This window comes from Crocodylus siamensis, chromosome 10 (assembly GCF_052110815.1).
Source record: "Crocodylus siamensis isolate JL-2025a chromosome 10, ASM5211081v1, whole genome shotgun sequence".
NCBI classification, from domain to species: domain Eukaryota; kingdom Metazoa; phylum Chordata; order Crocodylia; family Crocodylidae; genus Crocodylus; species Crocodylus siamensis.
The window spans coordinates 22,226,988-22,515,345 of NC_143404.1; the positions used below are offsets into that span (position 1 = coordinate 22,226,988).

At 41.7% G+C, this 288,358-nt stretch overlaps 1 protein-coding gene, 1 non-coding gene and 1 pseudogene across 3 annotated transcripts; all 3 read left to right on the forward strand.

The window, feature by feature from the left end:
- Positions 1 to 3,184: 3,184 nt before the first annotated feature.
- GABRG2 (gamma-aminobutyric acid type A receptor subunit gamma2) lies at positions 3,185 to 133,536 on the forward strand. Of its 2 annotated transcripts, XM_090065021.1 has the most exons (10): positions 3,185 to 3,944; positions 43,427 to 43,575; positions 47,053 to 47,120; positions 51,152 to 51,372; positions 55,633 to 55,715; positions 56,449 to 56,586; positions 122,392 to 122,544; positions 128,098 to 128,303; positions 129,996 to 130,019; positions 131,543 to 133,536. In XM_090065021.1, exons 1-10 carry the CDS (start codon positions 3,838 to 3,840, stop codon positions 131,816 to 131,818), a joined length of 1,425 nt encoding a protein of 474 aa, XP_089921147.1. In that variant the 5' UTR covers positions 3,185 to 3,837; the 3' UTR covers positions 131,819 to 133,536. The 2 variants fall into 2 exon arrangements, with proteins under 2 accessions (XP_089921147.1, XP_089921148.1); XM_090065022.1 differs by lacking the exon at positions 129,996 to 130,019.
- Positions 133,537 to 177,800: 44,264 nt separating this feature from the next.
- Positions 177,801 to 179,606, forward strand: LOC149856349 (18S ribosomal RNA; annotated as a pseudogene).
- A 38,956-nt stretch (positions 179,607 to 218,562) lies between these two features.
- On the forward strand, positions 218,563 to 218,634 carry TRNAQ-CUG (transfer RNA glutamine (anticodon CUG)). The gene has a single exon. It is a non-coding gene; the product is annotated as a tRNA-Gln (tRNA).
- Positions 218,635 to 288,358: the final 69,724 nt, after the last annotated feature.

The following is a 288,358-nucleotide window of genomic DNA, read 5'->3' on the forward strand; positions in this document are numbered from 1 at the left end:
ACCACAAATCCTTATATATTGTATTGTCTTTGCTTGTTTCTAAATAAAGACTTAGGAAGTTATTTTGAAAACCCAATGGACTTTTTGGGCAGTAGCACACTTCACTCACCTTATTTAAATGCTGCCAAGAACTAAATGAAAAGAATGAGAAGTATCTCCTGTATGCAATGCCCCTGTTATTAGGAAGAGGGGAAGTGTAGGAAGCCTGAGGGCAAAGTAGCAACCTATAGTAGTTGCCCAGGTGAGCTGAGCCAGGGGCTAGAAAAGGGCAGACAGTTAATGGAGGAATCAATAGCAACTGGGCCCTGGATACAGGAGACAAGGTTACATGAATGCAAAGGGGCTGGGCTTGGGGCACTGACTTAGAACTTCATTCACTGGATAGATTGTTAATTTATTCAGTGGGCTATTGCTGAAGAAACTTTACTTTTACCAGTTTGACAAACAAATAAGCCTTTAATTGCAACATACAACATTGCCAGAGATCTTAAAAAGTTCTCCAAACCAATGGGATTTGAACTTATAAGTAGGGACCTACTAAATTCATGATTTTGTGATTTTCCTGGAAACTGCAAAATTGGTAGGCCCTCCATGAAAAAGCTTGCTCCCCATGAAAAAGCTGCAAAATGGCCAGCAAATGTGGTGGGGGAAGGGAGGTCCCAAGAGAGGTGGGAAACCCTGGTGTCCTGCAGCGCAAGGTGTGGGGAGCAAAGGGGAAGGGTGGAGAGATTTTCATTGTGGAGTGCAATGGGGGTGGGGAGATTTTCTTGGTGGAGTGGGATAGGGGTGGGGAGATTTTCATGGTGGAGCATGGTGAGCCCCCCACCATACCTCTGATTGGTCAAGGGGCCCTGGAAGTCCCACCCTTCCCTGGAAACTGACAGGTAGCCATCTGGGGAGGGGCAGGAGGGCCCTCACACCACTGATTGATTGAGGGGCCCCAGAAGTCTCACCCCTCCCCTGAGATTGACAGATAGCCATCCGTCAGTCTCTGAAGAGAAGCAGGACTTCTGGGGCCCCTCGGTCAATCAGAGGCATGGGGTGGGGGGGCACCACACTGTGCTGTGAGAATAGCTACCAGCACTGCACTCAGATTATGAAATTAGGGGTCAGCCCCCATGAATTAGGTAGATCCCTACTCAGAAGTATCTAACTTATGTTTAATTTGTTCAGATATTTTGTAAATGAATTTAGGCTTCTATGTCCTTTATAAGTACTTTTGAGAATGTTACCTTTAAAGGTAATTTAAACCAAGAGATTTAACTTTGAATATACATTTTTTAAGCAGGAATAATTATTATACTTCATGTTCAGAAAGGTGATTTTGCACTGAAAATTGTTGGTCATAGATTGTGAAGTCATTGCATTTGGACTTGAAATTCTTAATGTCAGGTTAAAAATGGACAGATTTTAATGTTCACATAAAGAAATTTATCATACACAGAATAAGCTACTAAGTCCTAACTGGCTTAATGTTGACCCTTTGTTCTCATTCAGTATAGTTTGAATTGGTTATTTAAAACATCATAGTTTGATTCAAGCATGTCAGTCAGAAAAAAACCAGATGCCTGTTTGATAAAATGTGTACCAGTAGAAAACAAGTTTCTAAACATTTCTTCCTATTTAGTACAAATATACATAGTTGCTTGTTGGAAAAAAAAATCTATATACCTGGGGAAGAGAGTATTAAAAAGACTACAAAAGCCAGCTATTCAATAAAAGCCAGATTTTCATGTATACAATTAGGTAACTGCAGGAGAAGTTTTGTATCCCTAACAACATGTACCCACACTGCTATATCTTGAACATTTGTATATCAGCTTTATGGTGTGGCCAAGTACTGTGTTATCTAAGTGACCTGAACTATCAAATCAAAGAATAGGAAGCAGATTACTTGTAGCTCCAGTTCAGTTTTCACAATTACAAATATGGTCATGTGAACGTAACCCTAAAAATAATTCAAAGATTATAGTCACCTCCAGGTTACAATTTTCATTTGAAGAATAGTCTTTAAGCATTTTAATATATGTTTATGTAATTGATGCCATATCAAAAATATAAAATTATGACAAAATATACAAGAAATGTAAAACAACTGATGTAATATTCACTGGTAAACTCATCAATTTAAGAGTTTCATTTCTGTGCTAGGGACCTTTTTGATGCTGGAGCATGGATAGTTCTGAAGAAACCCGGACTGAATATTTACATCTGGGTCAAGCTATTCCACCTGAATGAAGAGTGGTTAGACTTGTTCCCTATTTATAGGGTTTTTGGATGTAGTCATGTTGGTTTACAGACATAGGCAGGTTCTTTGGATATTGCATCTCCCCCAAGAACATTTCCTGCCTATTTATAGGGTCACATTTATGCAGTTTCAAAGCAAAAACTGGCTTCATCCAGTAGGATATCAGTCTGAGTTTCTGAGGGTTTGTGGTACTAGGAAGTGCCACTGTCTCCTTTTCATAGACAAGGCAAAACTGTATTTGCTGCACTTGTAGGTCATGAAGACCTGAAGTGTTTGTTCTATTTGAAACATCTCAGTTGTTTTCCATTGAGCAATATCTATTCATTTATTGTGGCAGTAAGAATTAAATAAGGGGGTTCTGAAGAAAAAAGGCACCCATTGAGTACCTATGCCACATCCAGATTTTCACTTCTGCACTGTGATCCATCAGTTTGGGGATGGTTGGGGAGATAGTTAAAGCCTCCAGATGTGTTCTGTCTTCAGGCAGTGAAATTTGGAGGCAAAAGCATATCAGTCTTTGACAGGTTCCAGGTGCTATTCTTGTACTGGTAAGCACTGGGGTCCCAGTTTTGTGTATTAATGAGAGCGAGTGGACTTTTCTCTTTGGAGAGTGGAATTTGGAATGCGGGGGACAAAGAGTAGAAGGATCAGGGACAGCCCAGATTTTACACACACCTATTTTTTCTTCAGATTTAGAGTATTTGCTGCATCTTGTCTGGTCTGATTTTATTGAGGGGAGGGCAAATGATATCCTAGTAAATTCTCCCTAATCCTATCACACACTTAACCACCTCATTCATAGTGATTCCACCAATGCTGCTTTTCCCATTTCCTGAGTTACTTAGCAACAACCATCCCTCCCTCTTCCACTCCCCCCGATCCATCCTTTTATTTTTTCCCCTTTGCAATCATGATTTCCAGACTGTTTAGAAAAAATGAAGATGCTCATCAGCGTAAGGGAAGCTTTTCCTTCCGACCTCTCTTTTTGTGCTTGCCAAATCCTCCTTGCCTCCAAAATGAAGACCTGGGCTGCCTGCATATGTATAATCAAAGGTTAAAAAGCACCCTGGCTGACACCACGCATGTGTTAATCTGTGCTGCAGCAGTGTGCATCATTTCCACTTTGACCTCAGAGTTAATCTGCATTCAGGCAGAAGCTGCATTGCTTTATTCTTTCTTTTTCTTTTTTTCCCCCTATGTTCTCATTCTCCTGTGGTTTGGTTGAATTGTGTTCTGTGTACACAAGCGTCTGTGCAAGTGTATGTGTTTCTGCTTCCCTTGCATGCTTTTGTTCTCTCTGTGTATGTGTTCTCTCTTTCCCTTTCTCCCAATTATATTATTCCCCTACCTTTGGAAGCTGCTGCCTGCTGCCTGAGCTGACGTTTTTTGATTGTATCTGCAAAGGGCTTGTGCAGATCTAATTTCTGCCCCCCTGAATATTAATCCATGCAGCTGGGTGCAATGTATCATCCCACTGATGGGACCTGGTAGGGGGGGAAACCACCACCACCAAAAAAAAATAAAAGAAGGGGACGGATCTATCTGCAAACCAAGAGGAAAAGGGAAAAAAGGGGGGGAGAAAAAGAGAGATGTTTCCTTCAAATCCAACAAGCCTGGGAAGCAGTGCACTCTTGAATCCTGCATTTTCTCTCAAAATGATGGTGTGGGCACTTGTGTTCCTCTCTCTCATCCAGTGGTAAGATGTGCTTTCTGCTTCTGTTTGCTGGTTGGGGGGGGGGGAGGGTTGGGGGGCGAAGATGCTGTTTGCAAATGCAGAGGGCTGTAGTGAGAATGTTAAAGGTTTGGAGAGTAGCGTTGCCTTCATCTATCTCCTTCACTGTTAAGACCTTGCTATGTTTTATTTGCCTTATAAGTGTGGTGTTGAGAGGAATGGGGAAGCTAAACAGTGGGTATCTATGATGGTGGTACATGCCCAGGTTTTGCATGGAATTTGATGCCATGTTAATGAACCCTTTTTTCTTTGATTTAACATTTGTTATAATGCACAGTTATCATAATGCCCTGTTTTGTGGGTAGAATATCACTGTATTCATACTTGCTTCCACCTAAGCAGGCACATCATGGCTGTGCTTGGGCTTTTGACTCTGTATTTATGTTTTTTCAGTACCTAAGAAAGCAAGTATAAACATTTAGGACCAAGGACAGCAATCCAGTCCAGTATGCAGCCCTCTCTGGATAGAGGAATCTAGTGCCGATCTGCGTTTCTCAATTAGTGATGGCATTTAGAGCCAACGGAGTAGGCAACGAGATGTAATATCAGAGTGTACATTATCCATAATGTCAGTTATATTAACCAAATATTTACATTGCTATTATAACCTATGCGTTTCTTATAGACAGATACTGACACACATACTGTATATAGAGCCCTGTGTGTGCACCGTGTGTTGTATTATATTGCATATCTAAATGTAAATAGAAAAAAAATCTTACTAGCAGAGGAAGAAAGAAGCAATGTGTATGTGTGTGTGTGGTGGTGGTGGGAAGGGGGGGAGGGGGAAGTTGAGTGTTGCTGCAGTGCCAAGCGTTATGCTGAACCAAGCATTCTTATAAAAATTGTAGACTGTGTATTTAACAGGTTAGGTGAAAAATTAACATTGCATCACAATGTAACTGGCCAGTCATGTTCTAAAAGCATCTTTTTCACAATCACACAAGCTCTGCTTTCTTTGATATACTAAGGCAGGTAGTATCCACACCTTGTTATATTTTAAATAATCAGTATAGAAATAGATGGGCTAAGAGTTCATATGTACCTTCTTTCTTGCCTTCTCTGGACATTGCCATATTGAAAGTAAGCTGCCACAATTTTGATTAATATTTTAAAAAATAAAAATCAGTCTGATATTTTCAGAACAATGTTTTTATTCCAAGGCAGAAAGCTTTGTTTTCTTGTACACAGAAACAAAACTGGATTTCCTGTCTGAATGATTTTCCCACAGCACCAAATCAAATGTAGGATGACTGGCAATGGAGTATAAGTGAGGTACTGATATAAAACTTGTTGAACCTAGGAGAAAACATTTTGTTGAGTTATGGGGTAGATATAGGGTTTCTCTGAATACGTAAGAATACCTCACAAGTGAAGCAATAGGAAAAATAACTTTACTGCCATTTAAAGGGAGAAGCACCCTGAATAAACAGAGCGGCCTTCACTTGAGGTGAAGTCAATATTTACATTGTTACATGTGTCTCTTCCTTCTTTACTGGAAAATATGCTAGTTTGCACACATGTTCCCAGATTACACTATCATTTTATTTCAAATAGAATAAAAGCAGATACTTTGGTTAAAAAGAATTCTATTTATCTTGTTGGTAAATAATCTCAATGAATGTATTTGAGAAGTATTTCTTCATATGACTTCATCAGCCATAAAAAACAAACAAAACAAAAAACCGCAACCTTTCACTTAAGAATTGGTATGTGCAGACCCACCGAAACTAAGAGATTTCTATTAATGTGATATTTGAGATAGTTTTAATGTAACTTCACTCACTTCACGTTTTGGAAAGTAAGGACCAGTCATCTCAAAATGTCATCATGCTAAAAAAATAAAGATAATCATTGCTTCATTAAAAGTATTTCAAATGCATTAGATTGGGACAGGAGCTTTAATAATGAAGATAATAAAATTCATCTTTCTCCTAATATGAAAGGAATTTTAATATTAAAATATTAGTCTTTAGAACATACGGCAGGAGAGATTTGGAGAAGTTGTTCTGGATCTGATTTATTCATAAAAGGTGTTTAAGGAGTCTAATACCCTGGCAATATTGAAAACTTAACATTTTTGTCTGTTGCTGCTTGATGTAGCAGTTGTCTTGAAACATAGAACTCCTAAGGATTTAGGGCTAATTAGAACAAAGCACTCACACATATGCTTTATAGTAAGTATGTGAGTACATTTACTGCCATCATTAGGACTATAAACACCAGAAGAGTTAAACTGGTGTGTCTAGAGTTAAACTGGGCCCAGAATAATTAAATCCACATAAAATCTATCTAAAAAAACCCTCTTGCGGTATTTTTGACTAATAAGGCAAACAGATGAAGAGAGCAAGTTATTTTACGAAGAGGGAGTTCACTTGTTGCACTTTTTTGACATCTAAAAGATTAAGAAGAGACTTCTGGAATAATAAAATAACTCTTTTTTTGGTTTGTTTCCTTCTGATTTGCAAGGTGAAACCCTAGCCCCACTCACATAAGAGTTTTGCCATTGGCTTCAGGGACACCACAGTTTCATTTATCACAGACAAGTGACAGAATAGTGGAGCACATTACCTCAATGACTGAACTTCTGTATTAGTTTATTATTGTCTTATTAATGCTTGCACAAAGAGCACTTTTGACCGTACACACTAAAGTTTTAAGATATGCTTTTGTTACAGCTTCATTGTCATGAAAGCTGTAACATTTTTTATTACCTAAAAAAAATATATTTACTACACAGTTACAAGGCTAATTCTCTTTCCCTTATAATCTTTTTTAAAGCAGTGTCATTCAACTCAGCAAAAGTGAGACAAGAATCAGACTCAAAGCTTCTGAAGTTTGTAAAGAATAATTTAAAAAATACAAATATTAAATTGAGCTGCGACGGAAAGCAAGAGAAGCTTCACTGTAATCTGATAACACCAAATGTAACACATTATATATTTTATATTTTATAAAATATTAAATATTTGTTTCAGTTAGATCCTTCAGTAGTGAGCCTTGCACATGTAACTACAAAACAAAGTACATCTAAATACTAGAGTTGATTGAACTGTTTGTTATGAATACATATTCTGGCAAATCTAAATCATTCCTGAACTGATTTGATTTTTACATATTCCTTGCAACTCACATTTGTTGGAGAAATGGTTCATGTGAACTATCATCAAAGGACCAGTTTGTGAAATGTTGGCATGTGACTTCTGGATATTTTTTATTTGTGCTGCCACTTCAGTCACATGGCAATATTTTTGGTCCATAATTAGTTGACTAAAACAAGATAATACTTAGCAGCAAAGAATGAAAAGGAGGTGTCTGTAATAGTTATATAAATGTATTTCCTAAAGATTCATGTAAAAAACCCTAACTATGAAATGAGAATAGATAGTAAAGTTCTTTGCTTCTATAGCACCGAGCAAAGGGGGTCCTGACCTATGAACTGGGCTTCTGGTCTGTGACCTGGGCTCCTACGCACTGTAGTTATAGAAATAATGAAAACAAATAACGAGGAACAAAAATTGTTTATCAGAAAAGCAATTCCAAATTTGAGTAAATGTTGAACACTGTTTTCAGACACTCAGATATTCAACCATCTGCACTTACAGAGACATAATAGTCAGGGTCTGTACCTTGGGTGGCAGTGAAATAAGGGGCAGTGCTAGGATTTGGGGTGCTGGTGGCGGCAGCTGCTGTTCTTTTATATTCTTTAAGTAGACACCTTGGACTGATGCTCTGGTTGCCCTAATGCACATCATAGTCCTGTGTACCTATTATGTACAAGATTCTGATATCTTTACATGCCAAGCAGTACTTGAATATTTGAATGTTCATATAGTCAGGTGGCCTCTTCATGCAGTAAGATTCTGCTCTGTATGAGAGGATATAAAAGATATAGACTTACATAAAGTCAGTGACCTAGCAAAGAGATATGTAAATAAATGTCATGATGCATGACAAAAAAATACTCTGTGTTTCATTAGCCATTGTAGCCTTTATATCATTATTGTTAAAACTTATTTTGATGTTTAGGATCCTGGATTGACTATCTTGGATACTGAATTGGTAGTTCTAACAGAATGGGTACAGTTTGGGGAGTAGACTTGGAACTTCTGTTGCTTTTGTCTACAAGTATTCCAGAGTTGGGGAGCAGAGAGTTCAAGTTTGTTTAGTTGACTGTACCCATTCTTTTCTGGAACCTCTGCTGAAACTACCAGAAAGAGCTCCATCTTGTGTGTGTTAGGATAGTAGTGTAATGGGATTGCCAGACCACTAAGAGCTGAAACTAGCAATGAATGATCAGTGGGTTTTTTTTCAGTGAACAAAACCCATGAAAATGAAAAATGACTCGGCCAAGATCTGAGCCATTAATAGGGAGACAAAAGTTCCTAAGGCTGTATCCTGCTGTTAATAACTTGTTGTAGCTTAAAAGTATGAATAAGTATTCACTATACCTAGTCTAGTTGTAAGCAGGCTTACTAGACCAGGAATGGGCATGAGCAGGAATTTTCCACTGCTGGGAGCAGCATGTGTAGCCATTAGCTGCTCCTGGGAGACCAGTTTTATTAACTCAGTTGGGGGAAGGGCAGGTGGGATCCCAGAGCAGGGGGAGGGGAAGTAGGGATAGCACATCTATAGGGGGGTTGGTGAGTTGGGGGAGGGATTTGTCAGGATCCAGGAGGGGTTGGTGGAATGTCAGGTAGAGAAGCTAAAAACAGCCCAGTCAGGGTCAAGAATTGGGAACAGCACAGCCCTAGGACTGGGACAAGCATCTGGGCTTTTCCAGCCCTGGGGCTGTGCTGTGAACACATACAGGCATTCTGGAGATCAGGTTCACCGTTTCTTAGATAGGGTTAACCCAGTTTCACTCTAAGTTAGTGCAACTCAGATTGGGCACACCATTTTTGGGCAATTTAAGCCCCCTGCAGATCTGTATGATTGGGCATTTAGTTCAACCTAACCCTGGTTATGTTGATATAAACGTAATTCTTAAAAGTACTCTAAAAGATTATAAATAATACATGAAAGACCTTGGTATAGAGTCATTTTGAGAAGTAAGATAAGCCTTTTTATTAACTTCTGCTTTAGCACATACCTTACTTATTTCTTCCATACCAAAATGCTTTTAGTGTATTCCAAATTCCATTGGTGAATATGCAAAGTGATGCTAAAAAGCCTTTAATAAAGAGCCTTAATCTCACAAACTCCAAGAGGGAAGAAGAAAAGTATTAGTTTTAACTTTATACTAAGGCAAGTGGAGTTCTAAGTTTTATAAACTACTTTGCTATTTTTAATTATTTGTATTAAGGACCTTTGTACATATGTAGGTAAAGGCATGTTTGGATCTAATGAGTGATCTGCACAATTACAGCTCCTGCCATGCCACATGTGGGATCATGCATTAGATCCAATTGTACCTTTTTGACTAAATCCTGGGATCCCCCTGAACTGGCAAGAATAAGGCTCCCATGGCTGGAAGCCCCTATCACTGAGGGGCCTCCCAGTCATGGGGGCTACATGAAACTAGAATTGGGAGCCCTGCACCCGGCAGGGCTCCCAGCCCTCATTGCACCTCATAAGACCCCCATGTGGGCTGAGGATTTCTTGTACCCTAAGCTTTGGGGATCACAGTAGTTGTGATCACCAGGGCTCAGGGGTCTCCTGCTGGGCAAGGTGCACCCTTGTGGCTGGGAGCCCTTTCAGCTGACAGGGCTCCCAGCCTCAGGGAAGACTCTGCTACATGTGCAAATTAAATCTTGACAGCAACCAGCTATAAAGTTAGTGGTCTAACTTTATAGCTGATTGGAGCTTTTTATGATGTGATAGCTACTTTCATGTGTAGGTGGCCTTAAGGCAATTGTGCAATTAACCACTTCATTGTACAATACCTGTGACATGTACAGAGGGCCTAAGTGAAACTTCTTATATAGTTCATTAGATCTACACTTTAAAAAATTCCAACTTCTTAACTATGATCAAAAGAAATCTTATTGTCTCAGTCCTAACTATTTCACCTTTTTCTTTATACTCCATTCTAGCAGCAGAGGCATACTCATACTCATTAACACAGGTACTCATACTCACAGATCTCAGATGCGAATTCTGTCTAGTGAAAAAGGAGTGAACAGAAGTGAAGGGATTATCTTTGGAATTTGCATAATTCCCCTGCACAAAGGAAAGTCATTCAGAACATCTGGGTCCCACAATAGGTAAATCCCAGAAAATCCCCTATTTATATGAGGGCCCTCCTTTTGCTCAGTACATCAGATAATGAACTTAGGAGTGAAAGCAAGGACTACTACATTGTAAGATAAAGGATTAACTCTCCATAGCTGGCTATGAAACAAACACACTGGGTTACACATGCACTCTTCGGGTTTTGTTTTTATTATATTCCTACCATTTTTTATCTGTACTTAGATGCTCAGATACTACAGTGATTAAAGTAACAGTACATGGACACATGGATAGGTTATTATTCTTTTTATTAAAGCAACGTGTGGTTGTATTTAACATTCCAATTATTCTTTTAGCAAACATTATTGAGCAGGGAAACTAGAGTTGGCTGCAGTTTAAAGTTTCACTGCAGTTGTTCTCTGGTCTTGAGAGGTAAGGGATGACTACTCACAGCCATATCCAACACTCGTACACAACTGCTCTATATAAATAGACTGACAGTGTGATCATGGGCTAAATGAGTGGTCTGAATGGATACTCCCAGGAAGATGCCAGCTAAGGAAGTGATGGCACAGATAGGATTTGAAGATAAAAAACTTAAAATAATTTTTTTACCAATAAGTTTTAAAAATAATTCAGTTTCCATCCCATGTGGACTACACAGTGAATCCCAAATTTTAGGAAAGCTTATTACATCATAAATTTCTTTAAATGCAGAACATTAATATATATTATGGGTGAGATTATTCAAGTAGGACCTTTTTATATCAGAATTTCCTTGTATTTTTTCTTTTCTTTTTTCTTGCATTCAAATGTTATTCCGTGTTTTTCCTTAAGTTTATTCATTGTCGAGACCTCTCATTCTCTATTTCAGATAATTCATTTACAATAATTACATACACTGCTTTCTTTTAGGCTAAAATTCAGTGCTATAGAGAAGACCAGCACAATGTCCATCAACCTCTTCAGCCCAAAGAGTAATGCTTAAATTGATCATAAGTGAGATCAAGGTTCTGACTCTTTGGACATAAGTGAATTTCTCTACTAAAGCACAGACTTTGCTTGGGACTTCTTAAAATAGACTGTGAACAATGGATGGCATTAATAATGAGATACATGTTTACTTTTGAACATGTGCAACAGGCCAAGTCCTGTTTCCAAAACATTAGTGACAAACCTCCCCTTAACTACAGTGACAATTGTATAGGCTTATAAGGTGCCTATACATGTGCTTGGTGGTGAGGGAGGATGGTGTTTTAATTAGAGCAGTTCCTGGATAGCTGCTCTAATTAAAACACAGCAGCATCACGTATATTAAGCCCTGCACATTTAAATATGGCTGCAGGATGCTTTAGCTAAAGTTAATGTGATGAGCTTTAGTTAAAGTACCCCAGAAGTCATTTTTAAGCCCACAGGGGCTTATACATATGATGCTGCAGCAATGTTAGAGTTTTCTAATTAGAACACATCAGAGCATGTGTATAGGTACCCATAGCATCAAATTCTGATTTCCTTAGAAATAATTATAACCTGTAACTGATAGGGTGCATATGAAAGTTTAAATGTGTGTATTTTTTTCCCTGCATTTCCAAAGCAATGCACAAGAACACTGAATACAGTTCTGGGTCATCCATGTTTAAAAATGATTTAAACCGGAACAGGTACAGAGAAGGACTACTAGGATGATCAAGGGAATGCAGGGCCTATGTTATGAAAGTTTAAACTAACAAAAGGAGCAGATGTGACTGGCCCCTAAAAATATACCATGAGGTAAACAGTAGAGAGGGAGCAGAGCTAATTAAGTTAAAGGACAACTCTGGCATAAGAACAAAGTTTTAAACTGGACATGAATAATTTTAGGCAGGAAATTATAAAAGGCTTTTAACCACTGGGGAATGAAATTCTGGATCAGCCTCCCAATAGGAATACTAGGGACAAAAAATAAAACCAATTAGTTTTAAGATGAAGCTTGATCAGTTTACAAGACCGAGCCCATGTCTACATGTGCACTTTAATGTGCAGTAGCCTATTTCACTGTACATTAAAATGTTACATAAAAATGCAGTTATGGTAATGCACATTAAAACAGGCTGCTGTTCATTAAGTGTCATTTAAAAAATGTGTGCTTTTGTTAGTGCATATTAGGGCAGCCTAATGAGCATTTATTTAGTACCTCACATTGGAAGTACTTAATTTAATACACATTAGGATAGGTGCATTAATGCACATGTAGAGGTGTCCAGTGTGCATAATGTGGCTGCCTACAGCAGCAGAGAATTGATGATTCAGGATGTGTTTTAACAGTTGTATGATTCCTATTTCCAAAGAGGTCTTCTTATTTTTTTTATCATGTTTCTGGTTTCTAGACTGTGAATCACATTAGATTCAGTGGGATAAATTCAAGTATAATTTACAAGATGTGGGCTGAGTGAATAAATTGCAAGTTATGCACATGAGTCTAAGAAACAACTAAGGGTCTAATGTGGCCAAGCACTGAAACTCATGAAACTTAAGTCCTATTCCTAGCTATTACTATTTCACACTTAATTACAAGTCAGCAGGACTCTTCTCACTTAAAGATAAGTACATGCTCATGTGCTATGCTACATCAATCCTTAGACACTGTAGAATTAACACTCACTTCTAAGTCAATGGGATACATTGTGAAGTTAACGGGATTACTTACATGCTTAATGCTCAGCACATGCTTCCATTTTTCTGGATCATGGCCCAAGCCAGTAATTAAGTCTAAAGTTTTTAAGTGACTTTCTGGGAGTATAAACTGGCATAACAAATACATTGGTAAGGACAAAAGAAGATGTCGGTTACAGGTTTATACCCCTTAAACTTCATATCCTCTTTTATATGAATTTCTGGCTTATGAAGGTTCTGATTAATTCAGTAGGAGCTTTGCCATTGTCTTAACTAGGACCAGGTTTTCATCTCTAATATTTAAAAGTAACCAGTCTTGGTTTTCTTGTTCTAGCCAAGATCAGTTTAAGTAAATTCTTAGCCAAAGGCTGGAAGTTGCTAACACTTCATTTTGTTTTTGGAAAATGAGAATAATATTATTGGTCCATCAGGACACTAAATGAATACTAAGAAATTTAAATCAAATCACTAGCTATAACATCATCCTTTGAGGAGTGAGTGATTATGTCTATCATGTTTATCACCAATTCTGAAAATAAATTGTCACTAAAGTAGTCTGACAAAATTAAAGCATTTTCAGGCCAGATTTTCATAAATCCCTATGTGCACTAGCTGGCTAAAGCTCAACACAGATTAAAAGGAGAGGTGATGTTAGTAGGCTGATGAAAGCAACAAGAAGATGTATTGAGGTTTATATCTACTTCTGTGATCTTCGGGTATTATATACCATTTGTCTCTGGAATTCATAGTTTGAGACTTCTGTCAGACTAGATGTTGGATGAACACATATAAGTAGTGTTCCTTTATCATGGTATTTATTTATTGGATTTTTAGAAAGTAAAGAAAAGATCACCTTGGAACTCTTGTGTATCTTCTGACATATACCAAGTATAAACACAAACATGTCAGTTTCCTGAATCAATCAAACACTTTAGTGACAGCATAAGCATAACATAAATTAATCAACCTTTCACACACAGATAGTTATTAAGTTACAAAGAATTAAATAAGAGGCTCTTTGTTGGAGTCTGTTATGTGATGCATATTTTCAAATTGATGTCTAAGGCGAATAAAAATTTCAGGTAGGCACTTAAGAAAGACAAATTAATTCAGGAATATTTGAAAGGAATTAGGAAAACATTTACATTTTGGGCATGTCTATACATTGCCTTATGGTGATGTTGCTACAGCACCATGCTTTAGTACTTCCAAAAGGTAATACTGTGCTGTGAATACTGCCCATACTGTGCTGTGCATGAGACATTGGTGTAGATCTTACCGCTACATGACCATAGTGGCATGCTAAAATGGGGGAGTGTGACACTATGGCATCATAGTTGCTGATCAAGTGTAGACTCAAGTCATCACTACATCACTGTAGTGCACCATGCAGCGACATAGTACGTCACACAGCAACGTAGGGTGATGTGTAGACATGCCTTTTATGTTTGTATTAGGCCTGCTCAAATTAGATAGCAACAGGAAGTTTTGATCCTTGCTGTATTTTATCTTAGACATCAGCCTGATGCCTTGAGATGAAAGTCTAACAAATCTCAGAGCAATATATCTTAACTTCCTGTACCCTCCATGTTTGAAGAACTGTCTATATTACTATAGGGCTATGATGGAAACACATTTGTGCTTACCCAAAATAACCCTTTTAAGAGGCTGAATAATTCCCTGGAAATAAGTAGATGATAGAAGCAGAAAATGAATGTTTTTCCTCACTGTTTTGTTTTTGTAATATAAATAGTATATTCTGGTCATATGAGGCTTTTGTTAATCTGCATAGGGATATCTTCAGCTATAAACAGAAGTCTTTACGGTCTGGCAGATTGAGGATTAACTGCTAAATTGCACTTCCAGTTGGCCTGTTAGCTAAATTTCCCTTATAACTATATTTGCAAAAAATAGGAAAGAGAGAGGGAGAGAGAAAGAAGGTGCACTCAAGAGAAGTAATGTAAGGGAGCATTATTAACTAAGAGAATCATTTTGTAATATTCACTTGGTATGGAGGTTTAAGAGTAAAAAGAGCAAATACTGGTGTATGTACGGGGTCAACTTCTAAGTGAGGGAAATTTCTTCTTTTTACTCCAATCATTGCCCTTGCACATCCCTCCCTACTTTTTAGTTTCTTACCCTCTCCTTTTGCAACACCTAAAGTATTTTGTCAGATCTAGTCTTATTCCTCCTCCTCCTTTCTTCATAATTCCTCTACAATCATGAAACAATTCAGTACTCGCTTGTTTTACAAAGAAGTGATGGAAAGTTGTTGCTACCACTTGCTGGCCTGGATTAGTAGGCGTAAGGACAATGCGGTTGTCTACATAGGCTAAATACTTCAGTGAGCACATCTACATGTTGCCCTATGGTGAGGTGGTTATTGTGCCATGCTTTAGTAATTCCATGGTGCATTTAACAACCTGTACTGTGCTGTACATGCAGCACACACTTATTTTTAGTAGCTACTTTGCCGTAGCATGTGTGCTATAACAGGGGAGTGCACTGCCGCAGCAAAGTAGCTGCTACTCATGTATAGACATTAGGGGTGTGCAAAATGGGCCATATTTGCTTTGGATTCACTTCTGGGTCAGCCAAGGAGCACATGAGGGGCACCCCTGCACGCTCCTGGCTGGGTCACAGAGGGACCCTGAATGCCTCCCCAGACCCAGAAGGTACCAGTGACTGAGCTGGGGGGTTGCAGGCTCCAATTAGTTTCAGAGATATTAAAGGGTTTCCTGATTTGCTTCAGATTTGGAGATCAGGGACCAAAGCTTCGCACAGCACTAGTAGACACCTGTAGATGCTAGGTGACTATAGCACATCACTACAGCACTGTAGCATCACATGTATATGCTCCCAGTAGTGCCTAGATAGATGTAACTCTGAGAGTTCATGAAGGACAGGGTAGAAGCAACCTATTAGATACACCTTACCCGGCAGACTCTCAGGCCACATCCAAATATGGAGGGACATGTGTTTGCGCTGGCTCAAATGGTAGTGGCACAAATTTGTGCCACTGCTTTATGCTTCAGCACATACACCTGCACTCGTGCTTTGTTGTGTTACAGATAGTCCTGATTTGGGCAAACTGCCCTTATCTAGCTTCTCCTGGCTTCTGGTCTACTAGAGCAGCAGAGGCACAAATGGAGCAGTAGAGATGTTCTGGCTGGTATCCAGAGTGTCTCACTGGAGGACCAAGCCTCTGTTTGTACCAGTGCATGCAATTTTTGCATGTTCTGTTGTTTTTTTTCCCCCCAGCCCCCTTTTTTGCTACCAGGAAATCCCTATAGCAAATTTTGCCCCCACACTGCAAATTTGCAGTGCAGAGCCTTGGGGTTCAGATGCCCACAGTCTTGCTTGATTTTAGCCTAAAGGCTGAGAAGCATACAAACCATGCATGATATTATTCCAAAGCCAAAGGCTCATGATTTTCCTCATAATCCATTGGACTGATCTCCACAAAAGTCAACAGCATTTCAAGGCAAGGTGACCCCACATCTCAGCACCACTCGGTATGTGTACTCCAGATACCCCCCACTCCTCGCCCCAACCCCCAACTGGAATTGGGTGTTCTTATAACAAGTCCTGGGATACTCCAAAAACTTATATACTAGAGAGGCAAAGGCAACCTGGTATGACTTCACCTCATGTGGGGCAGAACTACACTAATCATATGCACCAGGTGAAGAGGGGACAACAGAGGGATTCTGGGTTAAAGAGTTAGCAGTTAGTGGGCTACACTTAACAAGCATTGCCATATGTCTTATTCAGATGGGCTTACTAACCAATTTTTATGGGAAGTTCCCATCAGGTGTGGCTGGTGAACTTAGGCTGCTGGGGCAGATGTCGCATTATGCGAGGGGAAGGGAGGGGATTGCAGCCATCTGGGCACTCTGGTCAGTGGGGAGGCTGCAAACCCCCGCACTCCCACTCCTGTGTGCTGCTCTCCACTCACCCCACCAGTCTGAATTCACCAGCTGTGCCTGGTTCCCATCAGCATGTTTGCCCAGTGTGGGTCATGTGTTTTAAGGTCATGGTCAGTGTTGGCTGCATTTAATCAACTTCATAGCTGGTTTTTATTACTGAGCACATGCTGCTTTTGGTAGAAGTTTAATGATAGACAATGTATTTAGTGAGATTTACTTGTGTATGATTATTAGACAAGGTTTTCTTTCCCCATGGCAATTGGGAGGAAAAAAGCCTCATCTTGTCTTTGAGTAAATATGGTAGATATAAGTCCAATAAAGGAATTCAAACACTGAACAGGCAAGGAAGGTGCCTTTAGCTGGCATTTTTATAAGTTGGTATAAGACAGTTTGCATGATTTAGAAGTCAGAGGCAAGGAAGTCGGAAATGTATCATGAGGACATAAATGAGAGATTTGTTGGCATTATGGAGAATAAAAGGATAGGACATAAAGTTATGTCGGGGAGGAAGAAGTAAGAAATTATCACAACAGGTGTGTCAACAGGCTCTGACCCACAGAAACTCCTAATTTTTCCCCTGGTACTGCCCCTGGGTCTTGCAGTTAACCCAGGTGGTGCTCACTGCACACAGCATACACTCCAGCCTGTCCACACTGTATGGGGTGCCCATTCTAGGTTGTCTGGGTTCCACACTACACAGAGTGCCTGCTCTACCTGGTCCAGCACTGTGCTGTATGCAGTGTCCAATCCAGTCAGTCTAGGACCTGCACTGCATGCGATGCCCTGGTGGGCGCTGCATGCACCACACATCCCAGCCAGCAGGAATGGGTGCCATGTGAAGTGCAGTCCTGAACTGGCAGGGGCAGCTACCATATAGCATATTCCAGGGCTGGCTGGAGCATGCAACAGCCCAGAGAATGTGCTGTACATGATAGATAAGGCATGTGCATGCTTGTATGCGAGTGTCGGGGGTGGGAGCGGAGGCAGGGGTGCTGTGGGGGGGGAGCAAGGAGGTTCATGGACCCAATCCACTTTATGGACGTGCTCTACACAACTCCTGATCTAAAAGACATACTTATCTACAAGAAGTAAAAATATGTTATGTATATGTAGGGCAAATATGAGAGATAAATAAAGTTTGGTGTTGTAGTGCAAGACAGGATAGAGATGACATCAATACTGACAGAACATGAGACAAGAAAAAAAGTTTTGGAAGGAAAGTGAGGAGTTTGGCTAGTCTGCTGAATTCTATAAGAAAACAGAACCAACACGTGCATAGGCTTTGAAAAACAGAAATATTTCCAAAGCCACCCTATTCATTTATGTGTAAGAACAAAGATTCTGGTTTTTTGTTCCCATTAGGTATGAGGCTGTAGAGAGGAAGGGGGATTGTTGTTGTTTTGTTTTTTTGCAGTTGGAACTACTTTTTGTAGGCTAGGGTTATTGGAGGTTCTGGAGATTTTCAGTGATGAGATATTTTGCAAAGCTGGAAAACAAATGCTAAACTGTCCTTTAGTTGTGCCAGAAGACTCTGCTTATGAATAAGGCCCAGTTGTGCTTTGGGCTATGGAACACTTGGGAGAGATGGCCCCTGTTACAAAGAGCTTAAATTAGCCTTACATTAATAGTTTTTGGGGTTTGGGGTTTTTTTTCCATAGTTTCTAAAGGAAAGGTTAAAAACCCTGATTATGCTTTTAAGGACTTGAAGACACCAGTTTTGTACTTAACAGCTTTCAGATTTTAATAAGGAACTACATGAGATTAAGTTTGCCTAAATAGGCAAAATACTTAACCACATGTACAATGCAAATAACCACCTTATTCAAGGTGTCTGATATGGGTAATGCTACAAGAAATCCTGAAGAAATCCTGCATACAGCCTGGTGGTTTGTAAAACCACTCTGGCTGCCTCTATTATATCCAATTGGGTGTACAATTAGCTAGGATTTCCACACATACTCTAGTTACTCTTGCAGATTTGGTGGACATTTTTCATCTCCTTCTCTCCAACAACTGCCTCCATCCTACCCCTAGCCTTCAGAAGAAGGTCATTTCCACACAAGACAAATAGCCAGTTCCTCATTATTTTTCAGTTAGTATCTATGTATAATTCAAGCTTTGGCCATTGATGTACTTGGCCTATGTCTGTGTGTAAAAAAGTATGTATGGCTTTGATTTCAAAATGGAAATATGACATTTTAAAACATCACAGAAATCACAAGTGGATTTTATTCCAACTTCCCAATAAAGTTCAGTGTTGGCCAGAGACAAAGAATGAGAAATTTTATTCCAAAACGAAACTGTTTAGAGAGTTATGAATATGAAAACTGGAGAACATGGTTTGCAGCCTTAATTATAACATTTACTAATGAAAATGGAGAGGTACAGTGCATGTAAAACCAATGCTGAGTTTTGGTGTTCAACAATTCAATGTCAAAATTTTTACTCTCTAGTACAGATAAAAAATAAAAGTGATTTAAATGTACTATTTACTGTGATATTCATTCAAATCAAAGAATTAGAAGTATTTGTTATCTGTAATTAAATTACCTGTGTGCTGTTCTCAGGTTTCTTGTATAATAATAATAATGAAAATATTTTATTAATGATGAAATGAAATTAATGACAATAAATGGCACATACTCTTATTAGGAATTTTTAATTCAATTAACAGCAAGCATACCAAACAATAAAATAAATTGGGATGTGTGTGTTTCTTAAATAGAGATTTTGTGTCTACAAACAACAGATTGGAAGACAAGGGTTGAATCATGGCTCAGTCTTGCAGGGATATAAGCATAGCAATTGCTTGGAGTTAACTACGTAATAAAGTAAATTGCGAAACTGGGGTACTGACCTCAGTACCTTGTAGGATTAAGCCATAACCCTGAAAACAGTGAGTGATATAAGCAAAACCCTCCAAAACCAATAACCAGGTAATTCCACTGTATAATTTTCACCCTAAAAGAGGAATTTTTTTTTTAGAGAACTTCCAAAACTGGACACATTATGACAAAAGATACAGATACTTATAATGTCCTGTATTTTATCTATTAATTGTGAAGGAGATTTTTGAAGTGCATAAGAGATTTTAGGCACACGTGGCATATTAACTTCGACATTCACTGGCTAGCTTTTAGCCACAGATACAAAATGGCTTTACTAGTGGAAAGGATTCAGGACAAATTCATAAGGAATTTTCAACCTGTTACCCAAACAGCTGTTTTTATCCTAACTTGGTAGGCACATTTTGCACTTAAGGCCTGAAATAATTAGGTACTAGATTCACTGCAAAGATCCTCTTTATTTTTAGAGCTATCTGGACTAGGATCTTTTGGAGCTAGGTTGCTCTGATGCACTGTAATTATACAGGATTGGAGCAGACTTGATTAATTGAGTCTCCTAGAGCATGGTAATTAATATGCTCCAGCAGAAAAGTGGCAGCGGGGGCACACTAACTAAAGCTCGTTCAATGAGTTTTAGTTAAAGTGCCCCAGCTGCCATTTTTCAGTGCAGGGTTGCTGATGCAAGTGATGCTCTGGGTGCTTTAATTACAGTGGCTCTGAGCCACTCTAATTAAAGCCCCCTCCCCCACCTCCACTCCCAGAACATGTGTATAAATGCCCTTAGTGCCCATCAAGTCCTTAACTTCTCTGACGAGACTGCGAATAAGTCTACCAGGTAATGAAGGGTGTAATAGCTATTTATTTTTATTGGACCACTTGTACACTGAAACTGGACAAATTCAAATAAGGGTAGTGGGATCCAATGATATCGACTTTCCATCACTACGTGGTCTAGATTTAAATCTGTGATCATCCATCTTTCAGCTTTGTAGCTGTCAGTTATGCACAACGCGGGTACTCCCTGCGGGCCCTGTGAGGAAGGACTAATCTTTCCATCCGCGGTTGCCTGAGAAACCTTGCATTTGCACAAATATTGTGCGGCATGATATATGATTTTTTTGTTTTAAATCTAAATGAGAGTACATTACCCATTTAGGTGATCTATCAATTTTGTATTATTGTTACAGTAGAGAGGTCACAAATTCCCTCCTGTAAGTTATCTCTTCACTGGTTCCTAATATTTACCTCCAGCTAAGGGAGGCTTTTTACCTCGGTATGACTTTCTGTGATCTGTATTATTCTTTGTTAAATATATTAAGAAACTCTACTTACCTCAGTTTTCATCTCTGAGATCTTTTTGTGTGGTTTCTCCCCTCAAGGAATGTCTTATATAAATCACTGTCTAGCACTTTTACGCTGCAGTCTTTGCTTCCCTCTAAATGTTTCTTTTACTGTTTCTGGAATGTTCCACACATTGATCACTTAAACGTCCTTTGAGCTCAGTCCATTCTAGTTTCTGCTTTAGATATGTGACTTCTTTAAAAGTTTGGGGGGCATATAGCTTTATTTTGCCCGGAGCACATTCTGCTTCTAACTCATGACCCCTCTCTGTTAGATGATTAATTTTAGCGTTACCTCAAAATATAAAGCTTTACATTTTTCAGTAACAGAATGGGGACATTATTTGCCAGATAAAGTGTGTGTTGGAGATGGTCAAGACATATCTGCTGAAATGTTCATTGTTTGAAAAAAGAGAAATATTTCACTACTTTTCCCTTAATTTATGTTTGATTATAAGAGTGGCAAGTAATTCATATAAGCAAGGTATTGCCACAGTGATGGACCCAATAATGCATTGTTGATCCAAACACTGAGCTTCTGTGCATTATGAAGTTCACATTCTGGTTACTAGCCACCAGCAGCGTAGGGGTGCAGCTAGGTACCCAGGGCAAAGCAGAAGCAGCAACTTCTAGTTGCCATCACACTCACAAACACATGGCTACTGGCAATAGCTGCTGGGTTTTTCCCCTTCCCACCCCCCACATCAGCATACAGGCTGTTGTTCCTATTGTCCTGCTTTAGCAACTACTGGCAACTGAGAAAAGCAACAAAAGAGGGACAAAAGCATCACAACATCTGCTGGGATTTAGTCTGTTTTACCTTCATAAAGTGAGTAGGACAACGCAATTTTTCAAAGTATTGGTAGTAACATATATCACCTTTATAAAGAGTAGTGATATTTTTGCAGTGACATAGAAGTAAAAAAAAATACATCATTCTCTGCTGGTTTCTGTATGTAACCTGTGTTTATAATGTGTTTCCCACATCTGTAGAAAATACATTGCAAAATTTTCTTTTCCATTTCTTTAGATAGAGGGATTGAAAATGTTGGAAGTCCCTGGCTAGGAGGCATCTTGGCACCATCTTTTAACCTGGAAGTATTGGTGATTTTTATATAGTATAATTAGGGTGGCTAAAAAATGCTCATTCTTCCCTATCAAGCTCACAAAAAATCTACAATACAATAAAAGCTGGCTGTGCCACTATTAACTTTCATTTTTCAGCTCTTTTGTAATAGTATGAGATCATCACGAAGGTCACTAGCAGCACATTTTCATCAGAATTGCACCTGTTGAACTAAAAACAGCAGTAGGAGTTCATTTTGGCATTGATCCTCTCTTCTTCCTTCTATTCCAATGTTTCTCAATGGAGAAAGCCAGTTCAGATATAATGAAACTTAAATATCATTTTAGGTAGAAATAGTGCAAGCACTGAAGGACAATACGCCATGTAGCACATCAAAAAGAGTGAAGTGGAGTATGTTCAAATACAGACTGTAGAAGAGCAAAATGGGTTAGTGACTGGAGGATGGGACAGTGGGCAGAGCTAACACAGGTGGGAGGTATCTAAACAGAAATTTAAAAATGCTGAAGCTGAGAGCTAGAGATGGGTTTAGGTTATTAATATCCACTTGATTCTATAGGTGAAAAAAAAGGAATTATGAATTTGTAGTTGGACAGTAGAAATTCTGAATTTGTAGCTGGGGAGTAGAGGGTAGGACTACAACTGAGAGTAACATAGACAAATTGGAGGATTGGTCCAAATGAATCTCATGAGGTTCAGCAAGGACAAGTGCAAAGTCCTGCACTTAGGATGGAACAATCCCATGCACCAGTACAGACTGGGGACTGACTGGCTGGTGACAGACATGGTGAGGGGATTGGGGGACATGGCTTACAAGGAAAGACTGAGGAAGCTGGGCTTATTTAGTCTAGAGAAGTAGAGACTGAGAGGGGACTTAATAGCAGCTTTCAACTACCTGAAGGGGGGTTAAAAGAGGATGGAGCTGGATTTTTCTCAGTGGTGGCGGATGACAGAACAAGGAGTAATGGTCTCAAGTTGCAGCAAGAGAAGTTTAGGTTAGGTATTAGGAAAAATTTTCTCACCAGGAGGGTAGTAAAATATTGGAACAGGTTACCCAGAGAGGTGGTGGAAGCTCCATCCTTGGAGGTTTTCAAGACCCAGCTAGATAAAGCTTTGCCTGGGATGATCTCGTTGGGGATGGTCCTGCTTTATGCAGGGGGTTGGACTAGATGACCTCCTGAGGTCCCTTCCACCCCTCACTTTCTATGATTCTATGATATGAGCAAAATTCTAATTCACCTAATCTGATTGAAACTGTGATTCTATGTCCAGTCAAACTTAATAGTACAGACAAATAGGAAAGCCCTTTTATTTCTATATTTGAATGGATATTCAGCAGTACAATATGGGTTCATGACTTATTTTAGCAAGAATTTGCTCACAATTAGCAAACTGGATTTAAACATAATATCTTTGAGCTAGAATATAGTGTAGAATAAGGCAATGAGAGGAACTTCTGAGTTTTCTTATGACTGGGACATTTATTGTTAATGCAGAAAAGTCAATCTACTTTTCTATAGAAATGTTTAATCAAATCAGTTGATATTAGTTATGAATTTTATTGAAAATTAATGAATGATTTTGGACATGCTTCTTTCTTCTAAAGTAAGGAGGATTCATTAGTAAAGCCATGAATGTACCATGTGTCGTCTTAAAGCATCTACATTGTGATTAAACTCTACAATGACTCCTTCATATTCTATTTTCTTTAGCATGAGTGTAATAGACAAGCCTATTAAATAGTATATTTAAAGCTTGGTGAATAAGGTTTAACTGTATTTGCTGACCAATTTATTTGAACAATCTAATTACATTCATCAAGGCCTGAATTGTGGTATTTAGCTATAGACCATAGGAAAAGATTTATACTACCCGAAGGGGAAAAGTGGAGGTAGAATGAGCCTCTCAGGACTTTCCCATTGATCTGGTTGGCAGAAACCAGCACAGCATGCACTTCTTGTGAGCAATTCATCACATTCTTAGCAAACTGATATATAAGCATGAAGACAAGGCTTTGCCTACTGTTAGCCCCTACACAGTTTTTGGCAAATTGTTGTCAACAGAGAGCACCTCAGTAGCAGTTCTTCAACTGCTGTGTGATGTTTATGCAGGCAGAGCAAGTGCAAGAAGGGAAACTCCATGCACCATCAAATGCAACATTATGGAAATAAAAGTGAGGTGAATGCGTCCTCAGTGACCATATCTACATTTATATGAAGATGGAGGGTGCTGATGGACCTTATCCAGATTCTGTGAAAGGCATACTGCCTATTCTGTCATAGATGTCATAGATTTTTAGGGTCAGAAGGCACCCAGTAGATCATCGAGTCTGACCCCCTGCCCAGGGCAGGAAAGAGCACTGGGGTCAGGTGACACCAGCTAAGTGCTTGTCTAGTCTCCTCTTGAAGACCTCCAAGGTAGGGGAGAGCACCACCTTCCTTGGAAGCCCATTCCAGATTTTGGCAACCCTCACTGTAAAGATTTTTTTCCTAATGTCCAATCCTAATCTGCTCTCTGTCAGTTTATAGCCATTTTTCCTAGTAACCCCAAGGGGCGCCCTGGTAAACAGAGTATCCCCTATTGCTTGCTGCCCCTTGCCCCTCAATGAATTTGTAGATGGCCACAAGATCCCCTCTCTGCCTTCTTCGTAGAAACTGAAGAGACTCAGGTTCCTCAATCTCTCCTTGTAGGATCTTACCTCCAGGCCCTTAACTATACGAGTAGCCCCCCTCTGGATCATCTCAAGGTTATCCACATCTCTCCTGAAGTGTCATACCCAGAACTGGACACAGTACTCCAGCTGCAACCGTACCAGTGCCACAAAGAGGGGAAGTATCACCTCCTTAGACCTGTTTGTGATGTACCTTCTAATGCATGAAAAAGTGCAGTTGGCTTATCACTTCATCACATAGATGACTGGTTCATGTTGGAGCTGACTATGACTATGAGATCCTTTTCTGTTGTTGTGCCGCTTAGAAAGGCACCTCCCAATCTATAGGTGTGTTGGTGATTCTTTCTTCCTAGGTGCAGTGCTTTGCACTTATCTTTGTTAAACTGCATCTTATTCTGTTCTGCCTGCATTCTCAACCTGTCCAAATCTGCCTGAATTTACTTCCTGCTCTCCAGTGTGTTTACTTGTGGTGACATCAGTGACTGACTGACTGACTGACTGACTAGTGTTATTTTGCCATTCACACAGCAAGCTATTTACATCATAAAGACATGATAGCAGATATATTCTATTAGTGTAAACAAATAAAACATGTCTACACATGGCCATATTTATAACACAGATATTCCCACTCAGATAACACAAAGCATTTAACATACACTGTGTTTTCTTAAAGTATCATACATCTGCACTGTGATAAGAACTAACCTCGAAATCCACCCCTGCACATTCTGTTTGTTTTTTTAGGATAAGTGCAAACAGTGTCTTGATTTATATCACTAGGTTTAGCTAGGCATACACAAGATTTACTATATTCTGTGCATTAAAAATAAAGCAAAATCTAATGCATTGTAAAAAAGAATTCAAATAGCTCAGTCCTTTCTGTTTTCATGAACTTTGTGACTGCGTTAGCATCATGATGAATTAATTAGTAAGTTGTGTACCAAACGACCATTCGCTCTCCTTTCAAATTCCTCCTCAAGACACACTTCTGAGAAGCATTTCAATAATAATAATCCTCCCCTCAGCTGAAAGGAATGAGAAATGAGAATACAATATACAGACAAAGCCTGCTTTTCATTGCTTTTGAATCACACCACAGGATGCCTGTTATTTTGGGGTTTGTTTAAACCATTCAGCTTACCCATTAATATGGGGTGTCAGAGCACTGCAAAGCCCTAAAATGAACTCCAGGGCAAGATGCTTGTGATTCTTACTTGCAAGGAATTACTCCTGTGATTTGAAATTAGTTAGTGCACCCATTTGCAAGGTGCTTTCTTCTTCTTGCCTTCCTTGTATTGTGTGCGAGTTGGATCTGTCAACTCATCAGTTGATAGGAGAGCAAGTAGTAGATATGCAGTTCCTTCTCTTTACTTTCACCAAAGCCACAATCAAAATACCTAATGTAACCACGCAGAAGAAAGAAGAGGGCTTATTCTTCCTTACTTTCTCGTGCTGTTTGTGTAGGGTAATTCAAAATGTAACAACTGATGCCCTAGATTTCCATTTATTATCATTCTAGTTTGGATTGCATGCGACTTTCAGCTGAGAACAAGTAACTGAGAAACAATCATTTCAAAATTACAAGCCTTATTTAATGTTGCTTTACATGCAATATGCCGAAAATCTCCACACCAATATAAATCAGCCCTTTGTGTTTGTTTTTGTTTGGATAGTTTTTATTAAGGCATAAAGACAACTTGGATAACAGATCTATTGGAAAATCAGCAGGACACAGTAACATTTGCCTTCATAACTTTCCTTCCAATCATTTATATCTTCATCCTAATAATATGTATCATAGTGGAGGTCATCATCTACTGGTAACAAAACATTCTACATAGCTGGACATTATTATTCTCTTGTTTGTTAAGTGGCTTAACTCAGGAAGTGCAAGACCTAAGATAGGCACCCAAGCATCCAACTTCCAGCCCAATGCCCTTTTTTTTCATTGTCTGAATTGCCAACTGATGAGGTAAGGGAAGATAAAATATAAGAAATTCATACAGAGACAGTATTTACATTTTTCGTATGGCCAAATATTGTAGTTTGACTTGTCCTTAAAACAGTACATTTATAGCCAAAAATGGGGTTTAAACATGTTTAGATTATGTCTTTAAGCAGCAGTTATTCAAGGTTGTGCCATCACCTAGACCTGAGGATCAAGCATCTTATGAGTTTAAAGAATTGCTACATTATGGTACTGGTGCTGACTACATCATATATGATGGATTCTAAAAGTGACCCCTCTTTTTTTGTGTCATTGGCCAGAATTAGCCATACTGATGATATACTAGAAGTCCTAAGAGAGCTCCTGAAAAATGTAGATGTGAATCCTTCACTACAAAACCCATATTTTTTTCATTCTTTAGGTTTTATTGAGGAACAGAGCTGTTCTTTGAGCTGCTAATTTTTAAATAGATATCTACAAGGCATTCATTTAAGTCATGATCCTACTTAGTGAGAATAGAATTGGGCTTTTTCCTTTTATTATTATTTCTTATTGAGATGTTAGGACAAGTTTTTCTAAAATAAATGTAGTTCATTTGGAAAAAGGAAATTACATATAATACCAGCTGGCAATTAGAAACATTAAAATCTAAGTGGGGAGAATGTGTGCACTAGGCAAACACAGTATATTTTTCCAAAAGTGACTGCCAATTTGAGGTACCTCAGTTTCTGAGTTTTCAGCTCAAGAGTGATTTCCAAAGTTCTTGATCACTCAGCTTCAGCTGAAAACAACAGGAAGTCAGCAATGAGAGCTGTGACAATTAAGTCGGAGGTGCCTCATTTTTGTTATGTAGAACCGGAGGCACACAAAACCCATAACCCATTCTGAAAAAGCTAACCCCCAAATTACAAATACACTTTTAAGGATCATATTTTTGTCAATGTTAATGTTTTGGGATTAAGGATAAATGTGCTACTGTAGATAAAATGAGAACAAAACCAGAACAGAACCTTGTTGTTAAACGGTTATATGCAACTTATTTTTCCTTTTGTTCATCTCCACCTACATCTGTACTTCCTTTTACCTACCCAGTGTTGAAATTAAATACACAGAAATATTGAAGGGGGGGTGAGAGGAAGCTGGCTGCTCTTGTGTTCTTGCCATTTCAGTGACATACTAGTAGGCACAATAGGAAGAATTTTACTTAATTGGGTATCTTATATAATTTCCATGATATAAAATATTAAAAATATTTTTATCACATTTCGAGCTTTGGTTGCTGTACGTATGATACATTAAATAACCACTTGAAATAGTAAGTGTTTCTTTGACTCATTTGTTGACTTTTAAGACTATCAGACTTTATGTAGTAAGTACAGGACTAACATGTTATACTCTGTCATGGTTGCCAAAATAAGTGCTGAATATGTATTTGAATTGTCATTACCTTTCTTCATAGATACTTTCTTCCTTAGTCATTATGCACACTTTACCTTCCCACTTGCACTTATTACCCTGAAACACTTGTACCAGGCAGTCTGGTACTATAATGTAATTTAATATTGGTTACGAATTTGCTCATCCTACCTGCTTTGGAGAGTGAGATCCTTTATTTATCAGCATGAAATCTTTCAGTGGTTGTGCTTCTACTTTTCTTCAGGGGTGATGCATAGGGGGTGCACATGAATGCACATGCACCCCGTGAGCGTGGTGGTGCACCCCCTACAAAAAGGCACCACCAACACTGTCAAGGGTGCTTGCGGGTGGTCGCCACTTGCCACCACCCCCTGTCAACCCTGCTGGTGGTGTCTGTGGGTGGTCTGTGATCCCTGCTGGCCACTGATGACGGTGTCTCTGAGTGGTCACCGGCAGTTGGTCAGTGTTTGCCACTGGCAGCATCTGCAGGAACTCCCTGCATACTGCCACCATGCTCCCACCACTGCTGCCGTGCTCCCACCACCACCATGTCCCCCCAGCCGCCGGGGGCACGCATTGTTCATGCTTTTCTTTGTTTGGTTTGGGATGCTGCATTTCAGTCTAAGCTTCTATTAATATTAGGCCTCTAATGAGATTGCCAACAATTAAGTCTGTTCCTGGTAATTAGGGGCATTTTTACATGTGCTCCAGGGGTAGAAGGGATGGGACATTAGCTAAAGTGGCTCTGAGAGCTGCTCTAATGAAAGCTCTGGCAGTGTTGAATGAGCTTTAGTTAAAGCACACCTGCTGCCATTTTGAAGCATGGGAACACTGATACACAAGACATGGAGGCTGGCTAGAGCATGCTAATTAGCACGCTCCAGCAGACTCAATTAATCAAGTCTGCTCTGAGGCACTGTAATTACAGCACACTGGAGCAGCCTCCTGGTACATCTACAGGTACCCTAGGGTCTCAGTTCTGGAACAAATCTGAAACTATTGTCCCATTTCACTCTCAGTCACAAATATTTGCCATATGGTCATGGTATCACTCATTACTGTTCTGGACTAGAGTTGAGGAATCATATCCTATGGCAGTCATTGGTGCCATCCAGCCTTTCATTTCCCTTTTTCAAATCAATGAATTCACAGTATAAATCACAGCATACAATAAAGTGCAATATGCACTAACCCAGCACTCTTCACCTATATTGAAAAAGGAATTATAATGAAGAAGAAATGATACAAGGTACAAGCTAATCAGTGTTTTAACCTCCTTGAACCATGTATTTTGCACTGTTACATAGACAAAATCATGCAGTAGTCAACCTCAGCTGAATCTGCAGATGTGGAGCATAGCTAGTTAAATCACAGCTGTGGAAGGGCTTAAATTTATGATGTGATAAAGAGGAGATGCGTATGTGGGTGAATGTCTTGGGGGTGGATCCGACATAACTGTAGGATAAACCAGCTCTCTGTGATTAATGGTGTTATAGTGACTAGTAAAATCTCAAATGCCATGCAATATTTTAGGAAGAGTCAGTGAAAAGATTTAAGGATAGGAGTGTTATGCATGCGATAGCTGACTAATGCCAGGAGAGTGGATTTGAAATACTGAATGACTGGAAGAAGGCATGTAGCATCCAGAGCATTGTATTTAGTTTGTGGATTGACAGATATTTCCATATCTAGCAGAAAAAAAAATGGAAGCTTTTGGATTTCAAGTTTCAATATGTAATAACTTTAGAGATGCTGAAACCATATCTCAGATCCCTGAAATGCAGGGCCTTTCTCTGAAGAGGCTTATAAGTGCCTTTTTGGGGATATGACATACAGAAAACTAGAACTCTTGGTTCCAAAATGATGCTTTTTATTAGACAAACTGGAATATGGCAAAAAAATTGTCCTTTTCTGCAAGCTTTTGGAATCAAAGTCCCTTCGTTGAGCTCTGGGAAAAGTATAAATGGTATAAGGTGGTAAAAAGTCCTCATAGGTAGGAAATAAATTTCATTTTTGTACAGAGGGGGCTGTCCCTCTGGGTCCACAAGAGTGTGTTAAGTAGCTCTTTGATGTCTTGATCAGGTAAAATTCCTTCCCTGGAGGTGTCAGATGGCAGGCAGGGAGGTAAAAAAAATGTCCTTGTTGTTCTGCAATGTAGTTTAAAATACAAAATCAGCTAAAATTTGGCATCTTCCATGTTTCAGGGGTGTACTTGGTAGCTGTGTTGGTCTGAGATGAAAAGACATACAAAAAAACTTTTGGGGGGGATAAGATTCTTCAATTGTAAACACACATGTGGCCCCTTACTTCTTTGTCATTTTAGGTAGACCATTTATGCTTTGTGGGCTTAGGTCAAATTTATTCTGCGTTTCTGTTGTTGTGGTTTAATTGTGAGTCTTTCCGTATTTCTTTCAAGCCTGACCTCCTCGAGTCATGGGGCTGCCTGGGAATCTCATGTTTATTTATTTATTTATTACATTTTACTAGTACATTTCTAGTTCTCAGTCTTGTGAAAAAAAGTTTAAACGTATGTGCCTCAAAAAACAGAAGGGAAATAAAAGGACTCTAATGATTTTTTAGGCAATTTCTTCTCTCTTTCTTAAAATGTTTTAAAGAACTAACCAAATATTTAAAAGCTTCATATGGGAATACTACTTTAATATAACATCTGTATATTTTCAAGGACACATGTTCACTTATTTGAATAAATGACACTATTTTCTTTACTACAAGGAGATAAATTCTAATATTAGCCAAATAAATCCGTATTGAACAATCTTAACATTTGTATGTATAATTAGTGTAAATCTCTTTGTCTAGAATGTAGTTTTCTTAAAAGGATTACTTCTTAATGGGGAATAGGTCAGTGCAGTATCAAGGAAATGCAGGACCAACAAGAACTCAGATATCATGGAGATGAACATAACATATAGCTTAGAGCCAAACCTGACAGAAGTTCCCCCATCCGCTTCTTTGTTCCTTAATACCATCTTTTGACAATTTTTTTCATAGTTTTTTCAACAGAACTATAAGTGAGTCACTTCTGGCAATTGATCATCAGTGTTCCACTGTAAGGTTTTAAATATCTTATTTTGTCCTTTTCAACAGAGCTCCTATTCTATTAGCCATTTAGGTTTTTAATCTGATGATTTTGCCATGATTTTGCAAAGTGCATTGATATTTTTGTTGAATTTTCAAATTAATAGAATAATGAAAGGTATGATATTTTGTCACTAGCAATTTGCCTAGAAAGTATACTTTAGAGAAAAATCCTGCTTTAGCAGGTATCTACAACTTTCCTATCTCTTTCAGTGTTAGGATGTTTGCTATGAATATCCCTAAATGTGATGCTTTAATCTTTGTAGCACTGAAGAAAGAAACATTGTTGTTTTCTTTCTAGTATTTTAATGTTAGATTTACAAGATTTCTGGCTGAGAAGTTCATTCGCCTCCCTTGCAGAAACTCACAGTATGCTTGACATGATTGTATGAGTTACTGTGGGAATTAGCTTAATGGTGCTGGAAAAGATTAATCTCTTAATGTGACTAACTGGAATAGTTTCTAAGTTACTACTTAGAAATTAATGGAATAGTAACTATTAGCTGTGTCAAGTTAATCTGCCCCAGTTGCAAAGTATTATCTTTACCAAATAGTGAGGATCAGAGATCATGGTTTTCTCTGATAAAAAATAAATAAATCACAAATTCTCTGATAATGACCCCCCACTCCTCAATCCACAATTAAAGTGAAATGTCTCTCGTAGGCAGAGGGAGAAAAAATGTTGCGGGGCGTGAGTGCGCATGCACATGGACACACACACCCTCCCCCTGGTGGGAAAGTCTTTCGGAGAAGGGGCAGGGGGAGTGGAAAGGGCCAGGGGGGAGGGAGACTGGGGTTGGGGCTGGGCAGGGGTCAGGAGGGAGGGAGCCGAGCCAGGCTTGGGGCCAGATCCCATTGTGTTCTTGTGGCACCAGTGCTGGCGCCCCCTGCACCAACAAATCTACTGTACCCCCAGACTCTCACCAGCCATGACTGCCTCCCTGCCCCAGCCCTGGATCCTGGCCCTACATCACCCAGGGGGGCCTGGGCCAGGGTCAGCCTCATCTATGCCACTAGGCTAGTAGGGGATGGAGGCCCCAGGACCCCTGTGCCTGCCCCACCAGGCCCTGCATGGGCAGGGAGGGGGTGGGATGAAGCTGCGGCTTGTCTGGGGGCCATGGGGAGAGGTGATGGCTCCCACTGCTGCACGCATCCCAGGACACATGGGGGGTTCATGTCCCCAGATCTGTGCAGCACGGGTAGGGCAGGTTGCTGCTGTGGGCTGGGGCCAGGGCAGTGCCAGGCTGTTACCAGTGAGCGGGGGGGAAGGATGTACTGCACTTGGGGTGGTGGTCAGTGGAACTGCGACTAACCCGCTTCACTGCCCAGCCCACCCAGGGGCCAAACCCACATGGTGCCATGCTGCACAACTTTCAAAGCAGCGGTAGCGGAGTATGGAGGCAGGAAGCAGATCTCAGCCTTCAACTGCAGCCCACTTTTGCCCTGTACACAGATTGGGGGTCCATGTGCCCCCTCCTTGGCTCCTTCGCACCATGCCTCTGGACAAACTGCTGGGCTTTGATTGTTCCATGACCCAGCCAGGGCCCTATTTACATTGAAGGGGCCCCGGCCAGGCTGGGTCATGGGACAATAACCACAGTGCAGGAAGGAGTGGGGCAGGGGCAGGGGTGAATGATTCACCCCTGCCCCTGCCCCACTCCCTCCTGCACTGTGGCGGGGGGGGGTCTCAATCTGCACCCCCAAGCCTAGGCAGCCATAAAGAAAGTAGATGGGAAGAAACTTACCTGCCTACAATCCTGACTGTGAAGGGTATCTGAGTGTGCATGCTCCTCCCCCTTGATGAAGCAGGCAATGGTTGTGTGTGTGTGTGTATATGTGTGTGTGTATATATATATATATAGATATATAAAATGTACCAATTGAACACAATATTTTATTGATCTATTTACAATTTTAAAGCAATTTGGAAGCCTACCAGTACCTCAATCACCATAGTAAAATAAATTCTAAGTACCTATACATTCTGATATTTGATTTTGGATTTTTTATCATGGAAAATCAAAGGTTCCTCTCCCCCCTTAGTTCACCAGGATGCTGGTCCAGGCACTTCACTCCCAAACAACAGCCCCCAAGCCCTGCTGGTGCCTCTAATTCCCCCTAGACTTGCTGTTGCTCCTATTCCCATCCATAGCCCCCTTCCCCCTAGCTTTGCTAGAGGCTACAGGGCCAGGGCTACAAGGCCAGGAACCCAGGTCCGCATACCCTTGCCTCGTGCAGCAGTGCCTGAGCCCTGGGTGCTGCCCATGGGAGGTGGCAGCTGCTGCAGCCCAATTGCAGAGCCCAGCTCCTCTCCCCCTTAGGTGGCATGGGGAAAGCCAAGACTATGCGGGGCCAGGTGTGGGCTTCCCACTATGGGCTTGGGCAGGGACTGGGACTGACTCCTGCTGCTGCACACACTCCCAGGGGAGAAGGGGGAAATGTGCCCCACTGATCTCCATGTCGGGTGGAGGCGGGTGCAGAGGCAGGCCTTCCACTGTGAGCTTGGGCTCCCTGACCTACTGGCCTCCCCCTGGGGCCTCCACAGCTCAGTGGGTGCAGCAGGGCAGAACAGGGCTGAGCAGGAGAGTTCATTGCTGCTGCAAGCCCATGTTGCCCTGGCAACATACCTCCAGCCTGCCCTGGAGCAGTGGGGGTGGTGGTGCAGGGTTGTTCCCCTCACTGCTCTCTGGTAGGTAGGGCTGGAAAAGGTCTAATTTCTTTTTAAATTATATTATTGTATTTATACTGGAAGAAATGTAAAAATATCACATCGCCTAAGAGGTGCTTAATCAACTGAATCTCTGAATCACACAGGCCCTATCCCTTGCTTTGTCTAACCCCAACTCCCAGCTCTTTGGGGAAATAAAAGCCCCCACTCACTGGCTCCTGCCCAGCAAGGGGCATGCAGTGCAGCGGTGGGTTCACTCCCCCACCCACCAGCTTCTCAGAGAGGAGACAGAGGTTTTTTCACTCCTCTCTGTGACAGCCCTGGTGGTGGGGTGAGACTTGGCTGGTGCTCACCCATGCAAAGTATAACTTGTGTACACGCCTTGGGACAGGGACCACCTTTTTGTTACATGATTTATAGTGCTGGGGCTTATCACACTAGTAATAATAGCATACCATACTAATTCTAATGGTAATGACAAGTAGTCATACTAAATAATAAGTATTATGGCAATGTAGATAGTATGGTCTAGCAGACAGAGCACTACTATGAGACTTAAAGACTGTGAGCTCCTTAGTTTTAAGTGGTTATAGCAATGGTCATAACGTGGCCCACAGTTTTTTGTAAACATGTTTTCCTGTTAAATGAGTTTTGATATAGTTAAAATATCTTTAGTAGTCAACTAAAAATTACACAAATATGGATACCTTGCCAGATATACTGTAATCTCCTGTAACAGTTCCTTTGTCTACCCACTTGCATGTCTCACTATCCTCACTGGGAACTTCCCTCAGATGCCCCCATTATCATCATGAATAATGTATGACAGATAGATAGGAATATTTTTTTATGAATACCAGAGAATAGTTTAGCTCAACTGTTCATTAAACAGCATTGTTAAGTAAGACAGAAGGCTTTGTTTAAATTCTTATATGTGAGGAAGAAAACAGTGCTTTAAATGAAAGATTTACTGTGTGTGTGAGTTGTCTATTAAATAACTGCTTCAGGCTCTATGGCTTTTATGGCCTGCTTGGTATAAAAAATTAGATTGTCAAAAAACTCCAGCCAACCAAACTAGAAAATGTTTTTTTACTGGAGTTGAACTAATTAGTTAGTGGCTATCCAGTACTGATACAAGTTTTCTCTTCAGGCACTACATGACCACTCAGGTTTCTGTTTGCAAAAAGTAATGGATATAGCTGGCAGATTCCTCCAGGGAAAGCTGACTCCTGTTTGATGTTTCTTTAATGGCAAACCTTGAAATGGTCAAAATCAGTTGATATTAAAATGCAAATAAATAAATCTAGGGACAGATCCACAGCTAAGGGGTAAGTCAGCATATCTCACCTGAAATCACTTGAATAATATGAATTTATACCATCTACATATGTGGCCCCTCAGGTGTGGGAGTGGCTTTAGTGCTGCTTCTAACAAATGAGTGACCTTCTATAACATAAACCAAACAGCCTGTTAAGTACTTTCTTACGAACAGGGATCCTGGTTTTCCCTGATAAAAAAAAAATCACAAATTCTCTGATAAAACTTCCAAAATCCATGATAAAAATTAAAAGCCCTCCATGGACCACTCCCCTGGCCATGCTAGTGCTTCTCACCTCCCCCCCCACAGCCTCCCCAGTCCTGCTCATGCCCCTTATTCCCCCCACAACAGCTTCCCCAGCCCCCCACATGCAGGCACAGACACAGACAAACACACACACACACACAGACATACACACACACACACACACCAGCAGGTAGGTGTGTGTAGGGGACCGGGGGGGGGGGGAGTAAGGAGTTGGGGGGGAAATTGAAAATTGAGGAGGAGTGCATCCCAGGAGGGGAGGGGGAAGTGAGGCCAGTGATGTCCCTCTGTGGGCCACATGTGCTGCCCAGGTGGGGAAGGGGGAAGCTCACATGTGGTGGCTACCACCACACCACCACTGCTGGGGGGGAAGTTGGCTGGGGGCTGAGGATGTACTGGGGGGAGACATGAAGTGCCTTCCATCTGGCTGGCACTCCTCGTGGGGCTTTCCCCAACACTTTCCCTTCCTTCAGCCTGGGCAGGCAGGTGGGCAGACAGGGAGAGGGTGGGGGGAAAACAGAGTGCACCCCAGAGTGCAGGGGTAGAGGGGCAAGGGGCAGTACCCACCCACCGCCTCAGCTCATTCTGTGCCCACTCTCAGCAGCAAGGCCGAGGGGGCCAGGGCAGCAGTGCCTCTCTGCAGGCCACACACATGCTGCCTGGCTGGGGAGGTGGAGGAGCTCACATGTGGCAGCCACCACCACCAGTGCACCACCACCACTGCACCTCATGCCACTATCCTACGGCCAGTGGCAGGAAAGCTGCATGAGACATGGGGTGTGGTGGAGGCCACCATATGTGAGCCTCCACTCCTCCCCGGCCGGGCAAGCATATGCAGCTCTCAGAGGGGCACCGTTGCTCTTGCCCCCCCCCCCCGGCCCTGCTTTCAGCAAGTGGCACTGGGCCAGCAGTGGTGGTGCAATGGTGCTGGCATGCAGTGGCCTTCGCTGCCACCACACTGCCACTGCCTCTGGTGGCTGCCACTGCACCACTGCTGGCAGCTGCCCCCATACCGCACCTCCACTCACACAGTGATGGCTGCCAGCACCACTGTACTGCTGACATGCCTTGTGCTGCTTGCCCACAGCAGGGGTGAGGGCAGCAGTGCCTTTCTGCAGGCTACACATGCTTGTTTGCCTGGGGGGGAGCTTGCACGCAGTGGCTGCCACCACACCACCATGCCCTGCATCCCATGTGGCTTTCCTGCCACCAGCCACAGGCAAGCAGTGTGAGGTGCGGTGGTGGCAGTGGCTGCTGCATGTGAGCTCCCCGCAAGTCAGGCAGCACACGTGTGGCCAGCAGAGGGGCCCTGCTGCCCTCGGCCCCCAGCCCTGTTCCTGGGAGTGGGCACAGAGTGCGCTGAGGTGGGGGACTGGCAGGGCCTTTCACCCCTCTGCCACCACACCCCGGGGAGTGCTCTGTTCCTTCTCCCTCCCTGGGCTGAGGGAGGGGAAAGTGTTGGGGAAAGCCCCACCAGGAGTGCTTGCCAGCTGGCAGGCACTTCATGTCTTCCCCCAACACATCCTCATTCCCTCAGCCCTCAGCTTGCTTCCCTCCCAGCCCTGCCCCACAACCCCCAAGCCCCACTTACCTCCAGGAACAAAATAGACTGATCCTCCCCCTGTGGCAGCCTCCAGCAAGCAATTGCATCAGGTCCCACCCTTTTCCCCTCTCCCTTCCCCTCCAGGCAGGGCTGGGGCTTTCCTGCCCCTTTTGCAAACAGCACATGCAGGCTGGAACTCAGCCAGCCTGCAGCGCTCTTTGCAAAAGGAGGAAATCTCTGGGTTTCCCTGCTAAAAGCGAAAATCCACATTTTCTCCAATTAAAATGGGAAATCCCTGCTTAGGAACCTCTAATTCATATTAGTAAGGAATTACTGTCCAGTCTTCTGTGAGACTTCTTTTGTGAGAAATTACTCAATAATGGAAGTAAGAAGTTTTCAGTCTGGTCCAAAGTAGATGCCATAATCATTACTGCTGATCATGATTTTATATAAAAAGGTTGCATCTTGCTTTTCACATGCTAGGGATAGCTAGTCAAGAAATATTAGAACTGAGTCTTTCTTTAAACACACCAAATTTTCTCTGAGTTGATGACTACAAAGGAAGAGCAAATACCTAATAGAATGTTTTACTGAAGCTATTTCTCTTGATATTATTTAGTACTATTGTGGAAGCAGTCATAAGCACTGTATCATAAAATGAACTAAAACCCAATAGTATAAAAATATATAATCAAGGGGCATATTTACGTGTGCACCATTAAGGTGATGTAAGGCTAAAATGTCACATTAGTTGTCATATTTAAGGTGCATTAAGGATGGGTAGACATGTGCCCATGATTAATCTGTCTTAAATACTGTGACTCAGGGTAATCTATCACTAAATTTTATACTTGCATAAAACAGGTACCAAATTTAGGCCCCATTAGTTAAGCCGTAACCCAGACATAGATGTTATATGGCATCTTAACAGTGTTTTGGCTGCTCCAGCCTCAGTCAAGCCCACAGGTCCACGCATTGCCACCAGGAAGAAAAAATAGCAGCTGCTGTTGCTGCCACTAGCAGCTCCCTCATGCCCCTGCCTCTGCCTCTGCCTCTGCCTCTGCCTCTGCCTCTGCCTCTGCCTCAGGAGAGATTTGCAATACAGCTCCTGCAGCAGTGGGATGGCTTGCTGCCTGCCCAGGATTCAGGCACCCTTACAAGACAGCACTGGGGCTCCTGCCTGAGACAGCAGGTGGGCTGGGGCTGCATCTGATTTTAGTGCCTAGCATAACTTTGCCTTCTCTGACTGGCTCTGTCTTGGGCAAGTGCCTGGCTTCCCTGCTAGACACAGCCTGTGACAGAGCTGGCAGCTCCTTGGGACTCTGCTTGGCTCAGCCCAGGGTGCCAAGCCCCTACCCAAATTGGACCCATTTTAAATTAATCTTAGATTACTATCCACGTTGAACAATAAGAAAAGCAGAGACACAAAAGAGTTGAAGTAAAAAAAAAGACACAGAACTGGGAATAGACTCCAAATTTGTGGACTGATCTACATCTGCTCTGAGCTTTAGTCACTTCTTAATAAATCTAAATAAATAAAACAAACATGTAACTCCTAGCGTTGTGTTGTCACATGAGGCTTCTTGTGCTCTAAATTCATACACTCTCTGATCTAAGTTAATAAATAATTATTAACTGAGAGAAATTTTCAGCTTCAAAGTGCTTTGCAAAAATGCATATCAGAAACTTGACTCACAAGATAAGTCTCATTGAGTTACAAAAAGAATCAAGCAAGCTTGCACATAAGTAACTTTATGAGCTTGACAAGGCAGAGGGGAGTATAAAAGTTTTCGGGACCACATTCTGAGGTTCAGCTCGACCCCTTTAGTCACATTCTACAGCACCTTAAAGCTGAAGGACTTCCATTGATTTCAAATGCTCTGTACAGAATGAAGGGGACCAGAATCTGACGTATGATAATATTAGTAGTATTCCCATGTTTTCTTATGAGGAAAGAAATGGAAAGAGAGAAAGGGTAAGAGTAACTGATAGAGCTTGGTTTCAAACTCAGAACTTCTGCCTCAAACCAGTAGATATATTTATTTGAATATATATGCCTTCAAACCAAACCTTTATACATATGTAAACCTATGGTCTGTATATACATCTACAGACAGAATATGGGTTCATACACCTATCTTTGTTATATAAAATATTATACTGTAAAATATACAATAATGTAAGTCTATACATTCATTTGGTTTACCATTTGAGTACTCAATCTGAAGTCTCTGCCATTCATTAGGATAGAAGTATAATACCAATCTTCAGAGGACAGCTTCACCAGATTTGTTTCATACACTAAGATCACTTGGAAGACAGGGCAGCATGTTTTTGGTAACATGCCCTCAGAGAGTCTTAAGGATATGAATGGGGCTTCAGTCACAACCTTCAAGAGCAGTAATGGCATTTGGACAGTTAATACCCTGAACATCAGATTGGGACCATTCTTTTACTTGCTCAGGTACTGGTGTACATAAGTTTGCATAGACAGATTTGTATACTATAAATTACATGCATTGCCATATGATTCCTTCTTATTTCTTGTAGAATTTTGTGCCCTTTCTTTCCAGATATTAGACTATTTCCCAAATGAGTGAAATGAGGAAAATGAGTTTACACTTTGCTAGGTTTGGAATGCCAAAATACCCAGACATGGCAGCTAATGTAGGGTTAATAGGCACTCTGTAGAGAGCAAACAGATTGCTCTGTGACTCGTGCAAACCATCATTAGACAGGCAACAACCCTCAGTACTAGTGAGCTCCCACTCAACAACATTGTCTGTGGACTTAAGGAAAAGTCTCCAGAGTGGTAGAAAACAAGGTACATTTCTATCTTTTAACATAAAGTCTGATCCTGTAAAGTGCTGAACGTTTGCTGAAAATTCAAAAAGGTAACATATATTATAGTCCACAGTATCTCTCAGGACCAGTTCATTGACAAGACATGTTGTTGGTATTACAGTGAGCCGTTCTCAAGCTATTTTTTAAAAGAAGCATATAATCATTATGAACAATATAGTTTGTCTTACTGTAAATAATAGAGGATCTGATCACATTGTGGTAGGTTCACCAAGAAGCACAAAATAAAAGCAACTCTTGGCCTAATAAGCTTTAACCTAATTAGTTGGAAAATTATTTGTGATATTTTGGGAGACCTTATGGCTACTCTACTTTTTGTTACCAGCTCTCTCTCCCCCTGTTTCATTTCTTCATAGGATTAGATATATTTGATTTATTCAAACATAGATAATAATTTCTTATTCTTTAATCCCTGACCTTTTAAAACAGCATGAATATACTTCATATCTAAACATAAAGATCATCAGCATTAAGCATACATTTGAACTTTAAAAATATGAAATTATCATATTTTGACTATATAAAAGTGACAAGGGGAAAAGGAGATTGTAAAAAGCTGTGTCAGTTATTAAATATTGACAATATTTTTTTTAATTCAAAATTTGTAAAAGTTCTCGATGTGTTTAGAACATTGTCCATTTTATTTATAAATTATCTGTGGAGGTAGATGAACTTCTATCTTATATAAATAGGAAAGTATCATATTAAAGAAAACTCAGTTTAGAGACATTAGAAGTCTTCTTTGGTATAAACTTTAGCTTTCTGAAATGAATATTCCACAACTGCAGCAAGTTTGTGGCCTGAGCATATACTCAACCTAAAGGCAGGTTCTGCTTGAAAAATAGTTTTATGGGGTTCCATGAACTGATTTGGGGTTTTATTTAGCTGTTTTAAAAATATTAATTCCACATTGTATTATGTCAGTTTACAAGTACAAAGACTGGTTGTTTTTTCCTGAGTAGCCATTATTACTTAGTCTGATATTTGAAATGGCACCTTCTGTCTTACACAGTACCACCTGCAATACTATCATGTGAGCTAATTCTTATAAAACAGTATTTTCTGGACCAAAATTTCTATGGTAGATATCTAAACAGAAAGGGGCCTTACCTCTCATAACTGCTGGCTCTGCAATTTTTCAAATGGCAAGCGATACAACAATGAACAGCTGTGATTATAAAAGTATTTTTTATATAACTGGTTTTCAGACCTGGGTCCATTCTTTTTTCTTGTTTTGTGACCAGTATTGATTAGACCATGGCCAGACCCAACCAGCATGCATTAAACCATAGCCAGACCCATGTATCAGGAGCATGATTTTAAGTTGACCATTTCCTCTAAAATGCACATTGCATTTCCAATAATAAACTTTATCACTGGTTGTCAAGAGAATACTTTTAAAATGTACTATTATATTACAGGCCAGATTTATAAGATTATGTTCTGCATTGTCATATATCCATTTAATACATCCAAAAATCTAATTTTGAAGATATCTATGAAAGATCTTCAAAAAAAAAAAGCAAGAAAAATCAACAAATTTAAATAGAAGCATCTGTGTGGTATAATATCCTGATTTATGTTTAGTTTTAAAACAATGACTATTAGAACATAATTAGCGAGGAGTCATTGTTAAAATTATGAGTCAGGTTCATCATTTCTCTCTCCTACTGCTGTGCTGTACTCTGGTGATGACTATCTGTAAATGCCACTTTACTGCATTTTCAGTCATTTTGCACTACCAGAGCAGTGCAAACCAGCCAGCATGAAACCTGCAGATCCAGCCTGTAACATTGTCTCTGAACCAAGCTTTGCCTTTTAGATCATTAAGGATTTCGTTCTGTTTGTCATGAAGGATCAATCTAATCAACAACACAAGATTTTACACTGGTTCACTTCTTTCATGTTCAGAAATACATTTAACAAGTGAAAGGATATATTTTATGTTCAATTTCCCTTTAGTTTAGGAAAAGAGATCATTCTACCTTAGAAGAAGAATTTGTAATGGATTACACACTAGGGAACACGATAGTCGATAAATTAGTTTCTATATATTTCATACAGAGTTAGAACATGTAATCCAGTGCCCTACATTTGGAATAAAAATCTATGAATTCTTACTTGACACAGGAAGGTATACCTCTAGTAAACAGCTATTCCTCTGAAATGCAATTAGATCTTTGAAACTCCATGCAGTTGAATAAATCAGTATTCCTTACCAGATTAATTATCTATGTACTGTTTGTCTGTATACAGTAGAGTGTTATGCAGCACAATGCCAATTAAAACTGATCCATTAATCACCAATAAAAAATTAAAGGTTCATTATCTGTAACTCTGTGTCTGAGACGAAGAGGAAGGCTGGGTTATGTAAGTGCCTGTATAGCATTGACTGGAGGCTCAGGATGTCTAAGTAGTACGGGGGAGTGGGGGGGAGGAGTGCAAGCATTGGTGGAGGAATGCATTTAATAGTGGAAGATAACTGTTTAAAGATATAACATGTGCTGTCTCTACTTCAAGCTTCCCAGTGTTAATGAGCATGCAAAATAAGCAGAGTGTTGACTCTAGACCACTGTTCCCAGGAACACTCACTCTGGGATGTATTGTATTGATTATATGACCTCTTGGTCTTATCTTATACTCAAAAGTCCAGGCTGCATTGCTTACTGAGATAGCCCAAATGCTTTCAACTCCCAGTGGTTTCAAGCACAGGAGGCATTAGGTATCTCTTCAGTTCTTGGGAGGCATTAGGCATCTTTTCAGATTCAACTGGGAATGGGAGAGATGTGGTCTAGGTTCAGGGTAGCTAGCTCTATGATCTCCATGTCTCCTTATTTACAAAGGAGTGTTCCACATATCGCACAAAAAAATGAATATCTGGGGAAGACAGGGGAAGGGAAGAACTTACTGAAGTTTTGAGTTGCAGGATGCCCTCTAGAAGCTATTATTTTTTCAGGCCTCGATAGCTGTATTTTCTTTTCTTCAGTACTCAGTAGACTAGGTTTCATGTCATGTAAGTCCAGCTTCGGAGACAGAAAAAAAATGGCAGACTATTTTTATTTCTGGTTAGCAAAAGTAAAAATGAAAATTATAAATAAAAATATGTAATGAGGTTTCCAGTTGCAGAACCACCACAAGTTTGCTTAAATCTACAGAAGCTCCATGACTGTTTATTTGAACTATTTTAATTATTAGTCCTGTCAGTAATAGAATCCATCAAGTTATCTTCTCAAAGAGAAGTGACATAACAGCATTATGAATGGACAACAAGATATTTTGGTAGAATATTGCATAAGCTAAGTGACAACTAGTTTTGTTATAATAAGTCCTACTTCAGTCAGCAGCAGAAGATATAGCCATGTTAAAAGGGCAGAACCATCAATTCACCATAGAACAGGTAGGAAACAATCTTTGCTTTACTGAAAAGGAAGTTCTCTACAGTCCGTGGTAACCTCAACTAATATGTTACATTCTAGATATAATACCCAAATGGGTTTGTACAATATTGCAGTACTATTAAAGGAAGATTATTAATTCAGTGCATTTCCCCAAAGGGGCAATGTATGAATGTAACTGCAACATACAGACTTTTCATATGGATCTTTTCTCCAATATTTTTTTCCTAACAGTTCTATTCAAAAGGGTGATGATGATTATGAAGATTATACAACTAATAAAACTTGGGTTTTGACTCCCAAAGTCCATGAGAGTGACGTCACTCTTATTTTAAATGGTTTGCTTGAGGGATATGACAACAAGCTGCGGCCTGATATAGGAGGTGTGTGAATTTTTTTAACCTACTTTTGCCTGAATGTGGGGGGAAGTGGGGCAGAAAGATAATTTTTATTTGCTATTATTTTGGAAGTTGAATCCCCCAGATCAGATGCAAACAAAATAAAACACACTGGCCAAGTCTACACAAGACTCTGACTGCACAGCAGTTTCTTATTACTGTGCAGTAGCATTGTGTTGCACAAAACATGATGCAGTACCACCGAGCAGTAGTTACAAGCTCCTGCTCAGTCAATGTCACCAGGAAGCTGTTCAGGGATGCTACTGTGCAGTAATGCTGACTACTGTGTGGTCATTTAGTACTTGTGTATGCAAATACTAAATGACTGTGCATAAACAACTGCGCAGTCAGAGTCTCCGGTAGATGCGGCCAGTAAATCTTAATTTTGTTCAGAGTCCTATCTGAGCAAGGAATCTGTGCTTGTGGCTAAAGTTTTAAAACATGGGCACATAAGGTAGGTCATTAGATCCAAGCAAGACATATATATACATTTAACTGTCCTCATTTGTAGAAGTGAGAAATATTTACAAATTCTATTTGTGAAAGCAGCAGGAACACAACAACATGGACTGACTTTCATATTTAAATGCCTACATAAGAAATTAGCACTTAACTTTTGAGTATTTAGTTTTAGAAATGTTAGCATGTCTAATTTATTCATATGGATATATAATATAATTATAGTGTTAGAAGTACTAGAACAAGAGGGAGAGGAAAGTAAGTATAAATATAGGAGAACTTATATATACAGCATATCCTCATGACGTGGAAGTCAGTGGCTCTAAAATCATTTGCATTAGCTGGGATCTTATTCATATTGGTTTCAGATAAGCTTTGAAAAGCAAAGGAGTACCTGAAGAAGTGGAGCAGTATATAACTTATTTTTCATATCCTAAAGCTGTGGGAGAGAATATAATGACATTACAGAAAGGAGGAAAGAGAATCCATGAACAAGAGCAAAGGGAAGCAGAGAGGAGAGAGGTCCATGTAGCTGGCTAGTTCAAACAAGTCAATAGAGAGGTTTAAAATCAACTAGGACAATTTTAAATTCCAATGAAAATTATCATGCGGGCCTATGTAATTAAAACTCAGTGATAGTATATATGTATGGATCATAAAGTTAAGAGAGGATTTTCCTATGGTACACATGAACAGAAATGCTATTTGGCTTCTTGTTCCAATCCAAGAGTTAAGGGATTAAAAAGAATGAATAATTCATAAAAAGGCATCTGGAAAGATTGGTTCAGTTTTAGGCAGGGGTACCTGGGAGTAATGTGGTCAGCCTGAGGGAATATAATTGTTTTTAATGCCTGTTTTACAAGTTTCAAATACTGTTGCCATTTTGGTCTCAAGGGGCACATCTACAAATGCAATAAAGGTGCATGAATAAATTCTGGATTTTAGTGCCCTGGAGTTTATTACTTCTGGGAACTGCATCTGTACATGAGCCTGGGAGTGCAGCACATTGAGCAAGGTCAGAGCAGCCTTGGCTGGCAGGGGACCTGGGGGTCAGCCTGCCAGCTTGGGGCTTCTCTCCCTGGCTCAATGTACTGCAGAGGGACTGACTGAGGCATGAAGGTGCTTCATTGTCGGGCTAGCTGCCAGGTCAGGTAGAGCAGCATGTGCTGCTGCAGAGTTCTTTGCTCCGCAGTAGGATAGTACTTGTATTTACAAGTACCGTTTTGCTGCAAAGTTAATTAATCTAATCCAGCCTAATAAGGATGCATGTGTAGATGTATGATGCTAACTGCACAGGTAGTTAGCCAACTGCACAGTAAACATCTTGTGTAGATGTGCCCAAGAAGTTGTTGTTTATTAGGGCTGTGTGAAGCATCAGTTCCTGATTCGATATGGTGGAGATTCAGCCCGATTCGGTGGCTGACTCGGAATCTGAATGGAGTCAGGAAACCCTTTAAGTTCTCCAAATAGAATTGGAACCATCCAAATTGATTCGGAGAGATTCAGAAAGATTCTACAATTTGGACCTGGACACGACTTTAAAAGTTTTTTTCTACATATCTCAAGGTGACTCATGAATGCTGAGCTGCTGGGGCAAATGAAACATCCAACAGAAGGACAAGAGGCTCCCCAGTGTGCTCAGTAGCAGACCCCGAAGTGGACCAGAAGGACTTTCAGTCCACTTCCAGGTCCACTGGGGAGCATGTGGGGGGTCCCCTGCATCCCCCAGCTCAGCAACTGGTGCCTCCTGGGTCTGGGGGGGGTACCTGTGGCTGACTGCTGAGCTGGGGAGGCATAGGACCCCCACAGCATGCTCCCTGGTGGACCCAGAAATGGATGAGAAGCACTTCTGATCTGCTTCCAGGTTTGCCACTGAGCTTTCAGGGCCCCCCCTGCACTCCTGTGGGATGCTCCATCTGCCTTACCATTGCAGCATTCACGAGCTGTGCCTGGTACCTCAAAGTATATAGAAAAAAACATTTAAAGCTTTGTCTATAGATGCATCACTGATTCTCTAAATCAGCATCAAATCTTCAGATTTAGATTTGGCTTAATTGAACCAGGGACAGTGATCCAAATCAATGAATTGAATCATAGTTTCCAATTCAAGCCAAATTCAAATCTGAATCAAATATGGCCCGTTTTGCACACCCCTACTGTTTATCTTCAGCCATAACTTCAAGCTATACCAGTTACATGCCTTCGGTCTTATAATACGAATAAGCAATGCAATGCTTCATAAAAAGAATTTTAAAAATGTATTTTCTCAAATAGTGCTCACAGATAAATTATGTTGTTGCAATCACTCCTTCAGATACTCCCTACAAATATGCATGCACAATCTCATGCTGACCTGACTTATACTATAGTGAGGCCACTGGCTTTGGGAGTTATTAATTACATATGTCCACACCCCAATTAATACACCACACACTGGGTGCATCTACACAAGATGTTTAGTGTAGAGCTGCATAATTAGCTCCTCAATAAAGTCTCAGTGTCTACACACCTGTTAGGGTTCAGGAAACTAGTTAACTCCACCCTAGATTTGTACTTGTAAATAGAAGTACTATCCTGTGGTGGTGTTCTTTAGTACACAACAATGCATTGACTTGGCTGGCTGGGGTATGAGAGTGCTTCAGTGTGGGGGCTGCTTGCCAGTTAGCCCCACACTGAAACACTTGTGCCCCAGCCAGCCCCTCTGCAGCATGTTGAGCTAAGTCAGAGCAGTTCCGGGCTGGCAGACTGACCCCCCAGGCTCTCTAGCAGCCAGGGCTCTTCTGACTCTGCTCAACATGCTGCCATCCATATGCATGTGTAATTGTGGTGCCTGGGAGCAATAAACTCTGATGTGATATGTGCTGGAGTTTATTGCTCCACGTTAATAGCAAGTGTAGATGCACCCACTCATGAATACACATGAGATACTCCAGACACAATTACCTTATGCACGTTAGAAGTTGACTTTTATTTGTATTACTGATGCTTTTGCTTTCCTTCCAGTGAAGCCAACAGTAATTCACACTGACATGTATGTAAACAGCATTGGTCCAGTGAATGCTATCAATATGGTAGGTAAATTTTGTTACATTTTTTGTTCAGCATGTTTCATTTGATGCATGTAATATACCTTTATATGTGCAAAACTGTATCAATTTTAATATTTTGGCATTGCAGTATACATCACTTATTTTAATTTTTTTTATCTCATTGCTATTGAGGAGTGGGTAGGTCATGGCTGTATGGGAAGGTGGAAATGGATCACAGTTTTACATTAAGGACAATGTTGATAACTTTATTGCACAGGTTTTACAACACTATGCCCCCATATGTCCATCATGGAAGACTTGAAAAATTAAGATTAGAACACGCTAAACATTTGTGGGTGGGAGGGTATCAGCATTTTGATAATCTTCATATCTCACAAACAAGAGCCTGTGTAAAATAGCCATTGTACCATTTGTGTCAGAACTGAAGAAGTATTATAAAGGCAATTTACATGTCTGGGGGTACAGAAGTGGAAGATAGATCTGTGGATAGCCTCTGGTAAAGGTCTGGGAAGAGCAGTGTTGGATGTCACTGTGGGTGGATGATAGGTGGACAAGGCCTTTTTCAAACAAGTAATGGAAGATTTCAAGTCCTGGACTTGGTTTTTATATGGGACTTTAATTGTCAGGGTATCTGTTGGAAGGAAAATAGCAATGCACAAGCAGGCAAGCAAATTCTTGGAGTGTGCTGGGGATAAGTTTTTGATACAGATGGTAGAGAAGCCAACTAAGGGCAGAAGTTGTTCTTGACTTACTGCTCACAAACAGGGAAGAATTGGTTGAGGATGTAAAGCTAGAAGGTAACCTGAATGACAATAAGCATGAAATGACAGAGTTCTATATCTTAACGGAAGGAACAAAGGAAAGCAGCAAAACAAGGACACTGTTCTTCAGAAAAGCAGACTTTGACAAACTCAGGGAACTGGTGGGTAGGATTTCCTGGAAGGCAAGTCTGAGGGGAAAAGGAGTGTAGGATAATGTGGAAGACAATCTAGTTATGGATGATTCTGAGAAGGCCAAAGCATTTAATGCCATTTTTGCTTCATTTTTCACAAGTAGGGGCAGCAGCCAGTTGATGAATGCAGTTGTCAGCAAAGATAGGGAAGAATACAAACAGCCTAGAGTAATGCCAGAACAGGCTAGGGACTACTTAAAGAAGCTAGAAGTTTTCTGTCAGCAGGGCTGGGCAGGGTACACCCTAACATACTGAAATAACTATCTGGGGGTAGTTTTTAAGTCACTGGCTATCCTTTTTGAGAACTCCTGGAGGTCAGGTGAGGTCCCTCATGAATGGAAAATACAGTGCTCATCCTTAAGAAAGTGAATAAGGAGGATCTAGGGAGTTACAGACTAGTAAGCTTGACTTCTATACCCAGAAAAATCATTGAACAGGTCCTCAAGGAATCTGCTGTGAAAATGCCAAGAGGAGAAAAAGGTGGCTAGGAGCAGTGAGCATAAATTTACTACTAAGAAAAAGTCATGCCTGACTAAACAGATTTCCTTATATGATAAGCTGAGAGTCTCTGTGGCTGGAGGGAGAACAGCAATATACCTTGACTTTAGCAAGTTTTTTGGTGCTGTCCCTCACAACATTCTTATTAACAAAGTAAGAAAATACAGACTAGATGAAAGTACTGGATGGTGTATACATAACTGGTTAGATCATCCTACTCTAAATGTTTAGTTGATGATCTTCATTAATGGTCCAGAATGACCTGACTATGCTGGAGAAATCATCTGCAATTAATCATATAAGATTCAAAAAGGACAAGTGCAAAGTCCTACATTTGGGATGAAGGCACAAATACAGACTGAGGAATGAGTGAGTGGGCTGCAGTACTGCAGAAAATTGAATTGCAGTACTGCAGAAAATTGAATTGCAGTACTGGGGGTCACAGTGAAGCATAATTTGAATATATGCTAACAGTGTGCTCTTGTTGGAAAAAAAATAAAAGGCCAATAAAATACTTGGTTGTATTAACAGGAGCATCACTTGCAAATCACTTCCCCTCTGCTCAGCACTGGTGAGGCCTTGCCTGGAGTACCATATTCAGTTTTGTGCCCCACACTTCCAGAAGAATGTGGACAGTCTTTAAAAAGTCAAACACAAAGCAACAAAAATAGTTTAGGGATCTGGGAGGCAAGACAAATTAGTGACATTTAGTCTGGAGAAGAGGACATTGAGGCAGGATTGGTTTCAGATACCTGAAAAGTGATTAAATAGAGGATAAGGGTGCAGACAGAAGTGATAATTTTTTGCCTGGTCACAGAAAACAGTTTAGAGCTACTACCAAACACAAATGCACAGCTGCAAACAGCTTCAAAAATGTCCACTCGGGTGAAAATCTGACCCTTCATTGCATGAGGTATCAGATAAAGATGATTCAAAATGTATTCTCTTTTGTAACTTGTGTCTGCCAAGCTCCCAGCTTGTTGCTGTTTTCAGAATGGGAGGGAAAAAAGGGAGCAGAGGGAGTTCAATCAGGGGCTTTTTCAGCCTCCCCCCCCCCACACACACAGAGGGCAGGACAGGTGTATTGCAGTCCCCCCAAGGTGGGGGTGGGGAGCTTCAATTCACCCACCCCATCCCTCAGCAACATCTTGGGAGCCCCAAGCATGAGATCCCTCTGCTGCCTTTTCCCCCTCCCATTCTGAAAACATCCAGCACTGGCAGAGAGCCTGCCTATTACTATGGGAACTTGGCTGCAGGCTCCCAACTGGCAGTTAGATTTCCCTCCCCCATAGAACCAACAGCGAACTTCTGTTTGGTCTGAGGTAATGTTGTAACTCAGAATTCTTTACAAAGCTGGTTCTGAGTTACAGCTGGAAGCTGCACTTCTGTTTGCACCCAAAGATAGGTTTTTATCTGTGGCTGTAAGGGACAGGACTAGGAGCAATGACCTCCATCTTCATCAGAGGAAACTTGGGTTGGAGATTAGGAGTAATGTTTTGACTATGATCATGGTCAAGCATTGAAACAAGTCACCTAGAGAAATAGAATCTCCATGCTTGGAAACTTTCAAAAGCAGGTTAGACAGACACTTGGCTGGGAGGGTTTGAACAGAGAGCTGGACTAGATGTCTTTGTGATGTCCTTTCCAGTCTTATTTTTCTATGAAACTATACTACATGTATATAAAGAATGACCAAGTTCTGCAGGAGAATGAAACTCAGACACAGAGGTGAATTTGGAAAGCTTAAATGTCATCAACTTGCAATGTGGGAAACCTGGATTGACTGTCTGTCTAAATTATTAGAAATTTACCTGGATCCATTTAAATCATTTCAAGTCAAATAACCAATATTTAGGGATGATTCCCAGGATGTTTCAAGGAAGGCAAACAACCTTAGTTAAATGGTTTAATCAGGGGTGATGATGACTTGAGCAGGGGGCTAGACCTTGTAGGAAACCTTCCAACCCTGCTTTTTTGTGATCCAATGAACCTATCATCTATCTTGTTAATATTTCCCTGAAAGGAGATTTCTTTCCTAATACCCAGAGAAAATCTTAAAGTATTTGGAGAATATAGCTCAAATTATAAATCCATTACAGTCTAGGCAGTGTGGGATAGAAGCAGCTGTATGCCCTATTGTATTCAGCAAGCAGACAAGAAGAACACTCATGTCCATTGCCAAGATCTTCATAAAAAACATGGGTGCAGGGAAGGGCAGGAACAGGAGACTACAGAACTGCTTGCCTACTTCAACTGTTCCGCAGACTGATCAAACATTACTCCCCTGCCTCCCCACTGCCTCCCAACTGAGATTTATTTGGTATGAGGTTAAGCACCATGACTTTAAAAAGACAAAGTCTTCAGTTCAATTCTGATTTGGGTCAATTTGAAGTGCATTACTAATGAGGGGGAAAAAAAGAATCAATCCCCAAATTGATCACATCCATTGTTTTATTAGTACTCATGTCAGGTCGTCTTAGTTTTATCTGAAAAAGTGCTTGGAGCAAATTTAGGAAAAGTTTTTTTCAAGTGAAGCTCTGATATGATCTGTGGAATGCTATGTTTGACAATGCTTCATCAATATTTCCGGTTGATACAACAGGAGTATACAATCGATATATTTTTTGCCCAAACCTGGTACGACAGACGTCTGAAATTCAACAGTACTATAAAAGTGCTTCGGTTGAATAGCAACATGGTGGGAAAGATATGGATACCAGATACGTTTTTCCGAAACTCCAAGAAGGCTGATGCTCATTGGATAACAACTCCCAATAGGATGCTCAGGATCTGGAACGATGGCAGGGTTTTATACACACTAAGGTATTCAAATTTGATTTTAAATTCGATTCCTTAAGTAAAGAAAACTGTTTTTATGCAAGAGTAGCATAAATAGGAAATGCTTCCAAACTGATTTAAAATAATTTCTGAGACAGAAACATAACTTAAGGTATATAGTAGCATAAAATAGAAAATAGAAAATAGAAAAAGAGCTTCATTGTTGTTGGGCACTATACAAACAAAGTTAAAAAGATGCTGTTTAAAAATGTAAACATTCTAAAATTATTCTACATAATCAGATTCTTTTAGAACTGAGGACCATTTCAAGCTACAAATTGTGGTTTTATAAGATGCTTTTTTTGTTGTCTACTGAAAATCTACATATTGAAAGCGAAAACACCCATCATAATTCTAATGAACAGATCTGAAACCTTAGATAAGAAAATGTTCAAGATGTTTGAAGAACTATCTGACTTACCAAAAGATTTTTATTATGTAGTTATCTTACATTCATTATGCATTATATTTTAAGATGTGATAAAACAATGATTACCATAAAAATCTATGGCAAATCAAAGTTAGTCTGTTAAATCAGATCCTGATCTACTTTTGAAATGTTAAATTGGACATCATACCTTAACCTACACTATTTTTGCTGTCTGAGCTTTACTACCTTTGTCTTCAAGCCACTCAGTTTCTCTCTTTAATGACTGGATTTTAACATGTAGTCAGTTGTCCTGTGTTATGGGACAGGCACCAAAGGCGGTATTGAACCGGAGTGGCTGCCCTGCTCTCAGGGTCTCATCCTGGCGTCTTACCTGCCACACTTTGATGTTGAAGTAAAGTAGGGAGGTGGCTTTCAGAGACCAGGGAGCTCAAGCTTCCTACCCTGCTCCTCCTTAGGCTCATCTTTGCCAGCTTTATTTAGAGGCTTGTCTCTGCCTCTGTACCTACTGCACAGCCCACAATTTCTCTGTCTTCATGGCTCTGGCTCCATTGCCCTAATTGCCTTCAGGGCTGGAATTGTGGCCTCTGTCCTCTCTTATAACCATGCCCATGCCTCACATGTATCACTAGGTATAAATCTGGAGACAGACACTCAACAAAACACTTGACCCCTCAGGGCTTAAATGTATCAGGGCTTTGACATTCTGGTTTTAGCCATCTTACTCTGGCTCTACCCCTCACCCCATCTCGACTGCCCCAGACCTTGGCTCCTTAGCTGCAGTGTCACCCTCTCAGGCTCTGTGCCCCTCAGCCTTCTAGCCTTTTCCCGGTCTGGACCTGCTTACATGGGTTTTTTAACTGCAGGCTCTGATTCCCAATTTAGTTGCATCCTCAAGAAACAGTGGCACCATTGCTCCAGGTGCTCCCTGCTGCCTCCAAGCCTCCCCTAACTGTTGTTTCCAGCCCTCTGGTTTTAAACTTAACCACGTTAAGCTAGTTGCTCTTACACTGAAATTTACTTCCAGCCTGGGTCTGCCTCATACCAAGATGATAACGAATAAACACTTAACAAAAATAACTTTACTTTAATGCCTGGTGTTACTGAGCTTCATCCAGCCCCCTGTGGCCTGGAGTTCCTTTGCCTGGAGCTTCCACAGTGGTGCTATAGTTACGAAGCCTGTAGCCATTACCCCCTGGGTCACCTGACCCACTACTTCCCCATCAGGCCCATCAGTCACAGCCCTGATCGTGTTTTCCACACGGGGGGCAAGCAGCCATTTTCCTTAAAGGCCTCTCTGTTCCTAAGAGATTCTCCAGGGCTCTGGAGTCGGTTGGTTGCTTCCTGACTCTCTTTTTCAGTAATGGGGTAAAAGCCCCATTACCTTCTATTATATAGGAGTAATGCTAGTAGGCCGCATCCAGACAAGCAGGGCCATGCAGTATGTTGCACTGCAAACATGTCTGCAGTGCATATCGCACATTTAGATGTTTTTCAGACTGCAAAGGAGCACTGCCTGTGCATACACTGCTCTGCATTTTTTTCCCATGGGTTTTTTTTGACCCCTGCATATTTTTTTTCCATGTTTTTTTTTTGTTTTTTTTTTGACCCCTGCATATCCAAGGATCAACAAAACCTGTGAGGGAAAAAAGCAGAGCAGTTCATGCACAGGCAGCATATGCCACTCAAAAGCAGAGCTAGGCCACCTGAAGCCATACTGTCACTGCTGGCCAGGCTCTATGTGGCAGAATTGCCACTGCTGCAGCCCCAGGAGTCCCCCAGTACCCCAAGTAAGGCTACTGGGGCCAGCCCAGGGCTGGCCCGAGCCTCCCCTACCCCAACCAGGGTAACTTGCCTCATGGCATGTTAGTTTCCTGGGGACAAGTACCAGTAGTGCAAGGTGCACCACTGCTACTTGTCCCCAGGGAACCAAATATCTGCACTCACCTGGACGCAGCCGTAATGTTTACATTCTGATCTTAAATCCTAGTTTGAGTCCAAGGTGAAGTAGGATCACCTTATCTCAGATCCACACTAAAAAATCTGTCACATACTTATTGCTGCTGATCACTCTTTGTGACAAATAGCAAATCTCAAGTGGTTTTCCAATCAAAATAATAAGAATCTCTCAATGTGTGAGACTATGTCCTAGCTAACTAAAAGCAATCTAAAAGTAGACTGAGTCACTCAGATTTAAGCTTTATTGCATTCGTGAAAAATCCAACTGGGCTTATGCAAGTGAATGAAATGTAAATGTCCCCACAATGGAAAACAAATCAAAACTGTCACTGAACTTACTGACTAGGTAGCAAGTTCAAACTGTTTGAAACACAGGCACCAATGAAAAATCTATATTGAGAGCAGATAGTATCAATACCATGGGCAGAATGTTTTGCCTTCTTAGTGTATATGTGATGATTCTGAAGAAGAATTGATGAGGAAGAAGGAAAGGCAATATTCTGAGTACAAAGAATCAACAGATGTTTTCTGCTTTCATTTCAGTCACAGATAAAACTCTTATTTACTTCAAGGGCAGCGGGATCAGGTCCCTGATCATTAATGGATGGATTTAGCTGGTCAGGAAGATTAGTGGCCTTTACTCCCCCTACCTTCTTTATTCTCACACTCAGTAGAAACCAGAAGTCAGAAAATATAAACATGCAAGACTCAGGAGGCAATACAAACTCAGAGAGGGGCTAAGATGGACCAGTAAATGTTTTTACCAAAGATATTATGAGTTTCAATAGGAATTGCAGAAGGAGGAGAAGAAACCACAGGTAGTACTGCACTATGCAGTCCTTTTTGCTCCACTAGGCTTTTCAAGACTTCTTTCTTCCCCTACCCATTCCCTCTGATGTAAATACCATGTAACACATCCCATATTGTGGAGACTACATATAGGGTACTGGCAGACATTAAGCTCACCACTGTAATTCATGTTTAGCAGGAACTTGCTCTATTCCCCCAAACTTGGGGCTCCAATCCACCTGCCCCACCCTCCAGCACTGGCTGGGCAGCCCCCAGAATGAGCTCCCTCTGCTCCCTTCCCCTCCTCCCGTTCCAAAGACAGTGTGGCCACCAGAGCTCAGCTGCGTCAGCCGAGTCCTGCTCCCCGCAACACTGACAGATGATAATGACAGTGCTCTGCTTTGGAATGCTTTCATCTGAAACCTCATACAGTGAAGGTTCAGATTGGTCTCCTGATTGGGCATTTTTAAAGCACTCTGAAGCTGTGCACTTCTGTCTGTGCATGGCTATAGAACACTTTCAGTGGCTAATTGTGCAATAAACTGTCACATGTGTCAATGCCACTGTCACATCTGTCAGGTCCCATTGAACAATAACGCTGAAGAGGTTAGCTTTCGATACACATTTTTAAACTCTTCAATTTTTTAAACATTTGTTTTCCCTTGTGAAATACATCTAAATAATACAAGGTTGCATACTATGACCAGTTATACTGGTACTGGTTTGGGATGACCTGCATAGTTCAATCCTGACTTTGCAACTCATGAATAATACTGTTACCTGATGTCACACCACAAAGCACATTCTTTTGTCAGCAGCAAATACATATATAGAGAGTGTGCTTAGTACAATTAAAAAGGCAAGATGTACTGCTCAGAAATATCCATGTATAGCAACCAGCGTCCTATAGTTGTAATAGGAAAATGAATAGAATAGATAAATCTTGATGTTTTAATTATGCTCACTGTACACCATGTAAGTGTAGAATTTTATGCATTGTTTAATTATACAATACAATGTTTTGTGCTCCGCTGTAGATTTCAGTAGAAATTTTAATAGCATGCTTTGTACATTCTGATATTAAATCCTTGTCATCTCTTTTTTCCTAGATTGACGATAGATGCTGAGTGTCAGTTACAGTTACACAATTTCCCGATGGATGAACATTCCTGCCCACTGGAATTTTCAAGCTGTAAGCAGTACACTTACAGCTATCTATACAACTCAAAAAATCATCTATGCTAACTTGATTTGTATTTATATAGCTGAGTTATAATAGAGTCATAGTTAGATTTTAAGCCAGTGTAAATCAGCATAGCTGTATTGTCTTCAGTTTGATTAAAAGCAGGTGACCAGAACCTTATTTTATAAATGTGTACTTTCTATAGATGCACCGGTAAAAATATTTCCTGAGAACAGTATGTGTTCTGTGACACACAGTATGTGTAAGAAAAGTTACATATTCATAATGCTTATTTTATGCCTACCACTTGACATTATGAGTGTTACATTGTATTAAAATCTTGTAAAGTTGTCATAGTGGTTGTATACGGGTGTCACTCCCCATATAACAGCTGAAGCCATGGGCACTTGGTCACTTAGAACTCAGATAACGAATGCTCTACTAATGTCAATAGAAATTTTTTCCACTGACCTCAGTACAGCCAACTTTTCACTCTAGATCTTTCAGATTGGGAACCAAAAACAGATAAACTCAAAACCTAACTTTAGAAAAAAAGACTCAGTTCCAGATTAATAATACAATATCAATGTATATAAATGGTAATAATAAAGAATAGTAGCAAACATTCCCAGTAGCATATACATTTCCATATTTTTCTGGATAAATAAAAAATGATATTTCTCACAAAAGAAAATTACAACTAATGGAAATGATTGTGAAACTGTATTTGATTAACTTGAAGATGGCTACCCAAGGGAAGAGATTATTTACCAGTGGAAGCGCAGTTCTGTGGAAGTTGGAGACACCAGATCTTGGAGGCTCTACCAATTTTCATTTGTTGGACTGAGAAACACTACAGAAGTGGTGAAGACAACATCGGGTAAGATCAGCTACTTTTTCTATTTGGTTTTCATTCATAGTATCTTTGTGATATTGAAAAATAAGATATCTGATTATCTAGAACTTAGCACTGACAATTTGTAGAACACATTTATTTTAACATTTTCTGTATCTTAGCGAATCCTACAAAATGCTACTCAGGTTGCAAAGTGATAAGCTGTCTATTGTCTGTTGTTGTCATGCAGCAGTTCCTAGTACCTAGCAGTGATGGGGAGTAGGAGGATTGGGGCATGGAAAACCTGAAACTTTGTCTGGAACCCCACAATAAACCAGCCAGTGAAACTGAACTGTTTTGGAAAGGGCATTAATCTATTAGTCTGTACTTAATTATTATCCCCCCCAAAGTAATGGGAATAATTAAAAATCATAGTTTCTTCCTGCACCTGTTTCTGCAGCAGCAGTTAAACATTGCCTCTGATGTGTGCCTGATGACAAACCTGTCTTTCAGCCCTATATTTTTAAAGGTTACTGCAAACTAGAAAGGATGTATTTCAGGTAATTCTGCTGCTTATTTCCATTTATTTTACTCTTCTCATGTACTTATAAGACAATGTGCAATGATAAACCAGGGAGGACTTGGTTTTTAAGTAAAAACCAAGAGAAATATTATCCCACTAAATAAGCAGGAAAGTGTATGGAACTTAGTAAGTCACTGTATTAAGACAGAAACATACATGCTCTAGTGTTGGCTGATGGGAAAAAATAGATATTTGAAGACTAATGAGTGTCATTTAGGCTGCAGAAAGAAATCACATGCTAATGTTCTTACATGTACACCAGACTCCTTGCCTTTGATTTCTTACTTTCAAAAGGAATACTGAAATGAAAGAGATTTTTTTTCTCTTCAGGTTACTTTTGATTTCATTCAATGTTATTTTACTGAGTTAAGTTCAAAGACACTTGGGGTTTTTTTTTTAATTTTAAGTTTTCCTCTATTCATTAAAAGGAATACTGTGACAATAATTATTTTTCAAAGCTCAGCATTGCTGTTGTAGTAGAGCACAGGAGCACAGATAGCATTGAGGGCTGCCTGCTGTGCATCCCTCTGCAGTGCAAACAAAAAGTTCAAGATCTGTTGGGTTCTGAGTTCCTGAGTATGTGGAAGTTAACTACTGATAACATATTTGGTCTTGAAGGCAGAGGGAAAGGAGTGAAGCCTTGTAGTTGTAACCACATTTATTTTACAGCACGTTCTGCCATCGTAGCTGTAGGAAATATTGTCAGCTAATTAAGAAAGAGTTTGACTTTTCACAGCAAAAGAAAGATACAAAAGAGGACAAGAAATGGGGTCAGAGGAAGTAGAAGAGCATGGTTACTAATATTTTGCTTTACCCTACACCCAGTGCAACTCTCCTGTGGTTCAGTGGCAGAATCCTTGTCTCCCATGCTAGAGACCTGGGTTCAGTTCCTGGATACTTATACAGCTACAGCCATGCAGACACCAAACACCTGGACTTTGGGTTCTGTTTCAGTGGCCTAAAAGGAGGATTGAAGGTCTAGGTAGTCTCTTCTCCAAAAAATTTCTGCCCAGGCATATGCATTGAAGGTCTGGGTGGCCCTCATGTATACACCATGATCCAGGAGGTTTGATGGTTGCCACAAAATAATCCCCAAAGCAAAAATAAGCAAGTGAAAATATCAGTGGTATACTTCACCTCAGACATGCCCTAAGAAGAGGCACAGCAGTAAATACATATTTGGTTATTAGTCTATAATCCTGCACTCACTTGTCAGAAGCAAATCTAACATTGACTTCATTTTTCTTCATACTTGACATGAGTTTATTTACTGTTTCCCTTTCCATTGTGGTTCCTCCCTGTTTTCTAAATGTAGGGGTCTTTTCTTGGAGAGAAACATTTCCATGTATTTCAAGCCTTGGACTCATTATTCCATTACTTCCTTTTTTTGTGAATACAAGGCCCTTTATAATGTACCTGGTAATGCTAAGTGAGAACTAATCTAAAGGAACAATGCATTACCTTACAATGAGAACTGTCTTCCTCTGGGACCGCAAATCTTATTTGAGAAGTCGCAGCCATGCTCTTATGCAACCATTACAACTTAAAGATGAGATTTGTTATTAATATAATGTTGCACATCAGCCTTTTTTCATGTGCTTAAACAAATAAAGTAATCAATAGTAATTAGGCATTTAAAACGGTAAAAGCTCACTTTAGCTAACATTTGCTTGGTAACAGGAAATACTCTTCAAAGCAATTTAGTCCTGCTTGAGCTGGTCTGAATGGCATGCTGGGGCTGTTCAGAAAACTTGCAAAAACATTCTCTTCAGAGGCATTTTTTCCTGAAATATTTTTGTACATTTGATTTTCTTTTCTCCTTTTTATTTATTATAAAGAAATATTTGCATGAAAACATTCTGATTTTGATCCTGCCCAAAGTAGGTGCAGACAGTTGCACATATAAACCTAATGTGAAAACAGTGATTAGTAGAACAGGGGGCAGGGGTATTTGCTTCTGTATTAATATAAATGCTGGCTTTAGAGGCCAAAGATAACAGCATGTAGCTAACTTTCTATCATACTGGTAATTGCAGCTAAGTCCAATTTTCCTCAGACAAGCTTATTCTCCACCTATGCCTGAAATATCAACTTTATTTTACAGAGCACCTTTAAGAATAAGGATATGAATAAAACAAGATTCAGACCTACTTACTTTGAAAGATTACTCCATACTCTTAACTTTGTTTGCAGCCCATTTGTGGTCTGTGTGTTTATGCAAATCAGGTATTTGAATATTCAAAGGGTCAGTCTATCCAGGCTCTTGTTCTGTTCAACTCAACAGCTGATGATAATGATGAAGCCCTCCTCTAGGTGGATGGCAGAAGAACTGGGACTATTTCCCTGATATGTGAACAAGATATTTGGCTTAGAGATGGGAGGCATTTTGTCAAATAGGTTTCTAATTGAGCTAATAAAGCATTTTGGATGGCAGAAATATCCAGACAGCCTAAGAACTGGATGTGGAGGATGCCTAACAGTTACTGGGGTGTACTTGGTTGCCAGGTTAGTCTGAGACAAAAAGACATACAGAAAACTAGAATTCTTGGTTCCAAAATTATACCTTTTATTAGACCAACTGGATAATCACAAGAAAATTGTCCTTTTCTGCAAGCGTTTTAAAGGATTTAAAGTCCCTTTGTCAGGCTCTGGTAAAAGTATAGACGGAATAAGATGGTAAAAAGTCCCCATAGGTAGGAAATAAATTGGTTGCATCTACATGAGACACTAATTGCACAGTAGCCTAATGACACTGTACAGCAGTGTGCTGGGCAAAAACCATGTTAATACACTACTGCACAGTAGTATTAGGCTACTGTGCAGTTAATATCCAAAAAACCCTGTGCATCGTTGCTACAGTTCAGTAGCATGAGTTACTGCGCATTGATTTAGTACTTGGCTATCCATGTACTAAACTTAATGTGCAGTAACTACAGAACATTAATGAACGTGTACATGCACTGTGTAGCAATGAGAGCCTTACCATTGGAGAGAAGTAGGGGGACTGCCTTCCCCTCATTTCAGCACCTGTTCCCTTTCCTTTCCCTTCCTAATTTGTCACACCCACTCTTGTCTTCTCTTTCCCAGGGTTCCATAACAGTCTAGCCACATATGCAGGAATAGGGAAAAGATGGGCAGAAAGTCTGTGTTAGCGCCTATTAAGCCTCAGTGAATGGGTGAGTTTTAAGTTGGGATATGGTTAAGCACAGCAGGACACGACACAGAAGGGCAGGTGAATGAACAGTAATTATTTGGTACTAACAAAAATAAAGTGAAGAGACAGCTAATGGGCAATAGCCTTCTAGGATAGCTGGGATTTGTTATAGATAAATAAGAAATATTAACTCTGAAGGTGCTGATTTGCTGTTTCTGTTGCCTATATGTATGCCATTAGAATAAATGGATAAAACAGCAACTTAGGGTCTTGTTACACATTATACTGTGGGCTGCTCAAATGTTGATTGGTACTAGCTAAAGTTTGGAACAGTCACATATTCAGGCCAGCAGGAACCTGGACGACTGAAAAGTAAGAATCCCTACTCCCTGCCTCCAGACTTTTTCCCTGCCCACTTCCCTGCCCCTTCCTTCCCTGGTTCCTCCACCTTTAGGGTTCCCTGTCTGTCCTTCTGGGCTTCTCCCACCACTTACTTTTAGAAGCCTTTGTTGTCTGTCCCAAAGCAGCAGGAAGGGAAAGGTTAATTTGCCTGCCTGACTCCCACCACTGTCACTGCTGGGCTGCTACTCTTCCTAGGGCTGAACCAGCCCAGAGATCAGCAGCAGCAGTGGAAGCAATGATGGCCAGGCAGGCATGTTAACCCATCCCTGCCTGTTCCCCTGAGACAAACACCATGGGCAGCCACAAGCAAGTGTGTGTGTGAGGGTGAAGATCTGGGGTGCTAGAGAGGTCATGGAGGGTGCCAAACTGGGCCAGTGGGGGAGAGAGGGTGGGTGGGGTGTTCACCATAAGGTGTAGCCTAGACTGGCTATACTTTTTGTGCAGCACAAGCTGGGTAACACAGATCAGAGGTATTCCTGCTCTGGTGTGTCATAAGTGAGTGTCAAGCAAGTGCTTAAAATTAGCTTCAGGTGTTAATGTGTGGACAATCTAGGGGTTAAGAGTTCCAGGTGCTTCCTAAAATTAATGTTTAACAAAGGCTATAGTAACATTTGAGAAATGCAATTGGTGCATTCTGAGTGAATTTATCTGGAATATTTGGAAGTTTTCAAGGAATTCATAGAATCATTGAGTTATGGTTGGAAGGGACCTCAGGAGGTCATCTAGTCCAACGCCCTGCACAAAGCAGGACCAGCCCCAACTAGATTATTCCAGTCAAAGCTTTGTCTAACCAGGTTTTGGAAACCGCCAAGGCTGGAGCTTCTTTCACTTTTCTGGGTAACCTATTCCAGTGTTTTACTACCCTCCTAGAGGGAAAATTCTGCCTAGTAACTAATGTAAACTTCCCTTGCTGCAACTTCAGACCTTTGCTCCTTCTTCTGTTATCTGCCACCACTGAGAACAGTTTACCTCCATCTTCTTTTGAACCCCGCTTCAGGTAGTTGAAGGCTACTATTAAATCCCTTTTCAGTCTCCCATTCTCTAGACTAAATGAGCCCAGTTCCCTCAGTCTTTCCTCATAAGTCACCTCCCCCAGCCCCCTCACCATTTTTGCTGCCCTCTGCTGGAGTCTCTCCAATTTGTCCACATCCTTTCTGTAGCGCGTGTGTGTGTGTGTGTGTGTGTGTGTGTGTGTCCGAAACTGAACACAATACTCCAGACTTGTCAAATAATTTCACTCTGAGTTTGGAGATAACTCATCAGCATCAGATTTTGAAGTGGAAATAATAATATTCTGTCTACAAATATGCCATATAGTTTCAGTTGATGCATTAGTTTTCTCTCTCATTGAAAAACTGTTCCAAGGCTGGTACAGAATGTCTGTGATTTAGCAATGGATAAAGTGAGATTGAGAGATGAGGAAGGGGGACTGTTTTCTCTTTCTGAAGTACGTTCTATGTGTATTGTAATCTGTGCTGTTGTAACACAGTGATTTTGCTCATATTCATTCTTTGCACTACAGTAACTTATTTCCAAAGCTAAATGAAATACCTGGCAAGAACTTCATACTCATTTGAGCTCTGGGGTATAATAAAGTCCCTGAAGCCCAGGTGATGCTTACAGATATATTCAATCTTTGCCCAATATTATTGACTCCAGTAGAAAAATAACCTATTTCTCTTTCATCTGCCACTTTGGTCACACCAATACATGGAAAAACTGCTGGTAGGGATTGCAAACAATTTGTAAGACAGGATTAGAATTCTGGAGAATGCTGGAGGACAGAGGGATATAATGAACCATAAACTCCATCTAAAGCAAAAAAGGGGTGCTATTTCATTAAAAACAAACCTCACTTAGGGTTGTATTAATACATATGTCAGACATAGGAAGTAATAGTTCTACTCAGTGCTAAAGTGCTTTCAGCTGTAGTACCATATGTGTTTTAGGGGACCATATAAAAAAAAATGATGTATGCAATTGGAGAGAGTCTACAGAAGACTAGACTAGGCACTAAACTAGAGAAGACTAGAAACATGGTAAAAGTATTTAATTGTGTAAATGGTTGTTATATAGAGGTTGCTAGCCATTCTTCATCTCTACTAAATGTGGAACAAAAAGCAATCAGCTTAATTTGTAGCAAGGCTGATTTAGATAAATAGTAGGAGAAAGAACTTCCTAAATATGAAGGCAGTTAAACAGTGGGACTTGTTACTCTAACAGAGTGACAAAACCCTGATCACAGCAGGGTTTTTAAAAGAGAAGATTAGACAAACATCTGCCAGCAATGGCTTATGAATACTTACACAGATTTGTTTTCCTGGTTAAAAACAAACACCTTACCCAGAAATCCTTGAACAGTCATTTGAATGTTGAGCTCCTGAAGGATAAAAAGCTTACACTGCTGATGCTGCACAGCCAGGAGATTTCAATGTGTCCTGCAGGCTCCCTCAGTCTGCCTGAAGAGAGATGGCGGCAATGTAAAGGGCGACCTGATTGGCTGACCCAAACTGTTCAGGGTCATCCAGTGGCTCCCTGCAGCACAATGTGGAGATTGTGAAGGGAACATTCTCTTCTCCTTGGTCATCTGAAGAAGTAGAGTCCAACCTGAGTGGCACACTGTCTCCCAGGGTCTGTGTTTGTGTGTGGGGGGGGGGGTAGGGGTGGGGGGTAGGTGTTGCAACACCTGGAGAAGGTGGGGGATTGTGCTGTGGCTTCTCTTAGAAGTAAATTTGTATGGAAATTCACTCTCCTAAAAGAAACTCTTCTGGGAGTGATTTAACCCTGATTATTTCCAAGTTATTTTTCTCCCAGAATGGCCCCATTCTTGCTCTTTGAGAAAAATCCTGAATGTCTGTACTCTCATGGCTTATACTGGGAGAGCAGCAGCTCTTTGAGAAGAAGATAAATGTCTGTACATGGCTATAATTACTTACACAGGGCCACAGGCAGCTCCCATTCTTCACATACCTAGTCTCATTGCTTGAATTCTTCATATCTCCAGATTGGAATTGGGCTGTTGTAGAAATACATCTGCAAATCTTTTAGCTTTAGTCCCCATAGTAAGGCAAATATCTGTTATAAAAGACATGTACAAATAAAATTGAGTAAGGACCAGAGAATCTGTCACAGAAAGTATAAAATTTATGTTTTCCTATTTCTTTATATTATCTTCCAGTCCTGCCTTTTTTTTTTATTTTTGCAGTGTTAATCAGAACTGTGCAGGGTAAACGGTGTTTTGTTTATAACTGATCAACAGTGTCAGATTGGTAATTAAATATTTATCTTGTTGTGTATCTATTAAGCTGCATAAATGACTAAATAGTATTTAGTCTGGTTTCTACTTTATCACAAAAAATTGTTCAGAGCTATTATTTTGTTAAACAGAATGTATTTACAGACTCTTCTATTTTATCTTAATGTACTATTGTAATTAAGTGAACTGTTGGCAAACAGTCAATCCCCATGGGTCCCATAGTTCTAACAACAAACATTTTTCCCCTCATGTTTCTTTATTAAGTTGAAATATCATATTGACAGGTATATTTTACACGTCATATGTAAAAGTCTTTGCTGGGAAATGAAGATAGCAATGAAGAAATAAAGTGCCACAAGGTATATTCTATGCCTAATTATTCACAAACATATTACTTATCCATTTGATAATCTTTAAATAACATTTTCTGAATGTTCATACCAACAATAAGACTAGGCATCAAGGTATAGTCTGATTTCCTCCAGTGGAGAGGAGACAACAATGACACTATGGCATGTAATGGCTGGTGTTAATTTAGCCATTGCTGCATGCTAGAGGAAATAGAATCATGTCCAGTTCCTCCCTATATCAATAGTGACAGTGCTCATGTATCAGTTAATTTTAGAGCAGTCGTTAGGGTGTTCTAATTTAGGCTAGGGATTGAATCTTGCTGGCACAGCCAACTCAGGAAGTGAGGTTCCAGGATGGAGAGACTCTCTTCTGCATTAGGCTAGAGTTTAAACTATTGTACTGTTGCAAATCTGCATAACATTGGCTACCAGTCAAATAAAGTTATAATGTCTCCTTCAGACAATGTAAGTTAGAACAAACCTTAAGGTGTTCTACAATTACTTGAGAGACCAGCCCCGTGCAAAGTGAGCAAATCCTAAGAAATAAGTGCTTTAAATCTACCTATGCTTACAATATCTCCTGAGCAGCACTGAAGAATTTGGCCTAATGAATGTGTGCACCATACTAGTATTCTGATTTAGCAGCATTCAGTAGCTACTGTGTGCTCACTTGGCATAGACAAAAAGGAGGACATAAAATGCTGCAAGACAGTAGAGAAAAGCCTAGCATGTCAGACATTGTCTTGTGTATCTTTATTGCTCTCTTGATCCTTCAGTAGGCTATTTATCTCAATATGCTGGCTTTAAAACAGCCATGCTAAATTATTACTTCAGATGAAAGAGCCCAAAGAACATCATCACTGTAGGATAATGAAACATTTAAAGTAGCAGGCAGAGATAGCAGACTGAACCCCTGGATCTTTATGCCAACCATCCAATGGTACAGTGACTTTGACCTCTCTTTCTGTGAGTTCAAATGATTCTCGGTGAATGCTCTTAAAGGAGTTACGAAGAAGGTTCTTTTAGTTGTCTTCCTGCTACCTATTTGTTAAAGCAGCCTTGGGGTAGAGATGACTGAATACATAAAATAAGTATTAGTGAATTTTTCACTAACAAAGCTGTTAATTTTCTATCCCTGCTTTATTCAGTGATTTCTGAGTATTCAGGTATAAAACATTTTAGTCATATTTATTTGCCAAAAGCAAAACTGACATTAATAATATGACAAAATAATACGTTTGATTTTAATCACAATATATGAACTTTCAATACTTGTTATCTGTTTATTGTTTACACCCATGTATATATAATAAGGGTTATGGATAATTTGGAATCAGGAAAGGGCTGCTTTCTATTTAAGCTTACAGGACTCAGTATCAAGATAACCTCTTTGTCCAACCCTACAGTACAATCAGTAAAGGAGAACTGTAAATATGCATAGTAAATATATTTCTTGACTATCCCTCCAATTTTTCAGTAAACTATTCATCACTTATAGACAGTATATTTGTAAAGATCAGAACTATTTACAGTAAAATTTATTCACTCTGAGTAATTTGTTCACACTTGAGGATCACTTCTTTAAAAATTAAAGGGGGATTTTAAGTGTACAAAAATATTTCGCTTATAAATGTTTGTCGATTATACAGTAAGTTAAGTCCATGGTTTCACAAAATGTCATGGATGACTCAAATTTAGGCATGCAACCTTTCTTGTGGACTGTTTTTTTTCCCCTTTTAAATAAACCTTTATGCCCCTATACTACATATAAGTGCCCAAGGAGGCCTATGTACATAGATACCTTTAATTACTGTAATCTCTGATCACCTTATATTCAGTCATGAATTATAGCCTCATAACAACCTTGTGAGTTTTTCCCGTTTTTAGAGATGGGAAACTGATGCCTAGGGCAAATTAAATGACTTGTCCATGGTCAAATTGAAAGTCTGTAGTCAGGAATATAACACAGTTTTTCTTGGTATGAATCACGTACCCTACTTATTATCCATTCTTGGAGGCAACTTTGTTTAAAGCCAGTGTATAAATGGTAGAAAACCTCATTCCCTTTAAGTCTCTTGCCTAAAAATGGAAAAAGAAAATTGAATGTTATATTATTTTCATTTAGAGTAGGTACAAAAAATCCATCAGGAGATTAAAGAGTCCACACTTTTATCAATGAGAAAACATCCTTAGTAGCTGGTATTCATCACAATGTGTTCTCTTTTTCCCAATATCATCTGTGTCTTAGCCTGGCTGGCAAATTGGCATCCTGCTGTTCATTATTTGTGAGAGCGAATTCCAATCAGCCATGGCAGGCATTGTGAAAGTTTCCTGGTAGCAAGAAGTTGATTTAAGTCAAGATGCAAGGGGCTTATCTTATTCCAAAGTCCAGGGAATATCACAAATTTCCTGAGATGGCTCACCTATACAGAGAAGAGGAGGCAGAACTCTATAAATGTCTGAGAAGAAGTAACGGCTCACTGTACCGCTTTGGGATCTGCCTAAAAGGAATTGTCAAAGCCAGCTGAGTGAAATTATTGTTGATCACCCTGAGCCTGCTCATGTGGCAGATGAAACCAATGGTAAAACTTCAGCTTGACTTTGCTACTTTAGGATCAAGTGCCACACCAAGAAACAGGAGTTTCTACTATATACATAATTTTTTTTATTGGGTTACAATATAGCTTCCAATAGAACTTAGCTTTGATGGTTTGTGAAAACTGTCATTATTTTAGTAACAACTGCTGGGAGGAACTATTGGGTTAATATGACAATATTAGCTGCACCTAGGAATGATATATTTCCACAACCTTGTTAGCTGCCTGATCTGGATTCTTGGAAAATAGCTTGACTGAGCCATAAGGAAGACTGAAATTATGAAAATGCATTAGAAATGTGTTGTAAATCACTCATAATTGAGTTTGAGAGATGATTACAATGTCAGTATTGATGGAGAAAAGCATTCAGAGCAAAAAGTCTTCTAGAGTTTTTTCTTATCTTTTATTATAGTGTAAGCCTAGATTTTGTATCTAAATGGTATGAATGGGTAGAGAATATGCTGTCTTCCTCTGGAAATACATAATTTGAAGTCCACTTTTTAAATAATTTTTTTAAATTGAATTTTGCATCTATAAAAACCATACTTTTTAAAATTTCCATTATTCTGCCTCAAGTTTCTTTGCTACTAGTTGTACTCATAAGATGAGTTGAACATCTTTTGGGAAAAGATTTTTTGTCTTTGGGGAAGGTTAAAGTTTCCAGTAGTGACATGGCTGTTGAAATTCCAATGACAGTATATTCAGCCATCTTACTCCTTGATCAGTCTTTCCTGTTCACAGTTTTAAAACTACCTGAGTTCCCCACTATAAAGTAAAAGGATAACTTTCTCTGGAGGGAAGAATAGCTGAGGCATGAAAACTCTCTCATCATCATACAGTAGAATTGCCCTGTTGAATACTCTTTGGGGTCATGTTTGCCTATCTCAGTACTTGCCTGAAGGCACGGTTTGCTGCAGTATTAAATGGACTTCAGGAAGGGCAGGTAGGAGTGAAGTAGGTGAATATTAAAAAAAGTGGAAAGGAAGGGGGCTGCCAGATTTTATAAACAGTTCCATTCTTCTAATGTAGAGCGATTGGAAAAAGCAGAACTACTAAATGCAGGAAATGGTTTTGAAATAATACAATTTTCTGGATACAACAAAAGGCAATGTTAAAATAAATTACTTATCAACTTAATACAGTAATAGGAAAAATAAATAGATCTGTAAAGTGGGTTAAAAATAGAGCTGTCTTGTTTAGCTTTCATTTCCATGATAAAAGAACAAACATAGATGGGATCCATAGTTCGATTCTATCTTTAAAATAATTTTCTAGCAAATTACTTAAAAAGACATCATAAAAACAAATGTGCTGCCTTTGGTGCAGTTGTGAATATATTTTGTAGGTACAGCTAAGTCTCAAGTCATATTACGCATGTTAAAATGAAAAATTTCCCTTCACAGCCAGGTTTTTTCTTCCTGTTTGTAAAGAAATCCTAATACTCCACCTAATGATTGATTGTCAGAGAAACAATTGTAGTATCACATCAGAAAATTATTGTAATTTCATTGTTTGCATCTGGAGAGGATCTAATTATAAACAATTGTGATGAAAAATCCTTACTTCCAAAAGATTATGCACAATTGCTTAGTGGTTAAAGAAACTATATATTCATTATTACTCGACAGTTACAATGAATCCATATTTTAAGTACATTATATACTGGCCGTATTCTGGTGGCCTACCTGAAATGCTATTTAAATTTTTCAACAGCTACCAAGCTCCAGATCCTAAACAACTTGGTACATTAAACAATTCTATAACAAAACTAGGGTGTGAGTCTATTTTGATATCCTAAACACCAATTTTGGACTATTCTGCAGCTGTGGAATCATGAAATGGATTGTGTGATCCACACATTATTCTGACTGTTGGATTCTCCCTGCTTTAGTTCTGGATCCTCCCTTCAATGAAACATAATAATTGATTCACTGTAATGATTATTGATTCACCATAACTATTTTTGTCTCTATTTTTTCTTTCCTTTCTACCTTTTCCTTCCTCAGCTCATTCCTGCACTTCTTTGTGTGGGGATAATATATTTGAATAAGTTTTTAAAAAGTTATAACACTCGGTTAAATTTAACATCAGCAAAAATGGTTGAAGGCAGAGATAGTTTGATGTGGAGGTTGCATAGTGGAGGGATTGCTCATTTGAAGTAAATTTGGATTCGCCTCTGGCATATATATGTCCTAAATAATAAACACATATGCCTCCAAGGTTGTTCTTGCCCAATTAAATCCTTTCACTCTGTAAGTGCCACTGCTAGCTTCTCAACCTCATGTCATTACATAGCATTTTTCGTAACCTACTTAGCGGAGAGGCCGTGGCTTTTTTTATCAGTATATTTGAGCAGATATAATTGAAAAGCCTGATTAAATGCAATAAACCCAAGGCAGTGCAACAAGAGTCAGAGTCACACAACATTAATGTGTCTTAATAACACTCAAATGAAGTAAAATATTCCATTGTGAAAAACAAAATGAAAACTAATTTAAGACCACTGAGTTTTAAAGAGACCAGATGCTCAAATGGTATCAATTGGTGTAGCTCCATTAGGCCTAGCTTTTTAATTTTTTTCTAAATAGCAATTTAAAACATATTAGAAATAAACAGAAAACAGAGATAGGCATTTAAGTAGCGACAGGCACAGTATGTGTAGGCTTTTAATATTCCCTGTAATATAGCTATCCTGTAGGTACAAATTGCACATGCTGTTATCTTACATTTATTGGTAGATGTGCTCTACAGTTGCACACATGAGATCTTTTTGCTTTGGTAGCATTTTAATATACTTCTCTGTCACGCAGCGATTGTTTTCCAGCCAGAAAAACATAACAGGGTAACATTAAATGTAGTAATTTTTGCATTTGTGTCCTTATGACTTCAGGGTTTAATAAATGAACACAGTCAGTCCCTCTTTCCATTGTTAACCTGAATTCTTTATTATAAATAGTATGTTTCCATATTTCCTTTTAAATAAAGAATAGCTTTAATAATTTCTGACATTTTATAGCTGCTATAAATATGCCGTTTATCTAAAAACATTATAAGGCATGTCCCCATGCAGGAACATGCATTCCCTGGAGCCAACTAGCAGTGGCACATATTTGGGAAACACCCATGTACGAGTGCTCTGCAGTGCAGTAAGTTACTCCAGATGGGGTAAGGGAGGTTGGGGCCAGCACCTGGACTGGCCACCACCTTACCTAGGGTCCTGGGAGCCTCCCAGGGCTCCAGCAGAGGTGATCAGAGCACATACAGCCTGGCTGGCAGCCAGAACCTGGCTCTGACTGGCCAGGCTCCAGTTTCAGATGGCACACGCTGCTGCCATTTGTGCTGCCCTGCTTTTTTCTGGTGTAGGTTTTTTTGGCACTGGGATCTCCTGGTGTCAAAACAATGCACCATACTGCATGTTAGCAGCATGGTGAATGCCTGCATGTGGCATGTGCAGTATGCACCACCGCAAACGGCATGTGCGCACTTCTGAGGAAGTGCCTATAGTGTCTGTTAAATAAATTCCTCACTACCACTGAATAGAATGTATAATTATTAGAAGTAGAGACCTGCAAGATAAAGTTATGTCATAATACTTTCTACTTATATCATTCCATACATGGCAAATTTTTAAAATGTTTTGCAAGAATCAACAAATAAAGCATTCCCTATTCACCTTTTGGCAGATAAGTTTTGCTACAGCGCCTATTTACAAGGAGCTGAAAATGTTTGTGGGACTTCTCGCAATATTTCTATTTGTTCTCATTTAGAAGTGAATACTTCTGAGAATTGAAGAAATGCTAATAATCAGATCTCATATGCAAATTATTCCTTCCCAATGCTTATTGCGCATAACCCCCCTCCCCCCAAAAAATCTTTTTCTGACATCAGTTTCCTTTCACAATGGTATCTTAAAATACAGATGATTGGTCTCATTGATCATATGGTGGTGTTAATCATTATCAGCAATCCCTTGATTCAAGGAAGGTCTTTGCCACAGGCTGGGTCCTGAGGTGACTTCAGAGTCCATTTCTTGAGCCACAGATCCATACACAGAAGTTGCAGGTCTCTGCAGGGGAGAGTCAGCTGTAGCTAGGATTCCTCTCCTTTTCCTTCCTCTACCCTCTCTTCTCCTCTTTGATGGAAAGATGATTTACTTCCGGCTGCTACTTGGTTGAGGTTGTGATACCATTGGAATTGGTTAGCAGCAAACAACTGGTGTTTGTATTTCCAACCTGGATGACTGAATCAGAAATGTGAACTGAATCAAACCTTTGCCTTTTGAATAAATACTATCTTTATTGATATAATACATAAATTCATATTCATCGATTGTAAAGGGCTAGAAGGGACCTCACAAGATCATCGGGTCCAGCCACCCTGTACAAGGCAGGAAAGACAATTTGGGTCAGGTGACCCCAGTGAGGTGACCATCCAGTCTCCTTTTAAAGATTTCCAGAGTAGGTGATTGCACCACCTCTGGAGGGAGTTCATTCCACAGTCTGAACACCCTGGTTGTGAAGAAATTTTTCCTAGTGTTAAGCCTGAAACAGTCTTTGAGGAGTTGGTGACCGTTACCCCTGGTTTTCCCCCAGGGTGCCCTGGTGAACAATTGTTCACTGAGTTCTTGATATATTCCCCTGATATAGTGGTAAGCTGCTACCAAGTCCCCTCTCATCCTTTTCTTTTTTAGGCTGAAGAGACCCAAGTCCTTCAGCCTTTTCTTGTATGGCTTGCCTTGCAAGTCTCTGATCATATGGATGGCTCTTCTCTGGACTTTCTCAGGCTTTTCCATGTCCTTGTTGAAGTGCAGTGCCCAGAACTGGATGCAGTACTTCAGCTGTGGCCTCACCAATGCTGAGTAAAGTGGAAGAATCACTTCCTTAGTTTTGCTCGAGAAGCATCGGTTGATTCATGTCAGAGTAAGTATTGTTTGCCCTACTAGCTACCACATCGTACTGATGGCTCATGTTTATACTCTTGTCTATTTTTGCCCCTAGGTCCTTTTTAGTCATGCTGCTAGTCAGTTTGGCACCACCTAGCCTGTAAGTATATTGGGGATTGTTCATCCACAGATGGAGCACTTTACACTTCTCAATGTTGAACTTCACCTGGTTCTGATCCACCCAATTTGCAGGCCTGTCTAGGTCCACCTGTATCTGCAGCCTATTTTCAAGTGTGACCACACTCTCCCATAATTTGGAGTTGTTCATGAACATGGCCAGTGAGCTCTTCACCCCCACATCTAAATCATTGATAAAGACATTGAAAAGTACTGGATCAAGTACAGACTCCTGAGGGACACCACTGGCCACTTCTCACCAGTATGACACAGATCTATTCATTAGAACTCTCTGGGTCCTACCCCACAGCCAATTTCCTACTCACCTAACTGTCGAGCAGTTAAGCCCACAGTCAACCAATTTTCCCATGAGAACATCATGGGGTACCAGATCACAGGCCTTTTGGAAGTCTAGGTATACAATGTTGACCTCTCTCTTGTCCAGGTGGTGAGTTAATCCAAAGCTGTGTAAATGCAAAAATTAAAACTAGTAACAATTGGGGGTTTGCGGGGTGGATGAGAAGTAAAATTCCTTGGAAATTATTTTTGTTACTATAAAAAAAATCACTAAAATCTACAAACTGAATCTTTACAGGTCTTCCTGCAGTGCACCGAAGGTTAATTTTTCTCAGGTTACTGGGGTAGGATGTTCATCTAGAATAAAGCTATCAGGAATAATGAAAAGGGTACAGTCACAAAGGAGAAAGTAAATGTGTTGATCACCACTATGACTCTTTCTCTTACTGACTCTATAGTTCAATATTACTTACTGAAGTTAATTTATTAAACTATTCTATTATTTCTGCTATCTTTGCTGCTATCCTAGAATTAGTCTATATCCTGCTTACAAAACAACTTGTAAAAAATATCAGGTTAGTTGCTATTTTGAGAAAATCAAGGACATTACTGAATAAACAAAAGATGTTCACTTTTCTTCCACTTGCTTTTATTTTTATTGTTGTTGTTGTTAGTAGTATTAATATGGATATTTAAAATGAAATAAAAGAATAAAGAGCAATAATTTTCTCATATGGAATATCAGTCACCTTCATTTATATTATATTGGTGTATTATCTCTCATAATTCACCTAAATTGTAAGTTCTTTAGGGCAGAAACTCATTATTTCTCCATTTGTAAATCACTGACGACCATGGGATTTTAGCTCAGAGTGTGGCCTTAGGTCCTATGCAAGTATAAATAAGTTATAATAAAATACGTAGGTAAAAAGGGGTCAGATTTTAGAAATATTGGTTACCACTCTGAGCACTTGCCCAGACTTACTGAGCATTTCAGTAAGATTCTCATGTGACAAAATGCTTGTGGAGGGGTGTAAGGGCTCCAGAATCTATCCTATGCAAACAAGTGCCAATGTGAAGCCACTGCATCTGGGTGTTACTTCTGTTTTACAGGAAACATCATTGGAATGCCATAAGTACCATGGCAGTGCTGTCTCTATACAAACTTTGTGATACTCCAAGAGCCTCTATTTCCATTACATTGTTCATTCCCAAGCTACCATGCAAGGAAACTGCCATGCAAGCATAGGCAGAGGAACAAAATAATTTGGGCGGGCTGAATATGTGCATATGCATGCATGAACATGAGCCCCCGTGGGAAAGTCTGCAGGAGGAGGGAAAAGGGCCACAGGGGGAGCAGCGTTGCCTGGCGCAACACCACCCCAGCCCTGGCTGCCTCCCGACCCCAGCTGCCTCCCCACCCTGGCCCTGGCTGCACACTGCCTATGGGGGGCGGCCCAGATCTGGGGTCTGGAGTGGAGCCAGCCCCTGGGACTCCTGTGCGCACTCTACCTCACCATGCTTTATCTCCAGGAAGAGCCCAGTGGTTCCTCCAGAGGCATGGCACCAGTCAGCCAAGGGGTGGGGGTCACGTGGCCCTCCAATCTTTTCACAGGGAAAGGGTGGGTCACAGCTATAGGCTGGGCTCAGCCTCTGATCTCTGCCTCTACACCTTGCTTTGAAAGATGCGGGTGCTGCCACGCACTTTGCTGCCTGGCCCACCCTCCCTGTCCCAGGGACTCCCTCCACTCTGGCCTGGCCGTACAGCCAAGGCTGGCCCTGCTCTGGTTCCCAGATCTGGGTCCTCCCAGGTGATGCACAGCTGGGGCCAGCACAGGGAGGCAGCCGGGGCCAGGGCTGGGTCATGGAACAGTAGGAGCCTGGTGGCTCATCCAAGGGCACAGGCAGGTGGCTCCCACCACAGCATACTTTGTGGAGGAGCCAGGACGGAGCATGTGTTCCCCTTTGTCACACCCCTGGATGAGTTGCCAGGCTCCAATTGTCCCCTGAAGTGGCCCAGCCAGGGCCCTATTCATGGTGAATGGGGCTCCAGATGGGCCAGGTTATGGGATAATCCCCACAGTGCAGCAAGGAGCAGGGCAGGAGCAGGGGTGAATAATTCTCCCTTACTGTTTAATGATTTCTTTGCCTCCGTCTTCCTAAGTAGGGACCAGAACTGCCACCTCCCTGCTGGGCCCCCCTCAGGCCCCAGGAGAGGCACACCTGGGCCACGGGTTAGCAAGGATTTTGTTAGGGAGCTTCTGGAGGGGTTGAACATATTCAAGTCAGCCGGCCCGGATGATCTCCACGCTAGAGTTCTAAAGGAACTGGCCGGGGTCATTGCAAGTCCCCTGGCACAACTTTATGAGCACTCGTGGTGCTCTGGTGAGGTATCGGAGGACTGGAAGAGGGCCATTGTGGTCCCCATCTTCAAAAAAGGCAGGAAGGAGGACCCGGGAAACTATAGGCCGGTTAGTCTTACCTCGATCCTAGGCAAGCTGTTCGAGAAAATTATGCTGGCACACATCCAGGAGGGGCCAGCAGGAGACTGCATGCTTAGGTGCAGGTGCAACCAACATGGGTTCATCAGTGGCAGGTCCTGTCAGACCAACCTGGTGGCCTTTTACGATCAGATCACCAGATCATTAGATGCGGGGGTAGCAGTGGACATAGTCTTCCTGGACTTCCGGAAGGCTTTTGACACTGTCTCTCACCCTGTTCTCATTAAGAAACTGGGGGACTGTGGTGTCGACACCCACACAGTCAAATGGGTCGCCAACTGGCTGGAGGGCCACAACCAGAGGGTGGTAGTGGATGGGTCCTTCTCAACCTGGAAGGACGTGGGCAGTGGGGTTCCGCAGGGCTCGGTCCTCAGGCCCGCACTGTTCAACATCTTCATCAGTGACTTGGATGAGGGGGTAAAAAGCACCCTGTTCAAATTTGCTGATGACACTAAGATGTGGGGGGACGTGAGTACATTGGAAGGATGCAACAGGCTACAATCAGACCTAGACAGGTTACAAGGGTGGGCGGACAAGAATAGGATGGGATTCAACACAGACAAGTGCAAGGTGATGCACCTTGGGAAGAACAACCGGCACCATGCCTACAGGTTGGGGAACTCCCCTCTTATCAGCACGGAGGCGGAAAGGGATGTGGGGGTCATCATTAACTCCAAGATGAACATGGGCCAGCAGTGTGGAGAGGCAGTCAGGAAGGCCAACCGCACCTTGTCATGCATCCACAGATGCATCTCAAGCAGGTCCAAGGAGGTGATCCTCCCCCTCTATGCGGCACTGGTCAGGCCGCAGAGTATTGCGTCCAATTCTGGGCGTCGCACTTCAAGAGGGATGTGGACAGCATGGAGAGGGTCCAGAGGAGGGCCACTCGTATGATCAGGGGACAGCAGGGCAGGCCCTATGAGGACAGGCTGCAGGACCTGAACCTGTTCAGCCTCCAGAAGAGAAGGCTGAGGGGGGATCTTGTGGCCTGTTATAAACTAGTCAGGGGGGATCAGCAGGCATTGGGGAAGTCACTGTTTCCTCGAGCACCGCCAGGAGTGACCAGGAATAACTGTCACAAGCTGGCAGAGGGTAGGTTTAGGTTAGCTATCAGGAGGCGCTACTTCACAGTCAGGGCGGCTAGGGTCTGGAACCAGCTTCCAAGAGAAGTGGTTCAGGCTCCTACCCTGGGGGTGTTTAAGAGGAGGTTAGATGAACATCTTGCTGGGGTCATTTGACCCCAGTATTTATTTCCTGCCATGGCAGGGGGTCGAACTAGATGATCTGCTCAGGTCTCTTCCGACCCTACAAACTATGAAAATATGAAACTCTCTTGTGCACTGTGGGGGTCTTGATCTGCCCTCCCCTCCCCCCTCCCCAAGCCCAGAGAATGGTAAAGAAAACAGATTAAAAGAAAGTTATCTGCCTGTGGCTTAGCCAGCTGTGATCCTGACTGTGAGTGCACAGGACAGCTGAGGGGACTCCCTGCTGCTGCAGCAGCCAGTGGATGGGATGTCCTAAGGCCATGCCTGATGCTGCTATGCATTTGTGGGGACTGAGCCCCATTAGTCCCTCCTTTCCACTGTTTATGCATGCAAGTAACTGCCATGCAAGGAATCATGGAAGATGGCATAGAGTGTACCCTCAGCAAGTTTGCAGATGACACCAAGCTGGGGGAAGTAGTAGATACATTGGAGGGTAGGGCTAGGATTCAGAGTGACCTAGACAAGTTGGAGGATTGGGGAAAAAGGAATGTCATAAGGTTCAACAAGGATAAATGCAAAGTTCTGCACTTAGAATGGAAAAATCCCATCTAGTACTACAGGCTAGGGGCAGCAGCTCTGTAGAAAAAGACCTGGGGGTTACAGTGGATGATAATCTGAATATGAGCCAGCAGTGTGCCCTAGTTGCCAAGAAGGCTAATGCATACTGGGTTGCATTGGTAGGTGTGTTGCCAGTAGGTCAAGGGCAGTAATTATTCCCCTCTATTCAGCACTGGTGAGGCCACATCTGGAGTCCTGTGTTAAGTTTTGGGCCCCCCACTACAGAAAGGAGTTGGACAAATTGGAGAGATTACAATGAAGGGCAACAAAAATGGTGAGGGCACTGAGGAACAGGACTTATGAGGAACGACTGGGGGAACAGGGCTTATTTAGTCTAGAGAAGAGGAGACTGAAAGGAGACTTAATAGCAGCTTTCTACTACCTGAAGGCCATTTTTTAAGGGGATGGAGCTAGACTGTTCTCAGTGGTGTCAGATGACAGAAAAAGGAGCAATGGTCTCAAGTTGCAACAAGGGAAGTTTAGGTTAGATATTAGGAAGAATTTTCTCATTTGGAGGGTAGAAATTTGGTTGTCACACCAGACGACAAAGCTAACATGTTTAACGATTTCTTTGCCTCTGTATTCCTAAGTAGGGACCAGAACTGCCACCTCCCTGCTGGGCCCCCTTTGGGCCCCAGGAGAGGCACACCTGGGCCAAGGGTTAGTGAGGAACTAGTTAGGGAGCTTCTGGAGGGACTGGACGTATTCAAGTCAGCCAGTCCAGACGATCTCCACCCTAGAGTTCTAAAGGAATTGGCCGAGGTCATTGCAAGACCCCTGGCACGGCTTTACAAGAACTTCTGGTGCTCTGATGTGGTGCCGGAGGACTGGAAGAGGGCCAACGTGGTTCCCATCTTCAAAAAGGGGAAGAAGGAGGACCTGGGAAACTATAGGCCAGTTAGTCTTACCTCGATCCTAGGCAAGCTGTTTGAGAAAATTATTCTGGCACACATCCATGAGGGGCCAGCAGGGGACTGCATGCTTAGGTGCAGGTGCAACCAACACGGGTTCATCAGTGGCAGGTCCTGTCAGACCAACCTGGTGGCCTTTTACGATCAGATCACCAGATCATTAGATGCGGGGGTAGCAGTGGACATAGTCTTCCTGGACTTCCGGAAGGCTTTTGACACTGTCTCTCACCCTGTTCTCATTAAGAAACTGGGGGACTGTGGTGTCGACACCCACACAGTCAAATGGGTCGCCAACTGGCTGGAGGGCCACAACCAGAGGGTGGTAGTGGATGGGTCCTTCTCAACCTGGAAGGACGTGGGCAGTGGGGTTCCACAGGGCTCGGTCCTCGGGCCCGCACTGTTCAACATCTTCATCAGTGACTTGGACGAGGGGGTAAAAAGCACCCTGTTCAAATTTGCTGATGACAGTAAGATGTGGGGGGATGTGGGCACACTGGAAGGATGCAACAGGCTTCAATCGGACCTAGACAGGTTACAGGGGTGGACGGATGAGAATAGGATGGGATTCAACACAGACAAGTGCAAGGTGATGCACCTGGGGAGGAACAACCGGCACCATACCTAGGTTGGGGAACTCCCCTCTTGTCAGCACAGCGGCGGAAACGGATCTTGGAGTCATCATTGACTCCAGGATGAATATGGGCCGGCAGTGTGGGGAGGCAGTCAGGAAGGCCAACTGTACTTTGTCATGCATCCACAGATGCATCTCGAGCAGGTCCGAAGAGGTGATCCTCCCCCTCTATGCGGCACTGGTCAGGCCACAGTTGGAGTACTGCGTCCAATTCTGGGCACCGCACTTCAAGAGGGATGTGGACAGCATGGAGAGGGTCCAGGAAAAGGCATTCACATGATCAGGGGACAGCAGGGCAGGCCACATGAGGAGAGGCTATGGGACCTGAACCTGTTCAGCCTCCACAAGAGAAGGCTGAGGGGGGATCTTGTGGCCTGTTATAAACTAATTAGGGGGGATCAGCAGGCACTGGGGGAGTCCCTGTTCCCCCGAGCACTGCTAGGAGTGACTAGGAATAATGGTCACAAGCTGGCAGAGGGTGGGTTTTGGCTGGATATCAGAAGGCGCTACTTCACTGTCAGGGTGGCTAGGATCTGGAACCAACTTCCAAGAGAAGTGGTGCAGGCTCCTACCCTGGGGGTGTTTAAGAGGAGGTTAGATGAACACCTTGCTGGGGTCTTTTGATCCCAGTACTCTTTCCTGCTATGGCAGGCGGTCAGACTAGATGATCTGTTCAGGTCCCTTCTGACCCTAGAAACTATGAAACTATGAAAACACTGGAGCCACTTACCCAGAGAGGTGGTAGAAGCTTCATCCTTGGGGGGTTCCAAAACCTGGCTAGACAAAGGTTTGGCTGGGATGATCTCGTTGGGACTGGTTCTGCTTTGAGCAGGGGGTTGGACTAGATGACCTCCTGAGGACACTTCAAACCCTAACTTTCTATAATTCTATCATTCTATGACTCATCCCCATTTCCTTTTTCATGTTCCTTTGGTGCTTTAGTTCCAGACTTCCCAAGAAAGTAAATTTTGCAACAGTTCTCCTGTACTCACCAGTTCTGCTTCATTCAGAAGGGAGTATTGAGTTAGCCCATTAAACCTTATTATCATCCAAAACTGAGTCCACATCCTCTACCTAATACGTCAAAATAAATAACCTTCTCTTTAAGATCAATCTTTTCCTTTCTTGATTCCAAGAGGAGGTGAGTCAGGCTTTCTATAGAAAGATACCTTCATTGCACAATGTAGCACCAAGCTGCTCACTCTAAAATGCAGTTATAAACACAATTATGGAGACATTATGTTGGCAACAAAATGAAAAGTAGACAGAATTCACCACTGAAGCACGTCATTAATATTCTAGGATATTCTGTCCTCCATTGTACAAATTTTAAACAAAACTTATCCTTTCCTCATTCCCTGTTTTTATTCCTTTTTCATTTAAAAAAAATAAATACCGTATTTTAAAATGATAGGAAAAAAATCACATTGGGTAAGAAGGTGAAGCCTCTAATTTGATATTGCCCCTAGTGTTTTTACTCCCAGAAAAGACTGGTACCTTGATATTAAAACATCACAATTATTATATGCTAGTGCTTTAGTCTTTTAAAGGATTTTGTAGGACCTTATTTTAGTTCCTGTTCTAAACTATATATATTTGGTATTTGTGTAGTTAGTAGTCTATTTCAAAGCAGTGACAGACATATAAATAGCTGCATCCAGAATTTTGTGCCCATGTGTAATTATGACTGCAAAATTATGTAGTGTTGGAAAACTTTTTGATTGATTTATTTATTTTTATCTTGTGTGCTAATGGATAACCATCTTGGTTAGGAAAGGCATAAATCCTGATTCTCCACTACCTTGAGCACTAGGTTGTTAAATATAGTTGGGCAGAATGTATGGAAAATATGACTACGTCAATCAAACTTAATTTAACTACTTAGGCCTGCCACCATGTTCACTGTAGTGAAAGGGAGTTTTGCAAAAAGTCAGTGAACTCATCCAGGCCTAGTCTTGCAATAAATGGGTTGGGGCAAGGAGTCACACACAGCAGTGGGGAATATAACCTCTAAGTCAGCCAGCCCAACTTGGATTCTAAATTTGCCAAAATGTTGGTACTGACTATGATGTCTCCACTGATACAAAGCGTGTATTCATCCCTCTATTATCTTCTTCCTACTGGTCAAGTTTGAGATCTCTATTTGATTTTTCTCATGCCTTTCACTTCATCTATTTTAATTAAGCAATGGAAATCTTAACAAGCGATGAAGAACTAAAAGAGAATTTTCCTCCATTTTTCTAAGGCTTCCTGGAACAAAACACCTGGAAATGTTAAGTGACTGATGCTCCTCACCCCACCCACATACACATACAATGGAATATTTCAACTGAATAGACCAGAAGCAATCACAGTGTCATAGTTTAGTTTGAGATATAGTCTTCTAGAGGAATTCCTTTTGTAGGACCCATGAACACGCTCTTGTATAGGCTTATTCTGAAGAGTAAGTAGGGCTATGACTGCAAGGAGGATTAAGAGATTTCAAGATGAAGGTCTTGAACTGAAGAAGAGCACTTTGTTCTCCAAAATTCTCTGACATTTCTCTGAAGCAACATATTGAGCCCAAAAGTGGCCATCATGTCTCCCTGGTGGCTGGTGATCCTGTCCCACTCCAACTCCTTGGGGTACCCTCCCTTTTCTTACTTGTTTCCCATACCTTGATGGAATATTTAGTATTGCAGAAGGCTGCCAGAGTGATCCATAGTCCCTCTACTGTCTTGTGCTCCACACGCTTGACTGGCACCAGCCTTGCTTTCAGGAACTAAATCATCTTAGGGGCATTAATCATGGTCTCTGTCTTCCCCTGTAGCCACACCCATGCCTTACTAATTGTTAACACTTTGGAGCGGATCCCTGGCCCCAGTGCAACACTTGCCCCCCTCAGGCCTCAAACTTGTTGGGGATTCTGTTTTCCTGGCTTCAGCCCCTTTTCTTCAATTGTGCCCCTCAGCCACTGCCTTGGACCTCAGCTTCTGGGCTCCATCTCCATCTTGCCCTTCTCAAGCTGCTCAGGCCTCTGGTCCTTGTCTTTCCTTTCTTGGGCTGCTTGGGCCCCTGGGCTCCCTGATGCAGACAAGGTGCTGTCTTGCATTCCAGCCCTATGGAGTCCCTGACCAAGGTCAGGCTGCTGTCATGCTGCTGCTCAGCCCCTTAAGGTCTCCATTCTGGGTGGCTCTTGGTAGCCCCCGTGGTCTCTATACTACTCCCATGGCCACAACCTGGTCCTCTAGTCATAGACTTAAACATAACACAAATGTAAGCAAACTTCTTCCCAAACTAAACTTAACCCCCATTCAGGGTCACTGACTAGCCACAAGCCATATTTCCCCTTTATCTGCTCTGTCTTGCTTCCTGAAGCCCCTCTCTCCCAGAAGCTCCTTCCCCAACAGCATACAAGGTCAGACTGCCTCTTTTGCCTCAGACCATGGACATATATGCCTCTCAGACCCATCCCTTCTAGTTATGTGGGTCCCCAGCCAGACAAAGTTTTCCCCTTTGTCTAACAGCCAGCATGTTCTCCTCTGCTGCAGCCCCACATTGCAAGCTTGGCCTGCTGCACTCTCTACTTAAAGTAACAGGAGTCTCTGGCTTCTTGTCACATACTCTCAAATATATAGTTGGTTCAATAAGAGCTATCACCAAAAAAATAAACGTACTTCTTGAATATTTCCTGGATTATCATGGCTACAAGACATTCTAGCCCAGCTATATCATAGAACAGAAAATAGTCATTTTCCTCAGCTGAATACTTTCAGACTTGGTCCAGAGGGTGAACACTCTCTCTCTCTTCCATCAAAATTTGTCTCTTATAGACCTCAGTCCTCTCTTATTCTTTTATGCTGAATTTAATCTATGAGACTAGAATATCATCTCACTAGATGCATCTGCATGTGCTTTAATGCACAGCAGCCTATTTTACTCAACATTAAAGTGTCATGTAAAAAAACCATGCTAATGCACAGTAAAATAGGCTATTGTGTATTAAGTGTCTTTTAAAACCCATGGACATTCATTACTGTGCTTTAAGGCAGCCTAATGCAGATTTGTTTAGTACCTTGCATTGGAAGCACTAGATTTCATGTGCATTAAGAAAAGCGCTTTCATGCACATGTAGACACACCCACCGTGTCTAGCGTTTTGCAATGCTTATTGCTGTCTCCAGTAGTTTCTACTTTTGGACTCTATTCAGACTTATTTCATTAACCAAAACCCTAAATTTCTGTCAGTATGTGCCTTTATGTCCTCTTGTTCTTTAATTACAAGACACATTTCTGTTCCTCCTAACCTTTCCCTAAGCTTTCTTTTTCATCTAAAGGCTGAGGGATTCTGGATGTTACTTTTCTTTTTCTACATCTGGCACCAATAATACACTTCCAGAAAGTTAAAGAAGGCTAAAAATATACACAATCACATTTGTCATCTCCTTTCCCAGGACATAAATAACTGTTCTGTTAAAGCCAGTTTCCTCTGTTCAATTTCCTCACCAATCACACATTACACTGCTTTGTGACACCTACTTTTGGCAGCATTTGCTTGTACTGTTACATGTTGGTGATTGTGAACGAGATTAATTTGCACATTGCGGAAAGTTTGCACCTGGCTTCGACAAGACAAAATGCTCAAGAAACCATGATTAGTTTGGAATGTACAAACAAAGGAGGCATCATCCTTAGGCAGAATGATGGCAGAATGAGAATGAATAATGGTATTTATTTGTCTTTCCATCACAGTCTGCAATGGCACTTTCTAGGATGGAAATTGGAAAAAAAAAATGAATTGCATTTTTTTTCTGTATTTGAAAACACTCCTAAATAATAATAAAAATATCAGCATTATGATTAAAATTGTTTATATTGTTAATAGTCATGGAAAGGAATGTTGAAATGCTAAATCCAGATACCTTAATGTCTGCTAAATGGTACCTTTCCCTATTGCATTATATAAACACAAAATTATAACCAACACAGTTTCACACACAGGAAGAATAGAGTCTGAAGTGGTTAAGTGATTTTCCTGGAAATCATTAATTAGTCATGGAAGTGAAATAATTTTGATACTGATGAATGATCTGATTTTGAGTAACAAATGGTCTCACTTTATAATAGCTTGTTTTCCATCTGTAAATTGGAATTAAAAATGTTTCCCTGATTCAGTCAGTTCTGTGAGGCTCAGTGAAACACCCAGATTCTCTTCCTATCAACATCCGTGGAGTTGAGTTTACCTGTATCATGTAAGTAAAAAGTGTAAATTGGGCCCTTCAGTGGGAGATGTAAGACTAGAATTCAGAAGTTAAACCATTTCCCTTATTCTGTGTCAAATGTCTCTAGAAAAATGGGATATATGTTATAACCATGTTGGTCTGAGAAACGGAGATAAACAAAGCTCTTGAGTCAGAGGCAGTATCTTTTATGAAACCAACTAAATAGTAGCAAAAAATTTGCTTTTTTTGCAACTTTTCAGGTACACACACCTTTCTTCAGGTTGAGGAGAATTCAAAGATTGTAAAAGTTCTCCTAGGTAGAAAAGAAACTTCATTTTGCACAGGGCAGGTAGAGGGTGGAAATTTATTCCCTTGGGTACTTCAGAATCCTTTGGTGAGAAGGTTGCTTTACAGATTAAGCAGTGTTCTTCCCTGGAGGTGTCCTATGTCAGACAGGGAGGTGAATCCCTCCTTCCCCAGCACTACATGAATATTTAAACAAAACTTAGTTTCAATGTGAAGTCTGGGCTTGTCTCAATGTACAATGTCACTTTATCGTGGCAGGAATGGATGACAGTACAACTCAGACCTCTTGCTCCACTGATCTCAGGCACTCACTTTGTTTTTTATGTTAGTCAGGCTTGAAAAACTTAATTCACAGGTAAAACACAGGTATGTTGTTGAAAATAGAAACAAAACTGAGATCACATGTTCTGTAGGGCAATGCGAAATTTCACTGGCAGTTTTCTTTCGACGCTGTTTCGACTTGTTTCAAGCTTGAAATAGCAAAATTGAAATGAAACAGAAAGCTTTGGAACAGCCTTGAAACAAAATGAGGCAAGACGAAACATTTTGAAATTTTTGAAAAATTCTGCGTTTCAAAGCTCAAGCTGAGCTTGCTTGCAGGGAAACAGAAACTGAAGTAAGGAGAAGAAGGGGAAAAAGGGGGGAAGGACTGCTCTCATTATTGACTGTGTCGCTGGCCAGTGACTGTCATCCTTTCCTGAGGTCTCTTCCAAGTGCTCTGTGGGAGGGATGGAAAAACTGCATAAAAGGAAGCATTGTTTGAACTGCCCTGCTTTCTGCCTTTGTGTCAGGTGAGTGAGGGCACACCTTAACACACACACAAGTGTCACTCACCCATGTGATGAGCTTTGTCTGTCAGCAGCTAGAGGTGCAGGGCCCCAGAACCCAGACTCCCCTTGCACCCATCTCCTTGGCAGCTGGCAGGCTTCATGGCCTTAGCATGGGCTAGCAGGCCTGCAGTTTTCACCTTGCGGCACCTTAACACACAGTGCCACCCATGTCACAAGTTTTGCTTGTCTGCAGCTTGAGGTCCATTTACCCCAAGTCCCTGCATCTATCTCCTTGAAACTTGGCAGGCTTTGGTGCCTCATCAGGGGCTAACAAGCCTGCAGTTTTGACCCCGGTGTACCTTGACACATACAAGTGACATGCATTTTTTGCTTTGAACACTCTGAAGTGCAGTTTCCCTGAAACTGCTACACCTATTTCCTTGAAATTTTGTAGGCTTCATGCTCTCATGAGCAGCTACCATCTCTGCATGTTTTATCCAAATCAGCCAAAAACCAACAAAGTTTTATATATTTCATTGATTCTCCATTGTACCCTATGGCCAAATCTCCAAAATGCCAAATCTTTTCCAAATTGATTTGGATCTCCAAATCAAATCTGAATCCGAATCAGCTGAATCCAAATTGAATAGTTGCCTATCCACACAGGCCTACTGCTAAGTCCTAGTGCTTTCTGATCATTGCAGTTCTGATGTTTAATTCTGTCGCTGTTCCTTGGCAGGCTTCATGCCCTCAGAAGGGGCTACCATTTATGCAATTTTCATCCAGATCAGGCCAGAAATGACAAAGTTGTAAGTTATTTTGTGCTTCCCCATTATAGCCTATGGGCAAAATGTTGAAACAGCAAAACTGTTTCAACAAAACAAAACAGAACAGCAGCTTCAAACCGAAACAAAATTCAAAACTAAATGCTGTTCTATCAAAACTTAGAAACTGTGGCAGGGAGGGTTCTCCCCTCACAGCCAATTGCCGACCGGGGGAGGGTGTCCTCCATGGCCAGACACTGAGCCTGGAAGTGCCAGCAGCATACCTGCCATTGGCACTTCTTGGGGGGACACCAGCGCTCCACCTACCCCTCCCTGCCCATCGCCTAAGCCGAGAGCACTTGCTCTTGGCGGAGGGCACTAGGCTCTTAGGGGGTGCACATGCACCCCTGTGCACCCCCTACGCATTGCCAATGACTGAAGATGTACTCCAAGAATCATGGATCCAGTCAAAATCTTCAATATGAACTTAAGGGAAATGAAAACTTAGTATCTCTTCAAGACTTTTCCAATGCTGAGAAATGACATTGGCCAAACCACTGCTATTTGGATCTGCTGAATTTGCCAAGGGAAACATTTCTAATTTGCCTTCCTTTTTCATGCCAGAGAGCTAGCTTAGCCAGTTTATCAGTGCTGGAAAGGTTTTCATTTCTTCCTTGCATTTTCCTGTTTGATCATTGAGGCATCAGAATCTTTCTCCCAGGTAGTCAAGCTTTGCATATCATGCTAAATCAGTAATCAGGTCCCCATATTGAGATTGCTCCAAAATTAAGATCTGTACTTCCTCTCTCAGCTCATACAAACATAACAGAAGTTTTCCATGGAAAAGCCAATGTACTTCTGTATGCAAAAGCAAACTCTGATGTTCTGCTCCAATATCCTCACATAACAATGAGAAAAGGCAGCTTTTCAAGAGCTGTGCTTTTATTAAGTTCACTTTTGTTATTGCTTTATCCAATACTGAGAAGAGCTCTCCTGGCAATGTTTCGGCCACAAGTGCTTCACGGTGTAGGAAACAGTAGGTCACCAGCACATCAGGGTTTTCTTGCTTAACCTTGTTTAAAAACCCTTTCACTTTCTCTGTCATAGAGGACGCCCCATTAGTGCAGACACTCAGGCAGTTTTTCTGTTCCAGTTCTCCCTCCTCAAGATAGGTCACTGTCACCCTGAATATTTCCTCTCCAGTTGCGTTACCAGGTAGCTGTTTGCAAAATACCAAATATACTTTTATACCATCTCCGTCAATGTACCTGACGTTAACCAAGAGCTGAGCATGGCCACTGATGTCTATTGACTCATCAAGCTGTGAAGCAAATTTTCTGCTTGATTTTATTTTTTCTCGAACAACAGTTTCAATGTCAGCAGACATCATCAGTGCAGCGACTTATCATGTTGTCTTAAAGGGGATTCCTTGAGATTTTATTGACTGCATCTGAACCTAACATTATGCTCTCAATCTCTTTACATGCTGGTAAAATTAAAGACTCTGTGATTGTAGGTGGCTTTTTTGTCTTCACAACAAGCTCAGTGACCAAATAATAAAATGCCTCCAGCGGTTTATTAGACAATGTTACACTGTCTTTCATCATTCACACTTGTTTTTCATTTTGAGCCTTAAAATGCTTGAAAAAGTCTTTATCCTTGTTGGCAAGAGGTGGGTTGAAGGTTGTTGTTTTGACTTGGCATCATGGCATGGTTTGAAAGTTTCTTCCCACACACCAGACATAGTGGAAGAAGGCAAGTTGATTCACCAGTAAATGAAAATCCATAATGCAAATAACTTTCACAGTAGTGTCAGTTCACCCTTTTGATTTTTTTGTGCTCATGTTCAGCTTCGCCAGTGCAAGTAAATGTGTAGGCATCAGAATCTTGTCTTTTCAAATATTTATCCATTTTATCTTTCCTACTCAAAATTCACCACTGTAACTGCACACTCCATGAATACTCTGCTCAACAGATTTTTTTTTACCACACGCAAAGTCATTAGAGTGTAGTGTGATGTACTGTCTCAAGTCTGTACACAGGAACAGCAATACAACACAAAACACTTTCGTTCCCTCTACAAAACTAATTTATATAAACAGAGCATTTCATTTATTCATTTATTCATTTTTCTAATGTATGCCTTCTTTTTCCAAAATTCCTCAGCACACCTGCTTATTTCTGATGGCATACCATTGGGCTGCAGCATACCAGTTGAGAAACTTGGTGTTAGATGCTGCATTCACATGGGGGTTATCTAAGATGTTCATCTTGTACAGTACTGTCTTGAAGCATCTGTGTCCATATATCAGTCTCCTCAGCTTCATCCATGCCTCTCTGTCAAGGTTCTGCACTTTGGGGAACTTGCTTGTGTTTGGTATAAAATTATATAGGAATAGATTTCAGACCATATTACTTTGAATGATCATTTCGTTTCCCTTCACCCCACCCTTTATCTGAAATTAGTGCAACACACAAGGCCACAGTACCCAGCCTGTTAGGTTCTCCACAGGCCCAGAAATGTGGCAGCAGGGGAGCAGTTGGTTCTTGTGTCACTTGGTCTAATGCCTTGGAGTGCAGAGAATACATTTGTGTTTGTGTAGGTTGTGCAGTCTGTTATGAGTCTCTGTGCACTGTTAAGTACTGTGCTGAGAATTTTTGTGTCATAATGTCTGGACCATACAGGAGCATAGTAATCTGCTGGGGTGTATACCATTGCAAGTGCAATGGTTCTGAGCACTTTGAAGTTGGCATACCATGTTGTGCTGGCTAAACCTCTTAAGGCAGATACTTGTACAGAGACTTTACTACTGACTTCCTGAATGTGATGGTTATAGGTGAGGGAACTGTCTAATGTGACTTCTTGGGGTATGCTTATGGAGAAGGATGTAATTGGCTACTCTGATATTCAGCATGCTTTTGGCTTGACAATTGTCCAGGTGGAAGATGGATGATAATGATTTATTGATGTTCATTGGCCTCTTGCCTCTCACAGAACTGCTCTCGCAACCCCCACACCCTTGGCCTGGAATGAAGGCATGGCACCAGGCTCAGTCCCCTCTGCTGTTGTTGGAGGCTTATCAGTTTGTGTTACATTGAGTGGGACCATAAATCTGGGTAATTAACAACTGACTGCTCCATACCTCAAGGTTGCGTTGCTTTCCTGAGAGAGGCCAGCCTGTGTACGTGGATCCACCTGACAAAAACCCTAACCCAAACAGACTCTGATATATGCTGAAATATTCACCTTTTGGCAAAACAGCTACTAATGAGCACTATGGCAGGTAAGATACAGTGGGAATCAGGAATTCTCCCAAGCAACCCTCCCCTTCCCTCACTCCCTTCCTCCCTCTCCTTCCAAGGAACTGGAGACGGTTTATCCCTCTGGTTCCTGAAGTTTGGGTTCCCAGCCCTCCCACAGCAGCAAGATGGAACTCAGGAGTCTGGGTTTCCCTAGCAGGGAGGCAAATGTGGGGGTTCTGTGCCATGGTCAGTGCTGACTTGTAAGGAGTTGCATGGTTTCCAGCCTTGGTTGGGGGAAAGGGTCCAGACAGGGGACTCATCAGAGCTCCCTTGGTGTCTCCTTGTCTGGAGGCTCTGTATTTTTGTGCAAGAGGCCTGGTTGTAGAACCTGAGATGATGGATCTAGGCTGGTCACCTGGATATCTGCAGAGTACTGGAGACATGTGTGTAGACAATGCTGGCAACATGAGGACTAAGGGGACCTTCAATGTTGGGGGTTAAAACTGCTAGCACCAACAGTGCTGCAGCACATAGATGAGACCCAGGATCAGGAATGCACTGCAAAGGTTAAAGAACAAAGTCTACAGATGGCCAGCTGCTCTCTGAGGGAGGGCACTTGTGCCGCTACAGAACTGAGTCACAGCAGTAGGATGAGGAATTAATGTGCAGGGTCAAAGAGCACATGGGATCCTGCTACAACACCCCTGAGTGGTGTCAGTGCCACCTCCCATAGGTGTATCATTGTGCTACTGGGCCAGAGTTGTAGAGCAGCCTTCTGCCCACCTCACCCCACCATGGAGAGCCTCAGTCCATGGACTCCTTCCTGGGATGACATGCCCACGAGATGCCCACTGAGGGGGTACCCTGGATAGTTGCAGAGGGAGAATACTCCACACCACTCACATTGATTGCCCAGGAACAGGAAACACAATGCATGAAAGTCATTGGCCCATAATCCAAGGAACAAGGAAGGCATCTGGCAGGGCCCAGTCCAAGAAGCAGCATTGGGGAAGGGGAAGGAGACGAAACTATTGAAACCTGATGCCAGCACTGGTATTGACTCCATTCACCTTCCAACTTGTTACCCCATAGCACAGGGCCCCACAAAGAGGTTCCAGGCTAGCCCCAGAAGGAGGCAGGAGTACTCAAAATAGAGGGGGTAGGGGCACCAACCTACAGGACAAGACCACTGTGGGCCTGGTCACACTCTTGGGAGAGTGGTTCAGCCTCTGATAAGATAGGTAGTTCGCTGGGCTCTGGTCAAATCAAGTTCCAGAGTGAGCATCATTCCAGATTTTTTCTTTATTATGCACATGAAAAAGTTTGGCAGCTGCAACATTTAATTAGACTGAGGGGTGGCAGTTTTGTGTGTGGCATACCCCTTGTCAACCCAACGTATTATGTTTTGTTAAGTTGAGCCCTCCCATGGCTCCCCACTCTCCTCCCCCCCCGCCCCCCCGCCCCCAACATCATAAACACCTGATACAGCCAGAGCTTTCCCCAGTCTCTCAATCTTAACTGAGAAGAAGGTTCCAAGTCCCAGAGTTGGCAATGTTCATAGAATCATAGAAAGTGAGGGTTGGAAAAGAACTCAGAAGGTCATCTAGTCCAACCTCCTGCTCAAAGCAGGACCATCCCCAACAAGATCATCCCAGCCAAAGTTTTGTCTTGCCAGGTTTTGAAAACCTCCAAGGATGGAGCTTACACCACTTCTCTAGGTAACCTGTGACAGTGTTCTGCTACCCTCCTAGTGAGAAAAGTCTTCCTAATATCCAACCTAAACTTCCCTTGCTACAACTTGAGACCATTGCTCCTTGTTCTGTCATCTGCCATCACTGAGAAGAGTCTAACTCCATCCTCTTTTGAACCACCCTTCAGGTAGTTGAAGACTGCTATTAAGTCCCCTCTCTTCTCTAGACTAAATAAGCCCAGTTCCTTCAGTCTTTCCTCGTAAGTTATGTCCACCAGCCCTTTATCATTTTCGTCACCCTACACTGAACTCTTTCCAATTTGTCCACATTCTTTCTGTAGTGGGGGCCCAAAACTGAACATAGTACTCTAGATGTGGCATCACCAGTGCTGAATAGAAGTGAACATTGCACAGTTTTTTTAATAAACACAGTTAAGGTTTGGCAGATTCAACATGTGTTTAAAACAAGGTACATCTCTTCCTTGCACTACTTTCCCCTACATCCTGTGTGCCCCTGGAGAGGGTTAGCAGGGCAGAAGGATAGGGTGATGGTATGGGTGGTGGGCAGTGGTGCCCATGATGCAGGGCTTGCTGCATTGTGGGGTTGGGCCCACCAATTTCATTGGGTGGGAATACAGACATCTGGGAGACATGCGTACCCAGAACCCAGGTGACCAGGACACACTTGGCAGGGGCAGAGTGTGATGGGTTGGCATGCACGGGATGGCAGGCTGACGGCTTGTGGCCATGATGAACTGCTGCTGCATCAGGTCCAGATGGGCAGTCATGATGTCCCTGTCAGGTAATCAGGAATGGCTTGGCTGTTTGGCTCCACTTGGGAGTCTTCAGCAGTCCAGGGAGCCCATGGGACACGCTGGGAGGAGTGTGAGAGCCCCCCACCCCCAACCTGCTGTGCTAGGGCCGTGCATAGAGGCTCACAGCCCCTAAGCCCCCCAAACGGCTAACATGTGCTTAGATTAAAGCTGAAAAGTTAGAGGGCTTCTGCTACTGGCTTCTTGAATGCCTTTATTTAGCTGTTATCTTCAAAACAATGGGCAGTATGGTATAGAGAGATTATGCAAAAATTTCTAATTAGGACTCATCAAACAATTTCACAAGTTGATATGTACATACACAATATCTGAACAAGGTTTATACTTTCTGGTAGAATTCACCTTCAAGTACACACTTAAAAAAATACATGCCATCCCCAACTGCTTTTATTTGAAAGAGACAAGAGAAAATAAAAAATAGAAATACAAGGGAAGTGGAGTTTAAGCCTAAATTGTAGGTAGCCAGATACCACAGTGATGGGAACAAGGTAAGTAGATTTTTAAGTCAAGCAAATGCTATTAAATATTTCTTGTAAGATCTTTGGTACAGGGACTGAGTTTTTGGATTTAACACAAAGGGATCTTCCTGATACTATTGCTGTGAGGTGAACAGCACTGCAGTATAATAGTTATTTAGTTAAAATTTCTGTTCCAGGAATGTTTTGCAAATAAAATAAGAGCCTTTTACTAATATATGGACATGTTTGTTTATGGTTGCATGCAAGCTGATGAAAAAATAAGTTTTGGCAAATGCTTTAAACATGTACACAGGCTATGTCTTCTTTTTTACCATCTTCTTGTTTGTGTTCAGCAGCTCAAATAATTTAGGTGGAAAATAAAAGACCCTAGGTTAAAGGCACAGAATATTGAGATTCTTGAAATTTCTTTCTTTTTTTTTTTAATGGGAGACACATCTGGAAGCATATTTTTGCCATTCTAAAATGTATTTCCAAAGTTTATATATGTAAATTCTATCTTTTGATTCAGTTGTTGAAGAAAATATATTTTCAAGTATATTTTCAGGCCTCTGAAAGGCTTGACTGCATGCTGTATAACCATCATGACAGTCAACATGTTGGGCTGGTTTCTTCACCTCAGTTTTGGATCTTTGTTCCATTTGGGTAGCATATAAAAAGGGTTATGAATCCAGATTCATGAAAAAAGATTTTCCCTCTTGTAGGGAAACTCCCTGCTGACATACTATATCTCTACAGTTGCATTTCCCTGCTACCATAGCAACTGTGTTGGAAAGGGGACTTGTAGGCCATTTGTAGATGTCCTTACCATTTTCTAAACTGTGTTAACTGATTCGCATCACACAGTTCAAATCAAACTTCAACTCAAATCAAGGGTTAATAATCAAGGATTTTCCCCCTTCTTCACAGACCAGTAGCTCCTGTGCTTGGGCAGGGCTGGAAGTTAGTCATGGTGAGGTGTCCTTAGCACATTTGTCTTTGCAAAGGTGTTACTTTGTGCCTGATAGCCTCTGGTGTGCTGCAAAAACCTAATTGAGTTTCCCTTGAGGGGACTGATATTTGCAATGCTTATCTGCTTTTCTAAGGAATGCTTATCTGAGTTCCTAAGGACTGCTGTTCTTCCTAAAAGCAATGGCATATATACATACTAATTAATACAATTTAAATTGGCTCATTTGGACTGCTCTAGTCTGCATTAACTTTAATCCTCATTCAATAAGGATTAGTTAATTCAGACTGGAGACAATTTTTATTCAGACTATAGACATCCACATGTATAATAGTGATGGCTGTAGTCTGGATTAAAACTAGAAAAAATTAATATCTATATACAGCCATAGGGATTACCTGTAGAGCAGTACTGGAATGGGTTAAAGTTCCTTAAAAACCCTGTTTTACTGACCTGACTTTGAGCTGTCTGAAAGCAGCTCTACATGGTGTTGTGGCTAGGACTGCCTCAGAAGCAGGCAGTTGTAATCAGCCAACTAAAGTTCTGATACAGGAAAAACTCTGTTCAACTTTCTGTATGTGTTTACTCTGTATTGAGCTTGGATTCATCCTCCTTAAGGAGAGGGAGGGAATTTAAAAAAATATTATTTTAAAATCTACCAAAATCCAAATGGTACCAGTCAAATTTGCATATTGTTTAACTGTTTACTTTCAAATCTCTACAAGACTGCAGTGCATTTTTGCAGTCCAATCTTATAACCTCATTGATTGAATTATATAATATTTTAAACCAATGTTTTTAAAGGTTTTACCCCACAGGTGTACTTGGGCTCATAGCTATATTAGAGATGGACAAACAGGTTTATACTCAACTGCTATCCCTACACAGAGTCTATGTTATTCAGGAAATATTAGGAAATCCTATACAACTTCTAATAGTTAACTCTTATACATCACTTTTCAACCCTAAATCCCAAAGTAGTTTATAAAATGTTGGCGGGCTTTGTTATCCCCATTTTAGAAATAGAGCAATTGAATGTCTTAACTAAGGTCACCCAGTAAGCTGGGAACAGAAGCTTTCCTTCTCAAATACCAGATTTCTCTCTACTAAATCATATAGGCTCTTCAGTATTATGACTCATCATATGGCATTGATGTTTTGCCATGCTGTATGTGGTCAATGTTGTTTATGTGCAAAATGTTGTATATTTTATATAGCAGGAGATAATGCAAAATTGTTTGGGTAGGCGAGTTGTAGAAACTGAAGGAAGGAATAGCAACAGTTCTTAGGTTCCTGTAACAGTTTGGAAGCATTTTTATTGGGGGGAGGAGGGGCACTGATACATAAAAATCTAATGCTAGATGTATGTAGATAAGGCATTTTCCAGCAGTGCCCATTACTTGAAAACATTGTGCATTCCCTTCACCCCTGAGGAGTGCAACACTCACTGTAGGAAGAGGTGATAATGACACAAGTAAGCAATGTGCAATAATGGCATTGAGCACCTTGGACAGAAGTTGCATTTGGCAGAGGATAGGAAGGACACAGGTTGTTTTTAGGACTTCAGTGCACAGGGATGCATATTATATGGAATGACTACACTTGTTTGCAAACTGATAGCAAGAACAGGAGCAGAGCATCCCAACTTTTCTATTATTTGGCATACATTGATCAGTATTGCTCATTTTACAAATAGACAGGAAAAGCCTAAATCATTTTTTTCCTAAGCTCCTTTTCCCCTAACCAGAATATGCAACCATAAAAATGGAGAATGGGTAAGAATGAATCTTATAGTCTATTAGGGCAAACCATTACAGTGGGAACAAGTCATCCTGATGGTCACAAAAAGCTATCAGGAATGTACTACCACAGGAGCAAGTAGAGTGAAGCAAGGAATAATTGAAATTTGCTGGGTTTGGGATGAGGGCCCACAAAATGTTCTTTAAAGGTGTTGTACATGAAGTCCCTAAATTAAGTTCTGATTGTGCCTTTAGGCACAGCCACGAGCAAGGAGCTATTATTAAGGTCTACAAATCTAGGAGTAGCTCCAGGAGATATTGCTTCTTAACAACCCCACTCTGAAACACAATTCCTCCTTATTGGAGCTAGATAATTTTCTGGTTAAGCTTTTTTTATTAAAAAATAATGCAGATTGGAAGACAAAATATTTCACAAATCCATATGTGTTTGCTAATGTATTTGTTTCAGAACACTTCAACCAACAAATTCTAAAAAAGTCACAATATTTCTTTTTGAATTTTTCTATAGGAAACTTTTCAATTACTACTTTAAAATAACTTTTTATTATGAATGTCTTCACACTGATTTTGAAGGGAAAAAGAAACCTTGAACGCCAAAAAAACTAATGCTGTGTTCAACCTGAAAAGACACATTTCTTGCTTGCCTTTTTCTTTTCTTTTTAATATTTTGGAATATCCAATGAACTGTAAATTTAGTTGTGACTTCCTTTAAGGGCAGTGCCAGATTTTTTTCTTGCCATTAACAATGAGGGAAATAGGTGAAGTCACTTCATCAGGCCCACGATTGTAATATTTCTTGGTTCACTTCCTCAGTTCAATGATGCTCAAAGAACCTATACATCATTACAAGTGAAGTAGAGGTACTTCTCTCATTCCTTTCCCCTGACCCTTCTGTCATGTTTTGTAGTAACTAAGGTATCCATTGCTCAGGAGATGGGGCTCCAAAGAAATCACTGTGGTCAAATGCCTTTTATAGTGACCGCATTCTTTTTAGCGGAAATTTTTTCCACGCATTAAATAATGGGAGATTAGACAAATTGCAAAAAAAACAGAAACATGTACCAAATTGTTTTGATAAAGGATGTAGCTAGCTAAGAATATATTGGAATGAAATCCTTGCTTAATGTTCCTCAAACATATAAACAATGTAGGCAATAACACAAAGGCACAGAACCAAGCTTGTCCCACAACAATAACCTATATCAATCATCCCCATCTTACAGCTTGTTTTATGAGCACCAAAAGCACCCATGCAGTAAATTGGTTACCTTGGCCATGCCCCATTAACATTCAGTACCACTGCTATAACACAGTAAAGAAAAAGAGAAAAGCTAGTGAGAACAACAGTGCTTGTCCTGGAGTTCTTAGGGATTCTTACTGAAAATGTTATTGGGAGTTCTGATTTTTTTTTCTTGATGCACTACTATAACAATGTGCTACAATCAGGAATGACATATTATATCAATGTATACCCATTTCTCTACCTTCATACTTGAAAAAAACATTGTAATATATGTGTTGTCATTTCTGCTTGTACCTGATTAACAATAGCAAGTCAGTCATATAAGACCATTTTAATTTTCTGATTAGGCTCTGAATGAAGTGTTATTTGAATACAGGAAAACAAATCAGCAATCCCAGAAGTTGAAACTTCCCTTCATCTTTTTTCCTGCCTTTATATTGGAAAAAAAAGGAATAGACAACACAGTTCTGAAAAATATAATATGAACGGTAGTTGAAGAAGAGGGAAAGTGCTCTTTTATTAATTGCAACTTTCTTCACCTCCAAAAATCTAAGGTTCCTTTTTCTATAATGTATAAACTTTATTATGCCAAAACAATAAGATTATTTTGGGATGTAAAGTAATACATTCAGATTCATGTTTAAACTGGGGAAACTATTGTTAGTTCAAAAAATGGCCATTTTTTATAGATTTTAAAAGTGGTGTCATTCACTGCTGGGGAAAAAGAAAAGCCGGAAAACATCCTTTATCAAATCATCGTATTGGAAATTTCAGAATAATTCAGGATCACGACTACGAGGTGCCATACAATAAAGCTGTAAATTCTGAAGAAATAAAATTTCTGAGAAGGAATGGATGGACATGGAGAAAAATGTGATGTATCTAAAATCACACAGCTACTCACTGGCAGAGATGGGACCAAAGCGAGGAACTCCTGATTCAGTGCCCTGATCAACACTGCCTCCTTGTGGGTTCTTTGGCTGTTCTTTGCCAAGGAACCAATCCACTTTTCCTTCTGTGTATCTTTATTTTGTTCTTGTACTTATGCTGAATTTTGTTTCCTTTTATCGCTGAGCTACCCTGACTTTCTGAAGCCCCTGACATTTGGTAGCTGATCATACTGAGCTTTGGAAAAAGTTGGTTTTGATCTTGACTACTTTGCTCCTTGAAGTTTTACCCTCCAGGATTGTTTCCCTGGGAGAGTTTTGTTTTTTTCTTGGTTGCTTAGATTGGTTTCCTGGGGGTTTAAAACAAAATAGTCCAGTGAAACGCTGATGCAATTCTTCTGAAATATTTAAAGAACACCAAAAATAAATGGAACTGAGGTTGAAAAAAATGCAAGATCTCAAGCAATAAAGCAGCTTGTGTCCCTCTGCATCCCACATCCCCCTAGCTTTTTGTTTATGAGACTCTCTCTCTAGTGATCTCTGCATGAATTCAGTGGAAGCACTGGTGTTCTAATGGTACTTTCTTGTATAAATATTTCTCCTGCTGGGGGGGTTCAGACAGAATGAATCTATAAAGGCTTTAGCTTCCCGCTAGTACTTTTGTTCCCCACATTCCCTCCCTCCTCTTAAGGAGAAGTGGAAGAAAAGCATCCAATTTCATAACTGTCTCAGGGTTATGTAATGCTGCTTCTTGGCTCTGAAAATAACTGGAAATATAAAGATCAAAGATTAAATGCACAGTATCCTTGAATTTTTCTCCTCTTTTCAAAAGGAAAGGCTTTGAGCAAAATTTCAGACTAACCTTTGTTATGTCACAGACAATTTAGAAAGACTTGAAAGCGAATCTAGGAAGCAATTTTATATACTACTCACTAACAGTTACATCAGTGCCCAAAACATGCATTCATTGAACACTGGTGCTAGTGCCTGGGAGTTTGGCTTCCACCAAATGGAAGTTGTTTGTTAAGTCAGTCAGAAGTATTAATGAATTTGCTTTCCTCTATTGTGGAGGTCACGATCAGCATTTAATAATTGTGCCAGTGTTCTCTCTTGAGCTGCTGGGCAAATTTGAAAAAGGATGTGTAAGATGACAAGTAGGTACAAAGAGCTTTCTTGTTCTGTGATGCGATATGCAAGGACTTCACACAGCTGGAGGCCATCCACTCTGAAAGTGCAAAGTCTTCTCTTGCTTTGTTTATTTCACTCCTACTTCCATACCTCTTTCTTCTCTGAATCCTGGTACCTGCAGAATCATGTCCCAGTCACAGGGGGGTAGAATTTCTCCTCGTCAAGCCATCCTTGAAAATACATTTTTACCTCAAAATACGCAAATGTTGACCTACTCTTCTATTACAGCTATTCAATGATGTGTCTTAACCTTCCCACACCTTACATAACATGATGGATATTTTTGGTTGTATTTCCTTTCTTGATAGAAACTATCCAAAGGAGGCTTTAGGTATATATCATGATTACCTGTGTGGCTCTACAATTTCTAACTCATACAGGTTTATAAGATTAGCAATGTATCTAATCTGAATTATAGAGGATAGGTAAATTTATTTTGACTTTAACACTTTGATATGTCCATATGGAAACAAGATAATACTCCCTCCAGTACTGTATCCTCTCTCTAAAAGCAGATGTGGTTGAATACTCCTAAGGAAGGGGTATTCAATCTTAGTGTTTCTAACTGTGAAAAGCTATATCATAGGGCAATATTTCTTCCATGGAACAATTTGGTGGTTTCAACTATTTCTTTAAACATTCACAGTTAAAAGGATAACTCTTATCAGTTGGGTGTTCAAAAGAAATTAGGACCATATTTTTTAAGTATTCAGTACACACAATTAGGGCCATATATTCAAAGATTGAAGCTTTTAATTTAGGCAACTAAATTAAAGACGGATGCAAAAAGGAGGAAAGGCCCCAGCAAATTCTGTTATAGCATGTGTAGCTAGATTTGCAAAAGAACTCCAAACCCAATGTTCTGAGTTATTTTGGAAGTACAACCCTATATTTTCTGCTCTAGCTGCTCTAACATTTAAGCTTCAGTCATATGCATGTGCATTAATTTTAAATTTGCTATCTGCTGAAGTTTTATATTTTTACAGTGCGTCACATAGGTTAATTAGAAAAAAAGCTTCTAGCCAATTCAACAGCTCAGAGGTGAAACACAGAGCTCCTTTGCAGGGTTACTAGGGAGGAGGAGGAAAGGAAGCAGAAGGTTCTTTATTTTTCAAATTATTCACACACTGGAGCATAATGATTCTCTCAACCCTGTTACTGCCTATCACATTAATGCTGCTGACACGTATGAACACTACTCTGAACACCAAAAGCTTTGTGTGTTGGCTGCTAAGTACTTGAAAATGCCACTACAGTTGCCATGCTGCTTTTTAAAATAAAAGGGCTTATTGGTATTTAATGCATCTCAAACAGCACCAATTATTCAATGGAATAAAATACTGGGTATATATACAAAGTCACCAGTGTTCATTTTTTTTTCAATTACTAGCATTCAAATACGTATTGTTTATAATACACATACCCAACCTTTCCCAATTCCACAATGAAATTATGCATGCAGAAATGTTGCAATGAATTTTCAGGACTGGGATTTGTTCCTGTGAATTCACTGGGGAAAGAGTAGGCTGGGGCAAATTACAATAATAGTTTTGACCGCCATTTATCTACTGTCTAGCAGCATTACAGCTGCCCCTCCTGTAATTGGAAACTGAAATAAATTGGAACACAATCTGTGAAGTGAACTAAGATAACAAAATCCAAACTGAAATGAGTGGGCAAGGACTGAACAAACTCCATGAATTGTCAGGATGAAAGTCAGTTCATATGTAGAGCTGCTTCATTTGTTTGGATAGCAGTAATGATTCATAATATTCTCCCATAGTTTCATCAGCTTGGGTTGTCATTATACAAAGAGAAAGCAATTCTTCTACATGAACAGAATGTGTTTGACGTCAGAAATGCACACATTTACACACACTGGTGTACTCATTTAAAAAAAAAAAGAAAGAAAAAGCATTCCCTTTGTGTTGCTGAATGTAGCCGGATTCATTCTCTGGAATGTAAATTGAAAACGAGGCTTGGAGAGATCTGAATCCCAGAGATAATTTTATATAAATGGACTACAGTGCAAGCTTTGTCAAAGAACAGTGTTGTTTTACTTCATTACATAATCAAACTATAATCATGGCTTGGAAATGAGTATTTGGAATTGACAGCAGAGGGAGAGAACCCACTCATTTCATAAGCTATGAAATATCAGTGATAATCATGTATGACACACTGGACATTCAATATTCAATTAAGGCTTTCAGCTGTGCTATGTATTTTGTTGTATTTCTTAGTAGTTAAACACCAGTACTGTCCATATTAAAATCTATTAATCATGTGCATTTGTCATCAAATGTGTTGACTCAAATTAAAGCAGTTATGGTGAAAAATGTAAACTCATACTGTCAGAAGAAATACTTCCACCAAGCTTCAGAGATTTAAAGGTCATAAAGTGTTAAGACACAGAGAATTTTATAAACCTTGGGGGTGGGGAGGGAGTGGATGAATGACTTGATTGACCTTCAGATGCAATTATTTAGATGTTTCACATATATTAAATCATGGTCCCTTGGTAAAGTATGTGAGCTAAGGAGAGAATTATGTTGTTCTCCTTATAAAATAACAAGAGTAGTAAGACATCTTATTGAACTGCATTCTTCAATCCTTCCTTAACGATGGAACCCAAACCAGTAACCCACCAATGATAGCAAGACTTTACAGTATCCACAATATGTGTTTTGAAAAGTAAACAGAAGAAGCCTCATTTCAAATCTTTTATAAAAATAATACTTAACAAGTATAGAAATGTTAAGGCAGACACAACTGATTTTAGCAGATTACATCGTGATTAATAATGGGTTAGATTGTTGCACTGATTTTCATATAGCTTTGAAGAAGAAAAAGAAATTGTGGCTCTCTAATTACAGTCTCCCTCTTAGTCTCCCTGCCTCTTGAGTAAAGATTATACCTTCTCAGTGGAAGGCATAAAATGTATCAGGGCTATGGCCAGCACAGTGTATTATCCTCAGTGAACCTGTATAGCAGTTCCATGAAGCATGAAACAAGGGGCCTCTTTCCATATCCCAAACCTACTGTCTTTTCCTTGCCTACTTGTGAGAAATGGGTTTTAGCAGCTTCTTGACGATCCTGCTACCCTCCAGTATGCCAGACATAACAGTACAGTGCACTGACACAAGAGAGCAATGGGACAATTTACACTTAGGGTATTCCTCTGAGCTAGGATTAGCAACATAACACAATCTTGCCAAATAAATTGTCAGTTGCTATTATTCAATATAATAACACCAGTCTTTTCCATGCAGTACTTTACTACTCTTTTAAAGGCACAGTGTTAGGTATCTACAGAAGTCAGAAAGCCTCACATGCACTTGTGCAAATCAATATGAAGAATAACTGTTAATAACTTCAATATTTTGTATTCTATTGAGAAATTTATGTTCTTGTCTTCATACATTTTTATATAGTCTTCTTTATCAATTCTTTTCTCTCCATCAGTCCATTTCTAGCATCTGATAAAGCAGGTTGCTGCCTACAAAAGTTCATGCCTCTCTAAATCAATTTGTCTCTAAGGAGTCATATTGTCTTGCTTTTGTCCTGGCTGCAAATTAACATGCTAACCACCTCTGTTCCTTGTATCTTTCCTTTGTTAGGTGACATATACCTTGGGTGACCAAAAGATGTATTGCTAAGGAATGACTATTAGTATTTTCCAGTTAATGTAAACTGATGGATATAGGATTCTACATAAAATAGCATACTCTTTATTTTTCCTCTTGTGTTTATTAATTTTGACCAAAACAATCCCATTCCTGTGTATTACTTCATGTTGCCCAGTGAACATACTCTGCAAATGTTCTGAATTATGGGGATTTTTTTATTTAAATTAGGAGTGGAAAAAATGGACAGCTGATGGTATATACCTGGGTTTGTGAGCACCACATGGCTGTTACCTAATGTGTTAACAAAATTGTGCCTAGTTTATAAACAGTGGCCCACATTATGTCCAGCTGCTATCTGGATCCATTTTTTAACCACAATTAATAACCTACATATACTATAACTTATTTGCTTAGGGTGGGAGCATGCATATGCTACACTCTGTCTAGGTTTAAGCAGCTTACTGGTGGCAGTGTGGGCAGCTTGGGGTGGGGAAGGTCTGAGTGGGTGTGGGCTGAAAGGTTCAAGGGGAGATTAAAAATAGCCTGGTCAAGAGAGTGAGGTAAAAAAACCTCTTTCTCGGTTCGTTTTCTTTGGAGGCTCATTGAATAACAAATCCTTAGGCACACATTGTTGGTGAGACAAAAGGTATATATTTGCAAATAGGGTCAGAGGGAGAAGACAAAAGATCAAAACCCTCTGCCCCCCAGCACAATCATTAGCAGGCTTTTATCCCCTCTCTTCTGGCACGTGTACAGAAACAGGAACTCTTACAACTCATTTCCGGTTCATACAAACATGCATGAGAATACGTCAGATCATGCATCCCATGTGTATTATAATTAACTACTTAAGTATGCGGGGCGGATAGGCTTAATATGTATTAGGTTATTACGCGTGCTCAAAAGGGACTCAAGGTTACTCAAGGTTCAACCTGAAGGCTAAAATGGCAATTACTCTTATCTTAGCCTAAGAACCGTAGGAGCCATGAAAGAAAGTGTGATTTAGTGTAACAAAGAGATAGTAAATTTGCAGAACAAAGAGAGCTCTTGGAGTTTTTCCTTCAGTTTCCAACCCCCCCCTTCCCTCTCTCATTAAGGAGACAAGGAGGGCTGGCAGCCGTGCTTATTCAGAGGACAACACTATTGATGGGAGCTAACAGCTATTGATAATGCATTTTTAATAATATTTCTAACAATATTCCCCCCTCAAGATGCTTTCTGATCTTTACTTCATTTGGGCATATCAAGATAATTACGAGGAATTTTTCTGAGGACCATGACTTTTGCTACAGTCTGTGCTTTTAGAGGGACTGCTGCAACCTGCATTCTTTCTACTGTGGTGGTTATCAATCTAGTAAGACAAGGAATGAGACAAGGGATAAAAATCAAACCAGTTAGAGCACACAAAAGCACAAACCCTACTTTTTTCCACCAGGGTCCTCCAAATAATTGAAACCACCAGTCCTTATTCCATGTAGTTTCCCACGTTTGTATTGGTACATGGGCTATTTTCCTAATCTCTTTGGCAATCTCTAAGACCACCTTCCCGTTATCATCTATTTGGAGGCAACAATTAGAAAGGTTGAACTTTCCACAGACTCCGCCATCCTCTGCGAGTAAATAGTCTAAAGCCATTCGATTTTGGTATATGGCTTCCCTCATCTGAGAACTTTGTCGAGCCAGCAACTCGAGAGCAGTGGCGGTCTGGTTAGTAATTACTTCCAAGACTGCCTGCAACCGGATGATTCTATTCAGCATATATATTGGTGTCCGGTAGCCCCAACTCCCATCATTAGCCCATGTAGCTGGTCCATAATACTCAATAATCCTCTGAGGAGGCCACTCATCCTCCTTCCACTTTTGGGAGCCACCCTGTGTCAAACTTACATCAATACTTCTCTTGGCCCTGTTCCAATCATCATACAAAGAGACTCCCAGCTTATTTCCAACCTCAGATGGTAACAAAAAGAAAGATGGTACAATTACTCCAATATAGCAGGTTCCTGTCCACCCTCGTGGTAGGACCGTATAGGCACGCTTTCCACAAATCCAATAATGTCCTTTTAGGGCCCTGTGTTCCCCTCTCAAGGCTAGGGGGTCACGGCTGTGGAAAAGAAGGGGATAGTATTTGGTGCCCTTATGCCCTAAAGGGCCAGTGTGATAGTTACTCAGTTTAAACTGACATTTCCATACGCCATCTTTATCCCTATACTCGCACTTGGTTATTTCATTTGTGTCATTTAAGGCACTCCAATATGCATTAAACCTTGCCACTGTGCCATTCAGGTGTGCCCATTGCCACTTATAAATGTAGGTAAATCGTTCGCCTCGGGTCTTTTCATATGCCTGACATCTGGTAGGGTTAGGATCGAAAGGTAATATTCTTGTTCTTTTGAGATTTTGCATCTGTGTGGAGATTGGGAGCCTAATGGCAGCAGAATTCCATTGATCAGCATACCTGCTGCATACTCGGGCCCATTTTAATGTCCATGTACACTGACTATGTCCTAACCTCCTTCCTGTACCATTACTGCTAATACAGTACTCTCCCAATGCCACTTGGGAAAGATCCCAGCTGTGGTTCTCATCCCATTCTTGACCAGTACTCTTAACATCTGCTTTGTCACTGACCAACCATTTTGGGGCCAAAGGAAAAGCCCTCCAAGGCCACTGTTCTCCGGCCTCTCGGAGCCCCCCACAGGCCCAGCAGTTGGTAAGATTAAAAGTACTTGCAATCCTCTCCATCATATCAACATACAAATTTGTCCCTGGGGGAGTAATTTGGGAAAGCGGGGGCATAGGCCAGTGGCTAAGGCTATGCAATCCTGCTTCTTTCATTATGCAGATAACAACAAGGCACATTATAATTCCCACCATATTTTCCCTTTTACTTTCTGGACTAATTTTTTGAACTTTGATTAAGCCGTCTCAGGCACACTTGGAGATCACCAGTAGGTTCACAGCTCCACTTGCTGGCTTCTTGTTCTGAAGACGACTCAGCTTCCGGAGTGAGTTCGTCTTGGGAGTTGTTGTCCTCTGACGCTTGTGGATGTCGTTTCACACGGGTATGGTGTATCCAACGGTCATGGCCAGCGATCTTTACAGCGGTGTGGGTTGTTAGAAGTACCTGGAAAGGGCCACTCCACCTCTCAGTCAGAGGTTCCTTTTTCCACCGCTGCACCAAGACCCAGTCTCCCAGGGAGAAGTCATGTACCGGTACGTCTAAAGGCAGGCGCTGAAAGGAGGCTGCATACCTGTGAAGAGAAAACAAGACAGACTGCAAAGCAATAACGTACATATGAAGCTCACTATTACCTAATTCAAAAGTTACATTCTCTCGCATCCCAGGAGGTAAGACTCGAGGGGGCTTGCCAAACATAATTTCATATGGGGTCAATTTAAGGCCCCGTCGGGGAGTGTTTCGAATGCAAGTAAGGGCGAGCGGCAATGCTTGAGGCCACTTAAGACGTGTTTCAATACAGATTTTGGTGAGCAAAGTCTTTAAAGTCCTATTCATACGTTCCACTTGTCCTGAACTCTGTGGTCTCCATGGTGTGTGTAATTTCCAAGTAACCTTGAGAGTTTGCGCGACTCCTTGAACCACTTTTCCCACGAAGTGTTGTCCCTGATCCGACTCAATGGACTCAGGCAGGGAATACCGTGGAATGATCTCCTGCAACAAATACTTCACTACTGTAGCCGCAGTGGCAGTCCTGGTGGGCCAGGCCTCGACCCAACCAGAGAGCTGGTCTACCATGACAAGTAAAAACCCGTGATGTCCGGACCGTGGGAGCTCGGCAAAATCAATCTGCCATGCCTGTCCAGGGTACGCTGCCCAGGGTCTACCTCCCATTGGCACAGGGGGTTTCCTTCGGGGGTTTACTTTCTGGCATGTGATGCACTTGGTAGCAATGCGCTGAGCTTCTACATATAGCCCTGGGGCTACTGCTTGGCGGATCACTAGATCACCCATGGCCAAGCCTCCCATATGGGTTCTTGCATGGAGCTGTTGCAGCACCTCCCGAAGCAATGGCCTGGGTATCATGACTTTCCCTCCTGGTACTATCCACCACCCCTGGGAGTTCTTTTCTGCACAAGCTCTTTGTGCAAATTTATCTTCTTCAGGGCAATACTGTGGGACTAAATCTTGGATGTCTGGCCATATGGCATGGGACATGGCCTGCTTGGATACCTCCTCCGCTTCTCCCCCAATAAATGCAGCTTCCTTTGCTGCTGAATCAGCCTTTGCATTTCCAAGCTTATGCTTTTCCTCAGCAGCCTTCCCATGGGCCCGCACATGAATGACTGCTACCTCTTTAGGCTGGTGGAGTGCCTCTAGTAGCTTGATAATCTGGGGGCCATTAGCAATTTTATTCCCAGAGGCCGTAATAAAACCCCTTTCTTTCCACAATAGTCCGTGTGCGTGGACTGTAGAAAAAGCATAGCGAGAGTCAGTGTATATATTAACCCGCTGGTCTGTCCCCAGCTGTAATGCTCGGGTGAGCGCAGTGAGTTCCGCGGCCTGTGCCGACCATGAGCTCGGCAATGACTCCCTCCATACTACCTTATCCAAGGTTACCACTGCACATCCTGTTCGTCTTTTTCCATCGATGACAGAGCTGGAGCCGTCTACGAAGTATTCAACATGTGGGTCCTCAATTGGGTCCTCAGCAAGATCAGGTCGCACCTGTGTGGTTTGATTTAGGACCTCAAGGCAGTCATGCATCGGTTTCCCTGGCTCCGGCAGCAAGGTTGCAGGGTTTAAGGCTGTAGTATGTTTGAAAGTAAGTCCTGGATTAGAGAGCAAAAATATCTCATACCGTGATTGTCTGGAGGGGTTAAGAAATTTCCCTCCCTCAGTCCCTAGGATCTGGGGAACTCCATGAGGAGTGAGTATTTCCATATCCGCACCCATGACTATCTTCTGGGCTTCTTCAACAACCACTGCTGTGGCTGCCACAGCCCGAAGAAAGGCTGGCCACCCGAGTGCCACTGGATCTAGAACCCACGGGTCTCCAGGTCGGGCCCGATGGCTGTGTCAGCACCCCTGATGCGACCCCTCGATTCTCATGAACATACAGTTGATATGGCTTTTTACTGTTTGGGATGGCCAGGGCAGGGGGCTGGGTTAATGCTGCTTTAAGCAGATCAAAGGCATGCTGCATTTCTTTATTCCATTTCCATTTAGTGAGACTCTCCTTAGTCAGTGAGTCATATAGTGGTCTAGCCTTCCCACCATAATCTGGTATCCATAGTCGACAGAACCCAGTTAGCCCTAGGAATGCTCGTAGCTCCTTGGGTGACTTAGGTGGGGTTAGACCTTGGATTGCCTGTATGCGATCTGCACTTAGGGCTCTGACTCCTTTTGAGAGCTTATATCCCAAAAATGTGACTTCAGGCTGACATATCTGGGCTTTCTCTCTAGAAACTTTATATCCTTTTTCCCCCAGAGTGTTTAGGAGTGACCTGGTGGCTTCCTCATAGAGCTGCAAGTTTGGGCTTGCAACTAATAGGTCATCCACATACTGGAGGAGAGTCACTGCGGGGTGTGATCCCTTCCACTCCTCCAAGTCCTTCTGAAGGGCAAGTCCGAAAATATGAGGGGCTGCTACGAATCCTTGTGGGAAAACTGTCCACATGAGGTGGGCTTTATGGAAGGTGTCTGGATCCTCCCATTCAAAAGCAAACAATTTTTGACTGTCTCGGTGAAGGGGAATAGAGAAGAAAGCATCTTTCAAATCTAGCACTGAAAATATTTCAGCTTCCCCCGGTACTTGTGTCAAAATCGTGTGAGGGTTCGGGACTACAGGATGGTCTGAAAGGACCTTCTTATTTACTGCCCGTAAGTCTTGGACCAGTCTGTATGAGACCCCATCTGCCTTCGGCACTCCAAGGATGGGGGTGTTATAGGGTGAGGACCCTTCCACTAGCCATCCGTACCTCTTGTATTTCTCTATTAACGGCTTGAGTCCAGCTCTGGCCGCTCGGCTGAGTGGGTACTGCTTTACCCGAACGGGCCCCTCCCCATCCTTGAGTACGATCCTTACCGGGGAGACAAACTTAGCTCGCGCAGGGGTTCCATCAGCCCATACCGAGGGGTCTACTCCAGTCATGTGATCTTCTGGACTTACTGCAGGGCGTCGGTCCTCCAGGAGAGCCATCTGATAGTTCGAGCTCTGCTTGACAGGTAGCTGGACCACCATCTGATCGTCTCTGAAAAAGATCTCAGCTTGCAATTTTGTGAGTAAGTCCCGCCCAAGGAGTGCAACCGGGCAACTTGGAGAATACACAAAGGAGTGCTCAAGCAAATGATCTCCCACTTTGGTGAGGAGTGGTTTACAAACAGGGAGTCGGGTTTGCATTCCCTCAATCCCTTCCACAAGTACATGCTGTTCACTAGTTCCTGCACAGGGGGGTTTTTCTGGAATCATTGAAAATGTAGCCCCAGTATCCACCAAGGGTTCAAAGTTTTTGCCACCAACCCTAATGGTTACCATGGGATCTTCTCGGGCTCCAACCCGAAGGGTAGTGGTCTTAGATCCCTGTCCCCTTCATTCTGAATCCTCACCCTTGTCTTCTGCCCGCATGAGGTGACCTCTCGGTTCCCTCTCTCTCTTCTCCTTCAACTTCGGGCATTCCCTTTTCCAGTGTCCTTTCTCTTTGCAATAAGCACAAACGTCTGCTCCCACTCTTTCTCCTTTCCCCTTCTGCATCCCAGCCTTTTCAGAGTTCCCTCCAGTTATAGCAGCTGCTAGTGCTGCCATCTGTCGCTGAGCCTTTTTATCCTCCTTGCACTCCTGCACTTGCTCACGATTCCCATACACCTTATATGCAATTTCCACCAGCTCTGAAATCGGTTTCCCAGCACCTCCCTCAGTTTTCTGTAACTTCTTACGGATATCAGCAGCAGATTGACCAATAAACATAAGATTTACCATGCGCTGGTTATCTGGGGCTTCTGGATCCAGATCCGAAAACCTGCGAAACGCCTCATACAGCCTCCCAAGGAAAGCTGAGGGATCCTCCTCTTTTCCCTGTCTCACTTCATACAACTTAGACAGATTGGTAACCCGAGGCACTGCCTTTCCCATTGCTTCCACTATAATTCCCAGATACCGTGCACTCAGCTCTCTGCCTTCGGCAGTGTGATTATCCCATCTCGGCTCTTCTACAGGGAAGGTATCATGCAGAGTACGACCAGCAGCACCCTCTAACTCAACTCTGGCTGTCGCAATACGCTCTGCTGTACCTAACACTAATCTCCTTTCCTCCGGGGTTAGGAGGGTCTGGAGCATCATCTGGACATCAGCCCAAGTGGGTCGATGAGTCTGCCCAATAGATCGAAACAAATCCCTCATCTTTTCAGGGTCTTCACGAAAAGAGGGGCTCTGATTCTTCCAGTTAAATAAATCTGAAGTGCTAAATGGGGTGTAGACAAAAGTTGCAGTGCCTCCTTCCCCAATAACCTCTCGCATCGGACAGTTCAACACCGGCTGTGACTCTACAGGCTTACGCAAATAATAACCCTTATTTCCTGATTCAGATGAGGCACTTGGCTGAGGCTCACGCTCTAACTCATTAGGTATGCCTTGGTACATCGGTGGTGGTCTCTCTAAGGGAGGGGGCGGTGGTGCAGAAGGACTGGATGCCGAGGAGGCGTCTGACTCATCTTCGCTACCCGACAGGGCAACCGGAGCACGGGTCCGGTACTCAGCCAATTCAGAATCCCCCCCCTCATTAGACTCAGGAAGTACAGGCGCCCCCCCCCGAGTCTTTTTCTTAACAAGCATCACATGAGACTTTACTAAGTAATTCTTAATCCAAGGTGGCTGATTTTGAACCACCCACAACCAACAATCAATATAAGGAAACTGATTCCAATACCCATTTTGCATAACAATTTCATGGATAGCTATCACTTCTTTTAGCACAAAGGATCCTTTCGGGGTCCAGTGGACCCCAAATGTTGGCCACTCGAGTTGACAAAACTTAGTTAAATCACCTTTTTTCATTTTTATTCCGTAATCGGCCGGCCTTGCAAATTTATTAAAATGACGTAATAAGCACCTTAGAGGGGTATCCGTGTTTTCTACACGGGAGATAACCGTACCCATTTTGCCCACAAAAGTGCACCCAAGGCACACCAAATACCAAAAAGTCCCTTACAGCAGATGATTTACCATGAGAACATGCACACCTCCTGCTCCGGACCCAGAACCAAATTGGGCAAAGGGAATTCGTATACTCACTCAGATACCCCAGAGATCTCGATCCAAAGCCAAAAATGTGTACCTGGAGACTCCAAAAAAACCAAAATTTGCATAGGAGCCCTTAGTGTTCCGGATGTTCCGGCTCACACCTCAAGCCCCCCCTCAGGGCGAGCCAAAAAGAAAGGCTCGGCGCACAAACCCCCCAGGGGGGCAGAGACGATGTGCCGACGAACTCCGGAGTCATCCAAAGAAAGCCCCACATTGGGCGCCAGATTGAGGTAAAAAAAACTCTTTCTCGGTTCGTTTTCTTTGGAGGCTCATTGAATAACAAATCCTTAGGCACACATTGTTGGTGAGACAAAAGGTATATATTTGCAAATAGGGTCAGAGGGAGAAGACAAAAGATCAAAACCCTCTGCCCCCCAGCACAATCATTAGCAGGCTTTTATCCCCTCTCTTCTGGCACATGTACAGAAACAGGAACTCTTACAACTCATTTCCGGTTCATACAAACATGCATGAGAATACGTCAGATCATGCATCCCATGTGTATTATAATTAACTACTTAAGTATGCGGGGCGGATAGGCTTAATATGTATTAGGTTATTACGCGTGCTCAAAAGGGACTCAAGGTTACTCAAGGTTCAACCTGAAGGCTAAAATGGCAATTACTCTTATCTTAGCCTAAGAACCGTAGGAGCCATGAAAGAAAGTGTGATTTAGTGTAACAAAGAGATAGTAAATTTGCAGAACAAAGAGAGCTCTTGGAGTTTTTCCTTCAGTTTCCAACCCCCCCTTCCCTCTCTCATTAAGGAGACAAGGAGGGCTGGCAGCCGTGCTTATTCAGAGGACAACACTATTGATGGGAGCTAACAGCTATTGATAATGCATTTTTAATAATATTTCTAACAAGAGAAGAAATAGCACACCCCCTAGGGCTGGAGAGCAGTTGGGCTTTTCAGCCCTGTGGCTTTACTGCAGACATCAGCAGACCATCACAAGACTGAGTAAACCCCTTCCTAGATAGGGTTAACCCTTTCTCTTGAGGTGAGCCAAGAGATCTGAGCTGATTTAGATCAGGTGAGCCATTTTGTGGCTGAATTAAAGCCTTTGAACACCTGCACAAGTGGGCATTTAGATTCATCTAATCCTGGTAAGGTTGGTCTAAATATAACACTTATATGTATCCTTATATATTGCTGTTTTTTCCTTTTTCTTTCCATCAATTCCCCCCCCCACACTACTTTTTCTGGTATATTTCTTAGAAGCCCTGGGCTGACTCCAGCAGCCTTACCTAGCAGGGGCAACACATAGAGGGTGCATGTGGGTTTACATAGACCCCCTGAACATGGCAGTGCACCCCCTGTAAAAAGGCACCACTCACCACCCTGCTGCCAACACCACCGCCGGAGCCTGCAGGTGGTCACTGACCCCTGGTTGTCGCTCACCCCCTGCCCGCCACTGCCGGCAGCACTGGTTGCAGGAGGTCCCTGCTCACTGCTGCTGTGCTCCAGCCTTTGCTGTCCCCCCAGCTGCCGAAGGCATGGGTCATTCATGTTACCCAGGGTTCTGGGGGCCTCCTGGGGCTGCAGCAGCAGTGATCCTGCTGCTCAGAGCCTGGCTGGGAGTCAGAACGTGGCTCTGGTGTGGTCTGGTTTTGGACGGCATGCACTGTCCCTGCATACACTGCCCCATTTTTTTTCATGTGTGGGGTTTTTTTGACCCTGGGATCTCCAAGGGTCAAACCTCACCCCCCACATTGCTACCTTGCAGCAGGGAGAACATCTGAATGTGTGGTATGTGGTGCCAGAGATGTGTGTGCAGCACTACATACCACAAGGCCATGTTTATCTGGTTGCGGCCTATGGGGAGAATCCCAGGCAGATTATGCATACCGGATGCAGCATGCTCTTTGCTTTTAGAGGGAGAAGATTTATCCTTTATGCAGTTAGCACATAGGAGCAATTCTGAGGGTGCTTGAGCCTGTTCAATGCACATAAATTCCATAGAAGATGTAGCTCATAATCTGTAATACAATTTTGTTGAGAAGCATGTAATTTGGTCACATTTGGCCAGTTGTGCAGGTCTGACTAATGAGACATCCCTGCAGGCCCTTGCCAAATTTTAGTTTCCTTTCCTAAAGTTTGGAAATATTAAAGCTAGATTTAAATATAAGTGAAATAATATTTTCCCCTAATTTCCTTCTCAGAAACATCTGAAGTGTATGTGTATCAGCTGTAAAATTTTTATGAAATGGTGGGGAGGGAGCAAATGTATAGGTATCAGTGAAGAAGGCTAATTATTGTACTTTCTAGTGCTATCATATGGTGCACTGAAAGAAACCAGATAAAAAACCTCTTATAGTTACCTTTGAATATGCTTTCAGAGTGGTTCTCTAATTATCCTGCACTGGTTTTACATTTGTGCAAAATGCAAATATAACTTTATTGCCAGAAATTTCAGATCTACTTATTAAAATAATTTAAATAAATTAGCTTGTAGCATGTGCATAAGGCGCATTACTGAGTGTTCACATATATGGACAAATAGGATTATATTAGTATTGTCCCATGATGATTAATTGTGATTACATTCTGACTTTCAACAATGTCTAATAAAAATCAATCAAGTAGCTGATTCTCCATATAAATCACATGACATAGGCAACCCTTTTCACAGCATTGTAAATTTAGAACGAAATAAGCTATTTTATTTCATATGTGATGGAGCCAGTTTTCCTACATTTTTCTGACAGAGAAATACAAACGTTGGGCAGGGTTTTGTACCATCCTTTGCCCCCTCCAATCTGCTACTGATCCACTGTTGCCAGGTGATATGCCCTTGCCACCTAAGATGTGGGATACAAGGTTATTAGGGATCTTGAATTCAACTGATGTAATGTTGGAGAAGCATATTGGTAAATGTTTGCCCCTTCCCTTCTCCACGTCCCAAATTCAGCTACTGTGCATGTCAGTGGCATCATAAATCCTGAGGCACTACACTCAAAGCTACAGAATTTAAGATGTCAAGAGTAAAATTGTGTCATGTGGATGCAGACATTGTTAAGGATAATGCAAGTTTCAACATAACAGGGAAGCTTAGGAAGGGTTGTGCCTTAGGTAAACACAATACTTTTCTAAGTTCACCAGTGTTCAGGGTAAGTAGAAATGGATTAAGCTTGAGAGGACTGTAGTGCCACCTATCCTCCCCAGTTGATGCATGCCCTTGAAATAGATGCATGCCTCTGTATCCCCAGCATTTGGACAGTGATTGTTCCTGATCTTTCCATGTCAGAGAAGGGACAGGGAATGCTCTTAACATCTGAACAAGAACCAGTCAAAATCTGGCTCAAGAGTGGCAATTACACCAGATTTGTAGACATAGCAATGGATTTAGTCAGGTCCCAGGGTGGGAATTAGGCACCACATTGACTTGTATGCTTACTGCTGTTTTATGTCTTCAGTATCTGCAAAGTACCAGTGTTAGTCAGAATCTAATATACACCAAGGGCCTCTTGTCACGAGATTCCAACATCACTTACATAAATTAGCAAACACTTAGCAATATGTTTCCATCTAATATCCCATCATTTGCATTTCCATTGTTCTTTGTAATGGTATTTAAGACAGAATATATTACTTTAATCCTGGAACATACACTCATTCAATAAAATATAACTTAACTGCTTTTCTTCAGTTTTTCATGACATTTCTTGTCTTGTGTTTGCTATTCTGACCCAATGCTTTGGGTAAGAAACCTGTAAAAACAAACAGCAACCTTAAAGAGTTTACTGATACTTCTTTCACAAGTTGGATCCTATGCACCTGTAGCATTTGCCCCAAGATAAGGCAGGACTGTTTTCATGGCAAACAATACTTGGGAATACGTAGAAAAGACAGCCTAGGAAACAGAATGACTGAACATATCTACCTAGTGTCCTTTAGAGAGAGTAGAGTTGTTGGGTATCTGTTGAAGAAACAAGCTCATTATTTCATAAAAAGGAGACACGGTTCTTTGGGTGAATCTGATCTCTTTTATTAGAGCAACTTAAATTGTTGGGGGAAAAAATTAAGCAAGCTTTCGGGTTCAAAACCCCTTTGGTAAGGCTGAGGAATTTTCTGCAGTTGGTGTGTGCTCTTCCTGGATGGAATGAAAAGTAAAGGAGTCAGAGGCTGGTCTGGTATGCATACAAGATAGGCAGTCAGTGAAGATATACAGGCATACCTCGGAGATATTGTGGGTTCGGTTCCAGACCACCGCAATAAAGCGAATATCGCAATAAAGAGAGTCACACGAATTTTTTGGTTTCCCAGTGCATATAAAAGTTATGTTTACACTATACTGTAGTCTATTAAGTGTGCAATAGCATTATGTCTAAAAAAACAATGTACATACCTTTAATTAAAAAATACTTAATTGCTAAAAAATGCTAACCATCATCTGAGCCTTCAGCAAGTTGTAATCTTTTTGCTGGTGAAGGGTCTTGCCTTGATGTTGATGGCTGCTGACTGATCAGGGTGGTGGTTGCTGAAGTTTGAAATATTGTGAGAATTACCAAAATGTGACACAGAGACACGCAGTGAGCAAATGCTGTTGGAAAAATGGTGCCAATAGACTTGCTCGACGCCATTTTGCAATTTGTAAAAAACAAATAAAGCAATAAATAAAATAAAGCAATAAAGCGAAGCACAATAAAACGAGGTATGCCTGTAGATTGAGGAGTCAATGGGCACTCATTAAAAAAAGGCACCTCAGCAGATACTTGTCTGTTATTAAAAGAGTTTCTTAATAGTATTGCTTTCACTGTACATGTAAAAGAAAAACAGAAAAACCAAGACATTCTGTGTCTGCATGTCATAAAACTTGGTTCTATTTAAAATATTTAGTAAAGTTTTTCCCTAACTGGGTCCTTATGTGAGCTATCTTCATCATAGTATCTGAAAAGCCTAATCATGAATAGACTTCATCTTCACAATATCCCTCTGAGATAAAGAAGATTTTTTTTCATTTTACAAATGGGAACTGAAGTCCAAGAAAGATTAAATAACTTTCACATGAAAAGAAATCTTGGCTTACTTGAAGTCAGTGGAAAACTTCCATTGGCTTCAGTAGGGCCAGGATTTCACACAATTAGTCTGTACTTAAACTGATAAATTATCTTTCTGATTATCATCTGCATACTCAATACAGTAAATAGTTCTTTCTCCTTGCTACCTTTCTCTCCCTGAAGAAATCAATATTAACGTTGCCTTCATTGACAGAAGCATCCTCTACCACTTGAATTGCAATCCTCTACAATTATTGAGATAAAACTCCCCAGTGCATTTTGTCCATGGCACTACTGCTCATAGACATTTGGCACTATTTTCCTAAAAATAGAACCTCCTTAGAGGTTGTAGCCATGTTGGTCTAAGCCATGTTGGTCTAAGGACATAGAAAAGATTCTTTCAGTAAATCTGATATCTTTCATTAAACCTACTCAAATAGTTGGAAAAGTTCTTCTTAGCAAGCTTTTGGGTTTAAATACCCTTCAACAGGCTGATGAAGCATCTGCAGTTGGTGTGTGGTCTTCCTGGATGGAATGAATAGCAAAGAAGCCAGAGGCTGGTATGCATGCAAGAAAGGCAGCCAGTGAAGATGTAAATGGAGGAGTCACTGGGTGAGAGACAGGCTGGAACAAGTTGTGGGGAAAGTTGTGACACTTGGGGCAAACTAACCCTGCCTGGCTCCTCCCAGAACTGTTGCTGGGGTAGCTAGAGCCTGGGGGAGCTAGAGCCCAGCAGTATAAAAACCTGCCCTCATGAGCAGCTCAGGGTTACTTGCGCTCAGGAGCTTCTGAGCCCCAGCCAGTTGGTATCTGGGGACATTACCCCTTGTGCCAGGTAGATTGCTGCAGCAGCCCTGACCTGGAGTGGCCCCTTCCCCCTCTACCCACTGCAGCAGCCTGGCAGTGGGGGATGTTGCCTGGCTGTGACCTGCTGCCACCTGCTACAGCATCCACCCCCTTGGAGCTGTGGCCCCATGGCTGCATGCCTGCCAGACCCGGATGGGGTGGCTCTGCTCTGCCATCTGGGCAGCTATCACCCAGAAGATGTGCTCCTTACAGTGGCCTAGTTTGGACTCTCCAAGTGTGTTCTCTTGGCCCCAAATGGCCAACAGGTCAGCCACCTCATCTGCCCCCCACCTGGGTCCCTGGTGCTGGCCCTAGACAGGCTTCTCTGCTTGGGTCTTGACACTTGTCCCACCAGCAGAGATCGTGGTGTTCCCAGTTTAAATATTGCAAATTCTCTGACAAGAAACCCAAATTCTCTCATTAAAATACCCCAAAAGTGTTCTTTCCCTCTTAAAATGAAATGCCACTTACTAGAGCAGGGGTAGGCAAAATGTGGCCCATGAGCCAGGTGCGGCCCTCCAGGCCATTATATCCAGTCTGGAGGGCCCCTAAAAATTTTAGAAAATTAATATATATCTTACCCTGGCTGCCTGTTATGCAGCCCTCAATGGCTTGCCAAAACTCAGTAAGCGGTCCTCCGCCTGATTGCCCTCCCCTGTTATAGAGAGAGATCAGTTGGGCAAAGTTTTATTCATATATTTATGAGTTTAAAGCAATTTGGAAGCCTACCAGTGCCTCTATCATCATAATAAAATAAATTCTAAATATCTATACACTTTGGCATTTACTTTTGGCTTTTTTGTCATAGAAAAATCAGAGCTGCCCCTGCCCACTTCAGTCACCAGGATGTGCAGCCCTTGCCCCCCACTCTTAACTCACAGCCTGTCTCGCACCCCAGTCCCTTCACTCCTGACCCACAGGGCCAGGTATGTGGGTGAGGGGTTTGTGGGGGTGTGGGGTTTGTAGGTGGATTGTAGGGAGACTGTGGGTGTGGTGGGGGCATGTGCTCAGGAGAGGTGTGTACCCTGCCTCCCACAGGGTGCAGCCCCCTGCACAGCTCACAGACTGCCCCCCCAGTAGGGGCCACAAACCCCGGCAGGGGCCAGAGGCCCCCCCCCCACAGAGCCCCAGCCTTCCTTATGACCCACAGCTCACCCATGGCAGTAGCAGACATTGGGGTACTCAGGGCCTCCTGGCACAGCCCACCTGCATGGTGTAGGGCAGCTTGACTTGGCCCTTGCCATCTGCCACCCAGCACTGGCCCCATCCAGCTTGGTGCTGTGTGCTTCGGGCAGCTCTGGGCCACTTGGGCTGTCATCTGGGACCCTGCAGCACTTGAGGGGACCACCTGTTATACCGGCCTGGGTCCTGCATGAACAGAAACAGCCCAGGTGGGGCCCATGCATGCAGGACCCAGCCCAGCATGACAGGCAATCCTTGCAAGTGATGTGGGGCTCTGAGTGACAGCCTGAGTGGCCTGGAGCTACCCAAATGCACACAGCACTGAGTTGTGCTGCCCTGCACTGTGAGGGTGCTTTGCCAGGAAGGCCCTGAGCTCCCTGATGGGCTGCTGCTGCAGAGGAGGGTTTGGGAGGTCATTTCCCCAACCCAGTACCTTAGTAACTGGAAGGGCATCCCCCCAACCCAGTAACCCAGTATTTAAGCAGAGCTGGGGTCCATGTAGCCTGCACTGGTCCAGGCTGTCTTGCACATGGAGGCAATGTGTTTCAGCACCAGGGTTATGGGCAGCCATAGAGATGCTCTGGCTGGCTACCAGAGAATCTCTTTTGAGGAACCAGGCCTGATTGCCTCTGGTTGTTTGCCCCCTTTTTTTCTGCAGGGTTTTTTTTTTTTTCATACCTAGATATCCAGGTATCAAATTTTGAACCCCTGCTGCAAATATGCAGCACAGGAAACAATTATTTTTCCCCAGGATGTCTCTTGCTGCATCACAAGCTGCTTTGGATGCAGCAATAAGCACATGTGGGCCTGTCTGGATGTTCCCAGAGTGGTAATATTGTGAGAAATGTGCCCCCACAGGTAATTGTGTATTATTGGAAAATCTATCAAAGTTAAAAATACCCAATTACCTGTGAGGGCACATTTCTCACAAGAAAAGCACTCTCTCTCCAATCGGTTTTAATCCCCAAAGGGAATTTACAAAACACTTTTCACAGACAAGTCTATGAACTTCTCTTCATGAACCTCCTAGACACAAAAAATCATGGATTAAATATAAACATCGGATTTATGACACATTATAGCCTGCCTAATCTGACTCCTAGGTACCTCTTCACTATGTACTAGCTACATTCATTCCCTTTTCACCCATCCTCTACCCCTCCCCCCAGCCTGTCTCTCTCTCACTGACTCCTCAATTTACATCTTCACTGGCTGCCTTTCTTGCATGCATACTAGCCTCTGGCTTCTTTGCAATTCCTTCCTTCCAGGAAGACCACACACCAACTGCAGATGCTTCCTCAGCCTGATGAAGGGTATTTAAATGGGAAAGCTTGCTAAGAAGAATTTTTCCAAGTATATGAGTTGGTCTAATAAAAGATATCAGATTTACCCAAAGAACCTCTTCAGAGGCATTTTGGGTTGGCTACTGGTAATGCTGGGGACTTTGAGGTGTGCCAATTCTCCTGCTAGGACCAAAGTTGGAGAGTCCTAGTTAAAGGATCTTGCCCCTCTGCTCAGGGTCAGACCAAAAGCCATATTAGGGATCAGGAAGGAATTTTATCCTACGGTCAGATTGGTACAGACTGGTGTTTGAGGGGCATGGACCAGGATCTCTTGAGCATAGATTGACAACTTTTCATAGAAGCAGAATATTGGCTGCTGTGGTTCTCCTGCTTTACCTGTGGCAGGTTATGGTGTTAGGTCTGTGTTCTGTCATGGTTGATGATAGTCTTACATAGAGTTTAGATTGTAGTTATATGGTTATATAGATATGGTTAGATTTTTGGCAGGGGTTGGATTAAATGACCTCTGGAGAGCCCTTCCAACCATACTTCTCCTTTGGGCACTTTTACACATAGTCCAATGTGTTTTTAAGAGAAGGCAATTAAGGCTTTTCAGATACTAATCAGAATGCTCTAACATGCTGCAGCATCTCGTATTCAGTGCCCCCACATTTTAAAATGACAACAGGAGCGCTTTAAAGCTCATCAAACAAGCCCTAGTGCATCTGCTGCCATTTTGAAATGGGGATACTGAATACACAAGATGCTGTGAAAGTTTTAATTAGAGCAGCTCCTGAGACCAGTTCCCATTTCCTGAGACCAGTTCCAATTAAAATGCTCCCGCCCTCACCATCCCAGGGCACATTTATAGGTACCCTATGATTCTACTGCTGCAACCTGACACTTTCAGGGATACTAATAACCTTCCTTAGGAAGTACATCAATATTTAAAAAACACAAAAGTGTTTGTGTAGGGAAGACAAATCAGTGTCTGAATCAAGAGAACATGTTGACAGAAACATGCTATTTACAAACATTTACAATATAAGAATCTGGCAACAGGAAAGCTCTTGTCTCCAGTAGGTATAACAAGTCTTATATAAAAAGGCATGTACATATCTCTATGGAAATAAATTATTGAGAACTGTTGACATCAGAATGATGTTTACATTTGCTCAAAGGTCAGGAGCTACAACAGCCTACTAACTCTTAAAAGCTGTTTTGTAGGTGCTGTTTTGGGGGGTTATATTTTTTAACATATAACTTCAATTTACTAATTACTTCCTATCAAGTACAAGCATACTATTTGCACTAAACGACACATCTAGCCTCTATTTTCAATTCTCTACAAGCTTTAGTACTGTGGCAGAAGGCTCAATATACAAGGGCTGCACAGGTAAGCTAGCAATACAGAGACATGGCATGTATAATATAATTATATTCATTCATCTCTGTTCTTTACCACAATACTGCTTTGGTGGGGGAGCATGTGTAATGTACTACTGAGTAAGGAAAAGGGGTTTTATAGCAACCCAGTGATATACGTAGGTAGAATAAATCTTGCTATTTTTTTTCTGGATTGGTTTTGAAATCTAGATTTTGGTATCAATATGTGTAAAGAGTGTTGACTCAGGAGTTTGTCCCTATCATAACCTATTCTGGTGAATAGAAAGCCTGGAGAGGTGAGTAACCATAGCTTCTGAAAGATCAGTCCAGAGATCAGTCCTGAAATAAGATAAAATGTTGAAAATAATAGTCAAACTAATTATGTAGAACTTTAGATATGAGCCCATCCAGCTCTCATATCAGGATCTTCTAAAAAAAGAAGCAAGAAACCATCAAGTGAACTGTTACTAACTGTCTCTGTGACTATGGCTACGTACAGACATTTAAAAAGCCAGAGGCAGAATTGATCTAAGTTATGGGATTTTCTACAAGTGGCGTAGTTTAGATTGGTAGCAAACAGGACACACATTTGCCCTGGCGGGGGGAGTGCAAACCTTAGACCGGGTTCTGGAATTTTTAAACCTAAGTGTGCTGAACTTCTGTTATGGGTATAGAGCAGTTTCTGATCACTTATATAAGTGTAATGTCCATACCTATCCGTAGTGTTTTATACAGTGTAATAACTGTAGCAGAAAGAAGAGAAGGAAACACAGCTCAGAAAACTTTATAGCTTAATATCTAGGGCTATGCTAGGGATTTGCAGATTACTCAAAAAGGTAGCTTGAAAGTGAAAGGAGAAAGGTTGTAGGGAGGCAATGGTGTTCAGGAGAAAGTTACCCTGCAGGTTGGAATTCACATGCAAGCTTGTTGAAGAAGTCTGAGGGGGTATGTTTATTACTATACCTTGGAAAGTCATCAGCATTCTGTATATGAGCTATCCTTGTATCCCCAAAACAGCTGTGTTTGCATAGTTGTATTTGAACTAGTAAATTGCCCGTCAAGAAAGACAGAGGGAGTGGGCAGGGATGGGGGGGTGGGCAGGGGGAGTGGGCAGGGACAGAGCCCCACCCCCGCCATTTGGGGTTTGGCCCCGCTCCCCGCCTCCTTTGCTACATCGGGCTTGGGCCCGAACCTTCCCTCCCACCCCTGCCGTGTCAATCCCAGGCCCTCTCCTCCTCCTTCCCCCTGCCATGTCAGACCCAGGCCCAGTTTTTCTCCCCCCATCCCCCGCCAGCACTGCATCAGGTCTGGGCCTGCTTCTCCCCTTCCCCACCACATCAGGCCCATTCCTCCATTCCTCCCCACTGCCACATCGAGTCTGGGGCCCAGGGCTGTTTCCCCCCTCCCTTCCATCACTACCTGGGGTCTGGACCCATTCAACCCACAGCCACGCTGTCTCCAAGGAGCACTGCTGGCCTCACTCCTCCCCCCCATGCTGTCACTGATGCCTCCAGGGAGCAGGGCCAGGAGGGGCAAGGCCAGCAGCTCTGGCCTCACCCGCCCCCCTCTGTCTCCACCATCATGGCAGCACTCCACCACCTCCTCCTGTCGAAAATGCTTTTGGAGCACCTCTGATTGGTTGTTTCAGAGAACCAATCAGAGTGCAAGGAAAGCATTATGGACAGACTAAAGGTTTTACAATATTAGAATTATTAAATAATTTAATAATTAAATCTTATTTATTATTCAGATACAACATCTAGGCTGCATTACGGGATTGTTTCGTAATAGTTTCCCTAACTGACAGGCATGCAACAAGGATTTTTTTTCTTGCTTTGTTACTTTTTAATCTATTCTTGCATGTTTTAAAATGTGCTAACAGGGAATCAATACCACACACACATGATATTGAACAGCTCTATCTCTGTCTTGCTTTATACAGATGATGCATTATTAATGTTGCAATCCCAAATATGCCTCCAAAGGTTATTAGAAGTTTTTCAGCATTATTTCACCTCAGATAGTTCAGAAATCTACACAGCTAAATCCAGGATATTGGGTTTTGGGAATGTAAAGTGGAAACAAGTTTGGATTTTCCAGGAAAATAAATTAGTTAGTGTCTTCATTTAAATATCTTGGGATCTTTTTTAATTAAAATCTGAGCTGGAATAAACATATTGAAAATGTAAGCACTAAAGCAAAATGAGCTTTGGGTGGGGTTTTATCTTTTTACAATATGATGGGCAAAAGCCCAGTACAAGCAGCACTAAAGAACCAGAGATCTAAGGTAGCATCCATTTTATTGTATGAAGCAAAACTATGGGCTGCTCAAAAATAGGAAAGCTCCCTAATTACCTAGTGAGCACCTTAGCTCAATTAAGAACCCTAAACCATTGAATGAAAACTAGATCTTTTACACCTACTGCATACCCTAAGAAGTACATTTAGAAGCCTCTCTATTTTCAAATAAACCTTTGTTTGGATAGTTAAATTACAGCTATATTCTCCTCCAGACAAATGGCCTGGGAAGTATGCAGAGAATAGCTAGCCCTATAATTCTCTTTTATTTAAAACAAAACCATGTATTTAAGAACGAAGGGTGCCAGCATGTAGACAAATATTCAGTCAGTGAGACTTTCTCAAACTTCTGTTTTTTGAGATTAATAAAACACATTGGCCTAGAAATCTACCCATTTGCAATACAAAAGTGCAAATGGCAGGACATTACTAGACTGCAGTTCATTCTTGCGAGACTTGCATTGTCATGGGCAAGTGGATTTGGACCCCACATTTGGATAGAATATGTCCTTGTGGGAAGAATGAGACAGATGACTTGAATAAACATTTAAAAAATAGGGGAAACTAGATTTTTCCAGTAGTGGAAAATTTTAAATACTGGGCCAGTCAGGGAAAAAATGCTTATCTTTAATTAGTAAGCATCTGTACTATACTTCTGAAGTAATTGTGGTAACTTGTACAAAGAATGAGAGCCAAAATCAATTAGAATTTCCCTGCTTTATTTTACAATCCATTGCTTTGTTTTACTTATGTTTTTATGATCATATACTATGTTCTGTTTTAATTCTGTGCCGACTGGTAGAATTGTATTGTACTGTATGCTTTTAGCAAAAATTATAAATTGTTAGCTATATAAATGTTATTATATTATATATAATTTTCATTTTATTGTATTGTTTTAGCAAAAGCAATAAATAAACTACTGCTACTTGCATAACTCCACAGAACATGCATATTCACTTATTTCTTGACCTCTTATTCAGACATGGTAAAGCAATCAAGTATACACATCTCACTTGTGGAACAGCTATGCACTTAGCTGATAAATTTAGAGGGTTTTTAACCTATTACCCTGTTTATAACTCTATTTTACAGGAGACTATGTAGTCATGTCTGTTTACTTTGACCTGAGCAGAAGAATGGGCTATTTCACCATTCAGACATATATCCCCTGTACACTCATTGTTGTACTGTCCTGGGTTTCTTTCTGGATTAATAAAGATGCTGTTCCAGCAAGAACATCACTGGGTGAGTTGTTGTACCTTCCATCTTTGTTTACTAAAGCATGTGTGATATCATCCGTGTATCTAGCACAGATCCTGATCTGGATTCAGGTGGATCATATATGAGATTTTCGATTTTCTGTTACTTAGAAAATATAATTTATATCCCTTATAAGAGTATGGTATGGATCAAACTCCATTTGTATATATCTTGCATGATTCCCTCTTTCTTACTGTATTAGGCCCTGAATCTGCAAAGGGGCTTGCTTCATGCTTTACACTGACTGTAAAATAAATAAATAAATAAATAAAGTCTGCACAGGACCCAGTTTCAGACCCATTCGGTCTTTTTTTTATACACTCAGGCTGTTAAACTTAACTATTCATTTTAACAAAACTATTTTCCAATTAAAAGCAGATCTTTTTTTCCATCAAAAATGTACAACTGATGAAGAATATATTTCTGTTTTCTGACCAGATCTGTTTCTATGTTAATGCTGTGGCCTATTGGAATATAGCCAATTTTAAGGAACAGTATGCATATTATGCATGTGATACAATACTAGACATAGATACATCCATGGCATTTATGGATGTATCAGTAGCATATCTGAGAGGGGCAACCAAGACAGCAACCTGGGGCAACACCTTTATGCAAAAGTATTTGTTGCCACAGTAGAGACTGATTATACTGCTGCAACTGGCACAGCAGCTGCCCCAGGTACAGAGCTGTGGTGCTACACCTCTATGTGAAATCAAGTTTTCCTCATGGAACAGTCTACACATAAAGGTGCTGAAGACTCAGATGTATTGGTTAGAAGATGCATATTCATGAAGAAATAACCTCAATCCTTCTTTTTATGTATAAATACATGTGCCAAAACCATTAAATAAGTTGTTCTTTTATGTCTATTAAGCATTAATAGTTATTGTTTTTGTCTATATGTAAATAGTTTTTGTTTGTGTGCATTTGAAGGCCTGGGGCTGAGTGATTTTGTTTCTATTTAGGACAGAAACGTTATTGTTTATGAGTGAAAATGAACAATAATGAAAAATAGAAAAGAAAAAATATATTTGTAAACTATGATTTAATGTTTGAGTTCAGCATTAGAAATGGGAAGGGATGGTTTTTGTTCTTTCATTTTTCTATGGCTGAGATCAGTTATAATAATATTTTCTATATAACATTGTCATGACCACAGAATGAAACAACAGTTTAGTTAAGTTTGGAGTGGAAAATACAACTTCATTACTCCTGACACAAGTGTATACTAACACTTGTTGTTTAATTTTTTAAAACATTATTTATTAACAAACATATCAAATAACAGATTTAACCTTTTAAAAAAATCTAGTTGAGAAAATATGCAAAAAGGCAAATACCTATCTCTCATCAACAGTGCTTCCTTAACACAGATCAATGTCTGAAAGTCCAATGTCCAAAAGTCTTGTGTTCTTCACTTCTCTTTCTTTCAGTCTCTGACAATTTGTTTGTTCCTGTCAATGTTAAGCTTTTGTGTTTCTTCATCTATATGACCCCCTCTTTTCCCTTCCAATCATGCATTATACAATCTCACTATCTTCTGCTCATCTCTGCTTTTACATGTTAAATTTATTCCAAATTTGATCCTAATTGTTAGGTCATAGAACTTGCACTTTCCTTCAGTCTGAAAAAAATCAGATTTTCTAGTTTGCAGGCAGAGAATATTCTTTTTTAGCAAATGCCAAAATTTTCCAATTTTCCAAGTAAGCTTCTTTTTCCTTCTCCTAGAACATTGATTTGATAGGATAATTTTTCTGTTAGTAAAACTTTCCAAACTTTTTAAAATGAGATAGTGATGTCACTTCTCTTCCACTGATATAGGATTTTAAAATGACTGTCTTTTACTATTGTACAGACAGAGGCATGTAGACCACTGTTCTAGATGGTGTGCCATTCTTCAACACTAGTTTTTGATCTCATATCAATAGCTCTCTTTCTAATAAACATTTTTTTTTCTTTTACAAGCCTATTTAAAATTGCATTATATGGCAGGAACTATAGGCCTGTGTGTTTCAGAGGCATGACCAATATTTTCTTGAATGCTGTCAATTTTTTACTGAGATGTACCTTTGGGAATGTGTTGAAAGGAGAAAAAGACTCCTGACACCTGGAGAGAAGCACGTATTGTAGTAATCCCAAAATGAAGTAAGGATCTATTTATTTGTGCCTCATACAGACCTATATCTTTATTAAACCAAAACCCAATTTTTAATGAGTTTTAGCAAATAGAGTAAAAAATACTCCCTAAATATATTTATATAGACTAAACAGGGTTCATAATGAATCGGTAGTTGACTGTTAATATCCACTAGATGCACGAGACACTATTGCACAGTGTTTACTGTGCATTTATTTAGTACTTGTATGAAGAAGTACTAAATAAACGCACAGTAACTGAAGTTATTAGGTAGTAGCCTAATAATACTGTGCAGTATCATATTAACACTTGGTGCTCTGACACGCTACTGGGCAGTATTATTCAGCTACTGCGCAGTCAGTGTCTCATCTAGATGTGCCCACAGGGTATTAGATCTGATTTTTCATGCAAAATTGACTAATAAACCCCATCTCTTTTTACAATTGGATGCTGACAAAAGTTTTGGTGGAGTCAATTGGCAGTTTTTTAAACAAAACAAAAAAAAGAATTATAGATGCTTTTGGATTAGGACCAACATTTAATAACTGGATATCAGCTAATATCAACTCTAATCCTTATGAAGGCATAAGAGTAAATGAACATTTATTAGAAAAAATTCCCCTTTTAAGAGGTACATGTCAAGGATCACTCCTCATTTTAATTTTTTTTTCCTATGGTAATAGAACCACTTGCTGTTTAATGATGAATATTGTACACATTTATGGAAGGTTGTGTATGTCTATACTGCAATCAGAGAAATTATTGTACCACTGAGTTTGTCTACCAGTACTAGTGTTAGTCTAGCTAGAGGAATGAAGACTTGGTGCCTAAGCTTTCAGGTAGCAACATAGGCACTTTACCTTGTACAGCTCACACTGAATCCATTTTGCTATATCTTCACTGCTGTTGTTATCCCTCAGATTTATTTTCCCTCCCGTAAGTGGGGGAGAGGGACAAATTCAAGGCAAAACTTCAATAATTAGAAATTATTGTTATTTAATTAATAATCTCATTATTTGGGGGTCATCTATTCAAGTAAATATGGTATTATATATATAAAACGAGATGGTCTGAAAGGCTGCAAATTTTAATTTTGCTCCTACTAGGAATTTCACAGATAAATCACTGATCAAGTGAGGCTAAATTCTGCCAGCTGCATTCAAATTCAATAATTCCTTTTTTGCCTTCTCATTGTGGTCAAACATTAATTAACAGTGGCTGAATCTGGTTTATGATCAATATTTATATGGGCATAAAGAGGATGCGCATAGCTGCATTTGAGTTTTATGTCTGAATAAAAATTCAGCTTAACTCTGTAATGTGCTCTTTCATGGTAACATAGATGTCAGACTTCTGTTTTGCAGGCACTGATTTTTTACCTTTTGGACCATAGGTCAAATGTTGCCTCTGGGCCTAACATTAAATGAACTTGGTGGCATTGTTTCACTTGTTATTATATGGTGTTATGAAAGGTATCATGTGTAATTAATTACAATTAGTCACTTCTTCATGGATTGATCTTAAAATAAACGAACATAAATAAAACTAACCTTATTCCTGAGAAACAGGTCATAGAGTACAATATAAGAACCTATTTTTCAACTCTAAACACCTGGATTTAAATTCTGAGGTTGGGTCTAGTGCACTGGAAGCTCAAAAAGAGTAAAAAGGGAACTTTGTGGCACAAATAAGTATTTTTTTCAGCAAAATTTCTAAGTCAGGCTTTGGATCACAGCTGACATTCTGGTAGAGAAAATAATCTAACCTCTGGCTTTACAAGGGTCGGCAGAGATTCTATACGTAAATTTCTTTTCCCCTTCCCCTTTCTAGTAGTATATAAAATAAACTCCTTGCCTTAACATAATACGTTCACTTTTTAGTTGGTGATCAATACTGATGTTCAATGTAGCATTTAAAAATACATATTTTTAAAATCCTGTCATCATAAAAAAAAATTGGATTGTGTCTCTTTTCTGTAATGTCTTTATTGATAGGAATAGTGGTCCCGTTTTCTAGGCTTGCAACTAGAATTCCCATAGGAATTCTAACCTTTCAATGACTTTTTAAGAGTCATGCCATAATTTCAAAGACAATGGATTGGTGACAGTTACGATGAATTGGCACAATTATATGAGGAAATTTGCCCTGCACTATATTTGCTAGTCAGTCTGCCAGTGTTATAAAAATTACCTTCAAATCCCACGTAAGTCAATGAAAGTTTATCCACAAACATCCATACATTTTGAATTGGGCTCTTAAATTTGGAAAGACATTGTTTTTGTCCCTGGATAATTTATGCCAGTGTTTGTCCTGCAACAAATATATCCCTGGATTGATACATGTATGTCACCCTCATAACCAGGGTTTTGTGAGCAGCTGAAAGTAGTGCCACTTTTCTGCCATTGATTCAGTGATGCAATTACAGGGTAACAGTAATACAGTTACAGGGTAAGTGTACAGATGTATTTTGTAATAGCCTTGGATGAAATGTTACTACCTCTTATCTGGGAAACTTTTTAGAATTTATCCTAGGACAAAGAACATGGATACCTGTATGATTGCACTTTGTCTTGGGATAAAATGGTTTATTCCTGGGATAAATGTGCCATTTGTTAACAGCCTTAGTCCCTCATTTTAATAAATATCAGATTTAAATGAAACATTAAATAGAAGTATTGGCTTTTTGCTGACATTAGAGAGATCAACGAAGACATTACAGGTGACATTAAAAATTAAGTTCTGGGTCTGTTTTATTAAGACTTAAGGATATTTGTTTCAGGGTCATGACCAAAATCTCAACTGACAATTATATATGCCATGACTCTACATCATGGCATATATAATTGATATAATTCAGTTTGATTTGATGTTCTTCTTATGTTCTCTTGTGAGATTTCAGGCATTTCTACTCCTTGTAATGTCACCTTTCTTAGGATATTTTGGGATTGGCACTTACGTTGCTGCCCAGAAGCTGAAAATGAAGAAAATGTACCCCAGCAACAAAGAAACTTAATTGGGTTTAAGTTCAGATCTAAAAATGGTTAGAGTTTCTGAGGACATTTTATTTTTCTGAGTCTGGGGGAACTGTTGACAAGTTGTGTGTGCGCATATGTTTATGTCTGTCCTTCTGCCCCTTGCCCCGCAGTGTTCATGTAGGGGTTATAGCCTAAGTATCCTTTACAGGAAACCATGCGTTGTAATTTGCATTTTCTGTTGCTCCCTGGAGGCTCTCACTTGAGTATACAAGCCTCTCCATGCTCAGGATGCTGCTTTTCAACACTGTCACTATGTCAGCACTTCAGGGTATCCTTCAAAACTAGTGAGCATGAGACAAGTGACAGAATTACTTTGTCACCTAAAATAGTGATATTTTTGTTCAATTCTGTTTCCTTTCCCAGGTATTACAACTGTCCTGACAATGACCACCCTCAGTACTATTGCTCGTAAATCTCTTCCCAAGGTCTCTTATGTGACAGCAATGGATCTTTTTGTGTCAGTGTGCTTTATTTTTGTTTTTTCTGCACTGGTGGAATATGGGACCTTGCACTACTTTGTCAGCAACAGAAAACCAAGCAAGGATAAAGATAAAAAGAAGAAAAACCCAGTATGTATTGTTTTACCATTAAATAGATATGCATAAATCTGAATTATATGTTTTGAGGTAATAGTTAAAGATCACGATATGTTAAACCTTTTATTAGATTGTGCTATAGATATAAAGTGGAAATAAGAGGTAAATAAGAATGCAAACTCATTCAATCTTTGGGAATGTATAATTGATATATTTATAACTGTCCCAATGCCCAGAAAGCCATTTCTTACTGGCAGGATCTATCTAGCCAAAGTATTTTTGAGTTACAGCTATAATCAACATCATGATTTCAAAGTACAGTACATAGAATCACTCTTATGAGAATCATCAATATCCCTGTCCTTTCTCGGGTGATACTTTCTGCCAATGTACACACAGTAGGTTCCTGCTTGTGCTACAGAAATTATGAGCTCTTTATTGCATACTTAAAAAAATGGCTAGTCTAATATTGGGTTTGTATTGTTCTCACCATCCCCCCACCCCATATTTTTAAAAGTTCATGATCACAATATAAATGTTTCCCATAGCTTTTCATATAGATTTATTTGATTTTATTTTGTCTTTAAGTACCCTTACTTACTGGGGAGTGAAGAATCTAAAGTCAAGAATTCAGATCTCTTGGGTTGTTATTTTTATTCTATTTTCAATCTGTGAAATTGTATTTCTTGCAAATTCCCCTTGTCTCTCTCTCTTTCCTTTTCATTGCTTCTTTATATTATTTTTCCTTGTAGCCTTTCTCACCTACTTTCTTTTTCTATTTTCTTTCCTTTAGAAAGTGATTTCATTAATGCTTTCTGGTATGGGAGGAACAAGTACACAATAACAGACCTTTCTACAGCCATAATACAAAATACTAAAAATCCCCTTGTTGTCCCTGCATTTGCAGACTATTTTGTTCCAGCCAGGCTTGTTCCTTGACTTTTCAAAAAGGATCAACTTCTCCTCCTCCTATGACAACAAAACCTATGAGTAGGTGGTGATAGTAACAAAAAAGAAAAGAAATAAAAATCTATCAGATTCTATTTCCTGAACATATACACACGCACTTGCACACTGCAGAATACACAAATGGTCTACTTTTGCATGGGTTGATTTTCAAATACAACTAAGGAAATGATATGAAGGCAATAGGACTTACTGCACTAAAAACTTTGGGCATTTTGACAGCTTTCTCTTTAGCTTACAAGAGAATAAGTGTAGAAATGAGTTATCTTCTGCAGAGGAAAAAATTTAGCCATATTAGCACTGTGCCCTGACTGGGTTATTTAGATCTGTTGAGTAGAGTACATATGACAGAAATAACAATGGGCTGATCTTAAGAAACAAAAAGCTATAGGGTGGAGTATTGAAGAGAGAATTTACAAGAGCCAAGATGTTGACCTAAAACATGTATCCAAATATACCATCTTAAATGCCAGTTTTTAATCCCTTCAGACTATGACAAAATTGAAATAATGTTCTGTGTTGTGCACCTTTCATCCACCTTTAATTACAAGTCACTAAGACAGAAATTTTCTTGTCTTATATCAATAGATCCTTATTTAATAGCCTTCCTGCCTTTATCTTTCTATGTTTTCAGTTCTTTTTGACTTACTATGTTTTAGAAAAGTATCTTTATATTATTTTTTGTCTCTTTCTCCCTTTTCTTTCTTTCTTTTTTGAATTTAAAAATTCTGATTCTCTTTTCTGTCTACAAAATGAAAGCTTCTTCGGATGTTTTCCTTCAAGGTATAAAGTTTTTTGGAATGGAAATTCACTGCATGCAACTGCTGAATTTAACTATTAGAGCTTAAATGATTTTTTTTTTAATTAGACATAACATTCTACTCAAGGTACCCTCTTAAATTAGTAGAATGGCTACAGATTTCTAAATAATTTTGTAGAGTTGATTCAGCAGCCCTACCACTGACTCACTATGGTTTTGAACTTATATTAAGTTCAACAGTTACCAGCATTGTTGGATCACATGAGTTAAGAGAGCTTAACGTGTTCAAGACACCTGTGTTGCTCTCTTGCTCAGTTGCCCATGGGATCCAATACCACTAGCTACACCAAAACCCTGCAATACACCCTTTTAGAACTCAACTCTGATGCCTTCTTTAGATTTGTAATCTAGTTTAAAATAATAAATTTAATTCTGTTCTAGCATTGAGCAAAATTCTATCATAATTAACTCCAGTGCTTTGTCATGCTTATTGTCAGAGTTTTGAAAGGGTTTAAAATGCATACATTTTCTAATGCTATCACTGGATCCACATACTCTTGTTATTCAAATTAGTGAATATAGCTAGCTGTATACTGCACCTAAATCCAATATCCATTCAGAAATGCAGAGATTTAGGTTTTTAGTTTTTGTTTTGTTATTTTTTTTTGGCGGGGGGGGGGAAGAATGCCTAAATGTAAAGCTAATAACATTTACATATTTTGTGGAAATAAAAATGCTATAATTTTATTTTGTCTTTAAAAATGGCAAGGTATCAGTGAGAATTTTTGTAGTTTGCATTATGCCATGCCTGTCAATGTTCACCAAGCGCTCAACATAGCTTTAAATGCTTAATTAGCTCAACTCATTGCAGAAATACATGTACTGCTACTGTTTACAGTGTTGGACGTGTTGAGGCTTCTAGATGGTGAACAGTAGTATATGCTGAGCTGCATGTATTAATAAATGCAAACTAGCAGAGAGTATTGCAGAGAACCTCTAGCCTTCTCTGTTCAGAAGACACAGTTGCTTTTTTCTGCAAATTATATACATTTGCCTATGCATTAGCATGTAAACCAACTGTGTTTAAGAAAATCCTGCATTTCCAGTTATCGTAATTCCTTTCATGTGCAACACCAAAAATCACCATCCTCTATCAACCAGCTACTAAAAGGAAGATTTCAAAATGCCATTTAGTTGCATTTCTGAATGTCTCCTTTAACCTGAAATGTTTAGCTTATTGGCTCTGAATTTATTTAGCTTATTTGACATCTATGTTTCCATAGGTATTAATCCGTAATAATAATCTTAATTGTTTATCTATAAAATTTAAGTATATATACTTGCAATATATTTGCAATTACAATATTTGCAATCTGTATTTTTAAAGATTTAAAATGATTAGAACACCTAATTCTTTAGGAATTTAGCCTAAACCAAAACCATAATTTGCACAAGTTGAACATTAGTGTATAGAAAGTTTTCTTATGAAGATTATAATGCTGTATTCCCCTTCCCCCTCCCATATATTGCCACTCCTTTACCACAGGCACCTACAATTGATATCCGACCAAGATCAGCAACTATTCAAATGAACAATGCTACACACCTCCAAGAAAGGGATGAAGAGTATGGGTATGAGTGTCTTGATGGCAAGGACTGTGCCAGTTTTTTCTGCTGTTTTGAGGATTGCCGAACAGGGGCATGGCGACACGGAAGAATACATATCCGCATTGCCAAAATGGACTCTTATGCCCGTATATTCTTTCCAACTGCCTTCTGCTTGTTTAACCTGGTGTACTGGGTATCCTACCTTTACCTTTAAAATCAGAATAGAAATAGGTGATACAAGCCTTACTCACTAAATTTCTTAGAGAGATGGTTTCCTTTTTAAGTCCACTTAAAGTATTTCTGATACACTTTATAGTGGTCTGAATTCTATAGTGCCATAAACCCAGTAAACATCAACTATATCATACTGTTTGTCCAAAACTACCATACAGTTATTGTGATTTAAACATCACTGTTGAGTATGTTTAAGTGATTTGAAATAAGGAACTATAAACAGCTAATATGCAGCTCTACCAGCTGGAATGGAGCAGTATTGAGACAGTGGAAATATGGTGACTGTGATTAATGGTGGGATATTGTCACTTCAATCATAAGTGATCAAAGCTAGAATTCCAAGGTAAAGTACTGTACAGTTTGTAAGCATTGGCTATAAATATGCTATAACATTGTCCTCTGCTTTTCTTTTTGGAAGAGTCATCTCTCACTTCAAATAAGTGTTACTAGATTAGAAAAGTAACTTCCCCTCCCACACTAATAAAAGCAGACTTTTCCCTCTCCCCTCCCTTTAAGAGCACATGTACAATGTTGTAAATATTTCAGTACCTTGTAGTACTTAAAGTCTAGTGCATGCATATTTTTTGAGCCAAAATAAATGCAGCAAAGGTACCATAAAATATTGTCTTTTATTTTGTGTTTCTGGCTATGCTATTATAATCAAAATGTGGATTTTTTTTTTCCCTTGCAGAATTGCCCCTCTCTCTCATGCATGGAGGATTCAAACAGACAACGCTTTCATGTAAGATATTAAAGAAATCTTAAAGGGACAAACAAACAACATGTAGACAGAACAATTTGTATGCCCAATATAATACTTAGATTACAAAGCAAAATTAGCTCTATGTATTTGCTGCTGTTTTATTCTTTATTTTTCAGTGATAATTTGTCTCAGCTGAATTTCCAATTATTCAACGTTATTCAACATTGCAAGATCTGCTGTAGACTTTCAATACCTTCGTTTTCAGTGATTCTTTCCCACATTAAGATTGAACTTTGCAAGGTAATTTAAGGAATACACAATCCATTTAAATTAGCCAGAAGGATGGGAAACAGATCTGTAACAAATAAACATTTCTTTTTCTGGCAAACTTCAGGTTCATTTGGAACATCCTAATTTGTGTCATATACACACATTCAATTCTCCACTCATTTTTCTGATCATCAATAGTCGTTGTCAGTGCTGCTTTTCACTCTGTGAGTACCTTTATTAAAATACTGACCCATACCATGTCTAGCATACAACTTATAGATAACCCTGAAATCATAAAAGGGAATGGAGAGTCTTTGCTAATAAATCACATATGTGTAGTGTATGTGCATTTAAAACCATTCAACTCATTTGGGTGACTCTTGAAACTCATTTAGCAACTGGTTTTCAGAACCTGTATGATGCTCAATTATGCAACCTTAAGCACATGTAAATATTACTGACATTTTTTTATTGTCAAAGATGTAAAATGTCAACTCAAAGGAAGTAGGTTTGCGGTTTGTAGTGGGAGATATATATGTACGTTGTCACTACAGAATTCTGGGAAATATGGAGGAACAAGAAAAGTTTTCCAATGTTTGTATAGTTTTGGAAATAAAATATGTATAAAAAGGTATAATTAAATCTTGATCATCAATTGCTCCTTGTCCAATGTATTTGAAAACTTTTAATAAAGGAATTGCACACACAAGTGGACTTTTTCAATAAAATTGCTGCACTCAGCTCTACAGTATCCTTGTGTTTAGTTTACTAAAATGGCGTGCAGAAGATGTGCAAAAATACTGACTGCTTTTCTAAAATGCTTAATTTTTGATTGAGCACCTAAAGCAGTGGTGCTCAATCTTCTGGCTCTGCAGGCTGGGTAAACAACACAGCACTGGTCTGCAGGCTAGATTTTGTGAGTGGGGTTAGTAAACAGGTGCGATCCAGGATCCAGCTGCAGAGTGACCTCATGTGTCTGCCTCATCATGGACTGGTGATCTAGCTCACAGGGCCACATCATTTGGTCCACAGGGCTCTCCCTAATTCTGTTGGGCAGTAAGGAAGTAGCAATTAACAATGACACTACTTCTCCAACTGCCAACTTTTTGGACCTGGGGGGGGAGCCCCACAAGCCAGAGGATACAGCTCCATGGGCCAAATCTGGCCCATGGGTTGGAGGTTGAGCACCAATGGCCTTGTACCATATAATAATGATTTAGGCACCAATCCTCTAAACACTTCTACCATTTGACTTCAACATAAGACAAGTCACCCGCTTACATATGAAAAAACCCTTTAAGACTTGTGGTACCAAATTTCACTTTTGGAGTAGATGTATTGCCCTGGGGCTGGGGGTGGAGGAAGAGAGAAGAGAAGGGAGAAGAGTATCAACTTTTATTTCTCTACCTGAAATACTGTATCTGTTTCCCAACAGCTACCACTTCTCTTTTGCAATTTTCCTTTAAGAAGTATATCATATCTGGGACTTTCTTGGTCCAGACAGGTTACCTGACAGTTCATACTGAATTACAAGATTGTGGGTGTGTGTGTGTGTGTGTGTACACTGGACTATATCAGTTATCACATCCATTCTCTTTTCAGTCTCCTCCACTTAGCAAGAAGGGTTAAGAAGGTTTATCAGAGCCTTATCTTGGATGTTTTTGTCATTAAATAGAATTCATATGATTCACTATGGAACTCAGCCCAGAAGCAGACCTTTGATTTTCTGAAGCTTAATAGGTTGACATTACTAACAAGATTGTCATTTGTCTGAGGTTTTTTTTTTTTCTTTCAAGCTCAGTTGACCTCCAGATTCTTTTTGCCTTCTGCATTTTACACCTGCTCGGCACTCTGAAAACACATGATGTACATCTGGGCGGAGGAGAAACTGGCATCTTTTTTCCGTCAATGGACAGTACCCATTAGTTCAGAAGCAAATATTCCTCTCTCAGTAATGCAATTAGTCCTCTGAGTCAAGTGATACAAACTGAGAAAATCCTCTGGGATTTTATGAACATTGCCTGAATTATGAGAATATGCCTCAATTATGAGATCTGCACCTTATTCTCACTTGGCATAATTAGAGGAATAGAAGAAAAGTACCCTCTCATCAAACACTGTCCAACATCCAGGGCCGTGCTAGCCATACCGGGGCTGAATAGTAACTTACACATGTTCTGCACTCCTGGATGTAACAGAAGTCTGATTGTTTTAATAGGACTGTTCACAGATTAAGGTGAGACTCACCATGAGCGAGTAAAGCAGAATTCAATGCTGACTGAGGAGGAATAGAAGTTTTCTATTGAACAGAGACTTTACTGGTTATTCAATACAGAATCAAAGGTAACCTTCACATTGTAAAGCTATGCTATCATCAAAGCAAACATGAAGTAGCAAGCAAAATGACATTTTAGTGGACTCGGTGTCAGTTTTTTCTGCTCTCAACAGAGATATGCTGCAGTAAAGGATGGCCTGCTCTATTCCAGTGAAGAGCTTTCACTGTTGGCTTGCCAAGATAAATTCAAGCTCAATATGGTACAGGCTGCTGCTGCATTAGGACTTGCCAAAGAAATGTTTAATTGAAAGTTTTGCAAAGGCAGACCACATGTCTTGGGGGACATGAAGTGCTGAGACACCTATCATTGATGGGATTCAGCCTCCCCTTGTCACTCAGGGTCACAGCCTTATAGGGCTCCCGGTTCCTCTATTGAACCTGGATTTTCAAGTGGCAACAGTGTCTTGAAGCTCCTTTACAAACTTCATCTGGTGAGAAGGCTGTGACCCTTCATTTCAGATTATGATGAACCATCATCCATACCTTCAGAACTTGAAGGCTAGACTACTGTATGAAGCCCCCCAAACCCTTGAAAACCATGAGGAGGTTGCAGCTGATGCAGAACATGGTGGCCCACTTTCTGATAGGGGTGGATCACCAGAAGTACATCACTCCAGTCCTCTGGCATCTTCACAAGTTCTGGCTTTCCAGGATCAATTCAAATTGTTCGTTTTGACCTATAAAGCCCTAAGTGGTCTAGGACCCACATACCTAAAGGACTTCCTTCTCCCCTGTGCCCCATCACAATCCTTTTGGTGAGCCAAGAGCAACCTCCTGCAAATACCATTAGTATACCGAGTTCACTTGGCAAAAACATGTGGGAGTTCATTCTCAGAAGTTTCTCCTCAGCTCTGAAATTCCCCCCACCCTTGAGGCCAGCCAAAGCTTGAGCGTGGACTTCTTGCAGAAGCACTGCAAGACCTTTCTGCTTGGGCAGGAATTTAGCCATTAAAGTGAGGCCTAGATGTTATTTATTGGATCTGTGCTTTATTTTGTTATTTTATTGTTTCTTATTGTCCTCTAAAGCTGTTCTGTTTCCCTTGCTGTAAGCCTCCCTGAGCCTTTGCTGGCAAAGGCAGCATATCAAATCACATAAGTATATCAATAAATAGAGTCAATAAATATTTTTGCTGAAATCTTTATTTATATTTTCATTCTGGTGTTCAAATTCCCCACCTGAGACTAGAACCTATTGTAACAGGTACTATGTATGCAGACTAAGAGACTTCACCCCACATCTAGCTTACAGTGTGAAACAGAAAAAAAGAACCATTAGTCCTGCCTCTACTGTATAGATATGGAGCTCAGACTTAATATGCCAAAAATCACTTCAGAACCAAAAAGATTTAGAAAAGTCTATTTCATTCAGCACCTGTGCTCTAAATGAGCAACATTCCCTCCCATGAACCTATGGATTATATAACCCCCAGTGTCAAATAGCTCATGACAAAGCCTCTTCTTCCTCACTATTAATGATAATTTTGAACTGATTTTTTTTATGTCTTTGGGCTCACTATTCCACCCTGCATCTCTGATTTCATACAGCCAGCTCATTTTCTTTTCATTCACAATAATCTTCCCTCCAGTCTTTGGGGGAAAAAATCTCTCTTCTCTGAGCTATTTATGTCTCATAAAAGGATCAAACTGGCATAAAATGGTACTAAAAGCCCTAGTTATGTTTGTTCAGTATGGCACTGGTGTAGGAACTGTGATGAGGGGACTGGGGCAGATGATTTAAGAGAAGAGGCTGAGGGAACTGGGTTTATTTAGTTTGAGAAGAGAAGACTTAGAGGGGATTTGATAGTAGCCCTTAGCTACCTGAAGGGTGGTTCCAAAGAGGATAGCGCTAGACTGTTCTCAGTGGTGACAGATAACAGAACAAGGAGCAATGGTTTCACATTGGCACAAGGGAGGTATAGGTTGGATATTAAGATAAACTTTCTCACTAAGAGGGTGGTGAAGCACTGGAACAGGTTACCTAGAAAGATGATTGGAGGTTTTTAAGGCCTGGTCTTGACAAACCCTGGCTGGGATGATCTAGCTGGAGATGGTCCTGCTTTGAGGGTTTGGACTAGCCGACCTCCTGAGATCCAATCCAACCCTAACTTTCTATGATTCTATGATCCCAAGGACCACGCTACACGTTCCATTGAGAGAACGTTCTGAAAGACAAGAGGAGGGAAGGATAAGGCTGCAATACACAGCACGGAGATAACTTAACAGAGTTACTGTTCATGTGAACAGTCAAAGAGACCTACCATACCCTACACAGCAAGCTTCTAGGGATGTCCAAATTGCACCAGTCTCTAGCTTATAGAGTAGCCCTGAACTGGGAAGCTACAACGGTTCATTAAAGTTCAATCATGACAGATAGTTCTGTTGAATCTCATAAGGCCTTGTTACATGGTAATTTTCAGTGGCTCCTGGAGCCCAAACTCCTTGTTTGTCCACATATTAACACCTGAAATTTATTTTAAGTACTCATTACTAGGCCTTTGCAAAGCAGCTAGTATTCGCTTTGGATTCAGATTCAGCCAATTCAGAGGTGAAGTGATTGGATTCAGTGATTCGAATCACTGTCCTGATTCCATTCAGCCGAATCTCCAAATCTCCAAATCAGCCAGGCCAGGCCCGGCCCATCCCCTGCCCCTCTCCCAGCCCAGCAATGGCTACCCTGCCCACCCCAGCTCCCGGGACTTGGGGGAAAATAAGCAGGTGCTGCCAGGCAGAGAGTGATCCCCACTGCCCCCCACTGCCCCAGCCACGTGGGGGAATCTGCTCGAGCCCCTTCCCCCCCAGTTCCTCCAGCCCCTTTACAGATGCCCCACATGGTCCAGCTCCAGCCCTTTAAGGAAAAAAAAATCCTGAAGAAACCCTGGGACTCACCGCTCCTGCTGGCAGGGGGTGATCCCCGCTGCCCCTCACCACATGGGGGGTTTGCATGAACTCCGCAAAGCCCCAAGGCTGCACCAGGAGCAGCAAGTCCCAGGGCTTTTCTTGGCTTTTTTTTTCCTTAAAGGGCCAGAGCATCGGCAGGCGGGGCAGCCAGGGGGGACTGGGGGAATGGGGTCGAGGGGACTTATGCAGAGCCCCCCATGCAGTGTGGGGCAGTGGGGGGCAGCAGGGATCACCCCCCACCTGGCAGCACCCAGGGAGTACCAGGGCTTTTCTTTAAAGTACCGTGAGCTGGGGTGGACAGGGGCAGCCATGGGGGGGCTGGGGGAGCGGGCGGGGGCTGGGAGAGTGGGAGGGGTCAGAAGGGCTGGCAGTGGCCTCCCCATGGTCCCCTCCCCCCTCCCCCAGTCCCCCGCTCCCCTAGTATTTACCAGCTTAGAGTGGCTGCAGCTCCCTGCTGCAGCCACCAGGGACTGTCCAAATCATCAAAGCTCTCTGAATCTTTGCCGAAGATTTGGAGAGCTTTGAATTGATTTGAATCTTTAAATTTGTCCCCTGATTCGATTCAGATTCAGAGATTTGGCCACTGAATTGAGCCAAATCACCTCCGAATCAAATCACCACCTGAAACTTCACACAGCCCTACTCATTATGCTGCTCAAACATATTCCAAGGTAGGCCATCTCTGATCCATATTACTCAAATCCTGTTACACTAAGGTATAGCTACTCTAAGCTACACCTTAGTATAAGTACCTTAAAGACCCCCATCCTTCACTGGCCCCTGTTTTCCCCACTCCGCCTTACTTGTGACTGTCCATACTGTCTGTCTGGTGGGAACAGGCAAGTAAGGGTTAACTTGCCTGTCCAACCACTACTGCCTTGTCTGCTGCTGTCTGGGCTGGGCTCAGCCTAGAGAAGGGTAGCAGTCCAGCAGCAGGTCTGAAGTGTGACTGCTCCAAACTGGAGCTAGGACTAACACCAGTCAGTATTTGTGTGCCTCACAGTGTAATGAGACCCTAAGTCACAGCCTGTTGTTTCATGATATGCCTTATATTTAGTTGTCTCTTCAAAACTCTCCAGAAATGACAGTGATAGTATCATACAGTTAGGCAGATATAGTTGAAGTAGACACTCAATACTTTAAATGCCTTCAATACTCAATATTTCAAATGGCTTGAAATACTAGGGGTGTGGGAAGTGGACCCTATTCAATTTGGATTTAGCCCAAGTCAAGGACAGTGATTCAATTTGTTGATTTGGATCACTGTCCCTGATTCAATTTGGCTGAATCCAAATCTGAAGATTCAATGTTCATTCAGAGAATCAGTGATTCGGACATAGACACAGCTTTAAAAGTTTTTTCTATATACCCTGAGGTAGCAGGCACAGCTCATGATCACTGTGACGCTGGGGTACATAGAGCATCCCACAGGAGGGCACGGGGGCCTCCACATGTTCAGCAGTGAATGCAGGAGGGCCCCTCCATGCTCCCCAGGCTCGGCATGCAGGAGGGGCCCCTCCATGCTCCCCCAGCTTGGCAATTGGCAATTGGAACCCCAGGTGCCCCCCACAACCCAGGAAGCACCACTCTCTGAACCAGGGGGATGTGCAGGGAGGCCCCCAGTGTGCTCCCAGGCAGACCCAGAAGTGGACCAGAAGTGCTTCTGGTCTAATTCTGGGTCTGTTTCCCAGTGTGCTGGGGAGCCCCCCATGATTCTGTGGGACACTCCATCTGCCCCAGCATCATAGCACTCATGAGCTGCCTGCTACCTAGAGGTATGTAGAAAAAACATTTAAAGCTGTCTCTAAGGCCAAATTGCCACATCTTTCCAAATCTCTCCAAATCAATTTGGAGGGTTCTGATTCAATTCAGAGAGATTAAAGGATCTTCTGATTTGATTCAGATTCAGAGGTTCAGCCACTGAATAAGGCCAAATGTCCACTGAATTGAATCAGGGATCAAAGCTTCGCGTGGCCCTATCAAATACTTATCCTTCAAAACCTACCTTAAATTGTTTAATTATTCAATCACTGCCTCTACTCTGTACAATTATTTTTTCTCTACAATTAAAATATATGTGCTTCTGGTAGGATAAAGTGTTTTGGGTGTTAAAATTCCTTGATAAATATTTTTTCAAGCCCAAATTCCATATCTTGATTTTCTGTTTAGAAATTTGAGGTAAACATTCACAAAAAATACATTTGTGCTTTTTCAATGCAAAAAGTGGGTGTGAGAGTAAGTATCGAAATAATTATTGGAGAAGTTGGCTTATATGTAATAAAAACTAGGAAATGGTTGGTGCAAAGGTTGAAATCAATATTGTGATAAGTGACTACATCAAGCTAGTGGGATAAATTCATTCAAAGTAAGCAGATTATTACCTGTATTTAATGAAGAAGATGAAGAGGTAAATTAGCAATTAAGAAGAGTATTGTAAACAAAACAGAAAATATCCTTATGCCCCTTGAGAAATCCATGGCATGTCAACATGTTGAATACTGTGTGCAGTTCTAGTCCCCATACCTCAAGCAAAGGTACAGAGATGTGCAACAGGATCACTAATGAGTGATATGGAAGAACTTCCTTATGTTGGGAAACTGAAGAGGGGCGCTGCCTATGCAGTTTAGGAAAGAGTTGAGCTGGGACTTGATAAGGGTTTACAAAATACAAAATGGTAAAAATAAATAGCGATTGATTATTTACTCTCTCACAATATAAGAATTAGGGGTCACAAAATGAAACTACTAAGTAGAAAGTTTAACAAAAAAAGGTTATTTTTCACACTGCATGTAATTAAAGTGTGGTACTCATTGTTATCAGATGTTGTGGAAGCTGACACTTTAGCTAGATTTAAAAAGGGATTAGATAAATTTTTGAAGGAAAGGGGCATCAGTAGCTCTTGAGCATGGGAGTTAGAGATATAGCCTCTGAATTAGAACTTCCTAGTCCTTAAAAGCTGGAGGCTGCAAGTGAGAGCAACAGTGGGAAAAAAAGTACCCTCATCACACACAGTCCACTCTGCTTGTGTAAGGTAGTCAGTGTAAAGATCAAACAAAGCACTGATGTGTTCGAATCAGGAAGATAAGATGACTGTAACAATAGCATTGTTAGCATCTGAATAGACTGAGAGAAGCCAGATCTGTCAAGGACAGAAAAAAGGAATTTGTTGTATTCTATACGGGAAACAATAAGGACTTAAATGAGGATTCAGGCTTTGTACATATGGCGTAAAACAGTTTTTAGATGTTGCATGTAAGAAAAATCATTGTTTTAATATTATAAAAGCCTATATCTGTCTGTGTGTTTGTCTGTAATACTTTATTTGTGCTCTGATTGGCAAACAGACAATTAGAGCACAAAGAAACATTCAGACAAGTGGAAGCCCACCGCCATGGTGATGGGAACACAGGGGATGGAGTGGGGATGGGGGCAAGGCAAGTGCCGCACCCTGCTCCGTGGAGATGGTGGCAATGGAGTGGATGAAATGGCCTTGTGCCCCCACCCCCCCGCTCCCTGCAGGTGGCAATGATGGAGCAGGGAGGAAACAGGACACTAGAGCTAGCCTTGCCCCCCAACCTGCTCCTTGGAGGTGACAGTGGCAGAGGTACAGGGGCAAGGCAGCGGGGTTGGGAAGCAGTGTGGGGACAAAGCCACTAGCACTGGCCTTGGCCTGCCCCTTCCCTCTTCTGTTGTCACTGCCTGCAGGGCCAATGCAGCAGTGATGAGGGAAGGAGTGAGCCTGACATGGAGGGGAAGGAGCTGCCTTCACCCCCTCCACCCTGCACCTTGGGGCCAGCAGCACTTTGGGGTGGAGTGAGCCTAGACCCCAAGTGGCAGCGGGGAGCAGCCCAGCCCCAGCCCCAGCATCGGTGGGTAGCAGGTAGTGGGCCTGCACATGCTGCCATGGTTGGTAATGGGGGAATGGTCCTGGACCCCAAGTGGAAGGTGGGGAGTGGGCCTGGGCCCAGCATAAGGAGAAGGGAGAGGAGCGGACCCAGCATGTGGGTTTGGGGGAAGCCCACCACAGCAGGAGGACAGGAGCAGTCCCTGGCCAATACAGCGGGGGGGGGAGGGGAGGAGTGGGCCTGGGATTGAATTTAATGCAGGTGATGTGAGGGAGATTTGGTCTCAAGGGGGGGTGCAGAAGCTGGCCTGCTGTGGCCATGTGGGGGGAGCAGCGAGCCCGGCTTGACATGGCAGCAGTGTGGGGAGGGGAGGTGTGGGCCTCCTTCCCCCAATCAGGCCCAGACCCACTCATCCCCCCCACCCCACATCAGCCCCTCCCCCACTCCTGTCCCCTTGCTGTTGCCAGGTTGGCCCAGGCCTGCTGCTGTCCCACCCCACACGTTGTGGTGGCCCGGCTTCTCCCCTCTTTGGACCTGGCTCTCCCCTCCATCAGGCCTGGGCCCAGTCCTTCCTTCTCCTCACCACTGCCCACTGGGAGTGGGCCCAGACCAGGAAGGAAGTGGGGGTTGGGCCTGGATGGTGGGGGCATAGGGCCCCATCCATGCCTGCTCCCCCCCATCATTCTTGTTGAACAATAGGCAAGTTACTTATAAATGGCCTGAACATGTAGGTCTAGGAAGAGTGCTTGTGCAGAATAACAAATTATAGGCCTGTGCAACAGAATGGATAGTGGTGCTATATATGATAAATAATTGATTTAATAAGGTTTTTGCTAAAGAATCTACAGTGGAGGGCAGAATCTACAAGAATAAAGAAACATAGGAAATGAAATCTAAATCCAACCCAAGAGAAATAGTGAGGTTTTAATATGTAAGTCCTGTCTTTCATTCAAGATTTCAAACCTTTTTAAAAATGATGATTAAGTACATAGATATTATTATATCCACTATAGACCTAATCTTCTTCCCTGAAAAATCAAAGACAAAATTCCTAGTCATGCTGGGTGCTTACTTTCACCATTTACAGAGAAACCTGCACGTGAAAAGATCTGGATCCTATGCTGACATATTACCATGCTATTTAACTTTACTTTTATTCAGATGCTTTCCAGTGTACAATGAAAAATGCGGCTGTTGGTATATAAGAAATTTCATGTGTTTTAAGTGGCCTGGAGTACCAAGGCACAAACAATGCACTATAGCTTTGCCGACCACTTAACACACACTTTTGAATAATTCAGAGAAGAGCATGATTTTCTTCAGGAAAAGTATGGTAAATAAGATTGACTCTTTTACAAAAAAAATCTGAGGGCGATAAGACTGGATAAGAATTTCTCATTTCGGCTTACATTAAATTCATATCCTTTATCAAAATTAGATGAGAAAAAGAGGAGTAAAATTAATATAGCTATAATTCAAGCAGTATCAAAGCAGATTAAGAATATTGATATTCCTACCAAGCACATGCTTTTTGTTGCTAGCATAATGAAATTTATATTTGATGAGACCTAATCTTATTCTACCAATACTCCATTGTTCTTTTGAAATGTGCAGGTTAGAACTGTAAGATGAGCTACAGATACAATCTTTTTACTATGTGTAGTAAGAGAGAACTTTAGAAACAAATAACCTTTCCTTATCTATGAAGGAAAATATTCATTCATTTATTCTTAATTTATTAAATTAATGTGATGGACACACATAGGATCATTCATCCACCTGGCATGATTACAAATTGCAGATATGTCCATAAGAATTGCAATTAGTTTTTTGTTAATTATAAACTGATTCATTAACAGGATATAGTATAACTGGACTCCTTTAAATGCAAAACAAATCTTGAAACAGAAGGTTTCATAGAATCATAGAATCACTGAGTCGGAAGGGACCTAGACAGATCATGTAGTCCGACCCCCTGCCATGGGCAGGAAGGAGCACTGGGGGTGGGAGGAGTCATAAGACCCCAGTCAGGTGCCTATCCAGTCTCCTCTTGAAGATCTCCAGGGAAGATAAGAGCTCCACCTCTCTGGGAAGCCTATTCCAGGCTCTGGCCACCCTTACAGTGAAGTAGTTCTTCCTAATAGCTAACTTAAACCTATTCTCCCTCAGCTTGTGGCCATTGTTCCTGGTGACTCCAAGGGGGGCCCTGGGGAACAGACTTTCCCCGAGTCCCCGCTGCTGGCCCCTGATAAGGCTGTAGGCACCCACAAGATCCCCCCGCAGTCTCCTCTTGCGGAGACTGAAGAGATTCAGGTCCCTCAGCCTCTCCTCATAGACCCTCTGGACCCTCTCCAGGTTCTCCACGTCCTTCTTGAAGTGTGGCACCCAGAACTGGATCAGGACTCAAGCTGCAGCCTGACCAGTGCTGCATAGAAGGGGAGGAAGACCTCTCTGGACCTGTTAGTGATGCCCCTCTTGATGCATGACAGGGTGCGGTTGGCTCTGCCTATTGCTTCGATACATTGGTGACTTATATTCATCCTGGAGTCAATCATGATCCCAAGATCCCTTTCTGCCTCTGTGCTGCCGAGAGGGTCAGCCCCTAACCTGTAACCATAATGCCGGTTCCCTGTCCCCAGGTGCAGCATTCTGCACTTGTCCTTGTTGAAACGCATCCTGTTCAGATCCGCCCACTTCTCCAACCTATCCAGGTCTGCCTGGATGCGGTTTCTGCCTGCCAGTGTATTCACTTTACCCCCCAGCTTGGTGTCATCAGCAAACTTGAACAGGTTGTACTCCACACCCTCATCCAGGTGGCTAATGAAGATGTTGAACAGCACCAGCCCAAGGACCAAGCCCTGGGGGACTCCACTGCCCACACCCTCCCAGGTCGACATCGACCCATCCACCACCACCCTTTGGGTGTGCCCCTGGAGCCAGTTTGCCACCCACATGACTGTGCATTCATCAATTCTGCAGTCCCTCAGCTTGCCCACCAGAATTGGGTGGAACACTGTGTCGAAGGCTTTCTGGAAGTCCAAGATGACATCGGCTTCCTCCTTCACATCTAAGCTCTTTGCTACCTGGTCATAGAAAGAGACCAGGTTAATTAGGCAGGATCGGCGTGGCATGAACCCATGTTGGTTACCCTTCAACATCACTTCCCCTGCAGGGCTCTCACAAATGTGGCCCTTGATAATTTTTTCAAAGACCTTCCCCAGGATAGAAGTGAGGCTGACGGGCCTGTAGTTGCCAGACTTTTCCTTCCTCCCCTTCTTGAAAATAAGGACCACAATGGCCCTTTTCTAGTCCTCAAGGACTTGGCCTGAGCACCAGGAGTCCTCAAACAGCTGTGCCAATGGCACCGCAATGACACCAGCCAATTCCCTCAGCACCCGCAGATGAAGGTCATCCGGGCCTGCCAACTTGGACACATCTAAGCCCTCCAGGTAATCCTTAACTAGGTCTGAACTAACAGTCAGAGGACTCACACCCTTCCTGGGCCTCTCTATGCTGTCACCTGAGAGCACCCCATTGTCCTCAGACAGGAACACGGAGGCAAGAACTTGTTGAAGAGTTCTGCCTTCTGTCATGCGTCCGTCACCAACTGCCCTGCCCTGCCTTGTAGGGGTCCAATGTTACCCCAAGACTTCTTCTTGCTACCTATATACTTGAAAAAGGATTTTTTGTTATCCTTAATCCCAGAAGCTAATCTAAACTCCAGTGCTGCTTTAGCCTTCCTCACCAAATCCCTACAAGCTCGGGTCAGGGAGATGTACTCCTCCTTTTTCCCTGCCCCCTGCTTCCACCGCCAGTATGCTTTTTTCTTTGCCCTCAGGCCAACTTGGATATCTGCGCTCAGCCATGAATGTTTCTTGGACCCTTTTCCTGCCTTCCTGTGCAGAGGAATTGCGTACTGCTGCGCCCCAAGGATAGCCTCCTTGAGGAAGAACGACCTTTCATGGACCCCCATACTAGCTACACCCTTGGCTCTGAGTGTCTCCCTGACTACTGCCCTGAGCACATTGAAGTTGGCTTTCCTCAAGTCAAGCATTTGTGCTGTGCTAGTTACCCTCCCCTCCTTTCTCTGAATAGAAAACTGGATCATTTCATGATCACTGTCCCCTAGCCTCCCTTGTACAAGCACCTCCCCAACCAGGTCACCCCCAGAGGCTAACACCAGATCCAGTATGGTGTTTTCTCTAGTGGGGATGAGTACCTCCTGCACAAGGTGTAGGTCCTGTACACATGTCAGGAACCTTCGTGAGTGGCTAGACCCTCATGACCACAACATCCTTTGCACACACGGCCTCCCCCAGCTGCCTGGAGAATTCCAGATCCAGCTCTTCCTCCTGATGTGGTGGCCTGTAGTAAACCCCTACCACCAGATCCCTCTCCCCCCACCCTCCTTGAAGTTTGATCCACAGGGTCTCAGTTAAGCTTTCCTCTGGGCTCATTTAGAAGGTAGAACTGGTATACTGTTCCCTAACATACAGCGCAACCCCCCATCATTTTTCCCCTTCCTATCTCTTCTAAACAACCTATAGCCCTCTAAGTCTACTGCTCAGTCATATGTTTCATCCCACCATGTCTCCACTAGGCCAACCAGATTGATTTTACTACTTGCAAGCAGGAAAGCAAGCTCCTTCTGCTTGTTCCCCATGCTTCTTGCATAGTGAAGAGACACCTTAATCCCCCTGAGGGAGCCCTGGGCACCCCCCCCCGAGAGACAACTGATCCCTTGGTATGTACCTGGGCAAGTCCTACACCTGGTTGAGTTTTCTCTTGCTCCTGTGGATCCCCATCCTCTGACAAACTTAGTTTAAAGCCCGCCGGAGAAGTCAACTAGCCTGTAAGAAAACAAACTCTTACCTTTGGGGGAGAGATGGAGATCATCATGCCCCAGGAAGCCCTCTGCTCTGAAGTGAGGGTCGTGGTCCAGGAAGCCAAATCTGGCATGATGACACGAACTCCAGAGGTGCCAGTTCACCTCATGGGTGCAGGCGCTCTGCCACTGATGGCCTCCACTAACCAGGAGGAGGGATGAAAAGACCACCTGGGCCCCCAACTCTCTAAGCTTGGCCCCCAGAACCATGGAGTCATCCATGATCTGGTCCGGAATACTCCGGGCCACATCATTGGTTCCCACATGGGTGAGGACCATGGTAGTAGTCGGAAGGCCGGATCTTCCCTGAGATGTCCCCAGTCTTGGCTCCTGGGAGACAGTACACTTCTCTCGCATTGGGGTCCATGTGGCAGATGGGCCCCTCTGTTCCTCTGAGGACGGAATCCCCTATGATGATGACCTGATGTCTCTTCCTCTGGGTCACTGGATGATGCTCAGTTGGTATGCATGCCAGCTTGCTTGGTGAGAGCATAGCTTTCTCCCTACCTTCTTCTTCATGCCCAGTCTCCTCCAGTGCTGCCAGGGCCGCATACCTGTTCCCCAGTTGTACCGGGGTGACAGTTGGTGCAGCTATGTGCTGCCTGTGGTGCCGCCTGGCCCTGGAGGTGACCATCCTCCATTCGCCTCCTGCAGACTCCTGGGAGGTGATAGCCTGAGGGGACAGGCCCTCCACAGAGAGAAAGTACCCATCAATCTCATCCTCCATGGCCCTGATCCCCCACAGCCTGCTCACCTCCGCCTGGAGCTCTCTCACCTGCCCCTCCAGCACCACAGTCCTGGCACAGGTGGGACAGGTGAGAGAAGCCCCCGCCTCTGCGTCCCTTCCTGGCCCCAGGGACCAAGCCCCACCTGCATGGAAGCTTCACTTGTCTCCGGGCCAGGAGGTAGCCGTGGGGCAGGAGCCCTAGCTGCACTCCATGTGACAACTCCCATGCTCACACCCCCACTCACTTACCTGGAGACGACTGCTGCTGCTGTCTGCTGCTGCTGAAGCTCTTGGCTCTTCCACTGCCTGCGGCCTCTTGCACACCTCCCTGCGTGAACCTTGGTGCAAACACTGGCGCGCCCCTAAAGAGCGCGCCTGTTTGCGCTCCCTGTTCGTGCGGCTTCCATCTGGTGCAGCTAAATAGAGTCAGGCAGGGAAAGAGTCCCCTGCCTGATCGCCAGCACCTGGCCCCACTCACTTCCTTTCCCCCGGCTTACCTCCTCATTGCCTCCTGTCCCTTAGCTGCAGATCACTGCTATTGCTGCTGGTACTGGTGCTGGTGCTGGTGCTGGTGCTGGTGCCACTGCTTCAAGAGTCGGGGGATACCAGGGGCATGTGTCCTCCCTCCGGCATCCTCAGCCAACTGCTTTGGCCAGCCAATTAGCCCGGGTTCAAATTTCCTGGGCCAATCAGCAGGGCCAATCAGACAATCAGCTGTGTCTGCCTACAGCCCTGTCCCGTGTGGGAACCCCACTTGTCAGCCGGAGCTTCGTCCCACCAAGGGATCCCTGGTAAGTCGACTCTCGGGCTTCCAAGCTCCTAGCCCTCTCACCCTGGTGCAAACTCTGGCGCACCCCTAAAGAGTGCACCTGTTTGCGCTCCCTGTTCATGCAGCTTAGGAGCATGGCTCCTGCCCAGTGCAGCTAAATAGGGTCAGGTGGGGAAAGAGTTTATAATAGACAGAACACAAGCTAGCACCTTATTGAAAGGAAGCATCATAAGCTCCCTTAGATATAATTTTCATTGCTTCTCTTTTTACAAAAAACCCTGAAAAGGATGCCTAGAAAGGTAAGAATTTAGGAAATCCAACTAACTTTCCCCTTTTTAAATTATCTCGGAAGTCTTTCCAGATTTCATTTGACTTACCAGCTTCCAGTTTAACTTGTATCAGTGCTCTCTAGATTCAAATTAAATCAATACTTTGAGATCTACTTTCCCAAATCTGCTGAGATTTCTTGTGGCAATTGTATTTTCATTGTTCTAATTTTAGTTCTTTCCTTCTCTCCCAACATTTTCATATACCTAATAGTTTTTCAGCCACAACAAATTGACCAACTGGTAGTCAGCTCCTGGTGTTTCTTGTAGTTACAATTGTTCTCTCCTACACATCATTAGTCTTGCAGCATTATTAAGATTTCTATAATTCTATTTAAAGAAAATTAGCACTATTATAAGTTTTAAAAAACAAAATATGAATTTTAGAGCTAGTGGATTAGCTATTACAATGTCTTTTAGGCTATGGGCAAACATTAAAAAAGCCTGAGCCTGAATTGATTCATTCTTCACAGGTTAGCCTAACCTGGCTAGGCTAAACCAGTTTGTAACTGTAAAGACATCCCCGCTGGACTGAAGAAATGCAGGCACATGCTTGCAGTGGCTCAGGCTAAAAGCTAGGGGGCACTAGAGAAGCTCTCCCTTCCCTTAGACAGTGATGAGCTGAGGGGTGGTGTGGCCAGGCCCTGGCAGGATGCTCTGATTAGGGACGGTTCTCCCCTATTGTTGCTGATCCTGACCAGGGAGGGAGCCAGCAGGCAGTTACACAGCATTTAGTTACATAGCAGGGAGCTGATAACAGAGGATTTAGCACCCCATCAAGAAAACAAAAGTCTCTCTCATTAGTTCAAGCCCTTCTTAAACAACTTTTTCCAAGGAAGGAATGGAAGGACATTACCAGCTGACCTGTTGATTAGGTCAAAAAAACCCCTAAGCAGACACTGTCCTGTCTGTGCTACACAGATACCTCTCAGCATTAGTCTGCATATTACATGCTGGCTTCAGTCCCTGCTTGGAGAGAAGGGAGGGGGCAATCCCTGCTTGAACAAGGAGTGTGTGTGTGCGGGGAGGGGAATGGAACAAGGGCAAGCCAGGCAGATGCTCCTCTACCTGCAGTCTCTGTTGGAGCACCACCTAGGGAGCAGAGGAGCAGGACCAGACCTGCTGGGCTGGAGCAGAGAGCAAACTCTGGTTTAACTTAAACCAGCAAGGGGTCTGGGACATACATTGCATAAACTGCATTGCAGAAGCCCACAGGTGCAGATTACTGTGGCAACAGGTCAACAAATAAATTAGCCTGCACCTGCACCCAGTCAGCTGACTGGGAGAGGCAGGGTCCTGGGCAAATAGAAACCGCAGGGCTGGGAGTAGGAGGAGAGTTCTCTGTCAGCAGTTGTGGGGGAAGGAGCTCTTAGAGAAGAAGCTCATAAGAGAGGCTTTGCTGCTTGATCTACCCTGGGTAAGATTAAGGGACTCCAGGAAATCATCCGAGACTCTGGCTTACATGGCACTTAGTGCTGGGAGAAGCTGGATGTTTTAAAGGGACAGAGCACACCCAGAACTGCTTATATTATGTTATAGCCCAGGGGTTCAGATTTTAGTTTCTGTTTGACCAGTGGATTGGGCTGAAGGTATTGGGGAGGGAGGCCTCATTGGGGGCCCACAACAGTGTGGGTACTCCAGCACCAGAGAGGGGCATGGTGATTGGAGGGTGAGGGGAGCCCAGCACCAGTGAAGGGCACAGAGACAGGGCTGCAGAAAGCCCAGCATCAGTGTGGGCATGGAGACAGGGCTGAGGAGAGCCCAGTGAGGAGAAGGGGCCAAGTTATAGCAAAGGCCAGGAGAGACAACGTCAATACCATCTGCGAGGCTTGGGGTGTGGTAAAGGGGCAGTTTGGAGCTATGCATCTAGCCCATAAGGCTGAGGGTGTCCCATGAATCATGCATTTTGAAGTGGGATGCCATGGGGTCTAAGAACCCAGAGGTTTCAGAGGGGTCCAGCAAGACCGTGTCCAGACAGCAATTTCAAAGGCAGCCTCCCTAAATTAAAAGTACTAGCAAAACATGGTGGGTGAGAAAGAGGGTGCCTCTTGGGCAAGGAGCCATAGGAGTATCAAGGCCATCCCTGGGGACCCCATTCCATGACAATCTCAAACCAGGTTCAGCTATTTTCAGACTGGTTTATGTGCACTGAATGTCTGTTCTGGTACAGGTTTAAACTAGTTTCTGATCACTTAAATCAGTTAATGTGTAATGTCTGTCCCTACTAGAGATCACCTCTGCACTAAAGGTCCTCCTGCATTGTGATAACTGTAAAGCTACCTTTATTGACCCATGGTACAAATGGTCCACAGCTGGCATGATGTAGTTGTTTCATGTTTACTAATGGCTGCAAGCTTTTTCTTTAGCATAATGATGTTCCTTCTGGGATTATAGACATGCTTGGCATAAATAATCATACCATTTCAATACTTATTGAAAGCAAACACAATTTGTGCAAAAGTATGGACAGAATGTATTTATTTTTTGGACTTATGGGGGGATTGTATTTTCTGGTTTCAATAGAACTTTTTTCCCCCAAAGTTTTCATTAGAGTTCAGTTATTCTCTTGGGAAGGTATACATGTTGGAATATTTTCTTGTGGCCACTAAGGGATTTTAAAAGTCAGATATTCCTAGATATTAGACCTGTGCAAAGCAGCTAGTTTTCACTTCAGATTCATATTCAGATGATTTGGTGGACAGTGATTAGATTTGGTGATTCAAATCACTGCCCCAAATTGATTCAGCCAATTCTGATTCAGAGACAGTCATCTGAATCTCTGAATCACATAGACCCCATCCTGCATCCTCTCTCCCAGTCCCATCAGTGGCTGCCCCATCCACGCCAGCTCCTAGCACTTTGAAAAAAAAAGCCCCCACTCACCAGCTGCTGCCCAGTTGGGGAGGTGATCCCTGCTACTCCCCGCTGTCCCATGCTGCATGGAGGGTTCTGCCATGAGCCCCCTAACCCTCCCACTGTCCCGGCCCCCCCATGGCTGTCCTGACCACCCCAGCTCTTAGGCCTTTAAGAACCTCCCCCACCTAAAGCACAGAATCACCGGTTCCTTCCCAGCAGAGGGGTGATCCCCACTGTCCCCCACTGCCCCACTCTGTGTGGAGGGCTCTGCACAAGCCCCCAGGAGCCCCAAGGCCACTGCAGCAGCCGGTGAGTTCGGGTTGCATTTTTTTCCTTAAAGGGCTGGAGCTGGGCTGGGCAGGGCAGCCAGTGGGGCAGGGCTGGAGGAGGGCATGGGTCCAGGGGCCCCAGGGGATTAGGAAGGGGACAGGGCCTGGTGGGGGTCTCCCAATTGTCCCCTTTCTCCACTGCCCCTCCCCCACCAGCTCAGACTCCGGGTCTAGCTCCCTGCTGCAGTGGATAGGGACTGCCTGAATCACTGAAGCTCTCTGAATCTTTTTTGAATTGATTTGGGGAGCTTCAAATCAATTCAGACCTTTTAACTGGTCCCCTGATTTGATTTGGATTTGGAGAGTCAGCCACTGAAACGGGCCGAATCTCCTTCAAATTGAATCAGCACCTGAAGCTTCACACAGCCCTACTAGATATTTATTAAATCAGCGTGTACTTGCTTTAAAATGGTGAAAAATTATAGTACCTTTGAAGCAAGTACTGAGGGCTATAGAAAAACTTTTTAACAAAGAAACAAAACAAAATACTGATGTGCTATTATCAGACTCTATGTTAGAACCCACTTGGGATTAGGGAATCTGACAGCCCTTTGGGATGCTGAAGAAACATCAGCTCCTCAGCTGCTTCTGAATTAGAATACATAACAATATAAACTAGATAATTACTTAGGAAACAAGAAAAAAACAATACTTTTTTCTTCCTCTCAAACTCTACACACTTTTTAAAGTACACTCCTGTATAGTTGTAGGCCCTGAATTCTGCTACAGTGAAGCAAACATAAAAAAAAAAAGTTTACTAAATCCTGTGCAGAAAATAAGCACAAACTCAAAATATAATCCAATAATAAGGATTGAAGAAATTCTTCTTCATCCCAAATTTGTACTGCTGATAACAATAAATGGCATTATTACAGGTAGTTTTATAAGCATTGTTTTATTTAGTCATTTTAATTGACAGCACAGTGAGTAAAATCTTAGAGGAACGCTTATGAAAATTTCATTACCATTCTTAGGTACTACAGGAACAAACTGACAAGTGTTCAAACAGTGGAAAGCTATAGGTGTGGTGTAGGTAACTGAACAGAACAAGATAGTAATCCAAGAGAAGAAGGAATAACATAAAGGCCATAGCATCAAAGCTCTCTAGAGCTAAAGAAAACTATTTGAGTTAATTACAAAAAAACCCAGTGATTTATAATTTTTTTTTCCATTCATGGATTATTAATGAATGCTGGTTTCTACATGGAACACATGGGAGGAATGACCTGGTAATAACTAATTTCTGACTCAGAAAAATCACTTAATTTCTCTCCTTCCATTTCTTTATCTGTTAAAAAAAATGAATAACAATAATCCAGTTGTAACAATTAAGTAACTAATGCACATACAGGAATCTGATTATGTAAATATATTCAAAACCAAATCTTATGATTGTGGTGGAATGCCGAGCTAGTAGTTCCAGCACCGCTTATGGGAGCCGCGGGCTTTGCGGAGCTGTGCGATCGCGCGGCTTGTGGGGCGGGATTAGAGGTAGCTTTATAGCCGCCCTCGAGGTTCGCCGAGTTGGCACAAGTAGACGACTTAGAGTAAGTTGTTAATGTTTCTTAATTTATAGGGTGTCCGTTGGTTCACGAGGTTCCAGAGCCAGCCCTTGCTCTCCAACAGTGGAATTAGTCCAAAGCTAGGTGCGGCTGCCAGCTCCGTAGTCCCAGAACTGGTCAACAGCTCATTTAGATGGGATGTTAGTAATAGAAGTTATTACAGAGTAGATATAGGATAAAACAAAAAGATTTTATTCACTCACCTGGCCTCACCCTCTTACGAATAAGAGGGGAGGCCGGTTGGAACAAAGCTGCAGTAAATACAAGTATAGCGAGCGTAGATATGCTGTCTAAGCTATGATGAGAGGCAGTCAAAGAGTGGAGTCTCCAATGTTTCTTCAGTTACAGTGTGCTGGATACAAAGGGGGTCTGTTGGTTCACGGGGTTCCAGAGCCAGCCCTTGCGTTCCAACAGTGGAGCTAGTCCAAAGCTAGGTGCGGCTGCCGGCTCCGTAGTCTCAGAACTGGTCAACAGCTCATGAGTGGGATATACAGTACAAAACTGTAACACGGTGAATCGTTGTTAGTTGTTGGATTTTTGAGGCCTTTGTCTTCGCTGGGGTACGCCCAGACGGAGAGGCTGAGAACTGGTCTATAGGGTGATCAGGCCTATAGAGTTTTCCGGTCATCGTCTCTGCTGTTTTCTGTTTCTTTGCCTCTTTATAGATGTTGGTTGGACTGCCTCTGTGACACTAACTATGATATAAGCTGATCATACAGGGATAGGATAGTTTCTTTTACCTAGTAATTGCTAGGCAGACTTTTTACATAAGTTTCATTTCTGCAAAAATAACACTTCTAGATAAGAAATAAAATCTACAAAATGTGCATGTGTAGCTTAATGCCAACAGAGAAAAATATAAAGCGGTCATTTAGCTTACTAGTTAAGACTTCAAGGTTACATAAATGTGAGAATGCCGCGTGGCAGTTATACAGAAGAAAAAAAAAAAGTTACAATGATCATTAGGATAAATGGGGGTCTGATCCTATAAATGCTAAGTATCTCTACAGAAAGGAAATATTCAGGTCTTAGTAGACTGAAACTCATGGAGGATTTTTCTAGCCCTTTAATTAGAGAAATCCTTAACAGGAAAAATGCTAAAGTACACCAGAAATCATATTGCTATTTAAGAAATACATAAAGACTTGTTCTTTATTTGGCTTTCCTCAAGTCTTCATGTACTTAGGTCACCTACTACTACTATTAACTAACCCAGTCATTCACCTTAGAAGAACAGAAGTTTCCTACATAATTTTCTAGTGAAAGTGCAATATCACATGCAGATCATTTATCACAGTTTCACTCAATGGCTTGCCACAATCGTATTGTCCAGCAAATATTTGTGTTCCCTGAACACTTTGAAAAACAAAAATGGATTGAACCAGTTCTGCCATTATTTCCACAAAAAGCTCATTAACATTTATAGAAGTATTTATCCATATGTAGATGAGAAAATACTGCTAACTATCTGAAAGCCATTCAAGTTATAATGGGAAAAAAACAGAGTCAGAATTCATAAATAATAAATTGTGTTATACACATACAGTAGGTGCCAGTTTTCTAAAGATATCCCATAATTAACACTGAAACAATGAAGCATTTTTAAACGCATCAAATACAAAAAGAGACTGTTCCTCTTTATTATGCTATCCCAGTATCTCTGAGGAAAAAACAAAACAAAACTAATTATGTACACAACAAAAAAAGGCAACTATAACAGAAGAAAGGAGGAGGAAAGAAGAAAGAAGTAATGTTTTTGAGAGGTGCAATCTTAAAGTGTATGTTAAGTAATGGCGCATCAGATCTAATTTTTTTCTTTTAGAGTTAGGAAACTATTTCAAGTTTATGGGCCTACTCTTTCCCCCTCTGATCTTAAACACATATTTATATTTAAACAAACAGGTCAAAATTAACTGAATCCGAGTACTAAGTGTTGATCCTACATACTTCATAAAATACCAAACTCTTTCCCAGTCTTAGTTCTTAGATGCTGTTCTTGTGGTAACTGTGAGGTTGGATTGGTTCTGGTATCTGGCATGCTGCTACCTGTTTCGGTGGGTTATTTCCATGCTACATAATTCCTATTTAAACAAGGTTTTATATCACCATTTAGAAGTTTCTTCCATTACAAATTTGAAAGTAATGTCAAATTCAAATCTAGTCACCTATGGTGTCTCATTTCATGCCATTAATCTTGATGGGAAGGAAAACCCCCAAAATGGTCAATTTCATTGTTAGTCTGATACATTTGAAGCCCATTCCAATGTTGCAACTAACCAACTTTATGTAAATATTAAATGTTATTAATATTGGTTTGTACATGTATCTATTTCATCCTCTTAAATCAGCCATTCTACTGTTCAACAAATAAAAAAATACTACTTGCATTGACTGTCTTGCAATAAAATTTTAAGTTTTATATTTATTGAAGTATGTATGTTGCTATAAATATTGATATTCAAGCAAGAGTTCCATTTTATGAGATTCATAAGCACTATGTAAATGTTCCTTGTGAAATATCACACTGCATTCAATACATCCTGGGAACAAGTGAGGCATGTTCAAACTGGCTACGAAGCTGTTGGATGCTATTAAGGAAGAAAACATATGGAATGTCACTGTTAAACGTCAGTAGTTATAGTTGTCTTTAGTGATTCTAGTACTAGTGTAGATTGGAGAACTAGGTATAAAGATACATTGCACTTTCCTTTAGTCCTTGGAATCTATGGCTGCCATCCTCCTTTTACTTATGTCTGACAAACTGCAATTTACTGATTTTTGTTTACTACTTTAATTATAGTGTAACTAATGTGTAGCCGCGCGCATATATTGGCAGGTGATCGCTAGCTTTATTCCAACCCACATGTGGTATTGGGGATAACAGACTTCTAATGCTGATTCCCATTATGATGTGAGAGACTAGAAGCCCAAGAAAAAACATGGTGAAGGTTAATGCACGATTTTACAGTTGCCATGTTCCCACTGTGATAGTAAAGCTGCTATAGAACTGAATTTAGTGTAAGAGTATTTACATTCTATATTAATAGTTATAGATCATCACTAACTGTTTTCAGTTGATTTCAGGGGAGGGTGACAGTTAATTCTGAGGGAGACAGTGAAATCTGGAGATACATATACATATACATATATATATCCTTTTCCTCTAACTAGTTTCCAGTTGTCCAGAAATCACTATTTATGAAGGATCTATATTGATTAGTTTTCCTGATGGCTGCTGGTCTCCCAAATCAGGTTCCGTAAGGGTGTGAATAGGAGAGCTGGATAAGCTAAAGTACACCTTGATGGTAACTTCTTCCTATTAGGCATTGTTTTTCATTAGAATGAAATGGGAGCACATACAGTGGCCATTCATCCAGCCTTTCACCAACTTCCTCCCTCCAATATCTGTGGGTTCCTATCCCTTTCCAAGACAAATAATACTATGCAGGTAGCTTTTCTTTTCTATGTAAACATTAAGACGGTATTTGCTGTAGCAAGTGATACCATATATCCTGGTGAAGACTTTGGAAATACCATTAATGATGTGGACACTGGTATCAGAAGCAGACTGGCCAAGTTTGCCTATGACACCAAACTCTGGGGTAAAGCGTCCACACCTGAGGACAGGAGGGAGATTCAAGCTGACCTTGACAGGTTTAGGAAATGGGTGGACGAGAACCTGATGGTGTTTAACACTGAAAAAATGCAAGGTTCTCCACCTTGGGAGGAAAAACCTGCAGCATGCTTATAGCCTTGGTAGTGCTATGCTGGCTAGCACTATGGACAAAAGGGACTTGGGGGTCACGATTGATCACAAGATGAACATGAGCCTTCAATGTGATGATGCTGCTAGTAAAGCAAGTAAAATGCTGGCTTGCATCTATAGACGCTTCTCAAGCAAATTCCAGGACGTCATTCTTCTGTTGTACTCAGCCTTGGTGAGGCCGCAGCTGGAGTACTGCATCCAGTTTTGGGCTCCATAATTCAAAAAGGATGTGGAGAAGCTTGAGAGAGTCCAGAGGAAAGCCATGCTCATGATCAGAGATCAGGAAAACAGACCTTACGAAGACAGGCTGAGAGCCATGGGACTCTTCAGCCTAGAAAAGTGCAGGTTCAGGGGTGATCTAGTGGCCACCTATAAGTTTATCAGGGGTGCTTACCAGGATCTGGGGGATGTCTGTTCACCAGAGTGCCTGAAGGGATGACAAGGCCAAACAGTCACAAACTCCTCCATGAACGTTTCAGGCTGGACATAAGGAAAAACTTCTTTTCTGTCTGAGCCCCCAAGGTTTGGAATACACTGCTGCTGGAGGTGGTTCAAGCACCTACTTCGAACGCCTTCAGGAGACACTTGGATGTCTATCTTGCTGGGATACTAAAACCCCAGCTGACTTCCTTCCCCTGGGGCAGGGGGCTGGACTCAATGATCTCCCGAGGTCCCTTCCAGCCCTAATGTCTATGAAATCTATAAAGGAATTCTCTGCCAAATGATTGGTTTCAGACTTGGCCGAAATCTAAAAGCAACATATATATGGGAGAAATACAAAACCTGGATTCAGACGTTGAAAATTAAATCCCAAATCTTCTCTTTTGAAATTAATCTCTAATAGGGTCAGAAGTACTCATTCAATCTTCATTCAGTTAATTGACACCATAACCTGAGTAAAAATTCCAGTGTTGACGTATATCTTGTATGGAAGTTTCAGGCCATGACGTTTGATATAAATGTCCCTAGTGCCTACTAGGCAGTTCCTTTACCTCATGGTGCATCTGCTACAGAGAAGGCTTGTGTTTGTCTTTCACATGTGAGAGATTTCTATATAGATTAAAAGTACCTGATCCTATCCCTTTGAAGACAGCAGAAAAGCTTCAAGTTACTATAATGAGAGTAGGTGGATTTGGAATATTGATATAGTTCAAAGAGAAGAGCAAAATGGGGTTTCGGTGCCAAGAAAAAAAAACCCCAAAACATTTTTTTTGTCAGTGTGAAACTAACATTATCACTTTGTACTGGAAAGGTAACCAGTTTCGTGATAATTTACCTACCTTGAAAATCACAAAGAACACAGGCAATATCAAGCCATCAAACAAAGACATGAACACTATTAAAATAAAGTGTCAGGGTGCACTTGAGGCACAAATAACAAGTTCTGATGTGAATTTTTTAACAGTACTGTTGAAAGACATTGCAGACTGCATTGCAATTATCTTTACAAAAGCAGTTCATGTTCACTGAACATTTAAAAAAAAGTTGATTTGTGTTTAAAGTTTGAGGATAGCTTATGGAAAAGTAAACCAATCTTAGCTTTCTTCATCACCTCCATGTCTAACTTGTGGTAAAATCTGTTAAATGCTTACATTTTGCCATGCACATTTAATAGTATTAAATGTAACATTGTAACAAACTTTTGTATGTTTTGTTTTTCCAGCTTTAACCATATACTTATCATATTCCATAAATGTTGAATGCTCAAGTTCTTGCCTAACTTGGGGATATTATTGTATCATGATAACAAATGTGTTCTAATATTTGAATGCTGCCAGACAGATACTTATAATTGTGGACACAACTCTCAAGAGAAAACGTTTCTTAGATTACAAAATCTACTTAGAGAAGAGCATTATTCTCCCCATTTGTAATGCTATTGAACACATGAGCAGCTAATGAAGCATGATACGCTGTCTCAATACTCATTTTTTTATTAATTACATTAGGAGTATTTACAGAGTAAAATACTATTCAATGGGTGCAATGGGTACTATGCCCATAATTTGGCTGAATAAACTCCAGCACAGTTTGCTCTGGATTTTATTGCTCCCAGGTACTGTGTTTATATATGTGCTCAGGACTACAGCATGTTGAGCCGGGCTGGAGCAGCCTTGGTTGGCAGGGGGCATGGGGAGTCAGGCTGCCAGTTTGGGGCTGCTCCAACCCGACTCAGTGTGCTGCAGGGGGGCTGGCTAGGGTACCTACACTTGTGTTACCATGCACTAAATAATGCCTCTGCAGGACCGCAGGATAGTACTTGTGCTTACAAGCACCACTTTACTGTAGCATTTATGAATTTACTTCAGCAACAGGTCCATATGCATAGACTCTGAGATTTCACTGCAGAATTAATTAGGCAACTCCACAGTAAAATCTCATGTAGATGTGCCCAATGGGAACAAACCCCTAGACCTATTTAAAGTGATATTAAATAAAGCAGAAATGGTTAATGTTGATGATCTCAATGGAAAGGTTTTCCTAGGGAGAGAAGATACAGGTAGAACCAATTTATGAATAAAAATATATTAGGATCTTAGGTGACATAACTAATATCCAATTTCCATGGCTGAGGTAAGTATAACGAGATACAAAGCCATATGCCTCTGGGTTACTGGTGCATATTCACAGCAGTCATATTCACAGCAGAGCTCTCAGAGTAGTTAGATCTCTTTGGTGGCTTATCACAGTATGTGAAAATGAATAGGTGATATTAGTCCTACTCAGTGCACATCACAAAATATACCTTTTCAGTAATACTAGGTGACACCTTTGATGGAAGTTGTAGAGTGACAAACAATTGAATGGATAGATATGGAGACTTATCTGCATCTGTTACTACTGATGTATTATTCTTATTAAGTTGGAATAGAGACAGTTACACTGACGGCCATTTGGAGGAGCAGTGACAGCTACCTCCATATGTTACCTGCTCTATATACAAAAAAAACCAAGACAATAACTAGTATTTTGACACATACAGACTATTGAGAGCTTGTGCCATGATGTCTATAAAGTGTAATAAGTAGGAATCTAAGGAAAGAATTTTAATTTTTTTTTATGGATATTCAACTTTATATCAGAAAATGCTGGCCTCTGAAAATTGCTTAATTTTAGCTGAGTACAGACATCTGTGGAGGTTAGGGAGAGGTTAGACTATGTAAAAAATGGCCACCTGAACTTAATTCACCCAGAGGAAGAGCTTACACTATTTAGGTGAATCTAAGTGGAAACAGTCCAGAGTTCAGACAGATTGGTCTAAAAAGGGCCAGCCTAATCTAAGTTAACTGTAGCTCCAAGGTAGTTTAACTTAACTCGGGTCTGGCAAGACTGACCCAACTTAACTTCTGTACAGTTCCCAGAGCAGCCCTGTGGCTGGAAAAGCCCAGATACTGGTCTCAGCCCCAGGGTTTTCCTACCCGTTCCCTGGAACCAAGCTATTTCAAGCCCCACCCCATGGACAACCTCCCCAGAGACCAGCCAGCTCCCTCCCCCAGCCCACCAAACCCCCATACTGCAAGCCCTTCCCAATTCCACTTTTATTAGTGTTCACCAATGCTGGGAGCTGAGGAAGTAAGCTGGAGTGGGGAGGGAGGAAGGTGGGGAGGAATTTGGGGGGTAGGCAGGGAGGTTGTTTGTTTGGGGTTGGGAGGGGTCAGGCGACTAAAAATAGCCCCTGGTCCCAGGGGGGTGGTGGAGAGAGACCCCCATTCCCCAAGCCCCATTGCACATGAACCCCATTAGCTCTACTGATCCTGTCAATCCTTCTCAGAGCCTAACAACCCCCCATGGAACACACCTGCCCCTCCAATCCTCCCACGGACCACCTAATCCCTCCCAAGCCCCCCGCTAGCTCCCCCATCGTGACTTACCTTAGATCAGATGGCTATTTTTAATGTGATCTAACCTCCCCCTAAACTCTCTGAAAGTCTGTATGCAGCCTTTGTTTACAGACCAAAGACTACAGGAACAAAAACTTGTTATGCTTAATAGGATACTAAAGGTAGTAAGTCTAAAAATAATAGTACTATAAATAAACATTGCCTCAATATCATCTGAAATAAAACTGTAAACTATTTATTATGGAGAATCTGAAGATACTTCAGGTTTAGTAGGTAGAAAAATTGTTTTTCTTTAAAAATATATACATAATGCTATGCCTTATATTCCAGACTATCCTATTAACATCATTTTATTTTCTACCACCGTTAATGTAGTAATGAGGGGAGGGATAAGATTAAGACCATTGAAGAAACCCAGACAGGTGTATTTTCTTTTAAGTTTGAAATTGGAGGCAATATCATTATGGTTTTCTAAGCTTTCTAATATATGAGCAACTCTGAGCTGAGAGAGGATATATTTGATTTGGCCCAATTCCATCTTAGGGATAATCTTTGCTGGCACTGATGAAGAAATGAAGTAGAAAGTGTTTAAATTTTCTTAAGGATTGTTCAGGAACACTTAACACAATGCATCTTTTCAATGGACGTAAAACGTTAATCAATGCTTTATTTATGCTGGCAAAATGCTGGAACTCTGACTTCTATATTTTACAAAGCATTTATATTTTAGCTTAGTGAATTACTTAATCTTTTAGAACAGCCATTTTACCCATTCCAGCTTTTTGTTGGCATTCATTTTCATGGCTCCTTTGTCACACCCATGCCCCAAACAAGTAGCTTCCAATTATGAGTGAGTGACTTGAGTTCAACTGATCTTTGTCATGACCCTTTTATAAGCTAGGAGATATTATCTCATATGTGCCCCCCGTCAGAATGGTTTGTTTCCCCCATATATTTGATCTTAAGTTTACCTCATTATTTGCAAAACACAGTTCAATATATCTATCTGAGTCAACATGCTCCTGAAGCTAAACACTATAGAATCATTGGGAAATGACCTTCCATATGCCTGCATTTTTTCTTCCTAATTTTAAATGTCCATTTTCCAAAAATTAGACATTTCTGGTTCACTGTTTACTTCATTTTACAACACATTTGCATGGAGTATACATCTTTATTTTTAGTTTTCTGTTGAGCAAAATGCCAGCCCATACCTTACTGGTGCTATTCTGTGATTTGTCTGTGCTAAATATCGTGTGGGCTCTTCATACTGTTTTGCCTTGTACTGTTTTGTATCTTTATAAAGTTTATTGTGTCAGGGTTTTGTCCACACTCCATGAGTTTCAGTCTAGGCTACCTGTCAGGGGTGTAACCAAAACATAGATAGTTGAGTCTTGACCCCTGAGGGTCATAAATCAAGGTATCAGAGACAGACAAGCTCAGAGAACTAAAGTTCAAACTAGAGTCAAGTGATCAGGAGGCCAAGTTCTATAAAGCACTGGAATATAGATGGTCACCCTGGGTAGAAGCATTAAGTCAAGTATTCTGAGGAACCAGCTATAGCTGTACAGGATTAGCATGTGGGCAAACTAAGCCATAAGCTAGGATCTAGCTGTGAGAGGGCAAGGGTCTGGACTGAAGTCTAGAAGAAAAAGGAGTCAAGGAACCAAAGAGGTGGCCTGGAAGCATCAGAGCCTGGGCTGGAGTGCAGAACAAGTAGGCAGGCAGGAAAGAGGAACTAACAGGCAAAAAACAGAATAGGGATGAAGATAAGCCAACAAGCAGGATCCAGGAAACAAGAAACCAGGAAGAAACAAGTACAATCTAGGGCTGCCTCTATACATGTTCAGGGATGAGGGGGTGGGTGATATGTTGAAATGGAGAGGTTTCAGGACAGCTTCTCTAATTAAAATGAGTCACCATCATGTGTATTAAGCCTCCTGTGCATTTTTAAATGGCCATGGGGGTGCTTTAACTAAAGATAATTCAATGAGGTTTAATTAAAGCATCCCATGGCCATTTTAAAATGTGAGTATGTGTGTGGGGGTGTTAATACATGTGATAGTAAGGTAATACTGGAGTGTTCTAATTCAAATGTTGAGCAGACTTGATTAACTGAGTCTCCTCCAATACATTCTAATCAGAACTCAAATGAGAATGTGTATAGGCTGCCTAGGACATTAAGCATGAACAGACAGGGCCCAGGGACTGGGAAAGCATAGCTTGAGAAAAAGCAACTAAAAACAAGGAGTCAGAAACCCTGAGGCTAGACAGATAGGCATTTGTCATAGTTTCAGAGTTTCAGAGTTGGTAGGGTCAGAAGGGACCTAAGCAGGTCATCAAGTCCAACCCCCTGCTATAGGCAAAAAACCCCAGCTAGGTGATTGTCTAGCCTCCTTTTGAATATTCCCAGGGTAGGGGCAAGCACCACTTCCCTAGGAAGTTGGTTCCAGCTCCTAACCACCATGACTGTGAAATAGTGCCTCCTGATGTCTAGCCTGAACCTACTCTCAGTCAGCTTATGGCTGTTATTCCCTGTAACTCCTGGTAGGGCTCGGGGGAACAGGGGCTCTTCCACTGCCTGCTAGTCCCCCTTGGCAAGTTTGTAGGTGGCCACCAGATCTCCTCTCAGCCTTCTTTTGTGGAGGCTGAACACGTTCAGATTCTGTAGTCTCTCCTCATAAGGCCTACCCTGCTGCCCTCGATCATACAAGTGGCCCTCCTCTGGACCCCCTCTCTGCTATCCACATCCCTCCTGAAGTGCGGTGCCCAGAACTGAATGCAATACTCCAACTGCGGCCTGACCAATGTCTCATAGAGGGGGAGGATCACCTCCTTGGACCTGCTCGTGATGTATCTATGGATGCATGATAAGGTGTGGTTAGCCTTTCTGACTGCATCCCTACATTGGCAGCCCATGTTCATCTTGGAATCAATAGGGACTCCAAGATCCTTTTCTGCCTCTGTGATGACAAGAATGGAGTTCCCCAGCCTGTAGGTATGCTGCTGGGTTTTCCTCCCCAGATGCAATACCTTGCACTTGTTCATATTGAAACCTATCCTATTCTCATCCGCCCACCTCTGTAACCCATCCAGATCTAGTTGTAGCCTGTCTCTCTCTTCTTCCCCACATCTTAGTGTCATCTGTAAACTTGAACAAGGTTCTTTTCACCCCCTCGTCCAAGTTGCCGATGAAGATATTGAACAGTGGGGGCCTGAGGACCGAGTCCTGGGGAACCCATGTCCCTCCAGGTTGAAAATGACCCGTCCTCCACCACTCCCTGGGTGTGGCTGTCTAGCCAGTTTGTGACCCATCTGACTGTGGTGTTGACACCACAGTCATCTAATTTTTAAATGACAATGGGGTAAGAGACAGTATCGAAGGCCTTCCTAAAGTCCAGAAAGACTACATCCACCGCAACACCTGCATCCAGGGCTTTTGTGACCTGGTCATGGTTAATACTGCAGGACGCTGAAAGTGCTGTTGTAAATCCTGCTACTTACAAGTGGGCAGCTACACTATGCAGAGGCAACTGAGGTTGCCTGGGGGCATATTGGCCATCAATAGTCATTCTTACCCATGTACCCAGGACCATTTCTGGACAACTTAGCTTGCCTACTTCCTTGGTTCCTGGCACTTACTTGCTTTGCTTGGCTAATTGTTTCATCAATGGTTTGTTCAAAGGTTAGTCTTTTTGTGTTGCTGGCTCCAGACTCCAATTAAAGTTTGGTTTCTAATCAAGAAACAAGCCTCCTCAAAATTGCAATATCAGAAATCTTAAGCATTATGTCAGTCATATACTTCTCAGTAGTTTCATTTTCTATTTTTCATAGTTTCTAGGGTTGGAAGGGACCTGAACAGATCATCAAGTCCAACCCCCTGCCCTGGGCAGGGACAAGTGCTGAGATCATAATATCCTAGCCAGATATCTATTCAACCTCTTCTTGAAGACCCCCAAGGCAGGGGAGAGCACCACAACCCTTGGAAGCCCATTCCAGAGCCTGGCAACCCTAACCGTAAAGTAATGTTTCCTGATATCAAGCCTGAACCTACTCTCAATCAATTTGTGGCCATTATTCCTTGTTATCCTAGGTGGGGCCTGGAGGAACAGAGCCTCACTTATTTTCCACTAGTCCCCTTTGTCTTCTCTTGTGGAGGCTGAATAGATTCAGGCCCCTTTTTGTCCTCTGTTTAAAAACATCTCTTTCATACATTTCATATCTTAAGTAAGCGTTACAGATTGCTTGGGGACAGTACTATCTCATGGCAGAGTTAATTAATTTAATGCACCAAAATACCAACGCATGTATAGACAGTTACATTTTACTGCAGAGCTAATTACTTTACTCCACAGTAAAATATGCATGTGGATGAACCCATTAAGTAATTTTGGTTTAACTATTGTCATTATTAAGGTTATGTCTTTTTTTGCTGGCACCCATTGCTTGAAAATATGGAGTTACAAGCTGCTGAGATTTGTCTCCACAATTCCAAGATAGATTTAGCTTTGGTGGGTCCTCAAAACTACTCCATTCTTTTTCTCAGGATAGTTTCTTTGTTTCTTTTCACTTTAGGTACCATGTGGTATTCAGAGATTTCTATTTCCTTTACCTTTATTTCAAGAAATCTCTATTTTGTATCTGATTCCAAAAGCCCAAGTATAGTTACAACAGATTGGACTGGCTTCCCAGACACAGAGGAACCCAGTACCAAATGCCATTCCACTTTTCTTTGTATTCCTTTTTTTTATTTTCTTGGACCCTTCCCTTTTCTTTCCTCTGTGTTCATCTGCATATTCCAGCTGTCCCCAGTTGTTCTTCTGATGTTACTGCATTCAGTGTAAGATGAACTTTAGTCCCAGTGAGATGTCACAGTCCTCTCATTTTACACAGCTATCCTTTGTAACTCCTGCTACCACATACATATAATCTTTCCATTAGGTCAAGAGATCTCTTAACCCATATATTGGCCCCTTGTACTAGCATAAATTAAAGTATGGCTCTCTTTCTTAACATGCCACTTATGAAATCCCATTATTTTGTCTCTACAGATCAAAACATGCGTTGCATTTATCAACAAAAGGTTTCTCTGATGCTCCTTACCTATGGAGTAAGGTTTCCAAATTTACCTTCAAACAAAACAGAAATCACATTATATCTGTGTACTTTAAAATAGTTTTCATTCCTTATAGTAACCATTTAGGAATCCAAATTTACTGCTTCTGAAACAATCCCCTGATGGCAGGTCCAACTACTCAGAGGTGTATGACAGAGAAAATTAAAATGTGCTTTTAATTTGAAACATTGGGCATTTAAAAAACAAAACAAAACTTTTGTTACTGTCCTCCTCTTGATCTTGTTTATAAACCTGCACACGTTTTGGAGATTATACACTTAAAGGCTGTTACTATATACATCATTAGGTTCATTACTGCTTTTAGTTTAAAATATAATGGCCTTGTAGCAAAATGCACAGTTTTTCTTTTATTTTAAAATGCATTCCCTCCCCTTTCCCAACCATTTCTGACTTTTTCTCTCCCCCTCTATTCCCTATAGATAAGTATAAGTCAGCTAAGATGTAGGATAAGCTTTAACATTTCATTTTAGGTAGTAAGTTTTTTTTTCCTCCCCTCTTTGCAAATAAGTGCCCTGCTATTTTGATATAGATATCCACTGTTTTATAAGTGATAATTTTTATGTTTGTATTGATTTTTTTTTTTTTTACTGCTTTTATATTGTGTGATTACTGTTTTAGGCCTACATATGTAAGTTAGCATAAGTCATGTCAGGTTTCCATCTTGTAATGTCAAGCCTCCATCTTGTGTCCCCTGACCTATGACTCATACCTACCCCTCCTATGTAACTTGGTTCCTGAATGAATAGGGATGGATGCGGATGCTTGAGAGACAATGGCATTAGGTCTAAAAATAACTCCCTCTGAATGACTGAACTATCAAAACCAATACCGGGAGCAATGACCCAGCCATTGGGACCACTCTTCGCATTCAAGAAACCCTGGCATGGATCTCTGAAAACTCCTCATGCTCTGGTGTAGTGCCTGAAGACTGGAAGAAGGCCAATGTGGTGCCGATCTTCAAGAAAGGGAGGAGAGTGGATCCAGCTAACTACAGGCCCATTAGCCTGACTTCTATCCTGGGGAAGATCTTAGAAAAGTTTATTAAGGAGGCCATCCTTGATGGACTGGCCCAGGCTAACATCCTAAGGGATAGCCAGCATGGGTTTGTTGTGGGTAGGTCTTGTTTGACCAATCTCATTTCCTTCTATGACCAGGTGACCTATCACCTGGACCAGGGAGAAGAGATTGATGTCATATATCTTGACTTCAAAAAAGCTTTTGATCTGGTATCCCATGATCACCTCTTGGCCAAACTAGCCAGTTGTGGCCTTGGCTCCACCACGATCCGCTGGCTGGGAAATTGGCTCTGTGGTCGGACCCAGAGGGTTGTAATTGATGGCAGTCACTCATCGTGATGCCCTGTGACCAGTGGGGTCCCTCAAGGCTCTGTCCTTGGACCCATACTGTTCAACATCTTCATTAATGATGTGGACATTGAAGTCAGGAGTGGACTGGCCAAGTTCACCAATGACACCAAACCTTGGGACAAAGCATCCATGCCAGAAGAGAGGTGGGTGATCCAGGCTGACCTGGACAAGCTCAGCAAATGGGCAGACGAGAACCTCATGGTGTTTAACACCGAAAAATGCAAGGTTCTCCACCTTGGGAGGAAAAACCTGCAGCATCCTTATAGGCTTGGCAGTGCTACGTTGGATAGCACTACAGAAGAAAGAGACTTGGGGGTCATCATTGACCACAAGATGAACATGAGCCTGCAATGCGATGCTGCGGCTAATAAAGCGACTAAAATGCTGGCTTACATCCATAGATGCTTCTCGAGCAAATCCCAGGACGTCATTCTCTCCTTGTACTCGGCCTTGGTGAGGCCACAGCTGGAGTACTGCGTCCAGTTTTGGGCTCCACAATTCAAAAAGGATGTGGAGAAGCTTGAGAGAGTCCAGAGGAGGGCCACGCGCATGATCAGAGGTCAGGAAAACAGATCTTACAATGATAGGCTGAGGGACATGGGACTCTTTAGCCTGGAAAAGCGTAGCCAGAGCACCCCAAGGGATGACTAGGTCGAATGATCACAAACTCCTGCAAGACCATTTCAGGATGGACATAAGGAAGAATTTCTTTCCTGTCTGAGCCCCCAAGGTCTGGAACAGTCTGCCAGCGGAGGTGGTTCAAGCACCTACATTGAACACCTTCAAGAGTAAATTGGATGCTTATCTTGCTGGGATCCTATGAGCCCAGCTGACTTCCTGCCCTTTGGGCAGGGGCCTGGACTCGATGATCTCCCGAGGTCCCTTCCAGCCCTGATGTCTATGAAATCTATGAAATCTATGAAACAAAAGATGAGGCAACCCACCATTGTGCCAAGGCTACACATGCTCAGTAAGAACATCTGGAACCCTGTAGAACAGGACTGACATTGCCTGGACATGCCGTCCCCATAGGAGATCATAGGTAGTCTGCCCCATAAAAAGGGGGAGTGAAGACTGACTCTTTGGGATGCCCTCTCCATCTGAACCAGAACCATGCCACACTACCTATCCACCCAGAGACCCTGCCGGTGATCCCCCTCTGGACAACACCTGCTGGACAAGGGACCCTTTCCAGCCTGGATAGGTAGCTATCACCCCCACCTCCTCTTCAACCAAGGACGTGGACTCTAGGACTTGGACTGTTTCTCTTCACCCCAATCTTTGCTCCTTGTCCCTCTAGCTTCTGTCTGATTTCTCCCTCTCCTGCTTCTGGCTTAGCACTACCTCTAACACCTGTCCTTGGCTCCTCTCTGCCTCCAAACCCCCTGTTTCTTTGCCACTGCCTTTTCCCCTGATCTGCCAGCTTTCTGCCTCAGTTTCTTTCCTGGGTGTCTCCTCCTTGCCACCACTTATCTCCACTCTCCCAATATCTTAGCTGTCTGCCTCAGTTTCCAGCCCCAAGAACCCAGGTTTCTGCCTCTATCTCTTTCCTGGCTGTCTCCTCCTTACCTCCAGGCTTTATCCCTTGCACCAGTGACCTCAAGTAACCATGGGGCCACTTGATCTTAAGTAAACCCAAGTCTCAGTTCCTCAGCCAGCTTCTCTCTAGTCCACTAGTTCTAATCCCAGTTCTGGCAACTTTGTCTCCCTACACTTCAACTCTTTCTCTCACCTTAATCTTCCCACAAGCACACACATATATACCATACCATCCAAGCTGAGAACTTACTTGTGTGTATGTGTAGATGGGTTGTGTGTATATATATGTGTCACTGTGTGCATGATATACAAATTAGTGATATGTGTACTGAGCATGTGGGTATGGACAAATGATTTTTGTTTAACTTTTGGGGTGTATACTATATGTGCTTGGATTGGTGATAGGTATGCGTGTACCTAGGCTAGTTTGGATGTGTACGTGCCTGAGTTGGTAGTGTGTATGTGTACGCACCTAGTTGATTTGTGTGTTTGTGTATGTGCAATTGTGTCACACCCACCTGTATAACAGCATAATATTGAGATCCTGAGAGTTGGCCTGACCCCCACAGGGCAACAGCCTTCACTTGTATTGCCAAAAATGTTAAGTAGAAAATAGTGAAGCTGAGGTAATTTATAATGAATTAAAGCATTTTATATGCACAAATACTACTTTTTTTGCATTGTACATGTCTGGGCTTTGTCACAGATAATAGCTTAAATTTGGGTCTCAGAGGGACAAGGTGAGACCTTCAGTTAAGAGCTATAGGTCCAGAACAAGATAGAGAAACAAACCCTAAAACAAGTCTTGTAGAAGATGTCAAAATCTGACAATGGGCAAAATAGCCACATAATCACATGTACACAGCACATACAGCACAGCATTTTCCAAGTGGAAATTATGCTTTCAGGTTTGCTTACCATCTAGGTTATGGGTCCCAATTGGGCTTAGGCATGAGATGGGTATTTACAATAAATAGAATGTGATCTATTCTGGTTTCTCAAGAGAAAGATGCTGCTTACCCTTCCCAGAAGCAGACCTTTAGGCCCTTGAAAACTCTAGTGCCAACTGTGGTGAGCCAGTAGGAAGTGGTCCTGTGCTGAGCAACTCACCTCACTGCACCTGACAACCTTCCAGGCTTCAAGTGCCTCTCTGGGGTGCCTCATATCTGGCCAACCCCCTTCCTGGAGCACACCCACTAGCCCGGGGGTAGAGCTGCCATCACCAAGGATAGGCTTGATTCTGGCACAGTGTCCCCTGGGAAACACAGGCTTAGTAGCTCTTGAGGGCACTTGGCTCGCTTCAAGAACTTGGAATGCTTCTCTCTTAGTCAGCCAAACCAAGGGGACCCCAAGGCGTAATCTAGACCCACTCCCAATCAGTGGTCTTCCATGTTAGGTACAAAGGAGAACTTTATTGGTTACAAGGAGTAGGGCTGGAATAGGGTAAAGAGTTGAGCAGTATCAGAGAAATCCCATAGAGCAAACAGGGTGGCTGGAGTAGCTTTTGATCCCGCATCTGAGTTACTGCAAGCTATATATTGAGTTAGATTTCAGGTAGCTTACTCACTTGTATCATCCAGAGGCAGGTGGAGATTCCCCCTGGAGGCAGGCAGTTCCTTGATCATAAGTTTTGAGAGAGAGCAAGTTTCAGATGGTTCAGCTCTTCTTTCTTTCTGAGTTTTCCTCATGGCTGCTGCCCCCTCCTCCTGGGCAGTCTTTAACTTATATAGCCCTTATGGCCTCCTTTACTTGTTCCAATGGAGGCCAGCACCTGTTGGCTGTCAGCCAACCAATTTGAAATACATCACTGGTTGCTGGGCAGACTGGCAGTCTCTAGCCCACCAGGGAGCCCAAGTCCCTCACCTAGGTATGTTATGCCAGACACGTAGGCAGAGGGAACAGGTTTCCCCGCCTCCTTCAGGAATGTATCCAGCTCAGGTTACATAAAGAGATAGGGTAAGGTGTGTACCCTCTGCAGGGCCCATACTAACCAAATTGTCATAGGGCAGATTTTTGGGGGAGAAACAGAGGTGGCCTTCTGCCACACTTAGAGACTTGAGGCATTTTGAAATACATGCTCTAGCTTCATTCCTAAGATGTGTCCCATGTATTTCCACTCCAGCAACAACTACTATAGTAAAGGATTTCATAGTAATAAAATATCTTTTACTGTGTCAGTTGCCAGAAATTACAAGCTTACTATTTCTCCCTGAACAGTTTGCTGTGTTTTTTTACTACTATTTTTTTTTTACCAGTTTCTCTTTGAAACCCTTGAACTGCTTTTAATTTTTTACCCTCTAACCTGTCTGACTTGACCCTACCAGGAGTCAACACTCCCAGAACTGATGCAGTTTCCTATGACCAGAGCTCATGAAATGCACATACTTGTACTGTTCCCAAGGAAGACTATATTAATATTTTTTTATAAAGAATCCTGGACTAAACCCTTAATTATATCATGCAAGATAACATGCAACTAAATCTTTTTACAACTGTCACAGTAAATAATATGAATCCAATGATTTTACTAAAGTACCCTCTGTTTCAGCATCTAAAGCAGTTGGTGCACAATAGAGTATTACTATATAGTTGTATGGAGATAGATAGACAGACAGTTTTATTTATATAGTAGCGACACTCTACATGTATATAATCTATTCTGCATCCAGAACTGTACTGTTTAATATTCTATGTCTCTAAGCCCTGTAATTAACTTGAGATGCTGTATATGTTACACACTAAGTATTCTTTACAGTTATTGGCTTATTAACGCTTAAATATACTACTCACTTGGTAAACAAAATAATTATTTCCCTTTAATTTCTATTGTTATTAAAGATTTATTCTTGTTCTTAAAAGAAAAAAATTATAAATTTAATTTTTAAATTGGAGAGAGATATTTTCTACAGTGATGTTACAAAACTTTACAATTCTGAATGAATGAATTATTTAGCTACAGCTCCTGTTTTTCCTCTTATCAGTTTGTTCACTGTTGAAAGTTATTCCATGCTGTTAACAAACATGTCAGCCTTTAGAGAGTTCATAAAATATGGATTTTGACTATTCAGGAATTCAATCCTTGTGCCATGGTGATCTAGCTCACAATGTATTGTTTCTATTATGTGATTGGTAGCTTAACCTTTGTAAACTATTTGTACTTCCTACTGAAATTAATTTCGGTTTTTCCATCAAGCAAATCCAAACTACAGGGCCAACATTTGCTTTTAATCAGACAAAACAAAAGTTGCACAAGGGCTCATGAAGAGCTACTAAGTGTGCAGATGTAGTGGATACAAAATTTTAGTTAGTAGTCCCCAAAATGTTCAGAAACATTTTTTCTTCATATTCATCAATCTTTACTCAAGAGGCACACATAGATTACATTGGCTGAAAAGAAGTGTTGATTTTTATTTCATTGCTATGAGACTTGTGCCTCTGTATCAGTGCAGCAGTTATTTTGCCAGAAAAAGACAGTCACTTCATATCTCATATTCTTAATAAATCAAACTGAATGCAGTTCAGAAAGAATGTCCCTTTTATAATGTCAGAATGATTATAAAAGGCACATTGCATATCCATGAATTATCTCTGCTACCCTGAGAAAAGAAGAGGATCCTATTAAAAACCGAGTATACTATAGAAAAAAGAGGCTTGAAAATAAGTTAAATAATATGCAATCATCATTGCATTTCAATTTCAATATAATGTTATTTGCTTTCTACTGCAGCTGTTCATAATACTGAAATAAGTCCCAATTCTACTTTGTGTTTAAGTCCTTTTGCTTTTCCTGTTAATGCAAAGCTGCCTCACCCAAAAGTCAGGGTAGATAGAAAGAGAATATTACCCTCCTGTTCTAACTTCTTCGTTTCAGCTAGTATAGGTGAGATGATACAAGGGGAAGGGAAGTAAAAAAGAAACCCATTGTGTCTATGTATATTTTGTATATTAAAGGTAAAAAATAGCAACTGTTGTTTTAAGATCATTCCCAAAAAAGTTAGTACAATTGTAACATCCTGTTAGGAGGAATCAGTCACCTACTGTTGGGAAATATGAAAAGATGTGGATGTATATAAAAACTGAGCTGTAATAAGAAATATTCCAGTGTTTACTATGACAAATTAGCAAACTGTTTATCTATGTAGCAAACATTCAGGAGGTTGTTAGGCAATTATTTTGGAAAAGAAGGGTAGCTTTTGACTTCAGTTTTATTCATGAAATAAACCAGAAAATATCACATATTTTAACCTCTTCAGCTGAAACAAAAAGAAAAAATCTTTTCCAGTTTTTTATTATACTATACGTCACATTCATTAACTCCTTAGCCTACTATAAAACCTCTTTAGCCTTCTTCACAAGCATTTTGAGAAGCCTTCCTTGTGGGTTCTACCATTCTTTAGGTAAGTGGTCTGAGACTGAGGTCCAGGTAAGTGACCACAGGAACCTGTTCTTGCCTTAGAACCTATAGTTACCTCAGAAAATGGAAAACTAGAGGTATGTATTTGAAGGTTGATTTAGACAAACTGGAAAAAGGATGCAGGGAATTAGTTGAGGTTTCACAATTCAGAGCCACAAAAGATGAATGCTAACATACCAAAACAGAAAGGTTCACTGTACAAAGTAACAGAGGATGAAAATTTCATTTTGTCCTATTGGCCTTTCAAAGTTTTGAAAATTAATTTCATTCTTCCTTGGAGTATTATCAAGAACTTCCAAAAATGTTTAAATGCAAGAAAGCTTAGATTTTTTTCCCTAATTCCTCCCTACCTAGTCTACCCAATATCTCAGAAACTTTACTCTTGAAAACTTCATCAAAATTGATATTTCCCCTGGCTTTAGTGATATATTCTGGCTTTTGTGAAACAGCTTGTTTCCACACATGCAGATGTATTGAAAATAGTTCTACTAGCTCTCTAAGAAAATTATGACAACAGAAAATCATATGAAGTAGTCTTCTCTCCTATCTCCCTCTTTAATGCAAGTCACCACCCCTATAAAGCTGATGTTGTTCCCTTTCCTTCCTCATATTCCACAGGTGTGGGGGGTAGCTGGCTCAGCAATTGCCTCCTCCAGATATCCACCTGCTCAGAATTATCTTGTGCAGAGCGCTATTAAGGCTACCTTACACAGGTGTGTGGCACAAAATGGCCTTAGGAGATCAGAGATTCTGGCCTTTGGAATTCTCTGGATGAATCAAGACATATTTTTTAGGGCTGTGTGAAGAGTAGGGTGCTGATTTGATTTAGAGGAGATTCAGCCTGATTCAGTGGTCCGAACTGAACAAAGGGACCAATTAAAAAGTCTGAATTGATTCAGAGTTCTCTGAATCTTTGGAAAAGATTTGGAGAGCTTTGATGATTTGGATAGTCCATGGTGGCTGCAGCAGGGAGCTTCAGTCAGACTAGGAGCTGGTAAGTAGGGGCAGGGGAGGGGAGACTTGAGGAGGAGGGAGAGGACCATGTGAGGACCCCTGCCAGCACCCATCCTCTGCCTGCTCCCCCAGCCCCCCCATGCCCGCTCCCCCAGGCTCCCCACCCCCCATGGCTTCCCTGCCTGCCCCAGCTCCTAGTTCTTTAAAAAAAAGTCCCATTCAGCAGGTGCTGCCAGGTGGGGGGTATCCCCACTGTCCCCCGTTGCCCCACACTGCATGGAGAGCTTTGTCAGGGAGCCCCTGATCTCCCCCACTCTCTCCAATGGCTGCCCCAGCTACCCCAGCTCTGGCCCTTTAAGGAAAAAAAAAACCTAAAAAACCCCTGGGACTTACTGTTTCTGCAGTGGCCTTAGGGTTTCTGGGGGCTCATGGAGAGGCCCCCCACATGGCAGGGGGACAGTGGGGTCAGTCAGGATTGCCCCCCCCCCACCAGCAGGAATGGTAAGTCGGGTTTTTCTTATATTTTTTTTTTCCTTAAAGGACTGGAGCTGGGGCAGATGGGGCAGACATGGGAGGGCCTCAGGCACTGGTGGGGGAGTTGGGGAGTTCATGCAGAGCCCTGCATACGGCATGGGGCAGTGAGTAGCAGCAGGGATTACCCCTCCACCTGGCAGCACCTGGTGAGTCAGGTGGTTTTTTTCGAAGTGCTGGGAGCTGGGACAAGGAGGGCAGCCATTGCAGGGCTGGGAGAGTGGGTAGTAGATGGGCCTGGCTGATTCAGAGATTTGGTAAATCGAAGATTCAGCAGCATCAAATCACTCTCCCCCTTCACACAGACTTAATATTTTTCTATTACTAGAGTGAAGTTGGATTTAATATTATTAAACAACGTTCTTTTACACTTTTGCAGTGCTATTCTGTTTTCTTATTCTTACAGAAGTTTTCAATGCTTTGACATTCCCAGTTAAAAAAAAAATTCAAAGATTAAAAAGTTAGAAGTTATCAAATTATACCTTCTCACCAATAAGTGACTGGTCTAAATCAGGGTCAAAGTACTGGTAGGTCAGAGTAAGAGGCAGTTAGCAGTGCTCTTAGAAGGGCTGCATCTGCTTTATAGATGAATAAATGATTTCCATCTCTAGAGCTTTCCCCTTTATGAGCAGAAAGCTCACAGGCATACAGAAAGGTATTATTAGAAAAGCTTTAAATTCTGGCTATAGTCCAGCAAAACTACCCTTGTAGTTAATTGGATTTGAGTCCATTAGAGAGATGACACCCAAATACAAAATGACTGGGCCATCAGTGACCTAGAAATGGCAGGACAGTACTGACAAGCCTACTGGTGCTTTGCACAAAACTACATGCTAAAAAGAGGTAGTTTAATAGAGAGATAGATCAGAGAGAAGTTTTGGGAGGCAAAATTGAAATCTTTTAGACAGCTGAAAGTATTCAATAAGCTAACTCCCAGCAAGCTAATTATGCCTTCATTTTTCAAGGGTGGCTAGTCCCTTTGCTTCCATTGGCTTCAATAGAAACTGCAGCCACTCAGGAGTTTTGAAAATCAGGTAGGTCACAGCAAATGACTGAAAGAAGTTCTGGGACAAGTTTCCAATGGCAGTATTGGAAGTAGGACAGCAGTAAGGTGCCTGATGCAGGAATTATCCTTAGTATGCATTGCCAATAAAACCAGGATGTCCTTTGAGTGTTGCCTATATGCCTTTGTGATATAACATAAGAAAGGGAAGTTGCAATATTTTTTCTGAGAAAAATAAACTCTGGAAGATAAAATTGGAAAATAAACACCAGGGGTTGCCCGCACACACCATAAAGGTTATATTTCTTTATTCCTAACGTTATCTTTATCAGAAAGAGGCTGGGTTAATAAATCAAGAATTTCCACATCTGCTTCTCTGAAACTAGACCTATTGGCTAGGGACAGACATTCAAAAATCCTGAGCCTGAATTGATTCATTCTTTCCAGGTTAGTCTAATCTGAAAAGTTTGAACTGATTTGGAGGTGTATAGACATTTCCTTTTCATTCCAGAAACTCAGGCACACGCCTGCAGTGGCTCAGGCTAGAAGCTGGGGGGCACACAAGTGAATGTGAACCCGGACGTCTGGACAGGGACCAAGTCAGCGGGCGAGGCTGGGTGAGAGTTCCAGGAGCCCAGGCACAATTCCGGCTTTGCCCCAGTGAACTCATGCAGAGCCGGGCAGGCCAGGGGCACTTCTCATGCCAGGGAACTGGGTTGACCTGGTGTCCGACGTGGGACTTAGGAAAATTTTGCTGTGCTGCATGGCGAGCACTTGATGTGGGCCCCCGGCGTGGCCCAGAAGTCTGTATGAGGTCGTTTTTGACTGCTTTGCCCGACCCTTCGATCCAGGAGGGTGGACACTTTTGGTGGTTCGCCCCATTGTCGGGGCCAGGTGCCACATCCACAAAACTTCCAGGAATAGTTCACGGAGATTTTCAGGGACATGTTTTTCAGGACCCTAGATGCCCATCTTTAGTTCCAGGAGGGTGGTAAGAGAAACCTCTGGGGCAGAACTGTGCTGCGCCCAAGGGTCAAACCCAAGTTGTGTTCCCCGCTGCCAAGAGGGTGGATGGTGGACACTTTGGCACCTGAACTCCTGGTCTGAGTCTGGTTGTCATGCCTGGCCTGAACCCCGCCAGGCCACGGAATGGCCTGGGTGCTGCTGCTGCGCTTCGCTTGCCGCTCAATACGGCAAACCTTTGGGGAGGGCTCCTCATGGGCCGGCGGGCCAGCGCCAGTGTTCAGGTGAGGGAGTTACCTCCCCCCCTTCTCTTTTTCTCTCTACCAACCAATCGATGTGGTACCTGCGGTCATGTTGGGAAAGGCCCTTAGCGGGCCAGCAGTCCCCCCACTGGTGTTCAGGCAAAGCGGCTACCTCCCCAACCCACATGACCCTCTCCGTTGGAGACGAGACTCTTCTCCCTGCCCCATGGAGGAGGAGGCTTGGCTGAATCCATGCCACGCAAGCCTGAGCCACCCTGGAAGCCCCTCCCAGCAGTCTGATCATGCTGAGAGAAACCGATGAGAGTCAGCAGGCCTGGCTGAGGGAGTGCCACTTCTTGTGGACACCGTCTTCTCTAGTGATCATTGTGTGGGCGGATGCTGGTGGAGGCATCTGCTGCAGCCCCCTGCTCTGAATGGGGGGGCACTGTGGGGGAAGCAGGTGGCAAGAAGGCGATTGGGCTCTGGCCCGGTGCCTGCCCTTTCCTCCCCACTGTCCTTCCCCATGCTGCTGCCCTGTGGTCCCCGCACCTTCCCTGGCCCCAGGGAAGGGGCCCTATGGGACCACCGAGGGGCGGGGGGCTGCGGGCAGGAAAGTCGCTGGCCCTTGCCTGGGGGCCAGTGGGCGCCTGTCCGTGAGGCTACCCCTTGCCCCGCTCTCCCTCACCCAAGGAGCATGGCTTCCTGGTTGATCCTGCCAGTAGCATATGCTTGTCTCAAAGATTAAGCCATGAATGTCTAAATACACATGGCCAGTACAGTGAAACTGCGAATGGCTCATTAAATCAGTTATGGTTCCTTTGGTTGCTCCAACCGTTACTTGGATAACTGTGGTAATTCTAGAGCTCATATATGCTGATGAGCACTGACCTCCTGGGATGCATGCATTTATCAGACCAAAACCAACCTGGCTCGCCTGGCGGCTTTGGTGACTCTAGATAACCTCGGGCTGATTGCACGCCCCCATGGTGGTGACGATACATTCGAATGTCTGCCCTATCAAATTTTGATTGTACTTTCTGTACCTACCATGGTGACCACGGGTAACGGGGAACCAGGGTTCGATTCTGGAGAGGGAGTCTGAGAAATGGCTACCACATCCAAGGAAGGCAGCAGACGGGCAAATTGCCCAATCCTGACCCAGGGAGGTAGTGATGAAAAATAACAATACAGGACTCTTTCAAGGCCCTGTAGTTGGAATGAGTACATTTTAAATCTTTTAATGAGGATTTATTGGAGGGCAAGTCTGGTGCCAGCAGCCACAGTAATTCCAGCTCCAGTAGCGTATATTAAAGTTGCTGCAATTAAAAAGCTTGCAGTTGGATCTTGGGATCAAGCTGGCAGTCCACCGTGAGGCAAGCTACTGCCTGTCCCAGCCTCTGCTTCTTGGTGCTCTTTTGATGCTCTTAACTGAGTGTCCTGGGGGTCCAAAGAGTTTACTTTCAAAAAATGAGAGTATTCAAAGCAGGCTGGTCACCGAAATACTCCAGCTAGGAATAACGGAATAGGACTCCGGTTATATTCTGTTGGTTTTTAGAACTGGGGCCATGATTAAGAGGGACGGCTGGGGGCATTCGTATTGTGCCGCTAGAGGTGAAATTCTTGGACCGGTGCAAGACGAACCAAAGTGAAAGCATTTGCCAAGAATGTTTTCATTAATTAAGAATGAAAGTCAGAGGTTCAAAGACAATCAGATACCATCGTAGTTCCAACCATAAACGATGCTGACTAGCGATCCAGTGGCGTTATTCCCATGACCCGCCAGGCAGCTTCCGGGAAACCAAAATCTTTGGGTTCTGGGAAGGAGTATGGTTGCAAAGCTGAAACTTAAAGGAATTGACAGAAGGGCACCACCAGGAGTGGATCCTGCGGCTTAATTTGACTCAACATGGGATACCTCACCTGACCCGGACATTGAAAGGATTGTGGGTGGTGGTGCATGGCCGTTCTTAGTTGGTGGAGTGATTTGTCTGGTTAATTCTGATAACCAATGAGACTCTGGCATGCTAACTAGTTATGCGACCCTCGAGTGGTCGCTGTCCAACTTCTTAGAGGGACAAGTGGCATTCAGCCACCTGAGATTGAGCAATAACAGGTCTGTGATGCCCTTAGATGTCCGGGGCTGCACGCGCACTACACTGACTGGCTCAGGGTGTGTCTACCCTATGCTGACAGGTGCAAGTAACCCATTGAACCCCATTTGTGATGGGGATTGGGGATTACAATTATTCCCCATGAACGAGGAATTCCCAGTAAGTGCGGGTCACAAGCTCCTGTTGATTAAGTCACTGCTCTTTGTACACACCGCCCATCACTACTACTGATTGGATGGTTTAGTGAGGTCCTCAGATCAGCCCCGCTGGGGTCAGTCATGGCCCTGGCGGAGCGCTGAGAAGATGGTCAAACTTGACTATCTAGATGAAGTAAAAGTCGTAACAAAGTTTCCCTTCTAATTCATAGTGCTGAGCTGAGGGTGTGGGGGCATGGCCAGACCCCTGCAGGATGCTCTTTTAGAAAAGGGGTGTAAAACCCAACACTGCCTGCAGTCCTAGGCTTTTCCCCTGCTAACTGCTCAAGGGGTGGGGAGTTTTGCTAGACCCTGCATCTGTTGATGATAGTGAGCTTTTCAACCTCCCTCTCCCTACTTCTTCATACTGTCTGAAAACCATGTAACTTCTAAAAGCTTTCTATGTCCCCTCTTGAAGACTGATAGATTGCAGTTAGCAGGTTGCTTGTCAGAAAAAAAAGTATCAAATCCTACAGGAGAAAACATATCTCTCATTAATTTCAAACTCTTTTTATCTGCAGGTTGCATTTGCAAGCTATTAGCTATCTGCCCTTCATTCAGTGAAATTAGAGACCCACACAAGACACCTCTCAGCATTAACTAGCATGGGGCAGGGCATGGCCAGATACTGGTGTGATGGAATCCTTTCTGTGGGAGAGGGGTGGGAGAGGGGATTCTTGCTTGAGCAGCCAGAAAGCGGGGGTAGGGGGAAGCCTGGAAGCCATTGCAGTCCCTCAGCCTGCTAGAGCTGTGATAGTGCTCTGGCTAGGAAGGAGAGGGGTGGTGCCAACCCTGAAATATTCCAGAAGATAGCCCAGCCCAGCCAAGCCCAGGGCTGCAAAGCATCTGGGATGCTGGGGTGCTCTGGTTTAACTTAAACCAGGAAGGGGCCTGGGACAGACATTTCATAAACCAGTTTGGTCCAAATTTGTTACGTCCAATACTTCATTCAATCAGGTTTATCTTAAACCAGTTTCAGGCTTTTTGAAACTGGTTTATGTACACTGAACTTCTGTTCTGTCACAGGTTTAAACCAGTTTCTGATCACTTAAACCAATTTATGTGTAACTTCTGTCCCTAGCCATTGTGATAAACAACACAAAAAAGTCAAATTTCAGTATTCTCTTCCAAAGTCTCCTTTTTTCTAGGACTACCTTTAATGACAGGCAAAGCAAACTGAGGCCTGGAGCCTGACATCCTATGGGACATCTCTTCTTCTTTCCTAGGCCATAGCATCTTTCATTGATATTTTTGAAAAAAATAGAGTACAATTGCCTTTATTATACTATCGTCTAATTATGGAGTAGTTTGAATTCACATTTCCTTTGCTATTATTTTATGATACCAGGTTAAAGATTCCAAATCCATAGTAATTTGACTGATTTTCCAAATATATAGTTAGTACAAAAAAATAATACTATTTGACATTCCTGTCTACTAATTAAAAGTAGTGCTGATAATATATTATGGATCAAGTCCAAAGATATTATCACAACCCATAGTATATCAGTGGATTACTTATCAAAATAAAATGGAGACAGTGCCTCTCCTGGATCATTCTACTAGTGTCCCCACCTATTTATATCTCTTCTGGTATGTGTCTTCCTTTGCAGTTAATGAGAGATAATACCAGTGGTCATGCTCTATATGCTCTTCACCGTTAACTACTTTTCTTAATAGGTTGATGTATCTTGCTCTCTCATGGGTAATATATAACACAAACTAGTCAAAGACTCTCATGCATTTAATTAAGAGAAATATATTAAAAAGGAAGAAATTGATAGCTTTAATAAAAGTTTTAATAAAATGAATGACTTGTAGAACATATCCATATTGAAACCCTTTTCAGGATAAGTTAAGGCATCTCAATTAAGCTGAAACTGGATTCTAGGAAGGAATATATATTCCCCAACATTATTTTGTTAAAAATGATTTGTTAAAATTCCCTCCTGCTTACCAGGAACTCTCTCTTCTGTGATATGAGACTTTTTTTCCCCAACCTTTATCAATTATTTTTTATTCCTTTGATGTGCTGCCTTATTTATAAATCTGTTTTAACATACCAGATAGTTTCCCCTTACCCCATCTAAATTCCCCCCTGCTCCTTTCCTCTGCTCTTGCCCGCCCCGGGGCAGATCCAAATTTGGTAGACTAATTCACCTGCATGTTGTTACCTTTTGACTGGACTTGTGGTTACAAGTGAGATTAATTGGTCAATGAGACCATTCTAGTCACAACTCGAAAGCTTTATTAGTATACGCAATAGCAAAGACTTATTGGTACTAATAAAGACAATGCTTACATAACCTTGAATTCAGTAAGCACAGGTCTGCTGGCCAGGTCTCACTGCTTTCCTGGGGACTCTTGCTAAGTTTTTTTTTTTTTTTCTGCTGAGCTTTGGAAAAGGTCCAATTTGTTGCCTGCCCTAGACCCAATATTTATAGATGGTTGATTTGGTGTGCTAAGTGATTTCTGGTTTTATTTAAATTCCTTTCCTTCACTGGTACTTCTAGAACTGGATGAAATCTTTAGTGGCCCTGCAGAAGGGGTCAAGGGATCCAACATAATTTTTTTATTTTTAGGGATCTGAGCCCAGTCTGTTATTCATCTAGTAATCTTAACTTTAATCAAGACTTCATTAATCAATTAAAATTTATATTTTTGAGACAGCAGAAGGAAGGATTTCCTATCTTCTTTATGGCTTGCTTTCTGGCCCTTGGTCAGTTAATTACTAACTGTGGCCTGTGGCCTGACAAGGCTGCATCACTGTTTCCATCCTTTAGGCTTCCTTTGTGTTTATAATCATTTGAACATGTTAGCAAAAATGCATTTATTATGGCAAAATAACTACTAATACATTTGGTAACCTTAGTTATTAGTATTTTAGGATGCAATTGTAATGCAGACGATGTATTTTAGGATGCAATTGTAATGCAGACGATTTAGGATACAGGCCTTTGGCTTGCTGTTCAGTCATATTTCTGCACCTTTGACTTAGGTTCCCTGCCAATGGCTAAGCCTAACATCCACACTTTTCCATGCAATTTGGCATGTTTGGTTCAAGTAACGGTGCTGTTCGTGACCCATAGTCCATGCTGCACACTTGCACAGGCATATGTATGGCTACAATGTTACAAAGACTATAGGATAAAGTGTGTTTTTTTTAATTTTATTAGGGGACTGCAAAACAGGCCATATTTGATTCAGATTCAGCCTGACTTGGAGACAATGATTCAATTTGTTGATTCAGATCACTGTCCCCAATTCTATTTGGATGAATCTGAAGATTCCATGTTGATTCAGAGAATCAGTGATTTGGACATAGACACAGCTTTAAATGTTTTTTCTATATACTTAGAGGTGCTGGGCATGGTTTGTGAATGCTGTAATGGTGGGGCAGATGAAGTGTCCCACAGGAGCATGGGGGGGGGCAGTGGGGTGCATGCTCAGTTGTGAACCCAGAAGTGGAGCAGAAGTACTTCCAGTCCACTTCCAGGTCCACCGCCAACCACTGGGGGGGCCCACCTGCACCCCCCCGGCTCAGCAATTGGCCATGGGGGGACCCCAGGTGCTCCCCCAGACCCAGGAAATATCAGTCACCGAGCCGGGGGTGGTCCCCCACGTGCTCTGCAGTGGACCTGGAAGTGTACTGGAAGTGCTTCTGGTCCACTTCTGGGTCTGCTGCTGAGTGCACTGGGGGCCTCCCAACACTCCTGTGGTATTCTCCATATGTCTCACCATCTCAGCATTTAAACACGTAAAGCTGTGCCTATGTCCAGATTGTCTAATCTTTCTGAATCTCTCTGAATCAATTTGATCAGAGAGATTAAAGGGTCTCCTAATTCAATTCGGATCCAGAGATTTGGCCACCAAATCGGGCCAAATCTCCACCAAATTGAATCACTAAATGATGCTTCTCACAGCCCTGTTTTTTACTACAAGTAGCACCATATACATGCTGGCCTGTTTGGGGAAAAAAAATTTTTTTTTTTTAGGAAAGATAACCTTTTATCAAACTTCCATTCTAGTTCCCAATCACAAAAATAGTTCTTGGTCTTCAAGATCTTTATGGTTAGAAAGATCTAACTCTCAAAACTCCACCTAAATATATAATTATCTGACATTTAAGAACATTTCTTACTGGGAAGTTAAAGGCCTCTTTTAAAACCCTTCTTGAAAATGTGTCTCTGAAGAAATGATGATACATTCATATCAAATATTTTCCCACTCCTTTGGACCTGAATTGGCTAAATCTGTAGTAAAGATTACAATATCGTTGAATTAGTCAACTAATTGAACCTCTCTCATGCTCAAGTTGTAAGCAGGCTTTGGATTTTCTCTATTTAATTTATTTGAAATGTATTTATTAATTTAAAGATGTCAGGGTGACTGGAGTAAAAGATACATTGGAGGACAATATTAGGATTTTAAATGACCTTAGTAAATTTTTAAAAAGTATGATATAAAATGAATATAATGTAACTAATGCAAATGCAAGGAACTGCACTTAGGATGGGACAATCAAATGCACAAACGTGAAATGGGGAATAACTGGCTAGGATGCAGTACTGCAGAAGAAAATCCTGTACATTATAATGAACCACAAGAGAGACAACAGTGAAATATAGTTGCCAAAAAAAAAAAAATTGCATAATAGGTTGCATTAATTGGACTCTTACATATAAATCATGGGACACCTCTTCCTGGATTACCAAGTCTGCATGTGGACACTTCAGGAAATATGTGGACAAACTGAGGAGTCTAGAGGAGAGCAACAGAATCAGAGGTTTAGAAAACTTGACATATTAAGAAAGGTTAGAAGGTTTGGGGTTTTATAGTCTAGTGAAAAAAAGACTGAACGGGGACTTGATTTCATCAGCAAATAGTGCTAACTCTGTGGGTCATTTTTGAGCAGTTCACTGCAAACAGTCCAACTTCAAAATACTCCTTTCATTTTTTAGCAACATCATTCATGTAGCAACATGTCTAGTTGTATTCCTTATTAATTAACCAACACAACTCAGCTACGTAATTGTGAATTCCTTTTCAATAAATATTTGACCATTTGAGATTAACATTTAAACTAAATAATTATTCATATTAATAAACTTTTCTTGCTTGAACATATGAGGAAAGTGAATACAAGAAAATAATTAACTGTAATCCTGTTAAATGTTTCAATTAATATTTATGGACATGTTTATCATTTAAGGTAATTTCCAGTTCTTCTCAGTGGTTACAAGCAGTTTCCCTTTAGACCCTCCAGCAACATCAAATTATCACAATTCAGTATTTTGTTTTGTAATGTTTCAGCCACTTACTGGGAGTCCTCACATTTAACAGGCTGTCTCCTGGGTATGATGGAGCATTGCCAATCTCATTGGAGGAATTACAGTGATGTATTAGAGTAGACTCTTGGGAGTCTTTTGTTAAAAGCTGTCAACCATATTGTGAAGGTAGCAAATAATTGGAGTGATTTCCCAGCCTCTAATTCCTGCTCAGTCACCCCTTTGAACATTGCTGAGTCATCAGCATCTGTGATGATTATTATTCCTGAGATGTGTAGTATTAGTTTTGAATAGTAATTATTTTGCTTGTGCAAGATGCTATGTGTCAGACAATTTCCAGGGGAGGATCCTATTAAGTTGCAGGATCTGAAGAGTGAATATTAATTTAATTAATAAAGCATAAACATTTATAGCAAGTAGCAATTAATACTAGTTGGAAAGGTAGGTGGTGTGCATCACTTTTGTTGTGATTATGAGTAAAAGTATTTATTTAAACAGGAAGTCAAAGGAATAAAGTCCTCAGTCATTTGTACTTTTTTCTCAACAAACTGCTGTTCCATGATAGAATGTAAAACAGCAAAAGGGAGACACCAACAGGACCCCTTTGGTACAATAAGTTCATGACTACATATTAGGGCTGTGCAAAGCTTCAGTCCCTGATTTGATTCGGTGAAGATTCAGCCTGATTCAGTGGCCAAATCTCCAAATATGAATCAAATCAGGAGACCCTTTAATCAATGTGTCTGTGTCTGAATCACTGATTCCCTGAATCAGCATCGAATCTTCAGATTCGGATTCGGCCAAATCTGAATAAAACACAACCCGTTTTGCACACCCCTACTACACATGCACCTATTTTACTGTGCATTGAAGCATCACATTAAAAACTGTGCAATTATGTTTATGTACAGTAAAAATAGGCTACTGTGCATTAAGCATCACTTAAAATATGTGCATTTTTGGTATTACACATTAAGGCAGCTTAATGCAAATGGATTTAGTACCTCACATTGCAGGTACTAAATTTAATGTGCGTTAGGAATAGCACATTAAGGTCGCAATGATACATTTTAGTATGTCATTGCTACCTGCTTTACAGTCTTCTTTCGTTCTGTGTAGTGCAGAATCTAGCAATACTGAAAGATCCATCTCTTCATTTCCTACTGTTTCTCACCTTCCTTCTTCCCCTTATCACTGCCAACTCACATGTATTACTTGATCTTTCCTCCTCTACCCTCTGCTTATTTGCTGAGTGGTGAGCAAATTGAAAGACTGCAAGGGGGAAAGGGTGGGGGGAAGACAGGCAGAGGACAAGAAGAAGAGATCGTTGTTCAAGTTTGCTCTGCTCTTCATTAGACTGCCATTGCTAGGTATAGAGTGGACTTGGATACAGCTCACTCATCTGTTGGTGTTGCTGATAAATGGGTTCTGGCAGGGTCTGTTAACAGGCTCCTCAAGTGAGGGTAAGGCAGGTAAAATTATACAGGGTTCCAAAATTCAGATTGGGGGGAAGGGGTATAACTACAGTAATGGTCTTTATATATAAGGCAGTCTTTTCAATTCTAATATATTTATGCCTTTTCATATTTAGAAAAGGAGTTAATATTAACAGTTTTCTATGATAGATGATAGTCAACATGCTTTCTGATCCCAGGGCCCCAGAACTCTTAATCCTCCTTCAACTGAGATGAAAAGTAGATGTTTAAGCTCGAGAAACCCCTTAATCCTTAAGCACAGTTATCTGTAGACATTTGAGGGAGTTTCATCTTTCTGGGTCAGTGAAAAGAAGAAATTAGTACAACAGTAGTAAAACTATGCTTTAAACAAGCTTATTTAAAATATAAAGAAAATGATAGTTAAATACTATAGGTCTGGCTTCAGACATTTGGTTGGGTTAGGGATAGGTTAGGTTGAGTTAAAAGTGGCCCCCTTATTTAAAATAAGTTGGGATGGAAGAGCTAGTAGGGGGTTGGCGGAATGGGGACAAGCAGGCTCAGGGAGGAATGGGAAGGCAGGTGGCATCTTTCAGGAGGGTCAGGAGGCTAGTGGGGTCTGAAGAGGGATGAGGAAAATCAGGGGTGCAAGTGGAGTCTGTGGGAAGGATCAAGGGAAATGGGGGGCTGGGTAGGGTATGCAGGGAGTTTGCTGGGTTATGAGAGGGTTTGGCAGGATCAAGGTGGGTTGCAGGGTCTGAGGGGGAGCTTGGGGGATAGGTAGCTCTCTTTCCCATGCCCTGAAGCCCCTTGACCCCCACCTTGTGAACTTACCCCCCAACTTCTCCTACCGCTCTCCCCATTGGGACTTAGTTCCTCAGTTCTGGTTCAGCAAAGGCTGAGAAAACTGGCACCAGGAGCCAATTTATGGGATGGGGGTTTGGTGGGCTGGTTAATCCATGAGGGGAGGGGTTAATCCATGAGGGGCAAAAGGGTGGAAGGTCTAAAAAGAATCCAGTTCCAGGGTGGTGTAGAGGAAAATTGTAACCCTGGGGCTGGGGGCAGCAGCTGGGCTTTCCCAGCCTTGGGGCTGTGCTGGAAACTATACAGATGTTCAGAAAAGTTAGATCAGTCTAAAAATAGCCAAACCAATCTAAGTTACATTATGTCAGAGGTAGATTTAATTTAGATCAGGTCAGCCATTATTACACCAGTCTAACCTTCCTATCACTTATTTACAAGTTGCACTTAGATCAACCTAACTAAGCATCTAAGTGAAAAGTCCACACCTGGATGAACTAAATTAGATAAGGTAGCCATTTTTAATGTGATCTAACCTCTCCCTCACATCCCTGAATGCCTGTAGGCACCCTTCATGATTTTTATAACACCTCAAACTGGATTGGCTCTGCTTAGTTGAGTTACAAAGAATAGAAAACCTCTTTCTGCCAAGAAACCAGTGATAAACCACTGATTTTGGCAGACTGACTGTCTTTCATAGTTGTCCACTTCTTCCTTAACCCCTCACCTTCTCTTCCTATCAACTCAAAGGAGTAAGGATTCATTATCATATTAAGGAGAGCTTATGATTACACTTCTATAAAGGAACATTTAATCAAAAATGCCATTTACAGGAAATATTAAAGTCTTTCCCCTCCATACTAGGAGTTTCATTGATCTCTTTCCTTAATCCTGTTTTATACATAATTTATGTACTGGTACAACTGTTTCATGAGTGGAACTATTTCTTCATTGAAATGATTATAGCTGTACGTAACCTTTCTGCTGGGCACCGGTCAGCAGCAAGAAGAGCCAGGTCTACATTTTAGGGTACTGCATAAATTATGGCAGTGGCTTAACCACCCACCGAAAAAGCTGGGAACAATAAATTTGCTGGGCTGTCCCATAAACTAAATCCCCTCTACACAAGCAGTGTAAATACAAAAAACCCTCCAAATATACCTGCCCTTCAGCAATGGGCTGGAGAGGAGGGCCCACACCAGGGAGTCCTATTAGCTGCTCCTTGGGTTCACTGTGCCACAAGGAGATGCTGGAGAGTGTGGGTCCTTCTGCATTGCAAGGGGCTCCATTGCTTTATTGCTTCATTGCAAGGGACTCCTGGAGACGTTGTAGAGTACTGACCTCCACTTCTGCATGGAGGCTTTCAGGGGTTAACTGCAGCTTTCACCAGCATACCAAACTCCAAAATTCCTAGTCCTAATCCCATCTCTCCTGGCCAGAAAACAGCAAAAGAACTCAGACGGAAGATCAGGCCTATCTTGGGCTAGGTCTGAACTACAACCAGTGCACAACTACATCATGTGGTTGGGATATAAACTACAAAAGGGACAAAAGGAATCCCAGACCTATCTCTCTGAGGCTGAACTGGGCAGCAAAAAATTGTCCAAGCATATAACAACAACAAGATGTGCCAGGCCCCACCTTGGCCCAAATCAACCAGCCAAACATATATGACTGGGGTTCAGCCACACAGCTAGGCTGAAACACAATAGCTGTGAAACAGCAAAAAGACCCTAGGCTTATGGCTGGAGCCTGAACATCCAGTCTTAGCTATACCACTAACCTGAGACATTACAATTACAAAACAGAGGGGGCCAGGCCCATGTGGCCAGTAACTGCCTGGACTCCATTCCTGCTCAGTCTACTCCACAGATGTATACCCCCATGGTATTATCCTACTGAAGACCTGTTTGGCCCAAACTGCCAGGATTCCATTCCTGATCAGTTTGCTCCAGGGATTAATGCCCCCATGGTATTATCCCACTCAAAAAGGAGGGGGAAAGAGAGGTCTCAAACTCTGAGACAGACTTTCTCTTCCTGTACCTGAGCTTTTCCTTTCACATAGCTTTCACTCCCCCAACACTGTATTTAGACTCATGGTGGCCCTGGGCAAACATTTAGTATCTCTCCCTCCACCTCCCGCTTCACCAGAGATAATGATAATAATAATAAGAAGAATTACTATTTTCAGGCCACCTTTCTGTCTGGGCTCTGGGCGGCCGCCCAGTTCACCCATGTCTGTGTCTGGCCATTCCCCATGGTAAGCACTTTTTCTGGGTCCCAGTTCAGCTGTGCAGCTCTTAGCAGCCCCAGGAGAAAAGAAAAAGACAAACCATTAGTTGAGTTGTTTTTATATAGCTGACATGACATCACCCAAGCCTTGTTCAGATACAGAGTGCCATGCTCCAGCCTCTCTTATTCAATCTGCCTGGAGAATCTTCTGCTTCCTCTGGCCAATTAGGCCACAGGATTTTAGATATTTTGCCCAGATATAAGGCTCCCAGCTTTCCATGTACAGAGCACATGGCCAGAACAACAGAGACCATCTTACGCACATAACCCCGCCCCCAAAAAACCACAAAACACAACAATCAAAAACACACAGTTATACACAACCGTGTGTGTGTGGGTGTTGCATCTATAACCTCTAATGCAGGTGGAAGAGTCTAAAAGTTTTATCTAAGTCTAAAAATATCTTGCATCAAGATAACCTATGCCCCTTGCTTTATAAGTAAAAATTTCATCCAAATAGAAAGGGCAAGAAAATAGTTTGTATGTGAAGAGAAACACTACTCTGGTTAAAACAACTGAGTTTTGATATATTTTCACATTGTTTCTGCTGATAGGCACTAGGTTATGATCTCAAGTATCTGCTTTCTTTCTTAGCTGACACAGAAGAAGTATGGACTCATCTCTTTTCAAAGCACTTCACTTTTCCCTTTCCTTTCACATATATTTCCTTTCCTTTCAATATACATTACTAACAGAGTGCATACCCTCTGTCACACTTCCTCTGATTTTTTAAATCAAGAACATGTTTTTCTTTGTTTTTTATGTTTCCCATCTAAGATGAAACCAGCTGTATTTTTTATATTACTGTGTAATTGAACATGGATATGTTCATGCTATATTATTATGGTTGCTTGCCTCACTTTAGCTAATCCTATGGTTGTTTATTTAATCTTAGGGGAGAAATTCTGTTATGTGCTGTAAAGTGACCAGCATCATCACACTATGAAAAAAGCCCTTAATCATCACCTACTATATGCTAATGGCTTTTCATCATGAAGTGATTATGGTTGACCTACTGTTTCACCACCAAGTATTTATACTTACATGATCTCTATTATTTCTATGTCTTATCTACTGGAGGATTTTATAGAGCAACACTAATGCTGACCTTACAAAACTATAAAATTAGCAGTCAAGAAACATTTTATAACATCATAAAATGTTTTAGCATGTTTAGGTATATTCATAAAATACATGTTCTAAGGGAGCATTGTGCTGTTAAGCAGATTAGTACCGGTATTAAAATGCCTTTGAGAAAAGTGCCTGAAGTGTATCCTCCCAGGTCCAAAAATGTCATTCAGAATGCAGTAAACTTTCAATATGAAGATGTGGAATATAAAAACTACAGTTACCCGAATCCACTGCTTTTTCTTGTTCTGGTGGCATTTCCAATTGAGAAGTCCAAAAGGAAACGCTTGAATTCTTTGGCATTTTCCACCTGCATAAGGACAATATCATATTTCAGTGCCATTTATAGCAAATATAGTCTATATCATATGTATGTGTGTGTGTGTGTTAATACATGTCTATATCTATTTAAGAGTTCTCTGCATTTTTCTTATTCCTAGTGTTCTCATAGTTTCTCAAAAGGTGGACTCTATCTATGTATATTGCTGTGTAACCATATTACTTTGTGCAAATCACTTCATAAGAGTATTAGAGATGACATATTAACATCTGCAAGCACATGAAGTTTGTGGCACCACAGATCACACGTTGCATGTTGAACCATGCACAGCACTGCTAATCTGCAAAATTTGCAAAATTTTCCCAGTAGCAAAAAGCCAATCCCTGGAAAAAATAAACTGATGCAAAGCACAGCAAAATTGCATGTGCCAAGACAAATGCAGAGCCCCCCATACTGAGGCACAGTGGAGTGCACAGAAAGCACACTTGAGGCACAGTGGAGTGGTTGGCTGGGGCACAGTGTGCCCTGGCAGTGCCCCCATGCTGGGGCATGTGGAGACAGGGGAGCACCCGAAAGGCACACCGGAGTGTCTGGCTGGGGTCCACAGTATACAGAGATGGGGGAGCTGCCTGCTCCCCCATCTCTGTGCACTGTGAAGCCCTAGCCAGCAGGCAGATGTCCCAGGGCTGCTGCCTCCCCATCTCCATGTGCTGCTCCCCAGCAAACTGGGATGCAGATTCCTCAGCTTGGGGGCTGCCTGCTGGGTGTGCCCTGTGCCCTACCCAGCTCCCTCCCCTCTTTCCCCCACAGCACATGGAAAACCTGGTCAAAGCAGCACTTTGGAAGCCAGGAGGAGTTGAGCATGGGCAGTTTGCCCACAGAGGGACAATGGGTCCCACAAGAAAGTATATGTTCAGGGGCATGCGCTATGGCAAATTTGTGCTGCTACTATTTGTGCTGCTGCGAGCACACCCAGCTGCTAGTTTGGAAGTGGCCACTGTCAATCTATGCAGCCAAGTATTGTGTATTTCAGTGACACAGGGGAGATGCCTAGGGGAAGACATTTATCCAGGGCCTTTCCAGGGTTACCTCCTGTTCCTCTTCCCTTACAGCGTCCAAGATTTAGAGGTCCAGGAAGTCCTAAACTGTAGGTTGCAACCCAACTTGCATGCTTATTAATCTGTGATGGATCTGGCATGCATGTATTTGTCTAATCCTCTTTTAAACTTGATTGCTACAACATCTTGTGGGAATGAGTTCCACAAGGTAATTCCACACTGCACGATTTTTTTGTTTGCTGTAAACCTGATACCTAATCATTTAACTGTGCATCCTTTGGTTCTGATATTGTATGAGATAGTAAAAAGTAAATCCTTTTATTCTTTCTCTACACCATCCATTATTTTATAGACCTCTTTCATGCCCGCCTTCAGTTGTCTTCTCTCTCAGCTTAAAAGTCTTAGCCAACTAATGTCTCCTTATATAGAAGCCTCTCCATGCTCCTGATCATCCTAAATGCCATTCTTTGTCACTTTTTCCAAGTTTCCTGTAGTCTTTCAGGTTGGGGGACAAGAACTGTGTATAGTATTAAAAGTGTTGCAGTATCATAGATTCATTTTATTTCTATTTTGTATTTTTAACTGCTTCTGAATACCAACCTGACATTTTCACATAAGTATCCACAAGTAATGCCCATCACTACTTATGTACATCTGGGGTTATTTTTTCCCATATGTATCCCCTTGCACTTAGCAACACTAAACTTCATCTGCTATTTTGTTGCCCATTCATTCAGTTTTGAGATTCTTTTCTAATCATCACAATTGGCTTTGTTTTTTTACCACCCCAAATAATTTGGTATTACCAACAAATTTGTCCACCTTGCTTTTGACTCTCCAGTGAGGCCCCAACATAGACACTCAGAGAACTCCACTGTGAGAACTGATAATTTATACCTAGTCTTTGGGTGCATCTACAGGTTGCTGTACAGTGATGTTGCTATGGTGCCATGCTTTAGTACTTCCTTTTTGAAGTACTAAAGCATGGTGCAATAATTGCCTATAATACTGTGCTGTGCTTGCAGTGCACAGTTAGATTTTGCTGCTACCTCGCTGTAGCGGCATGCTAAAATACGGGAGCGCAATGCTACAGCAAAGTAGCTGCTGATCACATGTAGACTCATGTGATCACTACATTTCCATAGTGTACCATGCAGTGATGTAGCACATTATGACAGCAATGTAGGGCAACATGTAGATGCACCCTTTGCATCCTGGCCTTTATCCAGTTACTTATCCACAAGAGGACCTTAACTTTAATGTCATGCCAGCCAAATTCCATGAAGAGCCTTTGGTGTGGGACTTTGTCAAAAGCTTCTTAAAATCTAGACACACTAAATCAATTGGATCATCCTGATCCACATGCTTGCTCAGGCCATGAAAGGATTTCCAGTAGATTTATGAGTCGTCATCTCCATTCACAAAACCCATATTTACTCTTACCCAAAAAATCTTGTTTATTTGTTTGATGAACAATCCTATATTTTTATAGTGGTGTCTAGCAATTTACAAGCAACAGGACTTAGGGTCACCAGTCTATAGTTTCATAGATATCCTTGGGAGCTATTTTTAAAGACTGACAACATACAGAGGCTAAACTTCCATATCATATCAACCACTTCAAAGTTTTGACTTTTTCTTACAGCTTCCTTAAAGACAGAACAACAACATAATATGGAAGTTGAGATCATGACAAAACAACACTTTATTTCACAAGCAAAAGAGCTTCTCAAGATTTTTATGACTTGTGTTCAAGAATTACAGAATGTCATATCACATAAGAGTATATTAAAATGCACGGAGACATGACTGCTTCTGTGTTAAAAAAAAACCCAGAAGAGCTGATTACAATATATTGTGCAGATATGCAAGCGAATTTTTGTAGGTTGAAGGATCAGGCAATGCTTAAATTAATTCTCTTTCTTATGATACAATCAGTGTTTGGAAAAGAATGAAACACAAACAGCATGTCTTGACATTCCCAGGACCAAATCTATGATCACACACCATACTTTAAGCTATGTGATCATAGATTGGGTTCCCACTTGTGTACATGTTCAGTGGTGCTAGAAACCATACTGGGACCATGACTGAGATCAGTCATAGGGGAAGGGGAGGCTAACAGGTCCACAGGGGTGTGGGATGAGGGATCCAGAGGAGGCTGGTAGAATTGGGAGGGGCTGGCAGGTCCACAGGGGTGTTGTCTATCCAGAAGTAGAAGAGGGCTGGAGGGCTAAAAATAGCCTGGTCATGGTGGTGAGGCTGTCATGGAGGGAAAGCTGCCTACCCTCGAGCTGGGGTAGACAGCTTTCCCAGCCCTAGGGCTACATTCCAAACATGTACACACATTTGGTTAAATTGGGCATGGGTTAACCAAATCTACATAGTGCACCTCGTCATGTGAGCTAAGTTAGATTGGGCCAGTCATTTTTTTGCCTGACTTAAACATATGTACAATTTGACACCATAGTTAGGTTGATCTAACAATATTGTCTGCATGTACCCAGAATATACTGAATCTGCTTCAGAGTTATTATTTAGCAGAGTGCTTAAGTATAGTCTTGTATCCATCCATAGCAAGAAATGCACGTAACCAGGCTTTTAAAAGTAAGCACATGCTAAAGTAGATTGCTGAATAAATACTTTATGTAGCTGCGTTCTAGCTAACTGAATCAACCACACCAACTGTGATCAATAACAAGAATGGACAGTGATGATTAAAGACAATTAATCAGCCAGTGAGAAAGTAATTGGTTCCTAAAAGAGGCAAATGTTAAAGAATCTTACAGTACTGTATTTGCTTTCTAAGAGTCACAACACAGGCATTATAGCTATGAACAGATAATATCTAGACATGCTTGATCAATTTTATGGTGAGATAAAATATGTTGCGACTGTTAATGTTATGTAAATTAGCTGCAGTTCTCAGGCATCAGTGATGGGCTGAGATGAAACATTTGGGTACTTACGGCTTATGAAAACAGCCTGAGTACTTGAAGAACTGGCATTATTACTTTAAATATCCTATTAGTTGGAGGATGATATGCAATCCTACATTTCATTCGAATCATACCCACTTACATCACAGTTTATTAATTCTCTAATGAATTTTAAGGATTTCATACTCCTTTAGACACAGTATGAGGGACATAGTTTAAAAAAAATCCCAGTTGACAAAAAGGTAGGTTTGAAAGAGTTATTAAATTTGCAAAGTAATAAAATTTATTGGGAAAAAATCATTTCACATTCATCTGAATGAGCACTTTGCAGAATTTTATTCATTGCTGGATAATAATATATATATAATATCTCTCTTACTTTCATTCAATGATAATATTTTTAGTCTTTCTGCTCCATCTTCTGTGTATAAATGAAAACCTTAGTCAATAATTTAATATTTTGTATTAAAGCAACTCTTATGCTATGGTTGCTACTGAGCCTTATAAGCATACAATCACTAGCTTTATGTTGGTGTAGTTGTGATGGTGTGGGTCCAATACTGTACCTCATTTAGTGCTCAAAGGTGGGAAGAAACAGATTGACTCAATGAGCCATGACAAATTAGGAAGTAACCTTACTTGTAAGATTCATTTGTGTTGCCAGTAAGTTAAATGCAGAGGTCTAACAATCAAATACAAAATTAAATACCATACTCACTTTCAGAAAAATAGTGAAACGGTAGCAATTGGCTGAAACGGTTAACATCTGCCTAGAACTATTTTTTCTACCACAAAAAGAAGAAAAAAGTGTCTAACATTTATTTTCACTTTCCTTCTTTAAAACTCGTCCACAAAATCATGGGCCAAAGCCCATAGTTGGCAAATTTACCACTGGTGGCACAGATGAGTCTCCATTTTCACAGTAATGGAGTGAATTATGAAAATATCTGTTGATGCATACAGGTGCTTTCATGTTCAGAGGAATAATTGTAGAAAATCTCTATTGTAATCTTCCTCCCATGTACCTTGCTTTGAAAGAAAGTATTTTATTTGGTTAAATGTGGAAAATAGTTTAGAATATAAATGGGTTATTTTTTTATTTATTGGCAAGTATACAAAATGTTGTATATGATGTACGCACAGGCAAGACAAAAAAGTTCCAGCCAGAGGATGTTCAAAATATCTTTGATAATAAGGAGTACATGCATTTTCCTCTTTCCCCATACAAAGTTGATAGTACTGCTATCAACAAGGAGATATCTAATAACCATCTCACATACAAGATACATGTATTTAGTTGCTACTTTTACAACATCACTTGTCATTGAATTTCTTTGTTTGCTAAGCATTTAAAATTTTTGCTTATACAGTTGGGATATACTAACCTTGGTAGAGGACATATTGTACCTTAATTATCCAAATATTAGATAAGAAACTGGTAGATACCTAACTGTACTTCTATATATTCTCAAGAGATACAACTGATCTCTGACATACTCTAGCAATTAGTCCTATATAAAATATTAAGACCATTATCATGGAAATCAAAGAAAATTTCTGGTAAGTCAAAACATGTATATATGTATATATACAATGATATATAGGTAATATACATAAGTAGTTTCCACATCCAATAAAGATTTTTTTCTATAATAGTATTAAATTAATTTTGGGGGACAGAATGAATTTCTAATGCACCAAGAGGTATATATAATGATAATTTTTTTTGGTATTTTTTCAGCAAAGTACTTTATGATGTAGTAGAATATATGTTTGAAACTTTTTGGGGCTTTCTTGTATAAACAGTCTGAGTAGCAACTGCTTTCCATTATATGAAAAAAACTTTTGAGGTGCATCTTCATATTTATGTAAGAATCATAGGAAATTACATAAGCCCTTTAAAAAAAACAATGGACTCATTCTTCTAATCACTTGAAATTAATGTGTGGTTCTGAAAATCCCTTCAGATACCTACAACTTTCATCCAGGCTCTCATGATGTCACATTTTCCTCTAGTTGTGATGATACAAATTTGTCTCCTTTATGTCCATTCAGAATGCTCTCACAAAGATCATTTTCCTAGTTTGACTACATCACCCTTATCTCTACATTGTCTTCTCTGTACTACCAGTTCAGGCACTTGCCTTCATATTCATGGTGCTCAATGGTCTATCCCCACTCCATATTTTCCTTCTCACAGTATCAACTTCCCTTCTTAGTGGACTATGATATCAAACCCTGTCTTCTACATGCTGATTTTTAAAAATGAGTATCTTTCTCCTTTGTGTCAGGATTTTCTTCATGCTCTCTACAAACAGCAACAAACCTAACTCAGCATCCTTTATTGAGATCTACCTCATATTTCTCCTTCCTATGATGTGCAAAATAATGGGACATCTGGATATCTGAGACCATTTCCCATATTCATCTATCTATACCATCCTGTATTCAGTTTTCTTAGATTGCAAGCTCTCTGGGTAGGGCCTGTATTTTCATTCTGTATTTGTACAGTGCCTAGCACAACAGAAACCTATGATAATACAAATAGTATTATATCTTTAACAACTGGACCTTAGGCACTTTTGGAAATGTTGGGTTTTTTTGAGAATTATCATTCTAATTCAGTTGAGCCAGAAAAATGAATCTCTCAGCACTAATTACTGGAAACTGCTAGCCACAGAATAATTTAGCCTCACTGCCAAAGTAAGAAAGTTTATCAGTAATAATATAAGTGATCTTCAGCCAAACATGAGCATTTTATAAATAAGGGAATGGGGGAATACATGGTTTTCTTTCTATAAAACGTTGTCTCTCAACTGCAAAATTGAATATACCAGCCCACTCATTTTCATAGATACAGTTTAAATGTATTTTGTAGCATACCAGAAATAAAACTTGGTTACTGGAGCAAAAGATGCTGTCACTGAGCCCAATGATGTTAACATTGACACACTTTTTCTTTACACATGAATAGGCCCATTTCCTTAAGTGGAGTAACTTGCATGAGTAACAAATCCTTGTAAGAATAAGGGCTCTCAGCATCTGGCCACACTCTATTTTTAAACACATTTGTCAAACATTTGTTAGAGATCAAGCTGGAAGAATGGTGGCCAAATAAATTATGTGAGATACTCAGAAAAGTGAATTGCTTTGAGAAAATTGGTAGTTAACTATTTGACTCCCTTTGACTTATAATAACTTTTGAAAACTTCATTGGCTGCATCCAGATGCGTAGGAATGTGTGGTTTGTGGCACTGCAAACCTTACTGTGGCATCACAAACATCATGCCTGGAATGTGTAAATGTGCTCTGCACTGCACATTTGTAACACTGGGGCAAATTTTGCTGCTGGGAAATCCCAGTAGCAAAAAACTCCAGTGCATAAAAAGGTTTACAATGCATGCCAAAGGAGTATGTGCTGGCAGACATGGAGGTTTGGTCCTTCTGGGAGATGGTCTGGCTGCTATACAGAGTGTCTCCATTCCTTTAGGGGTCTCCTGGCACCTCCAGCGTGCTGAAAGGGTAGTTTCCCTAAAGCAGGACAAATTTGCTCCATATGAAAGCACACATTCAGGGGTGTACACTGAACCAAAAAGTAGCAACACAAATTTATGCCACTACTATTTTTGCCACTGCAACCATGCCTATAGATGGAGATGCGCCCACTGCTTTTTCAGCTTTTGATTTTTTTTTTCCCCATGGGTCTATTTATTCAAATAATCAGCAAAAGTGAAGTTGTATCCCTATATGAAGGATTAAAAGCTGAAATATATCTAGTGCCAATTAATACCTATTTTGCATTAACTGCATAATTATAAACCAGTTGACATATATTTACAAAAATGTGCATTTAAGGGGACCAAAACTATGTGTGTCAGATTCTTCCAAAGAAAAAATTGGGTTTGTTTGAGCTTTACTGGGTTCAAAAAAGACACCCTCTTTTATAAGCAATTAAAAAAAGAAGTTGTATTATTAGATCTTCAAAGAGCCTTCAGTGAGGCTCAGAATGAAGCTACAAGCTGTTCCAATGACTAATCTGAAATGCTAAATTTGTCTGGGGGGCAAACAAGACAATGAAGGTGAAAGGTCTTATTTTTAAATGTGTTCAGTTGAAGAGTATTGCCACAAATTATCACACTGTCTCATTGATAAGCCAACTACAGGTTTTCATATAGAAGAAAACAAAACATTCATAAGACATTAGCACATTTTTCTTGCATTTATGTAACATACTCTTCAGAAGTAGATATAAACTGAAAGCCTTTGTTTAATATCTTGAATTAGCAGCAGGTTGCAAGGATCAAGGTAAATGAAAATAAGGGAAAAGCAATTACATAATGAAAAGATACTTCTTGAGGAGGGAGTTACAGTGTACCAATACAGGCTATAGCGTCTATTTTCCATAACTGTGATTTTTCATTCAAAACTGTGGAAAACATCAACACTATGTACTTTAAAGATACAATATAATCATGGAATCATTATAAAATCAACAAATGAATGCATGGTGTCTACTTTACAAATGTAGGTGTTCCTGACCTAGCTGCAGAATTCAAGTTAGCATTTTCATTACATGAGAAATACAGAGCTTATATGTGTATAGAAAGAAGACATAGACTTCTGTACAGAAAAGAACAACATTTTAAGATTTTCCACAAAATTTAGGTGGTGGCTTAAATGCCTGAATTTGTGGAATTATTGCTTTCAGCATTTAAAGTGCAGGCCTGTGAATGGTATTCATATATGCACATAAAGGCTGCACCCAGATGAGCGCAGCCATGCAGTATTTGGGCCACAGACATGCCTGTAGCACACAGCACATTCAGGTGTTCTCCATATTGCAAGATAGCAGTATGAGGGGGCAGAAGGAAGGTTGATCCCAGAAGATCCTAGGGTCAAAAAAAACCCACACCAAAAAAAGTGGAGCAGGACACATGAGGACAGTGTGCTCTGCTCAAAACTGGAGCCTGGCTGGTGGAGCTGTGTGAAGCTTTGGTCCCTAATTTGATTTGGTGGAGAATTGGCCCGATTTGGTGGCTGAATATCTGAATCTGAATCAAATCAGAGGACCCTTTAATGTCACTGAATCGAATCGGAACCCTCCAAATCAATATGGAGAGATTCAGAAAGATTCGGAGATTTGGACATAGAGACAGGTTTAAATGTTTTTTCTACGTACCTCTAGGTAACAGGGGCTCGTGGATGCGTGACTCCAGCACACTCAGCAGCAGAGTCAGAAGTGGACCAGAAGCACTTCTGGTCCACTTCCAGGTCCACCAGGGAGCACACGGGGCGACCCCTATGCCCTCCAAGCTCAGTGACTGGTGCCTTCTGGGTCTGGGGGCAGAACCTGGGGTCAATCACTAGTGTGTTCTGAGGTGGCCGATTGCCAGTGGCCAATCACCAGCACAATCCCTAGCAGACCTTGGGAGTGGACCAGAAGTACTTCTGATCCACTTCTGGGTTCACTGCCAAGCATGTAAGGGGCCCCCTACACTCCTGTGGGATGCTGCATGTGCCCCATCATCACAGTGATCACGAGCCATGCCTGCTACCTCAAGGTATGTAGGTAAACTTTTAAGCTGTGTCTATGTGCAAATTGCTAATTCTCCAAATCAGCATCTAATCTTTAGATTCGGCTGAATCGAACCAGAGACAGTGATCCAAATCAACAAATCAAATCACTGTCCCTGATTTAGGCTGAATCTGAATTCAAATTGAATACAGCCCACTTCACACACTCCTACTGGCCAGCCAGAGTGGTAGGATCACCAGTGCTGCAGCTCCAGGAGGTCCTCCTGAACCCTAGGTAAGGCTGCTGGGGCCAGCTTAATACTGCTCCCAGCCTCCTGTACCCCACCCAAGGTAATTTGCCATGCATCAGAGGGGGTGCGACACAAGTGTTCCCTGGGGACAAGTAGGAGCAGCACAAGGTGTGGATGTGGCCTATGGAATTTTCTTGCCTTATATATGATCTGTCACTGTGAGAGAACAAGGATAAATCTTACACACATAGGAATAGATGAGCATTGAGTCCACCAACATTGATGGAAACAAAGAGTTAACTAGCTTGATAATTATGAGATTTTCTGCCCTTTAAAACCGGCTACCAAAATCAATAATTTGTCATTATTAAAGCAAACAAAACACACATAAAACACCTTTGACAACAGCTTTTAATACCCTCAAATACAAGAGAATTCCTTGCTGTCCTGGTAGACATAAGTTTTAGGGTCCTGGCAGAGGTTGCATTTATCACTCAAGTAATATATTAATCATATGATAATTTCTGACATGCCAAATTTTCAGGAACATCTTTGTAGTTGGCTTGGCCTTTTATGACTGGCTTGCACCATACTTTAATTAAACCATGTGTTGCATGCAACCCAGCAGCAGATTCCAAAGTGGCTTTAAATAGATTTTCACTGATAGTTCATAGATTGTTAGGAGCTGGAAGGGACCTTGTAGGTCCAGTCCCTCTGCACTAGGCAGGGAAATAAAACTGGGATCAAGTGATCCCAGCAAAGTGACTGTCTAGTCTCCTTTTGAAGATTTTCAGGGTAGGTGACTGCACCACCACTGGAGGGCATTTATTCCACAGTCTGGACACACTGACTGTGAAGGGGTTTTTCATGGAATTGAGCCAGAAGCAGGAGTTTGTATTCCAGAAGTTTGTATCCATTGCTCCTGGTCTTCCCCAGGGGTGCCCTGATGAACAGCTATTCACCAAGTTCTTGATGTACTCCCTTAATGTAGTGGTAAGCCGCTACCAAGTCCCCTCTCAGCCTTCTTTTCTATAGGCTGAAGAGGCCCAAGTCCTTCAGCAACTCCTCGTATTGCTTGTCTTGCAAGTCCCTAATCATATAGGTGGCTCTTCTCTGGACCCTCTCAAGTTTTTCCAAGTCCTTGCTGAAGTGTGGCGCCCAGAACTGGACACAGTACTCCATCTGCAGTCTCACCAGTGTGGAGTACAGTGGGAGTATCACTCCTTAGTTTTGCATGAGATGCAACAGTTAATGCCTGACAGCTTGTTTGCCCTGCTGGCCACAAAATCACATTGACAGCTCATTAATGTGATGGTCGATTACTACCCCTAGGTCCCTTTTGGCCATGGTGCAAGTCAAATTGTCGCACCGAGCCTGTAGATATGTTGGGGATTGTTTGCTCCCGGATGGAGCACCTTACACTTCTGAGTTTTGAACTTCATCTGGTTCCCATCTACCCAACTTCCTAGCCTGTCCAGGTCCACCTGTATCTGCAACCTTTCTTCTGGCATGACCATGCTCCCCCATAACTTGGTGTCATCCACAAATGTGGCCAGTAAGCTTTTCACCTCCACATCTAAATCATTGATAAAGATGTTGAAAAACACTGGTCGAACCACAGACCCCTGAGGCACACCACTGGCCATTTCTCACCAGGATGATATATATCCATTCATGTGAACTCTCTGGGTCCTACCATGCAGCCAGTTTTCCATGCACTGACCTGTTGAGCAGTTTAGCCCACAATCTTCCAATTTTTCCACAAGGATATTGTGAGATACTAGATCAAAAGCCTTTTGGAAGTCTACGTATATAATGTCGACCTTTTCTCCCATGTCCAGATGGTGAGAGACCTGTTCATAGGAGAAGATGAGATTGGCAAGGCAAGACATACCCGTGAAGAAACCATGCTGATTGTCATTCAGAATCTTACCCTTAATGAGTGTATCCCACATAGATTCTTTAATAAGTTTTTCCAGGATTTTCCCTGGGATGGAGGTTAACCTGATTGGCCTATAGTTGCCTGGGTCCTCCCTCTTCTCCTTCTTGAAGATGGGTACAATGTTGGCCCTCTTCCAATCCTCAGGTATCTCCCCTGTGTGCCATGATTTCTGAAAGAGTTTTGCAAGGGTTTCCGCAATGACCTCAGCTAGCTCCATCAGCACTCTCCGGTGAAGTTCATTTGATCCTGCTGATGTATAAATGTCTAACTTTTCTAGTTGGTTTTGCACCATCTCAGCATCCACAGTGAGAAGGCTATTATTCCCACCATGCCCCCTGTGCCCCTTATCTCTTGTCTTTCCCCTTGGTCTGGTGAAATATCAAAGCAAAATAGGCATTCAGGAGTTCAGTTTTTTCCTGAGCATCTGTTACCAGCTGTCTCAAGGTGTTAAGCGGGGGCCTTGTGATTCCATTTGTTTTCCTTCTGCTCCCTACATATCTAAAGAAGGACTTCTTATCGTCCTTGACTCCCTTGGCTAACTTAAACTCAGTCACCGCCTTATCTTTCCTAAATCATTTCCCTACAAGTGTGGACCTGTATGGGAACATTTAAAGCTATGACATGCAGCCTGATGCTAGGGCTCATGGCTTTAGTAGCAGGGGACCAGGGAGATCCTCAATGCCCGGCTACACAGACTAGCAGACATGTAATGGGGTATAAAGTACTTTATCCTAGATCCCAATAATCATGCATCCTGCAATGCAAGACATTGAATGTCTGGCATGTCAAGATGCAGTCTTGTTGAGATCTAGGATTAAATTCCTCAGATCCCATTGTAACACTAAATTGCCAGAGGCCTATAATACTGACTGCTAGACAACTGGTTTCTCAGACCACAGACCTACAAATAAAACCTTCTGTCAACCTAAGTGTCTGGATTTGCACTGAGGATCTGGCACCATACCTTTCTAGCTTACCAGATTCACAAAAGTATCAAGAATTGCATTTCATGTGATCTATTAATGGCCTTGCCTTTGTTAATAACAGTTCAGTGCCTCTGTTAGAAGCAGGAAGCTTTCCCTTCACAATCAGAAGGCATTTTTATCCCTAGGTTCCTCTGCCAATCTTAGATTTCAATAAAGAAGCATTGTTCACTCACAGGCTTTTATTAATTTTTATATCAGGCTTATTTTTTTTTAGCAGCAAGAGATAAAATTAGAAGCTATTCAGCATACCGACCCACCTGCCAGGCCCAGGCCTGTTGACATCCATGCTCACCTATGCTGCATTAAAGCCATTGGTAGCTATATCATGCAAATAGAAGAGAGCATTGTTTCCAGTTGGATTAAAATCAAATCCATTCAACTGCTAATCATGTGTCCTGATGAAAAAGATCAGAATATAATGAATTTCAGAGCTTCATAAAAGAGTATAGAACTGATATGGTCTTTTTGCAAGGGCTGTTACTGAAGAGTGAAGATCTTGCCATTAAACTTCATCTTTTTGGGGTTGTCTACTTAGACCCATCCAGTTCAAGTCCCCTAAAAGCAGTTCATGTAAAAAATGCAGGCATTTTCTTCCTTTCCACTGCTTTTTTGTGGCTCAGTTAGGTGTTGGCATATTACAGAAGTACATGCATTAATGGATTTTCAGCACTGAAACATAGAAGTTAGTCTATTTTCTCATGAAATAATATCATCTAAGTCAATTGAGATGCCTAAAAGATGGAATAGTCTGGCCCCATGATTTATCAGCCTGGGAAAACTTGCATGAATTTAAACCATATAGTATGATCTTTCAATTTAATTTATGTTGCTTGGGAAGGCATTTAAACTTAAATGAAGAAAATTATCATTTACATCAGAATAAATGTGTTCATATATTGCTATAATAGGTAATGTTTTTCTATGTGCTTATAGGCATGCACAGTAAAGCTAGCACTGTTTAGCTATTAGCTAGTGTTTAGTGCACACCATTTGTAGCAAAACTCCTAGTTTTTCTTTTTCTTTCTTTTCATTTTTTTAAATATACTCCCCCACCTTCCCCTAACCATTTCTGACTTTCTCTCTGCCCTCTCTGTCCCTTATAAGTGATTACTAGTACTAGCTAAGCTAAGGTAAGTTCTTGTATACTATTGTAAGAAGCTCCCTTTTTTTAATATTGTAAATAGTGTTCTGTTATGTTTGTATTGATTTTTACTGTTTTATATTGTATGATATTGTATTCCTATCATTTGTGCATTGATTTTTATTGTTTAATATTAACATTGTATGATTTAGGCCTTCAATGTGGGTTGGCATGAGTGATGTCAAGTATCCATATTGTGTGTCAGGTTCCCATCTTGTCCCCATCTTGTCCCCATGCCTTATTGTGTAAGTATGTTGTAACCTATGACTCATACCTACCCATCCTATGTAACTTGGTTCCTGAGTGAATGGGGATGAATTAGGGTGCTTGAGAGACAACAGCGATAGGTCTAAAAAAAGCTCCCTCTGAATGACCAAACCATCAAAACCAATACCTGGACCAATGACCCAGCCAATGGAGCCACCCTGTCACAGGATTAAGGAGGTGTCCTGTGACTAATATAGGGTTAAGGAGCTGCTAGTCACCAGGGGCAGCTCAGGTGCTGGTTGCCACAGCAACTAGACAGGACAGGTGACCAGAAGGGGGCAGGGCCGGGCCTTTATAAACAGCCCAGAGCCAGAGTAGCAGTTCCTCTCTGGCAGCTGCAGGAGCTGCAGCTCTGTGGGAGAGCTGAGCAGCAGAGTCAATGGTGGAGGTTTGACTGGCTGCAATGATGCGAGGGGAGAGAGGGAGAGCCCAGACAGACATATGGGTGAGAGTCCAGCATTGAGTGGAGTTGGCATTATGATCTCGGGTGCTTATGTTATGTTGTAGCCGGCTGGCTGACTCTTTTACTTATGGTTATACCGGAGGACCGGGTGAGGCTGTAGGGGTGCAAGGAGGCCTCACAAGGGCTCCCCAGTAGCTTGGGGGTTCCTGGTGCCCAGCGGGGGCACAGTGAGTAGTGCCACAGTGGGCACAGTGAGACAAGTGCTGGAGAGGCGCTCGGTGTGTGGGGTTGTAGCCCTACCAGCGGGGAGTGTGGCAAAAGGCCCTAGAGGGGGCGAGAAGTGCGGGGAGTGCGGCAAAAGGCCCTAGAGGGGGCGAGAGGCTCCAGAGAGGGTGAGGAGCGGTGGGAAAACTGCAAGACAGGCCCAGTGGGGAGAGGCCTGGGCACGGCAAGCCCAGAGGCGCCGGTAGTGAGGTGTAGGTTGCAGTAATGGTCCAGGGGCGCCAGTAACAGGGTGCAGGTTGTTTAACCAGCCCAGAGGTGCTGGTAAAGGGGCGACAGGCACGTGACCAACCCAGGGGCACTGGGGGGCCAGCGGCGTGATAGGCCCAGGAGGTTTGGAGACGGGCGCCGGGGCATGACGAGCCCCACGGGCACCAGGTGGGTGACAGGCCTGGGGTGCCAGAGAGGGGCACCTGGGCAGGACAAGCCCAAGGGGCACCAGAGAGGGCGCTGGAGGGCAAGGAGAGAGCAACGTCTGGGAACAGCTGTGAGGCTTGGGGTGTGCTAAAGGGGAGGTAGGAGGCACACGTTGCCCATAAGGCTGGGGGTGTTGGAGCACCCCACTTGGAATGGAGGTAATACCAGTGCAGTGTCAAGGGTGAAAGTAGGCAGCCTCCCTTACTGAACTTAATAAGAACAAAGACATGGCGGGCGAGAAGAGGGTGCTGGATCACCGTAATTGACATGGCAGGGGGCACTAGCGAGCTCACGGCTGCTCGTAGGCCCCACTCCATGACACACCCTCAGCATTCAAGAAACAAAAGATGAGGCAACCGACCAGCCTGGATAGGTAGCTATCACCCCCCACCTCCTTTTCAACCAAGGACTTGGACTGTGTTTCTCTTCCCTACCTGGACTCCAACCCTTCCACTGAGTCTTTCTCCTGCTGCCATTGTGAGTGCTTGTGTGCCTGTGTGTGGGAACTAGCTTCATTGGGCTGTGTAGTGTGTTGTCTGTTTAATAAACCTGTTATTTTGAAACCCCAAGTTGGGTTTTTGTCTGTTTCCTGACTGTTTTCCCCCTTGCCAACACTAATCTGTCCCTGATCTCTCAGCTGTCTGCCTCAGTTTCCAGCCCCAAGCATGAATATATATGAATACACACACACACACACACACACACACATCATTGTGTGTGTGTGATATATGAATTAGTGATTTATGTATGGGTATTGACAATTTATTTTTTTGTTTGTTTGTTTTTTGTTTTGAATTTTTGGCATGTATAAGTGTGTAGGTGCTTCAATTGGTTATAGGTGTGTGTGCCTCTAGGCTGGTAATTTTGGATGTGTATGTGCCTGAGTTGGTAGTGTGTGTGTGTGTGTGCCTGGTGGGGGTATATGTAACTAGAGTGTGTGTGTGTGTGTGTGTGTGTGTGTGTGTGTATACCTAATTGATTTTTTTTATATGTGTGTATGTGCAATTGTACACCACGCCCTCATGTCTAACAGCACGATATTGAGACCCTGAGCACTGGCCTGACCGCACAGGGCAACTCATTTACACTTCTTTTTTCCTATGTAATACCAAAAGATAATTGTCTCATTTACAGGAAGTGAGAAACTGTGGCATTTGACTGTTTCTTATTAGGATTTTTATTACATCACTTATTTCCCCTTGACTATTATTCTAGAGACCTGGTCCAAATTGAGTTTAAGTTTTACTTGTTGTGAAGTATAAACCCCTTAGGAGTGCATAGCTCAAACTATTTTCTGCACACAGAAACCTACTCTATATGGGACTTCACGTGATGAAGGGTTCTGTTCATGTAGAGATTACTGAAAGATCAAGGGCAACATTTGAAAGAATTAATGGTTCCAGGCTGGATGGCAAAGCAAAATCACAAAATGCAAGAAAGTTTATCCAATGACCAAGGTCTGATAAGTGACACCAAATAGATTTCTGTTACTTGAAATGCTGTATGACTGATGTTGTAAATGCAATAAGATGGATTACACTGAATAATTCAAGACACCATTATTCTTGGTGAAGATGACCTCAGAAAATGACAATCTTGTGATATTATAATTCACTTTAATTTTCTTTTCCTTATTATATAGCTATTGTTATGTTCACATTAATGTCTGTCCATTTTTTTTTCTTGAGACTATAAAATCCATACTCCTTAAAATCTAATACCACTTTTTGAAAAAAGATCTACTGTGAAGTGAGTATATAATGGTACATTTTTAATATGATTATTTTCAGGTAATGCTGCTGTTGCACCATTCCATAAAATTTAGTATTAAAGAATTCTGTCTGCAGGTGGCCAGCCATATTTGATATTAAATTAAACACAACACACAAAACATGTCTTTTCCCTAAGCTTTCACCCTCTATTTCTTTTCCAGTCACCAGACAAACAATTCTCTGATTTTAAAGCAAGTTGCTACAACAACAAGTACTTTCTGTGGCTGTTGGCATTATTGTTGCTCTTTATTTATTAAACAGTTTGAAATAGCTGGCAGATTCTTCTTCCTAAGCTCACCAAAAACACTAGGAATTTGACACTTGCACTGATGTTCTTTTGGAAGCTAGAAAGCCAGATTTTTGAAAAACTCATTTAACTAAGCTTGGTAACATTTGAAATGGAGCCACTGAGGAGCTTCAAGTATTGTTGTCTCTTTACAGCAATCATATACTCAAACTGAATGCTAACAGCAATCATTTTCTCTAACTGAATGCTAAAAACCCTTTCTTGAGACATGGTGATATTATCCATCCATTTATTGCCTTTACCAAAGTCAATATTCTGTTTCTAAAAATAATAAAGAGAGTCAAAATGCAACTCCCTTTGTTAAAATTGCATGCTACTTCAAGATTGTATAATTTTGTAAATTCAAGGAATTTGGTATGTGAAAGTCTTTTGATTCTCAAGGTTCAAATTTACATACCAAGTCCTACAAAGCGCTGATCTTACCAAAAGTGGAAGTCACTATTTCCTTTGGTCTCCTATATAAAAGCATTGGTATGGGAAATCTTAGCACTGAACATACATAGGTATACAAGATTCAGTGTATGTCCCACTCTGCAGTGTGGACTCTCTGAGTAGCACTTGCCTACCTCATGCCCACAGGTGCAAACCAGGATACTGGTACACAGTGTCTGCATCTACACAAGACGCTGATTGCACAGTTGTCACTGTGCAGCCATTTAGTACTTACATACACAAGTACTAAGTTAGTGTGCAGTAACTGGACTTACTGCACTGTAGCATTGCTGAATGGCTTTTAGATGATGCTGACAGTGCAGTAGCTAATTACTACCGTGCAATAGTGTCACAGCATGCTTTGTGCCATGTGATGCTACTGCGCAGTAGTAATGAGCTACTGCATAGTCAGTGGCTCATGTGGACACAGCCAGTGATGTCCACATACCCTAAAAAAGATGGAATCTAGTTGGTTGCTAAAATTATTCTGGCATCCATAAAAATATGCAGTTACCATTGTCAGTAAAGAATGAACTGTGTAAACTGTATTTTCCCAGTAAGATTTTTGCTTTTTCCTGCTGTTCTTAATCAAAACTCTTTCGTATTGAAAGTACCCATTTTCGCTGCTTGTCTGTAGAAAAATATAAAAATAACTTTTTCCAAGTCATTCCTAATAAGGGATGACTCACATAGGTACAATATCAAATGACCCCCCAGAGGCCTGTCTTCAAGAGCTGTTTCGTTCTACAGGTAGATCTATTCGTCAAGGAGTCAATCTGGTAAAGTCTATGACTAGTCTTTATTCTGGTGCTAATGAAAGTGATCTCTTGAATGAGAGTAACTCATGGGGTTTAAGCATTTGCCTCAACAGGCTTTATAAGAGAGCAAGTCATTACACAATTGTGAAAAAGAAAATGGAATAAAATAATATAAGGTCCAACGTAAAATGAAGCCTAATCATTTCAAAATAGAATATAATCTTAACATATTAGATTCCTTTTCAGTAGATTGAGAGGGAAATATTCCTTTTCTTTGTTTTAAAAAAAAAAAAAAAGAGAATTTGGAAGTTATTTGACCTACTCTAGTTGCAAGAGCCTGAGATGATAATATATATACTGAAAAATTCATAGATCAGAATACCTGGTCACTCTACCAAAGACTGTATTTTCCATATAAGTTTAAAATGCTTGATAACATTTGTTGTTAGTTTTCCTAATATTCATGAACTTTTTTAAAAGGGTGAATGTATGGCATAATGCATCTACATTTTGATATACAGTTATTGGAAATGCAGGTAGGAATGGGCAATTGTAACTGAAATTTAAATTTGGGTAATTATTTTTCTGACTATATATATATATATATATATATATATATATATATATATATATACACACTATATATATAATATATAATATAACATGTAACTATAGGCTTATGTTGTGTTTTGTTATAACACAGACTTTGACAGTATTGTATCTAAGATTCAAAAACAATCCAAATCTAAGTCTTTAGTAAAATTAAGTTTCAACATTTAACAGGATCTGGCAGCCCAAAAGCCTTGCACTGGAGCAGAAGGGAAAGCGGGGCTCCCCAGCCTCCTGTTGCCAGCTGCCACTCATGCCTTTGAGAGGCCTGATCCTTCCCTCGGTGGAGTCTCCTTTTTCCTGTCCCCATGTATGAGCCTCCTGGGCTGCCAGGTGTATCCTGCTGTTGGCTGCCACCGGTCAGACCTCTGAGAGGCTCAATCCTTCCTTTTGTGGAGTGCCCTCCCACCTGTCACCATTGCTGGGGTAAAACTGCAGCCACCACAAACCATTCTTCTTCCCAGTAATAACTGAGTATATTTTAAGGCATTTCACCAGTAAAATGTAAATGCAGTTTGTCCATAGATACTCAGATGAATATGCATCACTTCCTACTTTCTAACATAACACTTCACACAACATAGAAATTTGAATGTAAGCATCAGAATAAATTCATTATGAATCGTCTATCTTTATTTTGCCACACACAGCTGGCTGGAGGCAGGAGGCAGGCCTGGGGAGAGGGGTTTTGCAGTCTCAGCTCTCCCCTTTCCCCTCCTTTCTCCCCACCCCCCATACTGCCTGCCTGCTGGTGACACCTGGGCAGGAGCACGGGAAGGGGTTGGGGAGAGGGACTTTGCTGGCTTACCTCTGAGAAAGATGGTGTTAGAGAGATGGGAGCTTGGCCAGAGCAGCTGCAAGAGTAAATTGAATGCTTATCTTTCTGGGATCTTAAGACCCCAGCTGACTTCCTGCCCTTCAGGCGGGGGGCTGGATTTGATGATCTTCCAAGGTCCCCAATGTCTATGAAAGCTATGGCAAGTGCTAGTTTGCCTCCCTGTGAGGAGAGACTTGCAGGGAGCTGCAAAAGCGCCTAGCATGCTGGCAGACAGGGACCAAACTTAAACTGATAAGGGACCTGGTACAGAAGTTTGATGCACCAGTCTAACCTAAATCAATTATGTCTGAGTACACATTGATCCAGATCTATCTTAGACTAGTGCCGCTATTTTTAAACCAGTCTACATGCACCAAATTTCTGTTCTGTTATGGGTATAGATCAGTTTCTGGTCACTTATATGAGTAGAAATGCAATGTTTGTGCCTGGCCAAAGAATATATTTACTTTTGGAAGAAATAATCCAGAAATGAAGGTGAAAAGTATTTGCCAATATTTCATCTTGAATGTTTCAATTAGGTAAGGAAGGGAAAAAGTAAGCAAAAATAATATGATTAAAACTCTTTCTTAGGCTAATCTCAATGCCATCAATTTCAAGTTACATTTGTAATAGAGGGGGGAAATACTTCCAGCTGAGTGAAGTATAGAAGAGGTCCAGCTGGCTGGTAGAGCAGCAGTTTCTACACCACCAATGTCCCAGTTGGTGTTCTAGTTACAGGAAACTGTGTGTCAAATACACTGAAACTCTAACCATGAATCTTGGTGGGGGTACTTTTTAATTGACTAGCTTTGCTTGGGGTATCTGCCTGCCCATTGCTGGATACAATAGAAGCTCCAAGCACTAAGCACTGAAGGAAAAGGAACCAATGTTTACTGATCAGGGAAGGTCAGCTCTGACTTCTCTACTCTTACCTAGGGTTAAGCAATGCTTAGCTCAGGGAGGTTACACTGAATAATCTAGTTTCATTAATGTCCTTGATAAATGTAGTACATATTCTGTTTTACATGAAAGATAAACACATTCTTACATCTTTCAAAAATATATTATCTTCCACATGTGAGTGATGAATATTTCATTGACTCTTTAACCATCCATGAACAATGATATTTATCAGAGTTTCAACATTCAAGCATTTTTTTTTATTCAGGACTGCTTAGAATAGGTTTAGACTAGCATTTAACAAATAAATAGAGAAATTCATAAAGCATTAATGATTGTCTTAAGTAACAAAATGAGCAACTTAGTAGAACAAAACATCTGATTTAAAACTTCCGCCAAGAGAAATGCAAATCCACTGCATTTTATTTGTAAAACGAATGAACTGTAAGGATTGATATCTCAAGGGGTGATGAAGAAAGGAAGCTGAATCAGGGCCAAATTCCTTCCCAGTTTCCATGAATATTATTTGGTTCTCAGCCAGACTTGCTCCTATGGTGCAGTTGCTCAGTAAGTCTCATTCAACATGAATAATGGATGATCCATAGGACATATATGAATTTAAAGGTTGCAAGAAATAGTGATAGATTTCACTGCAGAGAGAAATGACTGCACTTTCCTTTCTTGGATGTTTTAAATCTAAGAATACTTAGCAGTATTAATTTAAAATTAGCTTATAGGTAGCTAAAAGTTACAAAAACTGCTTACAAAAACTAAATTATCTTTGCCTTCAGAATGACATGGCTGAGAGACTATTACAGCAGTTGATATTATTAGTGAACTTGATTATTTTTGTATTTGTTGATTACTAGCCTTAGACTCAGTGCTGTGGTATAGAAAGAAGGCATAATTCCTTCTCAAATGTTGTTACCCTCTGAATTAGAGAGATAATTATAGTTCACAGATAATTTTCTGTGCAGATCTCCTGTCTAATATTTAGTTTGACAGTTCACATTGAAAAAAAATGCATGAGATACAGCTTATTCTTAAAAGATCATTGACTAGATATGTGATTAGTACAAAGGAAGGAACTGCTTTCAGATATAAGGGTAGTAGGGAAGGAAACACCCATGCTTTTCTAATCCCACTTAACCTAATGGCAAAAAGGAAAGCTGAGATTTCAGCCAGAAGACATAGTAAGATGCGGAGGAATAAATTGGTTTGGAAACTATCAGACAAAGGATGCATGAGCAAAAGTGGGAGGAAAACTAAAGTAGAATATAGCTACTTTATATAAATGGAAATGCATTTTTAAATGACTCCCGTTGTAAACATAATTCTTGACATGTGAGGTAAAATCAGCACATTTAAAAAAGATTCAGACAATCAGAAGACCAACAAGCAACAGATTACCACAAGTGACAACCTGTAGTAAGCAGTGGTCAACAAAATGTGGTCTTGCAGTTATTGGTGCTCAGCTTGGGCTCAGTTCCTGGCTCCACAACAAGTTTCCTCTTTGGCTGTGATGGGCGAGTCATTTCCATTAGTTACTACCCCATGTGTAAAATGGGGATAATACTAATTCCCTAGTATTACATTCACAAACAGTTGCTAGTTTACATTCACAAAGAGTTTTACATGCTTAATTATAAAATAATGCATGTGATATAAATAGATCCAAAAGGATTGTCAACAGGATTGCAGTGAGCTCACTCTGACTGTGATTCTCTCCATCATTTCCATGTTCTTATTTGAAAAGCTGAACTATTCCACTGTCTTTTCAAATTTGGAATGAGCTTCTCAGTACCTTTGGGGTAAATAGATAAAGTGTGTGGGGAAGAATACAAGGAAAGTCATTGCCCAACCAAGTACAGTAGTAGGAAGCAGATGTTTCTTTTGTGGCTCAGGCCTACAGCATGTTATAGTGGTCATTATGTGTGTGGTATGTGACTAGATATCCACTAGAGTCATCCATGGATTAGAAACCAATCCATGGATGACTTTTTTCCCGGTTTGTTAAAATTTAAGCATCATCTTTAGTCCACTGTTTTAACTACTCAGGCTTCATATTTGGAATCCTCAGTCCACCGGGAAACAATTATCTTCCTGAGGGGTCGGATACTGCCAAAATACAGCAACAGGCTACTGGAAGTGAGACACTGGTTTCTGAAAAAAAGTTTGGCAGTTTCCTTTTTTGCTTAACAGGATTAGCATCAGGCAATATCCCATAAGAAACAGTACATACAATTCTGTCAGAGATTTATGCTACCTTTCTCATATTTTTCATTTATAAGTTATTAGGAAGTAACAGCCATTTTCTCCAATACTCACTTAAACCATCATTTGTCAAGTCCAGTATCAAGTAACAGCCTATAGGTGAAGAAGAAGTAGAGGAAGCTGACAGGCTAGCTCACTTAACACATTCAAATGTACAGTACTGTACCAGACTGACAGGTTTCCATGCAGGACATTTCTATGCAGATTTTCCATTTTTCTTCTAGTGTATTTTTTATTATGAGCCCTAACTAAGGCACATGCAAATCAATGGGAGGAATTCCACCAAGTTCAGCAGGATTCAGATCAGGTCCTTTTCTACATAATTTTCCTGATTTCTTTTCCCTGTTAATGTTAGATTTGAAAAAGGAGTTCATTATCTCAGACATGTGTGAGTCATCACTAATTTCATTCCACTCAACAAAGATCAGCCTCTTTTCCCCTTTGGCTAGCATTGACTCATTCTGTTGTTTTTCCTGATCCTATTTTTTTTTCCCTTTAAAAACATTAACTACAATTGAGGATTATTTCAGTACAGATTTTTAACCTCAGAGTTTTGGAAGACTTTCTTATAAATCTAGACTGCCTATTTCTCATTTCTGATATTAATTTGCTTACCCTAAGTATGGTGGTTCTATTTCAAGCCTTTCCCTTTAGGGCATATCTAAGGGCTTTCTCTACCAAATGTCTCTTACTAATGCCAAAACCTGTATTCTTTATATAATGGAGGTTTTGGCTGAGTAACAACTGTAAGATCTGTTCTTTGGTTTCTTAATTTTAGAGAATTTACTTTCTTGGAAGTGGTGAAAATGCCCTTGCTACAAGGTTCTGTCATGGTATAGTTTAATTTATTATTCAATGTACTTTTGGGTGGCTTAAGTCTCTTCTAAGCACAGATGATGCCTTGCAGTCATTGTTATCTTTCTACCTAGTTCATGATTTTTCATTCTCACTTCCCTTCAGTCCTGGGGGTAGTGATGAATGTTCACAATTGTGGCTTCATTAAGTACCTAATACTACTACCATTGATGTAAATGGAAAAGATCCCAAATATTTCAGTGCTGCAGGATGCAGATGCATATTGTAAATACCTTACAAATATAGTGTGTCACTATTGTTAGAAGCTATTTGAGAGAAAAAATAAAGTATTCTGACAACTTGAGAAAAGGAAACCAAACACAAATTGAGGAAATGAAAATAAAATAAAATAAAATAAAATAAAACTATGACACAGCACATAATCTGCCTGAGCACTTGAAGGGTGAGACTTTGGTCAGAAAAATTAGAGAGATGAAAAACACTTCACTCAGTTGCAGAAAGAAAAGAGCTCAACAGCAGTCATGTCAACTGTAATAAAGAACTTGCCATACAATAGTCATTGGACCATAAAGAACTGTTCAATGAAGGCCTCTGTCTCACTCTCTCTCTTTTAATTAGAAAATAAAATTTAAAAGGCCACTGAACCTTTATCTCTTTATTTATGTAATGGTTAGATCTCTTTTACTGTAGGAACACTGGAAACATCCACAGGAATGGGAAGAGAGCCTGTGGGAACACTGCCAGGAGGTGAGCAAATGAGATAAGAATATACACACTACACATGAGAGTCTCACCTGGTAGAAAATGATTTAGCTCCATTGCTGTAAATCTAACTATGGCAATTTATATTACCCAAAAACCTGGCACTAAAATGCTATTGAAACAAGCCACAATCTATAGAAGGGGAAAGAGAAAGGAATTTCACAGTAAACAAATTTCTCCAGAAGAAAAGATTCCCAATGATCTCCTTCATATTTTTATTTAGAAAAACAAACACTAGACCTAACATATAGTATAAAATAATGAGTGATAACCTCTTTTGTTGTTCAGTCATCCACATTGGCCATGTCCACATGACCGTGGATGTTCGTTTCCCCATGAACGAGAAGCAGAGGCACAACTTGTGCCACTGCTACTTGTCCTCGGGGAACAACTGTGCTACGCACCCTCTGGTGTATGGCAGGTTAGGCTGGGTGGAATAGGAGAGGCTAGGGTCAGCACTGGGTTGTCCGCAGCAGCCTTATCTGAGGTCCTGGGGGCCTCTTGGGGCTGTAGCAGTGGCAATCCTGCCACTCGGAGCCTGATCAGCAGCCAGAATATGGCTTTGGCCAGTCAGACTCCAGTTTAGGTGCCATTGCAGTTTGATTTTTTTTTAACAGGTTTTTTTGACCCCAGGATCTCCCAGGGTCAACATCCCCCACTCTCTTCACCATGCTACTACCTCACAGTGCAGAGAGCAGCTTAACGTGCGGTATGTGGCACTGCAGATGTGTGCGGCGCTACATACCGCATAGCTGCGCTTGTCTGGATGAAGCCATTTAAAGATGGGATTCAAAATACATGAAATTGCCTTCTGGTTAATTGTGTCATGCTTAAAATTTTACTTAACATGTAATAGAGCCTGGTTGAAATCTCACAGATGTCAGTGTAAGTAACCCCAGTAATTTCAATGGATTATGAATCATGTTCATGGGGTAACAGCAAATTTATACCAGTGAAAAGGTCCCATTTTGATAGATTTCCAAAGCAGCAATCTGGTCCCTCTAAATGTCAGATTTAACTGAAGCAAGCAGGCAATCTCAGCTGAACATTTTCCCTTGAAAACTCTCTGAGATGACCACAAATAGACTTGATGAGCTGGGAAGTGTCCAAAAATAACAGCACTAATGTTTAGCATCTCCCTTTACAACTGACAGTGGCCCTTCAATAACTTCATGCTTAAGGCCTTTCTTATTGCCAGTTTATTACTTGGTCACTGCTTCATCTGGTACATAGATGACTCCAAACAGGATTCATAACACAGTTGCCCCAAACAGTATACAGGCAATGACGTATGAAATGCAACACAATAGCAAAATATAAAACTGCTGCTGAAGTGAAGTGAAGGGGCTGATGCTCTACGTACAAGGACATCAAATCAAGGAGAGTGTACAGTACTTTGTAAATGTGATGAAATATACAGAGTAACAAAAGATAAATGTCAATGTCAGAGCAGCCCGAACTTATTATGCTGTAGTCTTTAATCAGGTTAGGCTAGAAGGCATGCTAAAATTACCTGGGAAAGAATGTACACATAGGTACAATATGTTGCTGAAATGAAATAATAACTATTGAGACAAATTATGAATCTAGTCCCATTGCCATCTAGCTTTTTAAAAAAGCAGCAAAGCTACTCTTCTGCAGAAATAGATTGAAAAAAAAAGCCTTTTGATACTTTGCTTGGGGTAATTTCAACTAAGTGGGAAGTAAAAATAATATTATACAGTTTCCTTCAATTCCTACTTCTTAATAAGGCTAGTCATGTAAGCCCCCAGAGGAAAGGAATGGTTCAGACCACCTAAATAAGGGAACTAGTTAAATAGTGCAGTTAAACTAGTGCAGTTTATTATGACTGATAATTAACAAACCCTCACTGAAGTCACCAGGTACACTGAATTAATTAGACCTATTTCAGTGACAAAAATCCAAAAGAAGAAAAGAAAAGTATCTGAACTCCAAGGACTGTGATGGTAAAAAAACAGCCCTTTGATGATGATAGACGTTTGTCTTTGGGTGGTAATGTGATCACAGGAACAAACATGTCACTGGAAATGTTTTACAGGTATTTCCCTGATTCTTCCATGATTTGTATAATACGGATCAGAGTTTGTGGCTTAAATTGCTTTTTTACGTTTCTACTTAGAGTTGCAGTAGACATAAACCCAAATCAAAAACGCAAATCTAAGCACTCCAAAACTCAGGAGTACAGTCAAGTATAAACTAATGGGATAGTTTATATAATTGTCATAGGGTGAGTCTACATATGATGCTACATTGTTGTAGCAATGTGCTATGGTGACATAGAGTCAGTAGGCAAAAACCACGACACCCCAGCTATGTTGCCATTATGACACACTCCCTGTTATAGCATGTTGCTTCTGCGAAGTAGGGACTAAAATTAATCATGCGCTGCATGGACAGCGCCATACGGGCTGATACTGTGCTGTCATTTAGTACTTCCAAAGAGCTCTCCCAACTATGCAGTTGGTCTAATAAAGGTTATCACACCCTTGCCTCTAGCATGTTTGGACCATCAAAACTATAACGTCATTACAACACTATATAGTGCTGAAAGTCATGTCCACTCCAATATAAAAAAAAGCATACAAAAGTGCTACAGCCCAATTTGCAACCCAAGAAACAGAATGTAATCCATACAGAAATGAAATTTCATGAACATTTTATATAATTTTGTCAGGAATCATACAGCATGGAGGTATGTGTTGTGGAACAATTCCTTTCATAAAAAGAAGGTACTACATTTTCTGTGTAGAAAGCAGGTCAGGAAACATACATGACATACTTTATATGTATTCTAAATCTGCTCTTCTTTTGTGCTTTCCATACACTGTACCTCTCCCATAACTTGCTAGAGAAGAGCCAGTTTTTAGTTTGCAGCTAATACTAGTAAAAAAGTTATTCTAATGAACAACTTTGTGCCCTAAAAGACTTCCTAAAATAAGCTCAGCTTGAAAGCTCACTATTTGATAAAACAGCAGTTTTCCAAAGGTGAAATTGATGTGTTTAGCACTTTAAAATCTGTTACTTTATGCCAGTTCCCAGTTTGACTTCATTATATAACACATTCTAAATATGAACTAAACTAGTATCATACTTGCTCCCGGGTGAATATATATACCAATGAACTTCTATGTTCAGTTTGGAAAGATGGTACTAATTAATGGCTGACTTCCATAGATCATCATCATTGAACAGTATTTGAAAACTAGATAAGGATCTACAAACTTTAGCATTTCACAGCCTGTGTTTGAAGAAGGGGTACTGCAGTGGGTCTCATGGTGTAATGGTTAGCACTCTGGACTCTGAATCCAGTGGTTCAAGTTCAAATCTTGGTGGGACATTAGTAAAGCTTATTATTATTATAAGTGGGGAACAGAGAGGGGCAATTTTCTAGCTCAAATTCCCACAAGAAATTAAGAGAGTTTGAAATAAAACTCTCTGACTCTAGAGCTACTGCCTAGTGCTCTGTCCAGTAAACCACACTGCCTGCCTGTTTTGTGTCTAACAAGCTGTAAAAAAAGCAATTTAACAATTAGCAATTTAGACTTCCCACATATCAATCCCAATGTGTAATGAATATCACAATTAAATAAAATGGTACTGTCTTTTCAACTGAAGTGAGGTCACATAGCACCACTTTAGTGACTAGAACTATACCAAGCTCACTAGCTGAAGAACTGGTCCAAAAAACCCTACTATATCATTGAAATAAATATTAGGCAGTCCCAAACAAAGTCAAATATCATTTTAAAAGAGGGATTCATGCTACTTGAACTTTTCTCAATGTGAGAATGTTCTTGCAGGCACAATGAAATAGATCTTAAGTACCCAGAAAACACTTTTTTTTTTAAAACCTTGATATGTGAAGCTTATTCCTTAGTTTTAGCTTTGGCTTATTTATAGTAATTACAAAAATACAGACTATAAATCTATTATTATAGAAGCATTAGTATAATTATATTCCAAAAAGACCTAGCAAGACAGTACTGCATATTATCGCTCTATAGCTAGTCAATAATTCTAAGAACAATAATACAGAGCCAAATCATCAGCTGTTTTATATCAACATTACATATAGCCCCTGTACTCACTGAACTATGCTACTTTTCACCAAATTAATTTCTGGCCCACAGAATGTATATCTGAATTGTCAACTTAGCAGTATTTGTGTATATGTAGGAATTAAATAGAATACCTGAAGATCAACTATGTCATTTGTAACTAAAAGACAAATGCTAATATTTATCCAGGAAATCCAATTGATTCCACTTCTCTTTATTTTCACAACAATGCTAACCCAGTGGAGGACATTTCTAATAAATATCTGAGATTAAATTTTCATTGCTCTTGGTGATGTAGACTTCAATTTATAGTTCAAATATTTATGGCTAGCCGGAGAAAATGAAAGGCAAAAAGATCTCTCTTCATAAATGAAAAGGAGCTCAGAATTCAAGGGAAGAAAATTTATGTCAAATCTTAATTAAATTAATTTAACCCAATTCACCAGTCTGAAAGAAATTAAAAGGTGATCATTCTACAGACTCAAAGCTCAGATTTAGAGCCTTGAAGCCACAGGGGAAATGACTTTATCAGTTGGTAAATATGTTGTTATGGTCAACAGGATATTTTTAACTCCACATTTCAGAAAGCAATTCTGATTTTTGGTTAATTCTGTCTTGATCAAGCTCAGTTGTTTGTGAACTTGCCGGGTATCAAAGTAGAAAATAATGAAAAATAATCATACTTTGTGAGATTCGCATAGGTTTGAAATTTTCAAACTTTTTCCAGGCAAAATCAAAAGGCAGGGTACTTAAAAAAAGGTGGTCACTCACATTTCTGCCTTAAGAGAAGAATGCATGGTTATTCAAGTGATTTTCAAAAATGCCCATTCTCTATTTTTTCATGTTTCCAAGATGTGCCTGTAGTGTTGGCTCACATAATCTTGATGAAGTAACCTGAAAATCCTTGAAATAAGGTAAACTTCAAGCACTTAATAATTATTACTCTCCTTTGTAGAGAATGCAGGGGAACAAGTCATCAGGTATTTACATCCCAGTCCTTAACAAAAGAGCTGGACCCAGTTTAGAAGGGAGAGTCATGCAATGCAACCATAAAATCATAGGGCTGAAAGGGGTTTTGAGGAGCACCTAATCCAACCCCCAAATAAATGCAGGAGTTGCTGTTCCTAAAGCATCCCAGACAGATGCCTATCCAGTAGGGCTGTGAGAAGCTTTGGTCCTTGATTCAATTTGGTGGAGATTCAGCCTGATTCGGTGGCCAAATCTCTGAATCTGAATCAAATTATACAACCCTTTAATCTCTCTGAATTGATTTGGAACCCTCTGAATCGATTCAGAGAGATTTGGACAGATTCAGTGATTATAACGTAGATACAGCTTTAAATGTTTTTCTACATACCTCTAGGTAACAGGGGCTCTGAACGCTGCAGTGCTGGGGAGATGCAGTGTCCCGCAGATGCACAGGGAGCTCCCCAGTGTGCTCGGCAGCTACGGAAGTGGATCAGAAGCACTTCCAGTCCACTTCCTGATCCATCAGGGAGCATGCAGCGGGGGCCCTGTACCCCCCCAGCTCAGCGACTGGTCTGTCCTCAGTATGGGGGGAGGCACCCAGGGTCCCCTTGCACCTGATCGCTGAGCTGGGGGGGGGGGCATGGGGGACCCCCCAGCATGCTTCCCAGCAGATGTGGAAGTTTTGGATCCACTTCTGGATTTGCTGCCAAACATGCTGTAGAGCTCCCTGTACTCCTGTGGGATGTTCCATTTGCCTCAGCACCGTAGCAATCATGAGCCATGCCTGCTACCTCAAGGTATGTAGGGAAAAACCTTTAAACCTGTGCCTGTGTCCGAATCACTGATTCGCTGAATCAGCATTGAATTTTCAGTTTCAGATTTGGCCGAATTGAATCAGTGATCTGAATCAATGGGTCAAATCACTGTCCCCGAAAGAGGCTGAATCCAAATCTGAATCGAATAGGGCCCATTCCACACAGCCCTACTAGCCAGGCTCTTCTTGAAAATCTCCAGTGAAGGAGATTCCACAACTTAGGCAGTTTGTTTCATCCTCCTGCTGTTCTTAGAGTTAGGAAATTTTCCTGAGAATTGATCTAAATCTGCTTTCCTGCAATTGAAATGCTTTGCTCTATCTCCTGCCTAACTCCTTCCTTATATTTGAAAACTACTATGTTGCCACCTTTTAATGTTCTTTTTTTTAACTAAACACATCTAGTTTCTGTTGACACTGGATTTGGACCCAGCACCTATACCTTTGTTCCAGGTGGGCACAACCCTCAGACCGAGCACAACACCTGCCAGTTGATAATAGGCAAGTTTATTGATATATAGTAATAGGAATTAAAAGCAATGCAGACAAAGCCAATACAGTATACGTTACCCAAATTCCCCAGTCCCTGAATATACACAAGATGAGCGGGTCATCCGGCTAGTACGTTAATGCCACCTTGAGGTTATTTGCTTAAGTGTCCACCATCAGCAGCCTTGGAGGTTGGGGCTGATGCCAACTGCTTCTTCTTCTATTTTTAAAACTCCTTCTTTTGTATTCTTTCTTTTCCTGGTGACTCTTGATCTGTGGTTGCTGCTGGTTGGTCACACAGTGACACGTCCCGTGTTGTCAGCTAAAACCCCATTTTCACAAACCTATCACATGTCCATCTCCTAATTTGGGACTTTACCAGTGTTCTCTTAATTTGGCCTGTTCTCCTGAAACTGAAAAACTTATGGCTTTTTGCAAGCAAGCACTACCACTCTGAAGCCCTGGAACCAGGCCTATTTCTATTATGAAAATAAAGTTTGGATGTTTTCAGTTACCCAGGGTGTGTGGCCTTGCTGTTTTCCTGCCTGGGTTAGACAGTCTGTCAGCTTCTGAAAGTTAGGAACCCTGTGTAACAAGCTCTTTAGAAATCAGTTAACCCCTGCTGCTCATCTTGACCCCTTATAATGCATATATCTGTACTTACAAGCCAATTCCCCAAAAACAGGCCTTTAAATACCGTTTCTAAGCCAACAGTTTCTTCAGTCTTTTCTTATATGGCTTCCTTTCTCACCTCACTATCATCTTTATATCTTATTTATTATCTTCTGGGTCATAACCCATTTTTTTATATCTCTCTTAAAATGTAGTACTCAAAATTTGGACCCTGTCTTCCTGGTGAGGCTTGTACTGTTACCTCATTTTTCTTGTGTACAGTCCTTCTGTTGACACTGCATTTCTTTCTCCTTTTTCTGGTACAAATATTAGAGTGGTGACTCTTGCTAATGGATTCATTTACATGTTCATTAATGTGCCGTAATTATGGCGTCTTTAGTACCTGTAATTACAGGGCATATTTACGCATGCAAGTACTGCAGTGATGGGCACTTTCAAAAGCGTTTACAATTTACAGTTGCATAAGTGGCAAAATGCACATCAGTACTGAGAAAATGGCAGTGGTCCGCTTTTGAACTAAAATACATAGAAGGTGTTTTAATTCAAAAGTGCAGTGCTGCCATTTCTTGCATGTTGACACACATTTTGCCAACTACACACAGTGCAGCACAGTTCACATCAGCTTGCATGTGGAGCCAACTCAATTCAATGCATCTGTTCTGAAGTGGCGGATCTCTAGCGAGTCGTGGGACAGAAAGGTATGTGTAAAGAAGCCCACATGTACTAACTTAATGCACTGTAATTGGTGCTACTTCGCAATAGCACTGGTGCATGCTTTCTTTGTGATGCTAATGCACAGCAGACTAATTCTACTGCGCATTAGCACATTTTCTGTCAGTCACATTAATGTGCAGTACAATTCATTTGCTGTGCCTTTAGTATCCTGTGTAGATGCACCCATTGAGTCTATTGTAAGCCACAGATTTTTCTTGGTAGAGATACTGCCAAGACAGTTGTCCAGTGCTGTGTATTTGTGGGGTTTTTTGTTTTTTGGGGGTTTTTTTTGGGGGGGGGAGTTTCTTGCATCTAACTAAAACTAAAACTAAGGAAGTGATACTCCCTCTGTACTCAGCACTGGTGAGACCACAGTTGGAGTATTGCATCCAGTTCTGGGCTTCACACTTCAAAAAGGACATGGAAAAACTTGAGAGGGTCCAGAAAAGAGCTACCGGTATGATCAGGGACTTCCAAGGCAAGCCATATAAGTAAAGACTGAGTGACCTGGGCCTCTTTAACCTAAGAAGAGAAGGTTGAGAGGGAACTTAATAGTGAGCAACTCTTTACTAGGACACCCCTGGGGAAGACCAGAAACAATGGATACAAAATCCTGGATGGATGCTTCAGGCTTAATACCAGGAAAAACTCCTTCACAGTCAGTGTGTATAGACTGTGGAATACACTCCCTCCAGCGGTGGCAGTCACCTACCTTGATAGGAGAGTAGACAGTCACCTTGCTGGGGTCACCTAACCCCAGTTGTCTTCCTGCCTAGAGCAGGGCGGGAGGCGGGGATCTGGTGATCTGCAAGGTCTCTTCCAGCCCCTAACAGTCTATGAATTTATGAATCTATGAATCTCTACCCCTCACTTCTAAGCCCCATCTCCCCGTCCCCCAGTCATGGCAGTGTCCCTCACTCTTAATCTCCATCCCTTGCTTCCTCAGCCCTGTCAACCTCCCTCCCAACCCAAAGGCCCCTGCCCTCCAGCACTGCTGGTGCCCCTCACTCCTGACCCAGAGACCCCAGTTCCTCCAGCCTTGTGGCCCATATAGCTCCTGCATGTATGCACAGACACACAGACACATTCTTGCTGGGGCCAGCACACAGAACATGTGACGCATGACAGCCAATCACCTTGCCCACTGCTTCCAGCCTCAAGCATCCAAGCTGCTTGTGCCCAGGAAAAGCAAAAACCCAGACATTTTCTCACATTTTAAAAACCCGCCCAGACATGAGGACCAGGGGCCAAAAAAAAGGACAGGTCTGGGAAAACCTGCATGTATAATAACCCTACCTAACCCCGCAGATTTATTTTCCTTGCTTTAACAGTGGGAGGGTGACAAATTCAAGACAAACCTCCAATAATTAGATTCAATTCCTCGAAAATTATAACAAATGTATACATTTTCTGTATATAGAATCTAATTATTGGGGGTCTGCTTATATTCAGGGTCATCTTATATTTCTGTAAATATGGAATTTAATTTTTTTTAAATGTGGCCTTTTGTAATATTCAGGCTTCATTTCTTGACTATTACTAACAGCTTTAGTGTTTGCCTCTAGCTCATCAGTAGAGCATTCTAAAGCATTTCAGCTTCTACTCAGTTTCTTGGAAAACATCTTTCAATGAATGTTGTTAAATTTTCTATTCCTTATCAGTGAAAACAAATTATGTGAAGCTGTATACTTCAATGAGTTTGCTGTTTTGTCTACCTATGTTTCTATGTGAAAAAAAAGTTTCCTTGAGCAAGTTCAGAGCTTTTAGAAGGGGTCAGATGATAGCCCTGAAGATAGAAATCCTCTATATATTAAAATTTGAAATTATTATAACTTTTCTAACAGTAGCAGCATGGGCAATGGCACTGCAAGTATCCCTACAGTTCCAAGGCAACATTCTAAAACCCAGCCTTTGAAAAAATCAATCTCTGAAACTCAGACCTTGGGTTCTCTTCTGATACTGCCACAAAGATTGTTAGAGGCCTAGGTTGTAGCTATGTTGGTCTAAAGACTTAGGCAGACATGGTCCTTTGGGTAAACTTGATATCTTTTATTAGACCAAGTCAAATAGTTAGAAAAAAAACCACAACTTTGCAAGCTTTTGGGCACAAACACCCTTTGTCAGGATGAAGAAGCATCTTCATTTGGTCTGTGCTCTTCCTGGATTGAATGAATAGTAAAAAAGCCAGAGACTGGTAGGCATGCAAGAAAGCCAATCAGTGAAAATGTCAATTGGGGAATCAATGGGTGAGAGACAGATTGAGGAGTAAGGGAAATTAATTTATCTGGTAAATAGTGGAGAGCTACCTGAAGAGTCAGATGTTAGGCAGATGTATCATAAATATGATGTCTATATTTAGTCCATGAGGTTTTGTAACCAGTAGGTTGATGAAGTAAAGTTTGTAGACTTGTCTGTGAAAGGTGTTTTGTAAATTCCCTTTGAGGATTCGAACTAATAGGTTGGAGAGAGTGGTTTTCTTGTGAGAAATGTGCCCCCACAGTTAATTGGGTATTCTTGTCTTTGATAGACTTACAGTGTGCATTCATCACCGGAAGCAAACTTCCTATGACCCAAAACACACCAAACAGATGCAGACCACGTCATGACAAAAAATCTAAAACCTGCCAACACATCTCCACCACCCTCCACAATTATTACACCCCACAACAGAGCCATCAGCATTCCTGGATCTTACAGCTGCACCTCTAGAAATATAATATATCTCACCCAATGCACCAGATGCCCTGACGAAAAATATACAGGAGAGACCAAACAAAAACTGTGTACCAGAATGAATGCACACTGGAAATCTATCAAAGAAAAGAATACCAATTACCTTTGGGGAGCACATTTCTCACAAGAAAACCACTCTGTCTCCAATCTCTTAGTTCTAATCCTCAAAGGGAATTTACAGATCACCTTTCACAGATGAGCCTATGGGATTAAAAAAAATCACAGACTAAATATAACTGTTGGATTTATGACACATTATAGCCTGCCTGACATTTAACTCCCCAGGTACCTCCCCACTATTTACCAGCTACATGCATTCCCCTCTCCCCGCCCCCAACCTGTCTCACCCTTTGACTCCCCAGTTTACATTTTCACTGACTGGCTTTCTTGCATGCCTACCAGCCTTACTATTCATGCCATCCAGGAAGAGCACAGACCAACTGCAGATGCTTCATTAGCCTGAGGAAGGATGTTTGTGCACAAAAGCTTGCAAAGAAGAACTTTTCCCAGCTATTTGAGTTGGTCTAATAAAAGATATCAGATTTACCCAAAGAACCTTGTCTACAAAGATTGTCAAATACATACTAATTGTAGGAAGTTTTGTTTTATATGGATATTTGACCACCAGGAATTGGATTGAGACCACACATTTATTTCATAATGACCAGAAATATGGTTACTTAAGTGTGGAAGACTGTGGCAGCAATTCACAAAGCTATTTGGTGTCCTGATTCTTATATTTAACTGATGTTACTTTATGTTCTCTGCAATCTTAAAAATAAGTATTGAAGACTCTACCAAGTTCTTGGTATTGAAAAGTTTTCCTGTTTGTTTTTAGCAATATATTTTGTAGTTTGATCTTTTTTTCATATTTGTGGATATGTGTAAATGAGAAGCAGCTGTATAAAAAGGATAGTTCTTAAATACCTGTGTCAGGACATCCAAACCAGAAATTTAGGAACAGAATTTCATATTCAAAAATCTAATTCATACACAAGCTAGGAGAACAGTAACAAAATGTAAAAGTATATCAAGGTATACATTGTATCTGTTCATAAATGCAAGCTTTTCATTTTGGGGGTTTTCTTCTGAGAGCTAAAAATGTTTAAGGAAATAAAACCATTTCCCTCAAAGATTTTGTTTCTTTTTAAAATCTCAATTTTCACTTGAGAGAATATAAGAGGAAAACATTTTTAAATGGCCCAAGAAATCAGGATGCAAAACATAGGCAAATAAATATGGAGGCCACTTCAACAATTTTTGCTCAATATCTGATGGGGCAGATCAATGGTAGATTCATTAAATAATAAAAATTTGTTCCTAATGAACCTAGACATCATTTTTAGGATATCATTTTAGTACTATTTAAAGCATAACGGTATTTAAAGGAATTGCTCTGTACTGCCTTTGGTATTTAAAAATATTCCATTTCTATGTCTTGACAGATTTATGGCTTTTGTTAATGATGAGGAATAAAGTGAGCCAGAAATCTTCACAAAGAAAGCTGTTTTTTACTGTTTTTCTTTAATTACCTGGTTACAGCTTTATTCCACTGGCAAACTAAAAGAAAACATTTCTATAAAATATTATCAAATGATTTCCATGAGAAAAATAAGACTTTAACCTTGTTTTCTTCTTAACTTGGTTTTATTTCTACTATAAAAATTAATGATATCAAGCACAAAAAACAATTTTCGTCATGGAAAGCCACATACACTTTTATAATCTCCTGATATTCAAGTGACCTGTTCTGGCTGCCTAATTAAGCTGAAGGAAAAAAAACCCCTCCAGTACAACTGTCTTTGATGTTAACTACAAAATATTTAAATTGCTAAAGTCATCACAATAATTTTTAATTTATGATATAATGAAACTTTCTTGTTACATTATATGCTGGGTGTCTGCAAATAGGAAGTGTGATATTTATATACACTTAGTTTCCTTAAATGTAAATTCAACCTTCTTTGAGATGTCATTAATAATTTGACTAACGGTACTTTGTTTTGATTAGCTAGTTCAAAAGATCATTTAAGCGATCATAATAGCAGATAATTTTGATGTTCATTTTAATGTAATTTAGAATGATTTAGAACTTTTCTTTCCTCTGAAATTCTTTCAGTCTTATTCAGTTTGTGGCCTACTTCTGTTTAATACTTGTTTCTTTTTTCTGATCACTCAGTTTTTTGGCCCTTCTCTTGACAGCTACCTCCCCCTAAGTCTTTGTGTTTTCTTCATTCTTTTATTCTTGCTTCCATGACCTCTACTGGTGTTAGCCTAGCATTGCATCACATGCAATATACCTCATTTCAGAGGATCATTGTGATATGGGACTATCACAATGTTGTTTTCTGCTAGAAGGATTGTTTATTTGACTAATGATTTTTTATTTGGGAACTGTCATTTCTAGCTATGTAAATGATGCAACAAAACTGAATGACTCAATTTCTCATGATCTTTTAGTAGTGTCTCTACAGTGGTTCTGATGATCTCTGGGTCTTCAAAACGCCGAATTGTAACACTATGGATGCAAATGGAAAGAGAATTCTTTCAAACATCTCTGAAAATTTAGGTCATTGACTGGGGGCTGGGGACCCAGTTCATAAATTGTAAGAACAAGTAAAATTTCTAATTTACTAAAGAACTGGTCTCTTTTCAGGTTTGCACCAATTTGGGACCCCCCCCCCCGCTCTTTCTTACACTTATACAATGCAAATCTAAGCTGGAGTCTCAGGAATCCAAGAAATTTCTGGTGTATTATTTTACTCAAGCTGTATTGTTTTAGCTTTGCCTAGTGGCCTTGCAGTGCATTCAAACATGCTTCTGACCCACAAAAAATCTAAAGTTATGATATATTGGGTATTGGGATTTTTTTTGGAGCTAGTAGGCACTTTCAACCATTTACAATAATGTTAAGAAACAAGCTTCTTCATGGAATAGCGGAAACAATAGAAACTGCTACAAAGAGAGACCAAACAGTGCCGCCAGACAAAACAATGGAGGCTTGTGGGAGGTTTGTGGAATCTTATTTGTTAGTAGATTTAGGAAGAAGCAAGAATAAGATTTATTATACTCAGATACTTAGAAACCTGAAAATCAAATGGCACATCTTGGAGTTTGTGTGAGGACATAGAAAAGAGAATAATACATTCAGCAGGAGGGGATGACTAATATTGTTATTAAAGCAGTAGGAGCCACAGGTTGAGGTGGTTGAAAAGCAAGGTTTCCAGTTAACAGGAAAGTAAATAAACATTTGATTTCAGTCCAAATAAAAATGTATACAACCAGGAAATCCTGAAAAAAATCATTAAAGCACTGGGTTCCTAGAAGGTCTAGCAGGAATCTAGGAAGGGTTCCATTAAATAAAATATTTTGAGGCCACTGATGCAGTATTTTCTGAGGCAAAAAAATAATTTTAATATTTCTCACCAGCTCTGAAGTCCTGATTGCTCCCTTAACTTCTTGTGAGATTTTGTGCAAATCGTTTAATCCCACAGATTTCTGCTTCTGAAGTAGAGATGGATTGTTTGCTTTGTCTTGCTCATCTGTTCTAACCAGTCCATGGAATAGACTATTCTGATATGTTCGTCTGTCTAGCCCAAGAAGGTCCAGTCTCAACTGGGACCTTTAAATGCCATTGAAATACTTCTAGTAATGCTATTGCTACTGATAACTACAAATTTGTCAGATTTGGATAGCTAATTATCAGACATTGCAAAAAAGCAAGACAGACTAATTATATTCCCCTGCTCAAACAATTCTTAGGACAATGAATTGTATACTGAAACCGAGACGCTATTTTAAATGGGTTAGGAAATGATGTGAACTTGCTTCTCATTTTATTCCTAATTTATATTTGTGCATGTGATTTCCACATCAGGGCCACTGATTGCAGTAAACAATATACTCTGGTATGTGAATTTTCAGTCCATTAGAATAAAAAAAAGATCTCACACTTAGCATATAGTAAGAGTGCTCTATAAACCATACAGAATGAATTTTCCAGCAAACACTGCACTTTGAAGCATCTAGCAAGCTGCTAGAAAATAAGTCAAGTTGTGTTTTTTTTAGATCCTGGGACCTAGGTATACCAATTAGGTTTTTCCTTGCCTGAATTGCAATTGTAGAACTTTCTACTCAGTTCTGCCATGTATACACACACATCTGCTATATGTCTACTAACATACGGTATTTCATTAATTAATTGCTAGCTATCAGGCAGCCTCCTACTGTTCACATCAAATGTGAAACATTTTGGAGGGCACTCACAATAATGGGCTTGCACAGATTCACTACCATATCTACTGTATAGGAAAAGGACAGCTTTCCAAAGGGGAAATCTAATAGGTGCCCTGTCTTTTAAAAATCTGTGGCTGATATTTTATCTTTTTACATTATGTAATAACTTAAAAATGAATGTGAGGAATTGAAACAGCATCCACCTACAAATGGAAAAGCCAACACTAACATATCTTTGTTTCCCTTCCTCCCCCTCTCCCTGACTAAAGCAACATCATAAATTGATAATGTAACAAACAAGTGTCTTCAAAATTCAGAGATGCTTCCCCAAAAGTGGTAGGTCCAAGGATTTTCTAATAAGTTTACAATGAACTGTCCATCTCTATCTTTTAGCTTAAGGAAACAAAATAATCTGTGCTAATCAAACCAAACCAAAAGGGAATGTTTGTACAGATGGACACATAGGTAAAAGGACTTACTAATGGACACGGATATCAAGTCCATGGACCACCTAGCATGGATCTTACAATTGCTTATCCAAAATAAATGAGAGAGCTGATAGAGCCTGTGAGTTTTTAGGCAAATATAGAAATATTCCCTTTTATGGGCAGAAAAGGGAATGCTCCCCAAACACAATTGCACCTAAAGCCTCTCTGGATTTGAGTTTTGAGAATTTGAGTTTTGAACTACTGCCCATTTAACAGAATCAAATCTGCTTTTCATGGAAAGTTGAGGAAGCAAGGCTCCAAATTTAATTCATTCTCTTTATATTCCCTATTTGGAGAATTATGAATTTCAAATATTTCATTGTAAAATGATTAGGCCAATCTTTTGAACATTTTGTACAAAATATTTTTCTTGTCCATGACTTTCTCTGGCACATTCCTGTTAAATTATAAACATTAGCACTGAAATATAAGGGTTGAACCACGGAAGCACTAACACAACTTTAATTGAAGCATCATAGTTATATTTAGGAATATTCTGCAGTAACTTTATTTCAAAGTGATAGCAAGATTGCTGCAAAATATTATTTAATGAAAAGATATGCAGAGAATTACCAAAACAGTAAAAGAATTTCCCTTGCAATTGGAATATATTTGCTGGATCTAATTAGCAAACCTCAATGGTCTCATTGCAGCTTTGAGATTTTTATTGTTTTCTTTCAAATGGAAATACATGCTTTGGCAGTTAAGTAACAGAACATTAAGATAAGAAATGTAACACAAAGAGCAGTCACCTTCAGAGAGGGCTGGAGAATTGAATGAGAGTGCTGTTTAGACTATAAAGAAGGTGCGCCTGCTCTTTTCCAAAACATCACATTTACTTTGAATCCAGCAACTTCTAAGGTAGGTTAAAAATAGAGAAACAAATCTGTGAAGCATGACAGACTCAGTGTAGTGAAATGATTTGTGATTAGGTTAGAAAAAATAAGAATGGTTATAACCACAAAAACAAATTCATGTGGTAATATGAAATAACCAGTAAGTTAGAAGTCTTTTCTTGCCTGCAGAATAATTGATGGAGGCTGGGATTTTCAAAGAAACTAAAGGAGCCATGTGCCCAAAGCTCGTGGTCTCATTGCAAATTTCATTCCATATCCCTTTTTCAAGATCAGTCATGAATCTCTTTTGTCTTTGAGTTATACTCTGCATTCGTTTGTAGTGGAGTAATTGACAGCAGGATTTGGCCTGGGGAATCTTACTAGTGAAGCTGAACAAGCCAGAAAGAACAGTTCTGCTAATTGATCCTAGCCTGACTGTTACCTTCATCTTTGCACATCCACTAAATTGGGCAAATATGATTTGGAGTCATTAAGACTGGAGACAATAAATGTAGATTTTCCTTAGTACTCGTTTTAATAAATCTCATTTGTCAGAGTAGAAATGCCCTTACAGTGTCATGATGTACATAGATTTTTCTGTTACCTCACCGTTACCTAAGAAACACTGACAGCTACAAATTATAGTCTGAAAGTCACATTCAGTGAAATGCAGCTTTCAAGTGACTCTCTGTAAACAGTAAATATAGTGCATGTAAAGACTGATATATGGGGTAATAATATAGAATCCTTTAAAAACCAGGGCCTAATTAATAAAGAATAAAACCACACAACCATGCTTATTCTGTATCTACCTTATCCATTGTTCACTGCAATTTTTTCCCAAATATGTATGGCACCATAGACTAATAGTAGAGTCATGCTACTATTGATTTGTAGTTATTTAAGACTTTTCAAAGGGATTCCTCATTTTTTGGGCTTTATGATTTAGTATGGTAAACTATACCTGATTTGTTTGGTGGTAGGTAGTGGGTGATAGACACCTCAGACATGTAGGCTAAAATGTGAAAGGTACTCTGGTTCCCTAATACATCTGGTTAAATTATAACAATGGTCCTTTTAGAAGACAATAATGTAATTTATTATGTAACTACAGAAGTATCTTTGCTATTTCTTCAGACTCTCTTTATATAAGAATACCAATCACAAAAAGAATATAAGATTTTTTTATTATCTTCAAGAACTGTTCTCAACTTAGAAGAAACAATATGGTCTCAAATAAGGAGGAACATCAATAAGTGGAGGAGTTTGTACAAACTTCCCTGACTGAAAATGAGAGAGATCAAACTGAAGTAATAAACTGCTGTTAAATAAAATAACGCTGCCTCAGGTTAAGGGAGTTATTAGAGAAGGCAGCAGTCAATCAGCTCTTCTAACTATAACAGAGACATAAGCCTGGTGTTAACAGAACAAAAAACAATAGGACAAATAGCTCCAAGGCAGTTGCCATATTAAAGACACAATACCATATACATTGTGAGGAGCAAATATAAATGTGTCATAGCTATATAGACAGTCTTCTTAGCAGTGTCTTTCTTCAGATATCTACTTGTCTTTATATCACTTGGTAGTTCATTTGATGAATACTCTGGGTCATAAGATTTAAAACTAATAATAGTTTTTCATCCACTCCTGTCCTCCCTTCTCAAACACAAATTGATAGCTAATCAAAACAATCTCTGTCAAAAAGCAAAAAAGAAACAAGCCCGTGTGTTCCATGTGTCACTGCTATATTTTATATCTAAATTAAACAAATATTAATTAAATATTTATACCCAAGACATATTTATTTAGATTTGTATAAGCAAATAAAAATGCCTATATAAAAGTCTTTGGGTGCATCCAGATGAGTGTGCATTTGTGGTTTGTGGCATCTCAGATCTGTCGGAGGTGTTCCAAACTGCAGGTGGCATATGTGCAACAGTGTACCACTGCAAATTTGCAGTGCAGTGCCAAAATTTGATACTGGGATTACCTGGTATCAAAAAAAAAAAAAAAAGGGTGTGTGTGGGGGGGGCGGGGGGGCGCGCAGGGGTAAAAAAAAGTGAGGCAAAGCACAATCCAGGAGCATGTGCCAGAACTCATGGAAACTTGGTCCCCCTGGGAGATGCTCTGGCTGCCAGCCAGAGTGTCTCTGTAGTTGCTAAGCAGCCCTGCTGCAACAGCATGCTGCCTGGTATGCTGAAGCAAATAAAAGCGCAGCAGGGCTCCCAGCTTCCTGCTGCAGAGCCTACCTGGCATCCAGGGTCTGTTGTGGTACCCAGAACCAGGCAGGTACCCAGAACCAGCCAGGCAGCCTTACAGCTGGGAACATGGGTCAGTTGTGCCTGTGCTGTGGAGGCTGAACCACCCAGGCCTCAGCTGCAGCCCAGACATGGAGGCAGGAGGCCCCAGAGGCCACAGCAGGGACCTTGGCTGACTTCACTGAGGCAGGTGTGAGGACAGAGCCAGAGGAGGCTGCTCAGACCTGAGGGACCAGGAACCCAGCTGGAGGGCCAATGAAGTGGCTGATTTCTTGGTCATTTGGTCACAGCAGCAGTTCATCATGGCCCACTGCAACAAACGCATATACTGGGTGATTGCTGCCCAGATGGTGAAGTGGGGGCACTGCAAAACATGGCAGCAGTGCTGGATGAAGGCAAAGGCATTGTGGCACCACTTTCAAGCCATCTGCAATGCCAACCAGCACTGGCACTCCTTTGCCACCACTGGAGGAGTGCAGCCAGTGGCAGCCAGCCGAGTGACCTGACTGGAGTCCCTGGAGGAAGGCCTCTCCTGAGATGAACCTAGGGCAACAGGTCCTCTGCCTCCTGAGGGACAGCAGTGGCAGCAAGGTGGAGCCTGAGATGAAGCCCAGGGTGTCAGCCAGGTCAGCAGAGGTCACACCTCAGTGGCTTTGGCACCAGTCCTCACCCTCATCAGAGGCCTGGTCTGGCTCCAGCTCTACCTTCCCAGCTGAGGGTCCAGGAACTGCAGTCTCCTAGTTGAGCCAGCTGCCAGTCTTCAAGACCTGTTAAGTAAGTTCCACATGGGGCATGGGAAACTGGAATCCTTTCCCCACCAAACCCTGCCCCTCCCTTCTCCCCTGGGCTGCTCCTCCTTGGGCCCTGCATATGCCCCAAGTCTGCCTCTATCTCACTCCATCCTCTCCTGACCTCCACTTTTCTGCCATGCAAGAGCAGGACAGCCTCCCCCCTTGCCAGCAATGCCAGCTGGATGGAGCTGGTCCTGGCCATAGGGGCAGGGGGCAGGTTGTGGCATTGCCAGGACCACATGCCCATCGGGCACCAGCTCTGTACCCACCTGTGCCAGTGGATGATGGCCCAGGGATTGTGGAATGCAACATCTGCCTGGTAGGGGTAGATGTTGGACACCTCAGGCTGGGCTGGCTACTTGTCCCCAGGTGGATCCCCGCCCTGTGGGGCCCCATGGAGGCCATGAGCAGAGTGTTTCCCTTTAGGGAGAAGGCAACTTGGACAGACAGTGAGAGGGGGTGGGAAGACCATAGGATGGCCATGGTCCTTATCAGGGTGCCAGGTTCACATTGCTCGGGCTGGGGGGCCATCTGCCTGGCCCTGCATTTGAAAGTGATGCTACTCCCTGAGGACTCTTGCTGAAGCCTGTTCTCACCCTATGCCATATTGCTGTAGCTGAAGATGTCCTTCCATTTGTTCTCTCTACCAGACAGCCCATCTGTTAGGCGAAAGGCCATTGCTTAGCACCTGGGAGTAGCCTGACCACTATCACACACTCTGGGGGTTGTCAAGATGTGTTGCCTGAACCAGAAACAATGCACCCAGTGGGACAATGTGCAGGAGGAGGTGCTCCAGATGGAGCAGGCACACTGCTGGGAGGCTCAGAACTTCTATGCCCTGGTCCTGTATGAGTTCCACACCTTCCACTGTGACCAGACCTTGGCTCTGAAGGAAGCATGGGCCAGGAGAAGCTGGTTGGTGAGATACAGAATGACAGCTGACCTGCTACAGCTTTAAGAAGCTGTGCCAACTGCAGGCCTCCATAAATGCTGCTGTCATGCAGGATCTTAGGGTCATGGAGTGGCCACCATCCTCACCCCAGCCTCTTCTGGTGCTGAGTCCCAGCCTGTACCAGCCTCACCACAACTGCCTGCCCCACCCCACCAAGCCAGCTCACACCCTCAGCACTGTTGCCCTGAAGGGTCAGGCCAATGCTCAGGATCTCAATATTGCACTGTTAGACAGGAGGATGTGGTGTACAATTGCACATATATAAACACACAAATCAGTTAGGTGCATACACACACACACTATCAGGTCAGGCACATACACATCCAAACCAGCCTAGACACATGCATACCTATCACCAATTCAAGCACATACACTATACACCCCAAAAGTTAGACACAGATCACTAATTTGTATATCATGCGCACAATGCCATATATATACACACACTAGCAACTCAGATACACATACATTCAAAATAACTAGTCTAGGTTCATGCACACCTATCACCAGTTTAAGCCCATACATGCTACACATACCAAATTTAGACAGAATCAGTTACCAACACCTGCAGATCCAAGACACATACATGGATTATTAATTCATATACCACACACACACAATGATATCTATATATGTGTGTGTGTGTGTATATGTGAATTCACTAATTCACACACATACCACCCACCTACCCATACACACAGATGAGTTCCTAAGTTGGGTGTTGTGATGTATATGTATGTGTGTGTGTGTGTGTATGTATGTGTTTGGTATACCTGGGGAAAGGTTAAGGTAAGAAAGTATAAGTGTAGGGATTGAAAGTTGTTGGGAGTGAAAGTCACCAAGACCAGGAGTAGAACTGGTAGACTAGAGGGGTCTGGGCTGATGAACTGAGGCTCGGGGGTAACTTTAGGTTAATTGATCTTAACTGATTAAAAGACAATGCCCAAAGCCTGCAGAACAAGGGAGCGTGTCACAGGCCAGCTGGGCATCGTGAGTATATCAATTTAGCCATTGGGCTGTTTGGTTTGAGATCGAGGAGGCAGAGTTTGAGAGTGAAGCAATGGCAAATTTATTATAGCTTACACACACACAACAGTTAACAGAAAGATAAATGTGATAAGCAGATAATGCAGTATTAAAGAGCTAATAGTAAATAATAACAACAGATAGATCAATCTGTGGCAGGCTGGCTGGGCACTGAGAGGGTATCAGCCACTGGCTGTTTAAAACAACAGATAGACAGATATGGTTTGGCAACTTATCGATAGTCCCTCAATGCCAGGTGATTCCAGTGAAGACAGGTGTCCCTGATCGACACTGTCGAAGGGATTACCAGGGAAGGTCCCTTGATCAGGATTGGGTCCTCACTCACATGGGGAGTCCGGGGTCTGGGCATGGAACAGTAGTGACTGTTGTGTTCTCTCCTTCCTGCTGGTCACCTGATGCAAGCGCTTTTTATACCTAGTCTTATGCTAATCTGTTGGCTTTAGAGCCATTCACAATCTTGCCCTATAGCTGTTACCCTATGGAATTAAAAGGTGTCAAAAATTATTATAAAAGGTTACTACCCAAACTTGGGTTTATTCAATAAGCAAATTACAATGCAGAATCTTCAGGTTTGAAATTAACATTACTCCGTCTAAATCCAACCCCTTTAGAACTCTCTGACTTTCCTTTTTTGAGACATGATTTCCTGGAATGTGCTGGGTAGGCAAGGCAGTTGAATCCAGTTTTCATCATCATCAAGGCTAAATTCTGAGCTAGAAAGAACCGTTAGGTCAGCTAATCTTACAGCTATAGCTTTGTCTTTGAGGTCCAGTTAGTTTCACAAACAGTTACAAGTTACATTTGCTGGTTACAAAAATACAAGCTTTATATTAGTCAAAAATTTCAAATGCTTCTAAGCAGCACATATTTATTGCATATTAATTTCTTTGGTTCTGGCCGTCACAGGAGCATGCCGGCACCAAGGCTGCAACTGGAGCCAGAGCTATGGGGGAGCTGAAAAGGTAGGTGGGGAGAGGAAAAATGGGACTAAGGGAAAGTGTGGGTGTTAAAGAGGGCCTCTGGGTATGGGGAGCCAGAGGATGGCTCTGGAGCAGCTAGAGAAGTTGCAGGGAGTGGCAGAAGGTGCTGGGAGATGGAGAAAGGCTCCAGCTGCTGGAGAAAACTGCAGGACAGCCACGAGGAGCTGGGAAGCTGTGGGGGAGGGGAGTACTACAGAAGGTGCGGGGAAAGCCTGAAAACAGAGAGACAGACATCAGAAAATCAAAGGAAAAGCAGCAGGAGAGATTGAAAGATGGCAGGGCAGCAGGAAAGCAGTGAAAGGCAGCAGAAAGTCACAGGGAAAAGGCAGTAGATGGCATGGGAGGCTGAAAGGCAGTAGGGACAGCATGAAAGCAAGGAGAAGCTGAAAGGTGGCAGAAAAGGGGAGATGAAATTGGGAGTAGATCGGGAAACTAGCGGGGGGGGGGCTAGAGCTGAGAGAGAGAGAGAGAGAGAGAACGAGGCTGGAATTTAAGATAGGGAAGGGACTGGGATTCAGTAAAACATGACCTAACTCGGGGTTGCAAATTACAGTGGTTTTATTGAACAGGGGAGATGGTGACATAATGTCTTATTGGTTCCTTTGCACCCACACATGCACGCACGCACAGACACACACACAATGGCAGCAGGGTTTAGAGAGGCTTGCTGCAGGGGCTGAAGTCCACTGAAGTCCAGGAGGAGAGAAAGAGACAGAGAGAGTGAGAGAGCAGATTGTAGGAAGACGTGTGCAGGTAATATCTACCTATCCCAGGCTGGAAAGAAGTCCTTGTCCAGTAGGTGTTGTCCAGAGGGGGGTTGCTGGCAGGGCCTGTGGGTGGATACGTGGTGTGGCATGGTGCTGGTCCAGATGGAGAGGGCGTCCCACTGGGTCTGTCTTTTCTTCCCCTTTTTATAGGGGCAGATCTTATGTGACCCTAGTGACAGGAGGCATGCCCAGACAAGGATCAGCCCCTGGCATACTGAGCATGTCTGCTCCAAGCATGGATGTGCAGTTTTCGGTGTCTATAATGGTGGGGTACAATGGTAGGTTTGCTGGTTCTGCAGGGTCTTTTGTCTTGCAAATACTGGGTTCTTGTCTCTCTTCCTGGGTGAGGTCTGTGGTTCCTGGATGAATCAATGTGAGGTGATGGCCCAGTTGTTACAGGCCATTCAGTAGAGGCCTGCTACCATTGTATTTCAATCATTCCCAATCACACACATTCATCCAGAAACCAATTTACATGGGAGGGATATGTGACTCATACAGCTGAGACACAGGGGATGCCTGAGCAGAGGACACAGGATGGAGACTTGACATATAAAATGGAAACTTAACATGACTTTTGTTCACTTACAAACACAGGCCTAAACCATATAATATCCATATGAAACAATAAAAATCAATATAAAAATGATAATAATACAATATACAACAGTAAAAATCAATACAAACCTAATAATTATACAATATAAAACACTGGATATCCCAAACCAAAAACTTGCTACCAAAAGAAAAATGTTAAAGCTTATCTTAAGTCTGAGCTCACTTATACTTATCTACAGGGAATAGAGAGGGAGAGAAAAAGTCAGAAATAGTTGGGGAAGGGGAGGGAATGCATTTCAAAATAAATAAATTTTAAAAAAGAATAACTGGGGGGTTTGCTACAGCACCAGGGCAGGGCCTGGCTTGGAACTGGTTGGCTGGCTGCTAGCCCAGCTGGCACCCCAGAAGACCATACTGCTGCTGTCATAGAAACATAGAAAGTTAGGGTTGGAAGGGACCTCAGGAAGTTATCTAGTCCAACCCCTGCTCAAAGCAGAACCACCCCCAACTATATCACTACAGCCAGAGCTTTGTCAAGGCAGGCCTCTAACCTCAAAGGATAGAGATACCACCATATCAGGAAGGCACAGCAGCCCTCCTGGCTCTCCAGGGACCTAGCGGACCTCCTGCGGCTAAAAAGGAAAGCCTACAAAGGATGGAGGATGGGATTCACCTCCAAGGAGAATTATTCTGCACTGGTCCGGTCCTGCAGGGAGCAAACCAGGAAAGCCAAGGCTGCAACTGAACTCTAACTAGCTTCAAACGTCAAGGACAACAAAAAGTCCTTTTTCAGATATGTAGGGAGCCAGAGGAAAAGCAAGGGCAACGCTGGACCCCTGCTAAACCAGATGGGGCAACTGACAACTGACGCCCAGGAAAAAGCCAACCTATTAAATAGGTACTTTGCGTCAGTCTTTCATCAGTCCCATGGGACGCCCATGCCTGCTATGGGACAGGGAGATCCGGGTGATGGGGATCTCCTACCCTCCATAAATGCTGACCTCGTGAAGGAACATCTTGAGAAGCTGGATACCTTCAAGTCAGCCGGCCCTGACAATCTGCACCCCAGGGTGCTCAAGGAGCTGGCGAGTGTCATAGCCCAGCCCCTGGCACGGATATTTGAAAACTCCTGGTGCTCTGGTGTAGTACCCGAATACTGGAAGAAGGCCAATGTGGTGCCAATCTTCAAGAAAGGGAGGAGAGTGGATCCGGCTAACTACAGGCCCATTAGCCTGACTTCTATCCTGGGGAAGATCTTAGAAAAGTTTATTAAGGAGGCCATCCTTGAGGGACTGGCCCAGGCTAACATTCTAAGGGACAGCCAGCATGGGTTTCTTGCAGGTAGGTTTTGTTTGACCAATCTCATTTCCTTCTATGACCAGGTGACCTATCACCTGGACCAGGGAGAAGAGATTGATGTCATATATCTTGACTTCAAAAAAAGCTTTTGATCTGGTATCCCATGATCACCTCTTGGCCAAACTGGCCAGTTGAAGCCTTGGCTCCACCATGATCCGCTGGCTGGGAAGCTGGCTCCGTGGTCGGACCCAGAGGATGTAATTGATGGCAGTCACTCATCGTGGTGCCCTGTGACCAGTGGGGTCCCTCAAGGCTCTGTCCTTGGACCCATACTGTTCAACATCTTCATTAATGATGTGCTGCAACTTAAGACCATTGTTCCTTGTTCTGTTATCTGTCAAGAAGAACTTGCCCTGCACTCTCCACTCTTGGTCCCAGGCCTACCAGCTGTGGCTGCTCCTGAAAAGAAGCATCCACTCTCCTCCCCATAGCAGTCAGGGCCCCAGCCATGTCAGTGTGGCCCCTGCACACAGTTTGGGTGGACCTAGGCCTGAGGCCTGGCTTAGTGCTGTGGAGCTGCGAGCCCTTGAATCTTTCCTTCCTGTCTCTCCTCCCTTGGTGTTTCCCCCATCCCTCAGTACCCTCTCTGTTCTCTGTGGTGCTCATGTAAATCGTTTCTGTGCCTTTCTGATTTTGCCTGGGTTTGTGCATAGGGGGGCCTGGGTGAATGGTGGTGGCCTGTTGGAGAGTTTTACGTGGCATACTGTGGCCATGTTGCATTGTTGGTGTTGGGGACGTTTTGGTGAATGAGACGGAAGATAAAGTTGCTTTTGATTTCACTACAGTCACACTGCCTATGTTGTGGTCCTGGCAGTGGGCAGGGATAGAGCCCCTGGGTGCGTGGCTTGGCACCAATAGTGAGAAGGCTGGTGGCCTATTCAGGAGGTGGACCTGCAAGTGGTTGGTGATGGCATCATGCACTCTGGATCCCATATCCCACTTCTTGAGGGGGTGGTCCTCACCTGAAACACTGTTCCTTTCTGGCTGGCTCCGATGCAGCTATGTCTGGATGCACCATGCTACATGGTGAGCCTCCTCCATCCACTGGGCTTCAAAGAACTCTCCCTGAGACACACACATTATGCAGGATACACACCATGGTGCTGATGTGGGGTAGGTGCTGTGGCACTGCCTCCAAGAAGCTGCCTGAACACAGTGGTCAGCCCATTGGCAGCTGGCCCAGAGGTGCAGGTGCCTCTGCTGGAGCACATATACCACAGCCCATGCAGCTGTGCAGTCCCTGTCTGAGTCTGGCAGGTGTGAAGCCATGGGGACACAGGTCTGATGGGACAGTTGCAGGTGGCAACAGGTCATAGCTAGACAGCAGTCCAACTGGCACATGGGGCTAATGTCTCCCAGTGCTCAGTCCTGAGAAGGTCCTGAGAGCAGGTAGCCCTGAGCTGCACACCAGGGAGCCTTTTAATACTGTTGGAGCCAGAAGAGGTGCTGGCTCCAGTCACCAACTCCTCCCTGGCTGAAGATCCAGGAGGAACAGAGAAGTGTCAGTTTGCTCAAAGTGGCACAATTTGCTCCACACCAAAGCACATGTTCAAGCATGTGCACTAGGCCTGTGTGAAGTGGCTAGTATTCACTTCAGATTTGAATCCAGCTGATTCAGAGGACAACGATTTGGGTTTGAATCACTGTCCTGAAATGATTCAGCCACATCTGATTCAGATATTCAGCTGCAGCTGCATCAGCCAAATCTCCAAATCACACATGCCCCACCCCCACCCACTCTCAATGGGTGCCCTGCCCATCCTAGCTCCTAGCTCTTTGAAAAAAAAAGCCCTGACTCATCAGGTGCTGTTGGGTGGTGGGGGCAATCCCCTCTGCCCCCCACTGCCCCATGCCACATGGGCCTCTGCTATGAGCCCCCAACCCCCCCCTGCTCTCTCAGTCCCACCATGGCTGCCTCGCGTGCCCCAGCTCCCAGCCCTTAAAAAAAAAAAACAACCCCCCAGACTAATTAGCTCCTGCCTGACAGGGGGTAATCCTCAGTGCCCCCCCACTGTCCCATGCTGTATAAGGAGCTCTTCCATGAGCCCCCAGAAGTCCCAAGGCTGCTGCAGCAGCCAGTAAGTTCAGGGTTTTTTTTTCCTTTCTTAAAGGGCCAGGAGCTGGGGAAGGCAGGGCAACCATGTGAGGGTTGGGACAGCGGGCGGGGTCAGGGGGCTCAAGGCAGAGCCCCCCAAATGGTGTGGGGCAGTGGGTATTTCCCCCTGCGTAGCAGCAGCTAGTGAATTTGGGCTTTTTTTAAAGGGCCAGGAGCTGGGGTGGGTGGGGCAGCCAGGGGGGACGCTGGAAGAGCAGGCGGGGATCAGGGGGCACTTGGGGGAGCAGACAGGGGATGGGGCCAGGCAGGGGTCCCGCATGGTCCCCACCTCTGTCCTCCAGCCCTCTCCCCCCTACTTACCAGCTCGAAGTCCGAGTCCAGCTCCCTGCTGCAGTGTGTGGGGACAGTTCAAATCAACGAAGCTCTTCGAATTTTTTGCAACTTGATTCAGAGAGCCTCCAATCAACTCAGACCTTTTAATTAGTCCCTGATTCTATTCAGATTCAGGGATTTGGCCACTGAATTGGGCTGAATCTCCAAACTAAATCAGCACCCGAAGCTTCGCACAGCTCTAGAGTGCACTGAGGCACAAATCTCCAGAACACATTTATCCCGTTACTATTTGTGTCGCTCTTCTCTCTTCTCGCTTCTGTATGTGTTTCCCTCATGCTGGTCACACAGCTCCTTTTATATGCTCCAGGGCTCTGCCCCTGAAGTCTTCCAGACCTGAGTGTTGCAGTCTTCAATCAGGTCAATGGGGGGGGAACTCCTCTCCTCCTCCGTTCAGCAAATGGGCATGACTGAACTACTTTTTGCTGCCTCCTAATTGGGGGATGAGCTCCATCAATCAAAACAGCAAGATTTCAAGCCTGGGACTCAACCCAAGCTCCAGAAGGCAACCCTGCTACATTCTAATACCGGGTTTTCCATTCCTGGCATTTTTCATTCCTAGCATGCCTCTTATGGCATCTCAAACTGCTTTGAGATGCAGCAACAGGCATGTGCTCGCTTGTCTGAATGCAGCCTTTGAGGTTGTCTGACATCAATTTGCACTACTTTAACACCACTGCAGCCTTACAAGCAAATATTCAACTGTTATAACTCCTTCTTCCCCATCCTCTTTGAGCGAATGTAGCCTCTGTCCACTCTATAAAGTCTACCAGGCAGGTGACTTTTAAGTTTTGCTGTAAATTTTCAAAGTCTGGATTATTCCAGCAAGTTCCAGAGTGCTAGACTCTTCATAGAGAAGATATGAGCCCTGTTTCTTTCTTTTGTAATAAGATGAATACAGTTTCACTGTCTCCTCTGACAACAAGTAGGGCCATATGATATGGAAAGGGAGTGTTTTTCCAGGGAAGAAAGTCATTTGATCAATTTTAATGGAATCACACAAAATACTGAAATTTGATGGCATATGAGGTGAGATCCACATGAGCATAGATGTTTATTTCTCCTGGAACAAGATACAGTGGCACACCTTGTGCCATTACTTCTTGTCTCCAGAGAATGCCCATGTCACATGCCCTTTGGCATGCAGCAGGTTACCCTGAGTGGGGTAGGGGAGTCTTGATCCAGAAGCTGTGCTGGCCCCAGCAGCCTTACCTGGCATCCTGGAGGCCTTGGGAAGCTGCTTAGCTCCTGAAGGCTCTTTGGGGAGCTCCACTGGTGAGTTGCACAGTTCTGACATGTGCTCCTGAAGCTGGGAATCTGGCCAGCAGCTGGAGCATGGCTCTGGCAGGCCAGGCTCCAGTTTTGGCAAGCATACACTGCTACCATGTGCACTACCCCACTTTTTAAAGGCACAGGTTTTTTGACCCCAGGATCTCCTGGAGTCAACCCCCCACCCCGATGCTGCAAAGTAGCAAAGCATGGAGAATGCCTGCATGTGTGGTGTGTGGCACTGCAGATGGGTCTGCAGTGCCACATATCGCATGCCTGCACTTGTCTGAACATGGCTTGAGTATTTAACCACTGTAAATGCCATTGAAAAACCCCAACTAAGATTCCATGGGACCAAGTTTTTGAAGCTGAAAAGGACTTTTATGATGTGCTTTATTTTTCTAAGAAGCAGAAGTACACGAGGTTTTTCAAATGAAATGAATGAGAGATAAAATGCAGTCCTGAAAGCAGATGCGCAACAGTTATGCAGTTGCTATTTTGTCTTAGGCAAGCTTGTGCAGCATTTGTTTCCACAGGTCCCCTACCCACAAATAAGGATAACAACACTTTTCTATACCAGAAAGACATTGGGAGGCTTAAGTCAATAATATTGTAAAGCACTTTGATATCCCAGTATGGAACTTGCTCTGTAAGTGCAGAGCATTGCTACTGAATGCAAGGTCATTTCTATTATTTATGATTCCTTCCATAGTTTTTACTTTATGTTCTTTTATAAAAAAAAATGGACATGCACATTTTGGAACTCATTTCATTACTTTCTCATTTTCATGGATAGGGATGTGTCATAAAAATTGTACTAACTAATTTTATGATTGGATTAGTGGTCCCCCTGTGAAATGCATTACTGAGGCCCAGAGTAATGCATCCCCATGGAATTGATGTGGATAAGTTCCTTTGCTTCTGTTTGTTTAAAGCAGAACTACTACAAAGGACATTTTTTGTCTAGGAAAAATATAGCAAAACAATGTATTTACAATTTTCTTCCAAAATTCTATTCAGCCACCTACATATAGGTTGAAATAAAACATGAGGATTAAAACCATATTCTTTGATAATCCCCATTATTTTCAGATTGTATTACATTAAAGAAGTTTAACTCTTCACTCAAGGAGAACCACTCACCTTTTCCATGTTTACAACACTTTGACATCTACCCATATATTAAAAATCCATTGTCTATGCCCAAGCTCTTTCATAGCAGACCATTTCCTCTGAGGAACCTGTTATTGCTTAACAATAACCTATATAATTGAACTCCAGGAATCCTATAATGAAATTCTCACTGTTGGCACTGGATTCACAACCTAGCCTTGATACCCTACTTCAGATGAGTACAACCTTCAGACTGACCAGATTTCCTCCAGTTGATAATAGGCACATTTTATTGATACACAGTGATAGGAAATACGAGCAATACAGGCAAAGCCATTTCAGAGGACAGTGATTCATTTTGGTGTTTCAGCTCACTGTCCTGTTTCGTTTTGGCTGAATCTCTTTCGAAAATTCAGCTCTGCCAAATCTCCTCCAAATCTGTTTCGAACAGGCTGAGCGGCAAACTTCAATTCGCACAGCCCTACCCGGCTGGGCAGGGCCCGGGGCTAGGGGCTGCAGAGCCCCAGCAGGGAGCAGGACAGGGATGTAGGTGGCTCATCCGGGGGGAGGGTTGCTGCCCTTCGTGCAGGTGAGAAGACCTCCATGCGGATCTCTGATCCCTTCACAGGGCAGGGAGGCAGCACACAGTGGTGAGCAAGCCTGCTGGTCCCTGTTGAGCAACTTGGCTCTGCAGACAGCAGAAACAAATGCCAGGGGTCTCCCTGCCATGGGTGCCTGCCCTGTGCTGCCCCAGTGATGTGAGGCTGCATGGGGTAGGCAGTGTGGGCGAAGAGATCCCAGCATGGATCTCTGCTCCCTGCAGAGCCAGGTCACGCAGCAGGGACCAGCACTGCCCTGTCACACAACCTGGCTCTGCAGGGAGCAGAGATTTGCACCTGGGGTCTCTTCACTGCTGCTACCCACCCTGTGCAGTCCCACATCGCCAGGGCAGCACGGGGTGGGAAGTGGCAGTGAGGAGACCCACAGCGCAGATCTCTGCTCCTGCGGAGCTGAGTCGCATGGCAGGGCAGCAGTGTACAGGTGTTTCCCTGCAAGCCCAGCTCCGAAACGCCAACATTTTTCAAAACATTTTGGGTACCTTATTTCATTTCAAAGATGTTTCTGACCCTTCTGTTTCAATTTGGATTCATTGTTTTGGGCACCAAAGTGGCCCTAAATACCTCCAAAATGAAACAGCTGCTGTATTTTTGCACAGCCCTATTGTCCATGTTCTGTTTTGTCAGCCAAAATCCTATCTTCATAAACACATACACACACCTGAGTTTGGTTATTTTGTTTGAAACCAGAAATCCCAAGGGTTTTTGCAAGTGGACACTGGAACCCTGGAGCCAGACCTATCTCTATTATAAAAATGTTTTTATAGTTGTTTTTAATTTTGCAGGATGTGTATGTCCATTGGCCTTAGACACACTGTCTGCCTTGAACATTGTTAAACGGTGTGACAAACAGGCTTTCAGAAATCAATTAACCCTTGCCATTCCCCTAAACCATTGTTCTAATTTATTATCTACTTTATCTACAAGCCAATTCCTAAAAAAACCCTCTAAATATAATTTTCTGGCCATCACTCACATCACTGTAAGAAAAGTATACATTGCAATATATAATAATATTGTAATGAAACAGCAATGTTTATTGTATTATAATAAAAGCCACCAACCACTTGGGAGGGGTGTCAAAGGCTAACTATATACATTTAGTAGTGACTGAAATAAATAGCAGATATCCAAGAACATCAAGAACAATGCATGCAGATTTCCCACTTTTAATACCCATGAATCTCATTCATTTAATTGATCATAAGAAAAAATGAGCTAGAAAAAAACTATATGTATGTAAAACAAACATACTCATTTAAGAGATAAAGCTATGTCATACTGTTACATCAATAAAGGTGAGAAATCATGTAACTGGGATATATTGACCAACTGAGCTTTCTGCAGTGGAGGAGAAAGCAAATGACACCTTCAAACTGCTGATTTCCTAGAGGGGAAAAAACCTAAGAAGAGTTTATTTGAACATTCCAGGTTAGTGAAACTTATGCTGAAATGACAATTATATTGAACCAGAGGAATATCATACTTAATCATAACTGCTCCCACCATTGTCTCTTATGTTGTACTATCTAAATTGCCTACCTTAGCTGTATGTTTGCTTTTCTTCTGCTACTTTTTTAGCAGAAAAACGTATAACTCAAAAGTAGATATAGCCCAGTTCTACAGTTGGTCTACTAACAAATCTCCACTTACAGGCAAAAAGTGTCCTATGTATGTAGAGACACCAGTAGTGAATGCAGAGCTACCCTTTCACCCTAACTCCATGTTGGATGGCACGTGAGTGATTATTTTGTGAATCATCCCATTTATTTCAAGAAGATTTAGAATATCTCATGAGTGCGTGCAAATCAAGATAATTAAGAATGGTCTTTAGATATTGCCCAGTCAAACTAGACTCCATTAACCTGCTTGAGAATTGCTGGCAATGGACAAAAGATCGAGTTCTTTTGAACTTATATGGCTCTTAATGAAAGTTCTTGAATTCAAGGTGTACTGTATGATTTTGTTTCTACATTGTGCTCCCAATTGTATGGGACTGGGATTGAGATGATTTTGCAAGTTGTAGGTGATGTCAAATCTATATCAGAACTTTGAAGACAACCCCCATCTTCACCTGCTTTCATTTCCAACCATTTGATGTTTTTTAGCTTTTTTCAAGCAATAAAAAACCCCCATGTATTTTCAAGTTTTGTTCAAGGTTATTTCCTTGCTTGCTTTTGTATTTTAGTTTTTTTCTGGTTTTGTTTCTGAAAAGCTGGCTAACCATTCTGTAGTCTTTATTACTACCCTTCCTGGGTAATTTTATGTAAAATTACATTTTTTAGCTCTAACTACATGCCTAACTGCCCTTGCTACCAGCAGTTGAAAATAAGTAATAAATAATAAAAAGCATCCATAAGTTATCATCTAAATATGACATTTTCTGCAACAATGTGGCACCCTCCATTTCTTGTCTATTTTCAATCTACTGGAAGTTTTGAATCATTTGATCTCATCATTTTAATTAATATCTGCCAAGTGGAAACACAGTTTGTGTAGCATCATACATCTGCCCTTACTGCCTCATATTTCCACAGCCCCATCCAAATATCATACATCCTTGTGGCTGCAGGAGTGGGACCTCTCTCCCCCATTGTGCATTTAGCTAGTTCCACTTAGTACAACCCAGACAGTTTATTTTTGGTTGCTGCAGACTGACCAGAGCTTTCAGCATTGGAAAACGGAAGAGAGACAGAAAGGGCACATCCAGAAGAGTGTGCATGTGTATTTTATGGTGCCTCAAAGGCACTACAAAACTCACATGGTGTATGTAAAAAGGTTCCCCATGGTGTTGCAGTGCAGATCCAAAATTAGATACTGGGAAATCCTGGTGTCTAAAAAATAATGGTTTAACAAAAAGAAGAGTGGCACATTTAGCTGCAGTGTGTGCTGTCCAAAACTAGACCTTGACTGCTGGACCGGCTCCATGCTCATGGATTGCTGCCACTGCAGCCCCAGGAGGCCCCCAGCACCTGAGGTAAGGCTGCTGAGGCCAGCCCAGGTGTTGGCCCAGCCTCCCAAACCCCACCCAGGTCAATTTGCCACATTCCAAAGAGCATGTGCAGGGGCATTCCCTGGGACAAGTAGTAGCTGCGCAAGCATGTGCCACTGTTATTTGTCCCTGGGGAAATGCGTGTGCTTGCCTGGGAGCACTCAAAGTGGCCGGTATGAGTCAATGTCACTGAATCTAAACAGTTCTAAACCTTGAGACTCAGCAGATTGCCAAGATTGCAGATGAAAGACTCCAAGACTACGGGAGTAAAAAAGAGCTCTTTCTATCTCAATGGTATCCTGCTATCACAAAGAGAAAGGATAGTCTACAGGGCCACTGCAGAAAAGAGGTGGAAAGTTTGGCAGAGAGAGTTTTGAAAGCTGCAGGGGACAGGATATAAAAATGTTTGAGGGCAAGAAAGTATGAATGCAGGCATTTGATGTAGAAAGAAGGTTGTGGGGGATGAAAAGAGAAGAAGGAGTCTGATTTAAGCCGTTAATTATCTATTATATAAAAATAAAATCAAAGTCAAATACTTTTTAAAGACCCTGCAAGAATGCAGAAGTCCACATACCTTGTTTTATTATTGTGCAATCAGTTTGTATTGGGTATAATGAACGTGCTTGCCTTTAAACAGACCATATGCATTCTCTGCTGAGCTATCCTCTTTTTGTCAGATACTGTTGTATGTTTTGATCTTCATGCCCTTACTTGGTATCTGCCTGCTCAAAATACTTCTGATGTAATCAGAAATTATTTGGAAAGTTGTGGCATGGCCTCTTTACATATAACTGTGAAAGGAAATTACAAGACTAGATTTTGTGTTGTCCCTAACTCCTCTAACTTGCTAGTTAGTCTTTTGTGTGGTGGTCTCCCATTTTCACTGCTCCTTTTATCTCCCGTTTAGAATAGCAGCAGCTATACTTTTTCTATTTAGTTTACTCCCACAGTGTACTTAGCTATTTTTTCTTTCTCTTTCTTTCTCTGCTTGAAGAAAAAGTCAAGTAAACTATAACCTAACAAAACAATATATCAAGAACAGTGATGATTATACACACTCCCACTCATCCAGTTACTCACTCAAGTTCAAATGGCTGATTCCCTTGATATACAACTTTTACATGTACAGAACATATTTGTTTTTAGAACAACTCACTGTTGTTCACTCACTGAATATATTTAAGAAATGGCTGTTGCATAACTCAGGGATACATTGTGGATTTTGGTGTCTTTTTGTTCCTATAAATGGTGCCTAGTGGTTAGAACTGGAGAAGGATATAACTGATAGGCCTCCAATTTTTCTTCCCTCATACACATTGTCCTGCCTTGTAATCTAAAACAAATATTATTAATCAGGTTTATTGCATTAGTGCCTAGAAACAAAATGGCCAGAGATTTAAATCCTATTGGGCTAGGCACCACATCAACACAGTAGAATGGATACAACACTTGATTTCCCCAGGAACAGTTGTGAAGACTACAATCTGCATTGTTGTAGTCAGATGTAAGCCTAAAGAGAAGGTATTATCATCATTGTCATTGGTATGAATTACATTTCCAGCCCATCCAAGGCACCTTTAAATTAGCAGAGCAATATAAAAAGGCTTCAGCACATCTGTGAAATGGACCCAATTGTATTTGTTGAAGATACTAACATTTTAGTGGTCAAGTAGAATATTCTCCTAGATAGTAAAATAAAAATATTATTTTTATGATTTTCCTTTGATAGTAACCTCTCTGTACAACAGCTCAAGGGCAGAAGGAGAGATTCAGTGTATTGTATATGCAATAGTCGTGAGTCCTTCTGAAACTAGGTCACTTAAGTAATCCATACATGGTGTTCCCAGTCACTCAATTTTCTGGAATTGTCAAAGCTGTTTTTTTTCCTGGGATATGTATAAATTAGGGAAGAAAAGTTGACAGAAGGTGAGAATTTAGTCATGCCTCTTAAGTTAGCGTGAAATACCAATAAAAACTCCTGGTTGCAATCAAACTTTTAAAAGTTAAAATTATTGTAGTTCATAGTAGCTATGTCACTATGCTGACCTGAATATGTCAGTGTGACCTTTTTTGGTACCTAGATGCTGCTAAATGTTATGCAAAAACACGGATAGAGATGATCAAAGCACTACACGACAATGAAGGCTTGAATTTGATTCCTGAAGCTGTAATCCCATTTGTGGCTGGGGTCGCTGGCTAAGGGTTGGCTGCAGAGGAGAGAGAAACAATGACGGTAGTGATTCCTATAAAGTGTTAAAAAAAAAAGATCCGGTACACACTCCCTCTCAGACTGAAGGCCTGTGGGAGTGGTAGAAGGAAAGCCATAGCCATAATCTGTTCCCTGGTAAATCTATGGCACTCTTATATTTATTCATAGACATTCTTATTTTCAGGGGGTAAAATCTGAAGTACCTTAAAGGGCATCATACATTATGGATTGGTAAGTAGACAGGGGTGTACAGTGCTGTATCTCTGATGAGTTAAAAGAGCAATGGAAAAACAGTGTAAAAAGAAGTAGGAAAATGTAAGATAAAAGCAGTCATGGTCATCTGATGACACGTTCTAAATATGACTTATGAAAGATTCATATCAAGGACTTCACTGTGAATTGCATACAAAATACTGGGAGTAATGTACAACTTCTCTGCCCCAAAGAGGCCTGAATGAGAGACATTTCCCTGCTCTGTTGCGCTAAACATGAAGTAATTTGATACATTCCTTTATGAGTATATTTTCACTTAATGCAATTATGAGTGTGTACATAGCCATGGACCTGTCAATTCCACTCCTCCTTAGTCCCCTTCTGATTGAAAGCATCTCCTGAGGACTCCTCTGAGTTCAGGCACTGTAATTTTGGGCTGCCCTAGGCTGGCTATACAAGGTGTATCTTTAATCCTCTTCCCACAACTTGCAGTACCATGTCAAGGCCAGAATGAAATTTAGCCCTAACAGTTTTATCCAGTTCCACTGAACTCAATGGAAGTCTTTCAACAACTATTTGGAGTATGAAGAGATCTCTGTTCTCTTTCAGTGTTTCATAGAATTCACTGGTTCCCCCATATTGCTCCTTACGTTTATTCAGGACCACATAAACCAAGCAAATTTGAAGTTGATGCAGGGACTTAAGGTCCAAGGATCTGGCTGCCTCTTCTACTCCCCATTGTATATATACTGTACAATAGTAGTTGAAAAAAGGCCCTTGAAAGACAGCAGTAATCTGTCATAGGCCAGGTAAATATTCTGCTTAGCAAATTTGACAGCATTATCATGTAAATTAATATATAAAACAATTTTTAAATTTAATTTTCACCTCCATTTTTTAAGCTTAGTAAATTTTGTAAATAGCTTCCCAAACCACCTGTGAACTCAAGGTCAACCTCAGGCAAGCTCAGATGTCTACAGCAAGGTGTTAAAAACAAACACAGCTGTTTTAGGTGACAGAATGTCAGATTTTATTCCTATATTCCAGGAATCTACTAGATTTATGAATGTCAAGGGCAGGCAGAGCATACAGAGAACACAGACGAAAATGGGGGGAAAAAAATGTGGTGTATTTTTCAATTACATTACACAATAGTTGCCAAACAAGTAAATACTGAATCTAGAAGGAACCTAGAATATAGCAATAAATTGAGAGTTTCTATGCGTTTAATGAAATTTAAAGATATAGATTTCATATCTTGTAACAAAGGAAATTTTGGAAGAAGTTAAAACTGTCTCTTGCACAAAAATGGTTTACCTGTCTGGTCCCATCCCATCCCATCCCCCACCCTACCACCCAAATTACTCTTTCCTCTAAAATTTGGAACTGAAAACTGTCCCATTTTAAATACCTGTGCTGGAAATCTTATTGAAAATGGGACAATAGCATTTATTTGAATTAACCAACAGGATGGTTGGGACAGATGTTTAAAACAGGACATATGGTCCTGGCTATGTTCCTTGACTATGCTCCTATCCCACAGCCAAGTTTTTATCTGGTATGAGTTGAGGAAAGAAAATGCTGTAACCCTGAATCACAAGTCTTCTACTTAAGTTCCTTCAACTTATTGAAAATAGGGATAAAAGCATATATGTCCCTAGAGCTAAATTGGATTTGGCTGGTAACTACATAGGAGCTACAGGTGAACTCTGAAGCAACAAGGATCCTGCTTTTCCTTGAAATGTTAGTAGTAAAAAAGAAAGCAAGAGGAGTGAAACGAAGAAGAAAAGAACTTGTAGTGTAAGGAGAATGGACCCTCTTAAGTATCCCTGAAGAGATTAGCCATTAGTTAAATATATTGTTCATTTAAATTACACACATGTGACTAGAGTTTACCTTGTAAATGATTTTACTTAGCAGTGCCTCATATTAACATAATACATTTCCAAGAGAACTAATGGACTCCAAGTCCCTGAATTACTTTTCCCTCTCATTTATCTTTCTTTTTTCACAACACTCTTTTTATTTTTTATGCTATTGAAGTTCTTTACTGGGGATTACTCATTCCCTTTCAAAGACTTTCAGCCAGAATCACTAGCCTAGCCACAGGCTTACCACAAACACCTCTCTCTCTCTGTCCTCATTCCCCAAAAGAATAAAAGAATGTGATGTAACCAGAAAGCTGGCATATGCTTAAGCAATCTCTATTGGCTTCTGGTAGGCAAGTTTGCATTACTTTTCTTGTTTTCATGTCTGATTTTTTTTTCCTGTACCATTTCATTTCCCTTAATGTAACATCGGAGTCTAAATCCTCTGAAAAATACGTCTGCTGTTGCTGTGTAATAACAATCTAGGAAATTTGAGATGCCAAGCTCGTTGCAGTTTGAATTATATATATATATCCTCATGATGTAAAGATTAATGCTGAGGTTGCAGAAAGGCTCCTAAACAGCATGTGAAAACAGAATGCCAAGCAGTAATGTGGCTGCACAGCACCCATATGAGACAAATATTATGTCCATGTTAGACTTCTGTAAACTGAGTTATAGGCAGAGGTAAAACTAAAGCTGTTATAGTATTGAGTCAGGAAAAAACAAAACAAAACCTGAAGGTTTCCCACTTACAAGGCATCACAGAGTTCCAGCTATTGCTACTGCAATGATAACCAAAGGGTGCTTCTGTCTGCCAGGTAAAATTAAAGTCTTATGCTACATAAACTGTCAGGACAAAGGTTGAGGCTTTTGTAGAATATAATATAAAAAGCTCAAGAAATTATCCCAAAAGAGTTATTACAGAGCTAGTAAGAGCAACTTTAAGTCATTTCTGTAATAATTTTGGGTGCTGACAGATGTGGAGGGAACCCCCCCCCAAAGAAAACAGCACATTAGAGGAAGAGGAAGCACATTACTTCAATCTAGCTGCCCAGCGTCTGCATAGATGGGGTGCATCAGCAGGGCTTTCTGGCACTTTTATCTAAAACTGGCTCAATCAGCTATTAGATAAAAGTGCCAAAAAGCCCCTCTGAAGCACCTACTCTAAAAAGATGTTGGGTGAGCCAGGTCAAACTAATGCAGTGCATGTTCTGGGCATGTGCTCTGCTGTGCTGTGCTAGGTGCAGGGGCATGACAAACTGAAAGTAAAGCACCATTTTTTGGGTTTTTTTCATGTCCATAAGCTGTCTTTTTTATTTTTATAAACAAAGAACCACCAATGGAGGAGTGAGGCAGTAAATATGCATTTTAAATTTGCATTGTTAAAACACATATTCTGAACTTTCATATAAAAACTAAAAAACAAACAAGCAAGAAAAAACACTCCAAAAAGCAGTTTATAAAGTAATGGAGGTGGGCCTATATGGCTTATGCATTTTTGACTAGTTGTACAGTATTAGGACTGTGTCAGGTGAGGGAATTACATATAGAATCAACTTATATTGTGATATTATTACTAGAGAATGTATTTAATTATAAAACCAAGGTTTTATTTTCAAGAAGTTTTAAAGATGACAGTGCTCAGATACTGTGTTAGAAATATTAATTCAAGTTTATATTAGCTGGATCTGAAGTTTCTCTCTGTGCAGAACTAAATGTAGAGGAACAAAAGGAGAGGAGATGGGGGAAGATGAATGATTGCATATTAGTACAGCATGCAAAAACCAGTAATTTCTCTCTTTTAATAGAATGTTTGCTTGATTTGTCTTTAAGAAGTTGCTCATAACAATTGATTGATGCAGTGGGTTGGAATGTTATAGACAAGATGTCTGTTCTATATTGTAATTGTAATTCAGAGAACAACAGGTCACGGACAGTAAAAAGAGAATAGGCAGAAGTTACTGAGTCATTCTAGGCAATCATTTGAATAAAAGGTTATATCTTCATACACAGTAAAATAATCCTTATTTTAAAAACCACAAACTCAGTTCTACCCCAGCTTTATTACTTCTCTGTATCTGATTGTGAAGGAGTAAACCATATTCCATTTGGAGATTAAGGCCTTGAATTTTCATCGAGGACTGAATAGGCACACTGCTGAGCACACTTAATTTTCAAAGTAGGAACAGGACTTTGCACTCTGCGTATATCATTGATCCTGTAGATCATGGTGTATGTGTAAGAGGTCTAGTTGAATGCCTAATGAATCTGCTTGTGGCTGAGAAGCCCAATTCAAGGGTGACACAGCTTGTTATAAGTTTCACAGATCCATGTGTTGTCTGAGTTGGAACCCAAATTTACAGCATGCTACTTCCTAGTTTCTTGCTTTGGACTAGCTGAAACCCACAAAACATTTGCAATTACATTTTTATTGCAGAAGTATTTATTTAAATACAGAATTTTTAAGTTATCCTCTGACTGAATACTTTAACAGAATCAAAACTTGTCACCCTCAAAAAGTACCATCCCCGCCACCCTCCTGCCATCTCCCCAGGACAGCCAGCCCATTCCTGGGTGGTCCCAGGTGGCAGGAAGGTGGTAGGGATGGTGCACAGGGTGCTGGAAGCACACCAAGCCCAAGCTTCCCTGAGCACACCCGGGCTTCCAGCGCTCCGTGCACCGTTGGATCCAGTGGGTGCTGCCTGTGAGCTGGGGCTGCACCCGCACAGCTAGCACCCCACCCAGGGAGCCATGGGGGGCACCGCTGCCACGGAGGGAAGTACTGCACCCCCCTCCCAGCAGTTTTGGTGCTGTGTGACCCAGCAGAAGCTCACATGGGCCAGCTCTGCTGAGGAGCTGAGGAAAAAAAAAAAGCAGCAAGGGGCCTGATTTCTTTTTTTTTTTTTCCCCGGAGCCTGCTTGCCTCTCCCACAGCTGGAAACCAAGCTGCTGGCGGGCCCTAAGGTGTGGGGGACCCCAGTGCTTCCCTCCATGATGGCAGCATCCCCCGGAAAGCACCAACCTGCTGGCACAGCACCCAAATGGTCCCAGGAGGCATCACTGCTGCAGAGGGAAGCACTGGGGGCCCACTGCAGCTCAGGGCCCACCAGCAGTTTGCCCTCCAGCCACAGGAGAAGCGGGCAGGCTCTGGGGAAAAAAAGAAAAAAAAAAAGGATTGTATCCCTCACCGCTTTTTTTCTTCTTTTTGGTGGAACCTGACAGCTGTCTGTCTAGAGCACTCTGATTGGTTGTTTCAGTAAGCATTGTGCTTGGGTGCCAAGACAACTGTCCCCATTGGGCCTTCTTGTGTCGTTCCTGGGAGCTCCGCCTTCCTGGTCGTTGGCTACTCCCCGTCTGGACCTGACACCGTGGGTGTTTGTTCTCCCTCATTGCCAACCCCACTCTTGCTTGCCACAACTTGCTGTTTTCCTAGTGGGCGGGGCTAGTTCAAAGGTCCCTCAGTGACCCGGGATCTAGCCTGCCGGTTGCACACGGGGCTCCGCCACCCCTACACCCTGGCCTCACGCCACCTATAGGCTTTACGTGCCCGTGCTTGCTCCGTGTTACTTCTGCGAGCTCCCTACATGGGGCTTGCACTCGATCCCACCTCACTGTTTTCCCCTGCACCTACACCTACACCGGTGCCTTAGTTGCCCTATCTGAATACCCCGCACCACACGCCCTTCACCCTGTGGGACCCTCCACCCTTGGAGTCACTGATATCCTCACAGCCTCTCCGTCACTCTACCAGATCCCACTTAACCCAAATGGGATGGGGAAGGAATGTGCCTTTAACTGCACTGAGTCAGCTCCACTCCTATTCCTTTAACCTGTAGCTGCTGATCTTGGCAGCAATCCTGCCTCGATCTCCCTCCAGCCAGGTGATTGGCAATCCTTCACCCCTCTTCGAGGTGACTCGCGCCCAGCGTCCCGGCACTTACTTCAGGGGCCTCCTGGGACATCCCAATCTCCGGCCGCTCACCCGATCCACCACTCCTGCAGCCATCCACCGGCATCCCTGTCATCGTGTGCCTCTCAGGGGCCGCTGCTCCCTCCAACCCTCTCGCTCGCTGATCCCCGTCCAAAGCTCCCTCGCTGTCGCTGGCTCCAGCTGCGTCTGGGCTCCTGTGCTTCCCCGCTGCCACCGGAGTGGTGGCTGCCATTTTTAAATCCCACAGCCGGCATTCACCGCTGCCATCAGCTGCTGACTGCAGCTGTGCAAAGATGCGGTTGACAAGCCGCGCGGGCTTTCCCTCTGGCTCGGCGTTTCTCCTGGCCTGGGCTTCAGGTAAGTGTCTTCTGTTACCTCATGCCCTGTGACAACAACCAATCAGAGTACTCTGGATAGACAGAATAAGCCTATTATTATTACAGATTAGCGACTTGATCATCAAGAATGATGGCGGGGGGCAGAGACCTGCCACTCACCACTCTGTGCCACCACCACCTCCAAGGAGAAGGGAGGGGGAGAAGCTTGTCCCACTGTTCCCTCCATCCCCCTCCCCAGACAGCACCCTGCACCACTGCTGCCTCCAGGTGGTGGCCTTGCCCCCTGCTCTTTGGAGGTGAAGGTAGTGGTGGTGCGGGGTAGTGGTGGTGCAGTGCAGGCCTGGCCCCCTCGCTCTGTCCTCTCCATCCCTGGCGTGTGTGTGTGTCTGTCTATGTGGACCACTCTGATTGGTTGTTTCAGTAAGCATTCTGATTGGCTGCTGAGACAACCAATCAGAGTGCTCCAAGAGCATTACAGATAGACAGACACACACAGAGACAGATGGACTAAGCCTTTTATATAGAGAGAACTCTAGACAAACTTAGTGTCACTGGACACTGTGTCATTGTTAGGTTAGAATTTTGTCCAATTCTGTGCCTCTAGTTTCCCTGGCTCTCTGTAGCACCTCCAGCTTCAAAGAGTTCCTTCTTTTCTCAGCTCTAGGGAAGGTGGGAGGGAGGGAGGGTTTGCCCCTTCAAATTTGGGGAATGGAGTGCCAAACAGCACAGGACATAGCTCTGCTTCAAACAAAGAGTCTGCTAACAGGCCATCACAGTGTCCCATGCCTTCCCTGGGGCTCCTGATTGCTCTCCCTTCAGGTTCTTAAGCCTCCCTTTCTTTTCTAAGCACAATGAACAAAAAAGTTACAGCAACAAAACTATAGCAGTTAATGTGGGAACTAACATTTACCCAATATTCTTATCATGAACAAGATAGTCTCTAGGCCTACTTTTAGACCCAGATTTATCTTTCCTGCTTCCTTTGGGCTGAAAGGGGCATTTGTAAGGCCTACTATGAAACTATCTACAGCAGTGGTCTCCAAACTTTTTAAGTAAGAGATCACTTTTGGCATTTAAAAGCAACCCAAGCTGCCAATCCCGCCCCCCCCCCCAGCAGGTAAGTCTGTGGGGAGGGAAGTGTGGGGGGGCAGATCAAGGCAGAGAGAGAAAAAAATATTTGAGGGGCACACCACCCCAGCAGGTAAGTCTCACCCAACTGGGGCTCCACTCAACTTACCCCTGCTCCTGCCTCTGCAGCACTGTCCTGCACTGCGAAGGCCTTGATCTAGGCCCTGCCCCTTCCCTCCACCATGGACTGACCTAATGAGATGGGGTACACACATGAATGCATGTGGGCACTCAGCCACCCACCCCGGCCTTGGATCAACTCCAAGATCTACTGCAAGAGGCTTCAAGATCTATCAGTAGATCAAGATCCACTGGTTGGTGATCACTGATCTACAGGAAAAGGTGCTTAGACAGCCCTCTCCAAAGCGTTCCCCACAAAAACTCCATGACAGAACTCAGCCCGTATAGCTTCCTTGGGCACAATGCCCATTCAGTACTTTAGAGTTAATTCAGACATAATTTAACATCAAAGTACTGCCTGATAATCATTAACATGTTCCACAGGAACTCCCTCATAAATCAATTCCAAACCATAATCTCTGAACCAGCAACAAAGGGGTTGCCTCTTTATTTACTCACTTTGCCAAAAAGTTGTCTTGGTATTGCTTCATATGCAATTTAAATGTCTAGACCCACTGTGCTTAATCCTGTCAGCAAGATGCTAATTAATTACTTTGTTTAGTGTGTTTAACACAGCAGTCGATCGTTTACTTCTTTACACAACATACGGGCTAAAGGTTAGATTATTGTTATACTGACAGCAAAATACAAAACCAGGTGGCATTTACTGCAGTATTACATTGTGAAGCAAAATGCTGTGTAAATCAGACAACAGTTCATCAACAGATGTTATATTATGTAAATTTTTTCAGATCTTGTCATCCTAAAGAGGCCTAAAGCATTAAAATCATGTGCTTGTATACTAAGACTCTACTTTCTGAGCAGAATGCTAATTACAAGAATTTGAAGATATTTAGAGCAATTTTTAGGCCACTCTCTATACTCCTACCCATATAGGGACAGATAGAAACCGGGAGAAGAGACATCATTCTTCTTTCCTTATACTCCTTTTCCATGGGTATTGCTGCAAAATAAGATTTTTTGTTTACACACAGTAAGTGGTTGTTGCTGTACCTGTTTTTACTGGGTAAAGTTCAATTTGCCCATATGAAGGTGAAGAAGTGAAAGCTTGAGGGCAGAGGTTAAAGATGTCCTTTAATTTTCAGCCACAGAATGGGGCTACAGCCACTGTCTCCTATGCTTTTCTCTTTCAGCTTTTCTGTTCATATTGTCATAGTGTTGGGGCAATAGAATATGCATCATCACTCGTGCAATGGCACTCTAATCTTTGTCTCCCTCCAAGCTCCTGATTTACTACAGAGTGAATTTGTTCATAATTAGGACCCTAAATTGGGCAGGTCTACTTCGGTAATATTTTACTTATCATCTGATTAGGCCTCTTTTCAAGAGATGAGGGGAAAAAGGTGAATTCTTTTTTTTTTAATAGAGAATTGAGTAATTGTATCATTATAATAGAAATGAACATGAGGGAATATTATGTTTTTAAGTCTGCCTGCTTGTCATCCGGGTACATTCCTTTGTTGCAGTAACTCCACACTGCCCTTTTCATTTACATATCTCTTGGGTAAACTTGAAACTAGAGTGGAAATGGACCTAGTTAAAAGAATAGTTGCTGGCTTTAGAAGCCTTTTACTGCTATTCTTAGAGATATTTCCAGTAATGCAAGCACTTGCTTCTTTAGGGCAGATGCCAGCTTTGAAGTTGTCCCTAATCATTGCTTCCCTTCATCATACACACATTTATCCACTGGAGTCTAAATTTCTGCTCCAATACTTGTGAAATTTATGAGAAAAGTCACCCATGGTAGTAAAATAGATTAACTTACTCCTTTTCTATGGAAATCAGGCTTACCCTCATCTAACTTCCAGTAAGTTTTTCAAAAGTCCGTCTAGTTTTTGAGAAAAATAATAATATCCAACAAAACCTAAAATATGGAATGACAGGAGCTGAACTCAGATCAGATCTCCCCTTTTTAAAGGTTTTGGTAAAAGAACAATGCTTTGTGCATGAAGTCCTTGGCTGCCTATTTAGCACAACGATCAATGTCAATGGGGATTTAGAGATAATGCATTTTTTATTACAACAGTCATGTAATTATGTGTGATTATATATACATGCAGGTACAAAAATTCTGTATATCTTATACAGATTTTATTCAGTACTGGCTGTGACTAGAGTTAACATGTAATTTCAAAGTTTATGTCTACTGCTTGCTACCCCTACCCATGTCCTACTCCCTCCCCACCATCCTGACAAAAGATATGTCATATATACCAGCAGTTATTGTCAACTGGAATAGATATACTGACCCTCCTGTATGTGGGGAATGTTGAGGATATTTTTAGCAAGGAGTCTGTCTTTGATTCTCGCTCTTGCATGAGTTTGACATCATTTAAGATGTAAACCAAGATGCATCTGGTTAGTAGGGCTTTGCGAAGCTTCGGTCCCTTATTTGATTTGGCTGAGATTTGGCCCAATTCAGTGGCTGAATCTCTGAATCTGAACTGAATCAGAATACCCTTTAATTTCTCCAAAAATATTTGGAATCCTCCTAAATAAAAGAGAGCAGCATAATTTGGCAGTTCAAATGGCAAGAGTTTAAATTTACTTTAGGTGAAAAAGAGAAGACAGATTTGTTTTTGGACTAATACCAAGTAGTTTATTTAACACATTGTTGGCCTCAGTTCTGCCATGATTTACACTTAATTTTAAATGTATGCAATCTGAGTAATCCTTCTGCACTAGCAAGCAAGTTTGGAATGCTGTTTATTATTTTCTCTAGTACTTAGAGATCCTTCTCACCATTGTGTCTGTGCTTTGCAGGTCTGAATGTGTTTATTTCTCAATATCCTTGAGAAAGAGAGATAAACTCCCATTTTACAGATGAGCTCTACTGAAACTAAGGCCCCAGTTTTTTACATGATTGAGGTGCCTAAATAAGATACATACACCAAAATAACGTTAGGGATTTGGGCCTATGTGATTTACTCAGTGTCTCAGGGTGAAGTTTCACATTACACGTAGATCATACTAAGAGCACTTAAAATGTGAGCCTCTGAATGTTGAAGCTCATTAAGTCATGCTAAGTGCCCTTGGAGCATCTCAGAGTTATGCCACTTGAGGCAAATGTTGTCTCTGGGCTGTGCTACCTGGCTCATATTAAGGTAATCGCTCTCTGGTCCACAGAAGTAAAATGAACAATTTACAGTCCTCCAGCATCCCAGGATTAAGTAAGATGAAACAGTCACAGTACACTGCTGCAAATGTAAATCACAGCTGTTTGTGTAGTTTGGATTATAGAAATCTTATTTATCAGTGTGGAACAAAGCATACCCAAAGTTTCTCTTCAAAGATCAAAATGTTGATGTCTGATCAAAGTCTATTAACATTTGAAAACATATACACTCTGGCAAGCAGCATAACATGCTGTCACTTCATGGCATCAATTCTTAGAAACATATTGGCTTATCCAAAAACTAAACTGTGAAACAGTAGTGATGTCAGTTTGCTAGAGAGAAGTTTGATTATTGTTAATAGTCACTAGACAGCAAGCATGAAATGATGTTGGCCAAAGCCAGGTCTCAAAAGTTTATTTTATTTGTCTGCTCCCCACTCCCGTTTACCCCCTCTCCCCCCTCCCCAGCAAGGATAGACTCCAAGTGCCTTGGCTCCAAGCCACGTCCCTGCTCATCAGCTGTCCAGTGGCAGGGCAGAGCTGTGCAGGCAAGAAACAGTATTAACCCTTATGTGAGACTGCTCACAGTGTGTTTTAACTTTAACATTGCTTAACAGTCCACAGATGTAGTATGGTCTCAGTGTAACATGTAACTGCACCCTCACAGAATAAGTGTGAGGCAAAATGGGTTATAGCACCTGCTCTTCAATTCTCAAGCAAGAAAGAGATGGGATCAGCTTGTACTGCAGGTTGGATATGACATAATGAAAAGGAACTAAATAAGAGTGATGGATGGCAGTTACTCAAAAATCTTTTCCAAATATACTATGCACTTAGTATGTACTGTGCAAAATACATACTGGAATATGGTATGGGAAAGTGCATGTTGTAGCCAGGTATAACTTAAAGGAGCAGCTGAATAGAGTACCAGCAATGATGATGATTTGAAAAATAAATTACATACTCAAATAAAAGTGAGAAAATATCCTGAATATCAACATATTGGTGACTGAGTTCCCTCTGCTTCTGTAACTTGGCATGATTTGTGATCCTAGCTCAAAAGGGCATACCCTTTACAAATGCATCCAATATAGTAAAAATAGTCCTATGTCTCTAGTTACGTTACTAATATCTTCCTGCATGGTGTTACATAAAACTGGTTTTCTGAATACATATAGAAAAAACAAAAATAACTGCAATTACAAATTGTCCAGTCCTTCTGTTTTTTTCCTTAAGTGTTTCAAGCAGTAGCAAAGAGACAGTATGCTGAAAACAAAGCAGATCACTTTTTAGATTCCTTTTGGCTCCATTCTTGTACTATTGGAGGCAATGACAGTTCTGCCACTAAACTAAATAGGTTATTGTATGTAAGGATATATTGCATTTTAATTGTCTTCAAAAGCTAAAGAGCAATTATACAGGTGATGGAGATGGGCTTTCCTCTGGCTGTATGGGACAGAACTAGAAGCAAGGGCTTCAAGCTAGGGCAAAGGGAATTTAGGTTGGAGATTAGGAGAAGCATTGGACTATGCCAGCTGGCAGGTAGTCCCATCCTGTTTTTACAGTGCTAGTCCTGCTTATGGAGAAGTTATATAATTTTTTAGTTCAGTGTTTTCTGTGTGTAAAGTGTCTCAGGGCCTTTACAAATGTTTGGTCAAAATACATCAAGGCAAAATGTTTTATGGAGACATACCTATTTCAACAGAGTTTTGATTAGGAGGTTTCTGACGGGGATTTCCAGTTCACTGCCAGATAGAAAGAGAGTGGGCACGCACTGATGTGGGCACACACTCTTAGATAAACATTTTGTATCAAAACATGTGCTTTGACACAATTCAATTCCACAAAAATGGTCAAAGGGTTGAGCTGTCATTCCAGTGCAGAATGCAAACAAATGTTGACATTTGAAAAGCTGTCATGAAATAGAATTGTCACTTTTCCAGCCAGCAATACTTGGCTTTCACTTCTTGAGAAATGGTTTAAAACTCCAAGTTATTTTAGACATGGAAGTGAACTCAATGGCCTCATTTTAGGCTGTTTTCATCACAAAATCCACAGCATGTTAGCACAATCAGAAAGAAATATTGTATTTGCCACCTACACAGGATAAAGAGAGGGCAAAGAGACTGATAGGAATTGTTTAAATAATTGGGCTTCATGCAATTCCCACCCCCCCAAAACTGACCTGTACATGCATGCTAAATAGATTCCATTCCTGCAAAAAAAGAGTAAATACACCTAAATATTTTGTTAGCTTTACTTATTTGGACTATCACACATCTACTGGCAATCCTATCAATATCTCATGCAGATTCACATACTAAATATTCCTAATGACCTTTTTCTTTGCCTAAATAAGGTTTACCCCCCTGAAAATATATTAATCCCATAGAATTTGCTGTAATTCCTAAAGCAAATTACCATACAAGACATCACATATAAGAAACGTTATACCTCTAATCTCATTTTAAGTATCTTCTTTTCTTAACAGTAGTGACATTACCTCCAGTAATTCCCTCACAGTTGACTAACCTACTCACTTTTTTCTAGTATTTGTAATTTATGACAAATAGAATAAGCTTTTGAGACCTGGCTTTAGCCAACATCATTTCATGCTTGCTGTCTAGTGACTATTAACAATAATCAAACTTCTCTCTAGCAAACTGACATCACTACTGTTTCACAGTTTAGTTTTTGAATAAGCCAATATGTTTCTAAGAATTGATGCCATGAAGTGACAGCATGTTATGCTGCTTGCCAGAGTGTATATGTTTTCAAATGTTAATAGACTTTGATCAGACATCAACATTTTGATCTTTGAAGAGAAACTTTGGGTGTGCTTTGTTCCACACTGATAAATAAGATTTCTATTATCCAAACTACACAAACAGCTGTGATTTACATTTGCAGCAGTGAACTGTGGTTGTTTCATCTTAATTAATTACATTTAGATCACATTTGAGGGAGAACATATCTTCTATGTGACCCCTGCCTCTTCAGTCTGAAGTCTTTGACATATCTGGAAAAACATTTAATTCTCCCGGCCAGTCTAACGTTCACTTCAGGATTTCCATATTTGAATTTGTCAGGAATGCAGCCTTCAAGAGCATTGCTGAAAGCTTCTCATCTTAGAAATGGGAGTTCAAACTCTGCTCTCTGTTCTACCTCTGAAGCAATGAAAACTGATGTAGGTACACAAAGTAGAACTGACATATCAGAACAAATTATGATCTGGTGATCAATACCAAGATGATGGAAATACTTAGTTATAAAATATGTGATAAAATATAGTATTTCCTTGAATAAAATGTCATAACCTATGGGCTGCTACAGTTAGAGATGTGTACAATGGTTTGGGACTCCAGGAATGTCTGGTTATGTCAGAGAAGGGAGAGAGACCTGAGAATCACCCTTTCTGGAATGACATCAAAAGAATGAAAGTTTAGACAAAAGGGCCAACTGGAACCTATAGGACATATTTGAACACCTCTGGGACAAAAATGTGATACTGTGAAGTAGAAATCAGGAAATGTCATAAGATGCGGATAAATTCCAAATGAGCAATGGCATTTCTGAGTGGTCACCTCAGCCAAGCTAAAATTTGAAGCTTTCCTAAATTGATTCATCTTTAGGACAAATCAGCATAGTTTACTAACATAAATCACTCTAAATATTGTGGGATTCTTCTCCAAGGAAGTAATAATCACTTTATTCAAAGCCCATTGCAATCACTGGAGCAGGTCAGGTCAAAATTTGACTGATATCCATGATCTTATCTTTTCCAAAATACATAACAAAGAAAACATCATTCATATTTTTTAGATATGAATATCTGAAAAGCAAGGGATACATTAGATGAGAGTCTTTGGGGATATACAAATCTGTTTTTAGTTAGGCAAAAATAAGGATGCATATAGTCCTATTTGAGGGTTGGATTCTCTGGGGGTTAATAGGATTTGGACAGAAGTTTGAGAAGCCATTTGTCATGGGATCATAGAACAGTAGTGCTGGAAGGAACCTCAGAAATTCAGCTAGTCCAGCCCCCTGCTCAAGGAAGGGATCAGCCCTGATCAGATTATACCAGCCAAGCATCTATCTAATTTGATCTTGAAAATCTCCAAGGATGGAGATTCCACAACTTCTCTGGCTAGCCTGTTCCAATGCTTGGAATACTACTAGTCTGATGAGCATAGTTCAATGCTCCTCCTAATCTCCAGCCTAAATTCCCTTTGCCCTAGCTTGAATCCCTTGCTTCTAGTTCTGTGCCATACAGCCACAGAGGAAAGCCCATCTCCATCACCTGTATAATTGCTCTTTAGCTTTTGAAGACAGTTATCAGCCTTTTCTTCTAATAAACCTAGTTATTTTAGCCTCTCCTCATAATGCATAATTCCCAGGCCTCTAATAATTTTTGTACCTCTCCTCTGGACTCTTTCCTATCTATCTACATGTTTTCTGAAGTGTGAGGCCCAAAACTAGATACAATACTTCAGTTGAAGCCTCACCAGGGCTGAACAGAGTAGAAGAATCACTTCCTTTAATTTGCAAGTGGGATGACTGTTAATACAGCCAAGTATCATGTTGGGATTTTTTTTTTTTTGCCAATATATCACACAGTTAGCCCATATTCAGCATATGATCTACACCAGGTTCTAGTGTAACCCCTAAGTCTTTCTCTGCAGTGCCACAGCCTGACCAGTCATTCCCCAGTCCATATTTATGCATGCAATTATTTTGTCTCAGGTTCAGGACTTTGCTTGTGTTCTTGTTTAATTTCATCTAGTTGATTATGCACCATTGTCCCAGTATACCCAGGTCATTCTGCATCCTAGCGTATCATCCAGAGTGCCTCTTAAGCATGCACTCGAATGCATCCAAATCATTAATGAAGATTAAATAATACTAGACTCAGGAAAGACTCCTGGGGAGCCCACTTGATAACTCCTCCCAATTAAACATTGATCCATTGAGGACTACTCCTTGAATACAATGATCCAACTAGTTAACTTGGATCATATATATCTTACAGTATTTTAGTCTAGTCTGTATTTCTGTGGCTTTTTAATAAGGATGTTGTATGAGAGAATGTCAAAAGCCTTGCTAAAGTCAAAGTATATGACATCCACTGCTCTCCCCAATCCATGGAGCCTGTCACCTTATCCTAGAAGGAAGTTAAGTTGGTCAGGTGTGACTTTTTCTTGGTGAATCCATGCTGGCTGTTCCTGATCACCTTGTTCTCCTATTGGGCTAGGGACAGACATTACACATAAACCAGTTTAAATGACCAGAAACTGGTTTAAACCTGTAACAGAACAGATGTGAAATATACATAAACCAGTTTGAAAGTGGCTGAAACTGGTTTGAGATAAACCTGGTTTAATGTAGTATCAGACTTAACTGATTTGGCTCAAACCAGTTTATGCAATGTCTGTCCCATACCCCTTGCTGATTAAATTAAATCAGACTCCCCCAGCATCCTGGCATGCTCTCTGGCCTGGGCAGGACTCTCTTCCCAAACCCAGCAGGGCTGTGCCCTTTCTTCTGCTCTGTCCCGGCTTCTAGCCTGAGCCACTCTGCAGGCATATGCCTGAATTTCCTCAGTCCAGAGAGCATGTCTGTCCAGTTACAAACCAGTTCATCCTACCCAGGTTAGACTAACCTGCAAAGACTGAATCAATTCAGGCTCAGGCTTTTTGAATGGACGTCCCTAGCCTAGATGTTTCTCTGTAGATTCCTTGTGGATCTGCTCCGTGGGCTTTCCAGTTCTTGAAGTGAGACTGACTTGTCTACAATTCTCCAGATCCTCTTAAAGATGGGCACTATATTTGCCTTTTTCTGATCATCTGTGACCTTGTCTGACCTGTATGAGTTAAAGAAGATAGCTAGTAGCTCTGAAATTACCTTAGCCAGTTTCTTCAGTACCTTAGGGTGCATCCCATCCAACTCTACCTATTTGAAAACATCTAGTTTCTCTACGTAATCCCTAGCCAGTTCATCCACTACACTAGGCTGTTTATCTTCTTCTTTATCTTTTCAATCAACTGCATCTGGTAGCCAACCCTGTTTGTCAAGACTGAAGTGAAAAAAAGGATGAAATACTTCAGATTTCTCTGCATCATCCCTTACTAGGTTGCCTTCCATAGGCAACTGGTAGGGGGAGCACAAGGGTGCGTGGCCCCACCCCACAACGGCCAACACTGATGCTGTCAGAAGGGCTGGTGTCCCCCCCCAAAGGGCCACCGCTGTCGGCGGCTTCTACAATTGCCCCTCCTCCCCCCATTCAGGAGGCACCAGTCACTCATATTGCCTTAAACAGTCAGTAAATGACTTAGAGTTTCATTGGTCTTCAACTTACTTCTGAAATACCTTTAGAACTTTTTATTGTCTTTTATGTCCCTTGTCAGTTGCATCTCAGATTATGCCTTGACCTTCCTAATTTTCTCCCTGAGCACCCATGAAATATTCTTCTTTACTTTCCTAATAATATTATCAAGTTTCCATTTTTGGTAGGATTCCTTTTTGAGTTTCAACTCATCGAAGAGATTCCTCTCTAGCCATGCTGGTCTCCTCTTGCACTCCCCACAATTATCTTGTGCACTCAAAATCAATAGCTCCAACTAACTTTAGTTGAGACTGCAAGTGTTGAACAGCTCTGAAAATCTGGCCATTAGTGATGACATAAAACTTAGGCTCAGGGTTATACTGTGCAATGTACCCAACCATTGCTTAAAATCCTGGTTTCAAATCTCATTACAGATACTAGAATCCACAGAATGATATGTTCCCTACAGTTCCTGACCACTGCTAATACTCACCTGGCTTCAGCAGTGGTAGAAATTATGGGAATTCCTGTGTAAGCACAGCAGTATATTTCATTTGAACACATATGCAAGACCATTTCAGAAAGTCTCAGAATTTCTGCTAAAATGAGTCTCAAGCTAGAATAAAAAAGTTGGGGCAGATAAGGTCTGAGATTCAATAACTGAATTTAATGTCCAGGATATTTGATGGGTAGCTGAAGCCGTCACAGCAGTGTCTCATTCCCAGAATTTAAGTTGCTTGACATATAATAAAATACCAAGTTATATAGCACAGGTAATTCACCTTCAGAGCAGTTATTTATATAACCCTTTTCATAAGTTTAACTCTGTTCTACAAAAAGGTTAAATATGCAACTAAAATGTAATTTAGCTTTTCATTAGTTCAGACCTGGAAAATTCAGCTTGACCCCATTGAACCTAATACCTGATATTAAATTTTGCTGAGTTACATTTAGAATTGCCTGTTACCTACTTCAAGATGAGCTGTCAACTCAAAATCAGGCCTCTAGAACAGGTGCTCAACTACAACCTGGGGTAATCACACAGAAGAAAAAAAAATGGTTTCATGGTATTACTGCAAATCCATAACTACCCTGCCACTAAAGGGCATTCCAATTCTGATTACTTTTGGATTTCCCCCTAAATTAAACTAAATATCCTGTATTTTTGTGCTTCATGCTTTGAAGCACAAAAGATGTTTAGTACATGATTGCCTAGGGCTACACAAATAATATCCACATGGATTTCAGTTGTACAAACAAGCACGGAACCTGTAGTTGAAAGAACACATTTTCTATTACTTTCCACTCATTTGTTTCCCTGGTATGAATTTTAATAACCCCAAAGACCTTTGTTTTCCATTTTCCTCACGTCAAATCGAAACTTTTAAATAAAGGTTCAATGAACATAAACAAAATTAAATGTCAGAGTTTTGATAATAATGAAATGTTGAATGAGCGCCTTGTGTTACTTCCATTACACAGCAGGGCTTCAAGAGAAGTGGTAGCTAGATTCAGACTGCTTTCAAGATTAGCCTTAGGCATTGTACAAAGAGCACTCACATCTGGAGAAATGTTGTCTTGCAAAGACAGTTCTCTTTCCCTGAACACCAACCATTCACCATGGGCCTAATCTGCGAGCCAGTTATACCTGAAAAATTATTCATATGAATACTCCTGCTAAATCTGTTAAGGCCATGTATCTATATGAATTCAAAGTTGATGGCCCAAACCCTGTGCAACTCAGTAATATATTATGTGCACTCTACTTTAAAAAGCACATTTCCAGACTGTGGCAGACTTGCCAGCAGCAGCCCAGCTCACTGGCTTGGAAAGGCTCGAAGTGATTGGTGGGGCATTCATCACCAAATAGGAAAGGTGTGGAGAAAGGCTTGCTCTGCCCCTACCAAGGGATCAGGTGGAAAAGCTGGATCAGAGAGGGAACTTGCTCTGATTGGTCCTTCTTCAATCTTCAATCTGACGGCAGAGCCCCCAGAGAAAATAAAAAGGCAGCATGCCTGGCACGTGGGTGGCTGTGACAAGCGACAGAGAAGAGGGCTAAGAAGACCTGGCAGAGCTGTCCAGCAGGGCAGCTGCTGGTTACCCCAGAAGAGCCCAAAGAGACTCGCTGGATGGGGAGAGCCAGCAGCTGTGTCTCCTAGCCCCACTGTGAGGGAGCATGGCATTAGTGGACAGCTGGTGCACGGAGGGACCGGGAGTGGACTGAGGCACCGGAGATGCAGGTGGCAGCTCGGATCTCCAAGCCCAGGCACAAGGCTGGGTACTCGGTGCACAGAGAGTCTGGGAGTGGACTGGGGCCCCAGAGCTGCAGGTACTCAATACACAGTCAGTGCACAGAGGGTCTGGGAGCAGATCAAGGCCATGGAGCTACAGGCGGCAGCTTGGGTCTCCAGCCCTGGCATGAGGCCAGGTATACATGGCACAGCCAGTGCACGGAGGTTCCAGGAGTGGACCAAGACCCCAGAGCTGCACATGGAAGCTCAGGTCTTCAACCCCTGCACAAGGCAGGGCAGACAGCATATGAGTTGATACAGAGAGGGTGCCGGATGGGTTAGAACTGCAGTGTGGCACCAAGCCATTTGGATCCCAAGCCCCAGGCATGAGGCAGAGGCGGCAGGCCTCATAGGTTGCTCCAGGCTTGGAGTATGCCATCAGTGCACACAACAGTGCACAGGGCATTGAGCAGGCTGGCTGGAAAAGATCCACAATGCAGCTAGGGCCCCTGAAGAGGGAGGAACCACTCCACCAGGGAGACAAGGAGAGCCTCTGTGGGTCCTGGGAGCATGAGAAGGGAAATTCCCACAGGGGAGGAGTGCCCACTTTATAGAAAAGCCACCGGGAAGACCCTGGAAGGGGGCAAAAGGAGGTTGGGGATTAGGGCCCCATCCTCCTGGTCATTTAAGTAATGATAGAGGGTGCCACAGGGACATTATGGTGCTCCCATTTCCCTTTCTGGAGGGCCCTCTGTCCCTAGGTCACCAATGTTGCTCTGATGTAGCTTGCTTCTTTACTTTCTCTGGGCTCTATGCCTCATATTTTGTGAACACTGCACTGTGTGTTTTGTAAAACCTGTGCCTCAAGCTTTGTTAAACTTGCACCCTTTTAGAGTATAAGAATGCATATTGTTTGATGAAAGCCTTCCCCTGTTTTGAATACTTAATCCCTCACCTGTGAATAGCATATTTGTATAGAGTATATGCCATCTATAGTTCCTGTAATTCGTGTGTGCGTGTCTGTGTCTGTGTGTATACACACACCATAACTTCTATATCTTATTAAAAACATATATAGTTAAGCCTTAATATGTGTCCTGGCTCTACTCTATAGGGAGAGGAGGGAAGCTTCACATAGCCAAGAAGCTATGCCTCCCACAGCACAGATGCACCTGCTAACATCCCTTCATTTGGATAGGGGGTACATAATTGAGTACCACCTGGGACACAGACAATGCAGTCAAAATACCACAAACATCAAAGAGAAGAGGTGTTAGGACAAAAATATCTCCATCAATTGTATTATGTGGAAGTATAAACCAGGGCAGTATTTGAAACAGGCACCTGGTAATTAATGATACCCTTTGTTATTATATGGACATCCTGAATTCAAGGCAGTCTTTCTTGATAGTTCACCAGACTTGCTGGACTTTGGATTACTAGAGAAATACTGGGAAGATGAGGTGGTGCTGGCATGTTTCATTTCTGCTTCAAAAGATGCTGTCTTTACTAAAGCTGGCCCACTTATTCAGTCAATTATTTTGGGTCCAGTAATGCATATTGTTATTGACTGAAATTATTTGCAGATTCTTGCTGAAGTCTACAAAGAGTTCCATGGAATAAAGAAATAGAACAAATAATGGGAAAATTGTAGTATATTGTTTTAACGCTTTTTTGCATAAATAAAATGTTTCATTATTGGTCAAACAGAATGTTTTGTTTGATCCCAGTTTTTATCTGAGTTTCATTTAAGATCAAGAGAATGTTTTATTTTATATTTTTATTATTATTGCTGTTATTATCATTATTTTTTAGCACATGCCAAATGTTATTCTCCCATTTTTCAATTCAGTAAGCAAATTCAAAAATAAATTACTAGCACTGTTCTAGCTTTCACTAGAATTATACTGCTATTCTATCTTTGGTAGGTCAGACTTAAATTAAGATGGAGCCTGGCCACCCATTATCCACATAAAAACAAAAAAGAGCATTCCCTTCCTATCTATTCCCTGGCTTTGGGCATAGCATCTTTCTACTTCTTCCTTGGTTAGTGAAGCAAGGACTTAGCAGACCAGAGAACTTGAAGGGAAATCACCTGGAGAAGTGTTTTGGGTCATTCTGATAAATGGGTAGTACAAAATCAGCAGGTGAGGAAAAATGAAGACCCAACCCACTCAGAAATGGTCAGCTGTTTTCTTCTTCTATAGTAAAGATATGCTTCTACAAGCTTCTGACTTTCTTTAGGGGCAGGGTTAAAAAGGAGGGAGTTCCTTCTGCCATGTTCCTTTTCTTTCTGGTGAAGGACTATTTTAGACTAATTTTGCCATTTTCCTGCTGCACTATATCACTAAAATATCAAGAGCCAATACCACTAGTTTTGAGGATCCTCCTGAGGCAGGGATGGAGCTGGAGGAGGAAAAAACCTGAATTATGATGTTTTATCTATCTACAGGAAATTTTGAAAAATCCGATAATCTTAACACTGAAAGAAACTTGAAGGGTTCGAATCAAAAATCTCTCAGCTGAGGTAAACTTTTCATACCTTTGAATTAATATATGTTGCAAACTCTGGGAAGAACTTTAGTTTTGTAGAAATTGCCTTGCTGTGAAAACCTTTGCCTGTTTGTTTGTCACATGCCAGTATGCTTCCGCCAGCAATTTCTCAGTCAAGTAGAGAGTAAAAAGAAAAGACTCTCTAATCTCTGCCTATTCCAAAATTCTAATTACATTACAAGCCAAAAGAATGTAATGTTAAAATCTATCAAAATTAAACAACCTTCATTTTAAAAAAGGATAAGGTTGGGGGGTTTTTTGTGCATGTAATTTTATTAGCTAAATTGGTATACGGCATGGTAAAGACTCCATTTCATTTCTAGTGGAAGTTCAATGAGGCACTAGGTTGGACTGTAATTAAAAAACCACCATAATAAATTATTCTTTACTCTCTAGAGAATTATGTCCATTTTATCATATCATGGGTTATTTAATTCCCTTTTAAAGGAAATTTAAAGGAACTTTCTTTAATGTAGAATATAAAAAGCCATCAATATTTAGAACAACTTAGGTGCCATGTAACACTGGACTATGAAGTATCACATGAAAAAATATTTTGTTAGCAAAAGACTTCTGCTTCTCAATTCATATAGGATACAAATTTGTAAGAAGGAATGAGAAGAAAGAAATAATATAGTCTAGGGAACATTTTCCCAGGCACTACATATATTCTAAAAACTTTAGAAGATATTTTTTATAATGTCTTTCTCTAAAACTTTTCAGCAAATGTTACAAATCCATGTTATGTATGCAGTACCTACAAGTAGCTAATGAATTTTCTTATATCGTATTATTGTATTATAAAGAGAGACAGAACTTGCTAGATATTTTCTCTTCCTTTCAGTGGAGGTATAATCTCATATAATACTACTAGCCCATGATATATACTGAAATCGTAGCCCAAGGTGACATACAGGGCTAAGTAGCTACGTTATACTTATTGCACAATAAGCATGCAAAAAGTGCTTTACAGGTGTAACCTAAAAGAAATTCACCACACATAAGCACTTTTTAGAAATGGTTGCTCTCAATCTAAGATAACCCTGGAAGGATGTGTTAGTTTTATAGTTTCTAGGGTTGGAAGGGACCTAAACAGATTATTGAGTCCAAGCCGGATGTGGTATCAGACTAAAATACTTAAGGCTAGAGTGCTTCATTAAACATCTGTACCAGATCCTATCACGACTGAAGTTAGGTTGCAGCCCTCTGGCAACCCAGGGCCCCCTCACAGCAGGGCATGCTAGCTTCAGCCGGTGCTCATTTGCTCTTGGCAAGCACAGGCCCAGCTCTACTCCGCACCCAGGAGAGGAGACAGAAAAGGCTGGGCATATGAGGCATAGTTACTCCATTCTACCTCTTCTACCCCCAGTTCTTGATACAGTAAAAAGCCACATGTGGCTCCAAACTGCAGCTGTCAAGAGGCTGGGGGAAAGGAGCCCCCCTGCCATGTGGGCCCAGCCAACTCCCCCAAGGCTCAAGCCAGCAAGCTGAAGACAGTGCATGGCAAGGACACGCTATTCCTCTCCCTTTCCCCATCCCCATCAGATGGTAGGGAGTGGAGGTGGGGAGAGACGAAGGGAGCTGGAGAGAGGGGGTGCTCTGGCAGCTTCCTGGATGACATGTGGGAGTGCCCCCCAGCCTACTGGCCTCAGCCAGTGCAAGCCACTTCCAAGCCACTGAGTAAAGTATGATATTTAGAGTGTGTCTGCCCTGGGATATGCTACATCAGGAAACATGGTGGATCTGTATTATTTTTAAATGTGAATTAAAGCTGAACGTTATTATTAGGAAACATGACTTAAGTGAAAAGATTGGAAGACCTAGGGGGCAGAACAAGGAGGAATATTCTTAAATTACAACAGGTTTAGCATCTAGGTTGAAAGTTAAAATGGCCTTTCTCATTGTGAGGATGGTTAACTGTTGGGACAGATTTTTCTAGATTATGGAATCTCCCTCTTTGCAAGTTTTTAAAATGCAGGTTAGAAGAGGAGGGTTGAACTAGATAAATACTTGAGGTTCCTTCCAGCTCTGTATTTTATGTTTCTTCATATAGTTCCTGTATGTTGTTAGGAATTTCTGTGAAAATGATAACCTATGAGCCAAGAGTCTGGAGGCAAATGTCATACTAAACTGTATACGCAACTTTTCTGAAAGGATGATGTGCACGGTACAATATTTATTTACAGCCGTCATGAAACAGCCGTTTTGGCATCAAGCAGAAGCAGAGCAGATATCTATATTAAAGACTCAGTTATAAACTTTTTTTTAAGTGTGTTCTGCCTGCACATCTCAAATTATAAAATGATGACATTTTCAATTTTAAAGATCTCTTAATACCTGGTACATATTTGGTAATTCTGCCAACCTTACTCAGAAAGAAAAGTCCTATACTGGACAAATGGTATCGATAAGGCTGTGGACAGGTATAACATGTGAAACATTCTGAACGCCTTTGAAACATTTCATGAAGCGAGGGTGCAGACATATGCACCTGATAAGATGCTCTGAAAATGAACGAGGCACACCAAAAGTGGCTCTGTAGAGAGCCAGTAATATTTTGTATCATTTCATTTTGCAGTAATCCATGCTACATTCACATGCTCTGTGGAGTGTGACAAAAGACTGGTAGGTCGTTCAAGCATCACACAATGCAGTGCTCTCCCTCCCCACATGGGTGGCACTGAGCACTTCTGGCACTCTGGGTGCTGCAGGAACCACAGAGATCCACACCCCTTCCTTCCCCTCCCCTTCCTGCCAGAACCAGGAGACCAGGAGTACTGGGAAATGGAGGATGTCCAGAGTGACCGTGGTGCTGGAAGCCCATGAGATGCCATCAGCACTCAGAGTTCTGGGAACCCATGGAGCCTGCAGCAGCCAAGCTGCCAGGGATGCTCACTGATTCTCTAATTTACCCACTCACACCCATTGTAGAGGGAAGAGCTGAGGAGGACCTGCATTTTTAGAGCTTACAGATGAGATGCAGGGATGAGTAAAATCATTCCAATATTTTTATCTCTTTGTTTAGTCTCATATCTCTGCCTATATCTCAGCATAGAGTTATTGATTTATGTTTGCTCTCATTTTTATAACAACTTTTTTTGTTATTTTTTATAATTTAGTGTCAAGAATAATGGTGATTTCTGAGCATGTGACCGTATAGACAGGCCTCTTTTATGGAAGGGGAGATCTAAAATTTCTGAGCCCATGAACAGACAAGGGTGTGATTCTTCTCACTGGAAATCCCCTCTAAGAGCTGGCAAGACCTAAGTGAGGCAGGTAAGCTTAGGCACCATAGGTCAGGAAGGTGACCTTTGGAGCATCTCAATCTGTTCTCAGTGGTCAAACAGCAAATGGCAGAGAGGAATTTAAGGCTGAAGGGCACCCTTGAAGTTATGAGAACAACCTGGTAGTCTCTCTCAAAGGTACTTCTGATTGCATTTGGAGTCAGAGTATGTCAGACTTTAATGTTAACTTATTACTTTTTGTTATTTATCACTGTAGTTTTACAATAAATTGTTATGGCATGTGCTTGAATTTCATAATTGCTCAGACCAACAAAAAAACCAAACTATTTGTTAAATGGGATGTTCATCAAAGAAAATTTTATTCTGGAAACACTATGAACGAATGTGCATAGAACTATCATTTGTGATCTTTAGCAAAGAACAGATGGTGGTAATTTCTGGCTACACGCTTTGGCTAAATTCAGTTTCATATCCCACTATAGGAAGTCAAAATAAACAATATTTCATTATGCATTTAACAATTGTAATTTTCCAGAACTGTAACAATTGTAATTTTCATCTCCAAACTGAAATGGAATTTGAAATGGAGTTTGGCAATTAAGAACATGAAAGTCAACAGACAGTGGAAAGGGATATATGTACATATTTTAGGGGGGTGAGAAGAAATATGGTCTCTGTATTTATTGACATAGAATGAATCACAAATTTGTGATTTGTATTTATTCACATAGAATCATAGAAAGTAGGGCTGTGTGAAGCTTTGGGTGCTGTTTCAGTTCGGAGGAGATTTGGCCTGATTTGGTGGCTGAATCTCCAAATCCAAATCGAATCAGAAAACCCATTAATCTTTCTGAATTGAATTGGAAGCCTCCAATTTGATTCAGAGAGATTTGGAGGGATTTGATGATTTGGACATAGACGCAGCTTTATAAGTTTTTTTATACATACCTCAAGGTACCAGGTGGCTCATGAACACTGAGATGGTGGGGCAGATGAAGCATCCCCATGGGAGCACGGTGGGGGTCCCGTCCACTTCTGCATTCAGAATGGAGTGCACAGAGGACCCTTTCGCCATCCTCCACCCCACCCCCCAGCTTGCTGGCTGGTGACTCCTGGATGTGAGGGGGCATCCAGGATCCCCCTGCAGCTGATCACTAAACTGGGGGGGGTGGCACAGGGGGGTCCACCACATGCTCAGCAGTGGATCTGAAAGTGGACTGAAATTATTTCTGGTTCACTTATGGGTCCATCTTCAAGCATGCAGGGGTCCCCCACGCTCCTGTGGGATGCTTCATCTGCCCCACCATCTCAGTGTTCACAAGCCATGCCTGGTACCTCGAGGTATGTAGAAAAAACATATAAGGCAGTGTCTATGGCTGAATCACTGATTCTCCAATTCAGAATCAAATCTTTAGATTTGGCTGAATCAAATTGTAGCAGTGATCTGAATCAGTGAATCAAAGCGCTGTCCCCTGAATTGGGCCAAATCCAAATCGAATACAGCCTGCTTCACACACCCCTAATAAAAGCAGGGGGGGTTTAAATGGCACATAAACCTTGAACTAAGAAAGAAAGAGGACAGTGAAAATGATAAGTGTTCTATTAACATGAGGTTACTGCTGAAATATTGAGCTAATTAACTACTCCCATTTACAATGGTTTTGGACTACATATTCCTCTTTAGACCTCAAATGTGACACTTTGATACAATGATCAATCCAACCTGGTTTTGTTCTCTCTCTGAGAAGGGTAGTTGCTGCTGATACTGCAATATTCTCTGCCACCTATCATATTCACCAGATGAACCTAAAAGCTCAAATATATTCCAATAGCATGAGCACAGTGCAATGACATACCATGGGTCTCCAGCACCCGGGGGTCAATGCTTGTATTTGTGTCCTCCACATCACACCTGTCCTTCTTGTAATAATACTTAAAGTCATGCTGTGGAATAAGAACATTGAGAGGCCCAGTCGCTGCCCCCCCAGCCTGGCATCTGGGGGCCATGGCCCTCTCCCACCCCTGCCCATTGGTCTGACACTGGCACAGTGTGCTCTCTGTGGCATATGTTCATGCCTTTTACTCCTGACCTGATACCTGCTCTGGCAGGACATGCTATTTGTTCAATGCTTAGGATCACCGCCTTATTCTGTGTCTAATATATATCTCTATCTATCTCTATAGCTATGTCTATCTATATATAGAGATAGATATAGAGATATAGATAGATATCTAGCTCTATAGCTATAGATCTATAGATATATGTCTAGAAATATATAGATATCTATATATATATAGGTATATATTTCTAGATAGATATATATAGATATCAAGCAAAGAATGGAACACCCTGTAATCACCAATTTGTTCCTCCTTTCAGCTAAATTACCACGTGCTGCAGGAGGACATAAAGGAAAAGAGAGAACTCAAGCAGCTGACTACCTGACTTAACTACAGTAAATAATACAATTTCTGGTTTCACCTTGCAAGGGCTGAGGATTTCTTTAAAAGATGGGTTTTGCAAGGAGTTGAATTCTGTTTTCTGCTTATACACCTTATGCCTATCCTAATTGTAATTTAAATAATAGTTTAAATAATAGTTTAGGAAGCTGAAACGGCAAAATATATATCCTGATCTTTGTTCCAAATGAAATAAAATTATTTTTTGTTTAGTTTTAAATTAAACAAAAGTTTCCAGTGCATGATCTTTTCTTTGCATTGTTTCTTAAGGATTATTCAAGCACAGATTTTAAGAAATTGATTTACTCAAACTTGTATAAGTCCTACTGAAATTGGTGAGACATAAATACCCACTTAAATACTTTTCTGAATTGGATACTAACTCATATTTAAAAAGTTGTAACTATTGACTTTTAAAGCTTTAAACTATATGAACAGTAAATGTTTTTTAATATAAAGTAAAGTGGATAACATAACAATAAGTGAAGTCAGATGTACATCTAATAAATAGGTTAAATTTTGCTTTCAGCTAATTATTAATTAGCTTTAGGTCAGAAGTTTTGCAGTATGTTGTGTGATACTGTTAGTTTTGCTGCACTGTAAAGTTCAGTTTATCCCATCAAGGGGTAATACTCTTCTTTTCAGTTGATGGTATTATAGTTGCCAAAGAGCTGACAGTGACAGATGACACCCTTTTAAGATAAATTACTTTATGGTAGAGCAATAGCTGTTATGCTTTCTAAATGGAAATTGAGTTTCTGGTGAATAAAAGAATGTAACCTTGATTTTCTTCCAGATACCACCGTTATTGGTAGAAAACAGTATTGGTTAGAACTATTGGGCACAAATACAGGAGCTGTATAAAACAAGAATAACAGAACAGGTTATGGTCTGGCAAGTGGATTCTGACTTTGATAATGACTCCCAGAATGATACTTATAAATATAAATGCATCATCTGCATTGTTTTAAAATGGAAAAGAATCAGTACTACAACTTCAATCAAAACATTTCTGAACAGTACTTTTAATCTTACATCTGAAGAATGTGCCGGAATGAGGGGAATATTTTGTTTAAACTGAGCATTTTCTAATTCTCCTAAAATATTTTAAATTAAAACCACAATTACATGAAAGCCATTAACACTAGAGATTGCCAACCAACGAAACATGAACTAACTCCACAAACCCTCAAAGAAGAGAGGAGAAGCAAAAGTAACCTCTACAAACTAAGAAAAAATCAAATAAAGAGAACTCAACAGTTATTCAACAGTAAGGGAAAATGTCTTTTATCATTTGGTGAGAAAGTAAGCATTGAAAACTTACAGCCTTATTGACTAAACCAGAACAACATAAACCTAGGACATTTAATTCATTATTTTTTATCATCAGTTTCCCTAGTTTTAGTATGTTGGAAAATCTACCTTGTCTTTTTAAAAAAAGTGCCTCATGTTTCTCCCCGGCAAACCCAGAATTGAATTGGAAGTGCTTCTGAGTCTTCTGTCAAGCATGCTGGGGAGCCCTCTGCGCTCCTGTGGGGACACTCCATTGGCTCCACCATTGCAGCATTTACAAGCTGGCTGGTACCTTAAAGTATGTAGAAAAAACATTTAAAGCTGTGTCTATATCAGAATCATCGACTCTTTCTGAATCTCTCCAAATCGATTTAGAGGATTCCAATTCGATTCACAGAGATTAAAGGGTCTCCTGATTCAATTTGGACTTGGAAATTCAGCCATTAAATCAGGCCAAATCTCCACCGAATCAAATCAGGGACCAAAGCTTTGTACAGCCCTACTAGCTATAGATTACTATTGTTGGTCTAGATCTAAGTGTAACACCCACAAAATGTACAGGCCATTTTGTGTTGCAAAGTATGTTCTAGTTTTTAGGTTTCCAGGTATTTTGTTTTACTTTAAATATAAATCCTTTTTTTTCCTTGTATTTGTTGTCCTCTCTATATGTTGTCTCATTTCTGCAAGTGATCTGGAAAGAAGCAGGAGATACTGCATGTAGGCAGATACCTGTGGCTTTTTTCAGGCCTCTTGTCTAGGGATATCCCTGCTGCTTACTTTAATCAAAAGAGCACGGGGGCCAGTCATGTAAGCAAGGGGATCAGAGCTGTAGCCTGACTGACAGTGTTCTTTATAAATTAATTAGCTAAGAAAAAAAGGCTGAAGGCCTGGCTGGCCCCTGATTGGATACTTGGAAGAGGGAGTTAGGGGCTGTGATGGACCCGGGGTGGGGGAGGGGAGGAGGTTCTAGCCATGGGAAGCAATGTAAAAGGGACCTCTCAGATACAGGGGAGTGAGAGAGTCTTTAAGTCTAGGCCTCCTCTCCTCTCCCTTTCTTTGTCTCCTCTTTGCTTTTCTGGATTTTGTGTGGGATAATATTGTGGGGGAATTAACCCCTGAAGCAAACCACCAGGATTAGAACATGGTAAAATATGGATCATGATTTGGAGGGTCCCTGTTGTTGCTGTAGTAGTTTTTTTTTGTCTTAGCCTAGCTGGTTAGTTAGTAGGGCTTTGCAAAGCTTTGGACCACAATTTGGATTCAGAGATGATTGGGATGATTCAGAGGCTGAATCTGTGAGTCCAAATCAAATCACTAGATGCTTTTGGGTTTCTGAATCGATTCAGAGCTTCCAAATCAATTCAGAAAAGATTCAGCAATTTGGAGATTTAACTGTCAGTATAGGCAAACAGAAACTTAGAACAGGGAGAGGGAACGGGGCAGGGGGGGAGGACTGACATGTCTAGGTGGCCAGTGAGCATGATTTCTCTCTGACTGTCCTTCCAATTATAGTGTCTGGGGGAAGGGACATAAAAACAGGATAAAAACCTCTGTCTGCACGCTCGTTGTGCATTTTGTGAGCTGGTTCTGAATGAGCAGGCCACCTCTCAGACCAACCTGGTGGCCTTCTATGGCTGGGTCACCAAATCCTTAGATGCAGGGGTAGCAGTGGACATAGTCTTTCTGGACTTTCGGAAGGCCTTCGACACTGTCTCTCACCCCATTCTCCACAAGGTCAGGCTGAGGGGGGATCTAGTGGCCTGTTACAAACTAGTCAGAGGGGACCAGCAGGCATTGCGGGGAGTCCCTGTCCCTGCCAAGCACTACCAGGAGTGACTAGAAATAACGGTCACAAGCTGGCAGAGGGTAAGGTCAGATTAGACATCAGGAGGCACTGCTTCACTGTCAGGGTGGCTAGGATCTGGAACCAACTTCCGAAGAAAGTAGTGCTGGCTTCTACCCTGGGGGTCTTTAAGACAAGGCTAGATGAATACCTTGCTGGGGTTGTTTGACCCCAGTACTCTTTCCTGCCATGGCAGGGGGTCGAACTTGATGAACTGATCAGGTCCCTTCTGACCCTACTAACTATGAAACTATGAGCAAAAGTGTCAGAAAGGTACTGTGCTGCCTGGAGTGCTTCATAGTCAGTCAGTTGCACCTTTCCTGCTCCTTTTTCTTCTTAGAAATTATTGGATAGAATTTAGCTTAGCTTAATTTAGCTTAGCTTAGAATCTCTTTACTTAATACTGTCCAGTTCGTTTCAATTTATACTTGTTCTCTCTCTTGTTTTTTTGCAAACTTTTAAAAAAGAAAGCTCAGTGTTTTCCTTAGCAGTGTGATCCATTACTGCAGGGAGGCACTCACATTGCATGCACTTATAAACACATATACAAGAAGAAAAATCAGATATTCATAGAAGAAGAAGAGAGTCAGATTATATGTAGCAGTTATTAGTTATTAATATTATTATAGTTAGTTTACATACATATTTGTTCTCTCTTTCTTGCAATGCTTATAGAACAGAAAGCTCAGTATTTTTCCTGGCAGTACAATTCATTACTGTGCAGGGAGGTACTCACATTGAATGCACTTGTATATACCTATACAAGAAGAAAAAACAGATATTTGTAGAAGAGATTTATAGCTACTGAATTAGTTATTAATAGTATTAGTTATAGTTAATTTTAATACTTTACATACTGACTAAAGAGAACACAGAAATCAGATAGATTCAGAAAGAACAAGATATTTTAGGTACACTACACAACAGGGCAGAGTCAGGGCAGAGACAACACAACCAGAAAACAACACAAACACACACACCATATACTTTAGTTACAAGCCAACCACAAGCAAGCCACAGTTTACCGAAAGCAAAGCAAACAATTCACACAAGCTAGAAGAATTCAGACAGACACACCTTTGGCAGCACAGGAAAGATTAATATGAAGTGTGCTGAAAAGGCAGGTGCCAGGTCTTCTGACAGGGGTGGGAGAGACAGTAGGGGGAGAGCAAAAGCTGCAAGTCTCCAGTGGGAGAAAGGTGGACAGAAAGGGGGGGTGAGTTGCAAAGGTGAGCGAGATCACCCAGAGCACTGGGGAGAGGCTTGCGCTGGATTACCAGCCCTTCTCCCTAGTTGAGCAACCAGGATTCAGGTGGCTCATGGTACTTCTGGTCTCATCTTACAAAGTGCCCGCGTACACCCCCTTTAGCAGGACAGTGGTGCCCTCCCTGTATGAGGCATGCAGGGAGTACTTGAGGGAGGAGTTGTACAAGGCAGTGTTGCAGGTAGTCTTGCACTTCACCTCTGACATCTCGAGCAGCCAGAGTGGTGATTTCATAGATTTCATAGACATTAGGGCTGGAAGGGACCTCGGAAGATCATCAAATCCAGCCCCCTGCCTGAAGCAAGATAAGCATCGAATTTACTCTTGAAGGTGTTCAGTGTAGGTGCTTGAACCACCTCCGATGGCAGGCTGTTCCAGACCTTGGGGACTTGGACAGTAAAGAAATTCTGCCTTATGTCCAATCTGAAATGGTCTTGCAGTAGTTTATAACCGTTCAACCTCGTCATCCCTTGGGGTGCTCTGGCGAACAAACGTTCCCCCAGATACAGGTCACCCCTGATAAATTTATAGGTGGCCATCATATCACCCCTGAGCTTGCACTTTTCCAGGCTAACGAGCCCCATGGCTCTCAGCCTGTTGTTGTGATCACGCCTACCTCTCCCTCACAGGGCACTGGTGCAAACAGTGAGTCTGCCAGTGGACTCTATTGTAAGCTGAGGTGCTGGATGAGTCCCACATGGCAAGGAAGATCATGGTAGCCATGAACTGCATGGTGCAGGGTTGGCTTGTTGGGCAGACCAAGCTCACCCACAGGTTTATGGTCACCGACAATGGGGCCAATATGGTGAAGGCTGTCCGTGATGTAAACTTTGCTGGCATCTGCTGTGTGGCACATGGGCTGCACCTCATAATGAGGGATGCCTTAGAGGGGGACAGGGCTGTTGGTGATGGTGCCACCACCACTACTGCTACAAGCCAGGTGATTTAAAAATGTGAGAAGGTGGTGGGTTACTTCAACTGCAGCATCAAGGGGAGCAAGATGCTGCAGGAGGAACAGGCAGAGCTGAGAATCCTGCAGCACAAAATCATGCAGGATGTGGAGACTCAGTGCATCTCCACATACCTGATGATCAAAAGACTGGTGGAGCAGCAAAAGGCCATCCATGAGATGGCCTTTCTTGGGGAAATCAGGATCAGCAGCCCCCTGAACAGAGCTGAGTGGAGCTCCATCTTCCAGATCTTGGTGGTCCTCAAGCCTTTCCTCGAGGCCACCAAGACCCTCAGCACTAGCGATGCCCTCCTTATCCATGTGATCCCCATAGCGAGGGAACTTGAGAACTAAGTGGAGAACTACCAGGGGATCAATGATCCTGGGTGGGGCAGGCACTGGTGAGGTGGCTGAAGGAGAGCATCAGGAGATGGCTGGATCCCTTGTGGTCCAGTACGGTCCACATGATGGTGGACATGTGCAACCTGAGGGTGAAGGGGAACATGTGCACTGGCAGCACCAAAACCCTTGATCACTGGATGCAGGTGCTGGCCAACAAAGTCATGGAGGCCAAAGTGCAGAGGCAAGGATATGTGGAAGAGGGAGATCCACTTTCCCATGCCAGCAGTCCCAGCACCAGCATTGGCACCAGCACCAGCCAATCTCCTCCATGCCAGCCACTGCCAATGTGGGCCACAGGCATAGCCTCAGTGCTGGGGTCCAAACACTGGCCTCAGACAGGTAGTGGCGAGGCTTCAGTGGCTACCTATTTCACTGAGGATGTGGAGCCACTGGACTGTGACCCCTTGGCCTGCTGGGCAAGCTGCAGCCAGATGTGACAGCATCTGGCCACAGTTGTCCGGCAACACCTGTCCTGTGCACCAGTCAGTGTTCCAAGCAAGAGGGTGTTCAACATTGCTGGGGATGTTGTGACACCCCACTGCACCTGCTTGGATCCTGCTTTGGTGGAGCAGCTAGTGTTCTTGAAGGTGAACCTCCCACTGCTGGAGTTCCCCAAGATCCACTTTCAGATGGACTGAGTGCCACCCTCCTCACTCTGTCTGCACCAATTTCCTCTTCTGATTTTTTTAAAAGTCAGGTAATGCCCCGCTCTCAGCAGGAGGGGGCACTAACAGCATCACCAGCCAGCAGGGGAAAAACATGTCGCTGCTGAGCTTGTTCCCCTGCCAGGACAAACATGGAGGTATGGGATGGGGCTATGGGAAAGAAGGAGGCCCCAGGTCCTGGGCATGACCACTAAAACTTCACCCTGCCAGGGTAGGGAGACCTGGTGGGACTGCTGGAGGTGCAGCAACCCCATAAATGCCAGGACCAATGATCCTCTGGTGAAAGGTCAGTAGGAGGTGCCATAACCTCCAGCTAATGCCTGCACACACACAGTCCTGACTGGGGAACGCCCAGACCTGTCACATCTTTGATGAGCCTAACACTTGCTGGTTGCAGTGCAGTTGTGAGGCTCCCGGTGTGCTCAGCTTAGCTGCCCGGGATGCCAGCTTTTGGGTTGCAAACCCCTTTGTTGGGCTGAGGAAGTACCTGCAGTTGGTCCTGGATGGAAGGAGTAGTAAAGAAGCCACAGGCTGGCCTGGCATGCAATGCAGGCAAGAAAGCCAGTCAGTAGAAATGGAAATGGAGGCATCAGGGGGTGAGGGACGGACTGGGGTGGTGGGTAGGGGGAGAAAGAGGGATGTAGCAGCACAGGTAAAAGTGCAGAGGTACCTGGGACAGTGGAGAGTCAGATGTACAACAGGTCGCAGTGTGCCAGAATTCCACTGTCTAATCTATATTAAGTCCATGAGTTTCTGTACCTAGGAGGCTGATGAAGTGATGTTTATAGGCCCAGCTGTGAAAAGTGGTTTGCATTGTAATTTGCTCCCTCTCAGGATCAGGCCTGAGAGACTGAAGGCAGAGTGGTTTTTTGGTGAGGAATGTGCCCCTCACAGGTAGTTGGTTATTGTTGTCTTTGATAAATTCTGGTGTGCAGTTTGTGGGCATATTGGAGATAGTTGGCAGGTTTTGTGTTTTGAGCTGTAGGAAGTTGGCTTCGGTTTTGGTGATGAGGTTAGGTGCTTGTTTGAATGTACAAACCACTTTTCAGAGCTGGGCCTATGAACTGCACTTCAACGGCCTCCTAGGTAGTAGGTACAGAAACTCATGGACTCAATATAGATTAGACAATGGAATTCTGACACAGTGCAGCCTGCCGGACGTCTGACTCCCCAGGTACCTCTTCACTTTTACCTGCACTGCTCATTAGAAAGTATAGCAGTGCAGGCCCCCAGAGCTACCCTTTGGGCAGCCCCCTAGGTCTCAGACTTCCTGGGAAAGGGTGAAACCTCCCCAAGGTGATGCAACTTACAGACTATATCTTGTAGTTGGTAATATTTTAAATTGCATTTGGGGTGTTCCCTTGTTTTCCTTACCTTTGTTTCTATAGTCTGTCTTTTTATGTTTACACAGCTTTCATGGAGAGGGGTTTGTTAATGTGGGACAGCCAAATTCAGTGACCCCAGATTTCTGGGTGGGGGTTCAAGCCATAGAAAAACTTATTGCATACCCTCAAATTTGAACCTGGTACTTGTGGCTGCCAACCAGTGCTTGGGAGAAGGGTTACATAAGAATATGTCAAGATAATGCTCTGCCAGGTCAGCCTCAATTTCTTAATGTAATTAGTTTTCCCACTTACAGAATCACTTTGAAAATTATAGTCTTCCATCTTTAAGCCATTTCTCTGCTCCTGTCACTACAACCAGCATAGCTGCCTCAAAATCATTTTTATCTAGTGTTATTTTAATTGTCTTTAACAGTAGAAAGCAGCATATGTTCATTCTGCTGCTCTCTTTGAAATTCCTAATTTGTGCCCACATGTTTACAAACATTAATTAATCCTTACAATATCCATAGAAGGAAGGGAAGAATTACTCTTATTTTACATATAGTTAAAATGAGGAAGAGCAATGATGTGACTTGTATAGTGATTCAATTGCAAAGACTGGACTAAAAACTTCATTCCATTTCACTGTGTTTGCAATATAATTATTACTTATCTGCATTACAGTAACATCTCAACTGACAACCCAATTGTTCTAGGTCTCTTATAAACAAATACTATGATGCACCCAAAAAAGCTGACAATCTAAAGAGAAACAGGATAAATTGGGAATTGGAGACATAGAGGTAGTATCTGTATATCCAACAGGACTCTGCCAGAACCAGGTCCTTTCTATTTATCATACATCAGCCAACCCAATAGACTATGCTGCCTTTTTCATATTGGGGTATAATTTCTCTAAAGTGAGATACATTGTTCTTTCTACAGCAGGAGAGAACAACTATTTTGGGTGGAGGGCTGCTTAATAAGGTTTGGTGAGCTTTTGAGGTCCGCATGGGTAGCCCTGCCTCTTGACAGTTGCCCCGCCCCCTGGTTGCCATCTTGGGACCAGAAGTCCCACCTCTAACCTCTGACCTTTGCCACCAGAAATTCCTCCCCTTACCCCCCAGAAGTGCTCCTTTTGTGAGAGGGGGTGTGTAGCAGGGCACTAAGGTGCCTGCTACTCTTGGGAACAATGAGGTGCTGGTTGCTAGGGCAACTGGAGGGAGCCAGTGACTCATACCTGTCAGCGGCAGGGCCTGGCTCCCATTTCAACCCCAGGACTCCAGGGAGGCAGTTCCCTGTGGGCAGCCAGAAGGGAAGGAGCTCTGCCAGACTGCGCTGAGAGGAGAGGCCAGACTGCAGGTATGGCCTGGTGTGGCAGGAAGAATGATGCTGTTGCTGTTTGGCAGAGATTTATGTTATAGCTTAGGGGCTTGAGTTTTCTGTTTGCTGTTTATGTCCAGGGGTTTGGGTGAGGGTATTAGGGGATGGAGGAGGCCTCATCTGGGGGACCCACTCCAGAGTGGGAACCCCGGCGCCAGTGAGGGTACAGCCTTTGGGGGCACAGACCCCGGCGCCAGTGAGGGTTCAGCTTTTGGGATGAGACAAACCTTGGCACTGGAAGGATGAGGTTAAAAAGGCTGCGGTGCCTGGTGCACTTGTGGGGATAGGGCAGTGTGCAAAAACCTCGCAACTTGGTGGGTGTGGGGGGGGTTCTCAGAAGGGTTGGGTCTCCTGCCACCCCTCACAGGGCACAGCCCCCCTACACAACATATGGACTGCTCCCCCTGCATGGCCCACATGCCCTCCCACTCATGGCCCCAGCTCCCCCACAAGGACCAAAGCCTCCCTGCACAGCCCACATGTCCTCACCCCCTCCCCACCCCCAGCCCATAGCTCACTGGCAGCAGCAGCAGCCATCAAGGCACTCAGAGCTTCCAGGCACAGCCGCAGCATGTGGCACAGGGCAGTACAGCTCAGTCCCAGCCGCCTGGTGTCCAACTCCACATTGTGCAGGCCTGGCTTGGCTTGGCACAGTGCCATGCACTTTCAGGCAGCTCTGGGCTACTTGGACTGTCACCCAGTGCCCCACACCACTCATGGGGAAGAAGAGACAATTTTTGCCAAAGCCTTTAATTCAGAATCCTGTCAAAATAATTCAACAAACTGTCCAAAAGTTGTATTAGCCTCTGCCAACTAAAATGACACCAACACACATAGTTATTTGTATGAATGTGTCAAGAAGTATTTCATCCTGGTCTTATTCCCCGCCTCCCCACGCCTTATGAAGATTGAGGCAAGGCCTCTGTGATTCTGAAATTCTCTAAACCTTACAACCCTAAATTGCTATATTTCCTGAATGTCTGTTCACTTCAAAATGAAAGGGTTTATAAAATACAAAGTTAACTAATGTCTTTAAAATCCTAGGGTGCCTTTATACATGCT

Excerpts from the sequence above, each read along its gene's own strand:
- GABRG2 (XM_090065021.1), top strand. The coding sequence starts at position 3,838 with ATGTTTCCTTCAAATCCAACAAGCCTGGGAAGCAGTGCACTCTTGAAT. Across the intron at positions 43,576-47,052 it reads GCTGCGGCCTGATATAGGAG|TGAAGCCAACAGTAATTCAC; the intron begins GTGTGTGAATTT and ends CTTTCCTTCCAG. Across the intron at positions 122,545-128,097 it reads TCCAGCAAGAACATCACTGG|GTATTACAACTGTCCTGACA; the intron begins GTGAGTTGTTGT and ends TTCCTTTCCCAG.